The sequence below is a fragment of the Mchenga conophoros genome, linkage group LG4 (assembly GCF_057382185.1).
Source record: "Mchenga conophoros isolate Kocher_MC1m ecotype Shallow Benthic linkage group LG4, M_conophoros_male_GT1.1, whole genome shotgun sequence".
Lineage (NCBI taxonomy): Eukaryota > Metazoa > Chordata > Actinopteri > Cichliformes > Cichlidae > Mchenga > Mchenga conophoros.
Genome location: NC_140529.1, coordinates 27,474,105 through 27,732,449, shown reverse-complemented (window position 1 = coordinate 27,732,449; position 258,345 = coordinate 27,474,105). Strand labels below are relative to the sequence as shown.

Here is a 258,345-nt window from a genome sequence, read left to right as displayed (position 1 = left end):
TCTTATTTATTGGATTGGACACCGCATTGTGAGAACAACTTTTATAGTGTTACCTGGCACCGATTGTGGTTACTAGTAGCCAAGTTGCACTTTGTATTATAGAAAAAGAGTAATTTTCTTAACTGCAGTAATAACACAAGAACCAACACCTGGAAGTAAATTATGATTTCCAGTCAGCATGAAGGGAGTAACACTTTTACTCAAACCTAAATACTACTCTGTGAAGTCTAAGGAGTTTGGAAAGAAAAGCTTCTGGGCTTCTTTAAGTTTCCTTGAAGATGTTTCACCTCTTATCCGAGAAGCTGCTTCAGTTCTAAGAGCAATTGGTGGACAGTCCCAGATTTTAAGTCATATGGGAGTTTCCCCAAGAGGTTCATTGACCCCCTTTGATTCTCTACCCAATCACACAAGCCAAGGTGTGGAAATGGGTGTGGGTCACAATCAGCCAAGGTGAACCAACTCTGAAAACTAGCCCCATCCTATCATGTGATTTACTGAGGTCAAATGGCCCAGGATGTGAGTGGGTGTTAAGGCATCTGGGAGGGGATCTCAAAACTGGATTATAGATGGCTTCTGTTAAAAGATGGTCGTTCACAGTGGACATGACTTCTTTCACTCCTCTTTCAAACCATCTTTCTTCTCTGTCCAAAATGTGAACATTGGCATCCTCGAAAGAGTGACCTTTGTCCTTTAGATGCAGATTGACAGCCGAGTCTTGTCCCGTGGAAGTGGCTCTTCTACGTTGTGCCATGTGTTTATGAAGTGGCTGTTTGGTCTCGCCAAAGTAGAGGTCTGAGTAAAATCACTTCTGTGACGTGATTTTGACACCATCAAGCCAAGCACTTTGGCAATAGTGGGAAGCAAACAGGAAAAAGCCTCCAGCAGAAAATTAACTAATTATACAAATTAACTAATTAAAACACCCACTTATCAACTAATCAGCATTTGAATTATGCACAGCATCCTCCAAACTGAGGAAGGTGTACTTAAGATTTTGGAGGTACCACAATAGCATAAATTTCTTAAAATGACAACATTGTGTTCTGTTAAAATTTGAGCTTACTTCATATTAAATATTAAATGCCGTGGCTGGCCAAATAGGATTAAGTGGAAAGGGGATTTAATTCTGAAGATATTGCACATATTAATCTAATAAAAAAAAATGTTACAATATTATGGTAAAACCCTCAGTTATATGGTTGAGTGTAAAATAAATAGTAAGTATAAAATTATAGTAATTAAAAAAGTCTCGTTGTCACACTTTTCTAAATGACTAATGGAGTCATTGGGTCCAATTGAACAATTGAAACTGCAGTTGAAACAGTTTAAAGTCAGGTCAGCCGTATCATAATTAGGGATGGGTACCGGTATCAATGGTACCGGTTCTGACATAAATGGTAGTAACCAGACTGAAAAGTAGTGTCACGGTCCTGAGTCTGTGGACTCAGTGTTTTTCTGTTTGTATTAGTTATCTTTGATTTCATGATGTGTTTTGATTCTCTTGGGTTTGATTTCTGTCACTGTATCCCCTAGTTTAGTCCACGTCTGTTCAGTTTCCTGTTTTACTTTGAAAGTTTGTGTACTATGTCAATATGTTGAGTTTTGCCTCCCCTTGTCTTGTCATGTCTGATGAGTCCCAGCTGTGCTCTCCTCCTGTTTCACATTCCCTAATCACCTCAGTATGTATTTAAGCCCTGTGTTTTTCTCTGCCAGTTGTTGTGTCCTCCACGTTTGTTGTGTGTGTATCCATGGTTGTCTACCTTCAGCATCTCCTGTCTAGTTAGTTTAAGTTGTTGTTTATGTATCGCCCAAGGGTGACTCTCCAGCAAATAAAGCCGTCGTTTAAGTTAATGTTTTGTCTCCGAGTCCTACACGTGGGTCCAGCCACTGACAGCCATACAACTCATCGTGACAAGTAGCGCACATTTCGGTGCTTTTTTCCCCCTGAGATGTCATACACTTTGGATTCTAGCCAATCATTTTATCTTTCCAAGGATAGTAGGTGGGCCCAGGTATGTTCTTTTAGAGCAGAGCTACAGATTAAAAATGACCAAGGTGAAGCGGTCAAAGTCTGGCTGTACTTCACAGCAAAAGAAGTAAATTCAGCAGCCTGCAACAAGTGCTTTAAGGTGATACTGCGCAAAGGAGGTAACACCTGTGTAGCAGAAATGATGACGGATGATGACGGCAGCAGCAGCCGTTCTTCTCTGGCTGAGTAGCTTAATGTTGTTCATGTGTAAATTACGTTGAGTAGGCTAACCACGTTATTAAATTGATGCATGTAAGGTGAACTGGCAAACACCGTCGTAGTTACAGTACATGCGGCTGTCTTCTTGTTTGATGGCAGATACTCCCTTCACCCTGGCCAAAAAGGCTAAAATGGCTAAAAATTGGAAAACAGTTAAACATGAAAGATTTTTGGACAAAGTTTATGTTTTTTCCATTGTTTAAGCACTGCTTCCAGCCAAGAGTGATACCATATATACCCTATAGCTGCAGAAAAGGCATTGTTATCGTTTTACAAAAAAACAGCTAAACACGAGAGGTTTTTGGACAAAGTTTGTGTTCTCCATTCTTTAAGCAGCGGTTCGAGCACCGTTTAAGCACAGTTTCAAAAGTACCGGTTTGGCACCGGTATCGAATAAAACATAAACGATACCCATCCCTAGTTACAAATGTTTTTGAAGGATGTTGTGTTCGGATGACCACACTATGACACTGTTGGGTGAGTGTGGCCAACTTTAAATGACTGGTAACACACAACAGAGGCTTACAAAATGTAGGCAGAAGATCTAACATGAAGAGTCCAACTGCCGCTGTCTCTGCAGAGGACCTTTTTTGGTTGCTTCATCAGCAATTTGTGATAAATGTAATACAGTTAACACTGAAAGAACAAACAGAAGAGAAACAGAACAAAACAATACAAAATCTTTGGTAGCGTTAGCATATTTCTTTAAACGTTTAGGGTATGTTTATGTAAACAGCCAATTGTATATTAAGATGCATAATATATTTGCTAACCTAAAAGACAAAAACACTTAATCTTATTTAAACAACATTTTTTGTGTGTATCAGATAATGGGATGATGTGAAAAGAGCATCTTCTGGGCTCTGTGCACATGGAGCAAATATAGCGAGGGTGGGTCAGCAGTTGTCGTGTGTCTTTTGTCCCTGAGGCCTGGGAACTGGGCTTGTGTCCTGATGTGGACAAACAGATTATGTGTGATTGGACAATAAAACACACTCAGCTCACTGACAGACGTCTCGTGCAATCATTGCTTCCCAGGATCGTCATTGTGCCGCAGCTGCAGAGGCAACAGGTGCATTTGAAGGTGTGCATTTGTGAATGAATATTTCATATTTACATATCTTACCAAGCAACCATGTGTGAAAATAGGGCATGCAAATTAGCAAACAAACTGGGCTTTGGGTCTCAGGAAATAAATGGTTAAGGAATATTTTGAGCCTTATCAGATAAAAGTGCTGAATTGTTTATATCTCCATATTAGATAATATCAGTCAGTCTTCTTAATGGCTAAATGAATAATAACCTTGAGTCAAGTGAAAGTGCATGTCTAAAAGCAGGATGTATTCCTAGTTCAGACCAGCATGACCAGTAAGAATTCTAAAATGTAAAAGGTAACAATCTATAGTTAAATATGAAATGGTCTTTAGCAGAAGGACAACAGAATGTCCAATATCAGACTGTTAAAATGGAAATTAAGACTGCTCATATGAAATGAGTATGAATAGCATGTTATTAGGTACACATTGCTTTCAGAACTGCCTTAAATTTTCATGGCAAAAGTTGCTGGAAACAGCTGAACATCCATGAAATAAATCTCCATCACATCCCAAATGTTCTTTATTGGATTGAGGTTCAATGTGTTGTGGATTCAGAGATCCTCTTCTGAGTATCTCAGCAGAAACACTCAGAAGAGAGACTCATATTCATTCACTTAAATCACCTTTTTTCTCCATTTGTATGCTTTGAACTTTAGCAGGTCAAAGCTTGATCATGTCTACATGCCTAAATGCACCACGTTGTTGCCATGTGATCGGCTGATTAGATATTCATGTTCACCAGCAGCCGGACAGATGTACCTAATCGAGTGAGTGTATATCAATCTCTGACTTTCTTTTCTCTCTCTCTCTCAGCATGTTCTTGCATGTCTTTTATGCAAGAAGAAAGAAGTAAAGATTTGCAATGAACACCACACAATCTGTCTCTAACTTAATTAAGTTAAAACACAAACTACAGTTGAGATTTAACTAGGCTTTTCTGACTAAGTAGCTACTGATCACTGCAAACTCTATAGTAATTATTACAGCACATTTTATTGCTGTACTCTTAAAACACCAACGCACCCACACTGGCTGAGCAAGTACATGAAATTGCAGCATCACAATAGTATTGAAGATTAAAATAAGACATATTTTTTCTAAAAAAAAAAAAAAAAAAAAAACTTGCTCTGATTCATAGTCTGCGCCTTGTAGATTTGACTTCATTTTAAAGCATATATATAAAGTAAAACAACAATAAAAGTAACAGTTTCACCAACCAAAAAAGCATCAAACTCCTCATTAAGCCACACTGTAAAGTCATTGGCTTGAACACTAATATTTATTATCATAATACTGTTCGCAAACAAAAGTGTCATCATTTATTCACCCACTGATTTTAATCAAACTTTTACTCACCCACATCAAGAGCAGGAGTGAGTGATAATTTTCAGTAACTACATTCTGCAAATGTTTGTCACATCGTTTAGATCCCAGGATATGAATAAGTGGCACACATCTGATGCAGAATCCTAGTGGATCCATGAAAAAACATTTTCCTCATGTTTCAAGGCTGGCAAGCTGCTCAGCCAAATTGGCATCATTTACTCAGTTTCATAGGACGCAGGAGTGAGGAGAGAGACCGGATTCATTGGTTTGATTAATGCATGAGCATCATCACTCAGGTTGTTAGTGCTCATTAGCTGTGTTTGAGAGGTTGCGTTATCGTCTCTCTCAAGCAGAGCAGCATCCCATGGGTACACATGATTTGGGAAGCAACCCGTTCATGTAATATGAAGATGACTCTCTCAGCTTACGCACACACACACACTGGCACCTCACACACGGCCTCATCTTGGAGATATCCCTCACCAGCGCCTGATGATCTGTCAACACCCCTACAACCCCCTTAAATTAAATAAATGTGTAATCAGATTGTAGCCACCAAACACACACTAGGCTCAATAAATCCAATATCTGAGACAGTGTGGTGGTTTACAGCAGAAGCTCTGAAACAGAGTGACATGGCTTTGGGTAAATTTACTGGCCTGGATGGAAGTCTAATAACTACAAGCTTCTGTCAAATGGAAAAAAGAGTAATGCTGCTAGAAGCTATGATGCGGAAGATTAACCAAAAAAGCATACAGTGTGCCGTGTCTGTTTGCAGTTTTTATGCCATCCTCTGTCTATGTTAAGTAATATGCATATTTTCAACAGACTAAATGAGCCCCTCAAAGCTGGAATCAATCAGCTGCACAACAGTCCAGATAACAAAAAGTTCTTTCCTAATTTAAGATGTCAGGTCAGCTTAATAGTTGGAGACACTTTGTTCTTCAGCTCGTCTAGTTTTTCATAATTTCCAGAGGAGATTAGAATAGAAAAAGACTCCCGGAGTACTTATAGTAATTTGCTCAAATCAGGATGTAACAGCTAAATTAATAGCCTTAAATAAAGCCTGCATTGACAGGGAAACAGTTTTATGAGCTATAAATGGTTCCTTCAATTACTTTCATCCTGCCTTTTTAAAAGACACTAATTCACTTTAATATAGTTTGAAATCCACATCAAATTGACTTTTTTTTAACCTGCGAGTGATAAATAAGTTGATAACTTTGAATAACAGCTTGTTATTATCACACATGCAGATGTTACAGCAGAGTAGGGATGGGTATCGTTTAGGTTTTATCTGACACCGGTGCCAGATCGGTACTTTTGAAACGGTGCCGGTGCTCAAACGGTGCTCAAACCGGTGCTTAAAGAATGGAGAACACAAAATTGGTCCAAAAACCTCTCATGTTCAGCTGTTTTTTGTAAAAAGATAACAATGTTAGCCTTTTCTGCAGCTATGGGGCATATATGGTATCACTCTTGGCTGGAAGCAGTGCTTAAACAATGGAAAAAAACAATGGGGGATGTTGCATAACAGGCAACCCACCCGCAGTAGATGCGCTCGGTGTGATGTCTCGCAGCAAGCTATCAAATACGGCGCATTTCTGGGCTTTTAAAAAAAAAAAACGCTATGCATCGCCAGGTGTTTCATCGGATTTGAGGTGTTACCTCCTTTGACAGTATCACAGTATCAGCTTAAAGCACTTGTTGCAGGCTGCTGAGTTTGCATATTTTGCTGTGAAGTACAGCCAGACTTTTGACCGCTTCGCCTTGGACATTTTTAATCTGTAGCTCTGCTCTAAAAGAACGTACGTACCTGGGCCCGCCTACTATTCTCGGAAACGTAAAATGATTGGCTAGAAGTGTATCACAGCTCAGGAAAAAAAAAGCACCGAAATAAAGCACCGAAATGTGCGCTGCTTTTCGGTCTGGTTACTACCGTTTATGTCAGAACCGGTGCCATCATGGCACCGGACACCGGTACCCATCCCTACAGCAGAGGTTTCTGTTTTTTCAGACACGTGGATTGATTAAAACTGATGGACTGCATACTAAGGGGGAACAATACTGAGATGCAGAACCAGAGGGTTCATTTCTATTAGCCCAAGAAGCTTTGGATAAAACATCTCCTTTTGGCAGGGGCCGACCTGTATCGCTGAGTGGAAACAATGGTATTAGACAAACACCCTAAGCCTTTTTTCTGACCACTGTAAAGACAATGTGGAAGACGTGTGCAGACAGCTGGAAAATCTTGAATTGCCTAAGAATAGAATGTGCTGCTTTTACTTGCTGCTCAAAAGTTTGTCCACAATTCAAACTGACAACTGGAAGGGCAAGCAGGGAGCGCCAACCGCCGTCAGTGCCCTATCTTTCAACATTGGCGTGAAAAATAATAATAATAAACAAAAAGATTACTTGAAACTATTCATGATTTGGATCAGCACCAAAATTCAGTGCATTCATCATTTGCCCATCCTCCTTCTCCTCAGAAAGTTTTATTTTTTTTAAAAAGTAAGCCTGGTAATTTTTACATAATCCTGCTGACAAGGAAAACACAACCTACTCGCTGGAAGTAATGAAGCTTCCTGAAGCTGCAAGGGAATACTGACAGTGGTACACAGTCACTTTACATAGCTCTGCTCCAAATGAATTTGTTCTAGTTTCCTAGTCATTCCACTTCACGTCCCCTGTGTTTTATCTGAGTCAAAGCTGAAGCTCAGTCAGCAACGAGGAGACAGATTTGAGTCTGTAAGGTGAGGTCAGGAAGTAAGTTGGCACGAGGGTCATAAAAGGAGAATGTTTTGTGGTGATTTCACTCTACACCTAAATCAAATGATTTTTTCTCAAGCAATCAGCCTTGGGGCTTAATTATTAATATTACTATTATTATTATTTTTAGGTATTCTTGCTATTTTTGTGTGTTTCATTTGAGCATAGAGAAATCCATAAAACACTAGTAAAGAGGAACAAACATGGCCCAGTCTTTCATCACATTCCAATAACAGGGATTTCGGGCATTTAGTGTTGCATGCTTAAATTTGAATTACAAAACCTGCTGCAAGGACATTGGTAATTATGGTGTGTGGCAAACCGAAACCACACTAATGCTGTTGTATTTCATGCTTTTACTGGGAGATGACAGCAATCATTACAGCCTGGGCAACTGAACAGAGTTTCCTAGAGAGGCATGTAATGCCTCACCTCAGGGAAAGCCAGTGCAACTGCTGTACCTCACTAGCAGTTCAGTGTTTTTCATAAATGGTGTTCACCTCCCTTCAAGCTCTAATTAACACTTTACTTTTAAAAATATCACACTCTCTTAGGGCACATCTCCCCTGACACAAGAAGCTCTTAATAATAATGACACTTAGCTGAGTTCCTGTAATATGGCATGCAGTCATGTTTGTGTGACGGTGATGACTAAGCAGCATGTCCCTGGCTCAAATCGATTGTTCTGACTTCTGAAATCAATAAGCTTTGCAGCCAGAAGCAGACAGCTTGACATCGATGTGACCTTCTTAATGGGGGTCTCTGACTGGACTATATGCTTTTTATTCTGACCGTCACCTAAAGGACGAGGCGTAACGTCCTGCTCAAGGGTTCATGACCACTTTGATGGCCGTATTAAAAAGTTAGCAAGGGCATATCACTTTAGTCTGGCCTCGTTGTACTTTGTGAGACTGCTGAGTGAGGTTCTACATCAGCAGCACACTCCTCTGCTACCTGCTGCCACTCTACATTGAAGAAACAGGTCCAGTGAACTGAAGCTGCCAAGAGATGAAAGCTGTTTTTCCAACTCTCTGCACATTCTTGTGCTCAGCAGCCTGTTGAGTGAACACTGATGGTAAATGGTAAATGGCCTGTATTTATATAGCGCTTTACTAGTCCCTAAGGACCCCAAAGCACTTTACATATCCAGTCATCCACCCATTCACGCACACATTCACACACTGGTGATGGCAAGCTACATTGTAGCCACAGCCACCCTGGGGCGCACTGACAGAGGCGAGGCTGCCGGACACTGGCGCCACCGGGCCCTCTGACCACCACCAGTAGGCAACGGGTGAAGTGTCTTGCCCAAGGACACAACGACCGAGACTGTCCAAGCCGGGGCTCGAACCGGCAACCTTCCGATTACAAGGAGAACTCCCAACTCTTGAGCCACGATCGCCCCTGATGCACAATGTAACCACCCCCAACCCCCCCCAGCCCCTGCCGAGGCAGGAGATGTAAACAAACATGCAAACAAATTAATGATTATCCATTGGAGATGAGCTGTCTGCTTAGTTGGTAAAGCGCCTGCAGTGAATTCATGTCTGCTCATTAATCCTCACCGCGTGTGCCAGGACCCGCGAGCGCACTAAATCCCCACCACCAGTGACTCCACCAGAGTTCTGCAGAGTGATAACCTGACTGTTATGCTCTACAGAGAGGTCATTCGCTTTGTTTCATTAACCAAACAGGATTTATGCACAGCTCTGTCACAGTTGAATTGATGCACAAACAGTAAGGGAAGGACTAAACCAGAAACACTGGAGAATTAAAAAAAAGAAAACTGCAAACAATTTCATGGTTAAAAAGAAAAAGAAAAAATCAACACACCACGACACTCCAAAAGTCCAAACTGTCTAGACTCCTTTTAATTTGACTGAAATATATAAATATATTTGGCATCTCATGCTGTAGTTGCCTTTCAGAGAATGGATGTGTATTTAGCATTTACATGTCATAACGCTTTCTTTTTTTTAAAAAAGAAAAAAAACTATTCTTCTTGGGCCAGACGTGTTCAAATCCCACAAAAAGAGCCACGAGGTCTTCTTCTGTGAAAATGGAAAAACAATTTATCTCTAAGCCATTCATTATCTCCGTGAAGCCCATCAAATAAAAGACCCCCTGATTACAAAAAAAGCCATTTCCCCCTTGCCATGAAACCACATCCCCCAACCACAGACTCCTGTCTCGGTGCACAACCTCTCTCTGGTTGGCAGCTGCTGCCTGCAGGCCTGCCTCTTAATCGGAGCAAGAAAGATTAGGCTGCTCACCTGAAACATCCGCTGGTTTATCCAACATCCCACCTGCAGATGCAGCTGAATACATGGGCACTTCACTCTCCAGGCTATCAACCCTACCTGCCTGGTGTCATCCACCAGTATGAGCACTTGTGTGCCAAGGATTGCTCCGCTGCAATGATGTACAATATGCCATTACTGTGGTGATAATGTGCCTACCATCTGCCCTTAGTGAAAAAATAAACTACTGTATCTAGTCTATACAGCTTAGTACCTTAATATATGTGATGCTTTTTTTCCCTGGTGTTTCTAAGCCTGAAAAAAGTCATATAGCTCCCAAGCTCATTATATACCAGACACCAGAACTTGAATGTTTGAAAAGTTCAACGTGTCTGGCCATTTCCTTTTTTTTTTTGTTTTTTGGTATATGATTAAAAGCATAGAACACACAGAACGCACAACCTTGTGCCGTGTCATCTCAGAGGGTCTTGGGAGTCATTTTTTACCTCGTTTATGTGTCTTTGTTGTGCTGCACCTCAATGGCTGACCTTCAGTGCTGCTGAAGGTCAGCAAGCAACTTCATAGCAAATCATTATCTCTTTTCTATCTCTGTTACCTCCTGATAGTCAAAAACCTGGCTAGCTTTTCATCATTTTACCCAGAGTTATCTTTTACGTGCATGTGTGTGATTTAGGGATATTTCATTCAGGAAAATACATTATTCTCATCCAGCGAGGTATTTATAATCATGCTGCCCTCCTAAAGCCTTGTTTTCATGGTTGCCCAAATCGTCTCGGAGATGACAAGTCTTTGTAAGCCCTAAGACAGCTGCACTGATCACTCTATTGCAGTTGAGGGAATTGAAACCAGTTTTAACCTTCAGGTGTGCCTCAGTGTTTATTTGTATTTGGAAACTGAAGGCCAGACCCAGGATTAAGTCAGACTTAACAGGCGGATTTACTAAACCACACAACCTTGAGAAAGATGGATGGACTAGAACCAGGCCAGAAATGACTACATGAGTCACTGCTGTGGTTTTAGGTCTTCAAATTGGGGGAGGATTTACTGTTGTGGCCAATTCTAGAAAAACTAGGAGGATTAGATGTGTACATCCATTCACTGCTGTGTGAGTGTGGGTTTTTTCCCCTGTTAGATCTAATGAAATTTGCTATCTCAGCCACATTTGCAAACAGGAGTAAGAATCTACAACAGAGCTGACAGAAGTATTTAAGGCAAGTGGCAATTAGAGCTGAAGAACAATGGAGATGGTAACATTGAGTAAATTGTGGCTGATTAACACTAAACACAAAAATATCTAGCTGAAGATAATGAATGCCACTTTTTTCTAGGTGATACACTGTAGAGCAAAAATATGGGGCAAATGTTAATCTAATGGTGACATTTGGCTATTACATTTTATTAAAAGGTGTGTGTGTCTGGGTGTAGTATAATATCATAATGTAACATTTAGAAACGTCATGTAATTTGAACCTCATGATGGCACTATGGAGAGTGACAGGATCAGTAAAGTTATTGGGTTTTTTCCTGTCAGGTGACAAAACACACACCGGGATGCTTTTATATCTCTGTAAGAATTGTCTGTGAAGGTTCTCAGTCATCCAGGTCATCGTAGTCTAAGCTCCTTAGGCCTCTGTAAGAATTGAATTATGTAATGATTATAATGATTCAAGGGTATTTAGAGAAAGCTAAAAATTGCTTTGTATCACCATGGGAGCCTTTAATGGAAAGAACCTTTATTTAAGATCAATTAAAAGTAACCGCACTTACGAGGCTCAGTCAGGGAACCTTCATTAAGAAAGCAGAACTCCTACTGCTTATTCAAAGCACCAGTTCTCTTGATAATGGCCTGAATCAAGCATTCCTCCCCACATCATCTTCTTCATCTCTGCATGTGTCAAAGAGAAATAAACAATGCAAACAGGATCCCAGTGTGAAGAAAAATCAGCTCGCTTACAGCCAAGCAGCCAAAGCATGTCCATCCAGGGGAGAAAAAGTTGGATAGCGTCTGCTGAAGGGAAGCAGCGGTTTTCACCCTGTGAGTAAAAGGGACATCACGTCTCCACTTACATAAGGACCTGGTTTATTACAGCAGCCGCTCTTACCGCACATCCATTTTCTTCCCTTGGCATGGATCTCACAGAGCCTGTGGATTTACAGAGAAGATGTAATGATTTTAGAAGCAGTTCATCCTGCCGTCAACATGCAATGGGCAGGCACCTCGGCAATGAAAAAGCAAGACGCACTACATCTCTACTGACAGTTTCTCATTTGTTTTTCGCACCATACCATTTATACCACAACGCATCAGCAAACACAACATTTACTGAAACATGAAGCACAACAGCAAGCCTCAGGTTTTTCAAGAACTTTTCAGTACAGACATCATGTCTCCTCATTTCAGCAATGAATTACATTTTTCTTGCTGGACTCACGAATAAAACAAATGCTACTTATATGCGGAGCTCTTTTTGTTTTTTCTGCTGTGCTCAAACCAATCACACGCACTGTGGGCCCTCTGAAAGCCAACGGGACCCGATGGCCAACGTGTTCTCTAATGGGACACAGGACTGTCATCATTTGTAACAATTGTCCTTCTGTCCTCCAAACAAAAGCCTGTTCTGTGTTTAATTTCGAATAAATGTTCAATTGGCTCCGTTGGTTAGAGCACAACGCCACAAAGGTTGAGATCATGGGTTTGATAAGTGTTTGGGCTGATAACTGATAATTGTTTTTCCTACATCCTGCATGCAATACATCCCTGACATCAGCTAGGGCACTTTTCTGTCCTTAGTTCCTGTCTCACTTGTCCTTCTTCTGACAGCATCAGGCACACTGTTATGTTCAAGGGCTTCATGGCCCCAGATATTCAGGGAGAGCAGTGATGCTTGTTATTGTATACCAGATAATGTATTGTATAGGTTCATGTTTTGTTTTTATGTTAACAAAGAACACGAACAACATAATTTTCTGTGTGTGAAAATTTACATTGGATTTGTATAGCGGGAATGTAATTTACTGTACAACACAGGTTGTTTTTTGGCAGCAATCAGTCAGCAGACACCAGTTTAGATGCACTGTTCTGGGTCATTGAGCAGAAATCCCACTGATGGATGTTGGGACCTCATGCCACCGTCGTGGAGTAGGTTTATTTATCAGCTTGGTCAGAAACATATAAATATGTTTCCCTGCTGGAAATCACTTTGTAGGGAGTTGATGCTCTTTTATGGATCTTTCAAACCCTGATATGTTTTCCACACCCTTGAGACTGTGCTGGGCCACACAGGAAATCAATCACGCAATGGTATGACACTAACTAACTAACTACACTAATTATTTGCTTTATCTGTTTGAGAGAACTCTGAGATGGCTACACGTAAAAAGACTCAGAACTCGGCAAAGATTCGGAGAACTGCAAACCTGGCCGGTCCTTTTCAGGGTGTGTCACTAAGAGCAAACCTTTCATAAAATAAAGTCATGTCTTCATGTAAAAATATTAATTATAGAGGTCCTTTATATATTCATACCCCCCCCCCCCCCCCCCCCCACACACACACACACACACACTCTTACAACAGGTAAGAACATGTCATGCTACATTTTCACTATTTTCTCACTCAGTCACATTTCATTAGGGCATGTTCATCTATTGGGCTAAAAATATACCAGCTGCTCACACTGCTCACACTAATTCATTTTCCTCCATTATATCTAACAAATAAAGTGCAAGTCTAATCACATTTAAATTGCATACAGATAAATCTTAGAAGGCTGCATAATTGCCTACTAGAAGAGTAGAATTTGATTAAGTGCTCACCGACTAAAGAGATCACTACTGTGACTGGGCTGAGTTGTTTACAGGGCCATGGGAACCAGACTACTGTAATGGAATTGCTCATAGTCAGTGCAGTCAGACCATTTGATTGCAGACAAAAAACCCATTATTTATGCCCCTCTCTCTCTCTCTCTCTCGGCTATATCTGGGTACCTCCATCCTTGTGTGGATGGCATTAATGTTCTGGCCTGAGGTTTAGTCTTTCCAAGCTACAGTGTTTTGTGGTGATGGAGCCACCAAAGAGTTTCAGGGATAATCTTCGACTCTTCTCCTTCCTCTTTACACATGCACAGTTTTGCCCAAATGCAGCATATACGGCGCATCACTTTAAATATCAGCTGGCTAAGGAGAATTAAACCTAACTTCTTCCCAGAAGGAACTCAAATACATCTGAAAGCCACATTATAAATGCTCAATTCCTTGGTAATGTTATTTAAGGTACAACCTTACAAAAAATACAGCAAAAGAAAAAAAGAGTTATAGCCAACAGCAATTACTACACGTTTTGGACTTATTTATCCTAACAACATGAAGTGCTATATGAAGGATTTTATCAGGTTAAAGTACTGTAGTCGCTATTGAGTTTTGGATAATGTTGGCTGCTCTGTGCTGGGTTTGTGAAACTTCACACAGCACCCACAGGCATCTTTAGCTGAGATTCTGTGTTAGCTACATCTGCCAAACACACCATGTCATTGTCATCTATAAAGCCTCAACCTTTTTAATGATGAAATCTTATTATTTGAAAATGTGAACAAGTTTACTGTAGACAGCAAAATACTGTCATGTAACAAACTAATCCAAAACTGACCAAGGTCATGCACATGTGGTAATGTAGACAAACAAGTCCAGGTTGAGTCCGCTGACAAGAAAGTCTAACAAACAGAAACAAAGTAAGCAATGAACCCTAGGATAGCATGAGAAAATGGCACAAATATATATATATATATATATATATATATATATATATATATATATATATATATATATATATATATATATATATATATATATATATATATATATATATTTTTCATATATATATATATATATATATATTCATACCAGTCAAGAGTTTGGACAGACCTCCTCATTTAATTGTTGTAATTTACATGACTATTCACAGTGTAAATTCTCAATGAAGGTATCATAACAATGAATGAACACATATGGAATTATGTAAGGCAAGGCAAGTTTATTTGTATAGCACAATTCAACATCAAGGTGATTCAAAGTGCTTTACAGAGACATTAGAAACAAAAACAAATAAAAGCATGATTTAAAATTGATTAAAACAAGCAAACAAACAAACTAATTAACAAACAAACAAAAAAGTATATAAAATCAAAATAGATAAAATCAGAACAATAGATAAAATCAGTAGTTAAATGTAAGTTTTGAAATTTAAGCTTAAAGTGTGGATTTGGTGCTTTATTCAAATGCAGCTGAGAATAGGTGAGTCTTCAACCTGGATTTAAATAAACTGAGTGTTTCAGCTGATCTGAGGCTTTCTGGGAGTTTGTTCCAGATATAAGGAGCATAAAAGCTGAATGCAGCTTCTCCGTGTCTGGTTCTGACTCTGGGAACTGATAGAAGACCGGATCCAGATGACCTGAGGGATCTGGATGGTTCATACTGGGTCAGGAGGTCATTGATGTATTTTGGTCCTAAACCATTCAGAGCTTTATAGACCAGCATCAGAACTTTAAAGTCTATCCTCTGACGGACAGGCAGCCAGTGTAAAGACCTCAGAGCTGGACTGATGTGGTCCACTTTTTTGGTCTTAGTGAGGACTCGAGCAGCAGAGTTCTGAATGAGCTGTAGTTGTCTGACTGATTTTTTAGGTAGACCTGTAAAGATGCTGTTACAGTAATCAAGCCTACTAAAGATGAATGCATGGACTAGTTTTTCCAGGTCCTGTTGAGACATCAGATCTTTTATCCTTGAAATATTCTTGAGGTGATAGTAAGCTGACTTTGTTATTGTCTTAATGTGTTTTTCTAAGTTTAGGTCTGCATCCATCACTACACCCAAATTTCTCGCCTGGTTTGTGGTTTTTAGGTGTATAGATTGAAGTTCTCTGGTGACCTGTAATCGTTTTTCTTTCGTTTGTAGCAATCGTTTGTAGCAAAGAAAAAATGGACAAATAACCCTAAATATGTCTTATTTTTTAGATTCCTCAAAGTAGCCACTCTTTGCTGTGTTGTCAGCGCTGCAAACCCTTGTCCTTCTCTCAGTGAGCTCCATGATGTAATCACCTGAAATGGTTTTCATTTCATAGGTGTGCCTTGTCAGGGTTCACTTATGGCATTTCTTGCCTTCTTAATGGGGTTGGGACCATCAGTTGTGTTGTGCAGAAGTCAGGTTGGTTCACAGCTGACAGTCCTATTTGACAACTGTTAGAATTCATATTATGGCAAGAACCAGTCAGAGAAACGATAGTCAGTCATTACTTTAAGAACTGAAGGTCAGTCAGTCTAGAAAATTGCTAAAAGTTGGGATGTGTCCCCAAGTCCAGAAACCACCAAGTGCTATAACGAAACTGGCTCACATGAGGCCCGCCCCAGGAAAGGAAGATCAAGAGTCACCTCTGCTTAAACATTTTTATTTATCTATGTATGTATTTATCATTTTTGTGATGGTATGGAAGAGTGTATTGGGTCTGTGCAGTGTAACCCCTCTGTCCAAAGCAAATTTCTCCCAAGGGAGACTAACAAAGAGACTTTGACTGCTGAGGATAAATTCATCGAAGTCACCAGCCTCAGAAATCGCAAGTTAACAGCACTTCAGATTAGAGTCCAGATAAACTCCACACAGAGTTCCATTAGCAGACACATCTGTACATCAACTGTTCAGAGGAGACCAGGTGAATCAGGCCTTTACGGTCAAACAGCCGCTAAGAAACCACTACTAAAAGCAACAAGCAGAAGAGATTTGTTTGGGCCAAGAAACAAGGAATGGGCATTACATCTGTGCTGCGAAATCTGTGATTTGGTCTGATGATCGCAAATTTGAAATCTTTGGGTGTTCCCGTCGTGTCGTTGTGCAACGCAGAAAAGGTGAATGGATGGTCCCTACATGCATGGCTCCTACTGTGAAGCATGGAGGAGGAGGTGTGATGGTGTAGGGGTGCTTTGCTGTTGACACTGTTAGGAAGTTTTAATGCCTTCAGTGAGAATCTACAATGTAAGTAATCATGAAAATAAAGAAAAAACATGAGGAACTGTGTCCAGACTTTTGACTGGTAGTACGTCAAAGAAACTAAGGGAAGAATTAGCTGATTTAGAGAAAGTGTAATTACTGTAATTACTAGAAATTACAGGATTTAAAGAATTTAGAGCAGACATGTACTCTAAGCGTCCACATAAAAACTATAGCATTGAGAAACTATGAACAGTGAATGTGGGTGGAGGTGTGGAGCTGTATCACAGAGCGTATTACTGACGAAGCACATTCAGATAGTTAAAGTTCTGCTCTGTTAAAGTCTGACAGATTAATGCTAATTAGCAACTCTTCAAAATGTCCTTAGGGAATCTCGATGTTGAATATGCTCAATGATCCCAAATCGGCCATTAACGCAGTCTATTGCCATTAAGAGTCAGTGGGTGTCAGCGATGCTCAGTTATTAATGGTTAACCACTGCAGTTTTCATTTTCTGAATAATAGTTATTGCATTTTTAAATTGCAGGAAATACTTAAGCATTGAGAACCTTAATTGCAATAAAAGAAAGTGATTTGATTATAAGCAAATGAGCACTTAGAAACAATGAACGGCTGCATGCATGTGTTTGTTTGTGTCTGTGTTTGTGGGGAGCTGGAGACAGGGAGCATTGCAAGAGGATATTCTCAGGATCATCAGCATTATTTTCATCATTATCATCATCATCGTTTATCTTTTCCCTCGATAATAAACTGATCCTCTGTGAAATGGAACAAAGAAATTACATGCCTTATGTCTGAAAAATCTATTTCTTCAAATATGTTCCTTTTCCCTCCAGTTGGCATTGCGTAATCAGCATAACTTCCTGTTTTAATCAGTTTCAGAAAATTCCAACTACATCTATCCAGAGCATATTTTTTTATATGATAAAATATTAATTTTCAGGTTTAAATCTATTTAAAAGTATTTGAAGTAGAATATAATTCATTGTGTTATGCGGATGGATAGTTGAGTCTTGTCCTGTCGAGGTGGCTCTCCCATGTTGTGTCATGCATTTATTAGGGCGTATGTGCAGTTGACTTGCACAGTATGTGTATATTAAGGATTACAAGGAAAATCCTGATAGGTTTCATTTAACAATAATTCCCCAAACATTCTTTTTACTTCTCTGCTGTTGTGTCTCAACTTGAGTCCTCCCTGTTATTTTCTCAGTCACAGCAGGGCTCAGGATGCCTTCTTCCTTTTGTTCTGCTACACTGCTCATAGTACTTTTTTTTCTAACTCCCCAACTGCAATCTGTATCTTCCCTGATCAGAAGAATAACTCTAGCAAAGACTCAAAGATTGTGCAGATGAGCTGGTAAATAAAGCTTAATTTTTCAAAGTGACGGACAATCTTTAAGAAGAACAAGTTCGGTTTATTTTTATTTTTATGAGCAAGAAAGCACAAAAATATGGCACTATGTAAAAAGAAAAAGCTATGCATACAAAGCAATTTAAAAAATAACCAAACAGAACTTAAATGTCTTAGGAATCAAGTTCAAGAGATGTAGATAAGACCTGAAACTTCAACTAAAAGGAAAAGTATAAGTGGTAGAAAAGACCATCCATTTTTATTATTATCAGTTATGGAAGGTTGGTTACTTTTTATTTATTTAATTTTTTTACATATATTTTGCCAATTTTATAAGATCAAGGCTGTAGCTGTGTAATGGTTGCACTCTGTATACCATCTCTGTTTGAGCACCTGCAACTTTTCTTGCCCTTTCTGCTTGACAGTTTCAGTTCCCAGGAATCCTCTTCTTGACAAAACACCCATTTCCCTGAACTTCCTTGTGGTTTCTCTATTTCTATATTTCACCTAAATCTGACGTCAAAATAGTTCACAGCTGCGACAGTTTGACTCTTCGGCTTGGACACTGTGAGGCATGTGGGAGTATTGTTGTGATGAGAACTAGACACCAGGGGAGAAAGAAGGCAGGGAGTTATCTTTGGAAAGCAGGTAGCAATAATTCAGTCCTGGCGAAAGGAAATGGTGCAGTTCACACCTCACTGCAGACTGAGTGGTATCAGGTGAGCTGTCCAAGTAGTGTGGAGTGAAAACAGGAGCGCGGGATAATGTCCGGCAGCTGATCAAACATGTCCAACAAGAGGAGAAAAGGGTGGGGTGTAATCAGTTTCTGTCATGCTCAGGTGTGACTCTGCCAATCTTGCTCTTCAACATATGCTGTCGACTCACCATCTGGGCCCCTTGGACTGCAATAACATGTCTATAAGCTGGAACTATCTAGTAAACTTTATTTGTACAGTCAAGTCTTACTATATAATGTGGTTTCAAAGTGTGGCAGCTTTTACCTTTCAGTCTATTAGCATGTTTAGGCTTACTTTGAAATAGCTTTACTATAAAATACATTTTTTATTGAAACTTTATTTTAATTTATACTCCATCCAGAATTTAGAGTCCATCCAGAGATCAAGCATACCATACCCTAACACTGTCTGTATGTTTCTGCTGTCCTTCACTGATGGGTTGGTTTAGCAGATACTTTCAACTAACAAGTTTCTCAAGCAAACTGTGACTGAATCACAAAAATCATTCTCCTGAGTGTCACGGCTGGGGCAGCAGTTGTGTGGTGTAGAGAGAAAAGGATCCAAAATGTAGGTACTGGCTGGAGTGCGAGTGAATGTTTATTTACAGACGTGAAAAGTGGCAAAACAGGAAGAGCAGAGCGGGGAGTAAACAAACCTAAACTGGGGAAAACTAAAAACTACCCTGAAACATAAGGACACGGGATGAGGAGCAAAATGCACAGAAAGAGATGACAGAGAGACGCAGAATGACCACCGGGTTACACAGAGTAATGCAGATTGACACGGAGTAACACAGACGTGACGAGGAGCACAGGCAGACACACACTATAAATACACACACCAGGTAATCAGGAAATAGCACAGAGGAGGGGAAACAGCTGGAACCAATGTGCATAACGAGACACAAACCTACAAAGTAAAACAGGAAACTCACAGACTGTTTAACAACACAAACTCGGGGACACGAACAGAGCACAGAGGACAGACACAGGTAGGGCTGATAAAACACTAAAGCGCTAAACACAAGAACCAAACCCTAAGAACTAATACCAAAATCAGAATCAACACAAAACACAAGGTGATACCAAAAGGAAACACAAAACGCTGAGTGTTTTCAAATGCCAAGTATAATCTAAATAAGGCATAGTTAAGTGGAGATTGGGACTGTATTGTCTTGCAGACAGCACAGTAAACTGAAGAACATGAAGAAGTGCCTATACGTCACGCTGCCCGAAACTGCTTCATTCAGTTATTTAGAAGTGTTATTTAAACTGTGTTTCTCTCTAATTAAACCATTGTTAATATTTGTATGTATTGTTGGATTAGTTGCTAAATGACTTTGTAGCATGCGTGCTTGTTGTTTTTGTCTGCTTCCACTTGTCTTTGCACTAGGATGATGTCGGCGTAAATGTGCAGTCATATTCATTGTGTTCCCACTAGTGCTGTCAGCATTAATCTGAAATGATGTTAACGTCACAACACGGCAAATCTCTGTTAACGAGCTACTGCGGATCGCCCCGTGCGTGGTGCTGGACGGCGTCAACACGTTAACGAGCTAACTGCGCTAACGCAGTAGTTCCCACCCATGTAATTGAACATTGCGTGGCACATCCGACATACTGTTTTACTTTTGTCCATGACGCGCTTACCTTCAGGGTCATACGTCACATGAAGACCAAAATAGTTCCAAAGGCCAGATCTGAATGAGGGTGGGGGAGGTTCAATTTGCCATGTTGCAACGAGCTTAGCTTCTGTCTTGCTAGCTTGTGCTGCGCTCAGTGGATCTGCGCTCGACAGTGCAGCCTAGGCAGAGTAGTCGAACGCAGATCCACTGAGCTCTCAACACAGACAGCATCGTCAGAAGAAAAGTTGATAAAATAAATTAAAAACTTTGTATTGTTCGATACATATGCGTACCGAACCGAAAGCACTGTATCGAACGGTTCAATATCGATATGAGTATCGTTGCACCCCTAATAAATACCTTCATCATTATAACCCACAAATTATTTTTACTGACAGTTTGTTGAAGACATAACTTGTTTGTGAGTAGATCACGGATGGTAGTCATATTAAAATTTGGGCTTCCAAGTGTTTTCTGATCTGTACTATGATTGGGCGCATTGTTTTGCAAGGGATGGCTGCTGCTTTGGGGAGTGTCATTGCAATCCCTGCAATCTGCAGAAATGTGTATGGGGGTCTCACCCACCAAAGCAGCATCCAGGTTTCCTACTAAAACACCAAATTATTATGAGAAGATCATGAGAAGATCATGCGGCTCATCTTACTTATACATAAAATTTGATAGCTGAGTTACTAGAAATAGGTTTTCCAGTTACTTGCAGAAAATTAAACATCTATTTATTTTTTACTAATAGTTTTTTACTAATATATATCACAATCTCATGTAGCTAACATGAAGTTTCCGCATTGATTCTTGATATTAAAATCATTTGCTGTATGCACACATTAATTATGTGCATGTCATATACAGCACACTTACACTTATAAAAGCAGATGTTTGTAAATTACCATCTCCAACTTCTGAAATGCTACATTTGCCCACATCAAAAGAGCCCTGTTATGACCTTTTATGTTTTCCATGAATGTATTTAAAGCTACTCAGGATTGCTCATCTGCATATCATTCTAAAAAGGTCAAACTCTTGTGCTTTCTCCAATCCTCTGCTATAGACCTTCGAGAACCCGCTTCCTACTTTAAGAGTTCAAAGCATGCTCAAGCACTATTTTCTCTAGTCTGTTTTCCCTTATGTGAGCCTGTGCTAACAGTACTGGTCGTGCCATGGCACCAGCATTATCCCTGACAAGATGATTGCCCTGCTAGCTAATGGCTCTCCCCTATTGCAAGTTTTTACTCTGTTTTTATTCAGCTCCATGCATGCATATCTGGATTTGGGGGTATGTGAAGGTGAAAAGGGTTCTGCTACGATGTAATTGATCTTTTTGCCTTGCTGTGGTTGTGGGTGTAAGGGGCTGTGTGCGGTGCCCATTAAACTCAACAGAGACCTGGACAGTAACAAAAGCAGCAGCAGAAGAGTGAGAGCAGAATGATTAGTAGAGAGTTGCTGGGCTTCTTCCTGTTGCTCCAAATAGCAAATAGTATGACTGTAAAGTAGCTTTCACCCAAGCTTTTAATTATTTGCAATAACATATGAAAGTGCGCTTGATAGTCTATAATGGACAAAAGTACATTTTTGTGCAGACTGTATAATTACACACTTTGATATACAAAATAAAAGGGTAGCCTTAGATGCATCATTCAAATTCAACATCTTCACCATGTATATGAATTAAAAGCTTATAGTAATTCACTGAGAGAAGTGTCTTCTTACCGAGTAGACAAATAGATCAAAACCCCTGTAAAATGTAGCTATGGCAAAAATGAAGCAACTATGGCGTGTTAGCAGGATTTATGGTGCTCGCCTTAAAAGATGGAGGATTTTTTAAATTCATTAGTTTTTTTTAAGACCTGCTAAGTTGTGTTTAATAGGAGTTGTTGTATCGTTTGTATCATTACACGTGGTGGACAGCATCCATATGCTAGTTCAAGCAGTCTTGGTGATGGCTTTGTTTTAACTGATGAGTAGGGATGGGTATCGTTTAGGTTTTATCCGATACCGGTGCCAAATCGGTACTTTTGAAACGGTGCCGGTGCTCAAACGGTGCTCAAAGAATGGAGAACACAAAATTGGTCCAAAAACCTCTCATGTTCAGCTGGTTTTTTGTAAAAAGATAACAATGTTAGCCTTTTCTGCAGCTATGGGGCATATATGGTATCACTCTTGGCTGGAAGCAGTGCTTAATCAATGGAAAAAACACAAACTTTGTCCAAAACCTCTCATGTTTAACTGTTTTCCACTTTTTCTTTGGTCATTTTAGCCTTTTTGGCCAGGGTGAAGGGAGTATCTGCCATCAAACAAGAAGACAGCCGCATGTAGCTATGATGATGTTTGCTAGTTCACCTTACATGCATTAATGTAATAACGTGGTTAGCCTACTCAACGTAAATTACACACCAACAACATTAAGCTACTCACGCAGAGAAGAACGGCTGCTGCTGCCATCATCATCCGTCGTCATTTCTGCTACACTGACAGGGCTAGGGGCCAGGACTCTCCTCTTCGGGGTTTTTGGGGGATATTGCTAACTCCAGGTCCGATAACAGGCAACCCACGCACAGTAGATGTGCTCGGTGTGAGGTCTCGCAGCAAGCTATCATACAGCGCATTTCTGGGCTTTTAAAAAAAACGCTATGCGTCGCCAGGTGTTTCATCGGATTTGAGGTGTTACCTCCTTTGACAGTATCACAGTATCAGCTTAAAGCACTTGTTGCAGGCTGCTGAGTTTGCATATTTTGCTGTGAAGTACAGCCAGACTTTTGACCGCTTCGCCTTGGGCATTTTTAATCTGTAGCTCTGCTCTAAAAGAACGTACGTACCTGGACCCGCCTACTATCCTCGGAAACGTAAAATTATTGGCTAGAAGTGTGTCACAGCTCAGGAAAAAAAAGCACCGAAATAAAGCACCGAAATGTGCGCTGCTTTTCGGTCTGGTTACTACCATTTATGTCAGAACCGGTGCCATGATGGCACCGGACACCGGTACCCATCCCTACTGATGAGTCTGTTTTAGTGCATTTTGAGTTTAGTGAGTTTGAGTTGACTTGGATATCTAGTATATTGCTGTGGGCATAGTTAGTGACGGATAAAAGGCGACAGATTTGTCTACAAATACTCTCTTGCTACTCTGTGAGCTGAAGACAACTTTTACCTTGCAGGCAAATCTTCTCCACTTGTAGCCTTGCACTTTTTCTAGTTTTAATACCGTTCAGCTATTAGTTGGTATTCACTGACAAGCATGAAAAATTACAGGCAATCTGCTACCAACCAAAGCAATCAGTAGGAGGTTTTTGGTGCACTACCTTCACCCAGTAAAAGCCAACAACATCCAGGAACAACTGCCAGATCTGTACAGCTCAAACCACTCAGGGAGAGAAAGGTCAACTGTTTCTTGTCATCAAACTAGCCAACTATTGGTGGTAGCGTCCTACTTACTTCAGACATTAGAGTACTTTCACTTTTCTATAACTCTCATAAATAAATAAACTGTCCAGGGTGCACCCTGTCTTTCAAAAAGTCGACCCTGAACTGAATAAGCAGTTAGAAAATGAAGGGAGGGCTGCATAAATAAATATAATGGTATTTCTCAAAAGGTCCGGCTCTTTTTTTTAAGCTTGTGTCTGTTTTTCTCTTAAAACACAATTTGATTAAAGGTTTCAGGTCCATTTCATCATGTGAGAAATGGAAAACAAACAATGGCTCAGATTACAAATAAAACAGCACATTTATGGTCTATTTGCATGATCCATCTGCATGTAAGTGAATGTATGAGCAAACATATTTCCACTGCCCACACATGCAGTGTTCATTGCAGTGAAAGGTGAGCGCTCCTGCCTGTGCCGCTGCTGACTTTAACCACATAAATTGTGGAATTCTTGTGGTGCCTGCTGGGAATCATTACTCAGTGATGGAAGCTGGAAAGCGATTGCCAGGCACACTCTCAGGCTGCATCCACAATAACGCATTTGTAAAACAGTGTTTTTAAAGAGGAGATATGCTGACACCTTTAAAGGCGTGTCACTTTCACATATTCACAAACACTCAGCACGAATGTGTTATCAGCCTGATTGAATAACTGTTACGAGTTATTATCAGTCACATACATTTCCCTTTAACATCTAGCTGGCAGTCCATTGCAATGAGTGATAAACAGAGAAAAAGAAACATTATGCAGCAGAGATCTATCAAAGACGTGCATGCTAAATCTCCAGTGGTAAGAAATAAACTGAGCTTTGTAAAATTATGAAAATGTTTATTTAAACAAAAACAGTGACATTTTCTAACACTAATATATTCAGTGAGCAGATAACATTTGAAACAGGTGCCTAGCACCTGCTGGATTACAACAGTGTTTTATCCATCGCCATGGGAAGCAGGGCAATAGGAAAGGCAAAGCAAGTGTCCATCTGCTGTTGAGAAATTTATGGGCTCAAAATGTGGTCATAAATATTTTGTACTTGTAAAAAAGATTTGTATGTGTAAAAAAGATTTGTGTGTGCGTAAAAAAGATTTGTATGTGTAAAAAGAATTTGTGTGTGTAAAAAGAATTTGTGTGTGCGTAAAAAAGATTTGTATGTGTAAAAAAGATTTGTGTGTGCGTAAAAAAGATTTGTATGTGTAAAAAGAATTTGTGTGTGTAAAAAGAATTTGTGTGTGCGTAAAAAAGATTTGTATGTGTAAAAAAGATTTGTGTGTGCGTAAAAAAGATTTGTGTGTGGACTTAGAAAAAAAAACCCTGCAAGTTACAAGTACGGATTTTTGACCCTATTTTTCTTCCCTTCATCTGATTGGTCAATGTCACATCAATCAAAATTGTAACAATCCAATCAGAGAACAGATGGGTTTGGCTGTCGAGGGGCGCTTTTTTTGAACTGCAGGTCTTTGAAGGGAATAAATGCCCTTTTACATGCCAACCCAGCCTTTTCCTTCATCACCACGAAGGAAAACAGTCTGTGGTCGTCCGAGTTTGGTGATTTTTGTGTCACAGGTCTACGTGTTTAATACAGGGACTTCCACAGCCTTTTCAACAGCGCTGCGGACCGCGGGGTGGGGGCGGGCAGTGTTTTGGAAATGACCAGTGTTGGGACTAACGCGTTATTAAGTAACGCGTTACAGTAACTACGTTATTATTGTGGTAACGAGCACGGTAACTAGTTATTATGCCAAAATCAGGAACGCGTTACTCGTTACTGGGATTTAGATAGGGTCGTTACTCGTTACTTCGTGTGGTGGCATCGCGGAGTTTCCACAGATTCAGTAACATTAGCAAGTGGTGGAGGCAGCAGGTGGATGAAGGAAAAGGGACGCAGAAGGAAAAGAGACCCGAGGCGGCCGCCGGTCCAAGTGTGAACTGAACTTCAGGTAAGAAGTTATGACCTGCAGTCTCTCTGGGTCAGATATAAACCAAGCTTAGGTGGAGTTTATTTTCGTTATTCTGACTTTTTCCGTACTGCGTGCTAGCTAGCATGACGGAGTTTCTACACAGCTGGGTGGTGCTATGAAGTTAATGATGTTGAACCTTATTTTGTTCATAAGTTATTAGAGTTGCCAGCCGTCCCGTCTGGTATTCAGAGAAAATATTACTTATTTCTTATTGAGGTGAAAAGGAACAGTTTGTCCCGTAATTCAGCTACAATGAAAAAGGCACAAAGCTGGAGTTATTCTGTGTCTTTACGCTGCACAGCTGCCTCTTCTTCTCTCATTCCCTCCCCCTCCCTCTCCCGTTTCTACTTCAGTCATGAAAACTGATCAATGATCAGCTGATCGGCTCTCTTGTTTGTTTATCGCCCACTTTGCGCCGAAAGAGGAAACCAGCGGATGTCGCGCTAAACAACAGCAGCACGTTTAAGCTTGATCAGCTGTTGTTAGAATTTATTTAATATTAATTTCTAGTATCAGCTGATGTTTGCTGGAGCCACAGCTGCAAAAAAAAGCTGCTGGTCATGATATGTTTTGGTTATCTGGTGAGAGGGAAACATGAAGATGAAACCAGGAGATGTCCTTACTGAAGCATCAGAGCTGAGCAGGTGATGGAGAAACAGGTTTACCTTTTAGATGACATGAATGAGTTGAAGGGAAGTTATGAACTGTTTCTGAGAGACAAATAACCCCAGGATCCTTTTTTAGGTAGCTGACAGCTGGTAACTGTGCAGGTGCGGATCTAGCAAAGTGTGGCCAAGGGGGCATGTAGGGCATTAACAGGGAATGGGGGGCACAAAGAAATACTTTACTTTCTTATTCTCATTTAAAATGTCTAGCTTTTAAAAAATAATTATCTGAATCTTACAACAAACGATTGATAGATTGATGCATATATACCATCAAAACAGTGAACATCACTGTCACAACAGTGTTTGTTTTCATTCAAAGGCTTTATGATTTTTCCTATAATGGTGGGCCAGTTTCTAGTCAAAATGCCCGGGCCAATTTTCTGTCCCAGTCCAGCCCTGTATGCAGCTCATCTGCAGTCTGGTGTTACCTACATCTTCCTATTCAGAAGGCAGAATTTCTGAGTTCTGAGTACAATCGAAAGCACCACGACTGCAGTTTTTGTGTTGGATGTAAAAGGCGCACATGACTCTGTGACGTAGGCTAGAATCATGGCAGCAGTCAATGACGGTCCAGGCGTGGGATTTCTCTCGTGGAAATATGCACGTTATCATATCCTTTCTATTGGTAGGTGGCACAGTGCACTTGTGGCAAGTAAGCAAGCTAGAAGACTGGCAAAGTTATGGAAGAAACACATTAACAAGAGAATTCTGAGTAAAACCAAAGTTACTTTCCCTAGTAACTAGTTACTTTGAAAGTAACGAGTAACTTGAAGTAACTGAGTTACTTTTGAGAGAAGTAACTAGTAATGTAACTAAGTTACTATTTTAAAGTAACTTACCCAACACTGGAAATGACAGTCTTCATTACAAAGCTTTCTTCGTTATGAATTAGCATACATGTTTTTATTGAACATTTGAAGAACTAGCAAAAAAAAACTCTTGTAGAGGACATAAAGTCAGAGATAGAAAAGACAAGGAGCAGGTGCATCTAGTACAGGTAGAGCTGCTGCAAAAACCCACAGAGCCCAGCAGCCAGCGTAACAAATTCTGGATCCTTTGCTTTTAGTTAGCATTAGCAGCGTATCCTGCATCCGATGTGAAAGGACTTTTATGCTGCGCACTGTGACTCACAGCAATGGTCCTGGGTCAGCCCTGACTTTGTGTTAAATTAATCCTAAAGTAATAATGTTATTTCTAACCACTGATATACCACAACTTTATCCTTTCAACAGCTACTGAAAGTTAGGGGACCTAGCTGCTATCGGATATTTATATAGCGATCCTCCAGCTTCAAACGGTATCACCCTTCAAGGACCTGCAGTTCAAAACAGCGCCCCTCCGACAGCCAAACCCATCTGTTCTCTGATTGGATTGTTACATTTGTGATTGACATGACATTGACCAATCAGATGAAGGGAAGAAAAATAGGGTCAAAAATCCGTACTTGTAACTTGCAGGGGTTTTTTTTCTAAGTCCACAAACAAATCTTTTTTACGCACACACAAATCTTTTTTACACACACAAATCTTTTTTACACATACAAATCTTTTTTACGCACACACAAATCTTTTTTACACATACAAATCTTTTTTACGCACACACAAATTCTTTTTACACACACAAATCTTTTTTACACATACAAATCTTTTTTACGCACACACAAATCTTTTTTACACATACAAATCTTTTTTACAAGTACAAAATATTTATGACCACATTTTGAGCCCATAGAAATTGCTCTCCATTTCTGGATGTGTGCAGCCTGCAGCTGTGGAATGGTCATTGGTTGTGGCAACCTCTGATCAAATTCTTTTAGCCAGCATGTCCCAGGCACATATTGGGACCAAATGCTGGCCTATGTTCCAGAAACGCCTGTACTACTCAGTGTGAGCCTGGGCATTGTCCTGCTGGAAAAATTTAAAGGCAGGAAGAATGTAATGCTGCAAAACTGGGTTGAGTACAGGTTGAAGCATTTCTGTCCAGTCAGATATCCACCAAGAAAAGATCAGAGATGGTTTTCTCTCTGACATGCAAGTCTACAATAATAACTCAAACACAAACGCAAGCATCCAGCACACCTCGGTCACTGGTCGGTCAAAGCATTGTGGGTCTGATGACAAATTTGTGCACATATTGTCTTTAATTTTGTTTGTTTTGTGTGTCTCAATTTCTTGTCACTCAGATTGAAACAAGAGCTCAGTTTGTAACTGGATCAGCAGGATTTCAAAACCTCTCTTTCTTGGAAGATATTAGGAAGTGAACAATCTGATTCGCAATTATAAGCATCCAGCTGAGGGATTAGACCACACACACTTACTTACATGCGCATTGTGTTTATGTTTTCATCATTTCCACACAGCAGGTTTTAATGTCCTTTCTCATAGCGACTCTCAGCAGGGATAATTAAACAATTACAGGTCTAAGTGGCCTGTTGTCCTCCAGCGTCTGGGATTAATGGGATCGTTTATGTGATGGCGAGTCCAGGTTTTCATCAGAGGCTCTGGAGCAGCAGTAGATGCTAGATTCAGACAGAAATCACCTTGTTCGACTGCGAGTCTGTAGTAATCATGCTCTGCTGGCTGCAGCTGATAAGCACCAGCAATATTTCAATTCAGGCCCAGTCATATTTCACAAGTGTTATTTTGGGATCATTCACCGGTTCCATTCCTTCCCCTGGGAAATTTTCAACTGAGTACCATAAAATATAAGTAACCCGAGTGATAAGAGAGGCTGATGTTCAGCAGTAACACAATCATACATATCCTCCATTCCAGCCACTCCTGTATCTGAATGACTGTCATCAAGAGCCCACAGTGGGAAACGCACACACAGAGTACATCACATTCCTTCACCTTTTTTGGCTACATCTGTGTCCAACACAAAACAAAGGGCACCTCATTAGCTTAACTAGAGTGCTGAATTTTAAACTAAACAGAGCCATAAATCAATCTAATTACAACATTTAACTGCATAAAATAGATATATGTGCAGTTCTTGTAGATCATCGTTTTATAAAAGAGTAGAATGCCTGACACATCAAAAATAATCCATAACAGCATGAATATTTTTAATATAACCTCTGTGACTGCATATGCAGTCACAGAGGTTATATGTCATGTTCTTTTCTGTTCATTTTTACATAAATAGTTTTTTAGTTTATATATATATATATCTATATGTGTATACACACACACACACACACACATCATATAAATGTATATATATATATATATATATATGGTCACATATATATATGTATGTGACCATATTTATATATATAGTGACCATATATATATATATATATATATCAGGGGTGCAACGATACTTGTATCGATATTGGACCGTTCGATACAGTGCTTTCGGTTCGGTACGCATATGTATCGAACAATACAAAATTTTTAATTTATTTTATCAACTTTCCTTCTGACGATGCTGTCTGTGTTGAGCGCTCAGTGGATCTGCGCTCGATAGTGCAGCCTAGGCGGAGTAGTCGAACGCAGATTCACTGAGTGCAGGGTGTCACTACCCGATCCGTACCGGAAACCCGATCGGTACCCCGCATGCGCGAAAGGTTTCTACTTCCGGTCGTAGCGTTTTACGATAGTTATGGGTCAGAGTAAGAGTTAAGATGTTAAGAATAACAAGTATATCTTAAAATGTTTGCAATAATGAAGCATTTCAGTACAATGTAGACAAAAACGAAAAATAAAAAGAAAGTTACGGATCAGGACTCTCCGATCCTTACTGCGCATGTGTAAAGTCTGACCGTACAAATCGGGTCTACCCGATCCGTACCGCGCATGTGCAGATGTTTTCTTCTTCTTCTGTTCGTTTAATGGCAGTTTACTCCCCAGTGTACGAGGATACCGCCACCTGCTGACCGAGCGAATAAACCCTATTATAAACTGAATTGTCGTCATTACAAACGTGTGTTAAATCTGATTTAGCGATAGTCGAGTGTGTTTATGCTTGTCCGTGAGGAGAGGATTGTTGGAATAGTGATGATGATGTGCGCTATCACTGTCAATTGTCAGTAAACACTTAATCTGGCTGATGAATCTACACGTGAGATATTACAAAGTCTGCATTATTAACTCTGTAATTAGGCGCCATTCTTCTTATTTTACGGCGCTGTTGCTCAATCGGGGGACGCTTTCTGTTGAGGAGAAAAGCATGAATTTCTTTGCATACGGATTATCCATTGTTTAAATGTCCCGGGCAGTCGAAAAGGAGGCAGAGCTGTTGAGAAATGCTAGGAGCTAACTGGGTATCAATCAATATTGAATGTCGCAATGTTGGCAAAGAGAGGAAGTGACGTAAGATTTGCGCATGCGGGGTACCGATCGGGTTTCCGGTACGGATCGGGTAGTGACACAGGGCAAGCTAGCCAGACAGAAGTTAACCTCTCCTTGCAACATGGGAAATTGAACCTCCCCCACCCTCATTCAGATCTGGCCTTTGGAACTATTTTGGTTTTCATGTGACGTATGACCCTGAAGGTAAGCGAGTCATGGACTAAAGTAAAACAGTATGTTGGAAGTGCCACGCAATGCTCAATTACATGGGTGGGAGCTAGTGTGTTAGCGCAGTTAGCTCGTTAATGTGTTGGCCGTCCAGCCCCATGCACGGGCGATCCGCGGTAGCTCGTTAACGGAGATTTGTCGTGTTGTGGCGTTAACGTCATTTCAACGAGATTAACGCTGACAGCACTAGTGGGAACACAACGAATATGACTGCACATTTATGCCGACAAACAACAAGCACGCATGCTACAAACTTTACCCGAGTCATTTAGACAGCCGTTAGCACAGGATTCTCCTTATATGTTTAATATGCTGCTGAGAATATAGCCCAGAAGAAGTATAGCTTTTATTTTGGAAAGAGCCATTTCTCTGTAATAAACTCTCTTTTCCAAAGATGAGTGATTCCTCAATCAGATACAGGGCTCGCAAAATCGCTAGCCCGACGTCCCGGGACTAGCGATTTTTCCAGTCGGGCTACCAAAATCTATCTCTGCCCTGCCCGTCGGCCTATCATAGGAAGGAAAAATATATGTCAATGCTTTTGCATTCTTTCGGAAATGTAGCTGGGTAATTACATCATTGGCATCGGTCAGCAGGTGTGAATGTGATAGGCTAAGGACTTCTTTCCGCCTGTGTTGTGATAGACTGGTGATTCACCCAAGGTGTACTCTCCCTTTTGCGCATTGTACACACCCACCGGCCCAATGCATACCTGAATTGGATAAGGGGATAAGAAAATGAATAAATGACTGATAAAGTCCCCTTTGAATGAAACCCTAAAATGATGAGAATAAAACCAAGCTCGCATCAGACTTCAACTGACAGCCCATTTTTTTAAGTTGTTAAGCAGTTGTTTTAATTTAAAGATTGAGGACAATCCAGGAGGTGTAGAGAGACACACAGAGAGAGCAAGATAGGAAAAATATAATTTAAAACTCTATTTAGTGCAAGTTCTGGCTTATGACCTGCCCTAACTGACTAAAATTTCTCAAATAGACCATTGCAATATACAAAGCAACTGATTCTCACTGTGTTATTTCTGCCCTAAAAAGTTAAAGTGAGATTTAACTTGAATGCTGGCTACAGAGTTTGAGCTAATGGGTTACCACAGAAACAATGCTTTAGTCACTAATGGATGCAAAATAATGCCACACTTGAATTATCTGTCACCTGTGCATGGCTTGTTGGAGCTCACTTTGTCTGCAACCTTATGACCTGTCACTCTTTGGGCAGAAAAAATTCATTTTCCCATTGATGACAGCTGGATCTGCTAATGACTAACATCCGCCTCCCTCAGGATTGCTTCTTTATCAGAGGCCAAAGTGTGAGCAAAACAATATTCCACTAACTCTGGTCTTCCGCTGTTTAATAGAGGACCCATATTAGGTTTGTAATGTAGTTTGTACCCAAAAGAACATTTTGGCTATAATGCCAGGTGTTATTTCTATCATCTGGAATATGCACTTATAGGCGAATTTTAAATCAAGTTGATTTGACCACGGGGAAAAACATAGACGGAAAGGAAATGAAAGCAACTGTTTCATAACATGGTGACAAAACAATATCTGACTGTTCTTATGTGCTAAGAACTGTCCTCCGGCAAATTCATGCAAAACATAGAACTTTGTCAGAAACAGGAAAACACTGGGGAAAGAGACTTGTTTTAGAAATCAATTTGAATAAAAGTCAGACCAGTTTAGCGTGAACAGGGCTCAAGTGAAGGCAAAACTGCTGTGCTTATTTTCATTTAACCCGTACCATGTCTCACAGAGATACGTTAGTCTTTTTTAGAGAAATAGAAACAGGAACCCAAAAATAAATAAGCTGCTTATGTTTAACACATTGTGAATTATATATGTAGGGGATGTTACTGAATTATAGAGTTTTTGATGCTGTGCCATGCTCCAGTAAAAGTGGAATGATTGCTCAAAAGGAAAATTTGGGAATTGTCTCATCTACATTACTTAAAATATCAATTGTGTTTGGTTAGAAGTGCAAATTCCTTCTGCAGACAAGCAATAAAGCGGAGTGTTTTACATACTATGGGCAGGTGTGCTATAAAATTTAGATTATTTCAGTTTAACTATTAAAAAAAAGAAATGAATTATTTGGCTGACTTTTATCTGTAAAGCAATCTTTTGTGGGTTTTTGCATTTAGAGAGACTTGCAACTGGATGTAATAGTCTGAAGATCTTCAAATAAAATATGCTTACACACAAAGAGAATGCAGATTTTAAAGTAACCAAATTTAAAAATTAAGATTCTAACTCTCTTTCCAATTTATTGAATTTCACAATTTAAGCCATTTTTTTACACTGCATGTCAATGACAGATAAGGCCTACTGCAGTATGAAAAATATCAACGTAGGACAGAGTCAGGCTAAAATTAAACACATGTTAGGATTCAGTCACACAGGTCAACAACATCTGCTAACTAAGGAAAAATGTGTTTTGAGTGGTTGGGAGTGGTTGTAAGAGGTCGCTTGTTGTTGACAGGTGAAAATGACTACAAAGGGCTACATGGTGTTACACTGAAACCGTCCTTGCAACTGCTTTGCTCACTAGCAGGTTGCTGTGGTTGGTCCAATAATTTCTATGGAAAATGTCAACATGGCTACAGACACTCACTAACTGCTCACTAAGCAGTGATCCAGTGAAATTGTGAAAATAGTATAATACAAACTAAAAATGATGACTATCAACTAGAGATGGACCGATCCGATATTACGTATCGGTATCGGTCCGATACTGACCTAAATTACTGGATCGGATATCGGAGAAAAAAAAAAATGTTATCCGATCCATTAAATATCACGAAAGCACCTCACAAAACTTGCAACACGCGTAACTCACCTCAGAACGTTAGCACGTCGGAACAGTATGCATCACGTGATAGAGCGGCTGTGGCATTTGTGACCTGTCGGTGGTCTGGATAGCATGTGGAGCTTCGCTAGCAACCCGGCATTTCATCTCCGACAAAGTTATCCCCGAGAGAAGTAAAGCAAGTGTGTAAGTCCATCTCTGAATGTTTGTAAAGCATTCCTGCGTTAAGCTTAACAAGCGACTGCCTCTTCTTGCTGCTACTTCAATCATGAAACTGCTTAATGATCAGCTGATCGGCTTTTCTGTCGCGACTCCGTCTCTCTGGTTTGTTTTTGGCCCACTTTGCACCAGAAAGAGGAAACCAGCGGCTGAACAACAGCAGCACGTTTAAGCTTGATCAGCTGTTGTTAGAATTTATTTAATATTACTTTCTACTCGAGGATCTTTTGTAGCTGACGGCTGGTAACTGTGCAGGGGCGGATCTAGCAAAGTTTAGCCAGGGGGGCCGATAGGGCATTAACAGGGAAAAGGGGGCACAAAGACATACTTTTCTTTCTTATTCTCATTTAAAATGTCTAGCTTTTAATAAATAATTATCTGACACCCAAAGTTTTAATTTGATGTAAAATGAATAGAAGTCAATTACTGTATATAGTAACTATTAAGTCTAATATACCCTAGTAAGCTATAGTACTTTCTCCTTTGGGAAGGTACCATCTGTGCAGTCTGCAATTTTGTTGAAGAAAGATGTTGAATCTATTTAATATTTCTTGAAAAATAATTGATTTCTGTGCATTTTTTTTCACACTGCATCAAATTAAGGTTGATTACGTCGATTAAGCATCATGAGGTGGAGTGTGAGGGGTGGTTCCCTATTTTTTATTTATTTATTTTTGTTGTTCCTGGGAGTTGGAACCCTATTAGTTAGGTTGCTTAATATTTACGCTAAGTACTCTTTAAAATACCAGAATAGGGAGGATGGTGTAGGTTTAAGTTTATTAGATTGATCAGTATTGCTGAACTATGAAATTTTTTTTTTTTTGCATACAGGTATAACAGAATAGCTTTAGTGTAGTTGTTGTTTTAAACTTGAGTATGAACTTATACAAAATGCAGCAAGATATTTTAAAAAAAAACAGTTTTGTTGATTAAAAAACACTATATCGGATTCATATCGGTATCGGCAGATATCCAAATTTATGATATCGGAATCGGTATCGGACATAAAAAAGTGGTATCGTGCCATCTCTACTATCAACCAGCAGCCACTTGCCAACTGGTCAAGGAATATATGTTTCCCTAGCAACCAGAGGTTGGAAGGCTATGACCTTAAGTTGAGCTAACTGGATAATGGACAGGTGGTGAAAATAAGCTTGCTTAGGAGGGAAATGCTTTGTTCCTGCTGCCACCGCAGGAAAAGAGGGCTCTAAGAGCATACAGTAATCAGCTCGCTATGAAGTAAGTAGCCATTGATGCCACCTTTCAGAATCAACACATGAGATTTAAGATCATGCTTCGTTTACCATCAAAAAAAGCTTCCACGTGAACGCCAATTTGTTTCTTAACATTGCTTCAATAAGTAGTGATTATGTGATAAAATTAAACGTCACTGGTTTATATTTGCTCTTACATCAGCTGCACTGAACCGATCACAGATGGATACCAGTATATGACATCTGCAACTAGTTTAAAAACATGACTTCAACGTTGTCTGCATCATTATTCAGTTGACTTTGATTAAGTTTAAAAGCTTAATTGTGTTAAGGAGCAGGAGCTGCTTTCATTTCCTCCCAAAAGTAAAACAAGTGGGAACTTGATTGATTGTATTGATTGGGGTTTCGGGTAAATATCGGGCATATTTCAATTTCAATATATGTAGAAATGAAGATTCTTACGCTAAAGGAAAAACAAAAAAAAAAAGTGTGAGATAGACCTCCTGTGGAGAAACTGCAGATCTAAATGCTTGAACAGTGCTCGCTGTAGCTATCTATGTGAAAGCTAAAGGTAACAGGGTTCATTTTCACGTACTGCTCAGTTATATTGGGCTAATAAGCAATAAGATTACCGTGCTCCAGTAATAGTTTGTGCACGTCCACTGATGTCATTAAGCACTGTGATAAATGAAAAGCTGCAGTCAGTCATTTGGACTGAATAACTTCATACTGTACATATGAAAATGGATTTCTCAAAAAATCAAGCAAACACTATATTGGTCTGACTGAGAATATCACCATTTAATGCTGAAGAACATGTCTGTTATTCCACTTTGGATGTGGGGAGTCTATTTAAAAATGGGACCCCCTCAAGTAAAAAGGCTGACGCGCCTTATTAACATAAAAGTTTTCTGAAAACAAAAACAAGAAATTCTGCATAGCTGTTTATCTCTGCTGCCTCAGACTAATGGGCTGTTTTTTCTGCTCTGATTTGAGCTGTTTCAGTGAGAACACAACCTGCTGCTTTTCATCATTATCTTTATTACATGTCACTGCCTCTTTTTTGGCGTCTTTTTTTCTGCCATTAACTGTAAAAAAAAAAAAATCATCTTCACAAGTAGACATACACAAATTAAGCTGGGGTACATAGCTTACAAAAACTTTTGTTTTTACGTGGGATGAAATCTGGCTTTACATACAGTGGGGCAAAAAAATATTTAGTCAGCCACCGATTGTGCAAGTTCCCCCACCTAAAATGATGACAGAGGTCAGTAATTTGCACCAGAGGTACACTTCAACTGTGAGAGACAGAATGTGAAAAAAAAAATCCATGAATTCACATGGTAGGATTTGTAAAGAATTTATTCGTAAATCAGGGTGGAAAATAAGTATTTGGTCAATAACAAAAATACAACTCAATACTTTGTAACATAACCTTTGTTGGCAATAACAGAGGTCAAACGTTTACTATAGGTCTTTACCAGGTTTGCACACACAGTAGCTGGTATTTTGGCCCATTCCTCCATGCAGATCTTCTCGAGAGCAGTGATGTTTTGGGGCTGTCGCCGAGCAACACTGACTTTCAACTCCCGCCACAGATTTTCTATGGGGTTGAGGTCTGGAGACTGGCTAGGCCACTCCAGGACTTTCAAATGCTTCTTACGGAGCCACTCCTTTGTTGCCCGGGCGGTGTGTTTTGGATCATTGTCATGTTGGAAGACCCAGCCTCGTTTCATCTTCAAAGTTCTCACTGATGGAAGGAGGTTTTGGCTCAAAATCTCACGATACATGGCCACATTCATTCTGTCCTTAACACGGATCAGTCGTCCTGTCCCCTTGGCAGAAAAACAGCCACATAGCATGATGTTTCCACCCCCATGCTTCACAGTAGGTATGGTGTTCTTGGGATGCAACTCAGTATTCTTCTTCCTCCAAACACGACGAGTTGAGTTTATACCAAAAAGTTCTACTTTGGTTTCATCTGACCACATGACATTCTCCCAATCCTCTGCTGTATCATCCATGTGCTCTCTGGCAAACTTCAGACGGGCCTGGACATGCACTGGCTTCAGCAGCGGAACACGTCTGGCACTGCGGGATTTGATTCCCTGCCGTTGTAGTGTGTTACTGATGGTGACCTTTGTTACTTTGGTCCCAGCTCTCTGCAGGTCATTCACCAGGTCCCCCCGTGTGGTTCTGGGATCTTTGCTCACCGTTCTCATGATCATTTTGACCCCACGGGATGAGATCTTGCGTGGAGCCCCAGATCGAGGGAGATTATCAGTGGTCTTGTATGTCTTCCATTTTCTGATGATTGCTCCCACAGTTGATTTTTTCACACCAAGCTGCTTGCCTATTGTAGATTCACTCTTCCCAGTCTGGTGCAGGTCTACAATACTTTTCCTGGTGTCCTTCGAAAGCTCTTTGGTCTTGGCCATGGCGGAGTTTGGAGTCTGACTGTTTGAGGCTGTGGACAGGTGTCTTTTATACAGATGATGAGTTCAAACAGGTGCCATTCATACAGGTAACGAGTGGGGGACAGAAAAGCTTCTTACAGAAGACGTTACAGGTCTGTGAGAGCCAGAGATTTTCCTTGTTTGAGGTGACCAAATACTTATTTTCCACCCTCATTTACGAATAAATTCTTTACAAATCCTACCATGTGAATTCATGGATTTTTTTTTTTCACATTCTCTCTCACAGTTGAAGTGTACCTCTGGTGCAAATTACTGACCTCTGTCATCATTTTAAGTGGGGGAACTTGCACAATCGGTGGCTGACTAAATACTTTCTTGCCCCACTGTATATAATTGCCAAGTAAACAAGTCTGTGTAATGTTTTGCTTGCTTGCCACCTTCTTTTACAATTCACTGATTCTCTGGCCTGCCAGTCACTTTGCTCCTTATATAAGGTTTTTGGTGATTTTCTCCGCCCTGGCTTTCGCTCCTGTTTATGTGAATATCTCTCTTCTGGCTGCAAAGGGCTGCCGGCCGGAGCAGAGAGGGGAGGCATGCAGGCTTAGAGCCACAGTCAGACCTCAAGTGAAAAGCCTGGCTCCCACACTCCATCCCACAAACTTTTCCATAATGTGAAACCATCGCTCATTCTCTCAACTCTGTCGTCATTCCAAACCGAGGAGATCAGCGCTGTTACCACCCAGTATGATACTGGCAGCAAATGAGCTTTAAGAAAGGAAGAAAGGCAGATCACTATTGTCGAATGAAAACCAGGGAAGTGTAATTTTGGTTATTTTTCTATTTAAATATAATTTTGCAGATTTATGGCCCCTCTGTTGCCCACATTGAGTGTCATGAAGCCCAGTTGAGAGTGGTTTTGAAGCACCTTCAGCTTTCAGCACTACCTGCTGTGGCCAGCCAGGCATGGCACAGGTGGTGCCGTGACCCAGTCCAACGCAAGCTGGCAGAAATCCCTCAGACGTAGACAGTGTAGGAAAAATCATCTCCAGCCAACAACGCAGGGTTGATAAGAGAAGGATTCATTAAGGAAATGCACCAAACTTTGACTCTGGGAGGGGCAGTGAGAGGGGATCTAAGTTCTGGTATCATTTTTAAATTATAGTGATAATAGTAACAGATTAGCCACTTGAAAGTGACCTTAAAATTTTCCAAAAACTAAATCCATGATTTCAGACAGAGGTAGACAAAAGCAGTGTTACAATTTCTGGCTGGTGACGATCAGTTTTGCCAGGCGAAATGACAACTTTTCATCAGCTTTAAAACTTCTAATAAAGAATCAGTTGTAACTCTAAAAGTTGGAAATATGCTAACCATCATTTTTACTGCCGATTTTAAATTGTCATTGCTTAAACAAGCATTAAATAGGTCCATTTGATGGCTGTGTGTTGAAAAAAAAGATGAATTTAGATAATAATGTCTAAAGAATGGTAAGGACAAAAATTTTAGTCAATCTGACTCATTCCTCTTTACCTCTTAATTTTAATGGAACAAGCAAGATGTGTGCTTTTATTAACAAGCTTAGTAATTAACGTTCACTGAATGAACAGCTCCTTTTGTGCTGGACTGAAATCCTAATCTTGCTGATATTAGTCTGCACCGTGATTTAAAATCTCATCCTTTTTTCCAATCCAGTCCAGAAGCTGCTGCTGTATACTACAAAGAACCAGGGGTCCAGATGAAAATATTGGATTTAACCCTGTCATCTTGCATTTGTATTTTGGAGAAGAAAATTAACAGAGTGTAACATTTTTGTACGTATAGGTTTGCTTTTCTCTTATGTCTGCAGTCACACTGCTTAAAAAACATGCTGCGAAATCTAAAGTTTCACAGGCTTGGTGTTTTTCAGCTGCTAAGCTGTTTGGATGATCACTTTGGTAATTGGCAGGTCTTCCCACCTTCACCCTCACTGAAGTCTAACACTGTTGCTTGCACTGACTGAGCTGACCAGCCTGTGGAAAAACAGAGATCGCCCATGAGAGGAAGAATCTGACATTTGAAGCAGCTGGCAGCAGAGTGCAGAGAAGAAGAACAGAGGACTGTCAACTACCTTGTGAGAGTCCAGGAAAGCTGAGGAAAACTCTGATGGATCAGTAAGATGAAAGGAGGGAAGAAACTAGAAAAGAAGGGATTTCCACAGCTGGCAGTGAGATGAAATGTAAAAGCGCTTTTTTTGGTTTCTTAGATGTTAAAAGACTGTTGAACTGTGACAGTGCAGCTGGTCCAGGCTTAACAGCGGAGGTATAACAAACTGCAAAGCTCATACGCTTCGGACTAACCGGCCTACTTGGCCATACCCAGTGCATTTAATTTAAATTTCATGCTGTTTAAAGAGTGCAGCCAGACACTTTAATTCAATTCAGTTTTATTTATATAGCGCCAATTCACGACAACAGTTGCCTCAAGGCGCTTTGCACATTATTCCATGCAAATGTCCACTTCAAATTTAATCAAGGCCACATATGAATTACTTGGATGTTTGCTATCCCTCTGGATCTTATCACACACAAAAATGTAATGCAATTAAATTAATCTTTATTGCATTAAATTGTTAACAGCTGCATGCCAGCACTGTGGGGTATGGATATATTGAACCAGAGCTGACATGAGAGACATGAAATCATGCCCGGTTTTAACATGCTTGTTGATTTTATTTTTTTTCAACAAATGTTGTGATCCAGAAATGTTTTAAACACGAATAATCTCAACTTACTTTTAGTATGATAATAATAATAAACAATTACAGAGAATGAGGTCAGGTCAGTGTTTTCCTTTAAAGGCTGCAGAAGAGTTTTGCAATTTGTCAGCATCTTAAAGACATAACAGCCTGAAACTTTGACTCACACGTGACAACTTCTGAGACTGACATCTGGAAAAAAAAAAGTGAAATTAAACATGAAATATAACTATCAAGGTTGTATAGTTTGATTTGGGGTTTTTTGCGTGGATGCTAACTGAACATTAACTGAAACCTTCTTAATGCTGTTTTGGAAAAGACTTAAACCCTTGTCTGTGCCCTTACTTTACTTATATCTGCACAAGCCCAGTTTCTCAGTGTGAAGAAAAGATTATTATTTCAACAAACTGGCCAATGAGAAATAATAAAATATAAAAATGTATATTTTTAAAAAGCCTGTTTGTTCATATATACAGTGAGCATCCTGTTGGGTAAAAATCAAAGATGAAAATGGCTTCTCCTCGTGTTGAGATATGAACCCGCAACATCTGGTATAACAATTCACCTCACTGTAAAATCTCAAATTCTGTTTCTGTTGTCAGAACCGTTCCAAAACATTCAGTCTGTCAGTTCTCAGCTTCAAACCAGACTTTGACATCTCTTCCTCGTCCGCATCCAGAAACAAAGGTAAACGGAGAAAGATGAGAAAGCGATATGTGTTTCTGTCCGTGTGTGCGTGTGCATCATCATCGCCATCATTAGCTGCATCCCCGGTGGATGTCTTCGGGCGCAGCGGTCAGTCTCTACCAGCGATAGAGTGCCTGATAAAGAGAAAACATCAAGCACAAACCGCCGTCTGAGGCTTCAGAGTGATGAAGGGCAGAAAATGGCACAAAAAATAAATAATTTCTAAATGAATCAGTTTATAAAAATAATACAAGTGTAATAAATCAGAGCATTCAATTAAATTAAAAATGTGACAGAAATAGATCATTTTTTTATCAATATGCTTCCCTATTTATTTATATTTAATTTTCCACTTTTTTTGCCCCATAACAGCTGAGAGAAGAGGAAGAAGACAGGTGGATGAATGGATAATCGATTGATTGGCTTTATTAATCTCTTTGAATTTTATATTTAGCATTTTTCTTAATGCAAATCAATCCGGAGGCTCAACATCCAAGAGAAATGCTTGCTTCTAGAGACCTGAGGCAGCTGGCTAAGCTATCTATCTAAAACTTATACAACTGCTCAGTACTGTTTGCAAGCAAATAAATTAATACTGAAATACATTCATACATTAATATTATAAAAGAAAAAAGTGTTCTATTTTATAAATTAACACCTACACTTCTTTTTAATAATTTTTTATTTTAACTGACTCTTTCATACACAGCAAAGTAAATCTGGATATACACTAAAAAAGGAAGCAGATGTACTCTTCTTATGCAGTGCATTATCTATCATTACTGACCTATGTCATCAAGCTGCTCTTTCGTCAAGCACCATGACAACCGCACATAATAACCGGCTCACCATTAGATGACTTTTTGCACAGGTTTCACGGGGTCGTGTAACCTGTGCAGCAGTTAGGAATAAGCAAGTTGAAACTTAACCTTTAACCGCAAAAAATAAATAAATAAAAGTTTCATCAAAAAGAGCTGATTTCACTTACGCATTAATCTCTTGGTGATATCAGTGACTTAGCGGGCTGGACTTCTTAAGGAAAGTTTATCTGATTTTTGTTTGACTATACATCATGGAAAAGGCATCAAGCGTGGAGCTGTTGGATCCCGAAGACAAGAATCATCACTCAAATTCTGACACTGATACAGGCAGTGAGTAAACCATAGGACATGGAAAAGATATCAGTTCGTCTTGTAAAGCTGAGCATGATGGATTGTGCATCGCTGTACAATATAATGCTCAGGAAAATAATACCTGGAACGATATTAAATAACATGAACCCACAAACCCACATACAGCTGCTGAACCATGGCACACAACTTTTTTTTTCTCTCTGTCTTTTTTTTAAGCAAAAATTTTGTCTTTGTCTTCACACGAATCTGCCGGCCTCCTGTTTTAAAAAGCTGCTGAGTGTCTAATGAAAGCACGGTCATAATGAATTCAAGTGAATCTAATTGTCTAAGAGGTTAAGTGTTCCTTTTTAAAAGAGGCCTGACAGGATGTCTGATGTGTCCAGCAATAACTGCACTCATGCAGTGAGAGAAGTAAATAAAGAGACAAATTACTGACAAGGGAGTGTCTCACAAGCTTGTTTTCACAATTGAATCAGCCTTGTTTTCTTTTCCATAAAGCCCATCATTTATTTTCTCACTATATTCTCAATCCTGACTAATGAAAATGAGAAAAAGTAACGCTTCTGCCACAGATTTCCTTTCTAATCATTTTCTCCAACAAAACTATGGATCCAAGGGGCCTCTTCCATCAGCTGACATAGCACAAGAGGCAGGGTCCAGTCCATCACAGGCGCTCACAATGTAGAATCACCAATTAACCTAGCATGCCTGTTTTTGCACTGTGGCAGGAAATCAGTGGCAGAATAGGGAAAAACATGCAAACTCTGCACAGGCAGTGGAGAAAGTGCTAACCACTGCACTACTGTCCCGCCCTCACATTCCTTCCATAATATGAAAATAAACAGTCTTGTCTTGAACCAAATCCTTGGACAATCTGCATAATTACAAATACACTTTATATAAATATATTGGCAGGCTGTTTTTCAGTGTAACACTGTCCCCCAGAGGGCACTGGAGGTTTTGTAGCATGAAGATTCATTTGTCAGGTTCAGGATATTCATTCAAGAGACAGTTTTGAATTTAATGGAAATCCATTTATTACTTTATTAGCCTTATATAACCTTAGGTGATATTTATAGTTGCACAGTTCATGACAAGTGAAGTAGCACAGTGGTGAATGTAAATAATTTAAACCGTCTCCATTTTTAAGAAACACCACGTTTCGTCACCACGTTTTTGTCTGGAGCTTTGGGTGTTATTACACAAGTTGTTTTGATTATGTGTTATGGATGTAAAAACGTAGCATGAAGATTCTCTTTCCGTCTCGGACTTTTGAGGGTTCCACTCAACCCCAGCTCAGTTTGTCGAGATCAACCTGTGCAGCATGGAGGGCCACTAAAATCCTGAAGGAATAGCCGTGGTCGTAGGAAAACTATCTTATGGCACCCTCAGGTAATGACCATCTCACCAAAATGCTGCTTCAGCTGCTCGAGGAAAATGAAGGTTAAGACTGTGTGAGGGATGAGGCGGATAGCTGCAGGAACAAGACCCTGGACACAAATCAAAGCACTATTTCAGTGTCTTAATACTCTGTAGGTTACTACAGCACATAATTAGAAAGAGCTGTATAAAACATCATGTCTGCGTGAATGTGACATCCACCTTGTAGAACGCATTCGGCCCCAGCTTTGCTGTTTCTGTTAAGCAGTGAGACACACTCTGCAACAAGGAGACAAAACACACAAGAGACATGCCAAGCTGTGTCATTTTCCCCATAACCAATGAATAAAACATACATAACATCAGAGTGATGAGGGCGGGAGAACTCAGAGACCTAAATAAGCCAAACTCTCCTGCAAAACCAGATAACAGGAAAAGTCATTTTAAAGACACTCACCCCATACTGAACTTCTGAATTCATTAATCTTGTTTTAACAACATCCAGTGGTTGACAGAGGATTGTAGCAGAGCCACCCTGCGCAAGAACAGAGGGCTTATTTCAGAAAATCATGTGATGTTTGTCTTGCTATGCTATGACAGACGTGAGTCACTTACTGCAAACACACTCGCCAGGAAGTGAGTGAAGATGTTGTCAGTCAAGTAACCAGTAGCCAGAACCAACTCTTTGGACTGGTCGTAGCAGGCGAGCTGCAGGAGCAAAACACACATGTGCTGCGTAAGTTGGCTCGCATTTATGGCTTTCTGTTTTGTTTCTTTATTTTTTAAAGAAGTGTATAATTTCCAAGAAAATACTTAAAAAAAATATCAGTGAAATAGACCTAAAACCCAAAATGTAGTTTTGGTTTAAATGCTGCAGGCTAATCTGTGTCCTTCCTGCCACAGAACAAGAGCAAACTACACAGTGGATATACAGTTGTGGTCAGAAGTTCGTGGGTACTCAACATGGGCATAAATGTCATGGTGATTTAGGGCCTTTAATGATTTCTTTGAAGTTTTCTTTCTCCAGGGTGGAATGATTGTGCATAGATCTTTAAAGACATTAAAAAACAAGAATTGGATGCACAAGTTTTAATTTATTAGGATTTCCTCCAATCCATGCAGGGTCAAAAGTATACACACAGGCTCAAACATTTACATACGCTCACTTAAATCTTAATAAGTGACGCTGAAGGCCCTACAATGTTTTTACTAACTTAACAACACCAAGGCCTGTTAACATCTCGTTAGTGATCATGATTGTCTCCAACTGGTAGTTTCTCTTTGCCAGAGAAAAAGGAATTTCTTTGACAGCACTTACTGGTCTGAGCAGTATTCAGAATTTTGGCATTTTGCATGATAATTACATGCAGTATAACTTTTAGGATTATACTGACTGATTTTAAAATTTAAAAAATACCAACATTTAAATGTATAGATTTTTTTAATTGAACTTTATGCGTAGCCTCTAAAATATATTTCCCTACATAACAAGCTAAGAAAAACTGAATAAACACAGTTTAATCAGCTGACTATCTGCATATTTAGCCATTACAGATTTATTTATGGCAATAATTGTTGGGCATAAAAATTATAACATTAAGGCCATTATGGTTCTGTCTTACAGTTTGCTGTTACTGCTCAAAAATTCACAGTTTCACTATATTTGCAGTCACTGTTGTCTTGTAGGGCAGTTTATGACTTTACCTGTCCAACAGACACCAGTGCACCTCTCGAAGAAGCCATTGAAGCACCAGAAAACAGTTTCCTCAGCCCCTCTAAAAAGCACATTTCAGAAGGATGAACATTGTAAAGAAATCTTTAGTCAGTATTTGTTCTCTTGAGTTTAAGGATTGTGGATTTTAAACTTGTGACAGAACATACAAAGGAAATAAAAATAAAGCTTTAATGGTACGTTTAATGGTAGAAGCTTTTATGGACTTTACCTTCCTTACAGACACGTAAGAGCCCATCAAACACATGAGCATAACTGTAAAAAGGGAAAAAACTATCTTACAATATGGTTATTTGGAAAGAACTATAATTGTCTGTAATTATGATTCAGGATGTATTCCCATTTTTCGTGCACTTACTTTCTTCTGAACTCTGCTGCCATCTTGACGTCATTCTGCATTCTGTAAAGATGAGAGATTTCAAAGCCGGTTGTCTGTCAGCACGTGCAGCCTTAACACTGATTGTCTTGCTTCTGCACTCTGGGAAAATTGACCATCTAAAATTGGAAGGCTTTTATGCCACCACAACTTTTTTTCTTGTGTAGTTTGTACTTTCCCCAGCTATCTTCCTTTCACTTCACAACATTTCTACAGGTACCTACTTTGGATGTTATGTTAGAAACCCCTTAACCCCTTAACTTGTGTTTAGAAATATATATACACTCACAGACACTTTGTTAGATAGTACCACGTTTGACCCCTTTTGCATTCAGAACTGCCTTCATGGCATTGACAAGATAGCACCATGTCAGTTGCTGCAGATTTGTCAGTTGCACATCTATGATCTGCATCTCCTGTTCCACCACATCCCAAATGAGCCCTGGAGGCCTTTTTGATACAGTGCGTGCTGGACATGTTCAGCAACAATATTCAGGCTGCCTGTGGCATTTAAATGATGCTCAGCTGGTAATAGGGATCCCAACGTTTGCACCACAAGCAGCAGCATGATGATACCAGGATGAATCAATGTTTTCCTGTTGTTTATGACAAATTCTGACCCTACTATCCAAATGTCAAAGCGGAAAAAGTCATCAGACCAGACATTTTTCCAACCTTCTGTTGCCCATTTTTTTTCTTTTATTTATTTTCAATTTTCATAACAATCAAAACACAAAATAGCATACACTGGACATGGTTACATCTGTGCAATCAGTAAGGAGAAATACAAAGACAGAAAAGTATCCAAGTACTAAGAACAAAATAAATAAGGGGTTGTGTAAAACTTAGCAGACGCACAAAAGAGAAAGGGCAACTGTCTGTTAGATTCTGTCCTTTGTTTTCTCTGCAACCTCAATCCACTCTTGCTGAAACTTTCCTTGACAGTTATTATTCCTTACCATCAGTGATTCACAGGAAGCAGTGTCTTTAACCATTCTATGAACTCTGGTTTAGTGTGGCTCCTCCAAAGGCAAAGAATAACCTAAGAAGCACAGGGTAAAACAGCCCAAGCTCCCAGTCGGCACAACTGAGGCAACTCTGGTAAAGGCCTATGTAGCGACTATCCAATACAATGAATTACTTGAAGATCAACAGTCCCTGAAATACTCCGACTAGCCTATCTGGCAGCAACAACCATACCACCTTCAAAGTCGCTTCTGTCACCATTCTTCCTCATTTTGATGTTCTCTTTGAACTTCAGCAGGTCATCTTGATCACGTCTACATGTCTAAATGCACTGAGTTCCTCTCATGTAATTGGCTGATGAGATATTTGTGATGAGCAGTTGGACAGGTGTACCTAATGAAGTGATCCGTGTTCGTGTATCCTTTGTTACTTTTTGGTATTTTTCTTTTTCTATTATTGTTTGTTTTTTGGTCATCAAGCACTCGCACAAAAGTACGGTGGACAGAAACCGCAAAACCCCAAAAGTTATAAACAACATTTTTAAAATGCTCAAGATAATAAAACGGCCACTTAAATGGACCAGAACAAACTAAAAATAAATGTAGGCTTTTATTAGTAATATGTTTCATGATTCAGTTTCAATTTAATCTCCATTTAAATGTATATTAAATATTCATAGAATTATTATAACTATTAAAGCATTTTGACAACAAAATGAATCACTTTTATCTCACGGCTGGAATGACAGCAAATTTAGACCTTAAACAGCAATGTAGTGGATGCACTGAACTATAAAATATAAACTATGACTTTTATGTGGTGAACCACAAAAATACATTCGATTCTACATGTGAAGTGCAAACAGATACAAAGACATAAACACTGTATCTCACCTTACATTCACCAGGTCAGTTGGGGTCCCAATGAAACCACCTGTAAAACCTGATGAAGGAAAAACAACATCTTTAAATGCAATTTTAAGTATAAAATGAAACAACATCTTTAAATAAAATGTAAGCTATTTTCCACCATTTACCTCCAAAGGCACCCAGGAGGACTTTCTGGTGGAAAGGCATAGGACCTTTATTTTTTCTCTTCATCTTATCCCTGACGGTCTCGTAAATGGCAAATCGTGACAAAGAATATGTCATCTGGACAAATGAATAAATAAAAACAGCTATGTCAAAGAGAGGAAGAGTGTGCGGCTGGTAAAGGTTTTATGGAAATGAGTGTTGTTTTTGACCTGCCGGCAGAGGGAAGCAGTGAGCCCGCTGTAGAGAGCCAGAAAACCCTCTCTTCTCACTACGTTAAGAGTCATCCCAATCATCCTCATCCTCACTTCCTGCTGTGTTTGCAAGTGGACCTGGAAGCAACCATAAGGAAGCAGCACTAAGAGTCAGTGGCACTTTTAGTGAGAATTGGCCTTAGATATATGTAAGGTTCCTGTCTTTAAAACCGTTAATATCTAGTCTGAAAATATATCTCACGCTCTAATATTACCAGCACCATTCAGTCCGCATCCTAAATTAAAGAAAACCAATGCAATAAGTGGATAATAGCTGCAAGAAATAAAAAACTGTGCCACTAAACATACACTACAAATGTTACTATCATTTAAAGCACCTTAAGGAATCAAAGCAAGCCTAATGATTGCCAATATAAAGGCAATTTGGCTGCATAATAGCCAAGTGAAATTCTAAGAAACTGCTAAAATGAATATTGCTACAACACATTATTCCAAATTTTATCATCAGCAAGTAAATAGAAAACCAAAATAGCCAAAATAGACACATAGTGAGGCCTATCTGGATCTATTTTGTCTCTGCCGAATGGAAGGATTGTGCTCTGGTGTTAATTCAAATTCGATAAGCTCTATAATTTACCTTTATCAAATCCAGTGGATGGGTTACACAGGCTGCTGCACTGGACGAGACCCCACCAAAATACCAACGAGAGACACGGTTCTCCTGCATGCTGTCAGTGAGGCAAACTCTAGAGGGGGAAAAAACCAAAGGGTCGACTTCTCAGAGGCTCAAAGGACAACTTTGCCCGAGGGTGCTCCTTTCATCGTTTTTCCCCTCAGCACTTCTGGTGATGCGTGGCCACAATTCATCTTAAAAGTCGACGGGAGTCATCTCAATGTAAATCTGTATTTTTGTTTCTTTTGAAGCAGTGGACAGACAAATATAATGAGTGTCCCTCTGTACTTACTCCATGTTTGTGTGCCAAGAAGAAGAGGGGTGCAGCTGGTTCATGGGAGAAAGTGTACGTGACCAATATAAAAATAGTAAGCGGGCTTGACCGCTGCTGTAGTTTTGAAATTGTGGCCGACACACTGACATGGAGCAAAGGTCTCGAAGTTTAAACAAATATTTGTCAAGGATAGATTTGTCTAATTATAGCATTCAGACTTCAGGTCATAAGCACAAAAGGTTACAAGGTTACAACATTTTGAACAATGGGTCAGTGATGCACAGCAACATTATTTATTATTTTTATACTTTTCTGAAAGTTTCTACAGCTAATGCAACCGTCTGGGTTGTTGAACATGACATGATTTTAAATGAGTGCTATGAATGACCAGCCTGGCACAGCAGCACTTGGGCTGACTCAGAGGGGGGGCACTCATGACAGATGATACAAACAGCAACTGGATACCCACTCCAAGTTGGAGCAAAGGTAAGATGTGAGCAGACACAGGCAGGAATGGGTAATGACAGCTAGCAATAGTCAGAACTGAGATTTAGGTTTCTGTCTAATGCTTTAACATGAGTTGTTGTTGCTGGGCCTCTTTTAGGGAGCTGTTTGATCAGATTGGGGGTGGTTGCAATTTGGCCTACCGTCTGTGAAATAAATGAGATGGGCAAAACGATAACTGCAAGGTCCAGAATAAAAATGAAGTTGAATGAACAACAGGCTTAACCTTCATGGTTGATAGGATTTATTGCAGGCCTGCTCCATTATTTTCTGCTGGCTGTAGCTACACCGGTTGAGATTGCAATCAAGTCAGACTGCAGACATTAATCTACTGCACATGAATCCAAATCTTTAAGGGTACACTGAGATTAAATAACAAGAACCAACTAGGAGTTAGGTCTATATGGATGTTATATTGCATTGATGCTGGATGTCTGCAGTTGGTGGACCGTAGGCTGACCTCAGTCACTTGAAGTGTAGGAGAGTGATATGCTGCTGCCCTCTGCTTTATGCTAAATTGCTGCATTAAATTGCATACAGCTGGATTTTGTTTTTATCATAAAGTGAGTTAAAATGAAACCTGCGACTGATTTGATGTGGTGACTTCCTTCAGCAGTCCAGGCCAGGCTTGCAATGCTATGACCCAGCCAGAAGCCATCATCACTAACACAGCAAAGTATCATTTTCATTCTCCAGGACAATTTTCTACGACTCTCATCAGGACTAAAGGGTTTTCCCTCCTCACTGTAGGAAAACTGGATGACAAGCCATTTCTTTCACATGTTCTTCACAGAGTTTTTAATCACTTATGTTGCGTTGCTCTTTCTCATGTTTCATCTGTACACATCTGTCTTCATTCTTCCTGCTCTCCATCTGTGCTTTGCATTTGTTCTTGTGACAGATGTAAAAACAGACTGTATTCTCTCTAAGATTTAGATGTGTCACGATAGATTAAGTCCGAGTGTTGACATAAAAACTAAACATGTTAAATTATCAAAGCACTAAAATTTACATTTAGGTTTAACCTTAAAAAAAACTAAAAGCAAAACTCCATCATGATTTGGCACACATACCTTCATCGGGGAATGAAACAGAGTTAATGAAATCACTCGATCCTTCTACTTGTGGTGTTTCACCATTAGGGATTTCCCATTAATTATATTCCCCCAATGATAAGCTTCTTCCACCCAGGATCAAAGTGGAATATTCCACCAGTGAAACGATATAAGAGCAATCTTCAACACCTGGACCGATACAGGAGCCCAAAAGGATCAATAAGCCCAGAATATTCACCAATCCAACAGGAGTGAAATACTCCACTGTTTATCCTCAGCACTCTTTGTGCTAAAAACACATCAGTTCCCAGGTCCTGAATCCTTCCTGATGCTTCAGTTACAAAAAATTGCTGAGACTACTTGGTTAAAACAACTAGCCAACATATCTACTGGGAAAAAGCACTATAAAAAACTGTTATATTAACATTATACTGCCATGATAGCAGGTATGAAATTGAGCCCCTTCAATGTTCTCTACATACTTCTTGACATGTATGTCCTTGCAACCTCTAGTGTCCATAAGTACAAAGCACCTGACTCCTCACCTTCTCCTATAACTATAATTAATCAGAAATTGTTTATATTCTTCAGGTTTTTCTTTTTACAGTCAGCAGTCTGCAGGTGATTTTGTGCAGGGTTAGCAGTTTATGTTCCTTATGTGAACCCCATTGAAGAGACAGATTCTCCAAGAGGAAAAGCAGTCCAACACTAGTTTTAAAATAACTGTGTATAATTTTTCTTCTTTACATGCTGACTTTTGCAGACAAAATAAGATTGCCTACCTACAGCAACTAAATGCATGTAGACATTAAATGGGCAGAATGAAAAGCAGATTTAAAGGACTTTGAAAGTGACATAGCTCGTAATGACAGCTGGGCTGGACCGAGTACTTAACTGCTGATCTGCTGGGGTTTTCTCACACGACCATCTCTAAGGTCTCTTCTGACATCTCAGTGTGAGATGTCAGAAGAGAATGAGTGTCTCCTTTCATCTGATAGGACAGCAACAATAATTTAAACAACCACTTGTTACAACCAAGGTATGCAGAAGAGCATCTGTGAACAAATCAGACCTTGATGCACATGGGTTACAGCAGCACAAGACCACACTGGTTGCCACTTATGCCAGCTAAGAGCAGGGAACTAAAAGTAGAGTTTGCACAGATTCATGAAAACCGTTTTTTGTTCCGAAGGCAAAAGGGGTTCAGAGGAAGGTATACCTAATTAAGTGTCCAGTTAGTGTAAATGGCGTAAATTACTTTCTCTCCAAATCATACATCATCACAGATACTGAAGCTTTTTTCCCTCTTTTAGGAAAACCTACTCATTTCTGTTCATTTCAACACTAAGGTTTACTCAGAAACAAAATGACATGCAAGTGCTGTTATCCAGCGTTATTAAGACCTCTGGTGGACAACCGCAGTAAAGCATCATCTAGTGAAATTCACTGTTCCACAATAAATGTTCAGTCAACACAGCACACATGAAATCTTGATTACACTCATCAAGTTTTCCATAAATTCAGCCACACGACCAATAACACATAAGAGCAAAATAATTATTTCAACTTTAATCACATTATTAACATTTCAATGAGATTTATCTGGACTCAACCCTGCCATTCTCTGAACTACACACAGTATCTGGTGCTCCTCAACATCAGTCATCTGTATCAACCTGGAAACCACAAGATTTAACCTTGTGAGAAGATTAAACACAAAGAATTACAAAGTAATTTCAGCCTCTTTCAGACATGCGCTCCTTCCCATTGATCTGACAGCATCTTGGTGTGGTGATGGTTTCGTGTCCATCAGCACCCTGATCACGCCTCTGGACGCAATAAATTTCAACCGTAGCAACTATGCATGCATCTTTGGCGAGTTACTCAGCTCACAGGAGAATGCAATTAAAAGCAGAAACGTTTACATCGTTTCTAATTTGGAATATGATTCAAGCATTCTTCCTAATTCAGAAGAAAGCTTTTTAGAGCATGCATGTGGGGGGGTAGGGTACAGCTCTCTCTGCAACACCACGCAGCACATGCAGCTCTTTGTAACAATGACAGAGAGAGAAGTTCTCTCAGTCTGTCGCAGGAAGGTCAGATAGAAACCAGAGGAACATTAATGTGATCAATGACCGCCGATTGACACAATGCCATTACTGCAATGTTATTCATTACATGTCTGAAAAAGGCGTTACTCTGCATCCAACCAATCTCCTTAGCTTGTTTGTGACACGTGTATCAGACAAGCGAACCACCAAACAGTGCGGCGGCACATCTGCGAAGGCTGCGTGCTGGAGAGTTCAGTCTCAGCTGTGCCGTCCCGACCTGACGTTGTAAGGGGACGGCGTTAATGTCAGAAGGCATTTGTTTCCATTTCTCTTACGATCCACGTCTTTGTCGTACAAAAAAAAAAAAAGGGAGGAAAGAAAACAAATAAAAAGAAATAAACTCAAGGATGAAGTGCATGAGTAGTAAAATGATGGCGAACAGTGGGCATAAGGGCAGACGAGATCTACTCCAACTCCACGGTGCCACCTGCTGCCTCCAGGGCTGCTTTTAATTTCTCTGCCTCTTCTTTGGATACGTTGGCCCGGATTTCCTGTGGAAGAGACTCCACTAGTTTCTTAGCCTGTTTCAAATAAAGAGGGCGGAGAAAAAAAAAAACAATTAGTGAAATTAACAAATTTGTGCTTTGAGAAGCTTTAACACTGCAGACAAAGCAAATTACACTATACACAATGTTTGCTTGTAGTTACTGCTCACAATAAAAAGAAAGAAATTAGGAACACTTGATCACCACAATACAACAAATTCATATCAATCTGTCAAGTTAGAAACTGTTGGGAATGCATTTCACCCACTTTGGTGCAAATAAAGGGACAACAGGTTCACTGCAAAGCCAACACCACAGACAACCTCTGTGAGCAAAGGACCCACTAAAAGACGTCAACCCATGCTACCCACGTGCCCTCTGACAGTTTGTTTAGAGGAATGCACATGACGAGCTTGCTGGAGGTCATGTAGTAGGACTGACAATTCTTTGCTCAGAGGAGCAGACACTGATGCCCTTGATATCCTTCTACAGCCCTGTTCAGCCTTCCTTGTGTAACAGCCCACCTGCATCACCTCACCACTCTTGAGAACATGCTGGGAGACATAGCAAACCTACTCATAACAGCACGAATGGATGTGTCATCCTGGATGAGCTGGACTGCATGTACTGTTTTATGCTACCAGCAGTGAGATTTTCATTTGCACCAAAGCAGCTGAAACTGATTCACAAAATAAATTGGACTGATTTTGCAGACTATTATGTAATAATATATGCATATTATTACCTCCAAAGCGTCATCTCATAAACATTTTATATCTCACATTCTAACACCGGCCCACTGCTTTTTGCCAAAAGCTACAATAAGCCCGCTTAAATAGCTCCAACAGTGAGACTTACCTGCACCAGATTCAAGCCCTGGATGCAGTTTTTCACTTCCTTTATAAGCTTTACTTTTTCAGCAGCTTTCAATTCTGTCAATTTTACTGTAAAGTGAGTCTTCTCCTTCTTTGCTGGTGCCACCTCCTCCTCTGCAGCCTAGTTGCAAAAGGAACACAATCGAGGTCATTTAACTGTGCGCACGGAGCCTCGTTGGCCACATCAACTATGAGTGGCTTTAAATTCTTAAGCTAGACATCTGAAAAAGAACAATAATGATGTATGTTGCTACTTAAGCCATTAATGATTTATAAGGCAGTCTTCAGAACTTCCCTTTAAAAACAATTATCAATACCTGAGCTGCAGGAGCAGCTAATGTCGCCATCGCCCCCATCGGCATCATTCCGACACTCTCAATGTTCAGAGTTTTCTGTGGTAAAGACAAACAAGTTATCACTCAACATTTAACACAAACGGACAGCAAGAAGCTCAGACAAAGTGCACTGTGGTTTTAGGTTTCCCACAAACCTTGAGGAGTTCGTTGAGATCGGACACCTCTAACAAGGTGAGGCTGGCTATGTCACTGACAAGCTGCTGGATTTTGGGGGAATACTGTTTGGGGGCTCCATCTAGAGGAGGGGTGGCGATGGCATCTGAAGACGAGGCTGGACTGGTTTTCAGAAGTCTGAGAGCACATAAGGCTGGTGTCTGCCGTTGAAGCTGTTGCCTGGGAAAGTGAAAAGCGGTTAGCTAAACGGCAGACTGTATCCACATATTCAGTATGGTGTGGATCACACCTGGCATCATCCACTGCCATATTTTGACTTTGTCTACTGCTTTACAAAACAATCCTTCTTACATTTAGAGTGCAGACTGCCTAACTTATGCATAATTAATGGTCTCAATTTGCAAACCACCAAATAACCCCTCAAGCTTCTCACTGTGTAAAGACAGTAGCTATTACTATGAGATGGGTTTGCTTTCTTATTTCACCTGGAGGACACTTTTATGCTTATTGCTTTGCAGTTTAACAGCTCAAACAAATTATGGTAATTTGGCAAGCAAAAACCCTGAAATTCCAGTTTTGCATCAGCAAATAATGCTATACAAAAACACCACACCACAAAGGATTTGGCAGGATTCTGCAGGTACTGGCTAGCTTTGGTTGGAGAGTCACGCATCCCTGGTAAGAATAGTAAGAAGAGATTTGTTGTATGTTATATGCAAGATGGCACAAATGGTAAATGGCCTGCATTTGTATAGCGCTTTACTCAGTCCCTAAGGACCCCAAAGCGCTTTACACTACATTCAGTCATTCACACACAGGCAACGGCAAGCTACATTGTAGCCGCAGCTGCCCTGGGGCGCACTGACAGAGGCGAGGCTGCCGGACACTGGCGCCACCGGACCCTCTGACCACTACCAGTAGGCAAACATGGGGTTAGTATCTTGCCCAAGGATATTTGGCATGCAGCCAGGTGGCAGCCTGGGATCGAACCACCGACCTTCTGATTAGTGGCTGACCTGCTCTGCCACCTGAGCTACAGCCACCCACAAGCGGTTGCTCAGGGCGGGCAGGACTGGTTGACATTACGGCAAGTACCTGTGAGCTAAGAAATCAACCATTATATTCTGGCAGTAAGGACAGATTTCAGGAATATTGTAGGTTTATTACAAAAGTACACTCTGCAACACGAATATCCAACTTGAAAACCTTTGGAACACGATCAAGTTTCATGTAAGCAGAATGTACAATAATAATATCAACTGAATTATAACCCTCACAGATGCAATTTATTTACCCGTTCTGTGTTACACCTTCCCTGTTGAGGTTACAATTGCATTATATAACAAAGGTTATATATCAGCTCAATCTTCTTTGTTACCCATCATCGTTTAGCAACCTCGCTATTCTATGAATGCAGGACTGTAATCAAAGAAAGTATGCAGACCTAGAAATGCACTGTGGAAGGGGGGCAGGAAGCTCAGTCCTGTTAGTAAAACTGACAGCACGGTGGTTCTTCATGCCTTCTCAAACATCTCAGACTTGGAATTTCACAATAACAGACGTGGACAGCTCAGCTGAGCAGTTGCTCTTCATTGATTGCATGGAGACCAGTTGGATGAGGGATGTGCAGACGATGCACTTATAGTGTCTGATGGTTACAACAAATTGTCAGGCATGTGGACAACCCACCCCCAAAGCTTCCCATTCTACTTGTGATTACAAAATTTAAGTCCCTTTACCCCCAAACAAACCCCTGGGTACTTGCAGGCAAAAAAAAAAATTTAATAAATACAAAAATAAAAATAAAAAGTTGTGCAAAGGGCAGTCAGCCTCCATGTAACCAGGGCGACACTGGAGGAAACTACAGCTTTGGCTGAGAGGTCCTGATAAGGATGAAGAGAGAGAAGCGCTCCAGGACAAGCCATGGTGGCTTACATCATAAAATCTCCAGCTGACAGTCTGGACATGTCTGTTTTAAGACACAACTGCCTCTTTTACACACATGGCATTGAAAGTCTCAAGACTCCCGAAAAACCCCAGTTAAAACTCTAGTCAGTTTTAACAGGGTAATGTAGCCTATCAAGCTATAAAAAATGTTTTAAAAAAATCACCCAGAGTATTTTTACTACTGTCAAATACCAGAAAAGTCCCATTTGACCAGTGTAGGTAAGAAAAAAAAAAGGTCAAAGCCATGCTTCTCTTAGATTTTTTTAAGACGAAGCCATGAAGGTATACTGCGTTTTGTGTCATTAGTCGGACAGCAGGGCTCAATTGGTCACGTTGTTCAAGTTGAAGCCTGCGATGGAACCCTTAACGTCGGCTAACCTACTTAGCACACAGCCGCAAACCACTAAACTCATTTCTGTGCTCACACAACGCGCATCGTCTGTCTTTAGACGAATTAAAAAGACAACATCGTGTTCTCCATCCAAATTAAGCGGCAGCAGTGGCCGGCTCTCTGCCCTTGAAGCCGCAGACACTCGGATACAAGTGTACTCCGCCTGTTACGTACCGATGCGTGCTGGCTGCGGCTCGCAGCGCGGTGCGGAGGCAGCGGCTGGTGCAGAACATGCCGACGGTAAATGGAGCCGGTGGTCCTCTCTCTGAGAAACAGACAAATTTATCACACACACGTCTCCTTCCAGCGGATCCTCTGCCTCAAAAGCACATGGCGTCCCCTCTACTCCTGACCTACCCACAATGCATTGCGTGAACTGTTAAAAAACCTCAATTCAACTGCTACGGGAGCCCACAAGGGACAATGAATGTGCGTGAGAGAGCGACAGAAAGAAAGTAAGTTTGAAATAATAATAATAATAATAATAATAATAATAATAATAATAATAATAATAATATGTCCAGTCTCATCTTTCCATCTCTAGCATTATCACTTCAATGACATGCAATGACTCATAGTGCTCCATTATCTGTTTTTCCATCCAGGTGTCTTTACTGCATTGGCAGTGTGGTTGGGATCATTCTAATGCTCAAAAATTAAGCTGTTACAGTCACATGCTTTCCAGGTGGAATTGCATAGTGGATCAACATCTGAAGGGATTTTGCTGTGGTGTTGTGGATAATGTCAAAGCTGATGAACAGCTTTGACATTATCCACAACACCACTGGCTCAGATTCAGCCCGAAACCATGTCAGATCCAGATCCGAGGTCCTGTGTTTGGACTTTCTTAACAAGGCTTAACAAAAGAAAAGAAAAAAATAGTAAATGAGTGAAAAGTCAGAATTGGAGAATTATTGGTCAAGACCACTTTAAAAATGTAAAGTGGACTGGCTCCTTGCAAGCAAAGTAGAAAGAAATAAGAGGTGACTCAAGACTATAGCTGTCCTATTATTTGCTGTGCATGTGCATATGTCCTACCTGTAGTGTACCAATGCTGGGCACTTGGACACTGGGAAGGAGCATGAAGGAAATCCTCTTAACCAGGTAATCTCTCCACCCATCTGCTGCTACTGTCTTCCACCAACATGCCATTCCCTCCACTGGCCTTTATCGCCAGTGCAAATAAAAGGTAAGAAGCATCCGCTAAGAGAACAATGCAATGCATGGGAGTGCAATGCTAGATAAAAGAGGCACACATCTTTTCTTTTCTTTTTCCTTCAGGCCATGCTGCTGTCTCCTCAGGCTGAAAGGAACTGGGAGAGTGTTTGTTCAGTGCTCGAAGATGTGTTGGAGAGCCAGTCACACAGGCAGTTATTTGCTTTAGAGCTTGGTTCTGGAACTGGCCAGCATATCATACGGTTTGCTCAGAAGATGCCCTTTGTCATTTGGCAGCCATCAGACATCAAAGAGGATTCTCTAGAGAGGTTTGTGCCTTTCAGAAAGTGCTTGCCATGTTGACGTGTCAGTATAGTTATGTGTGACAGAAAGATTTACGAACATATTCCAGTTAAATCAATGATCTATTTAAACAAGTGATTTGTTGAAGTCTATGGATTTGACATTAAATCTAAAATGAAGCTCGTACACACCTTGTTGGCAGTATCAAGGCATATATTGCTGCAACCCAAGCAAAGACGGTGCTACCACCTGTTCACCTGGATGCCAGTGATCCGTGGGAGAAATGGGCAGGACTGAGTCACAACTCCTGTGACGTTATTATTTCCATTAATTTACTGCAATACAGCTCCTTCAAAACAGCCCAGGTAGGCCTGGTTGCTTATAAATCAACTGAAGAGCTTGAGATATATCCCCACAGTATTTTATTTACTTATCATTTTCTCAGGGAGTGTTCAGTGGAGCAGGACAGATCCTCAAACAAAACGGCCTTTTGATAACATATGGGGTATGTAATGATAGTTAATTACACTACAAATAAACCTGAACCTACTAACTGATGTCAAATTAAAACATTTCTCAGGTGTATGCTGTTAATGGCATCATCACACCAAGTTGTAATGAAAAGCTGGATGAGGAGCTACGAAAAATGTGAGTAGCAGCTATTTGGTAATATGTGTATGTGGTTGGCTGTTAGGATAAGATATGGACCATGTTTGGTTCTGCTGCATACAGGAATCCAGACTGGGGTCTTCCAGATATCGACGTGCTCAGACAGCTGGCCTATGGGAACGGGATGCGTATGGAGCGGATAGTAAGTCATGTATCTCGGCTTAGAGGCGATTCCACCTCCCAGCAGCATGTCTTTTACACTTGTAATGTTTCCTTCTTTTAGATTGAGATGGAAGAATACTACAAATGCCTCATCTTCAGAAAACTCTAAAGAAGCCAAAATACCAAAAGGACATTAAATTATTAGTTCACATCAGTTATGAGTGTAAGTCTATAGTCTTTATATTTGTAAGACAATTCTGCAATCTGATAATGGATATAGTTGAATAAAAGCTTTAAAAAAAAAAAAAAAAAACCCTCCTCTGTGTGTGGTTACAAAATACAAGTCGAGGCACGTGGACAGTAAGAACCAGATATTTATTAAATATAATTTTAAAATTACTTCAAAGTCAGATCAGTATGTTGGAATAAAGAAGTTCACAGATGCCAACTGAAGAGTTACAGAAACCACTGATTGGGTGTGTGATACATACATGCAGCACATCATGTTTGCTCTGCAAGCTTTTCTTCACTTCTGGATACTCAAGCAGACTTTTGAAAGAGTGCCCACATGTACTCCCGATGCAGGCATCTGTATATGTGAAAATTACAACTAATAGAATGTAGGCTGGGACTCCTGGAGGAAACTTGCACTTTATTACAGGTTAAATTCATATGCTTCAATTTTGTGATGGCACTTGATGTTCGGCAACACCAGTCGCTTTAACAGAAGGGATGCAAGATGCTATTAGAACTGCTGGACTGCTTTTAGTATGAATATTTTTTTGTTACTAATTGTGGATTTTTAATGATTTAGTTAATTAAGTATAATTGATGAAGACAAAACAACCACCCAGCTAATTTTCTAAACAGTTTCCCGTAACGTGCTAATCCCTGCATCGTCTCTGAAACTATATTAACACACAGTTGAAGCAGCACACAACAAATAAATGCCCCCCCCCCCCCCCCCATTAAAAAAAAGAAGACTCTAATTTGTAATTATGAGAAGGGATGATATGAAAACTACTGCCTATGCATTAGTGAGATTTTTTCCAGGTGTCTGACTGTGCTGTCACTCTTCAGACATACCAACAGCATCTTAAACAGTGAATACAGATGTTTCTCAGTCACTTCTTAAACTGTTAAAACACGTTGAAATAATTTGCTTCCATTCCAGAAAAGAACTGAAATTTCAACATGCAAATTTGGATTTAGAAAAATGTGAGACAAAGGATGGTTGCATCTTCTTCTCTCTCTCTCTCTTTTTTTTTTTTTTTTTTAATCTCCTAAATGGTCATATTTTCTGTAACTTTAATACCACTGACTATTTCTGCTCTTCAGTTATTCATTTAATAAGGAGATACTACATACATATCAGCTGGAAAGGAGGAGGAAGAGGGTGAAGGTTCTTGGTTATGGCGCTTCCCATTGCAGCTTCACCCCTCCTGATTTTTATACTTCAGCGGGGGAGAGGCAAGGAGAGCAACAGTTCTGCAACATCATCACAATATTTCACGTTGCCACAAAAATCACAGCGAGGTGGAAAGTGGGAATTATGTGTGTGTTTCCAGAGGGTATCCTCAGAGTCCAGAGAGGGAAGAAAGAGACCAAACAGGGAGAGGAGCTGTAGTGTGTTAGACCCAGCAGCGTGAGGCCCTTCAGTCGAAGGAGATGAGCTGTGCCTCTGCGCTGCCCGGCACGGCTTGAGGTGCCTGCTGCTGCGGCTGCTGCGGCTGTTGCTGCTGCTGCGGGGGGCCACCAGGGGGAGCAACCTAGCAGCATGAATGCACAAGTAAAAATAGGAAGATTAGCCAGGACTGACATTTAAATAACCTAAATAAAAATACCAAAGATAAAAATAAAGAAAGCTTTCATGCGTTAACTGTGAATGACAGTTGAACCAATTAACTTTTAGTCTGTCAGAAGCTTCAAATACATAAATATACAACTGACCTGCTGATACATGGGCTGCTGGCCTGGCATGTACTGCTGTTGGGGGGGCATATTGGGGTCCTGTCCCGGCAATGCTGAAATCATGTTCTGCATATTGTATGGCTGGTAACCCATATAACCCATACCGTTAGTGGGGGGTGCCTGGGACATGGGGGGCATACTCTGCGCCTGAGAGGCCACATTCTGCACAAAACACAGAGAACAGTGAGATGCATTCATCTTTAAACGTTTTTGTGGCATTTCATGTATTAATCAGAAAATTTAAGTGGAGCTTTGTCAGACCTGGTAACCCTGCGTAGGTGTGGGCTGATAGGTGGAGTAGGGTGGACTAGTTGTGGGTGGAGCCTGACCAGGCGGAGGAGCGGGCTGCCCATTAGTTCCTGGAGGTGGGTACATGTATGCATTAACCATATTGGGATCTAAAAGAAAGGGGGGGAGGAAACACAAAACATTGTAGTGAACGATTAAGATTTTAGATCATATCGCTAATTGTAACACCAGATGACCAAAGTTGGTAGATTTCTTGTCTTTTCAGCTGATCCTTTTTCTTGTGAACCTCCTCACCTGTGGTAGGACCAGGCATAGCCTGGTACTGTGCTGGTGCAGTCTGCCCTGGCTGATTCATATAGATGTTGTGCATAGGTGAACCCTCCACAGAACCAGCGGGGCTGAAAGTGCCTGGGTAGCTGGGCGGAGCACCGGGTTGGTATACCACCCCTCCCGCGACATTGGGGGGCAAAGACTGCATCTACATAACAGCAAATAAAGACAGCATTAAAATTTCACCAAAAGATTACAATGAACTTAAAAAAGTTCAAAAACATAAAAAGTCTCCTGCTGAAATCTAAAAAAATGTTTCATTAGCTGAAATTTATTCTTTAGGTTCATATATTTCTGCTATTATTGAGACATTTGGTTTCTGCAATATCAAGTGAATTTACTGACTAGATTATCCTTGGGTTGAGTTCAGTCTGAGGCCAGATGGAGTATAAAATGTGTACCTGGGCATAGGGAAGAGAGAAAGCAGGCATCTGGGCCCTCATCTGGATGGTGTGCTTCTGCTGCTCCAAACGCATCTGCCTCTCTTTCTCCTGCTCCTGGAGGCGCTGAATGGCCAACTGTCTTTGCATCTCCAGGTACTCCTGCGGTCCAAAGAAATACCTGTGAGCATGGTAATGGCCTATTATATCTGAACTCTCATTGAACAGATTCAGTTCAGTACCTGTTTCTTCTGCCTCATGATCTCCAGTTTTTGTGCCAGCTGGATCTGCCTCTGTCTTTCCGCTTCCTCTGCAGCGCGACGCAGTTTCTCTCTGTGTTCGTCCCGGAGTGCGTTGAGAGCGGCCCGAGCATCACGAACCTGAGCTAGCTTGTCCTGCAGCCCTTCATAATACACTGACAAGACACAGATCATCACAGTTCAGAGCCTGGACACGTGGAGAGAGAAATCTATAAACATGGACACAATTACACAAGGCCAACGCTTACATCGCTTCTCATCTAGCTGGTTGAGGATGTCCAAAAGCTGTGGGTGCATGTTGTTGATGGACTGGAAGAGTGAGAGCACGGCGCTGTCGTTAGTGATGCTTCGCCCACGCATGTGGTTGCTCTTCATGCGGTTCAGGAAGGTGGTGACAGCATTCTGCAGAGCCTTCAGAAACTGCTCATGGTTCTCCTCTGATTCGCCATTCTGGTACTGCTGCTGAAAGAGGGGATGAACAGGGCAAACCATGAGCAGGGGCTCATTTGTGTTTAGCTTGATTTTGGTTTTTTAGAGCTCACAACTTCAGCATACCTCCACTATGTTGACAGGCTGGACAGGGACGTGACTTTCCACGGGCTGACTGATTGCCGGAAGTGGCTCAGCCAATGTCACAGGGGCAGGGGCTGAGGGGGTGGGACTCTTGCGAGCCTCTTCCTGTTTTTTCTCCCAATATGTTCTGTTCAGGTAACGGGCCAGCTGGAATGATGTCATATTTCCTTATTAGCTTTAAAAGCACGGTGTAGCATTTCCATTAATCAGCAATACTGCTAACATTTGAGAAGAGCAATATACCACATGTACCTCAGGATCTACATCTTCAGCTGATGGAGCAGAGGAGTTCTGCAATGTGTTTCATAATAGTCAAAAAAGAATGCATTTTAAAATTTGCTTAACAATAATAAAAATCTTTCAAACATGCTTTTAAAATCATGAAAACATTTTTTGTAGAGTATAAGTGATTTTGCTGGAAACAGCCTTACCACAGGGGAAGTGTAGAGGGTACTGACTGGGGGAGCTGAGGAAGTCACTGGGGTGGGATCGGTTTTGGGATACATCGAGTACGAGTTCTTATGTCTCTGCAATTGAGCATTCAGCTGTGTGTCAGCTTTTATTCTATATACTAGCTGAAAACAAACACATCCATACCCAAAAATGAGCATTTCAGCTTAGCAACCCACCATTCGCTCCTTCTCCTCAGCCTCACTTTGAGAAAGAGCTATGGCCAGCTGCAGCTCCTCCTCCTCCTGCAGGGCAGCCTCATCTCTCTTGGGGGGCATCTGGTGAGAAAGAAGAGCAGGAGAAATATATAGCAGGAGAGTCCAACAGTGAAAGCTTGGCTGCAACTGGATCATCTAAATTACAACAAATCTACAATAGAATAGCTGAAAAAGAAAACACTAAAGGTTTCATAATGACCACAAATAAAGCCCAGACATTCAGCTTGATTGAAATGCTGTAGAATTACATTAAGAGAGCTCTGCCTGCAAATCTCAGTGAACCAAAGCAACACTGTAGGAAAGATTGGGACAAATTTCCTCCACAGCAATATGGGAATTAAAGTCAGCTAGAAAACACTGATTTCAAGTGATTGCTGGTAAAGGTGGTTCTTTAAGCTAATGAATGATGGGGTGTACATGACTATTTATTTCCAGTGTGACAATTTTAGCAACTTTTTCCAAAAAGGCTAGAAAGCTGTCTAAAATGTAAAAAAACAACAACAATATAATAACTCGAAAATCATTTAAGTCCTATATTTAACAGGTAACAAAACAAAAACAAAAAATCTAGAAAGACAGTGATTGATATAAAGAGTTTCAAATTATTACCTGTGACTGCTGGGACAGTGGGCTGGTCAGGTACTCAGGTGGCAGTTCAGCAGAGCCTGAGGAAGGGGCTTTTCCTTCAGCTTTCCTAAGTGGAGGAGAGAGGGAGGGGTGGCTGCTAAGGAAGAGGGATCAGGGAGGACAAATAACCTTGTAAATCAGAGTTTCAAGCATGCTGCTTGAAACAACAGTAGCACTCCAAAGAGAGAACAATACAACAAAACATCATGGGAAACACTTTCAAGTTACTCCCATTTGGATTTCGGATCTCCATCCAAACACACACACTGACAAACAATGCTTCCAAGTATGGTACACACCTTTGTTTTTAGTTTGTCGTTCTTATTCACTAAAGTTCTGTTATTTTTGTGTTTAAGTATTTTTCCCCAGTTAACATACAGAAAGCTGCTACATTAGAGAAACAGTAAACAACAACCCTTATCATCAATACATCTGGCTCATCAGCTCTTTGTTCTGTGTATAAATAACAGGAAACAGTGAAGACGCATATCACGATTTCTTGAAGTCGAAGCTGAAATGTCCTAATGTCTGATTTATTACTTCTAGTTGATTACGTCGATTAAGCATCACGAGGCGGAGGGTGGGTGGTTCCCTATTTTTTTTTTTTTTTTTTTTTTTACTGGGAGCTGACAACCCTATTAGTTAGGTTGTTTAATATTTCTGCTAAGTACTCTTTAAAATACCAGAATAGGGAGGATCGTGTAGGTTCAGGTTTATTAGATTGATCAGTATTGCTGAACTATGAAATATTTTGGGTGCAGTGTATTTTTTGCATACAGGTATAACAGAATAGCTTTAGTGTTTTGTTTTTTTAAAACGTGAGTATGAACTTATACAAAATGCAGCAAGATATAAAAAAAAACAACAACCTGTTTTATTGATTGAAAAATACACTATATCGGATTCATACCGGTATCGGCAGATATCCAAATTTATGATATCAGTATCGGACATAAAAAAAGTGGCATCGTGCCATCTCTAATTACTTCAACATTATTTATTGTTGTATGTGCGATGATGTTCATACAAATTTTGTCCAGATTGCCCCCCCCCCCAAATTGTGGAAGAGATAGTGAAAATACAGATATATATACACACACACATACATATACTATCATCATTATAATAATATTATCATCATCATCATCAGAATGTCTGTTTTCTGCTGCAGGAAAAACGGCCTCAAACCACAACTGTTGATATGCTCACTTTGCTTTGTTGCAGCCGCCACATGCTCTTTTAAAGGATCCCACACACATACTCACTCATTCACTAGCTCACGTGTGTGTACACACATACACATTAGCGCTACCTCAATCAAGAAATATAATACTGTCAGAACTTGTTTTATTGCTACTAATTTAAGAAAGTTTTATAATAAGGAAATAACATTTTAATTTATAAGGCATAAATTAAAATGTTATTTACAACATAAAACAAGGCGTTTTATGTTGTTTGCATAACTTATTTTATAATACAGTATTATTTATTATTTTCTTTTGCACTTAAACATTTTTCTTAAGGAATGCTGTCCAATTCCTGTGTGATGTGGGATTCTAGGTGTTCTTTGCTGCTTTCAATCAGTGAAAGGTATGGAGTGCAGGCATATTCTTCAACTACTGTCTTGCAAAGCCTTCCCTGAAAAAGACGTCATTTGGCTAGGAGCGTATGTTGTTCTAAAAAACGTTCAGTGCCGATAATGCCTTTCCAGATGTGCAGGCTGCCAGGTCCCCAGTACCATCAAGAATGCAACTGACCACTGATAGCAAACCACCTCCTCTTCAGTCCAGAGGATATAATATTCATGTTTTCCAAAAAGAATTTCAAATTTCAATTCATCTGACAAAAGAACACTTTTCCACTTTGCTTCAGTCCATTTTAAAAGCCAGCGCTTTTCTTACTTTCTTCTGATGCCAAAAGAAGGAAACTGAACTGCTTTCTGAGCTGTTCATTCTGATAGACATCAGTTAAAAACGTATTAAACAAGCTCTTGTTGACACTGTTTATTAATCATCTCCATTTTATTTTGAGCCTGGTTTTGTATTGCTATTAACTGTATTTTAATTTTCTATCATATTTCATTATAATTATTCTGTTTGCACAGCACTTTGTGACAACATGTCTTGTGAAAAGCCTTATAAACTTTACTTACTTACTAGACAGGCTCACAAACATAGTCTGCATGTTTTCACAATCCATGTATTTCTTTTCTTTTTAGAAAAAAAACTTAACTACTCATGTTGCAGCATACTAAGTACTTCCTGATTTTAGCTTGACACGTCCAGCTAAAATCTTTCTGCATTGTCCTGTGAATTACCAGCTGCGAGTGAGACAATTTAACGACTGCTTGGAGCAGTTGACTACACAGCATGTTTCACCCAGTGTTACCAGCAGTCTTTCAGTATCAGCTGCCAAACATGTGCAAACATGCCTCAGAACACGTTACACAGTCGCAGACATCATTTGCATACGTTTACATAGTTTATTTTTAAAACCGGCATTATCTTCATATATCTACATACCATTTTTTCATTAGAAGTCTTTCCGTGTTTTTCTTTAATGGTATTTGTTCCAACTTCTCAAAACACACTCTCACTCATTAGTACATTTTCATCACTACCCTTAATCAACTTAACGTGCTGCACATCCTTTCCAGCTTTATCTTTTTGTCTAGGTAGTCGATAAAAATTATTTTCTCGTTCCTTAGCGCCCAGCCTCACATACAGCTCACTCTAAGCCTTTTCCACCTCTGCTGTACCCCTAACATCCTAGTACTCTTGTCTACTTTACTCATCTCCCCTACTATCCCACTTTTCTTTTGCTTCCCTCCTCCTTTGAATATTTTCCTGCACTTCCTCATTCCACCACACATCTATTTGCCCTCTTTCCTCTCTCCATAACACATTCTCTGCATTTTACCTCAGCACCACAGCTGCACATATTTAACCTATCATTTTTTACAAGTCATATCACAGCTACATATCATTTTTACCTTGAATAAAATCAATCACGTGTTCATTGTGTTTAATCTGTTGCACCCTAGATAATTGTGAGACATAAACACTTGTACTATCCAGGGCCACCATGTTACACACAGCCTGTTTTTCACACTAATTCTAACATTTTAATCACCACATCTGTGGACTCACTTGTTAAGCAGCTCGAAGCAGGGCTCGCACACACGCACTTCCTTCTCGATCCCAAACTTTGGAATAGTGGAGTACTTAGACGAACACTTGCCGCAGAAAATCTGACCACAGGCTCGACAGTGGTGCTGGGAAAGCACAGGACACAAAATGAGGTTGATTTCCACACATGCGCCGTGAGAAGGTACCGCATACACGCAGACACACACTCACAGCATCAAATGAATGAAGGAAACCATAAAACCTCCAAGTGGCCTAGTTACAAGCAGGCCCGGCCTACCTTTCTTGTCATAACGCCAAACTGGACTCTGCACCGGTGGCACTCCTCAGCGTCAACCCAGTCAGGGGCCTAGATAAACAAAGCAGACATCACATTACTCAACTACTTCTCAATGTAAGGGGCACATGCCACAAAAACATAACTCTCTTCACACATCAGTAAAACAAGAAACACAAAATATCTTACTCTCTCAGCAGCAAACATGGCGTCACTCTCCTTGAACTCGGGGAAAACGTGACCTGCAGACAAACAAAAGCAGAAAATCTTTTTACAACAGCTACAAAAAAAAAAAAATCACAAAGAGGCAATAACTTCTAGCTGCTGATGTACCTTTTGACAATGAAATTTGAATCAATAAAATCAGTTTTTTATCATTACAAATCATCTGAACTGGTATCACCCAGTTTTAAGTGGCCTGTTAGAAAACATTTTCTGGGTCAGTAAGCTTTCAGAGATCCTTTGGTTTCATTTCAGATGTGAGCACTCGGCTCGTTCAAGCTTACCTTCCACTTTCATGATCTGATAGGTGTCTTGAACCACTTTATATTTGGGTTCATTGCGGAAGGCGTGAGCCCAGGCCTGGATCAGGTAAAGGATCTTGTTTCTGACATTTGGTTCCGTCTGTTTCTGGAAGTCAAGGAATTTACACACAATTAAAGCAAAAAGGTCTACTTTCCCTGTTTCTGAATTCTACTGTCAAATAACACACTGAATTCATCAACACTGTGAGGTGGGAAGTCCCTTGTTTTCATCTGAAAAAAAAAAAGAAAAAAAGACTCCTGTCACAAGGCAATGACATCACCAGGAAGTTGAAACCAGCATGAGGTATACAGCCTGTGTCACATGATACAGTTAGGATCCAATCAAATATTGCTAGCTCATGCTGTAATCCAGTCAGCTGAAAGAGTGAGCAGTCATAGGAGAGGGGGAAAGCTTATGAAGCCTCCAGCCAAAATATATAATTGAAGCACTGTAAAGACGCTAAACCTGTTTTTTAAAAAGTTCATTTAGTATCAACTACTTTAATATCAGACCACTGTGTGGCTGCTCACTTTAACATCACTCTAACATGTACACCTTTGGGAATCTGGAGCCTGTGTTTGAATAAAGGTTTGAATAAAGACTAAAACTCTTCATTGATTAAGCCAAAGCAACCACTCCGCCTGACCTCTGCCAACAAATTAAGCTTCACAGTAAGAAGACAACACAGGCCATCTCTGAATGGCATTGAAAAGAGTGTGGTGGGAACTGAGCAGACAGGGAGTAGATAAAATGAATGTCACCTTAAGTAGCTCCTTCAGTTCCTCCATGGTTTGCTTACTCGCCACCTCATCGTGCACCGTCTGGCCACAGTTCTTCACCACTGACTCCAAGACCTGAAGGGTGAGGCTGCATTATTCTCAACAACCCAACGCAAAAGATGCCAGGTCTACTATTGCCCACAGTTAGGTGACAAAGCAAGAGAACACACCAACCAAAGCAAAAATCAAACTATGTTTACAGGCAACAGAGATTTTGTATTTTTGATTGTATACTTTCCACACGTCTTACCTCAAGTGCATAAATCGCCACGTGTGGATTTTTGTCATTCAGCTTCTTTTTAATGGCCCCAATGGCATATTTAGCTCTGCAAGGACAAAAAACACAGATATCGCTTAATGCAGAATCATTGGCATAAATTCAATAAGCAAACTCTCAAGTATGTTTATTTCAAAAACATTGAAGACAATAGTCGAAGCTGTATTAAATCTTCAGCTGCTGGAGGATGTGACTGTAGAGGGGAAGAAGACAGAATCACTCACTGTGTGTCTCCCTGTCGAATGAGATCACAGATCTGCAGGATGGATTCCCAGTCAGTCTCCAGAAGCAGTTGACTGGTGGCTTTATCTGCATGAGTACAGAAAGCTTTAACATGCATGTCTGTCAAATGGCATCTACAACAGCAGCTCCACAAAACTGCACCGGCAGTTACACATGAACAAACGCTTCTTCCACATGCTTTAATCTTTATAGAAACATCTGTACTCCTGCTATTAACGTAGGACTCCAGATCGATCTTTGTATGATATCAAACTATTACCACACAAAAGGTTTGAGGTGTCAAACCTTAATGATATAATAGAGATCTACTTATTTATTATATCATCATCAGCAGGGATAACTAAAAATATTTTATTGCTTCAGATGCTTCCGTGAGTTCAGCTGTCAGAAAGAAAATAGCCTTGCATATGATTCAGGTGTGCCAAAGCGCTGCAGTCCTGGGTCTGACATTTGTTATGCCCTGCGGAACTGTGGGGAAAACAGGAAAGCACTGATAGCACGAAGTGATAATCCTGTTTGGCATATGATTGCGATGCATTTAGTAGATGAAACCTGGTCTTGATTTGCATTTCTAAATACAAGTGGAACCTAATCCAACTTTCAGCACAACAAACGACCTGTTTGCAAATCATAAAATAAAAAAAACTGCCCAATTTTTAGGAACCAAATATCATCTTATTACATGTCAAACTGAAGGATGTGTGCTGTGAATTCAGCAATCACCCACACATAATGGTGGTTTAATTGAGTTAAATATATTTAAAAAGATTAAATGTTTTAAATACACATGACATCTGCTATAAAACTGCGAATCTGATCATAGGTTTAGAGGTGTGCATTACTCAGTTCAGACTTTTTTTTATTTTTTTATCTGCTTCTATACTTTGAACGTCAGGTAAAATTTATGCTTCAACAACAACAATGATTCTGACTACAGGCAGGGGGTAAACAACTGCAGAGGTGGTGCAGGTGTAGTATCTCTGCATCAAGTTCAAGAAAAAAAAAAGGAGATGAGTGTGCTTTTTAGAAGGGACAAAGACTAGCTTCCGCCCCTGCAAATCAGTAGAACAACTGTGGAAGTGGTCACCAGCTTTAGTGTACATCTCACTGAAAACCCTATCTGGTGTCACAACATTTCTGTCCTGGTTAAGACACCAACACCAACGCTTCCACTTTTTCAGGAGGTTGCAGTACGAGGAACTTGTTAGCTCAGTCTTAAACCTATTCTGCAGATTTGTGGGGAAAGAGTGTCCTGAGGACGGCAGAGAAAACGCCTCTGCTGAGGGCCTCCCCATCACTACAGACATTTACGCCAGCAGATACAGGAAAAGGGCCTCCTCTATCTTGAAAGACCCCACTCACCAAGCACATGCAGTGTTTGTTCCCCTCCCCTCAGGCAGGAGGCCACAGAGTATCAAGAGCAGAACCACCATGCTTTTAGACTGCTTCTGTGTCTACTTCTCCTAGCCAATCGTAACAAAGACACCAATTGTGCATTTGCAATATCCTCCATACCCTTAAAAAATGATTATTCATTCTCTATGACACTGTAAATATGTTTTCTCTTCCTTGTTTCTGTATATTGTTCTCTTGTGTGTTCTCATTGTTGCTGGCGTTAAACAGGGACCTGAGTGCTAAATTTAGTTTCAACTCATGTGAATACACACGTTTGAAATGGAATAAAAACCCTTGAATCCTTGAGAAAAACAAGTTGGGACTGCAACGATAAGTTCGGCAGGAATTATATTTAATGGATTCAAATTCTGAAACCATTTCCATCACTGGTAAGAAGAATCAAACACACGATTTATAACCTATTTGATGGTTTTAATACAAACACTTTGATATTTAGGCCTCAAATATCAAATTATTACTGGTTACATTGGCAGAGTAGGCAAAACTCTCCAGCTGAACTAAAGAGACCTAAAATGTCTGAAAATTGTTTAATAGTAATCAATATGCACAGCTGCGTATTCATTTGACACTTCACAAAATAATTTGACATTTACTGGGTGTATACATTTTTCATCCAGGTTCGCTAGTTAACCTGCTCATCTTTGTAGCCCAAGAAACTTGTTGTTGCATAACTGGAAATTCACTTGGGACTCGTTTTAAACCAAGGTAACTGTTGAAACATGCTATGACAGAGACGCCTTGTTTTCTATGATTAGTCATGGAGTAAAAGCAACTATTAGCCATCTGACGTTAGCGTAGGTCTATACGTGGATCACAAAGTATCCCAGTCGCTAATTATAGACATGTGTCAGCGAACTAATCAACCTGTTGTGGTCTTTAAAAAAAAAAAACTCAGGACAACAGAGCGCCTCACGAATACCAGCGTTGTGTTTGTCTGCCTGGTTTCCTTGGATATGGGGTAGTTAATGTGTGAAGTAACAGCTAATCGTATATTACCGTGTATGAAACGCACAGGAACACAACAACAGCTTTGGTTAGCTTAACTAAAAGCAAGGCGATAACACTGGACCAGACTTTGAGTTAAAACTGTTCGCTTCAGCTAACTTCTTAGCATTTCTTGGCCTTTGAACAATAGCAGCGAATTTGTTAGCAGGCTAGGAAAAAAAAGCTAGCTGGCCTGGGAGCCACAGCCCGATCGACTGTCAAAACAATACGCTGGAAAACATCGCACTCTGCCTTATAGTTGCTTATTTTACTCTCAACTTACGCATGTGCTGTTAACTTACCGAGAAGCCTTTCAAATGTGCCTCCACCTTTTCCCATGTTAAAGTCAGAGTCTCAGAGTGGCTGTCGAGATGACTTATTTAATTAGCGGATCCCGATACTTTCACAACGGAGGTTAGCTGTTAGCCACGGAGCACAGCTGTACAGCCTCCTCTGACTTCCCACTTCCGTCGCAGAAACAGCGACACGCATGAAATGTCTCCCTCTCGCGGCGAGTATGCGCAATTACGGGTGCATTTTATTATTATTTTTAATTTATTGAATTTATTTATTGATTGATTGATTGATTTATTGTTAAGCGAAACCTTGACATGATGATTGCCGCTTTAGAAATCTAAATAAAAATATGCATTATCAGCAAGTCATTGATGAGATGTGTGGTAGGAGTGACAGATTGGTTTAAGGTGAGGGTGGAATTACAGTAGAGACTGGTTCTGAGGCAATACTGACAGGGCAGCTCATGTTGAGCAGTTTATAGACAAGGCTGACATGATTTAGACACGTGCAGAGGACCGATAGTGGCTATATAAGACAAAGGATACTGAATATGGAGATGCTAGGCAGAGGGAAAAGAGAAGATTCTTCGCTAAAGAAAGCAGCCAAAAGAACAAGAAGAACTAGAAAGTGCATTTTCTGAAGAAACTGCAGTGTGAATGCTTGAATCTGAATGTATGCACTGAAATGAATTAATTGCTGAATTTTGAGTTAAAAATGTTGAATGATAAAAAAAAAAAAAAACCCGAATTTAACGTGAAAACAAAAGTGCTGAACTGCTAAAAGCTGAAGGTTACACAGAAGAAGAAGTTGGAAAAAAGCTGAAAATGTTTTAATTGTAAATTAGAAAAATCTAAGAAATGAGAAAAGAAACTTTAGAGTCAGAAAACACCTGAATGAATATTAAAAGTTCATATTCTTTGAATCACTGAATGACTAAAATGTGAGCCCTCCACTTGGATCCACACAGTTTTAAAGGTTTACATCTCTGAGCTTTTGAAAGACACGGTGTTGGAAAGAGAAGAACGATGGATACGTTTTGAGGGTAAAATGATGGCTGTAGAGCAAACACTGTGGACACAGCAGCAGTTGAAAGAGAAGTGTTTAAGATGAATCTTGGCAGAGTGAGAGAGAGAGCTCGTTAAGCAGACACGTGTGAGCCTGGTTGCTATAGTGACTGCACCCAAATGCCTCCATACACACGGACACAGACATGCACCTCACTTTTGCTGCTTAAAATGAACAGAAAAGTCAGCCCCAAACAAATCGCTCCCAAATGAAAAGTACAAGTCGTATTGACGAAATTCTTTCACCGTGAGCGACAGCAATGTCTAGTCTACTGAATTCTCAGTTTTCATGCCTGTGGAGTATATTATATGGACGTGGTGACAGTGTAAAGACACCCTGTACTTCTGATTTTCAAACGAACCTTCTGAGCCATTTTAACATTAGAGTCTATGGAAGAGTTGGAGGGAGGAGGCTGTGCATTGGTGACATTTATAAAAGAACCATAACACCTAGTACAATAGTAAACACATTGGATGAAAGAGGACAGCGATGGCTACGTTTTGAGGGTAAAATCATACCTGTACAGTAAACGCTGTGGACACAGCAGCAGTTTTAAAAAAGATTTTAAGATTAATTTTTTTGCTCCTCTCACTCTAGCAGTTGAGCTGTCTCACTCTAGCCCCAACATTCCGTCCCATACACACCCATTATAAACTCTGAAACGGGTGAAAAGACATCATGAAACTTAAACTGGAACTGAAGAAAAAGTATAATAGATATTGAAAAGATAAATACAAGTTGGATAGTTGAACGTCTTGTCTTCGTTTTAAAGTTTGAATGGTGGCTCTACGTCAATGTATGTGGAAGTAGATACAGTTTAAAGAAGAGTAAGTTGAATGAGAATTTGAAGCGTCTCTCCATTGAAATACATGGGAAATTTTTGTTGAAAAAAGTTGAATAATTTTAAAAATATAAATGTTAAAAATGAGAAAAATAGAAGCAGTCATGTCCAAAAGAAGAGGAATCTAACGGTGTTTGAATGGTTTTTCTAAGTTGAACGGTTTTGAAGGAGATAGAGTACAAAAAACGTACGGAATAGATAATAAAATAGTTTAAAGATTAGAAGAACAATACTGTGAATGCTTTTCAAGCATTCTCACTAATTATGCTCTTTGATAAAGCAAATTGAACTTTCATAAGTGTAAAGTGATGTGTATTAGTTGGTGCTCAAGGCACAATAACATCCAAAAATGTAATTAAACACCCATGGCAGTTTTGATTTTCATGATCATCTTTCTGCACTCCAGGACATTTTGACATGCAGTAAATCACTTAAAAGCATGATCAAAATCCTCCAGTTTTATGTAACGGTCTAACACAGACAAACAGTGAGTTATTTCTTGATACCTTCTATCTGAGTAAGAGTTTGCATGTAGGAATCTGACTTTGGCAGCAGGGTGATGATGATGATGTGATGATCACAGCAGCAACATCTTGGGTTCAAATCCACAGGCCAACTGGGGCCTTCCTATGTGGAACTGGTGACCTGTCCAGAGTGCACCTAAGACAGATGGGCTCCAGCCAGCCAGAACTTGAATCGAATAAATGGAGGAACGATGAATAGAATCTGACTTTAAGAAAGTGGTTTTAAATTATGTTAAAACTTGAACATACATATGCGATTATGAAAATATCTTTAGGAAAAACTACATTTATTTTAAGGTTATGTTGACTTTGGAAACAACCAAATCCCAATATCGTTTTTGTTTGTTTGTCTTTATTTCACATTTTCTGCACATGTACCCTTGATTTTTACAGCCTAAGGAAAGAGAAAAGAACTATACCCCACTTCACACATACTACAGCACTCACACCAAAAGACTTCACAGACAATTATCAGTGTTTGTATTTACTCAGGGAACTCTAGAGCTCTAGAAAGCAGATCTGAGATGAACTGGACACACATCAGTGTTGCCCAAAGTCTCAAATGCATCAGTGACGTGTGCAGTTATCGCCTCCTTGTAAATGATACACTCATTAATTCACTTTCATGTAATCAACTTCTGTGTTAACTCTTTGTTACTGTCATTGTTAAGAACTGCATTGACACCATACCTCGAAGCCACTTTGAAGCACTCCATTCATTATTTACAATGTAACTAGTGCACTCGTCTCCCTCTGTTGTCTTCTTTGTAAGCATACAGTAAAATGCCACAGACTTACAGTATTCACATCATTACTCTACCAGCACTGGTAAAGGCCTACTTAGGTCATGTGTGAGTCACTACCTGGCACTTGGAACACTAGTGGCTATTGTTATTGTGGTGCTGTAATGCTCTATAGAGTGGCATTGTTTTGCTCTGTCTTCTGCTGTCACAGACAGAAAGCAAAGGAACTGATAGATTAATGCATGCCCGCACAACTACGATTATATTTACAGTCACCTACAGTGCAATCAATCAGGTTTAAGAACAAGGATAATATCTCATGAATAAAGATGGTGCTTGGAATTGTACTACATGAACACATGCAAAGACAGATAGTGATTCAGGCTCAATCTGGTTTTTGCTTGTTATCATACAGTTATCTGCTGGAGCAATGTGTGATTTTATTAGAAGAAATAGCAGGATCTTTATGAAGTGAAAAAAGGATCATGTATTTTTCTTTGTTCCCGCCGTATAGAGTAACTCAGATAAGGAAAATGAGATGGAAGACAGGACAACACACACACACACACTGAAAAATATGGCACCACATGCTAATGCACACACATCTCCATTGTTCTATTGTTCTTCTTCATTCAGCAGAACCCCTCGTAGTGTTTACATAAATGACTCAAAGGTTTTTCCTTGTAAAACAAGTATTTTGAGGAGCTTTAATATATGTAATGGTACAAATGTAAACACACACCATTTTTCCTCCACAGAGCATACAACGTTTATTGTATTTAACTGGCAGACAGAGAAAGAGTGTTATTGAAGGGTATCAGGTATGACATAATAAAACAAGTTCAGTTTTCAGCCTCCTGTGACGTTTCTCAAGACAACAAAAGAAAAGTGACACTTAATAAAAAATAATTACATGAATCAATGTCTAGAGGAGAAAAGACAGGTTTGACATCATTCGGGGTGGATTTGTGGAAGGCCTTCAGACATTTTAGACATAACCTTTGACTTGTGTGGCAGGTGCCCTGCGTGGACTGCTCTCTCCACTGCTGAAAGTGGGAGAGCCTGGGATTCCGGGAGGACTTGACCCCGCATAGAGCAGTGACCCCCCAATTAGAAGCAAGGCTGATGCCCCCCAGCCGATGTAAAGGGCAGGGCCGAGCTCACGCTTGTGTGGAGCTGCCACATGTGGATCATAGAAATCCCTGATGATGGAGTGGGCAGTCCAGCAGACGGGCACAAGGTAAAGAAACCCCGCGATGGCAAAAAGGGAGCCAGAAATGCGAGCAATGCGGGCTTTAAGGCTGTTTACGCCGATGCATTTAGTGCACTTGACTCCTAGGACCCCCAGAGCCAGAGCCAGGCCACAGAGCAGGATGGACAACACAGTGAGGCCGCGGGCGGCCTGCATGTCGCTGGGCAGAGCCAGCAAGCTATCGTACACCTTACACTGGATCTCACCTGTGCTCTGCACTATGCAATTCATCCAAAGGCCTTCCCAAATGATCTGAGCTGTCACTATGTTGTTACCGATGAAGGCGGTGACCCGCCACAGGGGGATGGCACAAACTATTAACCCACCCACCCAGCCCACGATGGAAAGGATCAGACCCAGCAACTGCATGCCCGTGGTAGCCATGGCAAAAGACAGATGGACTTGTCTCTGATATATTAGTCTCTGCACAGGCCAAACTTATAGTCCCACAAAGAAATGTGACAGTCTATATTGCTCGAAATGCCGTGGTCCACTCCGCCGTCTGTGGATGATGGCGTCGATGAGGTCAGTTTGATGTGGATTGATATCCTAAAATTAACAAAACATAAAATAGTCGCACCAGCCGGGTTATTCTCTTAGTAATCAAACAAGCAGTGCAAGAAAACGCTCAGAGACACACTGGATATTACATCACATGCTGTTGTTATTTACCACAACAACCACTAGCATAACATTAGTAAAGTATGAAAAGACTATTGGAGCATATAGTTATCATAAATATTTGGAATCAGGCTGGGAGGCCTGTTGGATTCCAGTAAGAACTGCAGAGAATAGCTTTCTTTGACATGACTGTGGGTGTCGAGCTACGCCTTGCCGGGTGGTGGATTATCTCAGAAAAACATGAGGAGACTCGGAACACAAGCAGCTTTCATGAAAGCCTGTAGAGTGGGCCAGGAGAACCTGTGTCTTCTGTTTGTTACAGCTACAATTTTACTAATACTGTTTATACGATCCATTCATAACAAGATCGATACATATGCAGCAGGACATTGAGGACCAATGGGATGCATTTTACTATTTAGTTCAGTTATTTAGTTTGAGTTTTGACTCCAGTAAAACTAATTCTTAAAGATTATTGTGATGTTTGGTGCAGATGACAGTGGATAAACCATATTAAAATAACAGAGGGCCCTGGAATATTCCCAGATCTCATTACTAAAATGTCCATTTCATTCCTAGGAAGTTTTGCAGATAACACAATGGAAGAAAAGCCACTTCCAGTACATACATGTGTTGGAAACTAACAAACTAACAAAGCACATCGCATAAATTTGCTCTTAAGCCATAGTGAAGACATTTCTGACATTTGGAAATGTCCAAACAATATTAATGAAATGGTTATTATGAGGAATATTTACCTGAAATAGAGGTCGCTGAACTTTCACTGCTCCTCCCGGAGATGATTCACAGTTTACGGTTTGCCTGAAGCTCCGTAGGTTTTGTAGTTGAGCTGTGAATGCCTGAAGTTGTGAATGACAGCCCTGAGAATTCAGTTCAGTCAACAGGAAGGCCAGAGAGCAGGGGAGGCTCTCTGTCTCTCAGCTCCAACACCCAGGACAGGACTGGAGATGGGGCTGCCCTGCGAGATGCCAGTGTGTCTGTGTGGCGGTGGGCTGAAGCACGCACTTCTGTGCACGACTGTGTCGGTGTGTGAATGCGTGAATGTGTTTGAGTGTGTCTCCCAGTGCCTGGTGTACGGGCACAATGCCCTGCTGTTTTACTGTGCCCTCCCCCCCGCTTTCCCTGCTTCTCGTCAACCTCTGTCCCAACCCTGCAGCCCCGCGCATCCATCCAACTCAGCAATCCTCTTTTTTCTACTTTCACTCACTTGTTCATTTATGACAGCCATCTATTATTTACTGCCACACTTTTTTCTTTTTTCAGTCTGTTTATGCGTTTCATTGAAGTTTTCAAGTGTACTGACGTAGTCCTTTTGCACCATCTTGTTCAGTAGCCTGCTCTGACAGGGAAAATGTGGCTCATTGTTCAATAGCTTTGTAAATAAATAAACACATTAATCACGCTAGATAAATATTAAGGAGATAACAAGAACCAACAAGTAACTCTTTTTAAACTGGAATGAGGTTTAGATGTTGCAAAAACTTGAGCAGATGACTAGAGGAGCTGCATTTCTGCCTCCATGCATGCGACCAGGACTGAAGAATGGATGGAGCCGATCTGTGAACTTATCCGTGAAGGTCTGAATGTGGACTCCAGAGTCTGCGCAGTAGAAGGACACACGACCTTCGTTGTAATCCAGAAACACTCCAAACTTCTTGGGTCGTTGGTCTAGAGCCAACTGGGTGACAGGAGAGGTGTTTGCAATGTACTGGCCTCCAGCTTTCAGGCTTAAGGTCCAGAAACCATTTGCAGGGCACACTGTGAACTTGCCTTTCCTGTTTACGGACTGTCTGGCAACACCTAGGGTCCATTCTATCTTCTCCCCAACCTCCACTTCCCAGTAGCACCTCCCGCCAGCGAAGCTTTCTTTGGCCAGAACATTTCCCACTCTGTCAAACCTCTTGGGGTTCTCCGGTACTTCCTGAAGCTTATCCGTGTGCCTCACCTGCTTTCTGTCATCTGAGACCCAAAGGAAAGGGTTTGCTGTTTTAGCACTTAGGTTAACATCCACTAAAAAGAAAAAAGAGCAAAGAAAGGAGAAAAAGAGCAAAAAGTCAAGAATTAGTCAAACAGTGCTCGTTCATTTTCAGCTATTCACAACAGCTGAAAATTCATGCAGTTAAATTTTGAACTCAAAATGAAGCTGAATTATGGTTATATTTTTGATATTATCCACAAAAATAATCTTCAATCCCTAATCATTTTTGTAAAGTTGATAAAATGTATTTCTGCACAGCGAGAACCTTACCTGAGTATTTCTCGATTCTCTTAAGTTCTAAAAATGAACAACAGGGGAAAAAAAAGAATGTCAATGAATTTATCTTTTAAGATTGATATGATGCACGCAAGATTAAAACAGCACCACCCACCAGCTTTGGAGAGTCTGTTGACTTCTAACTTTATTTGTTCCAACACGTCTGACAGTGCTCTTCTGGTGACTCCAATACAAGGATCAGTTTCTATGGTAACCTTGGACCAGTCCTTCATCTCACAGGGCTAAATAGCATTCGCAGTGTTGGAAAGATTTTACAATTATGCTTCAAATCACATCATCATCATCATGCATTTGGCAGTAGATGGAGATAACTTACCTTGGCAGGTCGCTTCAAGTCGTCACTCTGATCACCAGAGATCTGAGGGTCCGGTTCTTTGGTCTCCTTCCTCAGCTCCTCAATCTCCTGTTCGATCTCTTTGACCAGTGTTTCTACCTTGCTCTCCTCTTCTCTCTGCCTCTCCTCAATTGCAGCAACAACAGCTTTATGGCTCTTCTCCATAGCATTTACAAGTGCAGAGAAGATCTTCTGACTCTCTCGCACCTCTCTGAGGTAAGAGTTCTGATTGGACAGCAACATCATTTAATGATGTACAGATCAAAGGAAAATAAAGAAAAAATATAAATTATGTTATACATGTTTAAATTTTATAGATATTTCCACTCACCTTTTGTAGCCCGAGAGAGTATTTCAGTCTTTCTATCTTCTGCAACCTTTCCTGAATCATTTGGTTAACATCTATAACCTGTGAATGTGCAAACGATTTGCATCAGCACACAAAAATACACTAGATTTATTAGATTAGATTACCTGTTATTAGATAACAGACAAAAGAGTACCGTTTCCTCATCTGGTGGTTTCTGTGGTCGAGACTTCCTGTAGTTTTCAGATATGTCTGCCAGTATGTGGTTGACACTGAGATCAGGCTTGTCTGTGAACAGTCTCCTGCAGTGAGGGCAGTATTTCAACTGATGTCGTGTCCAGTATTTGGACAGGCAGGACAAGCAAAAGCTGTGTCCACATGGTATGGTTACGGGGCTGGTGAAGATGTCCCTACACAGAAAGCACAAGAAGTGCTTTTCAGGGAGCAAGCAGATGGTAGAGGCCATGATCTGAAAAAGAAATTATGTCAGAAAAAGTAAGAAACAGAGCTTTTTCCTGCTGTGCATATCGAAGTCTTTTAAGGGAGTGTTGTGTTTGAATAGTAAAGCAAAGACTAAACCAAAAGTGATACCTAAGAGTAAGTGAGAAGTGCCAACAGAAGTCGTTTGATAAACAAATGCAATGAAACCATCTTGTTAACAGTCCAAACTTAAAAGTACTATAAAGTACTATAAAGTAGATTTGTGTTTTTAACACATAATTGTGTAAATGCTCAATCCTGCTTCCAGGATTTTACTTGCGCACTATGACAGTACACAAGTATCAAAAGTACTAGTCACTGTTACTCATATTACAAGATGCTTATCGTATGTTTTATGAATTTTCAAGTGTATTAGTCATACATTGATTGGCCACTTTGTTAGGTGAGTCCGTTTAATTGCTCGTTAACATAAATATCTAATCTGCCAATCACATAGCAGCAACTCATACATTTAGGCATGTAGAAATAGTCAGAATGATGTGAAGTTGAAACTGAGCATAAGAATGGGGAAGAACGTAATTTAAATGACATTCGATGTAGCATAGTACTTGGCAGAGAATCACCCTGGGCTACTGGGGTTTTCCTGCACAACCATCTCTAGGCTTTACAGAGAATGGTCTGAAAAAGAGATTGTATCCAGTGAGAGGTCAGAGGAGAATGACCAGACTGCTTCAAGGAAGGCAACAATAACTCAAATAACTACTTTTTACAGCCAAAGTATGCAAAAGAGCATCTCCTTGAAGCAGATGGGCTTCAGTAGCAGAAGACCACACCAGGTGCCACTTCTGTAAACCATGAACAGGAAACGGAGGCTACAGTTTGCACAGGATCACCAACATTAGACAATAAAAGACTGGACAAATGACTCTCAGTTTCACTTTGCTGCCATGTTCAGATGTTAGAATCAGAATTTGGAGTAAACAAAAGCATGGATCCGCACTCCCTTGCATCAACAGTTCAGGTTGGTGGTGTTGGTGCAATGACCTGTGGGATATTTTCTAATCACACTTCAGACACCTTAGTACCACCACAACCCAAGATTTTAGACACAGATACTTAAGGTTTGACTTTAAAATCCATGCTTATTAAACAACAGTAAAAATTCAGGATTCAGCTCACACTTCGCGTGAGAGAAGGCGGATTTACTCATGGCAGAAATATTTTCACTGGAATTCAGGGCGTCATGTTTTAACATTGTGTTCTCATACAGAATGGATTACTCTCATTCTACACAGACTAAAGAGGCAGAAACAACTGGACATGATTATACTTTAATGCCCTGCTGTTGAACTTTACCCCGTTATCTCTTTCTATCTCTGCGTGTTTTGATTGCCACTGTCACAGCCAGTGTGAGCACCAGCAGATAGATAACAAACAGAGGCAGCAAAATATGCAGTCAAACTGGTATTTGCCAAATAGTTTTCTTGTGTCATGAGGAAGCTACTACTCAAAACAAAAATGAACTCACTAAATTCTCAAGATCGTTTTAATGTAATGTGCAATCCTCAGTTCAGACTCCCTTGTACTCCCTTGTAACATAGGAAACAGTTTACGATTATGCAACATGGCCATAAAAGATTGAGAGGACTAACATGAAATCAGCACACAGGTAACTTTGTGAAAACAGACACGTTTGTTAAAAAGTATTAAAGGAAATGTGATCTTACCTTTACTTAGTCGATCTTTTCTGGGTAGGAGCGGTGTCTGTATGGCTTGTACTTGTTAATTTAGTTAATAATACACAGAAACTTCACTGGTTCACACTGAACAGGTGTACTGAGGTATGTGGATTGTCTAGGAAAGTGGCAGCGCTTTAGACAATGGCGTGTTCAGCTAAGACTCCGCCCTACATGTTATTTGAGTTGCACTTCAACTAATCCACAGCAAGGCACCAGGAAGAGGTGGAGGTTGAATAAAATATAAAGTGTTCACACAAATCTGCTATAAATGTGCTAAAATCACAGCTTCATTTATTTATAATAGGCCTATTTATAGTTTAAACTGGTTGTCACAGTTTGAATTGATGCCACTGGAAACCTTTCAAGTTTTCTGTCGAAATAGTCTCGTACTACACGTATGTTCTTGAGATGAAAGAGGGCTTAAGACGGCTATCTAGTTTGTTATCAAGTAAGTCAGAAAGCTACCTAACCAGAAGTTGGATACAAAGAGTAAGTTTTTTATTTTCATCAGGTCATCAGTCAGTTCCCTTTGTCATGTACGAGGAGCTGCAAAGAAGCGGTTAATAAAGATTGAGTTGAAGTTCAGTCTGGCAGTCGGGGCCATTCTGTTGTCCATATGCTTTATTGCCACCTGTGCTGTTCCCCCTGCTGATCCACCCACTGCACCACCTATGATCCCATAGAGAACCATCCCTCCTGGGCCCTCTATAGACCCGGCCAGCGCACCCATCACAGCCCCCACAACAAAACCCGTCCCCAGGCCTCTGACTAGGGACGTCCTGAGCCAGCTGTTGTCGATCTCCGCTTGAGCTCTAATCTCTGCGCCAATATTAGCCGTATAGGCATCCTTCTGGAAGTACAGCTCCTCTTCCATGTATTGCTTTTCCATCTCAGCCCATGCCTTCTCTATCTCTGCTGCTCGCTGCTTCCTAAGCTTATTCTCCTCCTTCTTTACACAGTCCTCTGCCTTCTGGAAAGTTCTGCTGGAGAAGTAGCCTCCTCCTAACGAGGCAACCATCAGCTCTATCTTCTTCAACAGCTCTCTGTCCTGACTTCGATCTCTCCAGTTCTTGTTGAAAAGGTGAAAGCGTCCACCGTACTTCTCGATGAGTTCTCGCAGATGCCAATCTGTCTTCTTCACCCTATCTTCCAAGGCAGCTCTATTCTGATTTCCTTCATAGGCCAGGAGGACCATGGCGTGTCTCAGACAGTGTCTTCCAAAGCGTTCCCTCATCAGTCTGGAGGTTCTCACATCATTGGGGGAGATTTTCTCCATGTCAAAGGCAACAAGAAATGCATGGGGACCAGGTATACATAAGCACTTGGACCTCCTTAGCTCCATCTTCCTCTTAGGTTTAGATATATCCTTATCATAGATGTTTGGTCCATTGATCACTGCCACTCGTCTACCAGCCAGCTCACCGTTGTTCTTTATGCTGCCAGAAAGGCTGGTGACATCCTTAGAAAACACCTGTCTCCCAAGTATGGAATTGGTTAGTAGGAACTGAGAAGGTCCACTGCTACCAACCACCATGAGCCTTAATTCTATGGCACCACCTTTAAAAATTAAAAAAAAAACCAGAAATTCAATTGGGATCAGATTGATAAAGATATATTTTTTAAGTGTGTAATAAACTCAGAAAACAATAAAAAAAAATGTCAAAAGAAGCTACAATATCAGCAATTAACATCATTAACACCATATTGTTTGTGTTTGTCTTATTTTATACTTTTTCTGATATCAATGCAATGCAAAGCATGTTTGAAAAGGGCTGTGTGTGCATGTGTCTGGTTCATCCTACTTTCTGAACATAACTTATGGTACATGTGTGCAGTAAAATCTAACAGTAAGTAGGGTAGTTTGATTTTTATTGTTAAAGTTAAACCCAAGGTTCAACTCCTCCTTCTCCACCTTTAGGTATTTTCCCACAGTCCCTGCCTGACATGCAACTTGAGAATATTCCCCTTTGTGCCTTTGTGCCTAGAGCAAAGAGAAACCACATCAAATCCTTTCTTTGTCATGTTTTCATGGTTAATGGAAAGCCTACCTTTCTTCCTTGTATCCATTTGGCAGCTTCACATCACAGATTCAGTAGTTTGTTTGTTTGTTTTTTAATTTGGAAATTATTAAAACCTTTCCTTGAACCGACTTCACACATTTGAGTTCGGTGAAAATATATTCCTGTGTGTTTCTCGTCTCTCCCTCTGTCTGCCTCACTGTATCTGCTGATTAGATAACTGGTCACTAGATTTTACATTAAGTGGAAAATGACCTCAGGGCTGGAAGCTGCCAGTGAACATATTCACATTTATTGACATTAATATTAATCTATGTGTAATTAAAGCTTTAGATTTATTACTGATTGAATGTATGAACACTGTCTTATTTTGGAAATTATATTGCAGTAAATTTTATTATTATTAATCCTTTATTTATCCAGGTAAAAATCTCATTGAGATTAAAAATCTCATTTCCAAGAGAGACCTGGCATCATGGCAACAAAATGAGAGCAGGTATACATGCATGCGTTATTTCTTTTGATTTGAATTATCAAGTGAGGATCACACTCATCTGATGATGAGTAGCACCGACATGGATCCATGATTGCAGTCATATCAGAATGATGAAGACATTTATTGCCTATAATCCTGATTTATATTTTTAATCTTTAGTTAAAAAATAATCCATTTTTAAAGCAGCTGTTCTAGGCTGTGTTACTGTCTGTGTGCTAGGCTTCGGAAAAATCAATATCTCATTAGTTAGTTTCATCGTGTGTTAGTGGGACACACATTTATTTTCCAAATATAGACTTGTGTCTTTATTTAATGTATCAGCTATGCTCATAAGAATTCCCACATAATCTACCAGTGGATCAGCCCAACCATACCCTTGAAAGTCTCTAGGTTGTCTTGACTATGGTTACATGTGTCGGTCCACTGAGTTGGTGCCAGATATTTGTATTATTCAATTCAATTATATACATTGCCAAATCACAACAACTCTAGCTTTAAAGCGCTTTATATTGTAAGGTAAAGACCATACAATAATACAGAGAAAACAGAGGAAAACCCCAGCAATCATATGAACCCATGAGCTATGGCTTTGGTGACAGGAGAGGAAAAACTTCATTTTAGGAAGAATAAACCTCCAGCAGAACCAGGCTCAGGGAGGTACAGCTATCTGTCGCAACCAGTTGGGAGTGAGGGTAGGAAGACAGCATAAAGACACGCTGTGGAAGAGAACCAGATATTAATAATGACTCATGATTAAATGCTGAGTGATGTATAAACACTTAAAAAGGTAAATTAAGAAGAAACACTGAGCATTGTGGGAATCCCCAAGCAGCCTTCCCACAAAGGGAAGGTTTACATTAGGACTGAGGGTTATCTGATCCAGCCCTAACTATAAACTTTAAGCCTTAAAAAAAAGTTTTAAGCCTAATCTTAAAAGTAGAGAGTGTGCCTGTCTCCCAATGTCTCAGAGCAGAGTGCTCTGTAGAGGTGATAGAGTACTGTGAGGTTTTTAAGATAAAGTGGGGGCTGAGTATTCAAGACCTTTTATGATAGGATCAGAATTGTAAATTCGATTCTGGATTTAATAGAGAGCCAATGAAGACAAGCTGTCTCTTTCTGGACCCTGTCAGAACTCTTGCTGCAGCATTTTGGATCAGCTGAAACCTTTTCAGAGAGTTTTAGGACATCTTGATAATGCTGAATGTAGTTCAGCCTAGAAGTAATAACAAGCAGTTGAACAGGTGTGCCCAACAACGATTATTTATGATTCATAGGCTCCTAAATAAACTGCATCATTTTCAATATAAGGCCCATATAAATCATATTTTAATCAGAAATAGCCTAAAATCAGCCTCTAAATCATAGAATACGTACTAACAATACTATTCACCTTCCAGCATGTTGTCAAATTTGAACCATTTTAAACTTTGACAACAGCAAAAATACCCTACGTGTTATAAATATTTAATACTGTTTGATTCTTTTGCAAATTTTATATATAGTGAGTCTATTTGGGGTCAGATTTGACCTGTATCTATCCAAATGTATTTCAGATTCACTACCATTAGTAAAATCAAGGAAAACTATGAATTTTAGGGACTCTTGAAACTTCAAAACTGTGTGTGCCTTGTCTGTTATGGGGTGGTGGTGACAGAGTTCAAGGGCCACATTTGACCAGGTTAGTGCAAAGAAAGAATAGGAGTTATAATATATAACCCTACATGACAAGCAGAGGTCAAAGAGTGCCTTGATGCCAATGATTACCAATTTCACTTCACAGAGAGAGGGTTCCTGGTTAAATCCTGGCTAGGGCCATTCAGTATGAAGTTTAAAGGCACTTTGAGTGGTTAGAGTGGAAAATGCTATATAAATATGAGTGTATTACAGTTAGACCTGAAATGTCAAAAAAAAGAAAAGAAAAGAAAAACAAAGAAATAATTCATTTTGATAGTCTCATAGTTACATAACACATGTGCAAGTCCCACACAAGCAAGGAGTTCATTAATGTTGCGATAATAATGATAACTGCAGATGGTACTTACAGAGATTTGTTATGACATAACATTGATCGTAGTGTTTAATGGTTGTAAAGGTCATACATGGTTATATAATAAATCCCAAGAGTTCAAGGAGTTTCTTTCCATTTCTACTTTAGCGTTAGAATATATTTAAATCCTTACCGCTGCAACGTTTTCACGTTTTGGGTAAAACTGGAAAAGATGTTGTGTGAAAATACATATTTTTCACCAAAAGCAAATGTTGCAAACCTAAAAACCTGGCTGACCCTCTTGTGCTTCGGGTATTTCTTACTGTGGTAAAACAGCGCCCCGCTGTGGCCAAACCGGGAACATGAAGAGGAAATCGCTCCATGTATTTCCGGTTGGAGCGACTTGACTGCACCTTCAAATAGCGTAGCGTAGCTATTTTGTAGCTACTTTGTTGTCACAGAAACGCATACCGTTTGAGTGATGAAGCCGGGTATTGAAGTAACCTCTGGTTCGGGTCGGAGAATGTAATCTCCCGTGGCGAAACAAACGCTGTCTCCAAAATGATGAGACGCACATTAAATGCGGTCAGTCGTGTCCTCCCTCCCCGACTGCAGCACTTCTCGGTCGGAGAAGTAACCGAAGATGTGTCTGAATGTGCGGCTTCTCCACAAATCACAGAGCGCGCGTCTCTTTATGTGCACGTGAGCTATAGCTTCTTTTTCTGAGAACATCACGCGCACATGTATCCGTAACTGCATGTTGACTCACCTGATTTAAGCATAAGTGGGCTGTGTCATGACTATAAGGTTCTTCCTCCCCCAGTGGCCTTACTGTCTCAGGAGGTGCTCCTACTGCAATTTCAATAAGTACATATCCAAAGAGAACAATGACCATATCATGACTAAGTGCCTTCAGATGGAGACTGAGACACTGCTGCGACTCAGTCAAGTATCCTGGTATGTGCATTTATTAAACCTGACAATCAGTAACTGTAAACTGCAGCTGAGATCACACTCTGGTTTTCATTTGTAGCATCACCTCAGTGTTCTTTGGAGGTGGGACTCCAAGCCTGGCCCACCCCTCCATCTTTGCTGCGATCCTCGAGACTGTTTCCAGGCAGGTGAATCTCTCGGATGAGGCCGAGGTCACCCTCGAAGTCAACCCCACTCCTGCGGGAAAGTCCAGGTTAGAGGACTATTGCCGTGCCGGGGTGAACCGATTTTCCATCGGGGTCCAGGTGAGCGTAATCCTCGGGTGCTCATGAAAGCCCATGGAAAAGCAGGGCCTTCCAGCTGTTTTACTCAAAGCATTTAGTGGTTGGTTGCAACGTTACACTCAAGGCCTATCATTGTGTTCATGTTTTTTTAAAATTCCCTCTTCTGTGTGATGACATTTATTTAAAACGCACTTTTTGAAGTTTAGTCCTGTCAGGTCCAAATCACACATCTAGGGTACCAGTGCTTGTTTCTTTTGCTCTGCATCATAGACATGAAATTGCATGCAATGAAAATTGCAATTTGGATTTTATATTGTAGATTTCAGTTGGAACAGAGCTTAAATGTGTTTTCAGAGCTTAATCTTTCCATCTGTCTATCTCCTGACTCGATAATATTGGAAAAATAACACAATTCAAAAATGTTGACCCACTTATATGTATTATGAGGTGATGTAACTCTGAAAATTGCATTAATAATTTGATTCTGAAAGGGTAAGGTGAGAACTTTTTTCATTTTATGGAACAACTCTGATCAAACTTTCTATCTTCAGTCTTTGCAGGATGAGGACTTGAAAAGTCTGGGAAGAGACCACGACTCCCACAAGGCTTTGCAGACTATCGAAGAGGCCAGGAGGCTGTGCCCTGGTCGGGTGTCGGTGGATGTCATGTTCGGACGTCCCAAACAAACCGTTGAATCCTGGGAAATAGAGTTGTCTGAGCTGCTGAGGATGTGTGATGATCACGTGTCTCTGTACCAGCTGACCCTGGAGCGAGGCACTCAGCTTTTTAAACAGGTTGAGTGCGGTGCAGTGACGATGCCCTCCGAGGATGTGACAGCAGAAATGTACCAGCGCGCCAGGAAGACTCTGCACCAGCACGGCTTTCAACAGTACGAGGTGTCGAATTTTGCAAGACATGTAAGTCTTTGCTGTAACAAAACCGTACTTTAACGCTTCACCTTATCATGCATCCGTTTTATACACAAAAATGATATGTTAAATCGAAGGAAGGTTCGGAGAATGAAAAGAGAAAATAAATAAAAGAAAAACACTTCCTTGGTACACTTGTTTAAATGCTTATTAACACAAATACCTAGCCAGCCAATCAAGTGGCAGCAACTCATTGCATTTAGGCATGTAGACACGGTCAAGACGACCTGCTGAAATTCAAACTGAGCATCAGAATTAATAGAAGAGCGCTGATTTCAGTGACTCACAATGTGGCATTGTTATTTGTGCCAGACAGGCTGGTCTGAGTATTTCAGAAACTGCAGATCTGCTGCGAGTTTCCCACACAACCATCTCTAGGGTTTACTGAGAATGGCCTGAAAAAGTGAAAGTACCACTCAGCAACACTTCCTTGGTAGAAAATGCCTTGTTAATGTTAAGAGGTCAGAAGAGAATGACCAGGTTGACTTGAAGGCAACAGTAACTCAGATAACCACTCGTTACAGCCAAGGTTTGCAGAAGAGCATCTCTGACTGCACACCACACCAAATCTTCAAGAAGCATGCCAGATACCATCCTGTCAGCTAACAACTGGAAACTGAAGCTACAATTCCCACGGTCTCACCACAATTGGATAATAGAAGATTGAAAAATGTTGCCAGATCTGATGATTCTCAATTTCTGCTGCAGCTTTCGGATGGTAGGGTCAGAAATTGACATAAACATGAAAGCATGGATCCATCCTGCCTTGTAGCAACAGTTCAGGTTGTTGGTGGTTTATAATGGTGAACGCCACAGTCTATGTGAGTGTTGTCACTCATTGTGTCCATCGCTTTACGACCAGTGTCGTCATCTTCTGATGACTGCTTTCAGAATAACGTGCCATATCACAAAGCTCAAGTCATCTCAATCTGACTGATAGTGGCTTCACTGTTTACAGTTCATGCAAAAAAAAAAGTCTTCCTTCACTCTTAATTGTAAAAAAACAAAATCCGTACAACAAACTACATGTTCAGTCCTCTGTTTTATAGGCATCCATATTTTTCTTGTATAATTTAGAGTCATCGGATGTTTTCGAGGTTATTGAGCGAGATTTAAATGTCCAGTTCTATCGAAAACCAAAGATTTATATTGTTTTTCCCCAGCAGAGTCTACTAAGTTGTATTTTTAAGCTTCTTTTTAACTTTGTGTTTGGTTTTCTGTCTTCATTAAATCTCCGTAATATGACAGTTTTACTATTCTCCCTCATAAACACTCAGTAAATGTTTTTCTCTGTGTAATGTAGAACTCAGTGAGTCATCACAATATCAGCTACTGGAAAGGCAACCAATACATCGGTGTCGGCCCAGGTAATACTTAGATGTAAAGCACTAAATCACTCCGGTTATGCTCCTGTTGGAAACTGTGCTTTTTATATTGTTGTCTCTGACACAGGAGCACATGGGCGGTTTGTTCCTCTGGGGGAGGGAGGTGTTGTTCGAGAGGCCCGGACCCAGACTCTGGAGCCTGACGTGTGGATCCGTGAAGTGCGGCATTGGGGACACGGGACGCGGAGGCGGCTTCAGCTTGGCCATCTTGAATTGTACGCCGTTGCACTTCCAGGCAGAGACAGATGCCCAGAAATGCTCTGAGCATGTGAAATGTAGCAGTGAAGTCTGAGACAGTCCACAGTGTAATTTATCACACTGAGCGTTGAGACCGTGGCACATGTGCTTGTTCTCTCAAACATTCTGTCCTTGTGAGATGCTATTATGAGACTTGTATTCAGGCCTTTTACTCTTTCTGTTCTGTCCTTGCTGTTCTGTATTCAGTTTAAGTTATGAAAGATGTTTGCTTGGCAGATTGGAGGAGGTGTTGGTGATGGGAATGAGAATGACTGAGGGCATTAATCATAAGGTAAAGCACACAAAATAAATCTTTCATTGTATTTTCTGTCACGGCAGATAATGTTCAGTTCGCAGAGACTTTTTTTTTTTTAAATTATGTTAACAGCACTGGGAGATGTTCAGCCCACAAACTGGCCTTGATGAAGTTTTTGGTGAATCCATTGTCGTCCAAGAGTTGCTCCAGAGCGGACAGCTGATTCTCGATGACAGGTGACTTATGATGTTTAATTTTCTCTTTAAGTTTCCTTACCTGTGCGGAAGCCAACCTAACAATTGTTTTTATTATTTGATAATATTTCCCTTATTATATAACTGTTTGGTGCATGAGGTGACAGAAAATAAGGGGAATAGTCTGTTCTGATTTCCCCAGCACACGGTATTTAAAACGTCTCTACAGCTTGAAGGTTAAATCATTTGTGTCTTTTTTTTCTTTTTTCCTTGTCAGGGGTCTGAGGTGCTCCTGGGAAGGACTGGCCTTACTGGACAGCATCCTTCCAGCTCTCCTGGTGGAGCTGGAAAGACAAATTTCCCCCAAAGCCTCACAGGGACCACTCTGAGTCTGCTGGCAGACAAACCAAGAACACCTCCAACCTTCAATGACACAAATGTTTATAAAGCAGATACGCTCGTGGCTGTCAAAACATATAAAAACCAACAGTTTTGTTTGGTACACCTTTTAAACGTGTTAGTGAAGGCTCTTCATCATTTTCCATACCATTGCAAACGTGACTTTATCTTTAATGACTGCAGCCCAGCAGCGATCGAGCATATTGTGTTATGTCCGTGTTGCCTCTCCCACCGGTTAGAACGAGTCTTGGATTTAAGTCTCCAGATGCTTTCATGCAGTCATTACTACAACGGATACACTTTGCACTAAAGCTTTAATTGCTGCTGTTGCTGTCGTTTAATCATAATTATACCTCTGACAATAAACAGGAAATTATTTTGGATTGATGTCATAGTCTTTTGAGCAAATGTACACGGTGAGTGGGAAGTTTTAGAGGGTGAACAAATTATATTATACCAAGTAAAGCCTCCGAGTAAGCAATCATTTTGTTCTCGGACTTGATTGATATCACTGCAGGTGCTGCATGTCTTCTCAAATCCCTGGAAATCATACCAGATGGATGAACATTAATTTCCTGGTGAGTAAAGGGATATCTATATATAAAAAAAAAAAAAAAACACCCAGCACGCCCCTGCGGGCGGTTTATCCTTCAAGCTCGGGTCCTCTACCAGAGGCCTGGGAGCTTGAGGGTCCTGCGCAGTATCTTAGCTGTTCCCAGGACTGCGCTCTTCTGGACAGAGATCTCCGATGTTATTCCCGGGATCTGCTGGAGCCACTCGCCTAGCTTGGGAGTCACCGCACCTAGTGCTCCGATTACCACGGGGACCACCGTTACCTTCACCCTCCACATCCTCTCGAGCTCTTCTCTGAGCCCTTGGTATTTCTCCAGCTTCTCGTGTTCCTTCTTCCTGATATTGCTGTCATTCGGAACCGCTACATCGATCACTACGGCCGTCTTCTTCTGTTTGTCTACCACCACTATGTCCGGTTGGTTAGCCACCACCATTTTGTCCGTCTGTATCTGGAAGTCCCACAGGATCTTAGCTCGGTCATTCTCCACCACCCTTGGGGGCATCTCCCATTTTGACCTCGGGACTTCCAGGTTATACTCGGCACAGATGTTCCTGTACACTATGCCAGCCACTTGGTTATGGCGTTCCATGTATGCCTTGCCTGCTAGCATCTTGCACCCTGCTGTTATGTGCTGGATTGTCTCTGGGGCATCTTTACACAGCCTGCACCTGGGGTCTTGCCTGGTGTGATAGACCCCAGCCTCTATGGATCTTGTGCTCAGAGCTTGTTCTTGTGCTGCCATGATTAGTGCCTCTGTGCTGTCTTTCAGTCCAGCTTTGTCCAGCCACTGGTAGGATTTCTGGATATCAGCCACCTCCTCTATCTGCCGGTGGTACATACCGTGCAAGGGCCTGTCCTTCCATGATGGTTCCTCGTCTCCCTCCTCTTTCTTGGGTTTTTGCTGCCTGAGGTATTCACTGAGCACTCGGTCAGTTGGGGCCATCTTCCCAATGTATTCTTGGATGTTCGTTGTCTCATCCTGGACTGTGGTGCTGACACTCACCAGTCCCCGGCCCCCTTCCTTCCGCTTAGCGTACAGCCTCAGGGTGCTGGACTTGGGGTGAAACCCTCCATGCATGGTAAGGAGCTTTCTTGTCTTTATGTCAGTGGCTTCTATCTCCTCCTTTGGCCAGCCTATTACCCCAGCAGGGTACCTGATCACGGGCAGGGCGTACGTGTTGATGGCCCAGATCTTGTTCTTACCATTCAGCTGACTCCTCAGGACTTGCCTGACCCTCTGCAGGTACTTGGTGGTTGCAGCTTTTCTAGCGGCCTCTTCATGGTTCCCATTCGCCTGCGGGATTCCCAAGTACTTGTAACTGTCCTCTATGTCTGCAATGTTGCCTTCTGGTAGTTCAATCCCCTCAGTTCTGACTACCTTCCCTCTCTTTGTTACCATCCGACTACACTTCTCCAGTCCGAACGACATTCCAATGTCATTGCTGTATAGCCTGGTAGTGTGGATCAGTGAATCGATGTCTCGTTCACTCTTGGCATACAGCTTGATGTCATCCATGTACAGGAGGTGGCTGACAACTGCTCCGTTCCGTAGTCGGTATCCGTAGCCAGTCTTGTTAATGATCTCACTGAGGGGGTTCAGGCCTATGCAGAACAGCAGTGGGGACAGAGCATCTCCTTGGTAGATCCCGCACTTGATGGTGACTTGTGCTATGGGCTTGGAGTTGGCCTCTAGTGTTGTACGCCACATCCCCATTGAGTTCCTGATGAAGGCTCTTAGGGTCCCATTGATCTTGTACAATTCTAGGCATTCCAGTATCCAGCTGTGGGGCATTGAGTCATAGGCCTTCTTGTAATCAATCCAGGCAGTGCACAGGTTGGTCAGTCTGGTCTTGCAGTCTCGGCTGACTGTTCTGTCTACCAGTAGCTGGTGTTTTGCGCCTCTGGTATTCTTGCCAATTCCTTTCTGTGTCCCGCTCATGTATTGACCCATGTGCCTGTTCATCTTAGCCGATATGATGCCTGACAGGAGCTTCCATGTAGTACTGAGGCAGGTTATTGGTCGGTAGTTGGAGGGGACCCGTCCCTTCTTGGGGTCCTTGGGGATCAGGACCGTCCGGCCTTCAGTTAGCCATTCCGGGTGTCTCTCGTTAACTAGCAGCTGGTTCATTTGTGCTGCCAGACGCTCGTGGAGTGCAGTCAGCTTCTTCAGCCAGTAGGCGTGAACCATGTCGGGCCCTGGTGCTGTCCAACTCTTCATACTGGAGACCCTTTCTTGGATATCTGCCACTGTGATGGTTACTGGACCCTGTTCAGGGAGGTCGCTGTGGTCTGCCCTCAGATCCTCTAGCCACTGAGCATTGCCGTTATGGGTTGCATCCTTCTCCCATATGCTCTTCCAGTATTGCTCCGTCTCCAGCCTTGGTGGTGCTGTTCTCTTATTGTTCCCTTGCCACTGAGAGTACACCTTTGCTGGTTCTGTGGAGAACAGCTGGTTTATTCTCCTGCCTTCTATCTCTCTTATGTACCTCCTCAAGCGGCTGGCCAAGGCTGTGAGTCTTTGCTTGGCAGTTTCCAAGGCCTCAGGTATGGACAGCTTGCTGTATTTCTTAGGCACCTTATTTGTCGCACCTTTCTGCAACTCCGTTAGTTGGCTAACCTCCCTCCGTGCTACTTTGATCTTGCCCTCTAGCCTCCTTCTCCATGGATATATATATATATATATATATATATATATATATATATATATATAGCTTTAAACTGATCCCAGCTCACTTGTAAGTCTCTACATTTCGTAATCACTGTCGAGTTTGCCTAAAAAGAGCTTTGAAATGTGGTACTCCTGGAGAGAAGTGAGACATTTGTGTTGTGCATACAATAAAACTCCCCCTCATGAGAGAATAAATAATAAATATTTAGTCCATTTGAAAGGATTGAGTCTTATCTCAAGGAACTTTACTGTCATGAGACATATTCAGACATTATTATTTTTCCATGAACTAGGTCTGGAAATACAGATCTTTATGATTCAACTGTGTATTGAAAACCCAGCTAGTGCCCTGTCACTTAAAAAGTACATGCGGGTACATCGGCACCTTTTAAACCTTGTTTGTAGATTGAAATCTGGTGACTGGAGGCATGTTGAGCACCAGTTTGAGATGATTTAAGCCTTAGCAGCCATTAGAAGATGGGTTCACTGTGATCAGAGGTACTTAAATCCCCTTTCGTTCCCATTCTGATGCTCATTTGTGAATGTACCAGACAAATTTGTCAATAAACTTTTAGTTTATCTTTCCAAAGTGGGTTTTATTGATCCACTTCAGTTTTACTGTTTGGAGAGGTTTATTTTAAGCAAATATACTGAACTTCTTGTCAGTGTCAGTAATATTAAATGCCGAGTTGAATAATCGTTGTGCTCTCTCCATGGTGCTGATCTCACTCCGTCTCTCTCCTTTCGCCCACCTTCCCCTCTTTAATAAATCATGCGCTATCACTCATTGTTTCCTCCAACTGCCATGGTGACACACAAGCGCGTACACCACCTCGGCTGATTAATAGGCATTGTAGCACCTCTGTACTTTAAGCCATTCACTAAGCCGTGGGCGTTCTAAACAAACCGTGCAAAAACTCTCGAGACTGACAACAGATACTGGAAGATGTTGAAGGTCTGCGTTTGAATCATCCACCCATGGCTCTGAACTCCCTCCCACACTCGAGGTTTTTACATCATCACTCGAAGAGAATTGACTGCTTACGTCAGTGTGCGTAATCTGGCCGTGCCCGTCTCTTTGTGAAGAGATTCTTAAATTTTTTGTAACAAACGGAAGGATGGAAAGCAAGGACACAAAACACGCAAGATAGTTGGAAATATTCAGCTTTTATTACAGGGTTATAGAACAGGGATATACAAAAAAACACGATAAGAATGCACTGGTCCAGCCAGGTGCTACAGAGTATAACTCTTTACGTATACCATATTGCAGCGTACTACTACAATTTGTTTGTCGAGAAGTCTCACAATTCATTGAATCTGACACTTCTCGGGTTTGTTGTGTTTGGTGCTTGATCCAAGCACGAGTTGCAGGTCGCTGTTGAAGCTCGGGCGGCGCGCCAGAGGGTCCACTGCGGCACAGGGCGCAGAGAGTACCCGCGTACGGCTACCCCTCCTGCCTCGCTGGCCGACGTACAGCGACCGGTAGGTGAGGATGGGTATGACCTGATGTCGCGATGGACTAGTCTCGTGAGGTAGTCCACCCAGAGAGGCAAGGGCTCTGAACATCGCGTCCAGCCCGGTGCCGGTTTTAGCAGAGGTTTCGAAGAATGGGATATCCTCGCCGAGGATTTTCCCCACGTCTGGCCGTCTCACGACTCTCTCTGAGTCTAAGTCCCCTTTATTACCGCATACAATGACTGGCACTCTCACTGGCTGTTTTAATTTCAGCAACTTTGCCTTAGCAGCTTTGATTTCGCTGAGCAGCTCACAGGCTTCACTCAGAGATTCTCTGTCATCCAAACTGAAGACGAGCAGAAAAATGTCACCTGGAGAGACAAAGAACATCAGATGTAAATTAAGGTAGTTAGCATTCATTTTCAAAATATAAAAAAACAACATCCCTTAAAAACAGATTTAATACAGCACTGATTCCTAACCTGTCAGGATGGATAGTCTGCGTTTGGCAGGGAAGTCCCTCTCACTTGCCGCATCCAGAAGATCGACCTGGTATGCCTCTCCTCCTATGTGGAACAGCTTTCTGTGGAAGTCTTCGATTGTGGGCTCATAGCTCTCCTCAAAGTCTTTCCCCATGAACCGCCGGAGAATGTTTGTTTTACCCACTCTGGGCGCACCAAGCACAACTATTCTATGACAATTTCTGGGCTTGGTCAAACGCAACTCCAGCAGGTCCACGGACCTCTTCGGGAGTCGATCAGCCGACACTTGCCGATTGCCAGAACTTGAGGATCTACTCACAACTATCCTCGTATCCTGCTGTCTCCAGCACCCCTTAACCTTTTTGACGAGCCCCATGCCTGTCGCTACGTTTGAGACTTTGGGGTGCTGGAGCACTGGACCGAGTGAGGTGCTCTGAAGATCTGGGTGCGTAATGCTTGATTGTAGATGCCCGGTGAGAGAGTTCAACATTTCGAGAATGCCATCAACGGGAAGATAAAACTTCTCAGTTGTGTTCATCTCTTGTGCTCTTTCAAGAGTCTCCAGTCACCGAGAGGCAATCACAACCTCACCAACCCAGTTGCTTTCCCATGTGTCCAGCGAAACAGAGCCGAGTGTCATCTCTTATACACCCACAGTTTCTGCGTCAGCAGGCTCATTCAAAATGCATTCCTTTTATAGAAGCACGGAGCCCCCCACGGCCCCCGCTTGTGAAAAATATTCCTTTGGAGGAAGACAAAAGTGCTAGATTGGTCTAGAAATATACAGTAGACTTTTTTCAGTTGGTGCATTGCAGCTTTCTGAAAGTTATCCGGATTGTTTTAAATTACGATCTTACTTTGTTGGGGGGGCACGAAACACTCTGATCTGTTCTGGCACGTTTCTATTTTTAGCATTTGACCTGCAGGTGCTTCCTGTCTAATTCTGGGTAAATGTTTGGTAGACAGAGTACAGATAATTGCCAATATCATGGACAATTGAGGTGTGACGTGCGAGCGCAAATTAATTTTGTTTATCCTCTTTTCCTGAAACGCTGTCACGGAGACATTAGCCATTTGCCGTATATATATTTATATCTGTTATTTAACAGTTCCACAGTGTTTTCATAACAAATCCCACTTAACAACACATCCCTGCACCGCCCGACATAAATCTGTGCATGACGGATTTTATTATTCCTGAACTGTGATCGCATACTCTGGAAGTCCCTTTATTTTCTGAATTCCTCACGACTTTTTCGAGTGTTGAAGCTTGAAACAGAGCAACTCTTTGCTTTATGAATCATAGATGACCTGGCGATGAGTCCTCTGCAGAACCTCCGGAGTCAGAAAGCTGATGTTATTTTTCCACGGTGCACTAACATATAAATCAAATTTGTATTTCTGGAGGAGAGATATGCTGATGTTTTAGGGAGAAGGTGAATCACTGGAGCATACCAAATCATTTGTGAGCTCAGTGCAGAAGTTAGAACATGATACAAAGCCTTTTTTTTCCCTCCATCAAACTATTCTCAAAATCCAAGGACACTTTGAATGAACAGCCCACATAATGGTTTCTTTCTTGAACCTGAAAAACATGCAGTTATATATACAAGACTAGCTGATCGCCATGGAGATTGCAGTCTCACTCTAATAAGTGCACTTTAGTGCTACAGCTGAAAACCATGTTGTGATGAATAATGTAATATAAGCAGCCATAGTAGCTGATAATGTACTAGTAGATGGTTGGTTTCTAAATAGGTGCTATCAGCAGTACATAATGGAACATTGATATACTTTTAGAAATACTAATGGGGTGCAAAAGTCTGAGAGAGCTCGTGAATATATTAGCTAGTTTGCGTTTTTCGAAATTATATTGTAAAATGTTCCATTAACAATAACAGTGAGCTTAATAAAGTGAGCAGAAACACTAATCCACGTATTTTAGTGCATCTTTGGTTTTGATCAGAGCATATACTTGAGATTCGCATTGTGCAAAATTTGCAGATTTTCTTTTTTGTTTTCAGGACATAAGAAGGAGACAAAAACACTGCCCCTAGAGGGCACCAGAGACAAACAGATGAAGTTAGTTGATTAACCAGTGGAAAGGAATTGATTATGGTTATGCACATCATGCTGCTTTTGTTGCAGCAGCAATTAACTAAAAGTAAATTATTATTCCAATTCATACACATTACAGGACATTACACCCATTTTCAACCCTGCTCCTTTGTCTTGCATGGCCTCTTATTTTAGCTGTTGTTTTTAGCATTCTTTGCTTGATGTAGCAGTTTACCTAAACAACAGCCTGAGCCCTCCTTTGTCAGAGTTCTTAGTCAGAGTGTCTTATCCTCCCTGGTGTGTTCCTTTTGTGATTGGTCTGGTCTGGATGCCACTTTAGATTGCTGACTCTTTTACTACATGCTAAATGTAGTTTGGTGCTGTCATGCTCAAATAAGCAAGGCTTTCCCTGAAAAAACAATGTTCCTTGAGAGACAGCATATGTTGCTCCAAAACCTATTCAAATTGTTTATTATTATTGTTTAATGGACCTTTCACAAATGAGCAAGTTATCCATGCTGTTTGCAGCACCGCACATGATCACAGATGTAACCTTAGAACTGTGCACTGAAAACAAGGCTCTCTTCTTTAGCTCTGATGTCACAGCACCCAGCTTTTAAAAAAAATATGTTGCTGGTACTGAATTAAATTAAGCATATATTTTTTTCAAATACTTTTAAATATGCTGTCAATAAAAACAGAATACAATGATTTGCAAATCTCATAAACCCACATTTTATTCACAATATAATAGAAAACATATAAATGTTTAAACTATAAAGACATTTGACATTTTTGTGAAAATTTGAGCTCATTTAGAGTTTAATAGCAGCAACATCTCTCAAAAAGTTGTGATCAGTGCAACAAAAAGGCTGGAAAAGTAAGTGACATTAAAAAGAAACAGTTTGAGGAACATTTTTCAACTAATGAGATTAACTGGCAGCAGGTCAGTAACATGATTGGATATAAAAAGAATATCTTAGAGAGGCAGTTTCTCAGAGCTGAAGATGGGCGGAGGTTCACCAATCTGCAACAAGCTCTGACATGCAAAGAAGAAGCCATATGTGAACATCACTGGGACACACTGCCGTCTTTGTAACATAAAATACGGAAACAAGACCAAGGGCTGTCGGACAAGAATGGAACAACATTCCTCTCCCAAAAGACTGCCATGAAATTTAAAGTGGAGCTAATATTGTTCTTATAATTGTACATTTGATATGTGTTCTATGTTCCACTGTGAATAAAATATGTGTTTATTCTGTATTTATTTACATTTTACAGAGTCTGGTAACTTTTGGGAATTAGGCTTGTGTGCCAAATTCTTAGTTTTAATCATGTCTGTAACAGTTTTAATAAACTTTATGGTTAAATTATATTTAAATTCTTTGCATTATTACACTATACAGTTGAAAAAATCCAGCTTTTTGTTTGATGAAATAGGATATCATGTTAATATCCCTGAGACTTACTATAGCTATAACCACCATAATCTAAGTCTTCCTTTCAGTGTAGTAATTTACATTATACACACTCACTGTAATGGAGGTGTCCCCAGGAGGTATAAGACTGTGTTAATAGATTAATGTCTCCAGAAGTAACACATGTGCACACACACTTGAAGTCTGATTGCCTTTCTTGCATGACGTCATCACTGGCCGTCCTCTCTCCTCCCCCTCTGTTTTCCCAGCCCTCGCCTGCATGTCCCCCCTGTCCTGACCTCATCACGCCTTTGTTGGGGAACAAAGAATGTTCAGGCATCTGTTTTGAGGAGAAATAAAGACAGAGAGGAGGAGGGCTGAAAGAGGTATATGAAATGAGCTTGACTGACTGGATCAGTGAAAGTGAACAGGGCGGCTGCAGCAAGCAATAGTACATTCCTACACACAGGGCTGGGCAGTACACACTTATTTCAGAGATATATATTATTTTTAAACCCCAAATCATACGTCATATCGCTTGATGACATTTTAATTCCTGTGCACTTTGCCCTTCAGTTGTCTTCAGGAGTGTTTTTGTTGTTACAAGGTTGAGCTGGTATTTCCTGTATATCCTGCTCAGTCAACCACAAGACCCGCTGCTCTCTCGCCAGCAGCTTCTCCCTTTAGTTAGATAATCATTTTGCACTCACTGTATGTTCATACAGACACCCTCAGATTACACTGTGCATTTGTCTGAGTCCAAGCCAGAGTGAATACAGAGCAGATTGAGGTCTTAATGCACAAGGATGGGAGTTCAGACAAGAACCCATTAGTGGTAATAAATAAGTAAAGAGCAGGAATGCATGGAAGAAGCTGGTGGGAAGGAAGTGTAGTTCTTTGTACACTCCCCCATGGGAGAGCATGTTCACTCAAAAAGTGTTGCAGCGCTGACTTTCTGTGAAAAGATCCGTGCCTGGCTTAGATTATTTGTTCTTATCTCACAGTACAAAATTGTACATCGGTCTAGCTGTGTGTTTGCACCACTCGCAAATTACACACAGTTCTAGTTGTTTTAAGCTTGTGAATGTTTGTGGCAGAGAAAAAGAGAGATTCCTCAGCATGTGCTGTGATCACCTGCTTCAGTTACGACAGATGATTTTCCATCAGGCAGTGAAAGAGTTAAGTCTGACTCTGCATGCACCGAGCAGGCCTCCCTCCCTCCCCTTCTCTCCATCCATCCATTTTTACTGTGTGTGTTTATAGGGGGCTGTGCCATCTGCAGGCTCAGTGCCTGGATTTGTGATAAGCACACACAACTTAGTTTGATAACAAACTAAACAGCAGCTTCCGCCTCCGCGCCGTAGTTTGGGATTCTTACACAGTCCGTGCGCTTCTCGCTGACTGCTTTGGGCTTTAAATATCTTTCTCCACTAGTTCTTCTCTGTGCGACAGCTACGGGATATGCCGAGAGGCGGAGGCGTTTCTTATTCTACCCAAAGCTTCCCCAAGTTGGGACCCCACTGACGCGCTATGACATGAAGGTAAGAGGGAAAGTGGACACGGTGGAGACGATCTTTATGTTTTTCGTGGTTTCTTTTCGTTTTATCGGGGTTTTAACTTTTAAACTCGGAAACAAGGCTGAGTCACGGTCACATACTTCACCTACCCGATCATCGCATTTGACGCAATAATGGCCCCGGTCTTCCTAGTTTGGGACAGAAAGAGCATGCCAGGAAAAGAGCCGCGCTTTCCCCCAGCGGGTCAGTGATTTTTCTCACGGCTGTAGCCCGCAGTGAAGAATACCTGGGCGGGTATGTAGGCCCGATCTGGGAGCAGTTTTATTTGGGGCGGGGGGTTGCGTCCTATAAGTGCAGATAGATCGCGTTCTTTTAATTTAAGCAGGACTTTTTTTCTTTCTTTTTTTTTTTTTAATTGTTTAAATCCTCCAAATTTGAAAATGGTCAAGTCAAGGTCAGAAATGGAAAATCAGTTGTGTTTTTGTGCGTGTTAATGTTTTGGGCCTGCTTCTCTTCCTGGCTGTACTTTGAACTTTGTGATAATTAACGAAATCGAGGTGCCAAAATTTGACTTAAAAAGAATTTATCGTCTTCATTTTGCCACATTAACAGAGGCAGAAATCTGTCCAGAGAGACTTTAACTGACTTCTGTTAAACATTTCTCCTCTGCTAGCCCTCATAAAACCACCTTTTCCTTTAAACTGACTTCCACTGACAGAAAGTTATAGGAAGAACGCATTTTCTCTTATTTTCTGGGCACAGCTATGTAGTTTCAAGAAGGGCCTAAGCAGTGAACCGGGCCTGCATTGATCACTGAACCTGCTGTTCTTTGAACCAGAAATAGACTCACTCACTCCCTCTTATCCTGGTACAGTCAAAGGTACAGCTAAATCTTTTGAGAGACAAAAGTAGCAGTGTGCTCATATTTCGTGTAACACAATAGATTTTCAAGCGTAATTTTTGCTGTTTTACTTTTTTTTTTTTTTTTATTGTAAGTCCTACTGATGTGATTGGGCTGTCACTCATCTTTGTACTCCTTTATGTGGGGGAGAGGAAGCTTATCAGTTAGCTTATGATTCCCCTGACTATGTAAGACAAAGCAATCCAAAGTTCAGGACAAAGTGACATGTACTGTAAGGCATAATTTTCTGTAACTGCTGCAGAAAAACATTTTGGTGATTCAGGCAGATAGACATATGCTTACATGTACAGGACACTGGGTGTTTCGTTAGTTATGGGAGGCCCACCACCGCTGTCATGATGATGTAACCAGGTCAGACCAGCAGGGGAGGTGGAGCCCCTCCCTTTTCTCATAATGCCCAACACCTGCAGATTAAACAGTAGTCCCAGATACAGTGAGTTTGGTATGACACAAAACTGTGCTTTTATTAGCAGCAAAAGTGACGAATGAAATAAGATATAGCAAATATTTGTCAAGCTGGTGGCTGCCCGCTTAGGAACAGTGCACTGCATGCCTTAAGCCATCGCCCATGTCTTCAAGTAAATTCGGGGAAAACCGAGATCAGGTGTTTTTTTTTTTTTTCACTTTGCTCAGAGGCGTGGAGTTATTTCTCTCCTTCCAAACACTAATAATGGGTGGGAAAACATGAGAGCTAGGCGAGCTCACTAATGCTGCTGATAATTGCAGACAGAAGATGATGTATAAGGAGTTATAAAGCTGACAAGTTATGTGAAATTCTTATTTTACATATGCATATGCTTAAATCATGTTTTTATTCTTCCAGAAGGAGCACACTTGTGGACACAGCTGAAGTCACCTTTGGGCCTTCCCTTTAACCGCATTTTTCCATTAAGCTGAACAAGCCGTTTTCCTTTGAAGCAACACAGTGGGCTGGCCTGCTGCTGCTAGATTTTCTTCCTCTACCTGTTAAACACCGCTGCCATCATGCAGACATCATCGATCCGCCGCCAAATGAAAAACATGGTCAACAACTACACCGAGGCCGAGATAAAGGTTAGAGAGGCCACCTCCAACGACCCCTGGGGACCCTCCAGCTCGCTCATGGCTGAAATTGCAGATCTGACCTTCAATGTTGTGGCTTTCACCGAGGTTATGGGTATGGTCTGGAAGAGGCTCAATGATCACGGCAAAAACTGGAGGCATGTTTACAAGGCGCTCACGCTACTGGACTATTTAATCAAAACAGGGTCTGAGCGCGTAGCCAGGGATTGCCGGGACAACATATACAGCATTCAGACACTGAGAGACTTCCAGTACTTAGATCGAGATGGACGTGACCAGGGCCTCAATGTGAGGGAAAAGGCTAAACAGTTGGTGGCTCTGTTGAGGGATGAAGAAAAGCTAAAGAAGGAGCGAACCCAGGCACTGAAGACCAAAACACGCATGACAGGGGTCACAAGTAGCTTAGGTTCGAGTCCCTTACCTCCTCCTTACCCAGGATACCCGAGTGATGAGGGCGTCAGGTGCAGAAGCTCTCCTTCCTCCTTCCACTGTGAGTAGCAGGGGCTGTTGTGTAACTACAGACTATATATTACATTACTCAAAGCACACAGTGTTGAGTACTTGAATATTTCCTTTTGCACGGGAGCTGTCATTTTTCTGAATCACTCACATGGCAAGTCACAAGTTAAAATGGTCATGAGTTCATCTGATAAGTTCCCTGAACTCTTATGTGATGAAGTAAATCAAAACCTGTTTTCAAGGTAGTTTCGAAAACACTATTAGTTTTAATACTCACGCTCCACCTTTCCGAGCCTTGACATGCATAAACTGACTGCGATTTCGTTTCAGTTTTGCTCTCTTCACACTGTTGGGCATCTGCATTCCTTTGATTGTCTGGCAGCTAAACTGGATTTATGATAGAGAAGAGGCCCAATGTGTGCTTGTTTCACTCCAACACAGGTTTACAGCATGTTTGCTTGAGGTGATACTCTGTCATCTGCCACTTAAGTGTTTAGGTCATTAGATGGGTTGATGATATAAGACTGAAATTTTCAGTGTGCGACTGAGGAGAGATGGTATCACTGACTTCATCAGCTACAAGTGACAACTCTAACTGGAAAGCTAAATGCATCATTTATAAATGTGGTGCTACTGGTCTGTACTATACTTTGGCAAATGTGTGGTCTTTGTGGGGAATGTTGTTTAAAAAGGCCGTTAGTAACTTTTGCCCTTGTGGTGTCTCAAGGGCAGATGTTTATCTTTTTATGTCTGTGGCTTGCTTCATGAGGGAAAAGTAAATACTGTATACCCGCAAGACGGTATATGACTGTATTTTCTTTCTTTCTTTTATTTGTTCAACAGATTTTCCACCTAATACAAATTACTAGCATACTTTTCTGAGCAAGAATGAGTGCCAGCGGAAGCACATGGCCAGTGTCCAATTCCTAGCTCTGGTTCTGTGGTTCAGAGATACTATAAAAATAGCATGGTTTATTTGAAGGAGGCTTTCCTATCCATTCCAGAAATCATAGCAAGGAATTGGATAAAGAAACCCCAGATGATTTAGAAAGCCCCACCAGTCCTCTGTTGTTGTTTCTCTCTAGCTGATTTTAACTATAAAAAGGGGGGATATTTTGGTGATTTCCAGAAGATTCCATGATAATGATAATGATTAGTACCGTGGGAGGGGGTCACCAGGTTGTCAGCAGCTAATTGCTAGAAAGTATTCCAGCTCAGACGGGGGATATTGAGGGGCAGTGCGGTGGAAAAGATTGGTTTCCGAGACCTGACTTTTCCAGCGTGTGGCCTGCTTCCCTCTTTTAGCCCTGTGACCCACAGCCTGGCACCCAGACTGGTAAGCTGCCAGCTCCCCCCGACCCCCTTCCCTATTCCCTCTCTCAAATCTGGACCTGAATCCTCCAACTGGCCCAGAGGATTCGGGGTAATAAGGTGGGCCCCACTCCAATCCATCCATTCCTCTCCCCCACCACCAGCCGAACTCTCCACACAGCCACACCATTGTTCTCAGTGCAGGCAGACTGTGGCAAGCAATGTGATCAAAGGCCCTTAACAACAGGCAATGGAAAATTAACATGCAAAAACAGTGCCAGCTCGTTTCTGACCTTAAAAATCACCCTAAAGTGTTTCTTTCTTGGCTTTGCATCCCCTTCCTCCCTCCATCTGTTGATGTTTCTCTCATCCTATGGCTCCCCATTCCTCCCTAAAACCCACTCCCCTCTGCTCTTTCTCTCCTCAACTAGCTCCAGACCTGGAACAAGCACGGCCAGCAACCAGTGGCGAAGAGGAGCTACAGCTGCAGCTGGCCCTGGCTATGAGCCGAGAAGAAAGTGAAAAGGTACAAAAACACACAACACACTCGCTCTTTCAGTGAGCACAAACCTTTCACGCTTACAGGCACATGCGCCAGACAGAAAGAGGCTTCTTCGCTTTGTTGTTGACATTTTATGCTGTAGTAAAACATTAAACAGCTGCCCCAGTGGTGAAGCGTTGCTCCTGACTGTGTATTTTCCAGAACTGTTGTCAGAAAATGATATCATCAGCTCAACCTCTGATGTAGCCAACAATGACCGAGCAGAGTGAGGAAGCTGGGAGCGAAAGAGTGAGAAGCCAGACAGAATGTGTGCATTGATCCACTCTCAAGCTTCCACAGCCCGCCCCGGTCTCCATGCCAAGGGCAGCTTTGCCCTCGGAGACTTCCTGCTTCAGCTCCTGTAGGAATATATTAGAGTGCATATCAGTTTCCACTTCAGCAATCAGACAAATCGGCTGTGATTTTTGATAAGAAATCCAAGGCATTTGATCTGTTTCTCTTCTTTCCAGCATAGCCTATCATTACAGCAAAATCAAGCATGCTTTTTTACCATTTTTTTGATTTGCCTTCCTCCAATTCCCTCATGTGTAACTCTAGCCACCTCCTCGAGTGGATATCGATGAGCAGACCCAGCTCCAGATCGCTATGAGCCTCAGCAAAGAGGAGGCCCACCAGGTACATGTATACTGGGAGGGATGCAGCTACCTTTGCATTTTTTCTTTGTCCCTTGGTTTAAACATTTAACCCAGTATCACATTCCAGTGTTTTTCCTTCACAGAAGCAACTGCATGCCTACTCACTTTCTCTCCTTCCTACAACTGAACTATCCCCCCTTCACTCACTCACTTTTGAACAGCAAAGAAATATGCAACTTTCTCTAAAAATTAACCAATTGTGGTTTCATCCTTTGTTTTTTCTTATACTAACCATAAGTTGTTTCCTCTGAGTACACTTGTATGAGACACACATCTCAGGCTCTGACCTGGTGCTGCTGACCTTCTGGTGTGGTGCCAGGGAAGGGCAAAGGACTGGCTCCTTCACATTGATTGGGAAACCTGTTAAATTTGCTTGTGAAGTACTGTGAGGATGCCCAACTTTATTTCTGGTAAAATGGAAGCTGACTGTAAATCCCTCCTTGGTTTACACTTTCACAGCCAGTCCAACGCGCTCCTGCTGCTGCCCTGGATATGGACGAGGAAACTCAGCTCCAGTTGGCCCTGAGCTTGAGCAAGGAGGAGCACCAGCAGGTAGCGTGTCCTGGGGAGTGGGTGAGAGGACTTGAACCATTTCCTAAGCACTTTTGAAATAGACAGTAAGAACTGTCGTGACATTTTTCACAAGTTATTTATAAAAAATGAAGGTGCAGGTGACCACACTTGTCACTTCAGTTTGAATTACAGTGCTGTGCAAAAGACTTGAGCCACCCCCTCATTTCTGGCTTCTACGGAACCAGACTTCTTGTAACTGTTTTATTTTTTGAAGTTGTCTTAAGCCATAATTCTCCAGACTTTTTGGAGGTCTTTCAAAGCTTTTCCTTGGACATTGACTGTTTTTTCCACTCATTATTAAAGGATTTTTATTTTCTTGGTAGTGTTACGTGGCTTAAAAAAAACAATCATTTAAGCAAAAAAAAAAAAAGAAAAGGCAGCCTGCTCAAGTGATGAATCACTGCTGTGTAAACACAGACAACTTAGCAAAGAAGCAACTGTAACAGGTATATTTTGGCACTTCCAGTCTGTCACAAAAATCAAAATTTTTCCATTTTCTTTAGTTGAATCTATGAAAAGTACTAAAGATGACACGGTTTGACAAACCAAAAAGAATCATTTTGCACCAACAAGGTGATTCCCACAAAGCTATTAGCTAAAACTCGCCATATCTCAGCATGGTGTGCGGTGTGTTCATTATAAATTTAAGGAAATCAGACAAGTGGAGGACAAAAGAAGTGGAAGGACTAAAAAAGGAAATGGAAAGCATCTGAAAGTCATCCATCCATCTTCTTTTGCTTATCCAATTCAGAGTCATGGGTGGGCTGGAGCGTATCCCAACTGCCATAGGGCGAATGGTAGGGTGCACCCTGGGCAGGTCGCCAATGTGTCTCAGGGTTTATCATGTTCTTAAGAAACAGGAAAAATCCAGCAAAGAAAAACACACAGTGGAACACTATTGGTCATGAATTAACCTCCACAGAGCCCACACCTCACCATTATTGTAACAGTGTGAGATCATCTTGACAGAGAACAGAAGTAAAGACAGCCAACATCCAAAGAAGAAAGAAAGCTGCTATATATGCTGTATTTCAAGCCATCTTATTCCACATCTTAAATAAATAAATCATAAATGAATACATTACTATTTTGCCTATTTCTTTATATCCCAGTGATATATATATAAGGAAATTAAATGTGGGTCAAAACTTTTGCACAATACTTTATTTATAATGTAAATTCAGACTTGCTTCCTGAATAGCTCAGGAGAATATTACCTGTTTAATTTCAGTCCTCTGTTACAACATAAGCCATTATATGATCAGTGCCACTTGTCCTAAATCATCCTTTCTCTCTGTATTTTTTTTTTAAATTATATTTTCCCCCATACAACCTTTACAGTACCTTATTGCCACACTTTCTGCTTCCTTTTCTTTGCCTTGTTTGAAAAAGTTGTATAACGTTCACTTTGTTGTATTATCTCGGCAACCTTTGGACCCCCGCTTCCTGTCTCACTCTCTTTGTCTCTTTCCTCCCCCTTTTTTACCCTCTCTGTCTACACTCCTATATAGTAACACAATAGAACTGCTCTGTTAGAGATCACAGGGATGCTCTGCTTTCTGTCCTCTCTTTGGCCAGGGAATTTTCTGGTTTCTGCCAACTGTGTACATATGTTGCATAGGAAAAATGCAAGCCATCTATTTTTCCTGTGCACCGTCACTGAATGAGAAATATAGTGTGATGTGACAATATGTGACCCGTAAAGGCTTACGTGTGTCTTTTATCTGTTGAAAGGAGCAGCTCAGCCGCCAAGGAGATGAGTCCCTGCTCCAGAAAGCTCTGGACGAGAGCAAACGTGAAATGGAGAAAAAAGGCGGGGTATGAAAGCTTGAAACATAAGCAGTAGTATATGACTATGAAAACATTCAATAATACTGTCAAAATATATGTTGAAATATAAACTTTTTCTGGTTTTGTTTTTTTCTTTGATGAATTTGGTCAGACGGCCTTTATGGACCTGGTAGATGTTTTCGCAGTACCCACAGATCTGCCTCCCAGTGACCATCGGTGGAATAATGCCTCACACCAGGCAGCTGCTGGGGCTGGAGGTACAGACCATTGGGACTCTTTCGGTGAGCCTTGAGTTGGCTTGGTCATGGTATATTATTTTAGATGGAATCGTATGAAGATGAAGAATCTTTTTTTTTTTTTTTTTTTTTTTTGTTACATGAAACTCTCTGCTTTTTGTACCTACAAAATAATTTGAACTGCTCACCGGCTAACACTCTTTTATTTGTGTGTTAATTAAGAAGGCAGCCGCGTTCCAAGAGCTGATTCTCCATGGATGGTACCTCCACCTTCAAATAGCCCTCCCCCACCGTGGGAACCTCCAGCCAACCCCTGGGATCCACCACAGGACAACGTCTCCAGCCTCAGTCCTGTATGGTCTTTGCCTGCAAATACAGGTGAGTGTTTTCACTTACAAGTAGGGTAACTAAAATAAAGACGTCACCTGGATATCTTAAAAACTACCTATGTTCCACAGAAAGTTAAATAGCATTTCTGTCATGTTTTTATCCTCGTCAGGAGCTGATCTGTTCACAGCGCCTTTAGGAAGATCAGCACCTACAGAACCTGCTCCCCGAACTCTAAGTCCCTCAGGTAAACAATACACCATCTGCTATTCTTGTTCTACTTTTTGTACGTTGGTTCCACTTGCAGTCTTACTTGTCTTTCTACTTTTCTGCTGACAGATGCTGATCTGTTTGATGACGCTATGGATGGTGGTCAGGTGAACGGGGCTAGTGGGCGAGAGGACAGCCCTGAGCTTTTTGACCTTTCTCGTCTTCGAGAAAGCCTGAATGACCCCAGCTCTCGAACATGCCGGACACCCGAGTCCTTCCTGGACCCTTCGGCAGCTTCCTTGGTGAACTTGGACAGCTTGATCCCAGGAAACCCATCAGCCAAGAACAAGAACCCGTTTTTATCAGGTATGTTTTGTATTATTGACTGCAGGTGCAGTCATTGCACTTTGTTATTGGACATACAGAGTAGTTAAAACATTGTATTCAAATCAGCCAGGTGCTGGTTGTGCATAAGATGAGCACAACCACCACCTGGCAGTGTTAATCATTTACCAGTGTGTGCCATGTACTGGTAAATGCAGGCGAGTGATAATCCGCTGCCATGTAACGACTGCAGTAAAACCCCCACGTGCAGAGTGCTAGATATTTCCATTTTTCCATTTATCCTTGCTGGTATCTGTTTTTTGTGATCTCCAGTTGGTTTGTGAATGAGAATTAAAGTTTTTTTTTGTTCCTGCCTTTTAAATCTCAGATGAGTTTTGGGAACAGTGTGTGCTTGAAACTGTAGCGTCATGAGAGACATAAAGAGGTCATTGACTCATCAGGTTCAAGGCTCAGTTTTAGAAAAAATAAACTTTGAATAGGTGTTAAAAGTAGACTTTTTCTCTTTATTTCTTTTCACATAGGCCTGAATGCTCCTTCACCCAGCAATCCATTCCAAGCAGATCAGCCGAAACTAAGTCTAAATCAAATGGGCACCGGCTCCGCCTTGACGGCTCCCCACGCCACTTCTCTTCCATACAGTGCCTCCTTGCCGCTGCCTACAAGTCATCCGGGTGCCAGCATCCCGTCGTCACATACTCACCCCACCCATCCTGGACTGGACTTGCCAGTGAGGCTCCCTGAGCCCTTGTTGCCTTTCTCTTCAGCAAGTGCTCAGGGATCACAGGCTGCACAGAGCAGTCAAAACCCCTTCTTATGAGGACAAACTAAACCGGAAAAAATATTTTAGAAAAATGGAAATTCACTAAATTGTCCTCTTGAAATATTGCTCTAACTGCACACCAAACTACAGCCCAATGGACTTGTATGAAAAACCTATTCTTAGTTGTTTTTATATTCTTGTAATGCACAATAACCTTTAGGTAGACGCAAGCTGAATCTGCTCTTCACTGCAGCAACATATCCTGCTCCTCTTTTAATGAACAGACTACAACAGAGATAACACTTTTTTTTTTTTTTTTTTTTTTTTTTTAAATCTAACTACTAAGTGTCAAGTACAATTTCAAGGTCATACCCTACAACGTAGAAACAAAAGGTCTGATAATATTTTGCTGTCAACAAACTAAGCTGTAAGTAGAGGGAAGATGCATTACAGGTTTAGGTGGTCACTGCTGATTACACATTCTCGGTATGTGCACATCTACCTGTTCGCTGCTTGAAGTACTGCATCATACTGGTATATGGCTGGAACAGAGCTGGTGGGGGAAAATCAGTGTATACCAGTCTGCTATTATGAAATTCAAGTGGCGAATGAAGTAATAGTTTGGGAGGACTGTGAGCAAATAATTCATATGAAGTAACCTTAAAAAATGTATGAATATGAGTTTATTCATTGCTTGCAAACCACTGACTTCACCAAATATAGGAGTGTATTTACAACACTGCTCAGTTCTTCACATGGGTTTATTCACTTGCATTTACTCATTTCCCTTGGTATCAATACATGCCACATGAAATCATGACGACTCAGGAACACACTCAGTATCACTGTCTCATAAGCAGTTTGCGCCCCCTGCTGGTGGTGAAGTCAGCAATATTACCTCTTACATTGCATCACTACCAGAATAAACAGAAAAAAGTGACAATAAGCCAAAAAAGAAACACAAAAAACTGCTCCTCTCAATTAAAACATAACATCCACATACACTGAAAACAAAGTTCATACACAAAATCCAAATTTCATTAAGAAAAAAAACATATACAAAGATAAATACTGAATGCCTTACATGAGAAAATATTCTGTAAAATCTTCATAAAGTTCTATAAGAGTTGTTACTCATTTTTTTTTTTTTTTATATTAAATCTGAAGTGAAAGAGCTTTTTTTAATTTCAGACAGAGTTCACGTGATTTACAGCCATGGAAAACAGCCATAACAGAAAACAGGAACTCTTATAAGTGACAGTATCAATCAGGAATACCTCAGATTCCCACTCTGCGTCGAATAACAAATGCATGAAAGTAAGACCTTTGCAAATGAGACAATCATTTGATCCTGTTATACTATCACTTCGTCCTCTTCACTCTGCCTAATGTACAGTTATGTCTTTGTGCTACCAAAGATAAACACTCTTACACGAGAAACACACCATGAAAACCTCAACAGAGTAGCATATAAGCTGATAAAGACCAAAAGGCAGAACATTTTTTGTATAAACAGTATCACTATTATAAGATACAAATACAGAAACTGGCACGCACGCACACACACACAGTCACTGGCCACTTTATTAAGTATACCTCACTAGTTCAGGGTTGGACCCATTTTTCCTTCAGAGCTGTTTTAATTCTATTTAACAAGGTGCTAGAAACATTCCTTGGATTTTGGTCCATACTGACTTGACAGTCTTATGTATTTGCTGCAGATCTGTCATATGCACAACCATGGTGTGAGTTTGCACCAGACTTTGAAGGTGCTCCACTGGATTGAGATCTGGTGACTCTTGTGGCCATTTGAGTACAGTGAACTGATTGTCAAGTTCATGACTGGAGCTTTGTGACATACTGCGTTATCCTGCTGGGTGCAGGGTACCAAGAAAATATCCGGCACACCATTACACCACTACCAGCCTGATCCTCTGATATAAGGCAGCGTGGATCTATACTTTCATTTTATTTATGCCAAATTGTAACAATACCATCCAAATTGCTGGGAGAAACTTACACTCACTGGACCAGGCAACATTTTTCAATTCTTTGATGTCTAACTTTGGTTAGCCTGTGCAAACTATAGCCTGTTTCCTGTTCTTAGCCCCTCTGGTCTCCTTTTCCTCTGATCATCTACAACAACAAGGCCAGAGAACCCAGAGAACTCGGTTCAGCAGATCATCTTTACCATGTTTCAATGCTTAAACTAATTCAGTTACTGCCATGTTATTAGCTGATTAGATATTTGCATGAAAGAGTAATTGTGTACCTAATGAAGTAATCAGTAAGCGTATGTCACTTGACTGTGACGGACTCCAGCCAGCTCATCACCTCTTTAAGTCCCTCTCCAGATCTGGCACTGACTTCCAGTGTTGTGATTGGCTGAGTCGCAGATGCAACAATGTCATCCATCCTGAACAGTGACTTTATCTCTATAAGGCTCATAGTGCAAGGCATGTCCCTGGGGGAAAATATAAAATTGGAAAAGAAAATCAAAAATTTCCTAGTGGTATTATTAGCTTTCCTTATTACATACAAATTGCATTAAACCTGCTAGAGATCCTGTACAATATGGTAAAACACTAATAGAGACTGATGTGTATTCTACGAGTGTCACCTCTTGTTGAAGAGAATAAGCACAGAGGCCTTGCTCAGAGGCTCAGCTGACAGTACTGACAGCAACTGGATACAGGAGGAGGATATCTGAGCAATGTTGGCCGAATCCACCATGAACTATGGAGAAACAAAAGAAATCTACTCAAGTACTTCAATTTAGTAAACCCATATTGAATATTACAAATATAAACAGCATGTATACAAAGATCATACAATGACAGAGGAGCAGTCTTTGAAGTAACTGGGCCATATAGGGCCCATGCAGCCTCCCAGCTCTCTCACAGTCACCTTCTTCTTCTTCACGGTTAGATCTGTCAGATTGGTTCCTACCTACAAAGAATGAAGACTGGAGATGGAGAACTTACACGGATAAAGTGTCAGAGACTTTGAACTGTCCATTAGTACTTACTGTGGGAAGAGTTGAAGGTGGTGTCCCCAATTCATCTAAACCATGTACGATAAACTGTAAATGAAATCTGATAGGAAAATCGACTGGAGACAGCATTGCTATCAGCTTTAAAGAAAAACATTTTGAAATGTTTACGCAATATTTTATGAGCTATGAAAGTAGAACTTGAATATTTGTTATGAGTAAGGTTGGTGATGTCACAGCTGAGAGACTACTGTTGACTTGTCACCTCACAAATGAAATCACGTCATCTGTTCAGATGACAGTTTATTAATAATCCACCAATTTGGGCTAAGTTTATATGCGATGGGCCCCATGCATGTAATCTAGGCAACTGGAGGATAGTGTTTAACTTGTGCTGTTGCAGATCACTTCCCTTTCAATCTCTGAAATAGCTATGTGAACGAGAACTGCCTCCAGATAAATACTGGAAAAACCAAAGGGCTGGTGGTGAACGTCCACAGGCACAAATATCCTTCTCCACTTACGAAATGGAGAATGTGGACTATATAAAAAAAAAAATGCTATTTACCAAAAAGGACAGAGCAGGCTGTATCTGGTAAGTATGCCAAGGACTTTTGAAGTGCAGGAGAAGCTCCTGAAGACTCTGTGGTTCCAACAGCTATCTGTAATGGTGCTGGTCTGTTGGGGCAGCAGTATCTCTACTGGGGTCAAAAAGAATTGAAACAGGTAGACCAAGAGTGCCAACGTGATGCCCTCTTGACCCAGTGGGGGTAGTAAGTGACAGGTAGCATGGTAGCTAAACACATCCCACCCCATGCAGGACACTCTTACAGCACTGAGCAGCTTCTTCAGCGTCAGGCTGCTGGACCCACGGTGTGTAAAGGAGCAATATTGGAGGTCTTTTCATCCAGCAGAGCCGCAGCAGTAAAACACATGTATACTTACACATGCACACATTGGGGACTGATAAATCACAGTGTGCAACTGTTTTCAACACTCCATCTTCTATTAGCATCATCTGGGGCTCTGTTTTTTTGCTTCTAGGCATCTAAAGATGTTATTTTATTTTATCACTGCGACATATATGTACACACATTTAAATTATACTTCGTCTATCTTGTACATGTTTCCTATTGTTTTATATAATTATAATTATTACTGTTATTATCCACTTTCTGACCATTGACAATTTCACATTACAGTACAGCACTAATTTCTGCTGTAATGTGAATTTCCAAACTATTGGACTAATAAGGGCTACCAAAGCTTAAATATTGTAATAATAATCTCTCTTACAGATCTTATTATGAAAATGAATTTGTACACATACCGATGCAAAATAAAATAACACTGGGTATCGACATTTGGCAATTGGGAAAGGCGATATACAAACCCTGGTCGTCCATTACTTAGCAACTTAAGTACTACACAAGCTCATAGGCTAAATTAGTTAGCTAATTAAGCTATTTGGTAGTATTTCCTTTTACGTCAAAGAAATTCACATGGCCACAAAGGATATTTTGTAGACGTTTGAGCAACAACGTCTTTCCAACACCGGTCGCTCCGAGGAGTAAACACATTTCTTTGCTGGTCATGCCGGTTTTTCCGCAGAACCATAGTTAAACTCGTAGCGTATAGCTGTAGCCTCACTTGGCACCATGGCGACGTTCACGTGACCGGACAAACGTCGCAACTATTGGGCAAAGTAGAAATCAATCAACCCAGACTTGTTTATGATTGGCTACTACTCAATCATTATTTACATAACGGAAGAAAAACAAGATCCTGCTTCGGGACAAAGTCCTGGTTGGCTGCCGCAACGGAAACTGTCAGAAAGACTTTCATACCCGCATTTGCGATGCGTAGGTGGTTTTAGTCCTGCTGTAACTGTCCTGGAACTGATGATAAATAATCATGGAAGCTAAGTTAAAGAGGGAGTTGGGGACAACCATGCTGAAATCAGCTGGTCATGCTGGAGGTGGATGCATCAGCGAGGGACAGAGTTATCATACTGACACTGGGAAAGTGTTTGTAAAGATAAATCACAAGAGTGAGGTATTTGTTATTGTTAGTTTTTCATTTTCTTTAACTGTTGTGTCATTCAGTTCATGATCGGCTTTCGGCGTGTGCTCAACTCGGGACTTAAATGAATGGGACATGATCCAGCAGCTGCACCACACTACTGTCCGTGGACTTTGTGTAGATGTTGTGGAGTGGAGAACAATGCAAAAATTCACATTTACTGAAGCTTGTGTTTACCAGACCGTGTTGTCCTGTCTTTAAATTATCCAGGCCAAACTGATGTTTGATGGAGAAATGGCCAGTCTGGAGGCTATTGTAAAGACAGAAACCGTGAAAGTCCCCAAGCCCATAAAGGTGATTGAGCTTGACACAGGAGGCTCTGTATTTGTGATGGAACATCTGGACATGAACAGTCTTAGCAAGTAAGAGAGCTCTTGACTACATTTTTTTTCTTTAGTGCAGATTAAAGCAGAATTTGGGCAGATGAATTTAGTTTTAGAAACACTGAGCAAAATATTTTTTCAATGACATACTTGATTTTTAAACACAATGAGCAGGTACTCAAAACAGCTAGGAGAGAAGATGGCAGATCTGCATCTTCACAACAAGAAACAACTGGAAAAATTAAATAAAGAGCAACAGACAGTGGGTAATTCAGTTTAACTTCATCTTAGGATGCCACAATGTGGATAATACACACACACACACACACACACACACACACACACACACACACACACACACACACACCAATGAATAATAATGAACTGTGTCAAATTTAAGGTAAAAAGTTTGTGATTACTGTTTATTAATATTACGGCTATATATGCAGGAAAAGGAGCGGGGCAGTCAGATGTGGCTGCTGTTGAAAAATTTGGCTTCCATGTAACTACATGCTGTGGATATCTGCCACAGGTAAAGCCAATGTATATGTGTCTATATACTGTGTCTGCATTCTAGTGGAGGGTGTACAGTATTGATGTCTCTAAGTTGTGTTACAAATGTTTGGTCTCCAAATCTTCAAGATGTTAAAGTGAATTTCAGCAGCATCACAGTTTTTTCTCATTCTTACCTCTCCAGGACAATCAATGGCAGAGTGATTGGGTTCCATTCTACACCCAGCAGAGGCTACAGCACCAGCTTAACATGGTGGAGAAATCGTATGGAGACAGGGAGACCAGAGAACTATGGGCTGAGTTACAGGTGCAACCTCCCTTTGATCCTGTTTGAAATTAAACATATTTTGCACAAGACATTATGATTGTATCAGCATTGTAATGTGCATGTTGTGTCTCTTATTTCCAGCTGAAGATCCCTCAGTTCTTCAAAGATGTGGAGATAGTCCCTGCTCTCCTACATGGAGATTTATGGGGAGGAAACGTGGCAGAATGTGCAGATGGCCCAGTCATCTTCGATCCTGCTTCCTTCTACGGCCACTCTGAGTTTGAGTTGGGTATTGCCGGGATGTTTGGTGGCTTCAACAGTGCTTTTTACTCTGCATACCACAGCAAGATTCCCCAAGCACCAGGATTTGCAAAGAGGAACCAGCTTTACCAACTCTTCCACTACCTGAATCACTGGAACCACTTTGGTGGTGGTTACAAAGGTTCTTCCATAAGAGTTATGAAGACCCTGCTGAAATAAACACACTCACAGGCACTCTTAGAAAGCATTGCAGTCTTACATTGAAGTATTATGCGATTTTGCTTATTTGACCAAAAACAGTGTGTGAAGACACTAAACAACACATCTAACACTTTAATGTCTTCTGTACTGTGCAGAAAATACTGACCTAACATAGAAAAAACAGTTGCATCCTGCCAGCTCATCTGACACTTTCCTGCTTCCTAATATTTAAAACAGAATCTGCAAATAAATTCTGTATTTTGCACAAGGTGTTACAGTGAATTAAGTGTAGTTTGTTTATAGACATAAATTAAACAAAACTTGCAAATCAGAAGTCTGTACTGCACACCAATGACTGAACTTAAAAATTATTGTTTTTTATTTATTTATGTTAATATTGAGGAATCCTTTATAAGCAGGTAGAACAAACCAGAATCTGACTTTCACTATGGATGCAATGTTTTATATTTTATCTACATTATAGTAGAATGGCTACGAATGGAATAAAGGTTGGCATACTAACTACACCTACAAAATATCCCTGTATAACAGTGAGTCATTGCAAGCCCTTGTTGTGCATGGTATAACCATTATTAAATCCTAAGCGAATCCATTGTGTTTTTCCAGACCTGCTGAATTTGTTATTTATCTAGTGTGAAAACCTTTACACACTAGATTTACACACCTTAATTCCCTGTGAATGGAGGCATGGAAAAGAAAAACAATCCCATTTGGATAGAAATGTTTCATCATTAGGTCAACTTCACAGCAGCCCAAATAACTGTTTAGTAAAAGGTTAGTAAACATATCCTGCATTAATACGGTCTAGAGAACACGTGACCTGGGACTTTTCTTTCCGCCCCTGTTAACCACGTGAGCCATCTCGCTTGCCGTACCGGGGCGGGGTACGACTACAACAGCCAGCTGCATCGTTATAGACATCAACAATAGTTGTGTCCAGTGAAGTTTATGTAATTTTGAGAGCTGCCATATTTCGCGCGTATACTCTCTGAACCTCCTACGCATCTTATCAGTATATGTTTTAATTCAATTCACCAGTTTCCTGGAATAATTTCCACCTTTCCGCTTTTATTTGTTCGCACAAATGCTAATATTAGCTAGCTAAACCTGTCATAACTTGCAACAGATACTCGTGCTAAAGGTCTGCGATAATGCCTCTATCGGAGACGGAGAATGGGTTTTCCGGTGGTGAAGGAGGAGGAGAGGCGGACGCTATTGTGCAGACTTGTGTGCTGGGCAGCTTCAGTGAGAGAGGCGAGACCACAGCCCTCATCTCCAGCCTGCCGGAGGTCCACGGAGACCTGGGGCCAAGGGAGTCTACTACAGAGAGGTTCCTAGGTGAGACGGTCACAAATAAATCAGCTTCCCCAAGATAAGCAATTTTAAGTGATTAGTTTGGAGACGTGATGGTCTGCTAATTTCTCCCTGCAGTAATAATGAACAGATATCAAGAGCAGCCTCATCTGCTGGACCCTCATCTAGGTACACTACAACAGCTAATTTACAAATAAAATCACTCAGTTTATAAAAAGTCAAAGGAGCTTGCAGTTTATAAAAACACTTCCTTCCTTATTTTGTTCCTTTTTTATTTTAGAATGGATGTTAAATATGATACTGGACTTTATAAGGAGTGAAAAGTCTCCACCTTCGTTGGTTCATTTGTGTTTCAAGTTCCTCTACGTAATCTGCAAGGTCAGTTTTCTCATTAAAAACCTCCTGACTGCACTGAATAAAAGCCGCAATGTGATTGCACTCACGCATGTCTTATGCAGCAGATTCACTAATCCTGCACGTTGTTTGTTTATTTCTGGTTAGGTCAGAGGCTATAAAATTTTCATGCAGCTTTTTCCTCATGAGGTGGCCGATGTCCAGCCAGTTCTGGACCTGATGTCCAGACAGGATCCCAGTGACTCTGAGGTGAGGCTTTAGTTTAAAGGGAAAAATAATAGCTTCACACTGATGCATCCGTTACATATACCTATAGGCAATAGTGTATATTGTTTTGATCTTTATTTATTTACTTGTTCCAGACTTGGGAAACTCGGTACATGTTGTTGTTATGGCTGTCTATGACCTGCCTCATACCCTTCGATCTTTCTCGTCTCGATGGCCACCTCGAGTCAGATGGTGGTAAGGCTAGAGAGCCTATCATGGATCGCATTCTAGCTATTGCCAAGGTTAGTTATACCAAAGTGATATGATGTTTTTATGTTTTGGCATAGCCATTGCCAAAGTCAAGAGTGCTGTGGCCTACTTAAAAAAGAAAATCGCATGGGGCCCACTTAGTCTTAAATTTTTAACTCAAATCAAAATAAGAAAGAAAGTGATGTGTTTCCTTGAAAAACTTATTTAAAAAACATAACAAAGGCTGTTGGTTATAGATAGCTAATGCTACTCAGTCATATGTAAAGTGCTAAGGCCAATGTGTGACCCACCTTCCACTGAGACACAAACTTCAGTACAAGAGTAGTGAAATTAGGTCAGAATAAGGAGTAAACCATCTCATATTACCAGTTTTTTATATACATAAACTAATTTTATAGAAATATTTAACTGTACATATCTGAGAGTAATTTTAAGGTGAATTTCTATTACTACAGTGCCTTTGCATCCCGCCAGGGGTCCCGGCCCACACTTTGGGAGTCGCTATGTAGTGTTGCGGCTTGATTTTTGATGATATATATGCCTTCCTGTACAAACTGATCCACCAGAGATTCCTTAACAAGAAAATCCAGCAGTGTGATATTGGCACTAGATTTAATCTTGTCATTTAAGATTTTTGTCAATTTTTTCAAATTTGCATAATACAGTATGTGTTTGTGTATTTTTAAACAGTATGAATAATCGCACTATTTTTTTTCTTCCACAGTCTTATCTAGTTGTGAGCGACAGTGCAAGAAATGCTGCATCTGTATTGGTATCAAAGTAAGTGGACAAATACCACACAGACACTTAAAGTTAAACAGTGTTTTTAGTAACATACCTGAGAGGTAAACATGCTCCAGTCCATGTTTTTAAATCTGTCGTGGAGTACACAACCTACTCCCATTGGCCACACTTTGATTGTCTTCGCTAATGGTTTCACACGATTGATGAGTGGTGAATATTCGGGGGAGAAACAAAGAAAGGTGATCAGACTGTCCCAGGTGGGGGAGGGGCGTTACCGTGTAGGCTCCAGCAATAGGATATCCATCCATCCATCCATTCGCTTCCGCTTATCCTTTTCAGGGTCGCGGGGGGCGCTGGAGCCTATCCCAGCTGTCATAGGGCGAAAGGCGGGGTACACCCTGGACAGGTCGCCAGTCTGTCGCAGGGCCAACACATAGGGACAGACAACCATTCACTCGCACATTCACACCTAGTGGCAATTTGGATTATCCAATTAACCTATCCCCACAAGCTGCATGTCTTTGGACGGTGGGAGGAAGCCGGAGTACCCGGGGAGAACATGCAAACTCCACACAGAAAGACCCCGGCCTGATGGGGGAATTGAACTCAGGACCTTCTTGCTGTGCGGCAACAGTGCTAACCACCGTGCCACCGTGCTGTCCTGGATAAGGATAATCTTTATTAGTCCCACACATGGGAAATTTGTTGTACCACAGCAGAAAGTGAACAGTCTAAAGTTACAGTAGCAAAAATTAAGAAAAACACTGGAGTAGGATAAGATAATAAGAATAAGATACTATATACTATAGAATAGAATAAAATACTATATATAACAGAATAAAATATGTTATCAGAAAAGGAATTGCAATTGTATACACATTGTCCTGTGTTGTCCCCTCTTGTGTGGCAGGAGACATGTTGATAAAATTTAGCTAATACTGTCTTTAGGTTGGAGTGGTTGAAGTCACCTGCTACAATAAATGCAGCCTCAGTGTGTACAGGTTGTTGTTTGCTAGTGGCCGCATGGATTTCGCTCATAGCAAGCTTATCATTAGCATTAGGTGGGATATATGCACCTGCATTTGGTTGAATCTGAGCAGAGTGTAGTAATATTGTCGAGGCAATATTTCTGTCAAAGCCCTTGAGTTAAACCTGAAAGTCTGCAGTTCAACCACATGTTGATTCTTTGACTTAAAATCTTTTTAGTGATTTACATTGTTCAAATTCTTATGGACTTTATTTTAAACTTAGTTTTTTATGATCTAATAATGTTTCCCCCTGCTGTTTAATAAATTATTTCTGGTATTTGTTCCATTAGACATCTGTGTGTTGGAGTGGAGAGTGTAGCATGCAGTATTAGATTTAAGATATGGTGTGTGTTTCAGGTGCTGCTGACATCATAGTCACTTTCAGTCTAGTGGAAACCAGGGTATTTTTCAAATGACCATAATCTTAATTATTTTACAGTGTGTTGCTTCAAAGCTAAGCTAAAAAACACAGTTACGATGTTTTTAATTGTGCACCTTTATGTTTGTGAAAATATGTTTTTTACTGAAAACCATACAAGATCATTACTAAAGCATTTTGCCCCTGGTTACAAATATATCTCAGATTCGAAGTAAATTCCAACAAACAATTTAAAACTATTGATCTGTAATCAGGTCTTTATCCAGTAGAGGGCAAGATTGCTCTTGTTATATTTAGTGTCAGCGATTTGGTCTTTCATGGTGTTGTCTTATTTTACATGACTCTGCAGGTTCGTGACTCGCCCTGATGTGAAACAGAAGCGCCTCGGAGACTTTTTGGACTGGAATCTAGCCACTATATCCCAGACCAATGATCAATCATTAAGAAACATTGTGGTGTTGGATGGTGCTCTGCAGTCTCTGGTAAACATATGCGCTCACACTCAAGCCTGTATGTTGTGTGCATACTTGTCTGTGTGTGTATGTGTGTTTGAAGACAGTGTAGTCTGTGTGTATAAAAACCTGTCGAGGGGGACTTACAAGAGCTGACATGACTGGTATGCTTCACACAATAGCCTGTGTGGTTTTAGCAGGTGTGTTATGCACCTGCTGCATGTGTGGGATCTCTTGCTTCAAGTGACTTAATTCAATTTCATCTAATGATTTAAGAAAAACGTTTCTTGTTTTTTTTTTTTTTTTTTTTTTAAGACAACAGAAGTTTTTTCCCATGTTACACCTTCATTGATAAGCTACGTTTAGATCACTTTGTCTAATCTAAGGTGATCTAATGGATCCCACAAGCATGCACATGAATGTTGTATAATTGGCACGTAAACTTGTATAGCATGTTTTTAAAAAGCGTCGCTTTGCACTTAATGTTTGCTAAATGAACCTGGAGCCAAGGTGTTGCTTAGGGCATTCAAAACTGGCTCTGTGCATTTAGTCTCAAGACTTCAGAACTCAAGCTTACATGTTTTTGTGGTTAATGGGAGATGCTTAAAAGTGCAGCTATGTACCAGCTGCATTAAAAAAAACAAACTATGTTACAGGCAAAGCTCTTCAAGCATGGAAAACGAGATGACCTCTTGCAGTATGGTAGGTTCCTTTTCTTTGTTCATGCACAAAGTAAGAAGCAAGACTTTGCTCTACAGCAGGGGTAGGCAACTCCAGGCCTCAAGGGCCGGTGTCCTGCAGGTTTTAGACATCACCCTGTGTCAACACACCTGAATCAAATCATTAGTTCATTCCCAGGCCTCTGGAGAACTTCAAGACATGTTGAGGAGGTAATTTAGCCATTTGAATCAGCTGTGTTGGATCAAGGACACATCTAAAACCTGCAGGACATCGGCACTCGAGGCCTGGAGTTGCCTACCCCTGCTCTACAGTCTCATTTTGGGGACAAAAATAAATAAATAAAAAGAATCACTGACATGCTGTCTCTTGTATAACTGGCATGTGATTGTTGTTTAACTAATTGTTTAATAGCTTCACTACCTGGAAAATATTTCAATCTAAGTATTAATTTCCACAAACTTTTTATATTCCTGTGTGTTCGCTCATGTAATAAATTTAATAAATAAATTTCCTCAGCTCCTGCAGTTCTACAGTGTCTGGAAAAGAAGCATCTGTCAGAGAGCAGCGAGGCCATGCTGAGGAAGCTTGGTGTCAAATTAACCCAGAGGCTCGGCCTTACCTTTTTAAAGCCCCGTTTGGCCGCTTGGAGGTCAGATTTAGTACCAGCTAGTTTTTAAAATAAGCAGAAACACAGAAATGCATTTTGTGTGTGTGCTTTTTTGTAATATGCAAAATTTTCAGGTATCAGAGAGGCAACCGATCCTTAGCAGCAAACCTTTCCATGTCCCAATCGGCTGCAGACAGTACTGGTGCGACCTCTGAAGTGGAGACAAAAGAACAGGAGGAGGACTACGACATTCCCGAGGAAGTGGAGACTGTCATTGGTAAGTTTCTGCTTCCAATTAATTTAAAATGTTTGTCCTTACAAAACATTTAAAAATAATAATAAAATAAAAAAATCTGATTTGCATGTTATTCTACAGAACATCTGCTATTGGGACTGAAAGATAAGGAAACAATCGTGCGCTGGTCTGCAGCAAAGGGGTAACAAACCTTTTATATGACACTTGAAAAACCTGAACTGTTTATAAAAACGCATCCATGTTGCTGCTTGTCTTTGGTATTTTGACATGTCAAAAGCAGATCATGAGAAAGAGTTGTTGTGTTACAGTAATCTATGTTGTTTAACCCCTCAGCATTGGGAGGGTGACTGGAAGGCTTCCCAAGGAGCTGGCAGATGAGGTGGTTGGATCAGTGCTGGACTGCTTCAGGTACATTCATGCTTGGGGCATTTCGGCTCTCTCTGTTACTTACCCCTCATAGAGGGGCAATGTTCTGCGTTTTGATATGCTTTGCATGTGTTTTGATCCTGAAGCTTCCAGGAAACAGACAACGCTTGGCATGGAGGCTGCCTGGCACTTGCTGAACTGGGTAGAAGAGGACTGCTGCTGCCTTCCAGATTGACAGATGGTAGGTGATTTAATATCTCAATACTTAATGTATGATACACAGACTACTGTAAACAACTTTTATTATTTTATTAAGCATCTTTATACATATGACATGACATTTACAGTTGTCTGCTTTACAAAATTGTTCAACTTTTAGAAAACTTGCAAAATTTGCTCATCACCTTTTCAAGTCATTTCTGAGATTAAAAAAAAAAAGAACAGTGTAACATTTTACATTTTTAACCTTGTAGCAGTGCTATTGGCTAAAACAGTTAAATCTTTCAGTGCTAAATCAATACAATAAGAAGTCCATTATCAATGAGGCTTTTAGACTTTAGATCAGAGATGGTCCTTATTATAGTCAGAGTTTAGTTGTTAGCAGCAACGAGATCTCCTCCTCAGAACCCGTCCGGGCGCTTTTACTCTCTTGGGTTTATGGCATTTGTTTTCAGCCTTTCCACTGTGTGGTCTTTTGATTGCTGTTGCCTTGGCCCTGGTCGTTTGTTTGCTCTTCTCTTGATAAACAGGACTTTTAGCTTCTGTGGAATCTGTCAAGGGCTCGTCTATAGTACTGAAGTCACGTGAAGACGCTGCAGAGCTTGCAATGGCTAGCTGACAGAGTGCTAGAGCTGCAGTCTGCCTCTGGTCACAAGGCTCTTCATCCAGCTTTTCAATGGAGCTCTGCTGAAGATCTTCTAAAGTGCTTGTTGGAGAGCTGCATACAGGGCTGGTCTGAGAAGTTTTGAGGCTGAGGTTCAGGGGCGACTCATGCTCTGTTGATTTCACTGTGTCTGAGCAGCTCAGTCTGTCGACAGACTGAATGTTTTCCTTGTCTTGGTTTCTTGTTGAGAGGTTGAGGGGAGCCATATCATCTGTGCTGTCGACTTCATGACGCTCTGATGAAGTTTCAGGATGTGGATCAGAATCAGACATGAAGGAAAATCTGCTGTTCGCAGCTAATCTGAAACGGAAAGGCCAAAACCATAATGTACACAACATAACAATACAATAATAGAAACAAAAACGTTTTTAAAATTAATACATCCAAAATTTTGAATTTTGCTTACCCTCTGTCTACGTGCTGAGCTGACATTTCTGCACACTCCTCTGGTCTTAAGTCATTTTTGATGTGTTGCACCGCTGTAGACGTGTTTCCTAGTTGTGGGCCGATCTGTGACTCACTGATGTTGGTGTACTGCAGCGCCTCGATGTCTCGCTGGATGATGTGAGCTTGGCTGGGTCTGTCAGGGGATCCCAGAGCTGAGCTGCCCTCTTTGGGACTCAGCCTTGTTGCCTTGTCTCCACTTTGCCCGTGGTGGCTCTCTGCTTGTGTAGAAGTGTGTGGGTGGTTCAGACTGGCACGTGAATGTATGTACAAGTCATAGTCTTTATGGCCAAAAGTTGGGCCATACATATCCAAAGGAATATATCTGTGTCCTGCAATTGGCATAGAAAGCTCGTGGGGTCTGTACAGAGTGTAAGGCAGAGGGTGCCCTGGGTGAAGAGGATGGCAGTACCTGTATGGGAAAGAGGGAAATGGGGAAGTGTTAGCTGGAGTCACTGGTTGTTGTACCATAGGCCTCTGGGGATCCAGAAAATCTGCCTGAAAGGAAGGAGAGTTTGGCTCATTCACATGGTGATTTCCTGGAAGATAGTAAGGTGGATATAGGGGCCGATCAGGCTGGAGATAAGGAGAATATTCGGGAACCAAGAGAGGCGCGAATGATTTTAAGGGAATGGATGATGAAACCGTGCTCCATGGGAAGCGTGGGTGGTTGAAAGTGGGAACAGGAGCTTGCAAGTCCTCGGTCTGCTTCACAGGTGTCTTGAAAGCTTCTGCTCCGTCACGGTTGGGTGTGACAGGTGAGAAGGCAGATGGGCGCGTCTGATCCTTTTCCTCGTTGCTTTCCGTGCTCTGTGTCTCTGAAACCATATTTGGATTTGCTGCACTCTGACTGTCCTTGATGACTGGACTGTCACACCCTACATCGACCTTTTCTGTGTCATCTGTGCTCTCAGCTTTCTTCTCTTCAGCTCCCTGCTTCTCTGGAGTGTTGTTCTGAACTGCTGGTTGGGCATTTGTTAAATCCTTAGTTTTAGGAGGGATTGCTTTTGCCATTGCCTTCATCTGTCTAGCTGTTTGCCCACCTTTCTGTGATACGAGGGAGATGGAGTTTTCACACAAGTTGTATTTCATATGGTTGAAAAGATGGGACTTTTCGTTGCAGGTGAATGGGCACTGGAAGCACTGGTACTTGAAAGGCTTGCCTGGTGGTCGGGGAATATAGTGGGGTCTTTTTGGCTTGCGTTCTTGAACAGTCTCCATCTTGATTCTGAAAGAAGAGTATAGCGTGTCATAGTTGGAGATTTAGTAATGGTTTAGATTTTACTGAAGTACCTCTATTCTAAAGTAAACATGCCAATAAATCGGCAAAAAAAACAAAACACACCCGTCTTACAAAAAAAGTCACAAATGTCAATGGACTAGGCCAGTTGCCGATGGCCAGTAAATCCATCCAAATGCCCAACCCTACTCTGTACCAGATTCCCAAGCTTGCTGTCAAGTAATGAGCCTGCTCAAGTTGTTTGACTGGTTACCGTAAAAAGTGGTTGATTTTTCGGTGAGTGTTTCTTCAGCTGCTCAGCCAGAAAATCTCTAGCTGCACAAAACACCGAGCCCTCGGGCTAATGTATTTCTGCAACTTCACAGTGCTTTGGACACCAAACAGAAATATACCCAAATATGTAAAGTAGCCTACCATATGCAAAAATGTTGCCACACGTTTGCATAGATGCAGTTCTGTCCTAGTTTCGTTTTGGTTGATTGACGGCAGCCTGCAAACACCTCCACATGTTTCGCACTTGCTTTGCTCATCACGCCTCTAATGTTAGAGAGTCGCTAATCCACTAGACAGTTAGACTACACACTTTCTAGCACAAACCTCGAGGGCATGTAGAGACAAGCTTGCTCCCTCTCTCGCTCTCAATCTACTAAACTCTGCGCTGTCGGCGTGGGAACCACCAGCCACCTGCTTCCCATGACTACACCTGCGGGATGAATTTATCACTTGATGAGCTCACCAGCTCAGGAGACGCATGAGTATTGGAAGTAATTGTTTAATAGTTTTTCTTGTGATACAGCGTTCACGCTAGCTGAACAATATCAGCAATTAGTAAGTCTGCAAACGAGGATGGCATCTGTAGCACTTCAGGCTTCTGAAACGAATCATCACCTAAAGCTGTAAGTTCAGTGTTGGTGGGCGGACTCAGAGGAACCTGCTTGTCATGCGCTGTTGCAAGAAGTTGCCACTCGAGTTTCTGTCCCAACTGTGGTAGCATGCAAAACCACTCCCTTCTTAAGAAGTAAAAGTCTTTCGAAAGTCTTCTTATAACAAGTCTTTATTTTCATTATAATACAGCTTTAAAAAAACAAAAACAAAAAACAAAATAAAGGATCTAAACTTACTTGTTTTTTTTAAATAAATCTGGATGGAGTGAGATCAGGTAAGTTTAGTTTTTTAAAGATGATATTCTTTAAAGAAGGCTGTCTGTCTGCTGTCTAAATAAGTATTTTAGACCTGGTTAAAAGGTTGTCTGCAGAGCTCAGATATTTACCTGTGGCTCAGTTACTGCAGCCTGAGCAGGGACTAATTAGGATCAAGAGGTAGCAGGTGCACAGTTATCCCTACCCTTTATGCAGCCAATAAAAATGGTTAGAAACACCATTACAAATCACAGTCAGTCTTATCCATTGGCAAAGAAATGCTTTGATAGAGTGCTGAAAATAAGTTTAGTGTTAATAAAAGAAAGACAAAAAAAGAAAAAAACAAAACAAACCCTACCTTCTCTAGCCAAAGGGTCAGTATCTTATCCTCTTTATCCAGTGGGCTGCTCCACGCTTCACGCCGCACGGCACTTTCTGGTCAGGACACCTCCGTCGGTACGTGCTCGGAGTTCAGAGTGGGTGAACGTGTGTGTGATCATGAATGTGTTTGATATTTGTTGTGTGGTGAGTTTCTATCTCTGAGGAGTTGTCTCACCTGTGGGTGGAGCTTTCATCTAAACAGCAAGGCCCTCGGGCAACACTGATGTACCTGGTATTAGTCAAGCCTCAAGCAATGATTTACATGTGGGGGGGGGTTGCAATCCTTCTTCCCCTTTCTGGTTCCAACTGAACAAATAATGTATATGAAGTTTTAAATAAAGTTTAATAGCAGGCAGGCCATTTATTCTCCTATTAGTCCTTTTTATTTTCTGTTAAAACAAATGTTCTGTTATTATGAAACAGATTTATTTTGATAATCATCCTAAATAACATGCACTTACTATATTGTTCATAATCTGACCTTGAAAAGTCTTATGAACTGGTGCTAGCTTATTTTCATGTTGTATTACTCTCCTTTAATCTGGAATTGCAAAAGTCAAGCTTTGTGAAGATAAAGTAGTGATCTTTGCTTACCAAAAACATTTCATGCAGTTTGTGTAATATATATTTTGGACATTTCTGACAACTTTTCATCTCACTGCGGTGTCTGCTTGCAGTTGTGCCACTCATTATCAAGTCCCTAATCTACGAGGAAAAGAGAGGAGCGTGCAGTGTTGGTTCCAATGTGCGTGATGCTGCCTGCTACGTCTGCTGGTCTTTTGCGAGGGCTTATGAACCCAAGGAGCTCAAACCTTTTGTCACTCAGATTGCCAGGTAACCTTCCCTTATACACATGAAACACTGCTACACATAGGCAATGATGGGAATAACGGCGTTACAAGTAACGGTGTTACTTTTTTCAGTAACGAGTAATCTAACTAATTACAATTCCTATCGTTACAACGCCGTTACCGTTACTAACAAGAAAATGCGGCGCGGTCGCGTTACTATTTTTCAACAAACAGACGGTTGAAGCTGTGTTTAGCTTCCAGCACCTATAATCAGTTGCACGGAAGTAGCTGTAAGTAATCTGGGCGCTACAGCTTTAAGCAGCGGCACGCTCCCACGGGCGGCAATCACTTTCTGGCCGACGATCACTTTTTTGCACAACACCTGGAGCTAAGGGGGCAAAACAATCGCATGAGTGCTGCTGTTTGACTGAGGAAGAATAAAGTAGTTGTGGTAACCCAATCACATGACCACTTAAAGATGACAAAGCAACAAGGTGATATATACCAGTTTTTAAATTGTGTTGATAGGCCACGTAAAACCAGAGTCATGATAAACAATATATACGCATTTTTCCTCAATAGTTTCATCACGTTTACGGTCTAAGGACAGCGCTAGCAAGCACTCTCTGCTTATGACCAAAAAACAAACAAACAAAAAACACCTCTTTCGAGTTGGTGGAAAAATGTCGACCAATCAAAAAATGATATGGCAACCTGACATTTGGTTGTTTACGAATAGGGGGAAGTTTTAGGAGTGATGGCAAGAGAGAGAGAGCCAGTTTTGAGATGTGAGAGATTTGTGACGTTTAGCGTGTTTGGAGTGTGTAGTTAATGTGTTGTCTTGTGTAGTTAGTGTGTAGTGTTGTGGATAGTTTTGTGTTGTGTGTCCGAGCAATGAGGTGACTGCTATCTGCAGGTATCAAGCTGTGATGTTCTCCTTTATAGTGGACAGAAATTATTTTTTTGGAGTGGCACAAATAATTTGTGTGGCATCTTATTGAATGCAGAACAGCTGATTGTTCTGTAAATAGTTTGAAATGTTTTTTTTTAAAAAGGGTAAAAGGTAAATGGCTGCAAATAACTTGTTGTTTGCAAAACTTGTGCATATGATTTTAAAATTGGCAATTTATATTTGCATTTAAAGTTATGAAATATGATTAAATAAACATGTTTGTGGTTGTTACAGTAAAAGACCTTTTCTACTTGGAATTTATGTTTTTTTTTGTCTGATTTTAGATCAATTGCGTTAATACAGTATATCAAAATGAAAACATAACTGTAAATTCAAACACGTGAGGTTGTGCTGAAAAACAATGATACCAATCAAGGCAAAGTAAATAGTTTTTAACGGTGAAATGTAGAGGAAACATCAAAAGTAGTGAAAAATGGCCAATTATACCCTGGACCCCAGAGGGTTACATTTTTTTTTTAAAGTAAGGCAATAGTTACTTTTCAAGTAATTAATTACTTTTAGAATATTGTAACTCAGTTACTTTTTTTGAAGAAGTAACTAGTAACTATAATTAATTACTTTTTCAAAGTAATTTCACTTGTTATAGAAAATGTATAACAAACCTCATTTCCCCAGAGGAAAACTATTATCGTTATTCCACTAGTAAAATGCAAAATAATTACTTAGAGAATTATCTCCAGTTTCATTAGATTCCTTCAGTACCTTGCTGCGGTTTAATATTCAAGCAAAGTCAGCATTTATCCTCCTGAGCAGTTTAAAGTTAATGCATTTAAGAATTAGAAACACCTTTCTAATTAATATAATACAGTTGAAAATGGAGGATAGAAATTTTGCAAAGAACTAGCTGAAATCAAGAGATCGGTGCACGTGACATGTCAAGTAATCAGTCAAGTCATTTGATTGCAGCTGTTAGGAGTGACATTATCATTACAATTTGCATAGAAACTGCAAGGTGTTTTTACTGCCTCAAACCAGTTTTTCTGTGTCATATCAGTCTTGCATGTCCCCACACAGGCAACATACATCGCCATTTGATAATGTTTTCATGTGTTCAATTTAGAATAGGCTACAAGTTTGGATTTTTATGTTGTAAAAATCAAATAGATTCAGTAAAGCTCCAATTGTCTGAGGCAGTGGGTGGGAAAAGTACTTTTTTGTTGTTGTTGTTTTTAAAGCAAATGCACAACATGGGCTTTATATGCTAAATAAAGGCTATAGTCCTTTTTTTTTTTTTTTACATAGAACTTTTTATATTACGTTTCGGTTTTGAAATGAGATCCAGTATCTAAAGATCTGCATTCCTGGTTTGCAGGACGTTGACATTTGGAGTATTATCTAGCATATCTGCTAAAGAGCACATTTTGCTCTGTTTTGGTGTTTGACTGAAAAACAGAAGGTTTATAGGTTTGGTGCAGAAAGGTTTATCTCAGTATTTTTTAACCCTGGTGCAGCATGAAGGGAAATTTATTTTAGAAAAACAAGGAACCAAAATCTGGTCTTTTCCTACAATCCTCATCAAATTTATAAAAATGATTTTTATGTTCTGTTACCTTAGACTGCATTATCTCTATTAGAAGTGCATTTCTTTCTGCATGTTTTCCCCTCATGTTGCTGCAGCAGCCGCTATGTTAAACTGCAGGCATTTAGTTAAGACTTCATTTGCATGCACCATGCTTATACGGGCATGGCAAGAAGTACTGAAATCGTTGTTTGTTTGTTTTTACATGAACATTAACAGACGGTACTTGCTGAGTAAAATGTTTTATATGCCTCACTTTAAAATCAGAACTAGCTCTAAAAATAAAAACCAAGATCGGGAGATTTTCCCATCTAATGAGCAACCATGCAGAGAAGTACGACATCACCCATTGACATGTGTTCAGTCTTTGTTAATAGTAACGGTTTATCTCATCCTTGAGCTCTTTTTCTTGGTGTGCATGTATGGACCTGTGGCCTGTGACTGTGCAGACCAGCTCTGCAGTGTCAGTTTGAACCCCTGCAAATTATCATCAGCAGTCGCGACAACACCCTCCCTTTCTCTAGCCTACAGGACTGCCAGGTTTCGCCTGCTGTTGTAGGTTTCGGTCGCCGTTTGGCAGCAATGCTAAGACAAGCTGGTTCCTGCTCTATTCATCAAAGCTTGATGACATTCACAGAAAACTCACTTTTGTCAGTGGCTTGGGGGCACACTCATGCACTTGTATTCTTACTAACTTAAATAAATAAACTATATACTAATTGTAGCAGTGGTAAAAGTAATTTAGAGTAAGCTTTATGTCTAGAGTTCAGCCAGGAAGTTTGTTTTCTAAACCCTCAGGGTGAGGGCAGTTAGCATAGCCAAATTGGGCAGCTGGTAAATCTCCATGCTGGGATCTTGCTGAAGCTGGGTACATGAAGGGAAAAAGGACAACAGCAGTCAGTCTCAGCCTGTCACAGGTTGGCCCCCACTTAAACGTGGTGTGGGGATATTTACGTCAGAAGGCAGTCGTGCTTAATCATATTATGGTTTACCGTCTGTGCTGAGAATCTGTGGTTCACAATCACAGTTTGCAATAATGATGTAATTGAAACCTAGCATCTGACTCATCTGTGCGCTCATAAGAATCTGTACACTGTTGGTGAAGATTGAGGTTAATTTCACAGGAATGGGGCAGTCTAACATTTATATTAGTATATTTTTAATTCCATATGCATAAAAACTGTATTTAAGCGTTAACTACAGAATTTTCTAAAATTGAAGTATCCGTCAAGCAGAAAAATTATAAAAACAAAGTACAAGAAGGCTGATTCATCTTTACTTAACGCCCTGTGACAAGAAAAAGTTATTACCTTCTCCAACACGTTTGGTGGCGGTTGAATGTATTTAACATATACTTTGTGTCTTTCTGCAGTGCTTTGCTGATCACTGCTGTGTTTGATCGAAATGTTAACTGCCGCAGAGCTGCATCTGTAAGTTCTCTTTTCGACATCCCATGCTTTCCTAACTAAGACATACAGTTACAGGACAGCAGTTCATTTTGTCTCTTTTTGTCCCAGGCTGCCTTCCAGGAGAATGTCGGCAGACAGGTTTGTGACCTCAGTATTGACTACATGAACATTGTGACTAACAGAATCGCTGTGATTTGAAGCTTATTTGTTGCCAAATATCTAGCTCATGCTCAAACTTGCCTTGTTAGTGAGAACCTTTTAAGTAAAGAAATAGCCTCCCAGTATGGCTGCAGGGCACCAGCAAAAGCTTGATTTGCAAGTAGACCTCGAGCAATAACTCTGTGAGATCGTTTCTTGAATTTGGAACCTAACTGTGTGTTTTCTATCTCATAATCATGAGCTCAGTGTTTAATAATATGAGCAACCTTTAATTAATGAAATGCAGTAGAAACATCTCAGCACTTTCTTGGTTTCTTGTGTCTCAATAGGGGACATTTCCTCATGGTATTGACATCTTAACAACAGCAGACTACTATGCAGTTGGTAATCTCAACAACTGCTACCTGAACATCAGGTAAGAAACACTGCACAAATCACAGTAGCCTAAAAAATAAATGTTGTAAACAGGTAATACATTTTCTTTTCACACTGGCACAGCACAGAATTAAATCTCAGTTTTTCCTAACATTACTGTTTATGTGTGTTGTCCCTAATTAAAAATATCTTATCTCACTATAAGTGACAAGCAAGAAAAAAATCATTCGGGCCAAAAGTGGGTTGTGTACTCTCTCTCTGGAACAGCGGTCCCCAACCTTTTTTGCGCCACGGACCGGTTTATGCCCGACAATATTGTCACGGACCGGCCTTTAAGGTGTCGCGGATAATTACAACAAAATAAAACTAGTACCGGTACCGAAAAAAAGAAGATTTATTCATAACACACGTGAAAAGACCCAGGAAAACAGAGTTAATGATAAAAACGATAACAAAATACCGCTGAAAACCGATAAAAACCCTGAAAACCATACATTTCACACCCGAGCCTCAACTCTTGCGGCCCGGTACCAAACGACTCACGGACCGGTACCGGTCCGAGGCCCGGGGGTTGGGGACCGCTGCTCTAGAAGATAGACCCTGCCTCCCACTCTAAAAAGAGAAACCTGTCCAGAAATGTCATAATCTTGGATTCTTCTTTGACTGATGACAAAATAAGGTCACACTTTATTATGTCTATAAGAAAATTACACTTTTTTCCATTTTATATTATAGTAAACACTTTCCTTATTTCTTGATTAATCAGTTTCAAGACCTTTTCAGTACAGCAAACTGGTCTTTGTGTGCACTGCAGTCTTATTCAGAGTGAAATAGACAGTAAACCATGGCATGCTTCAGGGAGTGGCTACCTTGTGATTGACAAGTTGCCACAACACGAGCACACCTCATCTTTGCTATGTCAATGGGCTCCACTCTTCACTCGCTTCAAATTAACCTTTTACATAAAGTGTACAGTCCATCATCACATCATCACATGACCTTGGGTTAAGGTAACTCAGTTGTAACGGCACCAAAAATCTTAATATTATAACCCAGTATATACACATACACATTTGATAAAGTGTATATTGAAGCCAGTGCAGAAAAACTTTAGCCTTTACAAGAATCTGCACCTTTGGCAGGAATGTGTCACCAACTTAGTAAACATTTAAGCGGTGAAAACGAATAAAGATGCTAGCCTCAGGGCATGAATGAATACAGAACGAGGAAGGAACATAGCACAGTGATAGCAGATGTGATTTACGTGTGGCTAAACTGATGTTTGCATTCTATTGGTTACCAAAACATGCATAAAACTGTTATGTGTGTTGTTATTTTTTTATTACTTGTCTCAAAGTGTCTATATAGCAGGTTTCCCAGAGTACACCAAATCCATGATCGACCATTTAGTAGCTATGAAGATCAACCACTGGGATGGGTAAGTACTTGCATTAATAATGCTGCCAAATGTGAAAAGGACACTGTTTTGTTTTCACTTATTTATTTATCTATTTATCTTTGTGTATATATTTTGCAGTATGATTCGAGAGCTTGCCACTAAAGCTCTCCACAACTTGACGCCTCAAGTGCCTGATTATATGGCAGCAACAGGTAAACAATGTCACCCTACCTGTTCCTCAGTCAATGTTTGTCTTTTAGTTCAACTGCTAAATGCTTTATGAAACTGAATGAAACCTTCAATTAAAAATAAAGAGTGGAAATTTTATACTCCCCCTCCCTGCTCGGTTTCAGTTTTACCGCAGCTGTTGAAAATGGCCGTGGGTATTGATCTCCATGGCCGGCATGGAGCCATCCAGGCTTGCGGGCAGATCACACATGCTCTGTACAAAGTGGGCCTTCAAACCAACAGGTAGGCTTTATATACACAATAAAAGTAGCATTAGCTAGGGTTGGTCTAGAACTGAAACTTCTTTTTAAACCTTAATATACACGGGTTAAAAACACTTTTTAATCAGAGTAAAGCATTAAGTCAGTTAAACTTCTGGCATATTAAAGTGGTCGTTTAAGTAGCAGAGGGGGTTGTTGGTTTGATTCTCATGCTTTGGTGTTAATTAAATTAACAACAGGTGCACTAGAGGGGAAACAATGACACAACCCCCAACACAGGAATGGTTTTACAGACCACTTCTACATTTTGCTAGTTTAAGTGTCACTACTGCTAGCATGAGGCCATACCTCACTGGACCTTGCAGAGGTTTCACTGGTAGTCCTCCAGGATGGCGCATCAATATGTGCCACTGGCAAAGGATTTACTATATCACCCAGCACAGTCTCAGGAGCATGGAGGAGTTTCCAGGAGGCAGACAGTTACTGTAAGAGAGCTGGACAGGGTCGTAGAAGGTCGTTAACCCCTTAACAGGACTGATATCTGCTCCGCCTATCTGCTTGTGTAAGAAGGAAGAAAATGAGCACTACCAGAGCCCTATAAAATGACCTCCAGCAGGCCACTAGTGTGAATATCTCTGACAAAACAATGAGAAAAAGCCTTCATGAGGCTGGCCTAAGGGCCTTACAGCCTGTAGCACCCCGTGCTCGTAGCCCAATTAGCATTTGCTATAAAATACCACATTTGGCAGGACCGTGTGCTTTTCACAGATTAGAGCAGGTTCACCCTGAGCACACATGACAGACGTGAATGGATCTGGAGAAGCCAAGGAAAATATTGATTCCTGTGACATCATTGAGTATATGGTGGTGTGTCATTGATGGTTTGGGGAGACACATCTATGGAGGGATGCACAGACCTCTACAGGCTAGCCAACAGCACACTGACTGCCATTAAGTATCAGGATGAAATTCTTGGACTCATTGCCAGACCCTATACTGGCGCTTTGGGTCCTGGCATTCTCCTGGTGGACAAGAATGTCCGACCTCATGTGTCCAGGCAGTTCCTGGAGGACGATGATACCCTTGACTGGCCCCCACAATCACCTGACCTAAATCCAGTAGAGCACCTTTGGTACATTATATTTTGGTCAATCTGATGCCACCAGGTAGTACAAGATCTCAGTGATGCCCTGATTGAAATCAGGGACGAGATTCCCCCAGGACTCTATCTTTCATCTCATTAGAAGCATGCCCTGATGTTGTCAGGCATGCATGGAAGCACATCGGGCCATACAAATTTCAGTAAAATGGACTCCCTGAATATGGCATCTTTTTGTTACTAACACATTACTGATTCCTTATCAATATAGATAACCCATAACGATTTGATGTGTTTTCAAAGTGTCCATGTAATTGTTTTAGCAGCGTGCTTTGACAGTGCCCTGTAAGCCTTTGGCACATTAAATGATGGCACTATTAAAATCGGGCTTGTATTTGTCCCATAGGACTGTGGTGGACATGATTTCTCCAGAATGTGTGGATGCTTTAAAGAACATTCACCAAATGGTAAGTGCATGAACTTAAAAATAGTTTCAAGATTAACTTCAAATTAAACAAACTTTGCTCTTCTTGCTCATTTAAATTTGTTGGCCCACTTTCAGCTACACGACCGAAAACAGTACAGGTATGCTGAAATAATCTGTTTAGCTTTGCAGTATGGCAGATCAGTAATATATTACTCGTATTACAATTATGTTTATTTTGTTACATAGGGGCTTTGGTGGAGAGCTGATGAGACCAGCAAGTAAGTTTACATTCAAAGTTGGAATTTAAAAAATAGTTGCATGACATGCTGACGATTCCTGATTGTTTGTTTTTTATTTTTTCACAGTTTGTAGTCTTATAGAAAAGCTGTCCCTGTCCAAAATGCCTTTCAAGAACGACCCCATCATTAGTAAGGCAGTTCTTTACAGCACTGAGGTTTTGCTTTTCTTTTTTTTTCCAACATCACAGCTAACAGTATGTATTATGTTACAGCTGGCTGGCAGTGGATTATAGACGACACCATAAAGACTCTTCATCTTGTTTCTAGTGGAGCAAAGGATGGCATTATGGTAAGCTTAATGCCTTTTCATTCTTCTCTAATGTTGAGGTCATTCCAGGAACCAGTGAGAATGATGATGCTCATTTTTATACGTCAGTTATATCTGTTTATTGTAACCAATCAATAGAGCAAAACACAGGTATCTGTAGTATAAGGTAAAGTGGTTGCTCCACCAGAGTGTGTACTAGTTTGGTCATTTTCAAAGCTGTGGAATCAAATACTGTCACCATTTGTTTATTTGTGGACTATTTTCTGTTTTCTACTCTCTGGCCTTCCCTTTCCTGTGTCTGCAGGCTGCACTTGTATCAGCCTTGTCTGCCTTGTGTGAGGAGTACTACCAGGCCAGTCCAGGCCAGGCTGACCCACAAATGCAAGGTAGCTTAGCTATGGTTTTCTCATTATTCTATAACCAAATATGGATTTCATCTGTATGATTTGGTTAATGTCTGTAACATGTCCGTGTCCTTACATGTTTAGATGCTCTGGTGTCTCAGTACACTGAAGGGCTTAACAACCCACAGATGCTCACTCGTTGCGGATCTGCCCTGGCCCTCGGCTGTCTGCCAAAATTTATGATCCATGGCAAATTGAAGCAGGTGTGTTTGAAGTGTGTCCACACTTTCATTTTCAAGCTGTTTTCCATCTAGCTGTCTCTGCATTTTAGGTATAAATTGGTTTGTGTGTTTGCGATAGATCATTGAAGGCCTTCGGCAGCTGTGCGCTGAAACCCAGAAGGAAGGGACTTTTACTGAGGCGAGGAGAGATGCAATCACATCAGTAGCTCAGTGAGTATTCATATGCACACGCTTATTGCCTTCTCATCTTCTATCTACATTTTTTTCTACCCTGTTGTTTCTTTGGTGTGTATTTGTGCACTGTTATGTTTGTTTGTCTGTCCTCGGCTCTTTGCCTGCTAGTTTAAACACGTGGATATGTAGACAGTGGTGCTAAAATAAACAATTGGCCGACTATACCTGCAGGACCTGAAGGGCATGTCTGGCCATTTCTCCGATAGCATCTTTCCTCAAAATTCAAATTTAATTTCTTTGCTGTGGTTTGTGTATATTTCTCGTTGTCCTTTTAAATTATGTTTTGATTTGCAAACTGTTTTTCATTTTCTCCACCAGAGTGAGTGTGAAAGCAGGCGCATGTGCTGAAGGCTCTCCAGACTCTACCCTGTGCTCTGCAAATGTAGATGAGGTGTATGGCACTCTCCTCTCCAGTATGGTCGATTACACCACCGACAGCAGAGGGGATGTCGGGGCCTGGTGAGTGAAATTGCTCCTCAAAGGCACATATGTTCTTTTAACCGCCTCGGGGAGGAAGAATTCTTCCCCATTGAGACGTCTGGTCTTCTGTCCCTCCACAAAGGGACGTGCCCATGTCACAGGTAGCTCCAGGCCACGGTTACCGACACGCCTGGAATGTCACCAGGCTTGTCACTTGTCTCCAACATGGGATGGGCTGCTTGCTTTACACTGTCTAGTAATCTTGTTATTTTCTTCTTTCTCTTGAATCGCTTTTCTTCCTTGTTTACCTGCAATCTTTTTTTTTTCTTTCGTAATAACACTGAATGAAGACAGTCCTTCCCTTATTTTCATCATATATAATCAAGAATTCACAAGTTGCTTGTGTTTAAGTTTTGAATAAACACCCTGATCAGCATTTCACATAAACAAATTGTGCCCTTTAGCCATGAAACTAATTTGACTGTAAAACTGCAGAATCCTGTAAAACTGCAACGGTCTTCTGTTGTTTATGCGGCTGTAGCTCAGCAGGTAGAGCAGTTCAAATACTGACTGGAAGGTTGGTGGTTTGATCCCCTGGTTTGATCCCTTGATGAATCCATCAGAGGGTGAATGTGTGTAACATTAGATAGAAAGCACTTAAGCATAGAAAAAAAAGTGATTGAATGAGTAAGAGTGAATGGGTGAATCAGGCATGTAGTATAAAGCGCTTTGAGTGCCCAGATGGAGTAGAAAACGACTATATAAGTTCCAGTCCATTTAGATTACCTTAAAAAAAAGTAATAGATTGATAGATTTAATAGAAAGTGGTGGGGTTTATTCAAGCCCATGCCATTTAAATATACTGTGTGTGTCACTTGCTCAGGGTCAGAGAGGCGGCAATGACTAGTCTGAAAGATGTGACTATGCTGGTGGCTAGCAGTGCTCCAGAAATCCTTTCAGCAGACATGTGAGTACGAATCTTTAATTATTTAAATATGTTCTGTTTTTTCTGTATGTTCTAGGCTCTCCAACTTTACTTTTACTGTTTATTGTTGTCATATAAATTATATCCAATGTTGCCTTTGAGCTTCTTGTAGTTCAAGATCTTTTTTCTTAAGTCTTGATGGCAGCAAAACTTGTATAAACACAACTGTGAGAGAATAGTGATAGTGCTCATTGTCTTTATTTCACACTAATGTATGTAGGGTGAAATGTATGATGTGCTGCCTGGCCCAGCAATCTGCCGAGAAGATTGATCGCTACAGAGCCCACGCTGGCACCATCTTCCTTCACCTCCTTCACAGCACAGATCCTGTAGTACCTCACATTCCCCACCGAGAGGAGCTGTTGGGCATTTTCCCCATGTGAGTCACTACCACAGTTAACCAGTAGCTTTAGGAGCTTTAATAATTGCTATAATTTTAACCAGCCTTTTGTGTTTGGTCGGTTTTGGCACATGCACATGCAGTTTAACAGTGTTTCGTAGATGACAGCTTTATTTGCTGATCTGTGACCCATTTGCTCTGTGTTTCAGTGAGACCACAACCACTCTGAACTGGAATGCTCCATCTCACGCTTTCAAGTATATCGCCCAGCTGCTGGGATTGTTTGAGTATCAGTACCACACTCTGCTGGGGCTCACCGTGTCTGTGGGAGGAATCACAGAGTCCACAGTAGGTGGAGAAGTTGAATATTGTCAAATCTTTACATTGTTATGTGCAGATGGGTGATAGTTTTAATCTGTAAACGTCTAAAAGGTTGGCAGTGAGGGATTTAGAGATTTTCACCTATTGAGCTGTAAAGTTTGATCACCGGTAGGAATGATTTCCTGCTTCTGTGGCTGTCCACTACCCTGAGTCTGCTCCCACAGCAAAGGGGATCGCACTGGCTAACACAGACTCGAAAGACATCATCCGGTAGATGTTAAAGAACTCAGTCGTCTCAGAAAAGAGGGACAAATTTAGCACCTCTTATTGTGGGCTTTTGTGTTTTTAATGAAGTCCAGTAGATGTTTAATGATATTTGTGCGTAGAATAAAGCAGTGGCTTATTATAGAAATGTACTTTTCAGCATTAAACATCCCACAATAAGATCAACACACAATAAGATTTGTGTTGATACTCAGGTTGAGTTTAGACCAGCAGGGGGAGCTTTCAGTCTGATGCACTCTGATCTCGTGTCTGACGTATAACACCTGCCTTTACGGCAGTCCATCGAGTCATTGATACCAGCTATGTTACTCATCTCCACCTGATTACGTCTTGTCTTTTTTATGGCCAAGCGTGAGTCAGACTTACCTACAGATTCAAAATGGGAACATCCCATAGGTTGTATCTGGAGTTTAGCTAATTTCCTGTCCTAATATTTTACTCAACGTCAGTCGGGAGACTCAGCTGGGGTTGATCAAGTTTCCCCCCTTCGTCTGTTATGACCTAACCTGTTAAAACCAATCACTCGGAGGAGAACTTGCACACACAAATTGGAGCCAGTTAGGTTATTTCTTAGCTTTTAGTGTTTATAGATGTACTAAAGAAAATAAGTTTAATGCTTGTAATAGCAGCAGTGGGGCCAGTAAAGTCAAACTTGTCTTCCAGTGGTGGCCTAAATATATTCCCCAAGAGGCAATCAAGCTCTCGTCCTGGTCTTCCAATGGTTTTTACTGCAGATACATCCTCAGAGATGAGAAGTAGTGATATGTTTGCACAGGGTTGCATTTAGGAAACTGAGCCAAGACTGCATCAATCCATGGGCCAAGAATACTGTTCTCACACCACAGGCACATATTCACACAGGCCAGAGAGACATGAAGCATCTACCAACTTTCCAGGAATTGTGTGGACGTAGATGGCCCACATGACCCTGAAAAAGAGCAGCGACACAACAGAAAAAAGTTGGAGGCGTAAAACAGAAAATTAACCACTGAAACATTAAAAACTGTTATTATTATGTGTATATATGTGCATTAATGTGGATGAGATTTTCAGCCAAGAGTTTCTTAGTAACTCTGTTTATAGGGCATTGTGCAACTATATTATGTTGCTATCTTGCAAATGTCAAGATTTGACACTTTCTTCGCTGTGGTCTGATAATATCTGATGCTTTTCTTTCCCAGGCTCCTCAAGTTTGCACTCGCTCAGCAATAACTTCACAGTAATTTTAATATTATAGTCCAGGTTTCTGTTTTTTCTCAGTTTTTTTCTATTTACATTTCCTACCTTTGCCTTTGAATGACAGGAAAAGAGTCGTAACACGGCAGTGTTTTTGTACTGCATGTACACGTACTCTTGGGTTGTCAATCTGTCCTGTCTTATTGAATTTATTGTCTCTTAAACACCGTGAGACACTTTTTTCCATTTGGAACAAGCATTAAACTATAGACACGGACCTTACAGTGGCCAAAACTTGGGTGTTATTATGTATGATCAGTTAAAATTATGTAGTTTTATATACAAAAAGCTCAGACTTCATCTTCACTGTGACATCATACTGTTTTACAATAACACTTTATTTATTTTTTTATATATATTTACTAGTTTTTTCTGTTTCTGTTTAGGTGCATTTCTCTTCCCAGTCTCTGTTTGACCATCTGAAATTGATTCAGAGCGATAGTGCTGCTTTGGGACAATTTGGAGAAACGTTGCTGAGGATCTTCAGAGACAATCTTCACAATGACAGGTACGTGATGATGTGAGGCTTTTTTTTATCTGTCCTGTTTTCAGTACATTACACTTGTAAAAGCTGCATATATTCTCTTTTCTTTTCCTTTTAGAGTGTCCGTTTCCTTTCTTAAGATGCTCAATCAGATTCTTGCTAACAGCTGCTTCGAAATATTCACCATGCAAGAGAAGTGAGTGCTGTGATTTGTTTTTCTTTCTTTGTATTAAACTAAATGTGGATGTTTGTCAGAGCTAAACTTTTTCTGCCTGTGTTTTCTTAGTCATCCGTTCTGTGTGGACCTTTTGGCCCTTTGCAAAGAATTCAAGAAGTCCAAAGACATTTCCAAGCTGCGAGCATGTATATCAGTGTAAGTCTCTGTCTCACTGATAAATGCACACATGATGCAAATCGCTAAAGCTAAATGTATGTTGACTATGCCGGTTTGTGTTTCCCAGTTTATGTGGGCTGATCCAGTTCCAAGGTGAGGTGAGAAAGAAGGTTTTGTCCCAGCTGCTGCTGCTGCTCTGCCATTCATTTCCTGTGGTAGGTTTACTTGGAGCGTGCACCGCTATCCTTGAAGCAGGATTGTTGGGTTTTTTTGATCAACAGTTTCATCCAGGTGGAAAGATCTCAACACCTAATTACTGTACATTCAGCTTTGTTTATGTTTTTTGTATATTTATAGCCAGCTCTAAGGAAAACTAGAGCCCCATCACGTTGTATTTTTGAGTGGACTAAAGGGGACCTATTGTGCTTTTCCTTATTTTGTCACGCTGTTACAGAGTGCAAAATTGGCTTTCAGACTTCTCTAAACACAGTTTCTAGTTTCTTCTGCTCTGAAAAGCCCTGGCAGTGAGCACATAAGCCCCACCCACCTGCTGATCAAAGCTTTTGTTTGTGAGAGGCAACCTATCAGAAGGAAGGGGCCTCAAAGCAAGAGGAGCTAAAACAGCTTTTTTTCCTCCAGACAGTGTATCAACAGAACTGTATTAGTATTAGATATATGAATCCTTTTGAACTGTGAATCATGCAAAGCTACTCAAGTAGAGTCCAAGAATAAAAATAAATGTGAGCATAACGTGCTCGCTTTTAATGAATGGATGAATTGATATGCATGTGGCTTTGGACACATGCAGGGTGATGATTATTGTCATCAGGTCTAGTTCTCAGTTTATATGTTTGGATCAAGCATAGCTGATTGCTGGAATAGCTCTTGACTCTTGTTCTAATTTGTATTTCTCACAACTGTAGATAAGAAAGACCACAGCCAGCCAGATGTATGAGATGCTTCTGACCTACGATGATGTTGTTGATCCAGAGGTGTTGGATGATGCCATGACTTTGCTAAGTGACACTAACTGGTAAGTAGTCATACTGGAGGCAGCTGTTAAATAAACTGACTATAAGCAGTATGTAAAACGTTGCCATGCTCCTTTCCAGGGAAAGCGACCTCGCCACAGTTCGGCCACATAGGAATCAGCTTTGCGACTGGTTAGGAGTCCCCAGGCCACAACCAGTTACAAAGGTAACCATTTAGCGTAATTATTGAGAGTTTAGAGCACAAGGCAAACAAATTGAATTGAGTTGATCCTAACTGCTGTCTTTAATCAGCAGGGCCCTGTCCAGGTTTCCTGATCACTCACAGGAAATGAAGAACACCCCATGTCAGGTAGCTCTTCTAACTGCCAATAAAACACATGGAAACAGTCGAAATACAATAAATGTATAAAAGAAATTACTTGATTTGTTGTGTTGTTATTACTAAGACACACCTGCATAAAGGTTATATCTCTATCACTTTGCGTGCGTTCTGGTTACAGCCTAATGTCACTTTGGTTTCAGTAGAGCTGTTTACTTGTAATCTGCACCTGGAATGACACAGATAGATGAAACTTAAACTGTAGTCTGCGTACACTCCAGGGGGATGTTTTCATTTAGCCATGTTGGCACACACCGTGGAATCTCACTGAGGCCTACGCAGACCTACTTTTTCTGCATCGGTGGAAGTGCCAAGGGCTAGAGGAGTATCGGGGCCTGATAGCAGAGCCTCCCTGGTGCTCTGTGGTACAGAGCCTTTGTCATCAGAGGCTGATAGTAGCCACATTGTGTCCGACACCTTCCTTCACAAAGATAGAATTGTTGCATTATTTTCAAATTACGTGCTTCTGATTGCGAGTCACACAGTGTAGAAACTCCCTAAGCTGGTAATCACTATATTGCATTACATTTTTTTGTGCTGTGTATAATATGATTAATGTAACTAGATTTATCCTTTCTCGTGGAAACTGATCTGTATTTTGACCTGTTTAAAATGGATAGAGAAAAAAGTTTTTTTATGATTTGCTTGGCTCCGTGTATTTCAGCAAGGCTACGTGTGCTGCCAGATCATTAGTGACATATTTTTTCCAGTTATTCTTTCACGGATGAACTCTATGATATTCTAAACAGCAGTTCCACGGCACAAAACCATGACTGGAAAAAAAAATCCCCTCGTGGTGGTTTATGTAATCGAAAATCAACATGACAAAATCAGGAAATATAACATGAAGTTTGAGGTTATTTTATATGAAAGCCATGCTTCAGCTGTTTCCATTAGCTTTATATGTTTCTTGAATCAGCAATAATGGTGCCAAAGCCGTTCAGTCACTTCGGCTCATTTATAAATAGGTCTATTAAATATGACATGATTTGTCTCATAACGAGTGAGTAATAACTTCTGAATTAGTGTCTCTGACAAGTGGCCGTGCCTCGTATCCTGCTCATTAACAAGGCCACATTCATTCTTACCCTCCACGGGCGTTGTTGAGTTTGTCTGAGTAGGCCAATATTGCCGCGGCCCATAATTCGACTTTAATTAATTCCCAGCCAGATGGAAATTCCTGTAGTTGCTAATGAAAGAAATGTTGTTTCTCTCAAGGCGGATTGACCGTAAAGAGAGCGGCTTTGCTACAGTGCTCAGGGTAGAGAGGAATGCTAATAATTCTAAAAGGCTTACAGTGCGCCGGCAGTATCCATGGTAATTCTTCACATACAATGGTGGCCTTTTTTTAGAGGAGTGGAGAGGGGAGGGAGGCGTCTTCCTCGTCGATTCAGTTTGGTGCGACATTAAGAAAGAGCTCCTGTGCACTTTCAGCTGTTCAGGTTATTATTAGACATTTTATCCAATGCAGTTTGCTTAGATTAATGATTATGAAGCGATTTGTAGGTGTGTCTGTATGTAACGTGGTTTGGTAGTCTGCCTGAAAGAGTTACTCATAAATGGTTAAACATAAACATCACCAGATCATCGCAGAATTTCCCTAACGTAGATAAGATTTCGATCGCTCCTCAGCCCCCTTTTTTCTTTTCTTTTCCTGTGTGTCGTGTCGCTGTTCCCTGCAGGAGGACGGTGTGAGGGCGTTGTGCGCTTTTTTTTTTTTCTCTCATCAGTAATGTCAGGCTCTGTTTGAACACTTGTTATGGCTTAAAGAAAACAGTGTGTTTCTAATTTACCTCATGATCCAGTGATTGCTATCAACATCACAGAAGCATGTATAATCAAAATTCACTTCCCCTCTCACAATCAATGACTCAACTGTGGTGAACACAGAGGCGAGTGTTACGCTAATTGCCCTCTGGATAACCTTTTGTTTATTCATTTGGTTTCTTGACCTGCTCAGTACTTTTCTGGGGTAAAAGGAACTGGACGGCATATAAATGTCTTTCAGTACAAGCATGCACTTCTCTTAGCCAGCGCGGCGTGGATTGAACCTGACGTCATAGTACGGGTAATTGATTTTATATTACTACTGCAGTACAATACATAGAATATTAAATGTCATATTTAATGGTTTAAAAAAATCTTGTAAATCCAGTAGTCCCATAAAGCAGTTCTGCTTGTTGATTTATACTATTGCCATCAGTGGCCTAATAACCACATAACCACCACGCGGCAGAAGCCATTTAATCTGGAGATTCATGGCTCTAATTTTGGCATTTATGCAGTTTAACTATCTATTATATGTTCTATGGATAAAGCTTTTACTGTGCTTTCAGTGTGTCCCAGCCCTGAGATGGTGCTAAAGTTTATTATTCCCAGGTGTTTTTCCTGCTGGGTCCTTGTGTATATGGCCACCTGGTGAGGGAGCAAAACCCTCCTCCTGCTTGCTAGTCAGCTTCATTAGTGAAGCCCAGGCTGTAAAGGGCCTAAATTCATCAAGCCACTGTCACAGGTAGTGTTCCTTTAAGTTCAAGCCTCCAGAACAACCTTTAATATATTATAAATGCATACATTGAGATGGAATTTGCTTAACTAGAAGTGATAGTTCTTTTATTTTCTAAGCTGCTTCTTCTTGTTTCGCTTGCTTCCTTAAAGGGTTGCCACATTGGATTATCTTATCCCTAACATCCTTTTCTATCAACCCAACCCACTGCATGTCTTCTTTCACCTCATCCATGAACCTCCTCTGTGGACTTCTTATTTTCCTCCTGCCTGGCAACTCCATAGTCAACATCCTTTGTCCGGTATATCCACAATCCTCCATGTGCTCAAGTCTAAATTGACTTGACAAACAAAAAGGCTTTTCTTCCTTTATTTTTGCTTTCTGTTCAGCAATATCCTCCAAACTGTGTGCTCAGCCACGTCGTCCTCCACAATCAGAAAAATTCTGTGTTGCTTGCGGAAAAAAAGGAGAAACGCTGTCCCAAATGTCATAAAAGTCATGGATCGTGAACTTTAAGAAAACTTTAGGAAACTGCAGAAGTAAAGTTTAGGTAGAAATGACAGAAGACCTAATTATATGACTGATAGAAATAGCAGATATACGATAATCATAAGATTGATAGAAATAGCAGAAATGCTATAATTATGAATATGACAGCTGATGCGGTCTCCCTCCAGGAAACCACCGTCTTTATACGTTTTCAAAAAGCCATAATCAGCAGCACACCAGGCATGCGCTCTCTGCCGAGGAAATTACCACGTTGTTTGGAATTATAGTCATTTGGATATGGAGGCAGTTGGATACGTTTGGGAATGTGGCTTAATTGCTAAGCCTGTGTCCTTTTTGTAGACCACAGGTTAATGGGTGGTGTGTTTTTATATCGACAATGCTTACATGTGCTTGTAGATAATTTGGCTAATGGAACGGAAAGGTGGTATTTTTAATTCCCTCATTTGTTAGTTAGAAAACATTATCTTATAGATTTTTTTCCATAAAATGTTCATTTATTTGCTTGTATAATAGACTCTTGGTTTTTTTTAAAGTGTGACCAGCTTATTCAGTAGCATGTGAAAGAGTTCCCCGGGCTCGTGTCTTCTGAATACTGACCGCCCTTGTTAGAGCATGCACCATCCAATTAGCCTTCCTTCCTTATCACTGCTGACCTGGAGGAGGCTGACAGCTGTTATTGGCTCCAGCACCTCCCAGATTCCCCATTCACTATTCATAGTGCGTGTGCAGCATTTCTGTGCACTTGCATCCTCACAAAGAACTGTGTTTGTTTATTGTTCAACTGTACTTATCTGACCTGTGAGCAGTGAAGGACAGTTACGATTCTTCTCTTATTGGCTAAAAGTGCAGGTCAGGAGCTTGTGAGTCACATATGTTGTTTGGGTTAAAATGATATCAAATGACTGCTGAGAGTTTCTTGTTGCCTTCTGAGCGATGTCCTCCATCCACTGTTTGTTTGATTAAAGAAGTTCAGGCTTGCTTACTTAACGTCACTTAGAATTGTCAAGGTTTTTCTGTCCGATAAGATTTGTTGTGTATTCATAGTTGCTTGGTTATGAGTATGATGATAAGACTAAATTTAGCCTTGAAAGAAAAGCTTTTTTGCTCTCTCACTCTATATTGAAGCTGTAGACCCATTAACACATTTAGTGCATACAACAGTTTTATTGGCTGGCCAAAAAGTTTCGGCTTATGGCCTTCTTCATAATCATAAAACATATTACAGGCAGCATTTTAAGTAGGATAATTACAGGGCTTGAAAAAATACAAAACAGACAATCACAAAGACCAACATGCACATTGGTCATTGACGCACTAACAACGATGGGCTTTGATCTTGCGGTTTAGAGTCGGTCATTGTTCCTGGCCGCAAGCTGAAGTGCACTGGTAGGGCACTGAAGTTGTTATATATACTGCATGTGCTGCTAGAGATTTAATTTGTTGCGATCTTATCGTCTTCCTGCAACATGGAAGTTGGTGAAGCTGTGCCACAAATCTTAACCCTGTCTCTGCTCTTTATTCTGATCACATCTGTTGAAGCTGTGGTTTTTTTGTTGTCTTGGGGGTTCCCTTTGCCAGTACTTTCCATGTGGTTCTTGGTCTTGAAGCAAGCAGTTTCAGCCCCGCTCCAGTTCAGATGTAACTCCTCTTCCTGTTATCGTTCTGGCCTTGAATGAACCTCAGTTATTCTCTGTGTTTGTGAGCATGTCTTCAGAGGTTGTCCTGCTGATGCTCTGTGCTCTTGAAGAGTGACTTCATGGAGACAGCTCAAACTTCAGGGGTCTGGCTCGCCTCTTGTTTGGACGCCGGCCAAAATGAGCTCATCCATGACAGTGCTTCCAGCTGCTTGGTCGTAGGAGTGCTGTTCTTCCTTGACCTCCTCACCCGGCAACGACGCCGTGAGGTGGTGCGTCTGTGACACGGTTCCCAGAGGCTCCGCCAGGGACTGACCACTGGCAGCCTGCCGCCCCCTCGGCGCCTGCTAAGCAGCGCGGCCTCAGGCCTCCACTGTTCCCTACGGAGAGGCCCAGTTTGTTCTGGACACACGCCAGCGCTGAGCGGTTGGGGGCAAGGCCAGGTCAGCTCTCAGGGGTGGTCTTGTAGTCCATGCGTGCGAATGTATGTGCGATGTGTTTGGAGCCACGATGATTAGCTTGTGTTTTGTTTTTGTGTGATTCTGTTATTTTTTTGCTTTGGTTTTAAGCTCTCGGGCCGTAAGATCTCTCTCTGTCTTTGTCAAACCCCCCAGCGTGTCCTGGGAATAGCGAGGAGGAACAGCACACAAGAGATTATGCTTCTAATTCATTCAGCTATTTCTATGAAGATAAATGCTGAAGGGGTGCGGATCCTGAAGGAAGCTTTTGTCAGTTAGGGGACACAGAGAATTGCTAGTTCCAGCGCTGCTACTCATGCTACACTTTCTTTTGATGCCGCTGCATAATATCAGCATGAGTTAGAAATCTCTGGAGCGTATAAGGTATCAGCAGGCCTGAAAGATATCCCCTGGGAGGAAGATAGCTGCATTGGACTGTGTGCTGGGCTCTGTCACTCAGTCATCTCCTGGCCTAACACAGTCAATCTGGTCTCAATCTGTAGCAGAGCACACGAGCAGGAGGGGGGCCAGCCAAAGGTCAGAACCTGAGAAGGAGTCACCCGTCCCCCCCCCCCCCCTTCCTTCTGATCCACTTCTCCATTCGTGGCCACCTCCTCCAATGCTTCACCCACTTCTGCCTTAGCTCACCATTTGGAATCCATTATCCAACCCGGCTGGAGTTTTCTGATAATTAAAAGGAGACGTTCTCGATGTTCCCTCTCAGATTAACGGCTGTTCTCTGGGATCAGCCGTTGGCAGGGCGAAGACTGCAGGCAGACTGGTGCTCATCCAGAGCTGGGAGCAAATCCTAGTGTACATACATACATAGTGTGCTCACATAGTGTGAGCGAAATCCATTCGTTTTTTTAAAGTTAGCACTTTTGGAACTGGGATTTGCAATATGTTGGAGAAGAGAGTGGGGGAGAGGTGTTCATCTGGGGTACGTTAAGGCTGCGGTTTGCAAAAGAAAGCTATCAAAAACATCTGTCACACAGCGGCGAGCTTATTCTGAACTTTGGGGAGGGAGGGGGGGGCAACTCTGAACTCAGTTTAATTGTAATTCAAGTTTGGCAGCGGTGCTGCTCAGCACAGAGGTCAGACACACTTGGTGTTACATTCTCATCAGACAATCCCTCCAAAAGTGCACCTGGTCAAACTGAGTTCATCACCCATTTCTGAAACTGTGTTTGACAGCTCTAACTTTTATTACAGAGACTTGGCTCAAATCTGGATTTGCATTCTGTTTCTCTTTTTTACAGTTGATGAAAACTTTACCCGTTATTCAAATATGCACGTGGCATGAGGATAAAGAAATCCCTGATGGCAGCCAGCATTTACACAACCCTTCTGTCCAGATACATTCATTTGGTTAAGCAAATTCATTTGAAAAAAAAAGTCTAATAAAGTTAAAAGTTTTGGCTAAAGAGGACTTCAACTGATGCAATACAAGATGCGCTCCCATGCACTAATGAACTTGTGAGGCTTTTTCATTAGTTAAAAAACATATGAGTCATTTTCCTCCTTATCTATGAGCACATCTGTTGGACTCAGTTTTTTTTTTTTTATGTGTGTGCATGCAGCAAGAGATAGTTCGTACTATTATTTTCCTGGCAAATTTAAGAGTTACCAATTTGGAGTGTGACCTCAGTCAAAGGCAGTCACTTGTTTGCTGTTAAAGCATGTGATTAAATCCTAATGACAGTGCAGCCGATTTGGTCTCTCTCGGGGTAGTTTAAGAAGCATAGCTGGTCTTGAACTTGTGACATGCAGCTAGTCTTGACAATTCACAGCTGCGAGGCCCCAAAGATCATCACAGGACTCTTAAATCAGATGACATGGTAGCCGGTGTGCTTTTTTTCTTTTTTGCAGTCTGTTAACAAGCCTTTCTGCAGTTTATTTATCCCCCTGTCACGTGATTTTGTAAATATTCAGGATGCGCCTTATTTCAGCAGCAGCTGTATCCTCTGATCGGAAGTTATAGAATGTAAGCTGTCGTCACTTTATAGTTGCAACACAGGTCGAGTCTTTTGAAATCGGTGACACAGTCTTGGTAAGAGCAGGGTTGCAAGAATTATTGCTCATCTTCGTGGATCTCAAGGGCAGATCCAGGCCACTTCAGAAACAAACGGCTTTTGTGGTTATGTGGACCTGCTGAAACGTAGAATTAGAGGCAGCATCAAAAACTCAGAGCTCTGTGATGATCTAGTTTTATCTGCTGGTGTGATTTATTTATTTATTTATTTTTAAAGGTATTAGATATAGGTTTTTTTTGGTTTTCTGCACCTTTACTCAGTTCTCAATTCCGTCTTATTTGCGCGGAAGTGAAAAAATACGAGTTTCAACATTTGCAGTGTGGTTGTGGCCAATTTTGTCTTGTCTGGTTAACCTCAGGGGGACAGATTAGTTTCTCGTGTTGAAAAGCTCTCTGCATCTCTGTTTGTTAGCAGCTTCCACAGTCAAAAATGGCAGAGAAGCATTTGTTTTTATTATAGCCTTTTCTGTCATTTGCTTTAACCTCGTCTTCCTGCAGAAGTCCTAATTACAGGGCTGGTAGTCATAGTGTGTTGGTGTATATGTTCTGTGCGTAACCCCTGCTTCTCTTAAAGTGTTTCACCTGTTCATGCATCATTTCCTGCCAGCCTTCAGGGATAACATCCGGGGCTGCTGCAGTGTTCCAGACATGTGTGGCTTATTAGCATGATAAATAATCACACTAGTTGCAGCATTGTTGTATATTTTATATAAACTCGAAGCGTAAACTTCAGAGACGCTGAGCCGATCAAAACATAGAGCTTGAATCTAGCTTGAATTTAGAGTTTGCAGGCACATTTTCACATGTTTATGTTTAAATTTCAGAGCAAGGAGTGCTTTTGAAATCATTCATGTGCTGAGAAATCACAGGCTGGCAGCACAAGTAGCAAAGAGGGTTTTAAACCGAGGGGCCTCTTGAGTCAACGATGCCATGCTTCTCTCCCCCACAAGGAAGGCCTGCTGCTGGAGTCACGAGCCAACATCAGCAGCCTAATAAGAAATTGCTTCTCTGCTCCAATCAGAGGAATTCAAACATGTGTGCAGGCCAGCCGCCCTCCCCTCTATTCCACTATTTTAAGAGCCAGACCAAGGGGGGTGGAATTACACTCCAATATACTTAATCATTTCCATCAGTGATGTGGGATACAAAAGCCCTGCTCCTCCAGGGCTGTTTCCAAGAGACATATTCACTGTACACATAAATGTCCTGGATGAATTAAGTGGAGAGATCGCTGTGCAGCTACTACTTGCACAGAAGCTTTTGAAATTGTCAATGATGTGCGTCACGCCTGCTTTAACCGAGCAGTGTGCGCAGAAGAACTGCAGTGCTGTGGAAGAGCGATAGCAAGAGATTTGGCGATGCAAAAGAAAGGGCAGTGGACGCGGTCGCAGCGGTCTACCAGCAGCTGTCATCCTAAACGAGTGACTCAACTCTAGGAAGTGACTTTTGACATACAGTATAGAGTAAAGGAAGTGTGCACAAGTGTGCCGTAGTCGGATCAACAGTTTACCAGCTTTTTCGCTTTTTTTTCGCACATTTAGCTGCGTGTGCCCAGCGTCAAAGAAGCAGTGTTGTCACTTATGGCTTCTTGGTCCCCCCCCTCCGCCCCTCTTGTTTTTTTTTACTCTTTTCTTTTTGTTTGTAGTGGTCTTATCATATTTTTCTGAGGTCCCTCAGAGAGACAAGAAGATAAAATTGCAGGATGTGGGATTCCCCTCCTGCTCCATATGAAATAATCATCCCTCTTCCCGCTTCTCCTGTCATCTATGTGGTTAAGGGTGGTGGTGGTGGAGGGGGGGGTTTCAGAGGAAGGAAAAAGCGCGTGCAGAAGCACAGACGAGCTTGCACGCTGCGGCGAAGATCACAAAGACTTTGGCAGGAGGTTGGCTGTGATGTGGCGGCCCTCTGATACACATGGGCACCATTCTGGCCGTGAATGGGAACAGTGGAGTACTGCTCACCGGAAAGCCCCAGCCTTTCTGATCCGTCACACACACACACACACACACACGAGCACAAAAAAAGCTCTGGCTCAAAATTTTCTCCGCCTCAGAGCTGCTGGTTCAAAGCAGCCTCAGCAACTTTGTGTTTAGAGGATTGAGTCCGATTTACGTTAATTGGACTAAATCTTCGTGTCGTTAACGCGGATGTTGGAAAAACCAGAAGATTCACCACGGAGTCATCACTGACGTTAAAGGTGCAGTCAAGCCGTCACATGATGTTTTGATTTTCTTGTTTTATTATTGTCTGACAACTTACTGGTAACCTATCCTACCAGTGCGCCCTCTGACACACTCTGCATTAGTTGCGGTGGAAAGACAAGTCTCTGCACGCGGATGAAACAGTAGCCATGTTAGCAGTGTTTATCATGATAGCAAGAGGGTAAACAAACACTCGAACTCCTTTGAGGTCCTCTTTTATTTTTAAACCTCTGCATGCTCTGCTTGTCACCTACAGCAGCCTGAAAAAAAAGCTTTTGACATGCAAGAACACCAACTGACATCCTGAAAGTTTGAAGTTAAGGTACAAGTTCACCTGAGGTGCAGTTGGCTCATGAATGTGGGTGCACCGAAAGCATCACAAAGCCATAACTGCTACTGATGCAGTAATGGATGGGAAACCGCCAACTGATTCTTAACTGTGAATAAGTGTGAAAGTCACCAAAGTGCAGGTGACATAAAAGGTTACAAGAAAGGAAGGAGGGAGTTTTTACTGCTATTTTTTTTTCTTGTAAAGTTATAGCTTTTATCTTTGTGGTTAGATGTGGCTTTAAGCAGCGTTTTTTTGTTGCACAACAGTCAGCAGCACACATTTCAAAAAAATGAAGACAAGAACAATGCTTGTATGGATCAACACAGAACACAACAGAGAAGATAAAACAACAAAAATGTCTAACAAATAAAAATGAGTAGACATTGTATATGTGTGGCTAATCTGTAGTGAGAGTTGGTAAAAAAAAAAATAGGAAAGTTAATAATCAAAAAAAGACATGCAACTCTGAAAAAAACTTTAAAAAATGGTACACGGAGTTGTTCAGTGGTTCTAGTTTCGGCCATCGTGCAACTGTGCTGCATAATGACCTGGAGAAACCTGCAGTCAGCTGAGACTGAAGGAGGAACCTGGGTTACCGATGAACGGACTCAACCTGGGATTTCTGTACCTGGATGATTGAGCAGGCATCACGACATGTTAACCTGAGCTTTTCTGCTCTGAGAACTGACATAACATCCTTAAGCCACAAAGAAATAACTGGATGATCAGGTGACTACCAGAGAAGCAGGATGCAATGTTTTTTTAAAAACATGAAAATAAGTAAATGTATCATAAGAATTAGTTATCTTATAGCAGATTAAGCCCAGCTGTGTTGTCCAGCTGTGGAGATCTAGATATTTGTGTGACATACAGGGACTGAACCACAGAGAGGTCAGGGGTGGCCACCGCCCCACCCACATGCAAGTAATTGTGAAGCCCGTTAGAAGCTGCACACACACTAAAGTCAAAGACATTCAGCTACTTCCACTGAGTGCAGGCAAAAATAACTGCTGGCAACTTGGGCGAGCCCAGAGTTAACTGAAACTACTGCCAATGAGAGCACAGGATACCTTTGACTGAGATATGATAGGGGGTTACCTAGGCAACCGGAGCCTGGAAAGACTGCTACCAGCCGTCAGCTTCAGCTCAAAGTGATGCATGATAAGCAATTTGCTTCCTACGTGGACGCCTCTATTATATTATTTTTAACAGCACGGCCACCCATTTAAATTCCAGTTATTCACAAACCTTATCAAAAGTTTCCATCACTGAAACGGAAAAGCTTATTTATGTGGAAAAAACATAACAAGAAAGCAAGAACAAGGCATCAACTTCTATCCCGCTCCAGTATAATTAATTAGCCCAGCCTTTCCACCTCCAGTAGTTTCGCAACCAAACAGGATTATAGATTGATGTTATTCTGTAGTAAGTCTGCAAATAACATTTAACAGTAATATTATCTGTATTTATAACATTCAATAGGCTGCCAGTACAGTACTCTTCTTGCTGAGAGCCAACAGTGCTGACCTCTTGTTAAAAATTGCTGGAAATCAGAGTAATTTAAGTACGGGTGCTGAAGGCAATTTTAGCAACACCTGAAACTGTATCAAGTGCTGAATAACTAAACTAGTAGAAAGTAAGAGGAGACAGATGTAGCTCTTCTAAAGATGACAGCTAAAATGCCCAGCTCCTGTAGAAACTACTTTTGAGTCACTCCACTGTGAAGTTTACTTTTTTAAACTGCTTCTTATTAGACCTTGAGCAACACTTAATAAAGGGAAGCATGTGTAGTCAGTCATTCCACAGAAGTGTTTAGATAGGGTTAGTCATTAACAAGGAGTTATGAGTAGAGTCAGCTTTTGTTTCCCCAGAAAAGCAGTAGCAGCATTATGGCTTTTCAGCTCTGCTGTTTACAGTCTGTGATGCCCTTTGACTCTCCCCTCCTTCGCTGACCCCCTCCAAATCCTGTATTTATTAAACAACCCCACCACCTGTCTGTGCAAGAGGAATGTGAGTGCCGTCAGGGCCCAACAACCGCCACCACCACCATCAGCACCGCCACCGCTGCTGCTGCCAGTTTCTGCTTCCATTTTGGTGGAGACAGGAGAGGGAGGGAGAGATTAACCGCTGGACTGCTGTGGTTTTAGGCCTGCCTGACGGACCATGCAGACTGCTGGTTCTCTCATTAGCCTCCCTCTTTTTCCTTCCAAAATCTCTCTTTCCCCTTCATTGCTCCGCGATGTGCCAGTGGGTTTTTGGAATACTGAAATAGCCTGTGTCTTGTTTTATTTGTCAGGCATTCAGTGAGAATTCCCCCTCCAACCCACAGCTGGCTCAGGAATGTTCTCTCAAGTCTCCACTCACTTCATCACCTCCTTGTCCCCCACTCGCTCTTTATTATTTCCCTCCTCTCCTCCTCTCCTGCACTGGCTCTCCGTTGTCCTCCTCTCCCCACATTTCTCCACATTTTTATCTCTTTCCTTCGCCGTGTCCCTCTGTCCGCTTGCCTTTTCAGGGATGGTCGTTAGCAAGGGGCTGACATGGGGAGAAGAGTCGACCGGTGCCAAAGCTCACAAACTGCTCGCTGCAAACACAAAGGGTTGCTGTGGAGATGGGCTCACATATGGCTAAATTGGATTTGCTCACTTTGTCTACCCGCTCACTTTTATTATTTCTCTTTCTGCCACTGCCTCTTGCTCCCCTTAATGTTACTTTTCCCTCCTGTGCCATCCTGTGAAGCTCATTTATTTTCCTCATTCTGGATGTTAATCTCCCAACTGTCTACTTTAAAACTTTTCTTGCCATATTTTAACACAGATACACTAAATAACAGGATGATAAAAAAAGAAAGTATTTATATGTGAAGAGCTGTTCTGTGTCCTTCACATCTTATTAGATATAAAACTCCCTGAAACAACTGTTAAATGTTTACTGAGAGTACTGAGGATGACTGTTTTAAAATAAAACAATAGTGTAAGTGTAACTTTATTTAGATTAATATGCACCAATAGACTGAGGTGAGTTTACATATATTTCTGTCTCGGGTTTGAATGTATCACTGCAGATCTTTGCAAGTACAAATGCAAATAATTTATCGGCATCACTGCATTTCCAATAATTTTCTCTGTAGGTCTGTTTTTGGTCTTCACGTATTTCACCTGATCTTTTCAGCTTTTTGGTGCATGGCACTGTGTGTGCAATGCACTTGTAAAGCTTTTTTTTTTTTTTGCCAGAGTAACTGCCTGAGTGGGGCCAAAAACAACACTCGCTGAGCAGTGGGACTCAAAGAAAACTGTAAAGTTGTGGGCTAGAAAATGAAAAACTGAGCTGAAAAGATGCTATCGCGCTTTGCATAACTGCAGTTGGGTAATAATTCTCTGTTGGGAATCTTCGTCACATACAAGTGGGCCTATTATTGATGTTAATTTAATTTCTTTAAAGAGATTTAAGCCTCGAAACCTCAGTTACCCCCCCTCTAGCGATTTTATGCCTTCTCCAACCAGTCGAGCTGCAGTTTATATCCATATCTGCCCAGACTCGTATAAGGTAATCGGTGAAGACACGAAGAGATTTATTTAGAAGGCAGTGCTTCAGATATGGACGTTGCTGCAAAAGAAGCTTCAAATTCTAAATCGTGGAGCAGCAACAAAGGCCAATCCACAGGTCCAAGGTGTGTACCCAAGAGCTTAATTTAGAAAAGTTACAAAGGGCTTCACAGAAAGAAATTTAAGGAATCCACAACATGGTTAAAAAATCTTTTTAAAAAAGACAAGAAGCACTCCGAGAGCACAAACCTCACCACGACAGCTCACTGTCACTCTCTTGAAGCGTATAGTTGTTATTTCCTGCAGAAGATTAAAGATTTAAAAAGTAGTAGTGAGGTCAGAGGTCAAATGTCACATTTGACCTATTTGGATATATTGGATACAAACAAAGGCACTAGACTTTTAAGCATAGTTTTAAAGCTAAAAGAGATATTTTATGAAAGTTTGATCTTATCTGACCTCGAAGAAGAGGACAGATCCAAAGTAATAGTGAAGGTGCTTAGAATTGTTCCCTCTATGACTGTATGTTGTTAATATAAATACGTTTTTAATTGCTCTATATAGCACTATTATCACATTAAGATCAATCTATTAAATATGAAGCAGAGGTCGGAGGTCGAATGTGACATGATATTTCAATCATTCTCTGGTACTTTCCATATGTTGACAATATACACCCCACTTGTAATAATCATGCTTTTAAAGTACAAGACTTTTTGTCATTTTTGAACTAATAAAGAATTAAGTTGACTTTAAAGACCTTGGTGGATCTACAACAAATTTTTAAGGGATATTATCACCTCACTCTAGTTTGATCAGAATAGTTAATAACTCGGGGGAAGCATGGCCAGTAAATGCTTTAGATCTTCCAGTACTGAAGCAATAGGGTCATATTTTTTCGTGCCAGTTAAAATTGGTATCCTGCTGCAAAAAATAGCACTTTTTTCATTTTTAGATCATCAAGCTAAACGACCGATGAGCTCGTGCCATGGCAGGGCGACCTTTTTCCTTCCGTCCACAATTTGCCAGAATTGCTTCTCCTCCTGCACGAGTCTAAATTTAATCAAGGTCACGGTAACACTGGTTGTTCTCAACACATTTTCATTTTCATTAGTTGGTGCAAATGCAACCAAGCATTTACAAGGAAATGTATCGCTTTCTTTTTGTGCATCGCACATAACAATCACCTGTAAGCAGTAGCAGCATGAGGCGGATGAGCTACTCCGTCACTGACGTTGTGGTTTCCTGTTAGATATTTGTGCGAATTCTTTAATTTATATATTTAGTCATAGCAGGCATGTAATTTTGTCATTTGAATCCAATTCAGGCCTAATTTAGAGAAACTTCTATAAAGAATTCCTGGGACAATGGGAGAGAAGCGATGGTAGAATTGTGCAGATGTTTTAAAAATGTTAACATATTCCAGAAATACCTTCCTCGAGCAGATTTTCTCCTAAATTAGTCAGAAGTTGTGTGGCAGCATAGTTTTGAATCCTCCACAGAGAGCTATTTTGCTAGCTTAAATACCTTTGACATGCCAAGCTACCTGCGCTCAGCTCTATGGAAATCACCAGCCAGCTTAAAAGAGATCGCTCAAGGGGTGTTACTAAGTAAGCATAGCTGTTATAAACTACAGCCAAAACCTGTGACCCCTGTCTGTTTCTAATGATTTACAGCAAGAGACTGCAGTCGCCTTCATTTTCCAGTCTTCACATGGGTAACAAAGGGAGCGTTGTTCACGACACAGAGAGCATAGTTTTATAGATGGGCTTAGGTCAATGTTAAGGTGGTTTAGTGAGTGTGGTTTTTTTTCTCATGAACATATAAAGCATCTGGGCAATGTTTGTCTATACCAAGTTCCAGACCCACATTTGATGTTGAAAGATAATAATCCACAACACATCGTGGCCTCTGAAGGAGGTTTGATTCCGCTCCGCCACATATAAAGTTTTATCCTGCTACAGCATCTTCAAGAGAGTGATTAACACAAATTCCTCCACGGAAAATCGCTCAGAACAACTATGAATGGATTCCTGTGGGGAATAAAAGGTGGCTGTGGGCTTTTGTGGACCATATATATTCTAATGCTCCACCGCCATGCCATGAATCCATTGTTAAGCTCTCTGTCTCCCAAACACAACAGCAAAGCAGAGCATCATGAATAATACGGCATCTAATACCTCATGAAATATACATTAGTTGAAGTGCTTTCAGAGCTTTGTAGCACATCATCCTTCATGATTCATACGTGCTTTCTCTCCCTCTCTCTCTCTCTGCGTATGAGGGAGAGAAAGCATGCAGCGGCACTGTGCCGGTCGAAGCACTTGTTGATGCTGAAGCTAAAGTGAACCAGATGTACTGGAGGGGGATATGCTGCGTTGCTCCTCGCTGAGGTAATTCTTGGGTTCTGTTTGGAGTTGGTATATCATTTGCATGCTCGCACGGGTGTAAACTTTAAAGACAAACAGGGAAGCGTTTTGTGCAGGTGTTAAAGAAGTTGTTATTCTGCTCGGTGTTTGGCACGATCCCGTGCAGGAGGGAAAAATAGTAAAGTGAGAGAGAGAGAGAGAGGAAAAAAAAACACTGGAAGCTGTACTTCCCCTATAGAGTTGCTGGAAAATTTGTCCCAAGGAATAATTCATACTAAGGGTGGTTACAGTCCAGCCACAACCTCCCCTCCTCTGAACCTGTGAATCACAAGCAGTACACAGAACCACAGCTCTGTTAAATGTGAAGGGAATAAGAAAAGCTTCTTTATGGAAATGGAAATGGACTGGCATTTATACAGCACTTTCCCAGTCTTACTGACCACTCAAAGCACTTTTTAAACCATGCATTCATACAACGCTTTATTCCTACACCAACCTATTTAGAATCACCAGTTGACCTAGCATGCATTCATAAATTACAGAGATGTCAAAGAATTATATGGCACACGTGGGAAAAAGATGGTAAATATGTGGTGATGTCTTTGAGAAACTTTGTGTCAACAATTTCCCTTTCACACGTGAGACTGGGCTAAAGCTTTTCTTGGAGCATATGTTGCCAGAAACCTTGAAGGTCAGATCATTAGTTGGATAATGTATGTCCTTGTGCCCAAATGGTCCCAGACACAAGACAAAGGCGTTACTCCCGCGTACTTTCCAGGAGGGAAAACTGATACTCTAGACCTTGAGTCCAGATCAAGGCGTTCGGGAGACTTTGAGTCGTTCTAACTTGCCTCGTTCATGCATACCTTAGTGTATGTAAACACACATAAGACACAAAACACAGACTGGAATGTCAAGATAACAAATAGTACGTCTTACTTGCCACACGAGGTTCCTCCTTTGTGTCTGAATACTGTTTGAGGTGAACTTTGGTTATTTCATGTGTCCAAAGTGTGTTCAGAGATTTGAAGGTCAGAAGTTGGTTAAACCTTCTAACCAAAAACAGAAAAAAGTAAAGTTTTCAACTTTAAGACCGCCATAATAAGCACTAACAATCAAAACTGCTGGTCTCCTGTATATATAGTCTGTGCATGCAGATTGTCTTCATCTGCAAGAGTGATGTACATGAGTTTAACTTACATGACTTCAAAGAGGATATGAAGAACTGAAACTACCAAAATCTAAATATATATATACTTGTGATAACAAACTAATAAAGAAAGTAGTAATTTAATTCAGTAATATGCAATTTAATGCGATTATAAATAAAACTATAAATAACTGTAAGGATGTATCATTTTATCTTAGCATTTACTTCCATAAATATACTTTCTTCACCTAATGTAGTTCCTACTAATGTAAATCTGCTTTACTGTGCAAATGACTGGGCTGTCACCCACAACAGAAAGAGCTGCAGCCTGTCAGGTTATTGATGGGGAACTTTAGTAATCGAGCTGAAATTTATATCCTCAGAGGTACAGTTAAAATTGAAAGGAAATAAATGAATTCATACAAAAGCACATTATTAGATAGATTTGGGAAATTTAAGATAAGATAAGATAAGATAACCTTTATTAGTCCCACACGTGGGAAATTTGTTTTGTCACAGCAGGAAGTGGACAGTGCAAAAGTTATGAGGCAAAAATTAGAATACAATAAGAATAAATACAGTACACAACTGTACAGAATAGAATAAAATAAAATACTATATACAGTAGAATAAAATAAAATAAATATACAATAAGATAAAAATAGAATACAAATACAAATACTATATACAACTGAGTAAAAATACAACGATGACAGAAAGGATTATTGCACTTAGTATTATTGCATATGTATGGATGTGTGTGCTTGATCAGTTAAAGTCTTTATTATGGAGTCTGACAGCCGTGGGGAGGAAAGACCTGCGAAATCTCTCCGTCCCACACTGTGGGTGCCGCAGTCTCCCATTTGGTCCCAAATCTATCAATTAGCCATTAGCTGCTCATTAAAACAAATGTCTAAACAGCCAATCAGATGGCAGCCCCTCAGTGCATTTAGGCATTTACGTTCAAACAAAACATCAGAAAGGGGAAGAAAGGTGATTTAAATGACTTTTAAAGAAGCATGATTGTTGGCTTGTTTCAAAAACTTTTCCAACACTACCAGAGAATGTGAAAAGGACAAAATGAGTGGAAGTTCTCTGGAGTTCTCAGGTGAGAACAGCCACACTGAAAAAGACCCAGTCTTTAGAACCAAGGTAAGCAGAAGAGCACACAACACCTTGAAGCAGATGGGCTACAGTAGCAGAAGACCGTACAGGGTCACACACACACACACACACACACATCCGTGAACAAAGAGAAACTTTATAGCAGCTGCATAATTCTGTCAAGTCAATGTGAGCCCAAAATTCCGAGGAATGTTTCCAGCACATTACTGAATCTTTGTCATAACAGTCCTGAAGGCAAAAGTAGGTCTAATCAAACACTAGCAAGGTGTATTAGTGAGTGTGCACTACCATGTTTCCCCTCTCTATCCCCAAGAAATTGCAAAAAATAGGCTAAATCTTCACGCTGTCACACATTCTGTTCTGCACCATCTCTCCTCAGATTATTCAGATGTCAAGTTCAGCACAGACAGCATGCAGGTTCATTCTTAGGTAAACACAGAGGTTGCAAAGCGGAGCCCTGCTGTCCTGGTTCATTGTAGGCTGGTGACTGCAGGCATGCTTGGACACATCAGCCCTGGATCACATTGCTTTTGTTGGGACTGTCCGAGGTCTGCTCTGCTCCTCGTGACATCAAAGGACCATGTCAGTGTGAGTTAGCAAAGATGAGAGGCCGTACAAGCGCAACTCAGTGGAGTGTGATCAGCAGGGCTCACAGTGCACACTCTGGACAACACCGTGTTGTGTTAGCAGGCAGGGTAATCACGTAGCACTACAAAAACACTCAAACACAGGAGCTGCAAGAAAGAACAAACAGGTGATGATCGGGGTGGAGAAAGGGATAGGTGGAACATTTGGATGGTGGCAGAGAACACTCTATGAGGATAGACTCCGTTCACGTGGTCTAATGACTCACTAAACACACATCAGAACAAAAACAGGCTGCTGTGTTATCTCCTGTATGTGCTACTGGACTGGATGTATGTACAACATTCAGCTATTTGATAAGAGCTACAATAGGACAGAGGTGAAGCAGGTTAGGAGAGAGGAAGGTGGAGGTCAGGAGTCACCACACAGGAGGCAAAACATCCTCTGCAATACTCCCAAAAATCACATCCCCTAGCATTGCTGCAGCCAGACCTGAACATCCTTTTAGCAGTCCAAACACGGCCTTGCTCTTCCCTGCACACCTAGTCTGTAGCAAATAACACGGAACGAAAAAGTCATCTGTGAAAATGTTTGGATTGTTATGTCTGAGAGGCACGCCTGTTATCTCCCGGCTGTATAATATTCTTATGCGCTGCTGGTGTGGTTCTGTAATAAAAAAAACCCCAACATTTAACCACTTGATGATTTTCATGTGTTAGTTTCAAAAGAAAGAATTAAATATTCTGCCATTAACTGGGGAGAATGCTGTGAAACCGGTGCTTTGAAGGCAAATGAAATGCATGGTGCTCTTGAAATGACATGTTGGATGAAGTTTCTCCTTATTTAAAATAAAGAGAAAGAGCTTAATGCTTTGCATTGTCTACTTACAGTATTATCTTTAAGAGTAATTTAACATTTCTGTGTGCAGACAGCAGTTGTTGCCCTTAAGGTTTGAACTGCTGTGAGCATGTGCTGGTTTTTTTCTTCTTCTTCACAGTGCCAGTTCTTTGGCGCACAGAAAGAGGTGTTTTACCGACAGGTGTGACTCCTGACCCTATCCTCTGTCTGCATCTGTCAACACATCTAACCCCGATGTCTCAGCTCAGGCGTGGAGAGACACGCTGCACCACCACCGGCTTTGTCTGCTCACCTGCTCGCATGGATAAAATATCCAGTCTGTTGAGCAGCAACAGCTCGCGCTAGTAATTGCTCTTGATTTTGCACCTCGGATTCTTCTGCAATCTTGTCTCAGACGAGTTAAAAAAAACATAAAAATGGGAGGGTTGAACAACAAGTGTGTTTTTCTGACTGCATGTATTCTATTCTGAACCGCCCTTCGGTGAGTAATGAGGAGGGGACTGATCGTAAACTACTTGCTGATGTTGAGCAAGAATTTGTACACTGGAGATGATGTCAAAGCGCAAATATCTTTTTGGCAATTCACCAGTTTCCTTAATTTATTTTCTGGACAGCAAGGTTAATCTTTACACAAAGATAACATTTCTGGCAAGAGTCCTGAATGACACAAACACACACAGGCATACGCGTGTATACTTTCATTCAACCAGCAGATGACTCCAGATGTTTCCTAAACAGATGAAAGGCAGGGAAGCTCCTCGCCAGCCTGCGTTAGACTCAACGAACGCTCGGAAGCCGGCCAGCTGGAAACACCCAAGCTTCCATACTGTTTCCTTCTCAGTGGTCCCTCCCTGCTGAGGGCCCATGGTTGCGATTTATATCCCCAGGAAGCATCCAGGCTTGTGAGGAGGACGAGGGGTCTGACTCCACTGTCGTTCAATAAAGCTTCGCGATAAGAGGATATAAGTGAAGAGAGGAAAAGAATAAAATGAAAAAAGAGAAACACAGTCTCTAAGAACACACTGCAAATGTGCTTGTTTCAGTATGTTTATTAATGTAGTTAGACTGGCCTGCTTTTTGGCAATCTCGTCTAAGTATTTCTCATTCTGGGTTTTAGATTGGCAGCAAGAAATTATTAAACTTTTCCAACAGACTTGTCTTTCACCACAGATCCACTTCATGGAAATGTCAGGATGTTATTAAATCTGCCGCTGCAGCTCTGCAGACCCTGTGGTCAAGACGTAGGCTTTACACATGAAAAAAACAAAACAAATGGCAGCTTAGCGAGGCTCCAGCCGCAGCTCGAGGTGTGTGAGCCACCCACGTTTTACCTCATTGTATCTGAATAATGCAACATCAGTGGAAGCCACAAACCTCTCAAAATGTCACTAGGAGTCAAAAGTGGGTGTGTCTTTCACCTGAATGGGAACAATTATGGTGTTACCTCAGCTCATACAATGGGCCCATTGTGAGGAGTATAGCTCCACGGGCTGCTGGTGGATCTGAGGCTTGGCAAGATGAGAGTGGGATGGGGTTGAGGTGCGGAGCGAGCCCACCGCTGAATCGCTTGCTTTGTTTGCAGACATATCCCGGGATTTTTTTTGATCATATGGTTGGAATGGATGGGGGACTCAAAGCTGCTTAACTCTGCTTACAGTCTGCTTACAGTCTGGGCTGCGCACTGCGTCACACAGGTGTGAGAGCAAGTTTAATCCCGTTGTCACTTTAGAAAACCGTCCAGATTTGGCTTTGGGCACACAAAATGCTAGTAAAGAAAAAACAGTATTATTTCACAAGTTTTTCAATATTTTACAGACGTTGTGTATAAACATCTGCTGTTTGATTTACTGCAGATGGTGAAGAAGACGCAGCCTTTTGTGTCGTGGACTCATTGATTTAGTGATCTGTTCCACACGCTGTGCTCATGCCTCCTTTGTGAAGGTGTGTGTCACCTGCTGCAGCTCTTTCAGCTGGTTGTGATTCACCTGCGTAGATGCGTGTCTCATCATGACGGAGTCTCCCGTGTTTCAACAGGTGTCTGGTAGGGCAACAAAGTGAACTCCTTCACATGGGGGCATATTCAGCAAACGGCTAGAGCGATGGACGTGTTAAAGAGCAGCTGCAGTTGATGTTCAGCTGATGGGGTACTTGTTAACGTGAACATTTTTTGAAATCAACTATTATGGATTTAATAGCAGTGAGTGCCTCAGATATTTTATCTGCCTCCATCAAAACTGTGTTTACACTTTGTTTTCCTCTGCTTTCAGCATCTCTGATATGCATCCATACGTGTGACCTGCTGAAGCGTGTCTGTGTGCTGGGTCATGTGACCGTGGAAGTGTGCATGGAGCGTGCCAGCTTTGAATATGCGTGAGGCAGGCTAAGTGCTACAGGTGTGTGCGTCAAATGCACAAACCGGCCGGACAACTTGCTGATTCAGCCCTGCGGTGCTAAAGATGTCTGTTTGTGTGTGTGCGTGCAAGACACTGAGCCTACTTAGCACGGCTAAGCCGGGCGGGCAGAGAGCGGAGTAGAGGACAGACAGCAAAGCACAATAATAAGGTCACAAAGCGCAGCCTCCATGCTCGGCTCCCATGATCCCTCAGCTGATCCTGCAGCTGATCTGACAGAAACAGCCTCCTTGTTCCACTCAGTCAGCACATCAGCCCCTTTCAACTTCATCCAGGTTACTAAATACATAGATTAATACTCTCGCTACATTCTGCACCACCTGCTTAAACCCTAAAATATCTTAATGTGGACCTTTCAGCAAAACCTCAGACTAATTCAGGGCGAGTTTAATCGTTCTGGTGCCCTTGAAGGCAACTTAAAACGTATCTGAGCATTCATGCGGAGGCCTTCAGCATAATCATTTGTGCATGCCATATACCTGTTTGAAAGGAGAATAATAAATTGTTTCTAGATGCCTTTTTCTGGGGATGCCAGAAGTTAGTTTTTTACCAGCAGATCCTTTCTATTTGTGCTCTATGAGTACCCTCTTTTCTCAAAATGTCTCATGGTTTCATCACAGACTCTGTTGGCAGGAGTCCTGACATGACCTCAGGTGTACTGGAACAAGATACAGACCTAACAGGTTATTTGAGTGTTGGTCTGCGCTCTTCATTAATGCCACGCTTCAGGCCCTGGCGTGCCTGTGTTGTTTTTGTTTCACATGACACGATGAAACAACAGAAAGGTCGAAGTATTTAGCAACAGCTTGGAGTATTGCAAAAAGATAGAAAGACTATCCATCAAAACAGCGAACCAAAAACAAGACTGTGATGAAATGTGGTCATTTTATACGCTGGGACAACAAGCACACTCGATACTAGAAATGTAAAAGAAAAAAGAAAAGAAAAAAAAATAGTGCGAACCACTTTTTCACACTTTTAAATTTAATAAGTGGCATTTCCTTTAAAACAGATGTCAGTTTCACTTTTGCAGGGCTGCTGGAGTGATAACAGTTTTGCAACACAAGTCAGGAAGAACAAAATAAATGAGGCAATGCTCTCCCTACTGACCCTCCTCTAAGCTAATAAACTGCAGTTTCAGGAAACAATTCAACTCAGTTTTATTTATGCAGCCCCAATTTCCAACAACATTCAACACAAGGCGCTTTATACTGCAAAGAAAAGATCTTACAATATTGAAAAATACAATATTACAAACAAAGTCTGAAATATTTTAATGCTTTGTCTAAGTATAATCTCATCAAGCATTAGAAATAGAGCATATATTGCACAAATGTACCAAAATAAACTGCCCAGCTACTGGATAAGTACATTATATTTACTGAACTACTTTGAGCTGAATGTATAAATATGGGTATATATGCCTGTAGCCTCATAATTATCTTTTTTTTTTTTTTTTTTTTTTTTTTTTTTGGATCTTTAGCCATCAGAATTGTTGTCTTAAGGCCAAGAAAGATGCCAAGCGGATTTATTTCACCAAGTGGATCATCATGGCCTTGCCATATTGGTCCATTTGATTGACCTTTATTATAATTATGTATTTATTTTATTTTCAGTTGCTACAAACGGGACAGACATGACTGGGGGATAGGACAGGGAGAAAGAATGAAAGAAAGAGAGGGAGAGAAAGAAAACCAAAGGGGAGAAGAGACGGTGAGAAGGGGGGGAAGAAAGAAAAAAAACAAAACAAACAAAACACCTGGGTCATCTGTATGGAGAAAAAAACAGGAGAGAAAGCAAACAACAAAGAGCAACATAATAAAAACAGCACCATCACAATAAACTAGCTAGCAGTAGATATCAGTAGAAACTAAATACTAAACGATATTGTGCCGCACGCAAGATAGACAGCGTACAATGTGCTTTGAGGCAGCAGCCAAGAAAGCTGTAGTCCGCGTCTGTGAATACCCATGTGTACACCTGTGTGCATACCTGTGTGGATCAGCATGCTTGTATTCCAAAGGTTTCTCCATGTTACGATCTGCTAGGGAGTGTGGGGGGGCCACAGCCCCGTCCTCCAGGGTATGAAGCAGGTATGGAGGAGATCAAAACTCCAGACATCCAGAGGCCCCCAGAACACAAGAGACCAAGGAAGACCAACAGAGGGGCAGCCGCGCCACTGTTCCAGTAAGAGCTGAGGAGAGTCCCAGATGAGGGCTCACTCAGCAGCCACCGAGCAGAAGCCAGGGGGAGTTGCAGTGACGCGCCCGTGAGCTCCGCCAGCAGCCAGCTGTGCCTGAGTGACCGAGCCCCAGGCCGAGAGGCCGAGGGCACCCCACCTCTGAAGTGGCCCGAGCGAGCCCCAGGCTCCAGGCCCCAATAAGCAGCCGCCAAGGAGTGAGCCGGTGTGTACCCGGACGCCCATCCCCAGACACAAAGAACCACCAACGCACCGATACCTGAGGGAGTCCGCCACTGGCAGGGGAAGTGGTGGTAGGGGAAGATAGGCCTCCAAACCTTGGAGGGCCTGAGATGTCCCCAGAGAGGTGGCGTTTGATACCCAACCTGACATATAGACACAGACATACAGGCACACACAGATACAAACATCCATTCCCACCCTCATGCTCTCATATGCACTTACTCCACACTCAACCAACGTGGAGACAGACATAAAGAGACGCTGTACACACGATCACACTCCCCAAGCGTACTCTACGAACCGGGTCTAGGTACCCTTGCCCCTGGAGGGGGGAACTGCACCCAGACCCAGGTGGTGTTACCCTTTTCCCTGCCTCATAATTATCTTTAAAAATGAACTCATGAGCGCACTAAAAAAAGCTTTGCAAGCTATAGCTGGTGGAATAGCCTCGAATTGCTGCCCATATAAATACATCATAGGGGTATAGCCTTGAGGAAAAAGGATACTGTCTTTATTTTCCACTTCAGCCTTCAGGTTCTTAGACTCTGTATTTCCTGACCCTTAGCAGCAAATGAACGAGTAGCACCTTCATAGTTGACCACGCCGCTGTCTGAACTCCTCTCTTTCTGAAATTCCAGCTTTTGTTCCGATGGCAACGAAGAAAAAGAACAAGTCGACAAGAGTTTCCATTAGGAGCCGTCATACTTAGTTTATCCCAACACTTGACTGATTGTTTTGTTCTACAGCTTGATGGCTCTTTCTCCAGGCAAACCATGTGCTAATACTGTATATAACTGTGCATGTGGATAAACACAATAGACTAACTGTTCTCCTCTTCTACATTTCCCCTTCTCAGTCTCCTTCCCTTTGTAAATTCACAAGCTTGTTATGTGATCATAATTGTGCTGAAAGAGCTAGGCCTATTGGACGGCAGCGTGGGCTGTGTAGCGGTGGAAGAAATTCAGATCCTTCGCTTAAAGCCGGGGGTAGGAAGGCAGTTTTTGTGGTTTTGGGGCAAAAAAAAATTTCCATTATAACCTTTCAGCATAATGTAACTAAAGTGGTCTGAGAGGAAACGCACTTCCTACTTATTTTGTTTTAAGACTTTAGAAAATCTACCCCGTGATGGGAGATGTTAGTTGGTCACAGTTCTTTCTGCAGAGAAGGAGCTTTTCAGTTGTCTGTTCTACGAATGCAGATTTGTGTGCATGTCAGGAACACATACAGGAAAATTTGCCACTTCAGCATCAACAACTGGCTCCCCCCCACCCCCCCCCCCCCCCCCACCCCCCCACCCCCTACACACACACACACATACACACACTTATTAGAGTCTAAAAGAGATGCTGACTGTAAAAAAAATATGCAATGTGTAAGTACTGGTGAAGTGCAACTTTCATTAGATACACTATACTGTCAAAAGTATTCGCTCATCTGCTTTCACACACATATGAGTGACACTTAATTCTTAATCCCTAGGCTTTGGTATCTGTCCACCTTTTGCAGCTATAACTGCTTCAACTCTTCTGCGAAGGCTTTCAACAACGAGTGTGTTTATGGGACTTTTTGAACATTCTTCCAGAAGCACATTTGTGAGGTCAGACGCTGATATTAGACAAGAAGGCCCGGCACACAGTCTCTGCTCTAATTCATCTCAAAGGTGTTTTAACAGGTGGAGGTCAGGACATTGTGCAAGCTAGTCAAGTTCACACCAAACACGCTCATCTGTGTCCTTATGGGCCTTTTTTGTGCACTGGTGCGCTGTCATGTTGAAACAGAAAGAGGCCATCCCCAAACTGTTCCCACAAAGTTGGGAGCATGAAATTGTCCAAAATGTCTTGGCATGCTAAGACATTTAGAATTCCTTTCACTGGAACTAAGGGACCGTGCCCAACTCCTGAAAAACAACCCCACACCATAATCCCCCCCTTCACCAAACTTTACGCTTGGCACAGTCAGACAAGTACCGCTCTCCTGGCAACCACCAAACCCACACTCATCCATCGGATTGCCAGACAGAGAAGCATAAGTCGTTACTCCAGAGAACACATCTCCACTGCTCTAGAGTCCAGTGGCGGCATGTTTTACACCACTGCACTTGGTGATGCAAGGCTTGGATGCAGCTGCTCAGCCATGGGAACCCATTTCATGAAGCTCTCTATGGACTATTGTTGAGATAATCTAAAGGCCACATGAAGTTTGGAACGGACTGACTGAGCAGAAAGCTGGCGACCTCTGCGGACTTTGCACTATGCACAGAGGTCTACCATTTCATGGATGACTTGCTGACGTTCCCAAACACTTCCATTTTTACTTCCGCTTTTTTATAGTTCCACAAACAGTTGACTGTGGAATATTTAGTAGCGAGGAAATTTCACAACTGGACTTGTTGCTTAGGTGGCATCCCATCACGGCATCATTCTTGAATTCACTGAGGTCCTGAAAGTGAGCTCTGCGTGCGTATGTATTTGATTTTACACACCTGGGCCATGGAAGCGATTGAAAGACACAAATGCAACAAAAAGTTCTCATAGACTGTTACAAAAGATGGACATGTTGTCGGATCTAAAAAGTGAAGCTAAAGATTAAATGACCCAGTTCTTCACTTGATTTGTGACCTTTGGTAATACTTCCATGATGAGTTCATAGTCTCAGGTGCTACCATCAAATCTTACTGAATAAAACATGATATATTGCGTAAATTCTGAGATTGTGTGACCCTGTATGAGCATAAAGTATACCTCGGTTTTAATCAGACCTGTCCCTCACTCATCACATCCAGTTTCAGAACACCAAGATACTCATAAACTGTTGAACCTGAGGCTTAAAGATGGGACTTAACTAACCACCAACATACACAGTCTACCGTTTTAATACGCTGTTAGTGAAATTAAGATTGATTACAGGTTATGAAGTGGACTACTCATGTGAACTTGCTGTAACACCCAACAAGGGAATCCAGCTTATGCTTTTGTATTTTACCCATGACAGGACGTCTTGATTGGCTGTTAGTCAATATGTATTCTACACTCATCCGCTGATGATGACACATCTTCTGGTTATGCTAACCGGTCTTAGCATAACCGACCAGCAGCTACAGCTCTGGATAACGGGCGATCGTGGCTCAAGAGTTGGCAGTTCGTCTTTTAATCGGAAGGTTACCTGTTCGAGCCCCGTCTCGGACAGTCTCGGTCGTTACGTCCTTGGGCAAGACACTTCACCTACCGCCTACTGGTGATGGCCAGAGGGGCCGACGGTGCGATATGGCAGCCTCGCTTCTGTCAGTCTGCCCCAGGGCAGCTGTGGCTACAACTGTAGCTTGCCTCTACCAGTGTGTGAGAGTGAATGAATAGTGGAATTGTAAAGTACTTTGAGGGTCTCGAAAAGCGCTATATAAATGCAATCCATTATTATTATTAGAACTTTCATGTTTATGTAGCCATCAAAGCCATTTTGACACAGTCACTCTTTATAGTAATTGAAGAAAGTACCTATAGCATTTAGTTTAGGCAAGGTTGCTGCTTGGATTGAACCTACAGGAGGCAGGATGCCCCCTTGCTTGCAGTGACTTTACCTAACATGTATCTGTACTGTTCTCACATAGGGGCAGTTGGACATTACACACACTCTGGACCAGGAGGCTGGCAGGTTAGAGCCCATTCAGTGTAGGGGTTTGTGTTCTCACGTGCACCTCTGTAGGGTGACATCTGGAGAAATTCAGGGCTGTGGCGCCTGTGTGTAAATGCTAAAGTAAATAAAGCTGTCAAATGCACGTGTAACAGTAAGAACTACATTATATGTCTCTAGTGTTAGGTCATTTGCAGTACTTTAGTAACTGTACCTAATCATTTTCATCACTGTAGCTGGCTTTCTTTTGTTTATACACGGCTTCAAAAAGTAAATCAGCAAGTGTGTGCATGGTTAAGTTGTCTTTGTTCACTTTTCACCCTAAACCACATGGCAAAAGCCAGGATGCATCTCCTCAAAGATCGCATTCTCTAAGTATAAAAAAGAAAGCCTAAACCAAAAACATAACTTCAACAACCATCAATCGACAATACCCAGGGAGTTTCACTAAACCGCATCTGCACTGTCAGATCGCTGCATCTCTGACTGCACAAAGCAGACGTGATGTTAAAATTCCAATAAAAAAAAATCTGTTTTGCTGTACTGGCCTTTATGAAATCAATATTACTCCAATCTTAGAATGTGCTGCAGAGACTCCAAGAGACTTAAGGATTAGGCGCTGCCCAGGAACGATGCCAGAGTATGCGGGTATAGACAGAAAGAGCCGATCTCCTTGTGTGAGCCAGAGAACTTAGGAATTACAAAAGAAGGCGATCTTGCTTCTTCCCTCCCACCCCCACAGTTCCTGAGTCTATCATGGCTGTCACCTAGCATCAGCGAGCCTAAAGGCTGAAGCTTTTTGTGCCCAGCATCCTGGACTGATCATGCAAATCGAAGAATGAGCGCACCCATCAAGGAAGCTCTCATGCCACAGGGCCATGAAGAAGAAGGAGGGATGTGGGCCAGAGGAAGCCATGAGAATCCGATCACTGAGGCTAATCTGGTGAGCGGAAGTCGTCTTGCCTGTGATGGAGAAAAGGTGGTTTAAACATACACTTATACAGTGGATTCTGGGGTTTCGTTGCCAAACTTGGCTGTAAAATGGCTGACTGCACACTTAGGACTCATCCATATTTGATTTCTGTGAAATCTGAAGAGAGAAGAGTTAAATTCCCCTTTGTCTGTGCTGCTACTTTTACAAGAATGTCCCCCGCAATCTTCTTATGCACCCTCAGTGCTGTGGTTGCTCAGGTCTCTCTGTGCTGCAGAGATTATAAAGGTGCTGACAGCTGAAAGTGATGAGAACAGCTTGGAGGCATCACTGGCTGATTTGCATGGACTTGACAATGTCACTGTGTTGAGCCTTTTCCCTGCTTTTCTCTTCCCTCTATTTCCCCCTCAAGCACATACACATGACCTATACATCATCATTGGGAGTGAATCAAAAGCATGGCTTTGTCTGCGCTGCCTTGCAAAACTTTTTTTGAATTTTGAGTGAGATGCTCCAGTTGCTGCATACTTCAAATATGTCACTACCCTCCCACACGCTCTCACACCGACTGGATTTTACCATCGACAGTTCAACCACTGACTAGTGCTGATGACATGTGGGAACTGCACTGTGGGGAAGAACAACATCATTGAAGGAAGTTATTAGGACTGACAAAATGATGTAAGGTGTTGGTAGAGAGACAAACACCATGTCAGTCCTCAGATATGACCGGTACTTCAAAATGACAGGGTTCCTGTTTACTGAGAGGAATGCGACAATCTGGAAGACAGCCAGAGAAGGATGATGACAGGCAGACGGCCTGTTGATGCTATCAGCGCCTTCCAATCTGCTTGCGCATACCACAAGATATCGGACATGGCTATGTGACTGCGGTTTACCGTGTGTCTGGCTAAGATAGTAGCCTCAATAAAACAGGTTGAGACTAGCTTGGAAAAAGAGCAACAGTGTGTTCATCAAACTGGTTTAACACTCAGGGGAAGTCTGTTGAAAATGAACTCCAGACAAACTTCAGATAAATAAACCCAGAGAGGAAAATGCCACAGACAACAATAGGTCTGTTTAGGAGGTTTTAGTTTTTGCAGCACAGTGAACAATAAGTTTATTCATCATCCTCCGTACTTACTAAAAAAATGGTTCTCTTAACAACTGTTAGAGAGTTAGTTTATTGCAGACAAGTCTGATTTCTTGCTTTACCAAAGTGAAACCATTAAAGACAAACTAAGAGTTGAATAGGACACACACACACACACACATATATATAAATCACATCCTGTCAGCAGCCTAATCTACTTTATGACTGCTTTTTCACCTGGAGGCTACCTAAAGGAATAAGCCATGTTCAGCAAGAGTTTGGGACAACAGGCTTGACAAAAAAACCAAACCCTTCCCCCGCAAAACTCCCCCGACTAACTCCCGAAACTCCACTGATTCTCTAGCTCACTATCCCAGGCTATATAACACATATTTACCAAACTCACTTAATCCTTTAATTTACGATCCACTTCAGTGCCTCTCTGTTGAACATCAGGGCTTCTCTGCCAAGTTTCAGTCTAAAAAACAACGGTAAGAGCACACCGTATGATTAGCTTTTTTGTTTTTCAGACTCATGATTTGCCTCCCCCCAACACCACCAGCACTACTGAGACTTCTGACAGGTGGAGAGTGAGAGCTAAGCCTGCTTCCTTGATTCTGTGGCCGAAGAGAAAATAACAAACACTGGCAGCAAAAGAGCAAGCAACTGCAATAACAAGCTGAAGGCAATAATAGGATAAATCCCTTCTTTAACACTTAGTCAGTCTAACCTGACTGCCAGGTAGGTATGGCTGCAGTTTCATATAATTTTATTGTTTCAAACATGTGTAAATGCTCATACAAACGATGATGTAGTTTTGAAAGTGGCCTGTTATTGGTAAACTGGAACCAGCATGCACAATTACTCATTGACCACACTTGTTCAAAAATTTGTGGCGTGGAAATATGAGCCAATCACATGACAGGAACTCAGTGCATTTAAGCATGGTTATGATGAGGGACTGACGTTCAAACATCAGAATGGGGAAGGTAATTTAATTTGTTGGTGCCAGATGGACTGGCATTTCACAAACTGCTGATATTTTGTGACACAAGCATCTATAGGGTTTACGGAGCATACTCCAGAAAAGAGACACTATACAGTGAAGGGCAATTCTCTGGGTTAAAAATGCCCTGTTGATGACAGAGAGGAGAGCAATAACTCAAATAACCACTCGTAACAACCAAGGTGTCCAGAAGAGCATTTCTGAATGCAGAACACATTGATCCTCGAAGCAGACGGGCTACACCACACTGGGTGCTACTGCTGTCAGCTAAAAAACAGAACACTGAAGCCACAATTCACACAAGCTCGCCAAAGTTGGCTCAGGGAAGACTGGAACAACAGCGCCTGGTCTGATGAGTGTCGATTTCTGCTGCAACATTCAGAATTTGGCACAAACTACAAGAAAGGATAAATCAATCCTGCATTTATCAACGGTTAAGGGCCTGAGCATTGTTTAAACACCACAGACTACATGAGTATTGCTGCTGCTGATGTCCATCCCTATATGACCACAGTGTATACATCATCAGATGGCAGCTTCCAGCAGGATAACAAGCCATGTCACCAAGCTCGAATCATTTCAAACTTGTTTCTTTAGGATGACAATGACTCAAATGTCCTCCACAGTCAACATATGCCAATCTATAAGAGAGCACCTTTGGGATGTGGTAGAATCAAATCTGGGGCAACTGTGTGACGCTGTTATATCAAAATGGACCATCTGAGGAAAGTTTCCAGCAATTTGTTAAATCTGTGCTATCAAACCGGTACTAATGAATTGTGCCTAATAATGTGCGGCAATGTCATAATGTCTCACTTAAATAAAAAAGACAGATATGAGAGACAGGAGTCCAGTGATTAAAATCCCCATTTTTGGATCTCTGTCCTCCACAAACCTTACAACTACAGGACCACTGGGGGTCTGTTGCGAGCTAAACCTTAGCACTGATCTCTGCTGCACAAACAGTGGAAACCACATCACACATTCTCAAGAACCAGAGTTTAAACACAACACAAACGTAATGACTGTAATAACCACAACACTGCTCAACAGATAGATGTTACACTCACCACAGCAGAGCTCTTCCTTTCTCATTAAATGAAACATGTAGCACGTGATAACTCAGTGTGAGGGCATATACTTAAAAGACTAGTACAAATTAGGTTTAACGCACTAATTAAATTTAAGCAAGGTCATTATTTGTAATTACACTGTGTGTCTGTGATGTATCAGTGCAGGTGCTATTATGATTGATCCTCAGATGTCTTGCCTGGGCACGTCTTGTGTTTCTGTTACCTCATTGAGAAGTGCAGTGGCAAAGATAACACAAAAAGCAGATCATACACACGCGCGCGCGCACACACACACACCAGCCAGGCTTCTCATCCTTACTACACAAGCAAAACAAAAAAAGTTGCACAATGCCTGGAACAAGGCTGTGGATTTGTGTTTTCCTTATTGTTACAGCAACTTTACACTCTCGTCCTATTAACCGCTCATCAGCACATCCTTCTGAGGTTTGCAGGGGATTCTGAGTTGCCCAAGCTAGGACATGCACCCTGCATGTCAGGTCAGAAACGCAGAGGTGTCAATCATCACCGCAACCACAACCAATTTAAAATCCCAAGAAAGCAGAAAGGAAAAAAATAGCAGTTACAAACTGCGCTGGTTTTCCTTGTCAGACAGGTTTCTTTCCCATGCCAAATGGCTTCCAGATACAAAACAACTTTTTCATAAGAAGTCGTTGCGTAGGATCCATTACTAGAGCAATGAAAAGTTTATGTTTACTGATGCTGTAACCAACCCCGAAGATCGTAAAGTTCCTCTTGTTGTACTCGCAAACAGAGCTATGTGTAAACTATGATGTTACAAGTCACAAATCAACAGACAAAATAGATCTGAAGTCCCTGAGAGCTGTCTGGGGCCAGAGACTTTATATTAATGATGGCTGTAGCTACTGTCAGTACAAAGCACAAACTTCACACATTAGTGGGATTAAACACGCAGCAAGTCACATGATTTGTCAGATAATTTAAATAAAGATGTTTCAAAAGACAGCCCTGCAGCAGCAACTTCAGCTAATCCCCCTTAATTGAATAAATGGAAAAAGATTGATGAATGGATGTTTAAAAAGGCACCAAGAACACAAACATGGTGGTGAGGTCTTTGCCATGGTCTCCCCACTCTCCCCTTCCAGAATCCCTCTCATCTGAAAGAGGGGGAAAAGAAAACTATTACAGGATAAATTTAAATCGCAGAGCCCCTGTGACATTATTAACAGACATAATGGATAATACCATCATTACTTCCCATAAAGAAACATGCAAATTTGTTTTTACTTGACCAGTACTTGACTTTGATTAATTAACTCCTTCATGTGGCCAGTACTTGCAGATGTCTGCAGAGCTCCAGTCAAACCATGAGACCACAGCTGATAGTCAGCCCTTTTTTAGCCCTCAGATCTCAGTATAATGTACAATTGATGGTTGCTATAAAAGTATATGGCAAAGCTAAAGGCAAGAATGCAACTGGCTAAACTTAATTTGACTTACAAAGAGGGACTATGGGGATTTTTTTTAAACCATTATAATACTAGAGTTTCACCAGCATGCCAGTATTGCCAACATACCACTTTTAGGTAATTGAGTCTATGCACCTTTCCTTTGAAAGGACACTGCCAGGAATACCTGCCACTTTACTTCCTTACCTCTTTACCCTCATTGCACTAAGATCTCATTATTTGACAGGGATCTTTGCGGCTCCAGCATCGGGAAACAATAGTATTTCTGTTCATAGAGACAGACACCCACAGAACTATAAAACACTTTATATGAGGGATATAAAAGACCTCTTATAGACTGATTTCTTACAAAAATAAATAAAGTTTATTCTGTTGAAATATTCAACGAATGTCAAAGTGTTGCAACTGCGGAGCTGCTGTGGTTTCTACACAAGTTTTATGCAACTTTCAAGTGCTGTCGGAACTTTTACATGAGTCGAGCAACTAACCAGAAAACAGTCACAGAAAATAACAGGGATATTGGGGATTGTTTGACATGATTATATTAACCAGTTTTAAGCAAGTTACCTTAACTCCAATCAGCAATCATATCAAGAATTCGATATTAGCCATATACTTATTCTTTAAAACATTCTGGTGTTTTCAGTCACAGAATAGGATTGTCTCCCCTCGGAGAAAATGATCTGTGTTTAGACAACTGACTACAACCCAACCTGTTAAAAAAAATCTCCTGGTGATGTAATTAACTTCTATTAATCTAAATGTGGCATAGCTATTTTTTTCAGCTGCTTCCTTGAGGGGTCACCACAACAAATCGTCTGCCCCCATCTCGCCCTTTCTTAGCATTCTCCTCTCTCATAACAATCCTCTGCATATCCTCCTTCACTACATCCACGAACCTCCTATGACCATGTCCAAACTATCCCAGATCCACATCCAACTTGGCCTCCTGACTTCTTGTAAGTGCCACCGTCTCCAAACCACACATGACAGCAGGTCTCCTCTCCACTCTTGCTGCTATGCTTCTGTCACAAATAACCCCTCTTCAGCTATGCCAGCTGAAGATCAATCATTTGATATACCATATATCATTAATTATGGCGCATTTACAACAGATAACGTTCTAAAATTCAACCAACTTTAATATTTGGAAGGACACAAACCCGCAAAATTTCGAACTTCTAAAATCGGAGTCTGAGATGAGGCCCCTGAACGCAGCATACACAGAGCGCTCGGGTGTGACGTAGAGCTGCTGAGGCAGACTCGGAGCTGAACTCACTCCACATTTAACGGAGGGCTGTCAGCGCTGCGCGGAGCTACTGAGTGAGTGTGTGTGTTTGATGGGGAAAGCGCTTTTAATCCCCTGAACTTTTCGAGAATAAAAGAAGAAACCCCGGGGAGCGCACGGAGCGGACCGTGGCACATGGAAACGCTATGCAGCTGGAGAGACGGCGGTGGACTTTATCGTAGTTTCACTCAAGAGGAGGCTAAGTGAGGCGAGATAAACATGCTCACCCCGATGCTGGCCTCCTTGCTGCCGCTTTTCCTTCTCTTTAGGATTTCTTTCTGCCAATACTCAAGCGACCAGTGCAGCTGGAAGGGCAGGTGAGGTCTACAGACTTTTTTTCCCCCCCTTTTAACTGAATGTATTTTGAACGTCAAACTAAACTGCTAAATAAGAAAAAGCGAGGATGTGAGCAAACATGAAAGCTGCTGGTGGCGACCTGAAATGACTGTGACTGAAACTCAAGTCGCCGCGGTGATGTGGGAAGCAGGCGGCAGGGTTAGACGATAAATTAAAACAAAGCTAGCCCCTATGGTGGCTGTAGGAAACAAAAGATTTGTGTAGTTTGTGATATAAGTTAAGAAACTACCGTAATTTTTTGTGTGTGAAAAATGTAGTAATGTCAGAGACACGTGTGTTTGGGGTTGTTTTGGACGTATGAATGACACGATGGTTCAACCAAAGATTTTAATAACATGATGGGAGGACGTTGGAATACGAAAATAACATGTTTATGACATCCCACACACAAATCGCTTTTTTATTTTATTTATTTATCTTTTTTACTTATGTTTTATTCCCCCCCTCCCTTCCCCTAAAGAAAGTGTGTGTGTGTGTGTGTGTGTGGGACATATGCACACACTCATAGGCTCAAAGTATTAAAGGTAGCCACACAGAGATGTATGATTGATAAACGTCAGGAAATGAAGCATTCACTGGAAAGTTTCACCTCCCATCAAACATCTGCTGAAATCTGTTTTGCAGTTCAGAACTGCGCCTTAAATAAGTGTTTTTTGTTTTTTTTTTTCATCATCCTGCAGTCAGGAGGGGCTGCCCATACTTTTGAGCTTTCCACCAATAATCTGTTGTTCATTAGGCAGACTCTTGACTAATCTCCTTTAATTGCCTGCAGAAGTGATGAAGTTAGAAAGGACTTAATTAGAGGCATGCTGAGGAGAGCCTGGTTATGGGGCTGCAGAGGCATATGCTCAGCATGTGCTGCGGGTTCCTTTTGAGATCTATGGCAAATTTTGAATTTCAGCATCTCATTTTCAGGAAACTGGGCGTTTCTCCTCCGGAGTCAAACCGCTAGCTTGGCATGTGTATGCTGGTAGACTGCTGATGGCTTCCTGCCTCAGGCTTTGCCACAGAATGACTGACAGAGCCGGAGTTTTCAAATCCCGACCAGGCATTAAGTTCTGGAGGGAGTCATTTGGTCATGCTGGCGCCAGAGGCCGAAGTGCTGCCCGGACAAGTCTCTTCCAGTCTCTTTGGTTGCTTGAAAGCAAGGGGAGGTTCGGTGCGTGACCTGCATTTGCACTTGCATGCTGCAGTCCCAGCTACTGTTGCTGCTGTTGTCTGCCCAGAAGCCCCTGTGTCCCTCCATTCATCCATTTCTGCCTCCAAACCCTTCCCAAAGGCAGCTTGCCAGTGATGCGTTTTGCCAAAGCGCTGGGCGGAACAATGCGGTACGGGGAGTGTGTGTTGGGAGCTGAGGTCATTTTGGCTGCTCCGGCTCGTGACTGGTCATGCAGCCAGTCTTGCGCACGGCCTTAATAATGCTTCAGGAGGAATGTGGTTTAATGTCCTTTGGGTCTGCCAGAGGTCTTCAACTTGGTCAGTTAATTCAGGCTATAAATGCCCCCAAAATCATTTTTAGATTAGTGAATAAGTCTCTTTATTCTTTATTTGGGTAAAGGGGGGTTGAAAAAAATTAAAGCTTTCCAGAGAAATGCCACTTTTATTGCAGCTTGTTTCATATGTTGTGCCTTTTTCTTTTCTTTATCCAGCGGTCTGACCCATGAAGGCCACACCAGGGATGTGGAGCAGGTGTACCTACGTTGCTCCCAAGGCTCTCTGGAATGGCTTTATCCCACAGGGGCCATCATCGTCAACCTCCGACCCAACATGGTCTCTCCCGCCGCCGCTCGGCTCTCTGTCTGCATTAAACCCTCCGCCGAGTCCAGCGGCACCAACATCTACCTGGACCGCAACGGCAAGCTGAGGTTACTGCTGCCTGAGCAGGACCAGGCTCAGGGCAAGGTGCACTGCTTCGGCATTCAGGAAGGGGCCCTCTTTATTGAGGCTGTCCCCCACATGGACATCAGTCGGCGGATTACGGCGTTCCAGTACGAGCTGGTCAGCGACAGGCACAAGGCGGGGCCGCACTTGCTCGTTGGTAAGATGCATCTTTGACATCTTTAGTGATACCCCTGAAAACTGCTGCTTCTTTGATCTGTGTAGCTCCTATAAAGGCCTTACTTTAGATTCCCTCTAGAACTGAGTGCCTTTGTGCTCTGCCCCTGTGGTGCACACCGAGCACTAAATGCAGCCATCTACTGGTGGAAACTTTTATTAGGTTGGACTCTAATAGTAGGAAACTTAACATTTGCTCCAGCACACTGCAAATACTACATCCAAAGACTTTTTTTTTCTAGTAGCATTGTGTTTACATTAAGGATTTTTTTGGGGGGTGGGGGTTCTTTTCAAACTCATATTTTCACCGTGAGGATTAAAAGGTCAAAATCGGCTTTTAAACTTTAGTTTTTCGGGATAAAACGTTCACCTCTCAGCTCATTTTACAAACATTCTGACTGGATTTGACTTGAACGTTGCACTGTAAGCTTCTATTGTTTTCTTTTTTCTTCTTTTTTGCCTGGCTTGTGTGTGGAGGGGCACAGTCAAACAGAGGGCCTCCAATGGAAAAACAGCCGTGTATTTTCACGCTGCGTACCTGCCAAACCTGCACATTTTCAAGCTGTGCAGCTATGTTTTTTTTCCCTTCTCTTCCACCTAAAGCAAAATATGAGCAGTATCAGGCCCACATCTGTTTTTACGGCTCTCTTGGTTCACATATTCACATCCTGCGTCATTATCTGGCACAGCAGACAGAAACAGACAGAGAGAGGGTTAAACGTAGAGTAGGAGTTGTTTTGACCGCATTAGCTCGCTCGGCTCAGCTCTGTAGTATAATCTGCTGCTGTAATGTGGCCTGAGATAGCACTGGGATGATTCACAAAGACATTGGTCTCGTGTCATCTGAAGCCTGGAGTCACAGATTGATTGCTGCTGCTCCTCCTTCTTTTTCATGTTTCTTCCTTTCCTCTTCTCTCTGACCTACTGTGCTGGGATTGAGTTGCTCACCATCAAATTGGAATGTATCTCCAACCAGATGTTGGGAGGAACTTCTAGGACCATATAGGCTTGTATTTCCCTTGCTGTCACTCCCTTAACCTCCCTTTCAGCTCGCTTGACTTATTCTCCCTTTTCCTGTCTTCAGTCTCACTATTTCCTACTTCTTAATTTTCTTTCTTGCCTATTTATCATTCTCGTATTTTTCCTTTTCGTTCCCCCCCCCCCCCCCCCCCCCCCCCTTCCTAGTTGTTTGAAGTGGGTTTCGTCTCTGCTGAGCGGTATTAGCAAGTTGTGCTCCATTACAGTGGAATGCATCTGGTCCCAGATGTTTCAGGGACACTCTAATGTGCCCCTCCACTCCCTCCTTTGCCACTCCTCCCATCCCTCATCCCTCTGTGCTCCTGTGAAGTGGTTCTGATCAGAGTGGCGCTGCATGTGCAGAGGGCCAGAAAGAGATGCTGACTCGGTTCTCAGCCCATTCCTGCGGTTCTATTTCATGTTTGACTTCCTTGGAGAAAAACATAAAAAAAAAACCAACCTCTGCTCTGGGTGAGGTTGGCCTCTCTGAAGTCTTGGCTCTCCAGCTGCTACTAAGCCATCCAAGCTTGTGGCTGTTTGACCCTTGAGCCCTCTTTAGTGATGTCGCAGTGCCTTGTGTTGCTACACTAGCTGACCTCAAAGATCCCTCACCTCTGTACACCCATCATCAGACAATCCAGCTAAAAGCTAAAAATAAGGTTAAGCTGCGCTCCTAAATATGACCAAGGGTGAACATCACCACTTTGGCAAGAAGTCTTATTAGATGTATTGCACACACCAAATTAATATTTATGCTCAGTTTTATGACTGGTTGTGCAAATTAGGGTGCTTTCCAGTGCACCGGGCCCACCTGAGTTAACATTTTTTAAACATTCTTCCACTTATTTTGTGGTCAGACGACTGCTCCTTCCTCACCCTCAACCCACTGCTGACTAGACAGTCCTCTTTTTGCTCCCACTCCTCCTCCTACCCCCACCTGCTTCAGAGTACTACTAAGGAAAACCAAAGCAGGTCTAGGGGTTAATAAAGGCATTCTGGTTAGGACAGCCACAGGACCACCTGAGTCAACTAATCACGGAGTTGACTGCTCTCATTAAGGGCCCTTTCTACTGCTATAAAACAGTCTGGACGAGGGGGCAGGCTGAGTTGCTGCTATGCAGACCCCAATCAAAGGTGAAATGGTGCCTGGAGCAGACTTTTAAATAATTGATGTGGGCTATTGTATTTAATTCACATTTTCTTTTTGGAAACTAAATTACCTGCACTTTAATTGCCCTGTGCCTGTGTAATGCAAGATGTGCACGAAACCGGCAAAATCTATCCTCTGTTTGCTTCTTCTGAATGTGGGCCCCCCTTGATGTTATAGTTGCAGTCTAAGTAGGCCTGCTGGAGTGCTGTGAGAGCTCAGGTCAGATGTAACCTCTACTAGTTTTGCTGTTCTTATACCCGTCATCTGGTCCTTGTTTGTCATGGGGTGTCAAGGGGTTCCTGTTTTGGCAAGGGAAGCTGACTGAACAGCTCCCAGGAGCATTAGACATGCACACACACACACACACACACACACACACACACACACACACACACACACACACACACACACTCTTAGCTTTTTGAGTTGTGCTTACTATCAGCAGCGTGCCTCTGTCTGGTGTATAACTCTGAGCTCAGCTGAATCCTGGTCTCTCATTTCTAAATAAATATTCATTTGTCAGGATGGAAATGACTGTGACCCTAATTGTCTGTATGTGAGGAACACTTACTCAAACACAGCCACAGATGTGTGTTTACTGGAAGTCTGTGGGCCTGTTAACACGATTTTTATCACGCCACATGCATTTTTTAATTTTATTTGCACACCATTTTTCTCTGAACTCATCCACCCTCTTTCTTTATTTCCACATAGCGTCCTGTCAGCCCTGCAGTGACACTGAAGTGCTTCTAGCTGTCTGCACAAGTGACTTTGGTAAGTGCTGTTTTGAAGAATTATAGGCTTCCTGCTTCCTGCTGCTGCATGGTTGGCGTCGATGTCCAATACAAACACACAGTTTGAAATATTGCTGTTACCAGTCTCTAAATCCCATCTTCCTGCTTGGTTTTTCCAGTGGCACGAGGCAGCATTAGGAAGGTGGATCAGGAGGAGGAGCACTCATCTGTCACTGTGGAGATCAGTCGCCTTTACAGACAGAAAACCCAGGTCTTTGTATCTGGGGGTGTCAGGGTACGGAGCTGGACTGGCCGTATCAAAATGCCCCTTCAGTGTGGGGTGAGGTCCGGTGAGGGGGAGTTTTTGTTCACTGGGGCCGTGAGGTTTGGGGAAGCCTGGATGGGCTGCGCACCACGCTACAAAGACTTCCTGCGGTTGTATCATGAGGCACAGCAGCAGGGCACCAACCCCTGTCACGTGGACACTAACTGAGCAGGTCATCTGCCCACATTTGGAGATGGAACAAGCCCTCAGTAACTGAGGAGACTGGCCCAGTGGCCCAGAGCCCCTCTCCTCTCCTGCTGCGCCGTGACTCTTTGGAGACAATGGCTGGAGCTGCTGGATGTTGCCAAGCAGCGTGCTAGCCGAACGCCGGTGATGCAACGTGGAATGTGTTCAGACCGCCTTTCTCACACACGAGGAATCGCAAACTTTTAAATGTAGCAGACCCCATTTGGTTTTTATGTGTATAAAATGTGAATGAATATTGTACATTTTGAAGCTCTGTGTGCTTTGTTCAAAATCAAAACAAAAACAAAAAAAACGTGATGTACAGTTCTGAATTTATTTCCTATGACAGATGTATAAAATGAAAGACTCTTATTTTGTTTAAAAACGTATTGCAGTTTAAAACCCGAGTTATTTTTTTTCAGGTTGTACAATTGTTTAAAAAAAAAAAAGAAACCAAAAAGTTTTTTTTGTTTTCGTTTTTTTTTTGTTTTTTTGTCACTGAGAAGAATAAAAACTTTTATTCCCATGTGCATGCTTACATGTGTGATGTTTGCATACTCTTCATGTATACAGATGTGCAAAGCTGTGTGTGTGTGTGTGTGTGTGTGTGGTGGCAGATTTTAGACAAAAGTATTAGTAATCGGAAGATAATTATTTAACTGCTTTGACTTTGACTTGAGCTTTTATTTCTAATTTTATATTTTAGATAAAACTATGGTGGCCTGTAGGTACAAATACAAAACACAAAGGAATGAAAAGCAAAGCAACATTTGAGAAAACAAAAAAGTAAAGACCTCTTTTATTTAAGAAGTGTATCAATATCTAATCTTTAAAAAAATGTTATAAACCAAATTATTAGAAATTAATACTCATTGATAATATTCAATCATTTTGGCCATAATGAACCTAATTTAGGGACACAATAGTGCTCTAAGCCTAAATGCTGCAATTTTAAAGAAACCTGGTGGGTCAAAGTAGCTCAAACAATATTCACAAAGCTGTTAAAGAGTTTCATTTTCACCTGATTCTCCATTGGAATGAAAACGGAGTCATACGATGTGCATTAGCTTCTTCACCTCAGCTTTGAGCTGAGACTCTCTGCCAAGGGTACAGAGAGATTGATATCAGAGAGTTGGGGTGGATTCCTCTGCACTGGTTCCTGTGGTGATGGGGTGGCTGTGTTTCAAGGTCGATGTGAAAGGCCCCTTTGTTCCAGCGCAGCAGTCTAGTATGGGAGAGACGACTGAAGACAAACCTGAATACAACCCTGTGACGGGGCACGCAGCATAAAGTCGCGCTCTCCAACCACGCTAATTTTGAATGACGTGCACAACTCTGCTCAGGCACCACATTTAAATGAAAGCCTTTCATTTTCATCACCTCTAAATAAAACACAAAGAATCGGAATATTGGAACTTGTAGCTGTGCAGCACCAGCTGATGCAGCCTGTGAGCCAAGCCTGTTGAGATGACATCCAGTTCATGGCCAAGGCTCCTTTTGTCTGACTTTTCACTTTAAACGGAAATGCACCTAGAATGTCTTTCAGTAAGGTGCCCCACACGGACAATAGCTTTTCCAGACAGCACTGCCCATTGAAATGAATGTCTGGATTCCAGCTAAAAAGCCAGAGGTCCTGGAATTGCTCACTGGGAAATGCAAACAGAGTTTCTATGGTAATGATTCCTTACTGTGAACATTTTTTTGCTCTGGCTTTAAGACCAGGAGCCATGGAGTTAGAGGAGCAGGAGGAAGAGGAGGGTAAGTGGGTATTATTTGACTGCTGGGTCCTTCACTGGTTCTCAAAAGAACCCTCTCTCCTTTTTCCCGGGCCAAACGGCATTTTCATTTCAGGTAACAAACACAGAGTGTTCAGGTGTTTCCTACGCACACTTATATCTCTACATGACTGCTGTGCTGTGTACCCTTTCATATAAATTTCATATAAGTATCTATATCAGGCAAGCTGTACACATCCTGTGTGTTATGAGGATATTTTCAGAGTTTGTATAATTTGGAATATATTCTTTCTTTCTTTCTTTCTTTCTTTCTTTCTTTCTTTCTTTCTTTCTTTCTTTCTTTCTTTCTTTCTTTCTTTCTTTCTTTCTTTCTTCCTTTCTTTCTTTCTAGTACACATTGTTTCTTATCCTTTAAAAGTTAAACAATTAATTAAAGGGGAAAAAAATCACAGATTAACCAATATCAGGCCAGGGTGCAAAGTTCCACGGGATGGCTTAAATCAAAAAGTGTTTGATTATACATTAGTGAAGCAGCTTTGCAAAAAAAGAAAAAAGAAAAAGAAAAGAAGCTATCAACAATATAAATACAATTATGATGACCATCGTGTATATTTTCCAGTCAGTGTAGCCAGCTGGTGAGCAGTTCTTCAGAGGCTCTCGTGTCATGAGGGCGTGCATTCAATTAATGCATTGCACACATGCAATCGGTTAAACCTTCTTGGGCGAGGTCAGATTTTGTTGTATTACCAGTTGAGAAGGATCAGTCTCAACCAGACATAAATATGTGGAGCCATTGTGCTGTCTGCGTGATTCAGCCAGAAGTCACTGCATGGTCATCTTGTGGGTGGAATTTTTTTAAAAAGAAGGGAAAAAACTGCTGTTGAAACTACAGCCAGGGTGCAAAGTCAGAAGGAAGGGCAGTCAAGTTAAAGAGCAGGAGAACCCCTGCAGTAGGATGAGGCCGAGTTTCTGAGTTTCGTGTAGTGGTTAATATTTCGGTGCCTCTTTGGGAAGTGCTGGAATGTGGGGAATGTGTTGACTTCACACACACATGCATGCGCGGCAACCCCCAACACACCGCCGCCTTGATTAGCCGGAATCAATAGAGTCTCTGTGGTTTTTCTGTTTGCATGCATGTGTGCGTGTGTGTATGCTAGTGCGTTAGTGTGTATGCCTCCACTGTGCACGTGGCTCTAACCCCAGCACACATAAACACACCGCCCCAGTGGCCAGATAGCTGCCACCCACACTGAGCCACAACTTACTCTGCAGCTGCAGTCCCAACGCCTCCAAGCTGACACAAATCTGCCGTGACACTTCTGTAATGCAGTCACATGTACACGGTGAACATAGTTTATCCGATTTTAAATCCATTTAAAATTTGCCCTTTTTCCTGTCTATTTGTCATGTGGAATATTATTATGCCTTTTATATTGTTTAGTGTTCATTTTATTTGATGAAACTGACTTCAGTTTATGGATTGTAGATGTATGTTTATTATACAAAATTACAGTTCAGCTGTGTACAATTTTCTAAAATTGTACATTTGTTTCGACCGCCTTGTTTTTTGACAGCTGGCCTTTGCTGGATGGGTTTTCCTTCTCTACTAACTACTTTAAAATGCTGCTCCATAGTAAATATACTGCATTTCTATAGTGGTTTTCTATTTCATTCTTCTTACAAGGTTCATTCACCCTTTCACACACACATTTTTACAAAAACTTTTTTTTCTGTGCCTAACCATTTTGCCTAACATTCACACACACACTCACACTTAGATGGAAATGTCAGGGGCAGCTCGGTGTTTAGTATGTTGCCCAAGGATGCTTCAGCATGCAAACTAGAGACGCCAGGGATAAAACCACCTTCTGGTTATTATATGACCAGCCCTACCTCCTGCCCCAGCTGCCCCAATTGTCAGTCACTTTTTATCTTCTTTGAAAATTTCTTCTTCTGTGATTATTTAAGTGGGATATTTATCATGTTGGAAAATTTACCTTGTGCTGTTCATCAATCTCCTTTTCATCGTATCTTACAATATTTAATCTGTGCCCAGAGCTCTGGTTTCCTTGTGGACGCTGCACAAGCTGACCTCTGTTGTGCCTGAGAATTCATCTCTTCAGTGCAAGGTTACATAAATCAAGAAATGCGTGTGTGGCTGTTTTCAAGGATAGCTGATAGTTTGTGTTTTACATAGTTGTGTCTTACTGCTTCATTTGTGATGTCTCGCATCTTTCTGAAATCTCACAGTTCAGTTTCTGACTTGTTTAGACCGTTCCTTTATATGTGCCGTAGAGGTAAAGCAGATCATCAACTAACCAGAGGTTGGTGGTTTGATCCCTGGCACTCCAGTCTGCATACCAAAGTATCCTTGGGCAATATACTAAAGTCTGAGTTGCCCCTTTTTCACTGACTCATTCACATAAGTGTGAATGTTAGATAGAAAGCACATAAATGTAGAAAAAAGTGATAGTATGAGTGGGTGAATGTTGTGTAAAGCACATTTATGTAAGTGCTTTCATGTATTTAGTCTAAACTGCATTTGTACTCACTGTTCTTGCAGTGGTCACAGTGGCACAAAGGTTCTACTTTAGGGGTCCTTTTTGATAAACATACGGCCTGCGGTCCAGAACCTGCCCACCAAATGAACTAATCTGGCCCACTAATTTGAAAAATGTAGAATGTTTATTTGTTACACAGTAAAAAAAAATCTGTGAATTTACTGATAATTTATTTTGCTTTTTTAGTAAATAAAGCCCATTTTTCCCACAGTGTAAGCCCAGAGAGCCACACTGCAGTCTGCTACTGCAGCATTTCTTCATAATGTGGAAAAACTGAGACATATTGCTAAACACCTGCTTCATCTTTTTAAAGATATCCCAGGGACTGTATGTGTAGTTAAACACATTTTACATGTTAGTGCTTAAACTAAGGGAAGCAGGTTTTTTAATAGCTTGTTGGGCAATAGCCTTACTGTTCCCGCGCACTTCAGATGAAACCGGGCTGTATGTGGCAAATTATAAACGAGTTCTCACTCCTGGTCTAACCTGTTTGCTTATATTGATGAATAGAATAAATTGCTCAGTTTTGCTGCACTCTGCATTGTTGTGCATGATTGCAATCCCACTTCAAGACATACAGAGATGAAACCTTAGAAAAAGTGGTTCAACAAGCTGTTAAGGCCCCTCCCTGCATGATTATTAATCCCCAGTGGGTCATGAGTTTCCCAGTCATAAAATTCCTTGCAGTCACCTCCCCCAACAAGGCTGCATGGCAGGATTAAAGACTAGGGTGTTGGGTGTCTATAGCAAAATGCAACTGCAGGGTCAGAGCATGGCCCTGCATGTCTCAGTATCAGGTATCAAAGAAGATTGGGAAATAACGTGTTCCAACGTACTAAATGTGTAGTATGCATTAAGCAAACCAGACGCTGTCTTCATCAGATGGTTTGGAGATCACCGTAGGTTCGTTTTGGCTGATGGTAGCCTGTCAAGACAAGGTTTCGCTCCATCTTCTAGTTGGCAGACAAGTTTTGGGATCACATCCAGACAAAAATACAGAGTAGCATTGGCCAAAGTCTGCTGATGAAAATAGAGTTCATGCACGTGATAGAAAAACGCCAGACTGCTATGTTTTATCATGTAGATGACTCCCTCTTGGCTGATGTCTGTATTATGACTAATTATTTCTGTTTGTGTGAATGGTGATTTAGTGCTGCAGTCTGCTCCTACAAGACAGCCTTTTGTCCTAAACCGTCCTCTTTCTCAATGAGTGACTGTGCGGCTGCTGTCAGCTCACATGGATCCCAGAGGCAGCGTCGAGGTGCCCCGTTCCCTCGGCAAACATGCCAGTGTCCTCCAGAGTGGGGGGTCCCGCTGCAAGGAGGAACTCTGAGTTCCCCCCACAATGCTCGGCGGCCCAATAAGGGAACAGAATTTGGCTCGGAGGACGTCAAGCAAACATGCAGCAAATGGCACTTTTATTTGCTTGCCGTCACATCCCCTCCCCCAGCGACCTTCATTTACTGGGATCCACAGTGCCATTTCCAGCAGCCCCATGGCAACAGCAGGACTTGTCAACAGGGGTACAACTTTCTCATGATGTCACCGTGCCGTGAATGATTTGCAGCCCCTAGAAAGTTGATGAAACTCCTTGAACTGATATTTTCTTGCAAACACAAAACAACACAAGCTTTGGATTTATAGATATGAAGCTTCACTTTGAACTGGATAGAAGGAGCATATTTTGCATCAAGTTAATAAGAACACGGTCCTGCTTTCTTTCATTCAATGATGCGATACATTGTAACTGGAACATTATAGAAATATTCACAGACCTGAATGACAAAAGACCATCCTGTCGCTACACCTACCCTGACTCAATCTTGCCTTTGAATGAGCGTGTTGTTGTGTGCTCTATACAACCTGTCATTCATCAGCACTTGCTTCTTTTCTAATTGTGATAATGTGACCTGCTCAGGCCCCATTGCTCTCAGCCTGTCAGATGCATCGGTCAGAGAGGAAGATCTCCTGTTTGCACAGCCCAGTGAGCACCAGTTGCTTTGCCCTGTTGGTTGACTCCTCCTTGGTAACTGGGCCAACCCACTTTGACCTCTGACCAGGGCTGTGGCCTTTGGATAGGTGGAGAAAAAAATGGCTCCTGCCTAAATTCAGCCATTAAATTCTGGAGTAGACGGGGCCATGCCCTCTAGCCTCCAAAGGAAACACACATTTTAGGGCATTGTGGCATGATCATCAGCCCATGGTGGTGCAAGTGCAGAGCGTGATAGATTGCGTAATTTAACATGTGACATTTGATGGATGTCCAAATGAGGGCTATAATAGGTTGTGTGAAGGATAGGTAGGAAGTGAACACTTAGATTTCCACACAGGAGCGGATGTGAGCTGTTTGCTCTGAGGACAGAATGATGGATCGATTCTGAATGGGGGACAACGGCACTAAAGAGGATCTAGGTGCATCCTCCCTGTGTTTAATATACAAACATTACTGTTTGTCCAGACAGCGAGACAGTTTCTAAGGCTAACACAATTCAAAGTAATATGTCAACAACACTGAACAAACCAAGAAATGAATGTGGCAAAAGTCACATTTAGCGAGGTAACAAATAAACATGTTTCCACCCTCATTGACTAATGCTCCACTGCTCCATTCGTGTCAAACAATCCCAATAACCATGCCAGAGTCCTTGGATCCAAGATTTCTCACAAAATTGCGTAGCCACCCCTTCTTTTCTTTTTTGTTTTCAAGGAGCCACACTTTATTGTAATATTTTAAAGTGTGCTTGAGTTATAACAGTTCTTCAGGCTTGTAGTTTTTCATTGGTGATTAAATCCTTTTTCACTCATTTTCAAGCCAGTCCTTGTACCTGACTATTTGAAGCCACTTAACGTTGCTCCATGAAGTGTTTAAGAATAAAAAGGCACCACACTCAAAAGTCCAACCAGTGTTGTGTCTACATACAAAAGGCAACTTAGGAAAATTGCATTTTAAATGACTTTGTTGCTAACAGCCTGTTGCAAAACAATAAATTCTTCCCTAATTTTCAAACTTAATCTACAACTAATGATCATTTTTGTTTGTTTGTTTTTTATTTTTGCCCCCCCAAAAAGTGACTCCACCCAAAAATTGAAGAAACTGTAAAAGTGTCAGGCCTAAGAACTATCTGCAGTCGATGAACTATATCTGAAAATGATTTTCTTAAGAAATAGGAAAAAAAACTGAAGCATCAGATTCACAATGACTTCATTTTTCAAACTGAGAAATTACAAGAAAGCGAATAACAATACATGGCTGCTCGTATTTTCACATTTACAACATAAAGAATGGAGGGGTGACTTAAGACTTGTGAATAGCACTTTGGATGTTTAAGATATTTTCTTTCACACCAAGATTATGCCCTCCAAGTCATCTTGGCTCAGTTTTTTAATACACATTGGTGTTGAAACATCTTATACTCTGTATTCCAGGTTACATGCCACAGGAGAGCAGAGGGATTTCATTAAAATCATTACTGGCTGTAAAACAGTGCGCCGAGTCCTGAGCCGTGGCAACAGTTAATAAGCAGACAAGTGTTGGCAACAGCTGAATGGTCAGCTGGGAAAAGAATGGCTGAGGCAAGGGAAAGTATAACTACAAGGGGTCATGCACTCACACTTGCATATGTGTGTAGCTGTTTCGCATAGTAGCTTAGCACAGGTGACTCCCACTGACCATTAATCACAGTCGGGGAACCTGTTGTGTTGCACAGCAGAACAGAAAAATAAGAACACAGTTACAGACCAAGAGGGGATGAAACACATATGTTTGTGGTCTCATTTATCAAGAGAAAGAAAGAAAAAAAGCATGTTTTTATTTTCCCCCTGCTTTGTTTTTGCCAACAATTTATCCCCACTGACTTTTTTTCAGACTGTTTCCTTCTCTTTTTCAGTCTCACTCTTTGGTATCTATTCCAGAAAACTGTGTTGAGGCTGTATGCAAAGGTGGCAACACCGTCACGTCGAGTTTGCCCAGTCGCAGACTAAAGAGACAAGCGCTCTGTAGTGTGACATGCTGTGTAGATTTTGTGAGGATTATCACCGCTCCACTGTGGAATGTCTTACTGGGAGAAATCAGAGTGGATGGATGAGGCCACGGGAGCCCACTCTGCTAAAAATGTGAAGCGGGCTGAAGATTTCCATTTCTAGTTTTTGTCTGTAACTACAGCAAGGCCGAAATGTTAATCTTACTCTTCATTTTATCTTTAAATTGAATCGTTTTAACATATTTATTCAATATTCAGGAGAAGACAGACTGAGGTTTCCATATATTAGAAGTTAGGTTTGATTCCCAGCTCCTCAAGTCAACATGTCAAAGTGGGTGATTGTGGCTCTGAGAGCTTTGAGTGGTCGAGCTAGACTAGAAGCATAAATGCAGTCTGCTTACCATTTTGTGTTGCTTTGTGTTTAAAATTAAAATCCTCATGAATCTCCTTTTATTGTGCAATCTATCTGCATGCAATTTTGTGAGTCTTATATTACTGCATTACTCTTTAAGTTAATTACAAGAACTGCTGATGCTCACTGTACTGTAAAGGATCACACTCTTTAGGGACCCATACTACTTACCTCTTATACAAGTAGTTGCAAATTTTAAAATCACTTGTATGCAGATAGCATCCAGCTGTTCTGCTCTTTCCCACCTAACCAGATTTCTAAACTTGCAGATCTAAAGACATATTAGACTGCCATCAAGTGTTGGTTAAAAGCTCATTTTCAACAATTACATTTCTGACTAAACAGTAGCTCAGATATTTAATCCCAAAGATCAAACAATACCTCAGATCTGCGAGATCTTCTGTAGATTAAAATTTTGTGTAACACTGGGGGTTATCTTGGACAGTTACCTGCCTTTAAGGCTTTTATGTCAGGAAGCTGACTTGATCTTTTCATCTCAGGGACACTGCTGAGGTAAGATGAAATGTTTCCAAGGTGGAATTGGAGAAATTGTTCATGCTCTTATCTTTTCCCGCTGAAATATTTGCAACTGTCTACTTAAATGTCTTGAAAAATCATCTTTAAATCAGGTTCAGTCTGTCTAAAATACAGCTAGGGATTTCATATCTCTCATATTTTGGAGTATCTTCACTCTGCCTCCTCTTAGCTTTGGAGTTCTTGTTTTAACTCTCAAAGCTTTGAATGGTTAAGACACCACAGACCCTCTCCGAACTTTTACTGACCTACTCTTCCAAGATGTTTGTTACGTCTTTGAAGCGTAGGTTACTGCTGGTGCCTTGTACTCATTTTACACTTAAGGCATTCTTTTTTGGCATTTGGGAAGTTTCATGTGTGTTCTTTAATATATGTTTTCCTTTTGTGTATTCTTTTAGGTGTCAAGCACCTTGTTACTTTGTCTGTAAAAGGTGCTTTATAAATGTACTAGAATTGCTTGTAGAGGTTTGCCAAAAGTTGGTCATGATTGAGAAAATGTTCTCATTTCATAGTAAATTAGGCTTAAACAGGCAAAAACGCTGGTAGAGCAATGTTTTTACTCTATGTTTCATTGCTGAACACAGAAGGCTCGACTCGCTTCATTATGCTTCTTCAGCCCAATGTCGCCCCCTGCAGGTTCCTCTTAATGCAGCAGCTTTCGTCGGTGTCGTCGAGGTTGGGGTACATTCCCGTACTTATCACCATTAAGCCTGCAGTGATGGGCCGAGTTACATACAGCATTAAGCCACAAACCAAAGCCATAATAATAGTGCAGTGAGAGCACAGAAAGCGGGCTTTATGTTTAAAGTCTCTCTCCAGTCCCAGAGAGACTGCTCATATTTCCATCTGTGGTGAAATGCGGATTTATACTGTAGTCATAACAAAGCCTGAACAAGACTGACACTGCGTAATAAAAGGGTTGGATGATCATTTGTTCTGCAGACATAGCTGTCCACAAACTGATGGATTGCTTGACTGTCTAACGTAACAGTGTATAGCATGTATTCATACATCGAGGGATTACCTAACGACACACAGAAGTAAATATACAATAAGGAAGAGCTGCGTCTGCCTTTCTGATGAGGAAAACTGACAAAGACGAGGCATTGCGGGTTCCCCAAAGGCAGCACCGACCCCACGAAAGAGGGAAACTGTACTCTCCTTTCTGCTGAGTGTGACTTGGCCGAGTGTGTGCTTAAAAACTGTGTATCCACAAGGGTCGAGTTTTCAGTGAGAGCCGGGCGATATTTCATACCAAATTTAGAAAGAAAACAGTTAAAGGTATCAAGTTGAGTTCATGACGCCTGGGAAGAAATCCTGTAATAAAATAACAGTTGTTTGCCTGCGAGGGATCTGAGAGGTTGTTTATAATGGGTCTGTGAACACTGATGAACTTTGACGCTATTTGATGACCACAAAAAAACAAGACAGAGGAGCCACGATTTCAGGATTTAATTACGCCAAATTACAAAGAAATAAAACACACGATGCTTTCATTTCTTGAGAAGATGATGTACAGACTTATAGACAGATCTTTCCTCAGCATATGGAATATAAATAGTGTGGTGAATTTACAGATCAGCAATGGGCTTGTGTGGCCAATAAGGATGCTTTTCTTTGTCCAGCTTTGTTTCTGGGAATGTGTCATTCAGGTCTTCAATCGTCATCTGGTCAAATGGGATCATGTTCTTGAATTTTTCCAGCTGGGAAAGGAAGAAAAGATGATCAGAAAAAAGAAAAAAAACAAAACATGGCTTTAATAAACCCTACTAGGCCTTAAGTGGAAATGTCTCAGCCGACTTTTTTCTCCTTCAGAATAAAATGTGCTGCCAGTTTTCCATGAACACCCAATATTCAGAAGCACTGGGTGCTACTGAATATCCACCTGAATCTGATAAATACAGAGTAAAGTGGTTGCCCCATGATCGGAAGGTTGGGGGTTCGAATCCACTGAACGGCTATTCTGAGGTACCCCTGAGCAAGGTACTGTCCCTACACACTGCTCTCCGGGCGCCTGCTCAGTGGCTGCCCACTGCTTCACTGAGTGAATGGGCCAAATGCAGAGAAAAAAAACAAGTAATTTCCCCACGGGGATCAATAAAGTATACATCATTATTATTATCATTATTATCACTGACTGTGACTGTGTTCTGGACTGCCAATTTATTTAATATTCCTCTGTCTCTGAATGTGTGCCAGCCTGAAATTAAACTGTGGCTGTCAGAGTTGGTGGAGACACGTATACATAATAATGTATACGTGTATATATACACACGTATACATTATTATGTATACGTGTGTATATATACATATACTTGTACTTCTGGGAGTATAAGTGTTGAGGGGGGAGCGGAGGCTGCCATTGCAACTTGGATAAATGCTATAATGATTACAGAGTATCTGAAGACTGCCCTTCGCCTCAAACAGGTGGAGCTCCAAACTGCCTTTTCTGCTAATTAATTCTGTGATGTTAACGCTGTGCGCCCCAGTGCACTTTTTCCAGCAGTCACCTGTTGTCTCGGGTGTGGCTATGATACTTTAACCTGATCTAACAGGTGCAAACGTTTTCTGGACCCCTGAGGCAAATGAAAATCCCGTCATCGCTTCCTGTGTTTCTGCTCCAGCTCCTGACAAACTGCTGCCAGGTACTAACACCTAATGCAAAACCGAGTCAAGTCAAGTAGATGCTAGCGGAAAATAGCCTGATGTTTGAGCTTAAGGAAAGATGGCGTTGAAAAAGTTAAATGTCACTTACGTTGTCCAAAAATAACAAATGAAAAGTATAAGGCTCACCTGTTTTTCATACTGAGCGATACGAGCCTTGGATGCTTCAATGTAGGCAGTGGCTGTTTTGTTCTGGAAGACAAGTAAACATTACAAAAGACTCATTCATGTGCATGTTCATTATCCGTGTTTATGTTGTGCTTGACTTTTTTTATTTTTTCAAAATTAAACTTTGGATTTTGTCCTTCTCAGCTTTATGTTCAGGATGGGACACACATTCTTACATCCACCATCTCCAAACAGAGGCACTCACCGCTTCCTCCTCCTGAGCATTTATAATTGCTGTCTGAGTGTCTACAGGCTCCGGGACCTTCAGGGCACTGAACTGTGGGACACATTAAATATAAGGTTTATACATTCAAGTAACTGGAAAAAAGGCCACAAGTACGCAAAATACACAAAGCACAGCTGCTAATTTTTTCCCAGTATTTTTAAGCACTGGTTCAAATGTTTCTAACCCCTGTGAAAAACTGTAACTAAAGTGAATCTGGCTGCTGTTTTGGTTTAAACTTTAAAAAATGCTGGAAAAAATGAGTGCAAATTAAAAAGCATGATTATTTTGCCAAAAGCCTGTAACTGGAAAATATCAGTAATATTAATATGACGTTAACATTTTACATTTCTTCATTAAAGCTATCGTAGATGCACTACGACACTGATTCTAAAAATGTTGGGACACTGTGTAAAATGTAAAGAACAGAATTCAAATCATATTTCATTTGCAATTCGTTGCTAATAAAACATCTCATTTTGTAACTAATTAGGTTAATTGGCAACAGGGCAGTTGCATGCTTGGTTATATAAAAAGCAGCTTAGATAGGCAGAATCTCAAAAGGAAAGGTGGGCAGAGGTTCACCCATCAACAGACTTTTATTAAAAGTGGTAGATTTTTCATATTTGATATGTTTCAAACACGTTTCTAGGTTTTACTATGAATAAAAAAAAGGAGCTTATGAGATTTACAAATCATTGCATTCTATGTTTATTTGTATGTTGCGTGGGTGCCAACTTCTTTTGAATCGGTACATTTAGTGCAGGCTTACCTTCTTTTCAAACTCATCCACCATGCCTGCTTTAGCCACAACAGATCTGTAGTAGCTCCAGTCAATAGCAGGAGGTTTCTCGGGTAGAGAGGTGAGTCTGTGAACACACAACAGCTAACTTACTGTCATCACAAGACATGTAAACAGACAAGACATGACAGAAGAGCTCCTATTGACAAAATCTGCACACTTTCACAGATGTATTCTGGGCATACTCATGATGCAATGCCAATAACAGATGCAGAGGTCGTCTAAATAAAGTTAATTACAGTTAACTAAATACTAAGAAATAATACCAAACATGTATGACACGGGTGGCAAAGAAGAGCATGCTGGTGACTTCACATCAGGCTATTTTATGGGCGCAATGCGCCTTTGTAAAATGCTGGAACAGGGTTTGAAGACTGAATACACACTTGGCAGCAATGGCATCACTTCGTGTCTTCAGGTTGTTGAACATGGTCCTCTGGTTGGGCGGCACCCTCTCAGCGAAAGCCGTCCAGTCAATGGCCTTCAGTGCAGCTCGTCTCCCAGCCATGTTTGGGAATGTGTGAGCTGAAGAGGACAACAAGACCGGAGACCGGTGTTTCAGATTAACTGGTGTTGGTCAAACAGAACGCAGGGACTGAAGCTGTCACAATTTCAGCTTTACATTTGGATTCCTGTGCTGGTTGTTTTTAATGCAACACTTCAGTCATCAGAAAGACACTAAACAAAATCTGAAAACAAATAAAAGTATTCCATAAAAAGGTTGTACTGGTTTTCATAAGAAACATATTTACATTTGCTTGACTCATTTAAAGATTCTTCTCCTGAAAGTGAAACTCCTACAAATACCTCTGTTCCCAACTTTCAGGTGACAAACTTATACTGAGGCCATTTAGTAAATCCAGCAGCTTTTTAACATCAAAAGAAGGCTCTGCGCTGCTGCAGACATTAGTAAATCTGACCCTAAACTAGAGCTGGGCGATATGAGATTTTTTCATATCACGATATGTTTTTTTCATTTCAGGCGATAACGATATCTATCATGATATAAGCCAAATAACTATATTTGTAAGATTTAAATGTGCCGTTGCTCACAAGTAAAATGTGAAATAATCAGCAGCTTGTTTTTATTTAAAATTCAAATTCAATTTTTTTTTTTTATTTGTCACGTACACAGTCATACACAGTACGATATGTAGTGAAATGTTAAATATTTATTTCCCATAATAAGTTCAACAGGGTAGATGTACTTAAGGAACATGAGACTTTTTCAGATAAATAAAGGCAAATATTGCAAACTACACAAAAGGCAGCCGCTAAAGCGTTTAAGTTTCAAAATAGGACAAACGAAACAGACTAAATTGTCAATTCCACTTAGAAACAAAATATTAATTCTAAAAATAAATCTTAGTTTGTTTTACAGAAGAACAGACAAAACTGACTAACTTTTGTCAATATCAAATAAACTGAGAACTAAAAGGAAATTCTCAATCTCTCCTTGTTGTATAGCTGAGCTTTTCAAACAGTTTTAACAGTTACTTTAGTCTGACAAAAGCCGAATGACGAATTAGCGCTTCCAGTCAGAGACCGAGGCTACGTACACACGTACACGGGTATTTTTGAAAACGGAGATTTTCCATTTTCGTTTTAAAAAATAATCCCGTCCACACATAAAGGCAGAAATGAAGGAAAACGCTGCTATGAACATGCCAAAGCAGCAGGTGGCGCTAGATTCCTAACCGTGCAGAAATGTTGGCCAATCAGAAGTCTAGAAGCCTCGGTGGGAAAAAGTAAACAAAGCTGGGGCATAGAAGCAGAACCGAGTCGTATGTGTGGAGGGACAGTAACTGTGTGTATATGTAAGCATTTAAACACTGCAGAGAGTAGAATTAACAGTAACAGTATTGTAGAAATTCATTTCACCGAAACAATAACGTGGCGCACAGTGTGACGCATGCACCAGTTTATTGTATTTCCAGACTTGCTTTCGGCACAATTTACAGTGCACGCTACTCTATTTTTGTCAGACTTGAAATAGCCGAAATACCTTCCCACTACGGAACTTCTATGGCTCTTCCGTTTGACAATCTCTCCGGCATTGGAACCATCATCTGTTTTCTCTTCGGTCACGCTCGGTTGATTTTTCTAGTCGGCACACTCATTTCCTCCATTACGCGCTGGCTCCATTACCTGCTGGCTGCTTCCCAAACACACACGTGCGGCTTGGCACTTGTGCTGTACGTAACAAGTCACGCGACGTGACGCTGCGGCTGTGATTGGTTCGGCTCTGCGCTACTTAATTTGGATTGGCTGACCTTTTTTTTTTTTTTTTTTTTGAGGACAAGAGCGGCGAGGTCTATCGCGATAGCTTAATTTCTCTATCGAGTAAAAGTTATATCGCGATACATATCGTTATCGTTCTATCGCCCAGCTCTACCCTAAACGTTCTTCCATCTTTAAAATGCCAGCCTTTGTAATAAGGGATATTTTTTCACAGGCTTTTCTCATTTAAATCACCCCATAAAACAACAGGGTTGGAACGCAGTGTGCCGCTTTGTAGTCCATCTTCAACACGGCGGACATCCTGAGTCACATCGTTAAGGAGAGACAAGTGTAAGGCTGTTCTCTTTTCCTAAGTCCTGAGAAATTCTCCTATCCACTTTTCCTTGTAAGAGTTTAGGAAAAGAGATTAGGACTAGGATACAGGAGGTACTTTTGGAAAGCATTCCAGGTGTAGTTGTGTCACAGGTTAACCGGGTTTACTGTCACAATGACAGCGTAACATGGGCTGACATCCAATCTGAGTGCAGATACGTGTATGTGTAATTGTATGGTGTAGTTGCAGTGATGATCGATCTCACATCAAAGAAAGCTTTCAGGAATATTTAAAATATCCTGGTATGTTTAAAACACATTGAGCTGGTCATTGTCTAAAAATGGAGAATGAGCACTGAGCATATAGCTGCCCACGTTAGACTGACTGGGTGAACAGCACCATGCAGGGAAACCCGAAAGTCGGTGGAGCTGATCGGTGATGTCATAGGGAAAATATCGGCTTGTGATTTATGTTACAGAAACACAAAGGTGCGCGACCGGACAGAAGGCTTTTTAATATTTATTTATTTGTTTTTAATTAAAATAATGTAATCGTTGTCTGAAGATAATTTTCATACTGATTATCACCTTACAATCAATAACGATGCTGCTTTAACTTTGTGGGTAAAATATTGCTCAGTGAGAGCCATTAAAGGGTTGTTTTTCTTAACAGATTGTTTTTTTTAATTTATTATTGTTGTTCTTATTAAAATGTCCCATCCGCACACTTATGTTATACAGCTAACGCAATGTGCCTTCAGTCTAATGAACTTAAAACGTAGCTAAACATTAGCAGCATAAGCATCCCGAGGTTAGCACGCAGTAAACACAGTTTATACGTTGCTGTCGTTTTATTTTTTCTAACATTTTGTGAACAACTTTGAAAAAGATGTCCAAGATTAGACTGTGGCGATTAGTTTTAAGGTTTGTTTTGATAAATCTGAACTTCATGTACATACCAACTCCGCAGGGACAGACCGCCGACAGGAAGCGGAAGACTGTCTTCTTCTTCTACATATATATTGGCGGTTGGCAAACAACTGAAAGGTGCATTACCGCCACCAACTGGTATGGAGTGTGGTCTGGAACATCACTCAAAAAACCCTAAAAAAACCCAAACAAACAAAGCCCATCATTAATCCTTTTCCCTATTTCCACCATAAACTCTGGGACCACAACTGCTACACCAGTTTCTCTCCACATCATATTGTAAGCCTTTTCTATGTCAAAAAACACTGCAACTACATTCTCTTTATTTATTTCTGCTGAGTTCATGTTCCAAACACAATACCGGATCCATTGCATTTCTCCCTCTTCGGAACCCACTTTGATGTTTAGATATATAGCCTTTACTTTCTGTATAGTATATTAATCTTTCATTTATCATTCGTTCCATTACTTTGCAGACATTTGATGTTAAAGCGATAGGCCTGTAAATTTCCTGGGTGGACACCACCACAGCCTCCTTCCAGCTTTGTGGCAGTTTTCCACCCTCCCAAACTCTGTTATACAACTCTAACAAAAGATCTTTAGCTGACTCACTGAGTTGGTTTAACATGATATAGCATGCCTGATCTATTCCTGGTGCTGATAATTTAGATTTCTAGAGTACTCGATGTAGTTCTGTCTTTGTAAAAGGAATATTTAATGAATCATCTGTATCCTCTACCAGTTCCAATAAGTCTCCATTCTCTGTAATTGTCATTTCTCTTCCTCATCGCCCTTCCTTACTAACATTGCCTGAACTGTGGATGTTAACAAAAGTTTTTGCCAACACATTTGCCTTTTTCTCATCTCATGTTACTACTCCATCCCTCAAGATTGGATAACGATACTCCCTTTTCATACCATTCATCCTTCTAATCATTGACCAAACATTCTGTATTTTTGTCTCCCTCCCCACTGAATTACAAAAACCCCTCCAGAATTCCCTCTTTGCATTTTTAATGGTTGTTTTTACCTTAGCTTGTTATCTTTTATATTCAGTGAAATTCTGAAAATTGTGATTCTTCTTTAATATCTTAAAAGCCTAATCACTTTATCACACTTCTTCGTCCACCAAGGTACAATTGTCTTCTTCCTTCTACCTTCTTTCCTTTTTATCACCCTGCTTGCCGCCTCTAAAACTGCCTCACAAATAGAATAATTTAACTCATCCACCCCCACATTCATATCAATCTTTTGCATTTCTTGATCACTAACTATTCTAAATGTATCCCAATCAGGATCATTAAAACACCACTTCTTCACCCCCTTATATCCTGTTTCTCTATAATCAACTCAATCTCTGTCATTATAGGATAATGGTCACTTTCAGTACCTTCCAGGAACAATTACCTCCCAATGAGTTTGACTCCAAAGTAAGGCCAATTGCTGATTCGGACCCTGTTATAACATTCACTCTTGTATCACTTCCATCATTTACGGAAGACGGTCAAACAGTTTAACTGCCTACATGGCTTAAAATTGCCATCTGCTGTTTGGTGTGTGTGACGATCGTGAATAGGGACGAAGGACAAATAGTACAATGAAACAAAGAAAAAAAAGAAAAAAATAGAAATCAACTAAACATAACATTCAATGCTGAAATGAATTATTCTGATAATAAATGCAAGTAAATAGCTGTAATTTGGCATGAATGTGCTTTACTAATTTTTCCAGCTTTACTCTAAAGAGCTGAATGAAATGAACCACAAACCTGGTAATTTTTACAATAAAGTAAAATTTGTAAAATTTTTAGCTGATTTCAAGCCAAAATAAACCAATAATTAATAATCTTTCAGAGACCTGAAAACAAAACACTACAAGAAGAAATACTGGTAAAATGAGAAACTTTATTTTACAACTGTTACATTTTTTTTTTTTATTAAGAATAAACAAATTATGGCCAAACTTTGTGTCGGACAAATGGCTTCACATTTGGCTCTAGAACACTCTGGTATACAGAGAGGTTCGTACTTGAATCAGTGACTACAAGACTCTAGTTTCCAATAGCTGGGAATCGAATAAGCCGTGCTACCATGTTTCTTCAGAGAGAAGGTGCTTCTTCCTGTTAACCCTTCCAAACAACCCATGGTAATTAGTCTTTTTCTAACTGTTCTAATTGTCATGGACTTTAACATTTGAACTGAGCCCCGTAGTGTCTGAGATGTAGCTCCTGTTTTGTTAGTTTGTTTTTTTGTTTTTATTACAGTGCCACTGAGCATTGCATTGCCTGACCTTGGGGTGTATTTGCTGGGGAAGAGTGTGAGATTGTGTTAGCATACACCTGAATGCTCCACACCAGAAAACTGCCAAAACCTCTACTTTTATAGAGGTGCTCATGCTGGTTTTTAAAAAAACAACAACAAAAAAACCAAAAAACAAAATCTTAGTAGCATTTCACATAAGATGAACATGTGGATAACTGTGAATAATAAATAATCTGCTCTGGACTGCAGTGAATGATTGCACAGACAAGACAGACTGACATTGTTAATGATAGGAGGACAGCTGAGTTACAAAGAAAAATGTTGAACTTTGAATTTAATACTGACTACATACACTCCTAAAACTGTCCAGATTTGCTGTTGTATAGTGTAGGCTGCTCTGTTGTATCAGACAACTGCATTTCTTCTGACAGACTGAGCGATAAGTGATCAGTGATGACTATCAGAAGATCACTGTAGTCCTGGAATACTCCAAGGGGAACACAAGCAGACAATCAAAATTTGGGTGAATATGCTTTTACTTTGTCTTTGGTTTCATGAGCCTGTGGTGCATCATGCACACAGTTAACACTTAATATCAATGAAATCAAAGATTGCAATCCTGAATGCACTGAAATTAACCACTGACATTCACTTGGAAATGATTAACCCTGAATATACACGCACGTCAGCCAGTGAGGGTGAGTGGAAGTTAAAGATTACACATGAAGTAATAAAATCCAGAGCAAACCAGCAGTCAGCAATATTTATTTACAAGACCCAGCATTTTGCAACCTAGATGTATTTTCACTCTACTTAGATCCAGCTGTCAGTCCAATGCCGACACAGATTTTATCCTTGCTGCTCGGATCCTGTGCCCACAGTCTCAGATGTGTGAATGGACTCAAATACAGCAACACGTGGAAATCATGCTCCGCAGCTTTACTGCAGTGGTGCCGGTAAGTTTATGTGACTAATTTTTAGCACATGTGCAATTCTGAGCAGCATAAAGATTCATCATTTTTTAGGTTTTTTCATTGCATTGGCTCTTCAAAACGATCATTTTAATTGCATTAGTCATTTTATGCCCTGATTGTTCTTAGCTTTTAACAGTGAGACTGAGCTTGATTACTGTGCACTGGTGCATGTTTGAATGCATTTTTTATTTATTTGACTTAAAGGTAAATATTTAAACAATCTCTGTTTTGGAGGAAGGAAGGTTCAGGGTTTAAGTAGTCATCATCATGGGCTCATCTGATTAGAATGAGAATAAGCAGTCAATCATTTACAGGTTTTGTCATTTTATTGAATAATGGGTAAAGGAAGGAAAGACACATGGACTGCTATCTCTAAAAAGGACAAAGTATGATTTAAGTGACTCAAAATGATACATGAACTCAGGCGACTCAAAGAGAAACTCACCTCAGCGGCTGCCCCTTGTGGGAGTGAAGAAAGAGTGAGCGGTAGGTGAGTGCAGTCCTTATATAACGAGTGACAGGTGAGTGCAATTAAGGCCAAGCACCACACCCAATCAAAGGTGAGGAAAAGAAACAAGGTGCATCTGGTGAAGTGAATGTGCTAAAAGATGAGCCTTTACAACAGCTGCCCCCATATTTCTACTGAGTAATATGTTCAAAGGATTAGAGATGCTCTTTTTCACGAAGCGGGGGCAGAGGAATCAGACATGCTACAGGTCTAATATAGTAGTGATGGTGAGATGAAGCCTCATGATGAACTGAAGCTTTCCATCCAATTGGTCGACTCATGGTTCGAAGCATTGTGATGATTCATTTGCTCTACTGCGCCATCAAGTGGACAATTCAAGTGAAGCGGGCTCTTTGGTTATAATGATGTGTAAACCTTATGTACATCTGGATAATGACACAAACTAGTGTTTGGTGCTTCACTTTTTAATAAACTAAAAGACAGAAATCAGATTATAGGATGTGTAGTGTTGTTTATTTATATTTTGGTGTTTATCATTTGTGATATTTATTACTGTGTGCATACTTTATTAGGAGAGACAAAATTTAAAAAAAAAAAAATCTCTTCCTTGCTGGTTCCATCGAAGAAGAAATGCACAAGTAACTATGTAGCACGTACGTAATCCAATTCCACAACACGGTGTGATGGGGAATCAGCTGTTTTCCTGCCCATGTTATTTCGAATCTGGCGCGAACCGGTGAACCAGTCCCTGAATCAGTCACGTGGTACGGACTGCCCGCGAGGCCTCGAACGTCACTGCCTACGTAATCAAAGCAAGCCTCGATACGCGCTTCAGAAAAACGCCCCCGCGATTACTCGACGCACGATTCGAAGCTTCGACACACAGGACACATCACTATAATATAGGTTCAGGGGGTCGACCTAGAGGTACACAACGCAGGCCAGACAGTTCAGGGGGCCGACCATGTAGCCAGCGGTGGCGGCAAAGCAGATCCAAATGCCAACCACGTGGGATGCAGTGGCAGGCCCAGACCTGCAGACCGTCGGGCAGTTTTGCAGGCGCTGGGGGCAATGTACGGGGCTTGGCAGAGGCAGGACCAGGTGATGCAGGAGCAGGCAGCGCCCTGACCACTGGCGGAATGGCAGCCACAGGCAGTGGAACTGGTGATAGTGGCACTGCTGATGGTAGAGTATGAGGTGGCTGAATGAATTCAGAGCCATCAGCGGACACAAGGATGTGCTGGAGCGGTTCTCCTGAACTGGAAGATGTGAACAAACATTGGGCATGCGTGGAACTGCTCTGGGGTTGGAAGTCTGTGATTGGACCTTGGAGTGTCCATCCTAAGCGGGTTTTGACTGCTGCAGGAGATCCAAATGGTCCATGTCTAACTGGTGCAATAGGCTAATAAGGTGGGTATGATCAGAGCCTATGAGCAGTAGTGGAGCTGCTTTGTTAATAAAGGTTAATGGGATACCTTGAAGACGCTTGTATCTCCGTTGAAGAGAGGATACGGGGTAGGTGTGGTCTGAAAGTGCTAAGTGACTTGTAGCGAAGGCATTATTAATTGTGTAAGTTTTCTCTGGATGTGCGATGGGAGAAATCTGGAAACTTACAGAAGAACCTTGAATAGTTTCAACTTCTTGATGGACAGTTCTGAGTGATGAGCTTCTCAGCTTTCCCAGTTAGGTGGAGATGCTGAGCTGCAGATGTCAGAAGCATGGTACGTTGGGAGCCATCATCAAGTATTGCATATGTTTCCAGGGTTCTTTTGCCATTATGCAGGAGCACTTTCACAACCTTTAATAGTACACTAGTACAATCGCTAGGTCTATCAAAGTACAGTGTCCTCACTACAGGATTAGTTCCAGTTCTAGGTCTCTGATTCACCTCACATAGGATCTGTAGATTTCTTTCCATGCAGGTGGCACATGCTTTCCTCAGATCACACTTCGCAGTGTGATAAGTTCTAGCACAATGCCAGCACCATTTGTTTCTCTTTATCCAGTGTATTTTCTCATCTTTTGTCTTGTTAATGAACTTGGGGCACTTGCTAATGTGGTGTTCAGGTGAGCAGCAATATGCACATCTTGCCTTAATCATTATGATGGGTTGTGCTGCCTGTACAGGATCGGATGCATTTGTCCCATGTAATATTGTTGTGAGTGGAGAGGTGTACTTATGGGCAGGTCGTGGCTGGTTAAAGGATGAAACGGCACTGTCCTTTCTTGGTTGACACTTTCATTCCATTTGCAACCAGGATGAGAACAAAGGTAAGTCATACATCATCTCCTTGTTCCTTGTAAATGTGCCGTTTGAAGCAACTGGAATGCTCTGCGGGCAACTTTTCAAGTAGGCGATCAACATGGGAGCCACAATTTAGTTCTGTCCGTCCTTGATCACCCATAGTGCTAAGCAAACCAACTAAAGCTTGCACACGAAGAGCAAAGTTATCCAGAGTCCGACCATCACCTGCTCTGATAGGAGGAAGCTCCAGTATATTCCGTAGCTCTTTCAATCCTAGCTGTCTTGGTTGCCCATAATGCTCATCAAGAGCTTTGATGGGTGTATTTGAGTGTATGGGTCAGGAGCATAGGAAAAGGAAATAGCTAACCGTTTAGCTTTGTCTACTTTCAGATGATCGAGAAGGACATGATATTTGAAATGCTTTGTCTCATGAGGGTCAAGCAGGTTAGTAAGGGCCATTCGTAACAGCCTATACTGGATTTCATCTTCCCAGTAAGGTCTGGGAAAGAAGGACCCTCAAGCTTATACACATGTTCTAGTGCTAACAGGGTGACTAGAACTAGCAGTAATGTGTACCGAAGGGTTTTGTGCATGCAAACAATCAGATGTAGCTGGTTGCTGCTTTACAGGAGGGTGCTGCCTTGGTTCTGGAATGCAAACGAGAGGTTGAGCGGGGTCTTCGTCTAGAGGAACAGCAGGTTGAACACATGAAATCTGGTGGGGACCTTGCAGTGGTGTGGCCAGGAAATTAAAAGGAGTCTCATCAGGTGTAGGAAAAACTGGTCTAGGCAAACCACTTGAAGGAACTGCAGCATCTAATATTGTTGAATTAGGGAAAGGAGGGCTAGCAGCCAGAACTGCACCAGAGTGACAGCTAACCTGGGGGGGCTGAGAGGGTGATTGACATGTTGCTGGATCAATCACTGGGAACTGCTCATGATGCGTTTGGGGAATGGCTTGTAAACGGCATACAGAGGATTTGCTTTCATCAGATGAAACAGTGTGAATTGAAGATCTGGAGGAATGGGGAGGAGATAATTGAATCATAAATTGCCTAATCTCCCTCATTGTCATCAGGAGTTCCCTCATCACCTCATCTTGATTTGTGGGTAAAGGAGCAGGGGATGTCTCTGGTTGACTTTCTGACTGCCCGTCAGGATCCTGCAGCCCATGTGTGTCTGTGTCACTATGCTGGCATTCTGTTTGACTCTCTGTATCACATCTAGCACTTCTACTTCCGGGATACTGAACGTCATACTGCTGCAGGTGGGCAGGAGGTCGCCTTTCACGACCGGAACGTCTCAAATCTTCAGTCAATGGCTGCTGTGTATCCATGACGTTAACACTACTCCGGCTCGGAGGACCGTGTTTCGGAGGAAGGAAGGTTCAGGGTTTAAGTAGTCATCATGGGCTCATCTGATTAGAATGAGAATAAGCAGTCAATCATTTACAGGTTTTGTCGTTTTATTGAATAATGGGTAAAGGAAGGAAAGACACACATGGACTGCTATCTCTAAAAAGGACAAAGTATGATTTAAGTAACTCAAAATGATACATGAACTCAGGACTCAACGAGAAACTCACCTCAGCTGCCGGCCCTTGTGGGAGTGAAGACAGAGTGAGGGGCAGGTGAGTGCAGTCCTTATATAACGAGTGACAGGTGAGTGCAATTAAGGCCAAGCACCACACCCAATCAAAGGTGAGGAAAAGAAACATGGTGCATCTGGTGAAGTGAATGTGCTAAAAGGTGAGCCTTTGCAACAATCTCCTCATTAATGACAATTACGACCTGTGGATTCCAGTTGGGTATTATCGGCAATAATATCACTAAAAATGCACTAAACTCACAGGTCGTACCATCTGATCTCCGAACCCTGTGTTCTATATCAGGGCTCTTCACGTGGACAGTCCTCCTCAAAACCCATCACTGACCACCAGCTATGTCCACGGCACCTCCTCTTTCTCACTACTCCCCCTGACTGTGAGCCAGAGTCTGGATGCAACTGCCCAACGCTGGCCTGAACGGGAAGCTGTGATCTTTGTGCAGGATGGCATCCGAAAAACGTTTGCACAGTTTCAACAAGACGTACGTGATTTCATCCATTTAGCTTTTGCTTTTTCATGCATTTGACAACCCTTACATGTTATTTATATGTATTTAGTTGTTGTTTTAGTGGTTGAATCTGACGTTTTAATCATATTAATATGGGCTTTTCCCATTAAGATCCAAGATGTAGGACCTTTACTGTCAGTGATGACTTTGCATAAGAATCTGGTTGATTGTTAAACCCGATTACATCATTTTAAGAAAAGCATGGACATAAAATGTGGTTCCTGGAAAGTATTAACCTGGTTTGATAGTGACTCTCTGTGCACCATCTGTAGTTTGTCTTTTGAAGAAATTAAAAAATAAGATTAGCTGTGTTAAAAAGCCCATCTTACTGACATCAGAAAGAGACTTAAAAACAAAAAGAAAAGACAGAAGAAGCTTATTTAAGTTTGCTGCTTTTTACCACAGAACCCTGTTAATCATTTTTAACTTTTGAAAGTGTTGTGTGTATTTTTTTTTTTGTCATTTTATTTTTGTGCAGGTTGACAAGGCTGCTGCAGGCCTTCTTGCTCTGGGGCTGAAGCGAGGCGATCGACTGGGAGTCTGGGGGCCAAACACATATCAGTGGATCCTTTTCCAGTTTGCTTCAGCCAAGGCTGGAATCATACTGGTTAGTACAGGAGCTGTGTACATGCCCTTGAAACAGCTTTTACAGCACCGTAGCTTGTGTTATCAAACACAGTCAAATGTAAGTGACAAGGACATTGAACCTGGCAGTTGCATAGAGGAGCTGTTATGTAATCTCACAATTTTATGCTCACCAGCTCAAAAGTAATCTGTCATCATCACCTATAGTATAATGTGCATAATAAGACACCTTTCTCACTCACTATGTGTTAACAGACCTCTCTGCATTAAATCATACTTGTTATTAATCTCTGGCTCTCTTCCACAGCATGTCTTTTATCCTGTCTTCCTTCTCTCGTGTGAGGGAGTTTTTCCTTCCTACTGTCGCCAACCTGCTCGCTCATAGGGGGTCATATGATTGTTGGGTTTTTCTCTGTATGCATTATTGTAGGGTCTACCTACAATATAAAGCATCTTGAGGCAACTGTTATTGTGATTTGGTGCTCTTTAAATAAAATTGATTTGAATGATATGGTATGATTTCTGTAGTCTTTTGAAAAAAGACAGTGAAGCTTTGCATGGATAAAACTTTTGTCTTTGAACTGTTATCTTTGCAGGTGCCCTTGAACCCAGCCTATCAGGTAAAGGAAGTGGAGTTCACTATACTAAAGGTACAGTCAGTTGGCCCTATTGGGACAATAGCCTGAAATTGAATAGAAATGTTTAGCCTGCTTACAATTTCTATGCTGTACTTCCATTGGTTACTGATAATTTACTGGATTATTCAAGCGTAAAGGAATTTGAATGTATTTAAACAGATTTGTTGCATCTAGGTCCAGTGTAAGGCAGTGGTATGTCCAACCAGCTTTAAAACCCAGAGATTTTGTGAGATGCTGAGGGAGATTTGCCCAGAGATTGGCACAACACCAGGAGGCAAATTTAAAAGCTCCAGGTTAGTCAGATTCAAATATCCCTCCTCTGCTGATATTAAGGGACTATGAAATCTTTTTATAACTTATCACTTTTAAAAAAATGATAGTGTTGAAGTTGAAGCTGTTTAGGATTTGAGACAAAGATATGGTCATGTTTTTTTTTAGGTTGCCATACTTGGAAATGGTGATTGTGACCGACAGCAGGCAGCCAGGGATGCTCCACGTAGATGATGTGATGCAAGCAGGGGAGAGTCGGCACCACAGAGAGCTGATGGATCTGCAGAGCAAGCTTTCCTTTGATGACCCCATCAACATTCAGTTTACATCAGTAACATTCAGTGTTTCAACTTTTTCCAGGGCACACATGTATCATATTGACCTGTAACAACAATTAGAGCATTGAAAACGATCTAATAATCATTCTGCTCATTGTTGTACAAATTGCTCATTTGTATAAGGGTACGACTGGGAACCCAAAAGGAGCTGTGCTTTCCCACCACAACATTGTAAATAATGCCTACTTCCTGGGCCTCCGTGTCGGTTACGGATGGAGAGTAAGTTCATGTACGTGTTACTAACAAGAAGAAAGCACAAATAATAGTGAATTACTTCCTTATCTCTATTCACCATCAGCCTCGGGTGCGAGTGTGTGTGCCTGTTCCATTCTACCACTGCTTCGGCTCCGTGCTTGGAGGAATGAGCATGGCAGTTCACGGCATCACGCTAGTTTTTCCTTCCGCAGCCTACAACAGCTGTGCCAATTTAGAGGCCATTCAAAGTGAAAAGTACAGCACCACTCATCTTCACTATCATAAGTGTCCAGCTGTACGAGAATAAGCACTTTCACAGATTACCATCCATGTCTTTTCTTTTACTCCAGGTGCAATTTTGTGTACGGTACCCCCACCATGTTCACTGATCTGCTAAGCCAAGATTTACAAAAATATGATTTGTCTTCAGTTGAAGCTGGTGAGAGACCAAAAGACATGACACCACATTTAATGGGTTAAAATTGGTGTCATGTCTACCCTTCATATTTGCTACTGCATTTTTAGGGATCATGGGAGGTTCTCCGTGCCCTCCAGAGATTGTGAGAAGACTGACAACAGACATGAATATGAAGGAGATAACAGTGAGATGATACCTCTTCAGATAACACTAAAACTTACCGGAGAAGCACGTACCAGCACATAGCAACATATGCAAATCATTTTTCCCCCAGTTATGCTATGGAACAACTGAAAATAGTCCTGTTACATTTCTTGGGTTTCCAGAGGACAACGAGAAGCTGAAGATTAACACCGTAGGATGCATCCTGGGTCACACTGAGGTATAATTTCTTTCCCACACAAACCTTCATCTACACATCCCTCTAACACAGTGACACGTGGTATTTTTGCATGCCTTAACCTTAGGCTAAATTGGTGGACCCCACTACTGGGGAGATTGTCCCTCTTGGGGCCTCAGGTGAGCTGCTGATCAGAGGCAGCTGTGTGATGCATGGGTACTGGGATGAGCCAGAGAAAACCAGAGAGGTGATCTCCCAAGACCGCTGGTACAGGACTGGGTAAGGTGGAGTTTCACATATGTCCCTAGATACACAATTGTTGAGTAGAGGGCAGTGTGGGAAGTGTAGTTGTTGTCTGTACAGTGACACAGCCAGTCTGAACAGTCTGGGATACTGCTCCATTGAAGGACGCATAAAGGATATGATCATTCGAGGAGGAGAGAACATCTATCCAGCTGAGATAGAGCAATTTCTCTACAAGCATCCCAAAGTAAAGGAAGTGCAGGTAAGATTAAACCACTTGGGGGCAGCATATGAGTACTAAGTAGTGTCTCTGTGTGGGTATAGAGCTTAAAAATACTATTTTGGTTGTTGTAAGCAATAAGCAGCCTCTGAGAATACGCATTAATCAGCTGTAGTGTTCGGTATAAACTGTAACTCTTCCTTCCCGTGCTTTCAGGTGGTTGGAGTGAAAGATGAGCGGCTGGGTGAGCAAGTTTGTGCTTGCATCAAGCTGAAGGAGGGTCAGAGTTCCAGTGCGGAAGAGATAAGAGCTTTCTGCAAAGGCCAGGTAGGAAGAGATAAAACATAAGACTGCTAGCACCTGTAACCACTTTAAATTGAAGCATGACTGTAGCTTGCCCCCTCTTGCTTTTAGATTTCTCACTTCAAGATCCCACACTATGTGTTATTTGTGGACAGCTACCCTCTCACGGTCTCTGGAAAGGTAGGAAACGTTCACACCAACATGCCATCTGTTTCCGCCATGTATTTATATACTCATAACACATAATTAATATGAAATGAAATATTTTTCTAGATCAAGAAGAACATATTAAAGGAAACAATGGAGAAGAAGTTGGGCCTTTAATTTTGTGTCCACGGTTGGAGAGCACCTGAAATGCAGAACAGTGGAAACTGGAACATTTCCATGTTCTTTTTAAATTGTAGTTGTGGGGTGCTATATAAATAAAAATTATTACATTGTTGTTGTTGTTGTTTTTAAACCAACCATAAAACTTTCTTAACCAAACTATGAAACTTAAATTGCCGAACTGTTCTGTTTTTTTTTAAGATCTATGACAACACCAATATTTCACTGAATTAAAAGACAAATTGTACCATTGTGCAGTGTGACAAAAAGAACAAAACAAAAAAACCTTTGGGAAAACGATGCTTTGGAAAAGTAAAAGTAAGCGCTCTTTGTGCTGTGTAATCATGAAGCTCCTTTAAACCACTACCACCCTTCTAACCTGGGACACTGTTGAATGGTTAGTAATGGTGCTTTTCTATTCAGTTTGTGCACTCAAAGTTTTTTCTTATTACTAGTCTCATTTACACAGATGTTCAAATTATTGCTCATTTTCTATGTCGAACAAGTTGTAACCTTGTAACATTCTCACTCCTGATGGATGCGCTGGGTTTAATATCTTGTTTAAGGATACTTCAACACAAAGGCTGGAAGAGCCAGAGATCAAACCATCAACCTTCTGATTAGTAAACAAAACCACTATATCTTGATTCACTACTACTGTGTACATTTAAAAAAAAAAAACAACAACAACAACACATCCATCATATCAATCTTTATTTAAACAATTTGATATCATAATACAATGGGCTTAACCACCGTACAATAGTAAAACCCATTATCCGAACACATGCCATACAGAATCTGAAATAAATAGGACCTTATTGCCAAATGTCAATATCCACAAAGTGGTAGGCAAAATTGTCATCTATACAAGCTATACACCAACTATAGAACCAATTTAAGTAACAGGCTCCTATTGTGCCCCAAGTGGCATCAAATGATCAACTAACAATGAATACAAGTCTTTGTGTGAGCCTTTAGGGTGCAAATTGGTGACGCTGAGGAATTAAAGATATGTAAGTGAGGGGATGCAGAGCCAAATATGTAAAAATGTAAGTATTGCCAAAATAACATTATAGTTGTTGTTATTAATGCACCATAACTCCAGATAAAACTGAGGGAAAAAAAAAATCCTTGAGTCAGTTTTAAGCAGTTTGATTTGTATGAGCCAAAAATGACACCCATCAATAATTAATAGCTGCTAACTCCTAACATGTCACAATGAGGTAATAAGCCTGGAACGACACAAAAAAAAAAATCAATACATTAAATATTATAAAAAGGCAATACTGTTCTCTTGAAAAAACGTCAGTGGACGTCTGCAGAGGAATACACTCGACAGCAGCAGAAACCTGTAAATTCAGGTTTAACCCAGAGGGGAGAACAAGCTGATATTTCCACAAGCACTCCAGACATCAGCCAGTAACAAGAGGAACAACTGCAGCACGGCTACATGGCTTTAAACAGTCAACATTCATTTCGGTCATTCTTCAATTTAAACACATGCAAGAAAAAAATAAAATAAAATCATACAGGAAAATTTCACTTTAAAGTATACTGTGAGATAAATTAGTTAATGTGAACATATCCCTTTTTAAATATAGAAAAATCTAAACAGAAATTAGTTTAACTGTGCAATGCAATGAAACAGAAAAGGAAGGAAAGTTCAAAGGAAGCTGTGGTCTCTCATAGACCAGTTGTCAAGGATGAGTCTTCATATGAACTGTGGAATCACCTAGGTAACCGTGCCAGTTCAAAGTTGACATCTTAAGGTCAAAACATTGCAGTGACATTCATTCAAGCACAGTGCAGTACAGCTTTAGGCACAAGCAAGAAGAGAATGTGGTAGGAACACACACCAGTCAGCCACAACATTAAAACCACTAAAAGCTGATGTGAAAAATGATGATCACCTGGTTACGAAGCACTGTTCTGCTGCAAAGCCCCAGGTACTAAGCTTAACCTCATGGTATATCACTCCCTGATGGTAGTGCCCTTCCTGCTGGAGGAGAACACACCCAGCCACACTCCAAAACAGCTCCTAAACTGCCTGAGAAAGAGTATAAGGCATTGATCTCCAGAGTCCCCAGCTCCCAAACTTACTGAACATCTGTGTGGGAGGCACCAGAAACATCTGCTTCCCGTGCTCCCCAGACACCACAGCTGCTCCAGAAGCCCACCAGGTCCATGCCCCGATGGGTATATACACAATATAGGAAAGTGCTTTCAATGCTTTTTTGGCTGACTGGTGCAAATGACTGCACCTACTCACAGATGCACTTAGAGCTGCAAAACAGACACAAGCCTCTCTTGCACACACCGAGCTAAAAAATTCACACATCACTCCAGCTCTGTTTTCATTCACTCACACACATACACACACACATACACACCCTCTGTGTTCCCAGACTGTGTTGAGGAGATAAGAGTTTCTTTAGAGCTTTCTCTGGCTTGAGGAGCTCCTCAATCACACACTCAAAGGCAGCATGCCCGGTGGAGACAGGGCTCTGGATGGTGTCATGGAAGTCAAGGTGCTGGGGTCCAATCCATTAACAGTGCTGCAGATGTCAAAAGACATACTCAACATTAGCAAAGATATACACACAGCCGGGGCATCCGATTTTAACATCAAACTAAATAACAGAAGGACAAACAGACAGGGAAAGGAGAAAAGCACATGCTAAAAGACTTACGTTTTGTCGAAGTAGGTAGCATGTAGTGAGTGAGAGAAATTGGTGGCATTGCTGTTGAGAAGCATGCTTTTGTCTGTGGAGTAGTTTTTTCTTGCTGCCTGGTCTTTGGCAAAGTTCCTACAGGCAGCAAGTTTAGACTCCAAAGCCTAATGACAAAACAGGAAATCTCAAATTAGCATCATCATAATTATCTTTCCTTTTAGCGTCGCTGAAAAGACTTGCTCCTCAGTGCAACATGTGCAGAGCTGTTAAAATGTAAAGCCAAAACAGTAAAGTGAGTAACACCTACCCCGACTTTTCTCAGAAGGTCGCCAACAATGTTAAGAGCTGAGATTCTTGCAGAGGGAGTCAGAGACGAGTTGCCGCAGCCGTTGGTCAGTGCTAGGACATATAAGCCAGAGTTAACTCATATTACAACTTTTACTCAAACAAGAGGAAAATGGAGTAGGAATAATTCTAACCTTTGGGGCTGATAAAAGAGTGCTCTATATTCTTTCCTACAGGTGTTGCTGGGAGGGATAAAGAGGCTTGTACAGCTGAATCAATCTTGTCTATGTCTAAAGTGGGTGAGCTGGGTGCTGACATCCTGTCTGTGGTCCTTTCGCGCACTGCCAGCTCCTGCCTCAGGTCTAAAGAAGGAAAACAAAAAAGAGAGAAAGTTAAGAAACACCGGCTCTTGCACAAATGATGCACGGCCCAGAAAGGGGAAGAATTCATTTATGTGGGCTTTATCTTTACCTCGTGCTTCATCTTTCAACCGCTGCACAGATACAAGGAGAGACTCTTTCTCATCCAGTTCACTCTCCAGAAAGGCATTCCTTTCAATTGCCTGGTTCAAACGGGTCTCAAAGTCTTCAAGAGACACTATTGTAGCCCTACACAAACAGTGATAAGTATTTTATGAGTGCTGACATGTTTGAGGTAAATGCTAGAATACAAACAGAATTTGCACATTGCACGTCATTCTCACCTTTTTGCTCTCTCGAGGTCATCGTTGGCCTGTTCAAGCTCTCGGACATATTTATGGAGTTGATCCTTGATGCTGCGAGTCTGTCCCAGGTCGTCCTCTAGCAAAGAGATCTGTTTATAACTCTGGGCATATTGCTGCTCCAGCTTTTCCTGGAAGACATGGAAAATGTGCAGATAAGAGAATAGTGAGTCTATAAAGAGAAACAAGGACAACAAAGACGCTACTTGATGAGGAATCTAGTTTAAAAATAACGTTTTATCCACTACAAAGATCAGCATCAGTCAGAACGAATCTCAGGACGGTCACAAGGTTTCAAAGAACATCGTTGTCCGACAGTTGTTAAAGGAAGGCATAATTTATGAGCTCTCTGGTGTAGTTGTACAGTACAGTCACCAATGTGCATAACCAAACAAGCACACTGAAACCAGTGTTCATGTCTACTGTGATAAGAACTAGGCTTGCCTTGCAGTTTTCTATTTTCTTCTTCTTTATCCTGACATCCTATTAAGAAGTGCTGGAGGATTACCTAAGAAAACCCAGATTAACACCTACCATACAAATGAGGCATTAGACCTTGTGTGCAGGATCCAACAAAGATCAGATAACCTCTTAGGTAATCACAAATGACTTTATTAGTGTTCTAGCCAAAGGTAAACGCTTAATGAAGATCAAAAAGGCCCGTTACCTTGAGGTTGGAAACCTCATTCTTTAGCCTCTCGTTTTCACTCTGTAGGTCTCGAAGACGTTGTTCAGCTTGACCAAGTTGTGCCTCCAACTCAGCTTCCAGTTCTCTGCTCCCCTCCTGGAACTCCTGCAACTCCTCTTGGGCTTCATGGCAACTAAATGGCAAAAATACAGAGAGAGTGGGTAAAACCATAAACGGTCATTGTGATAAAAGCTTTCCTGTTCATCGTCCCCCATTCAGTTCTGCACAGCTAACCGGCTGAATGACTGTGCCTATGAGCTCTAGAAAACTGACAGACCTTTGTCCTGCAAGCTGAGCCAAGCCAAGCATGTTCTAGCAGCTTTCTACCCCACTAATGGCCAGAAATAAACCTGTATGAAAGCCAGTTACAGGTTCGTATTTGTAGTCTGGCCTCTGTCAAAGAGGAAATAAGGGTTCAGCTCAGCATTGTCGAGTTAAGCATTCTAAATATACAGCTCTGAAGAGACAGCTGAACTGTGACAGTAGCTGGTTCAAAAATAGGTGAGAAGAACAGGCATGCTGCCATGCATCTCCAGAGTGGAACAGGTTAAAGGTCACAAGCAGGGAAAAAAAACAGGAGGATAAAAGTTATGAAACAGGATGTTTTTACACACTAAATATTGCATAAAATAGTAATTATTTGTAAATGCATTTATGTAAAGGTAGAAAAGAGAGGAAAAGGCTTCTTAATATAATTTATTTTTCTCCTGCCGAGCTGACACTTGGTAACACTGGTCAGCTGACTCTGTGCTGGGATAATGCCTTCACAGTGGCTCCACAGAGCACTGAAATGCATGAATCAGTTGTTGTGTGTTCGACACATACCAGCATCACACATGGTGCTTGATCAGCAAACACAGGGCCCTGTAACATAACTATGTAACCCTAATAGATTAAATTGGCCAATAGTATTCCATACATCAGAATGAAAAAAAAGTTCTATTAATGATAATGATAAACAATGTTGCGGTTGCCTTGTAAATAAACTCAAAATAAAAAGTTTAAAAATATCACTTCAGTGGAAGGATATTCTGAGAAAATGCATGCCCTAAAAACTGCAACACACTATGGCAAATCTACTTGAAGCCACTTTTCTTTCCATGCACTGATGTTTTTTTCCACCATGTGCCCACAGGAATGTCTCAAAGTAAGCAGGACTTTAACCCCTGCTGTGCACTTTTACACTTCTTCTCATAGACTGTACGTCCACAAATAGGAAAGGAAGACTAAACAAATGTCAAATGACATTCTTAAGTGACACTAATGCCCATCCTGTGGCCTGTGTCATTTCCTATTGAGTAAACCATGAAGTTTGTCAGTGCTGATTTCATTACTCTTTTCTGGCCATTTGCCTTATACGGCTAAACACAGCCTGTGTGGAAACTTTTGGCACAAAGTTATTATGTAATCACATCTTTCAAAACTACTGCGCAAACCACATAGTCAGCAAAACAAAGCAGCTGCTTATTATGCAAGGATGAGCATCTACTGTCCCCAAAAGCTGTCTTTCATCTTATGCTATATTTGAAGAATCGCTGTCATTCGATTTCCAACTCCGCTTTCTTTCAAGACAGTATGTTATGTAATTTTGGCTTAATATCAAACTGAAATGAAAAACTCACACAGGCCTGTTCTTTGAAGAAATGAAGCCATACACACCAACTCATACCATAAATAAATTCAGGCATGCATTGCTGTCAGATGCGACACAAATGCCACCTACCTTTTCTTATATTTGAGGGCTTGGGACTTCCAGTAATCAACCTCCTCATCCTTTGACGAAAATTTGGGAATCATCTCTGTGTCCATGTCAGGGCAACCTGAGGATTGAAGGCACATTTGTATTACATTTACAGATTTTTTCAGTTAGATTAGAATCAGTAAACGGACAGCTCAGCAGTTTTGCCATTTGCATCCTCTGACATGTTAAATCAAGCGGAGCACATTCCGTTCTTATCTCAGAGCAGAGCCACCATCAAACATTCTCCTCATTCATCACTGGAGAAGAAAGGCCCTATCTCAGCGACAGACCATCCTGACCGCGTAACCCTGTGGGATGAGGTCGTCCATCCTCAGTTACTCATAAATCAACAATGCTAAGAACCCCCCCCAACTTAAGTACAGTTTGAAGCAATTACTTCCAAATACCACAAATAATTGATAATAACGTGTGCTCAGTGTGCCAATGCCTTTATATACCTGGGAAATCTTCAGTGTTATGTGCATTAAATTATTAAGTTTTAACCTCTTAGCTCGCTCAACTCATGCAACCTCAACATGACGAGTTCATTTGCTAAAAAGATCAACATGTGAGTCCAGTTCTTACATTTTTCGCAAGTGGGTACGTTTTTCATCTTCCTTCCTGTTTGCAGAGTTACCACTTTAACAGACAGTCGTTCCTCTTTTCTGGTGAGCAATTCAACTCTGATGTATATGGACCTACGCAGCTGTTGTCAGGGAATCATTAAACACATCTGGAAAGAGCTGCTGTTGGCTTCATGTGTGGGTCTGGTGAAACAGCTGCCAAAACCAGCACTACCACTGCTGTAGCCCCGGGAATATTTATAATCTGGCCCTGGATTTTAAGGATTTCCTGCAGATAGGACCAGCAGCAAGTGGACATGACACAGGAAAACCCTGAGCTGAAATCAAATGTGCTCTGATTTTTGTGTAAACTGCCTCGACAAAAGTCTCCTATAAAATAAATAAATAAAGAGAATCTAGTGGCTTGCTTGGCTTGGGCCTGGGTGTTGCTTCTAAGTCTAGACTCAGAGAGATGATGACTTTGACTGCAGTTTCCTTTACAGCATTCCTCAGAGATGCCGTCATGAACAGCTTCCCGTCTATAAGACCCTCACGTGTCAGCGCGCTGCAGACCATAATAACGAGGGGGTAACAGAAAGTAAGGGAAATTTTTCAAAGCTTCCTCTGACAAAACATGCTGGATGTCAGGAGACCAGACAACACTCTAGGGAAGTACCTAAAAAGTTTCTTTTGATTTACTAGACAAAGATCAAACACTACACATCTCTCTCAATGCTAGGATACAGAGGCTTGAAAGGGATCTGGTGCTTTCTGCTAAATCTTGTAGCCCATCAAAGCCCTACACAGGACAATAACCCAAAGTCATATCCTGTACCAGGTAAAAGCAGAGACAGTCAGAACAGGATAGCTCCTGTTATTTTTCATTTCCTTTGGATAGCTCTCTGGTTCATCCCTGGATCTGTTTGTCTACTGCAACAACACCGCTACAGACATGGCCCGAATCCAGCAAAGATCTGGAAATTACAGACAAGGGAAGGCAAGTAAAGAGAGTGCTTCCTTTTCCACATTTGTGTCTCTGTTGATGCTGACAAAGTCACTTTTCCCCCCTCCTGTACAGAAAAATCCTACATTTTTCTTCAGATTCCTTCTTGAAGTTTTGCTGGTTTGTATAGCTTTATAGGGTGTGGTGGCACAACCCCTGCCCTGGGTCCATATTTTGGTCTCCATGTTATGGATTAGCCCACCATACAGACAAACATGTTTAATGAGACAAAAAAAAGCGTAAGATTCAATAAAAAGCATGAGACCAAGAACCTCTTATCGATTATGTGACGGCTGGTATTGATCTCAAATGTATCAAAAGGTCTAATTCAGCCCAGCAGCTACAGGCTGTGATTTAACGACGCTGATGATTTTTAGACGTTTGAACGTGTCGGTATCTGATAGTGGGAGGTATGACCGCACAGAGGCTCGGGCTCACGCCAAAAACTGTCGGCTCGCTCTCGCGTTACAAGTAAAAATGCAGCACACAGAACGAGCGGGATTTAAAGGTGTATGAAGCAAACATTTAAGGTGACACTTCTCGATATTTATCCCGAAATAACCATATAATCTTCGTAACGTTTAGGAGTCTAAAAAACACACACACACAAATGCCTCGACAGCTGGTTACACGGACAGGTCAAACACTAAAAACGCGTTAGAGGTCAAATTTAAGAGATTTAAACGGCTACCTGCTCATGTCAAGTCGGTCTACTGTTGTCTTCCGTAGCAGCGAGTCGATTTCCAGCCGGTAAAACACCCAACGATAAGCAGAGCTCCTCTTTGCCGGGCCTCGGGTGATACTGACGTTTCCCAATGAGGTAACTGAGCTCTGTTTAGGAAATTGCCAACGCGTCTCCCGGAACCAACGTAAATCCTGACAGGGGCGTACGTGATGACGTGATTTCACGTTACATCACACGTAGGCCTGCTCCTGAAATAGATCTTCGCGATTTAACCACACCACACCCTTTTTTCGGACTGAACCTCCACTAAACAATAACTTTTTTTTTCTATTCCATGAAATGTCGTCAAATAAATAGGCATGATTATCAAACCCCTGCCTATCAAATAATTCAAGAAGAAAAAAACAACAAAAAGGGCAAATATCAAACATAAAAAAAAAATAAATTAAAAAACTTAAGTAAATAGCATGTAAAGAAAAAATTGTTCTTTTTCACACAAACTACATAAATGACTGTTAAGCTTAAAGCAATCTCAAACTTACAGTACATGGACAAATATCATTGATTATCATGAAACGAACTAACAAATATATAAGATAACAAATATATGTGATAAAGATATCTTTGATGCTTTGTCAGCTTTATTTGTAAAACTGCTTTGTACTGTGATACCTTAGATTGGCCTCTTGTACACCAAGTGATGTGGCCTTTTTTTAAATCTCAAATTATTATTATTTATAACATTTATGTGAACTGTGGTGATACAAGAGAACGGAATACCAAATTGGGACAAGACAGTTCAAGAAACCTTTTTAATTTGAAATCATATATCTATGTTCGTCTTGATAGGATGTACCTTTGAAATAGGTCTAGGTGACAGGCCTAGGTGGTGTGACCCACTACAATGGTCCTGATTTCTCAAGTGGCACCTTGGGAAAATGAATTGTGTTCCTGATGGATAAATATTGAAAATCTTTGAAGAATACTCATAAAAAGCCCCATATGACAACTGAAACTGGAACAAAACACGCAAACCAAAACTTCACAACCAGGGGAACCAGTCAGTCACGTCACTGTTCCCACTGGCAACAGGACCTGTTTTACATAGCAGCTCGTCTCTCCACCTCAGGGAGGATTCTGATTTGCCTCCACTCCAGGTGTAGGTGAGGGAGAGTCAGGGAACAGGAATCGGAAATGACTATTCAAAACAAAAGCAACCTTGAAAATTGTCTTAAAAAGCACTGTACGTGATTTTAAGGGCTTTTGTAGTGCCCTGTCATAACACACGTGGTCTTACGTAATATGCTGTAAACAGATGTTACATATATACAAAGGAATTTTTAACTAACACTGGTAAATTAAGTTAATTGAGGGTTATACCATCATGGTTAAATGTTTTACATAATCTTATAGTCCGAGTTGACTTTGAAACATTTACATTAGTATTTCATTCTTTGCTTGTTAAACACAGAATACTAACAGGACTTGTTAAGGGCCCCTGGATCCAACCTGGGGTGGATTTCTTACTTGCCTCTATGTTGTGACCTACCTGCCTTACTCATCTCGATCATGGAGGTGGCACATTTGTGCCAAAGGAATGGAAAAGTTCCAGCAGGGATAAATGCAGTTCTGGAAATTGTCTAAGAATAGACTATGCCTGATTTTCAGACTCTATAGATGTGCCTATAATTTTTAGAGTATATAATTTATTTAATATTTATGTACTAGTGTGTCCAATTGTTAAAGATTGCCACACTAAGTAATCCCTGCTGCTACAGATTCCTGACCTCTTTTACCATGCAGCTTTCCCCTCTACCCCAGTGGGGAATTCCCTCATGACAGGTTACCCAATTCCAATGACAACATAAATAATTCATTTCTACACTCAAATACAGCACATATGAACACTTTAGAAAATAGTGCCCAAAATGTAAGACTGTAAGAAAACAATGTGTAAAACTGTTCTTTAAAACATAACATCTTTGTTCATTCACAGATTTTGTTTTAAATTGTAGAACACTTGTTAAAAACATAGATAAAAAACAAGAGCTTTTCTGCCATTGTCATCTATTACTTAATTGCTTTAATATGGTATGAATAATCAATCAGTAGGAAAAGGTGTAAAACCTATGAAAGCACAACTGAAAGTCCAAAAGTTTATGCCACTTATCTGTGAGCTTTTTAAAATGTTTTTGTTAAACCCCCAAAAACAAATCTAAGAAAATATCGGTTTTCTACGGTCGTTGGTTTTCTCCGGGAGATAACAGACCATTCATGACCCTAGTCGGGCATGATGAACACTAGAGGTCGCTAAAATTTAACTCCAAACAAAAGTTGATCAGTTGCTTTTCAGTTTTTTTTAAAAGCGTGTAAAAACAAGTATCAAATTGTATAGATATCTAATTAAAATAATTACATTCATAAACTGTCAGTTTTTCTGATGACAGCTCGTTGGGGACGCTTTTTATCTACAATAAGTCAAATATTAATGTGTAATATTTGTTGAAGACATTTCTTTGTTATGGAAAAAATATTAAAATCATCATGAACAATACGAGTGGTTATTTCTAGAACTTTGTGTATATAATTTGGCATTTATCAAGACAAGATTGTTGATTCTTGCTGTCCTGTGAACATCATCGGCGTGGTGACGTTTATTTGTTTGCCGTTTTCGCGGTCGCCTCGTGATTGAGAATATCGCCAGGTAAACTCGTGACAGTTTTTAATGTTTTATTGTTCAAGTGCAATAAGCCTGTGTTTAAGGTGACCTCACAAATGTTGCAGATTATATATTCAGTGTTTATTTGCTGGTTTGTCGGTAGCGGCTCATGAAAAGCAAGTTTGCCACACATCTTTTTCACCGTCACCAGTTAATCTGAAACACCGGTGTTCCAGATTAACTGGATTTGCTTTTCAAGAGCTGCTACCGACAAATCAGCAAAAAAAAAAAAAAACAAACAAACAAACAAAAAAAAACAAACAAACAAAAAAAAAACAAAACAAAAACGCCAAAGATATCATCTGTGACCCTTGTGAGGTTAACTCAAACACACCCCGTCAGTCTTGATGCTGTTGAACAACAAAATGTTTAAAAATATTGCGAGTTTACCTGGTGATATTCTCATGCACAACGCGATCGCGAAAACAGCAAACAATTAACACCACGCCGATGTTGTTCACAGGACAGCAAGAGTAGACGATCGGGAGAATCGAGTCGTCGTTATCGTCCCCCTCGTACGTTTTATTATTCTGATTTCAGCGTTTTAACTTCTCAACTAAAGCGTGCAGTTTACTTTGTGTGAACTAACATGGACTCGAATCAACCAGCGCCACCTCTGGCCAAGTGCCATAGCCTACAGCCAAATCAACTTGTGACACATCTGCAGCTGGCTCTATCACCACTTTGAATTCTTTTCATGCACAATACACTTGTAACAAAAGAAAACCCGTTGAACTACATGAAATGCAGTTTTGCTTATTTTGAGCTTATCATACGCTTGGAGATTCCAAAATCAGCACTGCTTTTGTTTATATCATTTCACAGCAAAAACATTTGTATTCAACAAATATATTACAGATTGTTTGACTACTGTTGTCACAACACATTCTGTCAGCATTCATATGTCTATCCCTATTGTGGAATATATTTTCAATGACCTTTCCCAGGTATGTCGTGCCAGTGGTGAGAGAAGCTCAGGTGCAGAAACTGATCAGTGTGTAAGATAACCAAATTGATACCATTAGACGGAAACACCTTGAATGGGTTACTTAAACATCACTGGGTGAAATGTCACATTGATGCACCAACAGAAAACGTATAGTTCAGGTAACCTGCATGCCTTTGCACTTTAAAGAGACTGGAGCCCCTAAAGGACACATGAAAATATAGACTGATTCACAGATAAGGCTTTTGCACAGAAAACTACATTACCTGCACATTTGAACATGTTTAATTGCGTCACTCAACAGCCTGACGTCAGATGAATAACTCTGACAATCTATTTTTTCCTGCAGATTGAATGTACCTTCTGTGTAAATTGGTACCATGCAGTGTTTGTGGACTTCCCCTGTAAAGAAGGCGACTACAAATGTGTGCATGCCAAATAAACATTGGGGGGGGGGGGAGAAAAAAAAAAAAGAAAAAAAAAAAAAAAAAAGATCCCTGTGGTCTTTGCTTAATGACTGTTTTTAGTGTTGACAATCTACATTGCTGGCATTACATCTTTCAACATGTCTGTGGGTGAATTTGAATGCACTAGGTGTAAGTGCAGCCACTCAGTCTCTACTCAATGTGACCATATGCAGGTGCAGATGTGTCACAAGTTAATCTAGTAGTAGGCTATGGCACTTAGCCACAGGTGGCAGCAGTGGACTGATGCTCCATTGGAGACTGGTCCAGCTGCTATGTGATAGTGGATCTGCTACAAATTGAAGATCATATGCAAGCCCTTAACCCTTGCATTATGTTTAAAAAAAAAAAATTGATTTTGTCGCGGGTCATTTTGACCCGTAGTGAGTAAATCCACTCAGAATTGTCAAAAAACTGCAATAAAACAATAGCAACTTTATTTTCCATTACATAAACATGTAGGACAGACATACAACAGTTTGACTTTACATAACTATTTTTAGGAACAATTTGGTAAAGGTTTTTCCTTCCTACAAACACATTTCTTTTGAACTTGCCCGATGTTCTCGGTTTTTCAATGTTCAACATTTTCAATTTTGTCCACATGATGGACAGAATGTAACTGTGTGCTTTCTGCAGATGTACTTCTTGCATTTCTCACAAAAAGTGGTTGTTTTAAAACATGAATCTTCCTAACTTAGATTTAAAACAAAAAATTTCTGTCTAGTCCAGACTCAAAAACAGATGACAAACCAATCGACACGCCTGAGCCACTCACTTTCTTAAATCCACTCACTCTCACTGGCTCTGTTTATTACTAATCACTGTGTAACTGCCATCTCCTTACAAATGTTTACTGGATTAACCACACTTATACAGACTGTCTATAACTACCAACATAGTCTTATTTTTCCAAGGCGTATTTCATTGTTATGGAAAAAGAGAATATTAAAATCACGATGACCAATTGGAGTGGTGATTCCTATTACTTTGTGTATGTAATTTAACATTTTTTGTTTTAACAGATGTAGGCCAAAAATAAATACATGATATCATTTCATTAATGTCAAAGGTTTGCATGACGCACAAACAGACAATTGAAAGGTACAAAACAGACAATTGAAAGGTACAGAGGTGGCGCTGGTTGATTCGAGTCCATGTTAGTGCACACAAAGTAAACTGCACGCTTTAGTCGTGAAGCAAAAACGCTGAAAGCGGAATAATAAAACATAGGAGGGGGACGTTTCCCCAGCAAGAGGAAAATACTACTAAAATTTATACATACACCTGTAGTCAACCATTTTTTTTTTTTTACATTTGCCAACCTAATTCAGTAAATGCACAAAGAGAATTTAGAAATGTAATTATTGTCAAGAGTGAACAAGCACTGATAGTGTAATCTACAGCTGTGGCCAAACGTTTAGAGAATGAGAAGTGTTGTTTATTTACAAAGTTTGCTGTTTCAGTGATAGTTGTATATCACTTCAAACAGAGGTGATCCAGTAATGCTGCACTAATGAATTAGACTAACTATTCACTTTAGCTAAAGTTATTAAGTTAGCTAAAGAGTTGGGATGCTGTGTAAGACATAAATAAAGCTAAAATACAAAGGTTTGGGCCCCGTTTTGCATATTTCCCTACTGTAGGGGTCTCTGCAAGCATACAGAGGGGGTACTCTGAGAGGGTACAAGATGACAACTTTGGAATTCTACTAGAAACAGTCAATCATATTTGTTTGTCAAAGCTGAATTCAGGGCAAACTACGCTAAATTAGCGTTTTTAGCTAACAGCTACAATAAGCATAAAAGTTACTGTACGGCTATTATTTGTTAACATGACGCTTGTTCTTATACATGTAATACATTTATTACCAACCTGAGAGTTTATCCACTGGTCATTCGACATGACGAATGACTTCTGAAGTCTTAATTCAGCTCAAGACGCTGTAGATTCCCGTCAGTAACACTTTCGGTCCGCTAGTAAAACTTAGTTCTATTAATCTGTGCTTTAACCGGATGTAAGTTCCAAAAAACTGAATTTTGGAACTGAAATTGAATTGTAGAACTGAAACTGAATGGTGAGAAGTGAAACTGAAATTATTCGAGAGCTGAATTTTTAAAGGATAAAATGCAGTTTCAATTTAGTGATGATCATTTTCAAACCATAAATTCAATTTCAAATTAGACTAATTCAAATTCAGTTTTCAAAAGCATTCATTCAAGTTACAATTCAGATTCAATCTGAGCAATTCAAATTCAAATTGAACTTATTCAAATTCAGTTTCTGATGGCACAGATTTCTGCCCATACTCAGGTTTTTATAATCAGCGACCAACTGAAACCCACTACACGCAACGATACTGCTGTCACTAGGGCTTCCTAAATGAGACTGCATTTGCCTGGTAGTGGTGATTTATTCACACTGGCACTTCAGACAAATTAAGGTAACGTGAAAAACAAGATTACTAAACATCCAGTGTGCTGTAATCTCTCTACCAGACATCAGGCGAAATGATGTGTGGTTGCTCTCCATTACAACTCAGTCATCAACATGCTGGTGACCATCAAATGCTGAGCCCTGTCTTCTGATGTGTTACAGCCATAAAGACACCAGAAGCCCTCAAGTTTCTTACAGCAGACAACCCACACGAAGAACTGACACAGGAGCATCATATAGCGGCACTGGTGCAGTTCACAAGTCCAGTATTAAAAAAAAACAACCCCCCCCAAAAAGGCTGATTTCCTGCCAAAACCTTTGACTTCTCCACAGAACGGTTTTGTCTTCAAATAGGCTCCAAGTCTGGTTAACAGAGTTTTGAATGTTTAAAGCAATGTGGTTTTCAAGAAGCAGACAGAACAAATTAAGGTTTAAAAGCCCACTGAGCCCAAGCTCCATAAGTAGCAAACCCATTCCCTAACTAGTCTCAACCCTAGTCTTCAGACAGATACTTGTGGTGGGTACTTATGCACTGATTCCACCAGAGCCAAAAGGCAACCAGAAACTGGCAACCTTCTGGTAACCAGGGAAGTGCTCCCAAGACACTTTCTTTAGCCACGTTCTCCATTGCAATAAAGTGAAAACAAGCTGGTTGATCTCCTATTGAGATCAGCCCCTTCAACCTACAAGAGGAGCTTGGCTCATGTCTAATATAGTATACAAATACAGGCCATTTACTCAGTAATAGATACAAAAGGCTTTTGACAAAAATCTTTGAAAACCCAACAAAATAAGGACTACAGCCAGAGTCCTCAAAAGCAGAAATATTGACAAACGCTAAAATGACAAGTCAAATTGGTCATTATCAGTAAATAACACTCAAACCTTAACGAATGAATTGAAGACACAAGCGGAGACACCAGGTATACCGATCCACACAAGAGCTTGACTGAAACAAACCAGCACCAATTCTAAACTAAACCACCAGCCCCACCAAAGAAAGTTGATGTCACACCAACTGAGAATAGACAGCAGTGAACACATGATCCAGCTTTTAAAGACTGAAGGCTCAGGTGAACTGGATTAACTGATGACCATCTAATTTCAGCTAATTACCCTCCAGAGTTTGAAGAGTGGGAGGGGCTCCACACTGAGGTTCATTTATACATAAAACTAACAGAATTAAGTTCTCCTCCCAGTGTATTAAAAACTATATTTTTATTGAGCTCATTTGTCATTTCTTTAATCAAGTACTTTTCATAGTTTTGATTCTTATTCATCTTATAATGGCAGTATTTCAATCTTTTAAACCTGTTTAAGTCTAAAAATATATATTTAAATCAAAAGACTAAATGTGTTTTGCTTCTTTATAAAAAGTTAACATTTATCACATTTTCACAGGTTAACTCTGACCAGTCATAACAGTCCATTTCACACACATCTTTATATCATCCACTGCTGAGAAACTTCTGAAACATGAAGAAACTTTCCTCAACGTCAAACTGCTCTGGTTGAAAATTGTGAAGAAACAGACCACCTGTATATAATAGTTGTGTTTTTCTAGCTTTTCTTTTTGTTGTATAAAGATTTTCCTCATTGCTGCACAAAATGTAACTATTGAGGATGCCGTCACTTCATGTTGCAAATAGAGCTGGGCGATAGAACGATATGTATGTATATGTATTGCTGTGTGGTTGTTGTTGAAATGGTTTTGTGAGCTTTAATCTGAGAATCTGGCGTTTCTGGCAAAACACAGTTATATTTAAAAGTCGATTCAGGATTTAATGAATTGATATCGCTTTATTCAAGCTACTCACCTCACACTTCCACCTACACTTTCAACTGGACCACGGCCGATCAGAGAGGTCCCGCCCCTTACTATCTCTGATTAGTTTAGTCTGATTTGTTGTTGACCACAGGGAAGGTTGCAGATTTTTTTTTTTTTTTTTTTTTTGCTACCCGAACAGTTGGTCGCACAGGTGCAACCAAATATGCCACCGTGAGATAAAAAAAAATCAGCACTACTAGGCAAAAGAGGCCTCCACAGATGAGCTGATACGCCGTACACCCCGGAGCACGGTCCTCGGTTATATTGACAGTAGTACAGTTGTCTGTGGTCTGTCTTCCTTGCCTGTTTCCAGTGGAAATATGCGATTCACTTGCAGTAACTGTCTGTTCAGCGCCTTGCTGAGAAATTTCTCTCAGGTGTGGTGACACCCAGTTACCTCCGTGGCACACAGCACCTGTGGAGGTGTGCGGCACTAACTGAAAACAACCCACAGGGAGAAGAAGAGGGGCCTCCTGTGTGTGGCCTTCATCTGCTGCCAGGTTTTCGCCGTCTTCCTTCTGTTCATCATGATTAGTGGGGTGACAGCAGAGAGGACAAACGATGGATCCTTCAGTCTGAGCGACCACCAGTATTTTACTCAGGCAGTCCTGGCAGAGGACATGCCTGCAGACCAATGTGCTTTTTGCAGCCAAAATAGTTTCAAAGCATATGGAGCCCTCCTGTGAGGCCTCGTGTCTGTTTTCCTGTGTCAGTGCCATTTTCCTGTTCTAGAATTTGTAGGTCACTTGTACACTGCAGTGCTCTTCAAGTTCTTCTGTTCTCAGCACAAGACTTTCTGTCCTTTTTTAATTGTATAGGGAGCAGGGGCCTGTACAAAGTGATGGGAAGGGGTGGCACCGACCCCACCCTCAACCACTTTCCCAAATCTGATGTCTTGACTTGGTGACCCACTAAAATTCACTAAAATTTTGAAATCATAAATAACATAATGTTTTGTAATTACATTTTTATCAAATATTTTAAAAAACATTACATATTTAAATGCAGTTTTCCCCTGAAATGCTTGAAAATGGTTCAGTCCAATCCCCAACTCTAAACACAGCTGTATGAGTGTTGTTGAGCCAGTATCTCTGGTAGTGAACCCTCAAAGGTTATCAATGTTGTTTGTACCTGAATGTGTTCGTATTTTAACCCTTTAAGACCTACCATAGAACCAAGTCCGCTAGAGCTTATAGTATATTTTTACATGCTGTGGAGCCATTTTTTGGAGCATTTCAAGTTGCTGTACATCAATACAACTATTATAGCCCAAATTTTAATAATATGTCTGCATTAAGTGCATAGTAATTACATAAATTGCAAAAAAGTGCAATAAACTACAAAAAAATTGAAAATCGTTTTTGATTTTTTAACATATATTTCTAGTTAAAGAAATTTAAGAGGCTTATCCCTCAAAACTGTAAATACAAAAAAGTTGCACAAACTAGTTTCCCACCAAAGGAAATTTATTTTAAGTGTCTTCATAGTTTTATTTTTGAGATACACCAATTTTCATTTACTGCAGGAAAAACGAAAAAATATATTATAGTGCAAATTTGCAAAATAACAGCATATGCATCAAAATAAAATATTTCCAGCAGTGCAATATGAGTCCTCAGCATCCCAGAAACAACACAGAAAGTCATAAAGTCAAACATAACTTTTAAAAACACAAGTATAGGCTCATAAGGCCACGATGGTAAAAAACGACATTTCCGCAAAATGACGTCACTTCCGGTTTCGGGCAGGTCATGCGGTCATGTGATAGTTCACGCTGATGGACGTAGGAAGTGTTACAAACAGCTGATCGGATCGGCAAAGCGTGTTTCTGGAATATTATGTTTTTGTTGCTGCAAGTGCTTTTTATGCAGTTTTTGCAAAGCTATATGTGGAAAGAAACCGTGACCTAGGACAAGCTGATGGCATAAGATGTAAGTACAACTCCTCCGGTTTCATATGCAAAAAAAATTATTGCGCTAGCTTACGTGGTTGCAGTGCTACCGGGATTTAAAAATAGTTACGCAAAATGGAGCGTGTCCGCTCCAACCGGCTTTCAATCAATCAATCCTTTATTTGTCACATGCAAATATAGCAGTCCCTCTGAATATGGATTTGAACAAATGACAGACTGGCTGCCTAGGACTTTAAACAGTAGTCTTTAAAATAAATTCAGCAACTACTAGTGCTATTAATAACAATAATAGTTATAATTATCATTGCCTTTCGGTCATTATTTATGGTTTTCCAAAGCACCATAAGTCACAAAATGCTTAGAATTACATCAAACTGGGTTTTAAATTACTTATATTATTGCTTGATGTCATCACAGTATCATTTGTTTGTGTCATCTCATAGATGCAGGGTATCAGGGTATTTGTTTCTTTTCATTGAGTTTCATTAAGTTTCTCATGTTGGGCTGGGACATTAGGCTCCATGGTTTTTGTCCTCCACATGGAGTTGTTTTTCTTTTTTTCTTGTAGTCTGTTAGCCGTCTTCATTTAACCTTTGATTCCAAACTCTTTTTGTTTGTCTTGATTTTTTAACTTGAAACACTGCAAGTGTCTCAGGGGAAAAGCCTAGCTGGACCGGCTGGACAGACAGAATCACATCACATAGAATCACATTAATCCTTCCCAACTGCTTGTCTATGGACTGTGGGAGGAAGCCAGAGTATCCAGAATGAACCTGGTACATGCAAACTCCACACAATGCAGCCACACAGCAAAATCGCCAGTGTTAAATTGACACTGTGAGTGTTAAATTTAACACTAGAAAAGTGTCTATATGTGTCCACTCTTTTGAGTGTTAAATTAACACTTTTCAAAGTGTTATATTTTTAACAACGAGCTAGTGTTATTTTAACACTGCACAGAGTTAAAAATTAACACTGAGTAACACTGACCAGTGTCAAAAATATTCTACACTGGTGTTAAGTGTTAAAAATTAACACCGAATAGTGTTGGTGGTACTTTACACTAGCCCTGGTGTTAAAAAATTCAACTCTGAATAGTGTTAATTTTCTAACACTAACACTAGTGTCAGTCAAATCATTAATACCACCAGATTACAATAAACTCCCATTAATCTCTGATATCTCTACTGCTACAATTAACCCCCAACATCCACCCATTACAAAGAAATACAAGACATTAACGTTCCAAAATACTTTGTATTCAGATACACCACAAGTAAACAAGTCATACAAAATTACAGTATGGGACAATGTACATTTTGTCATCAGTGCCATTTGAAAATTGCCTATCATAAGGTCTATAGTACACCAGATCATCTACAGAGATCAGTGCAAAGACATCTAATCCATCCTCAATAACAAATGCATTTAAGTGATCATTGAAATATACTGTTGAGACCTTACAAGTTAGAAGATAAGTATTGAAATCGCTAACAATTATACTGACAATCTTACTGAACAAAGGCATCTCATTTTCAACACCAGAACAAACATACATCCCAACTTGATATTCTGTACCATAACTTTTGACCCAGGAAGTTGTAGAAACAATAGAAGAAACATCAAACATTTTATTCAGTGCTTCACTGCCTTTTAAGCTGCTGGCCAAGACTTCATTAATGGGGCCGAACTGTAATCTTTTAAAATAAAAATTTTCAAAATGAAAGGCTAATTGATTCTGATGTTTTTTTTACTAGTGTTTGTGTGATATTTTTAAAGTTCTTTACAGATCTTTTGAAGAACTTGTGCTTTGCTTCAAATCTCATGCACCACATATGTATGAGTGGCCCAATTTTTCTAATGCAGCGTGGGTAATGGATCATTAGGTGGTGCTTTGGAATCAAATTCCGTTCTGGAAAGAGAGATTTGAAAGCCTTGTGATGATCGGCAATCAGATGTTTCAAATAGCAAGTCATGCCATGAGTTATAATGGGTGAAAAAACAATGTTCACAATTTGAACTAACAAAAGTAGCAAGTTCCAATGTCCATCATTTCTGCAAACGATATCTCCAAAAATCAATGGGCTATTCCGCAAAAGACACCATGACTGCACAGCATTAAGCCCAAGATCTTTGCTGTTGTCATCCAGTTTTAGCCCACCTGGCCTGTTCCTTCTCTGTGCATATCCGTAGTTAAAGCTTATAATTCTCTGTGACAATGAATTCAAGGATATCAAAGAGGTCTTAATCAAGTACTGAAACACAAGCTTTAACTCATACTGCACCACTCCCTCTAGTAGATCATGCATTATGTCTACAGCATAGTTGTCTGAAATATGGAACAGCCGAAGTGAATTGAGTAAACAATTTCTTTTTACACCAAATGTTGAGGCCAAAGCAGGATTTTGTTGAATGGCACCACAGTGTTTGTAATGAAGTTCTTTGGAACGCAGTGTTAAGCCTACATGATCTTCACTAAAAACTGACTGCAACTCTGTCTTATCAGTTAAACAAAATCTACAACAATAGTTTGCACTAAATGATTCAACAAAACCAAAAATGCTATGTAAAGCCAAGTTGTCACCTGTAATCTGAAAAAGCGAACCTCTCACAGGTGTGGCTGAAAAGGGCACTTGCATTCCTTCAGTCTCTAAAATCTTTAGATCATCAACAAGTGGCTTTAGGATAGGATCAAACCCATATTTTTTTAAGTCTTCTGAATGAAAAAGGGCTACAAGATGAATGTTCATCACCACAGAATTTAACTCTGGTGGCAAATTTCTCAAAACAAAATAAATACAACCAAGTTTGTGCACCCCCTTTTTTGAGCCTAAAGGATTAGCAGTTTCAAAATCGTCATAGTAGAGCTGGATCTGGAGAGCATGTTCTTGTTGTGAGAATAAACTGTGATTTTTGAAGTAGGAGCCGTCATTTAAATCTCTGTACAATCCCTCCATGTTTAGTTTTTTTTTCTGGAAACTGCTACAAAGTTCACTGTTTCGAAACATAGATGAAAGGGATCCCATGATAGGAACGTACATGAATTTATCATTGACAGGAACTTGCCTGTATGTCCCTGTTGTTCTATCTTTGCGTACATCAAAACGCACACCAAGAACATGCTCTATGGGTTCAACTATTTTCCATTTTTGCTCAAAATATCTTATCCTTTTAGATTCTGTGTTAAGACATGAAAATGGATTTTCAAGCTGATCAAAGCAATCCTCAACTTTTTCTAAGGTTTCTCTTGATGTATCAGTTGACAAACAGTCGACAACAGATTGTTTTGCATGTGCATGGATGTCATTAACCAGTTCCTCCAATGAACCAACTAAACACTGTACAGTACTTTCAGGAACTCCTGAGGATTGTACTTGAGCAATAACAGAGCTGCACATGTTCAGTATTTGCCTTTTTTCAACTGGAACCGGTGTAGTTATTGTCATGGGATGAGCCACATTTACAGGCTGTGAAACAGAGGTTCCATCGTTAGGTACAGGCTCAAAATTGTTGATGACCTCAGAGTGAACGCAGTCTCCATGTGCTCGGAATAAGTGCCGCTTGTAACCAGAGTACGTGTGAAAGATAAATGAACATCCAGGCTCTCCACAGGTCAAACGTAAAAACTTTCCTGGGTACAAACCATGCTGGAACTTCAAATGTCTAAATAACACTGAGCAACTTGTGTGGTGTATCTTGCAAATGTAACAGATGAACATTTCCAGTCAAAGTGCTGAATAGTGGATATCTTTAAACCGTACAGTGAAGACTTCCTCTTGTTTCATTGACCCGAGGACTGTCCTTCACGCTGCCAACATCAATGCCATACACTTGATGGTCTGGATGAATGTGTAGAAGTTGTCCAATGCCTTATCAAAGGACACGGCAAATTAAAAAATGTGCCTTGAAAAGTTTTGCCTTGTCAAAACCTGCATCTCCCATCTGTGTCACACAGGGAATGACCTTTTGATCTAGGACAATGTAGAAACTTTGGGTAGAAACTTTGGATGATGTTCTTTCTTTCTCCAACCCACAGGACGAATGGCTGAGTGGGGCCAGCCTTAAGAAAAGCCTCTGTGCTACCTCCCACCTGAGGGAGAGAAAGAAACCAAGTGATTCACATTAAACAAAATTGATAATCTGATGTTGAGGCATTGCTGTTTGAAATTATGACAATATTAAAATGTTTCACTCCGCGCGCACAATTATTTTTGTTTCAATGTGTACATTTAGTTTTAATAGAAACAATGACATGTCAGTCCTGCAACACCAAGCTTGTCTGGGATAGATACATCTGCTGCAGGTTGGATCACCTTGCCATCTTAAAATATCAGCCGTTGATAATTTGCATCTGTTCTCATCAAAAGAGAAATATACAATTCTAAAAAGCATACCTTGATGAATTTCATTAGGTGGTGAGCAGCATCTGATGTGCTAATCTTTGAAGACGTCCTTCCCTTAGATGATGGAGTGAAGTGAAGCAGCAAAAGAGGGCAGCCGCCTCGCAGTCCCAAACTACAGAATAGAAATTAAGATCATCACAATTACTGTCATTTAAAGGACCACAGCAGTCATTTTTCCACGTTATGTAATACCATGATGACATTTTAGACACCTGATAATTTTTCTAATAAGGCAGTTTTCCAGCGCCTTGGTATAAAAATTCATTTCTAGAGACTTAAAATCTTCTGGCCACCAAGTGAAGTAGATATCGAGTCATAACAATAGTAAGATTATGTAACTTTTTTTGTGTTCAAACTACATTAAATGTCATTTCAGGTTTAACATGTTTGTAAGCTTGTTTTCATACCATACAGAAATGAGTGATATATTGTGTTGTGGGAATTAAGCAAATGCTGTAAAGGCATGCAAAAGCTACCATTTCCAACTTACACTTACCAGCCTCGTTAGAGTAACGCTGTGCAGAAATGAGCAGCTCATCCAATTCTGTACTCTGGGACAGATTTTTGCAATCTTTGATGATCCTTGGCTTGAAGAATGTTGGCCACTTTGCAAGGAACTTACCAGACACTTCCTCCCCAAAAAACAGCATTGTGAAGTCTTGGTCAATCTTAAACACAAAGTGTAATAACAGAAACAACACATTAACAAGAAAACAAACAAAGGAACCACAAAGCAGTCATTAAATTATTTTATGCCTTACCAAGCCAGGTGTATCCAGAAATCTTGGGAAAAGGTCCAGGACAGTAGAAGCTATGGCAGGTTCTTGAACCACTTTTTGCCTATGTTGAAATGTCACCTTCATGTTGTCTTTGACATGTTTCATGTCAGTTGAGTGCCTCTTCCTTGCATTTATCACCTGACAACGGCGTCACATTTGAACACAAGTTGCGAAGAGTCTTGGGGCTGTCTTGAAAAGCTGACTTTGATTAGTTCATCTCTTCTCGGGAACCAGCATATCACCACCTGCCAAGAGTAAAATAAGGTCCAGCATATAACACCATTTCTTTGCAAAATATCTAGCATGTCTAGTCCCTTTAGACTGAGTTAAAATAAATTTTGTTAAGAAAAACATCCTTGGTCCATTTTTTAAGTAGTACAAGCTGTGTAACATGACTGCAATACAGTATTCTCTCAACTATCACAGGGGTTAGTAGGAACCATATTTCTATTTTATTATTTTTTATATATTTTAAGCGATAAAAACCCTCCCCACAAATATTCCTGACAATGTAGCGTTTGGTTTGTTCGTTTTTAAATTTCAAATATTGTATAACAAGACAAAACTGCAAATATGAACGCATCCCCCCCTCTCCCTCTTAACTAACCGATGCCTTTAATTGAACTACCAAATTAACACAATGGTCCTCTCTTTCTGGTCAGACACTTTGCAGCACTTCTGCTGTAATTTTATTCATATTTAACAAAATAAAAATGCAGAAATAAGTGTACACATTAGTTTTTGACTCTCACTGAACTAACAAAGCCAATCCCTCCACATGTTTGTACTCTCTTGTTACCTCGGCCAGGTCCGCGGCTCTGAACCGTGGTAATGACACCTCTGGCCAATACGCTGGGTTGTCGGGCTTGTAGCTTTACTGTCAGCGAACACAGTGTACAGTCGAATCTTAACAGCTTTCTTACAACCAGGCACTCATTTTGGCGGCAGTGGTTATTATTATATTTACATGCGCTCTTCTTCCATTTCTCATCGGTAACAGCTCTTACTTTCTCCCTCTCTCGCGCTCAAACACACAACGGGAGGGGCAGTTCCACACGTTCTCCCCGCAGCACGGACTACACTACCCATGAGGGCCGGTAACACTCTGCCCTCATTGCCTTTATATTAAATCATTTTTGGCTAATGACAAAAAAAAGTCACTTTAAGGGCCAAATTGCATTATACTTCTTCACCTCACCTGACGTGGGCCGCAAGTGGCCTTTGGGCCACGAGTTTGAGACCACTGACCCTAAGGCTTTGGCAGTTTAATTCGAAAATAAATAAAAGGCATTTAATAAAAACTGTGAAATATATTAACATGTAATATTCATTACAGTCTGCCAATAGCCAGATTATGCTAAATGAATATTAGGAAAGAAACTGGTACTTTGCAGAGTTCTAGCTAGCAGTAGCCCAGCTTAACAAAAACAGTTAAAATTCAAATATGACACTTAAAGATGATGTATTTTGATATAAATACTATTTCTTTTACTAGTTATCATGTTACTTGTTCTAACATCAATCTAAAACTTAATATTTAACCGAATAAAACTTACCGCATCAGCAAGAAAAAATGGCGACCGAAGATTCTGGATTGCGAAGCTCCACAGGAAATGAAGGTGTGGTCTAATTTAACACCCACAGTGTTAAAATGCAGTAACGACTAAAATCTACACTTACACTTTTCAGGAATCAACTCCCGATGTGTTATTTTAACTCGATTAAGTGTTGAACTAACTCGGAACTCTGTTGAAATCTACTAACACTGAAAAATCAACACTGGCATTTTTGCTGTGCAGATGGTGGATTCCAGCCAAGGACTTTCTTGCTGTGCGACAGCAAGACCATTTCCCCCCAAGAAATGTCCCCTTCTACTGCTGTAATCTTATGTTAACTTTCTCAAATAATGCAGGTCAGCACACACATTAGTGCTGGAACTGGACTTACTTGCTTAAGTTTCAGGTTTTACGTGAATAGTGAGGCACAGATCCAAGAGATGGTCATCTGTGAGTCTTAGACCCACCCAGCATTGACATGGATTGTTTTGCTAACCTACAGCAGGTCTATCTGGATACTCAAACATCTTGGTGGAGGTGTGAGAAATGCACTAACTAGAAATGATTGTCCCACTTTTCGTATAGATTTTTTGCTGTTGTTTTCTTTATTTCAATTGAGACATTTTGTCCTAAAATACCTGAGTTTTTATTGTCTTTTCGAGGCAATGTTTATTTTTTTGTTGTTTTTACCTAAATGTACTTTGTGATTCACAAATGTTTTTCATTATGAAGCTAATGGCGGCATTGTCCGTCAGTTAGGTGCAGTTTGGTTTGTGAGTACAGGAGAATTATGCAAAGATTTTACACTCAGTTTCATACACAGTCTGGAAAAACTCTTACTAGCTATTACTGTTTTTCAGTTCTGTGATTCCCTCTACTCTAAATCTGAGTAAGTCCTATTTTTATGGTCGGGTTAGACTTCAGAGTGATAATCCACAGGAACCCATGAATATTAAAGATACTTTGACACTGTTCAGCTGTCGTCATACACATTTTCTAATATAAGTTTTAACATTGCATTCACTTCTAGTGAACTTTTCGCATTTTGTCATTACACCCCACCCCAAGCCCCAGGGTGGAGGCCAGAACCCCTCCTTAAACAGGTGCTGTTTGTTTAAGTCAATCATCTACTCCTTGTGTCCCCTAGAACTTAAACTATTACACATTTACACTCTTGTAAAATAAGAACACTCAGCCACTTAAGGAAAATTTAAGCAAATTGTCTCTGATTTCTTCTTTAGACAAGAAATACTCACACCACCTTTTTTTGGACGACCTCATGCTGGTATGCAGTTGTCTGAATGAAACGAACAACAGAAACAGGGAGGAAAGAGGAAAAGAACATAATAAAAGGACCTGTTTTACAAGTCAGCTTTCCCCCTCCACACCTGAGGGATTACCTCATCACCTGCAGGCTGTGGGCCTGGGTATCAGGGCTGGTGAAAGAATATGATGTAGGTTTCCAGTATGCTTTAAATCAATGCTGGGTGGGTCAAAGACTCCCGACACCCTGACACTGTGATCATTAAAGTGCCTCACCAGTCAGGTAAAACCTGAAACTCCAGTTCCAGCACTAAGGTATACATTGACCAGCACGACTGAGTAATCCAAAAATAACAATTCAACAGTTGTAATAAGAGGCCATGTTTGGGCTCAGAAGCTGACGCTGTACAAGAATAACGGAATGAATGACGATTTTCTATTCAGTGATAAAGATAAACAATATTATCTGACACATTACTTGTTTAACCCTCTGGGGTCCAGGTTTTAATTGGCTGTTTTTCACTACTTTTGATTTTACCTTTGTATTTCTCCTTTAAAAACTATTTACCTTGACTAATTTGACTTTAAAAACCACAAACATGTTTAACGAATCATTTTCATAACTTGAAATATAAATTTACATTTTTTTTTTAAATTTATATTTCTTTTTTTTTAAAAAGTTTTTTTGTACAACAATTTCAAACCACTAAACTTAAAATAAAATTACAGAACAATTAGGTGTCACAATAAGTTGCCACACAAATTATTTGTGCTATTTCAAAAAAGAGTTTGTCGTAAAAACAGAGTTCTTGTGAACGCTGTCCTTAGAAAGTGCAGTTTTTACAGTTATTTCACTAAATGTGACGATAGTATTCAGAAAAATGCATCGCCTATGCTTTTAAATTACATTGGATTAATTAGATTTTATTTAGATTAGATTGGTTTTATGTGGCCTATCAACACAATTATAAACTGTTATATAGTTTGGTGTCTGCACTTTAAATACAAGTTTAACTGAATCTTAAATTGGTCGTGTGATTTGCACATGCTGGCGTTAAATAATCTAGCTAGGCTAGCCCCTTTAGAGGACAATATCAGATACTGGTCATTGAGACTCATACCATTGTGTTTAGAGGTGGGGGTTGGACTGAACCATTTTCAGGAATATCAGGGGGCTAGCTTCTTTTAAAAATTATATTTTTTAAATATATTTTTTATCAGCATAAATGTTGTAAATGCAAAACATTATGCTATTAAATATTTTATGATTTTATTCCATTTTATTTGGACATCTGTGCGAGGCATCCGATTTTTTGGGGGGGTTATGTGTGGGTAGTGCCACCCCGTGCCACAACTTTGTACAGGCCCCTGCTCCACCATACACTTTAAAAGGGCAGAAAGTTCCGTGTTGTGAACAGAAGTTGGAGAACACTACTGTACCAGTAATCAGCTGATTTTACGACGGAATAATGGCACTGGCAGCAGAAAATAGACACGAGGCCCCACAGGAGTGTCCTGTATGCTTTGAAAATGTTCTGCTTGCAAAACGCACTCTGAGCTGCAGGCACGTCTTTTGCCAGGACTGCCTGAGCAAAATAATGGTAGTCGCCCGGAGTCGAGGATCTATCATTTGTCCTCTCTGCCGTCAAGCCACTTATCTTAACAAAGAGAACCCAGCTGACGATACCCTGGCTGCAGATGTGGACACCACACAGGGGGTGGCTCTTCCTCTCCCGATGGGGTATCTTGTGATTGCGGCGAGGGCCTCCATAGACGGTGTGTTGCGTGGAGGAAACTGGATGATGCGTCATTTGAGGACACTTTCTCGCCGAAGCAGCAACCAAACGGTCATCTACAGGAATGGGTCTGAGGTTTTCATAATCAGCGACCACGTGAGACCAACAACATGCAGCGATACTGCTGTCGGAATTCCTGCTGAACCTCCTGATTGTCAGGTCACCAAATCCGTCTGCATTTGCCTGGTAGTGGTGATTTGTTTGATCGCACTGATGTGGCTTCTGGTGTGGCTTCTGGTGAGTCACCTATGAGGATGTGCAGACTCCAACATCCATTCTCAGGACTGACACATTGCCTCACTTTGTGATAACGGTAAGACTTTATTATTTACTATGTTCTGTAGTTTTTTTTCTTCTTTTCCCTGTTGCGTTTGACTTGTTGGGTGTACACAGTTGAAAGGAGAGAGTTAATGAGCTGAGTCAGCTCGTGCTGACTTTAACTTGTAGCTTGTTCTCGTCCCTCAGACATTTTGTTATAACATTGTTTCTGTCTGCAGATGCATCAATCCAGTCTCCTTCCAGAGGACCTGTGAATGGGAAGCCCCACAATGAGCTGCTATCAGGAAAACCGACGATTATTTATTATTATGTTTAATATTTAATATTTTATAGTTTGACTTTTTCCAGTAATGACTGGAAAAATGAAAAAAAAATGTTTAGAATGCTTTTTTCATTGTTTTATGAATCGCTGTGGCCAACAAATTATGTTTGAAAACGTCAGAGTCACTTTATAAATACCTATTGCTGCACTTTGTATTTTTATATATTGCTTGTTTATAGTTGATTCAAGAGGCCCACACCTTTTCCACAGTTGGTCAAGATTAAAGATTTTAGAACTCTGGTTTTGTGTGTTGTAATAAATACAAACAATAACTCTTTGCATAAATGGCTTATGCAAAGAAGAAATTACACACACACACTCTAATCAAAGCTGTGTGTGTATCTATACACAACACACACACACACACACACACACACACACACACACACACACACACACACACACACACCTATAGTCAATCATTTTCAGTTTGGTACCCTCCAGTCTTAATCTGATTAACTAGTTGGATTAATTGTAGTGTCTAATAATCACAGATTTAAGAGTTTTATAAGAATTTTTATTTATTTTTAACATCTCCACTATTCTTCATGGCAGTGGTTAAAACTTCAGTCATCACAGCAAACATCACACCTCAAAACCATCTAAGCCACAGCCACCTGTGATGTCTAACTCCTGTTGGGATAGATTATGGATGGCTTTGAGACAACATGATTTGCTGCTATAAGAATAATACTGAATTGGATGCACATAGTTCTGCACCTAGAAAAATGAAGTGTGATCAAATATTTCCAGTAGTAAACAACAAAACTCATGTGCCTACAGAAACAACTCACTCGTATAAGTCTATGGGTAAACTTCCACAGACATCACACATCATGCCCATGATGTATTTGTTAAATCTTCCCATTGTGTTGTTTTGTTGTTTTGGGTTTTTTTGGCTGTTTTTTCTTTGAGCCATTTTAAAGCCACATGGCTGTACTTGTTGAAATGTCCTACAAGCATGTATTTGATCATTTAGGTTTTAAATATAAACATTTTCATCTCAAGCCAGCCTTTTTATGTTTTTTTGCGTTTGTTTGGGGGTTTTTTTTCAGAAAAATGTAACAATTATTTTTTAGACTATATAAAAAGCCACATGCCTTATATGCAAAAGTATATTTACATGAGAAAATTTACACTAAATGAAATCAAATTTGCAAATTTGATGACCTGACAATGGCACATGGCAGGATGAACTATCACACATGAATAACTAAAGATAAAATGACCTAACAACAGGTCATGTTTTACAAGGGGCTCCTGCCTCCACCCTTGGGCTTGGGGGTGGGGTGGAATGTAGGAATGTGAAAGTTTCACTAGCAGTGAATGCAATGCTGGAAATTATCTTGGAAAACTTGCATGAATTTAAGTAACTTGAATGGCTGAGAATCTCCAAAGACATCCACTAAAAACAGTATAATATATATTTATAACAGTATTAGGAAGAGAACATCTTTGGATTGTAAAGCTCTAAGGTTATAAGCAAAGATTTATTTTTTTAATCATAAAAATAACAATTGTTTTTTTTTATAACTTTTTATTTATCATTTTACAGTATGGGAATACAAAACTTAAGGTCAGCATGGGAGACATTCACAGTTCCAGTAATAGCATCTACTTACATCATGGTAATATTCATTTATTCAGTGCAAAGGGGAGTACACAACCCATTTTTCCCAGAGCTTCTTAAATTTCTCGAGCTCGAGTCTAAGGACAAAGGTAAGCCTTTCCATTCCAAAAATTTCTTCCACTATCCCACGCCATTGGGCCCGAGTTGGAGGGTCTGCCTTTAGCCACCTACGGGTTATGGCCTTTCTGCAGCCAGCCAAAAGTATTTTCAATAAATAAATATCTTTATGTGGGAGTGCCGTAGGCAGTTTGCCAAGATACAACGTATCAAATGAATAGTCTATTGTAATCCCAATTATTTTGTTTATCTCAAGGGCTACCTCCCCCCAATATGGCTGAATCCTTGGGCAGGCCCAGAAGACATGAAAATGGTATGCCATAGGGGTTCCACAACCTCTCCAACATAGGCCCTGGCTCTGTGAGCCTGTTTGCCGAGCTGTGAGTTTAGGAGTGTTAAAGAATCTCACTACATTCTTCCAACCAAACTCTCTTAAGGACCTTGAATTTGCAGTGGTAGCCTGAGACTCACATATTCCCCACCAGCTGTCCTCCGAAATTCGTGAGCCTGATTCCCTCTCCCATTTATGCTTAATGTACAGCGTAGAGTGATTTTTAGAGGCTTGTATACTACCGAATTTAAGTAACTTGAATGGCTGAGAATCTCCAAAGACATTCACTAAAAACAGTATAATATATATTTATAACAGTATTAGGAAGAGAACATCTTTGGATTGTAAAGCTCTAAGGTTATAAGCAAAGATTTATTTTTTTAATCATAAAAATAACAATTGTAATAAACTAAAAGCACTTGAAAGTCAGAGTGAGTTATGGCTTTAATTGGGATTTTAATTAACATTTTAAAAAGTCAACCAGGTTGGTTACAATTTTAAATGTGCTTTATTTTAATAGAACTAAGATAACCTAAGATAAAAGGTCAGCCCTCTAACCAAATACTACCAGAGATACCTACTCAACAACACTCACACCATTGTGTAAGGTTTGGGGGTTGGTAGGCAGCGGACTAAACTAATTTGAAGTCTGTGAGGAGGGATAACGTCTTACATATATCAAGTGTTTTATATGTTTGATTAGCACAAGTGTTTTAAAAGGAAAACACTGTGTTGTTTAGTATTACATAGTTGTTTTGATTTTTTGAGGGACACCGGGTTAAGACAGTTAGGGGTATACTGAATAACTCCCACCCACAGTGGTACCCCGTACTGAAACTTGATAGAGACCCTTGGTCCTGCACACACAGACTAAAAGGGCAGAGAGATCTTGCTAAGGAAAGAATTCGGGGAGCACTTCACTGTAGCAGCAGCAACCCAAAACTAGTTCTTGGCCATACATCTTCAGCAGAAGCACAACAAACGAGAACAATGGCTGATGAGGCTGCTGATATAGATCAGCTTGAACCACAGCCCAGCCAAATCCACAGTGACTCTCAGTTTACTGGGCTAGACTTTCTCTTGATGCTACTGGAGATTTTGACTATTTTGCTATCAACCATTTGTCTTTCGTTTGATGGATATTTTGGCTGTTTCCGACTTCCAGATATCGAGGCCCCAGAGAGGTTAGCGCAGATTTTGATAATGGTAAGGCTCTTTTATTCATTCATTTTTGTATTTATTTAATCACTACATTTATTGTGCTCTGTATTTTTAAGAACAAAAAAAATTGATGTAACTTAAATAGTGTGGCTGTTTGTCTCAAACATGAAGCAGGGGGGTTTGTTTAGAAATTTCATTCTGGAAGTTAATAAAATAACAGAGCCTTTTATGATGTTTATTAAATGTGAAATTGTAAGTTTTCTTAAGTTGTTTCTGGTTCTTTGTAGATGCATTAATGAAATATCCTGCCAGAGGTCGTGCAGACAAAACAGAAACGTCCACAACAAGCTGCAGCTGCTGATTCTTCAGTATTTGTGCTCCTGACAAGTTTCCAACACACCAGGATATTTTGTGTCTATACGTTTGTATTATAGCCTACAGGCTTCCTCAGTAAGATCTACAATTGCTGACAGTAATTTGTTTCTTAATGTATTAACAAATGGCCTTGTAGTGTAGTGGTTTACACATTGCCAATTTGATTCTGTGAGAACCTTTGGGCTTACATCTGGAAGGGGATGTAGTATAAAAATCTGCCAAATAAAACATCTGGAATGGGCTGTTGTGGTAATCCTTTGTGTACAAGATAGCAGCTGAAACTCATTTACAAGATTGGAAAGTATTACAGTACAGAACCTAATGGAGGCCAGTAATTGTAACTACCCAAGATCCAAGCAGTTGGAGGAGCCCTTGGAAACCTGGAATGAAGAGTTTGTATCTGTTTGCCATTTTTATTTCTAAATAATTGAGATCCAAATAAGTTGCCCGAATAAATCAATTGTGTGACTGTACTTTGATTAAAATAAATAATTAAATACTGGAGCCTTTCTTTTATCACTCATTCAAAGTTAGGCAAAATGGTTTAGTTCACCTCACACTCCACTAATTTAATCCTAATAATTTCCTTAGGGATTAATAAAGTATGCTGATTCTGATTCTTAAGTATTTTTATTCATCTTAAGGCATGAGAAAAAGATTTTTGAACTTCATTTTTTTAAACATACTTTTCAAAGAGTTTTTTTTTTTTTTTTTTTTACATGTGGACAACCGGCTGACCACTGTGTGTGAAAGGGTTAAAAGTTGTGCTGTGAGATAAGCAGAGCAATTTGAGGAAGCCAACATGTTTATTTATCTTTAGTGAGTTCTAATTAAACACTGTTGGGTAGCATACCGACATAACATATTCATATCTTTGTAATTCCAGTATCAGAAAGAGCATTAGACCACACGAGTATGTCATCCCTAACTCTTGTGTTTGAAACCATCAAAGGTTTCAGCACTGATAGAAAAGCCACTCCTGTCCTTTATGTGGAATATCTGCTCCAAGTGACTCAGGTGCTTCTTGTCTCTTGATGGCTATAATATACCAGCAGTGAGGGCTTACTTTGCTGCAGTATGATGGCTACCAGGATGTTGTAATGAGAGCATTACATTAATGTGTGCCCGGAACACATTCTGAGCACACCGTCCTGGCTGTTTTTACCTCTATTACAGTGCAGCATCACTGCATTCAACCTTGTGCTTTGGGTACAGAAACTGGTTCTCTCTTGGTTTGCGGTTTGTTAACATATAATGGTAATGAGCAAAGGTAGATTTTGACTTTCTTATGGTCTCTCTTGAAGCACCAGTGAGTATGACTGAGCCTTACCATTGTCAGTGTGAGCAAACTTGTCTCCATGTTTTGTCTCTGACCCTTGCTGGGCCTATTTTGACACTGTGGGTTTTGACCAGGCAGCAGAGCTTGTCTGCAGATAACAATGTCTTTCGTGCAAAAACAGATTGAAAAACCGATTCTGAGCATACAGGATATTGTGTTCCATAATTTTAAACAGCAATGTTGTCATGTTTATTGTACATGTTCAGTAGCTGGGGAAGAAACATTTACAGCATATTGAACATTCTTGAGTCCCTTTGGCTATCTTCAGTATCAATTGCCTACAGTATTGATACTATTGTCTTCAGCCTTGTACTTGTTTGGGTACAACAACTGGATTTATGTTTTTCTTAAAATTGATCTCAATAATTTAAAAAAATAGAGATCAATAATCAGTCATGGTTGTATCTCTGAAAGCACCAATCATAATTTGGTCTTACTGTTGCTGGTGTGGGCAAATATCTTGTATCTCAAGATCTGTCTTGTGAATGGACACTGGAAGTCTGCAGCCAGGACATCCTCTAAACTGGTTTACCAAAAGCCATGCTAGCACAAAAACTCCTACCACAGAGCGGTTTTACTGCTGAGAGGAACAGAGAATGAGTCAGACATTGTTTTAGCAAAATTACATACAAACTGAATATTGATTCAGCTGGGTGCCATAATCCCAGCAATACAACAAGAATGCGTCTTGGCACCAAAGGAATTTTGATTTGTAGACATGCTTTTGGCTACGATTGTCTTGTCAAAATGCTGGTGGCCATTCATAGTCATGAAGGCATCACAATTATTTGTGCTGTCTGCTAACATCTCATTTTCGAGTGTCAATCATCTTACACACTTGCAATAAATTAAGGTCTACCCAGCACGTGTCGACCTTGACGCATGTTGACTGATGCATTCTGAGCACAGCCAATGCTTGAAACTTTGGCTTGTGTAGTTATTACTGCACAGGGGTGGTAAGTGGCCTCTTTTTACACTCCCTGCTTCCACTGAGTTCAGATGATTTTAGAGGACACATAATGGGTCATCTGGTTGAGAATTTACTTCTGAGTCATGTTTGACATCTAAACAGGAACAACAAATCCAGGCAAATGGAAAAGTAGACTTTCATTACTAAGAAAAATATAACTGTCTTTACTTGATGATTGCTTCAAATGCTTGTGAAATCACAAGTTAACATCATACTACACTGCCCTCTTCTGTTTCAGGAGGATCCTGTCATCTTTAGGACAATGATATCTGAAAAATATCTGAAGGTAGAGTACTTGATGTTTTAAGATGGAGAGTAAGATGGGAGAATCATATCACCAATATAAGTGCACACAAGTATTTGCTATATTTTATGACTACATTAATGTCAAGTTTGTAGTAAAGAGGTTTTGAAAAGATTTGCATCATAAATCATAAACTATAATAAAATAACTTTCTGAGGAATAAATCTGACTCAGTATGCAAAGTTATTTTGTGAAAACATCGTTTAACATGATTGAAGTTAAATTTTATATAACTTCAATCAACCACCTGAAACCTTGCAATTTTTTTTCTATCAAAATTCCTCTTCTGTTCCTGTTGCTCTGTTTTATCTACTCTGTTTACCATACTCATCTTTATATATCTCCATTAGATATCATCCGTTAAATTTTGTACATCAGTGCCAATTTAGGCAGGTTCATTAATGAGTTAAGCTATGCCCTCTACAGGATGTCCCTGGTAGTGACATATTTCTGACACATTTCTTTATGCCAGCGGCCAAGTTAAAAGTATCCCAGTAAATACATTTAACTCTTACTAGTGTTCATATTCTGTGCCTTCACAACATGGTTTGAGTTCATTTTGACCTAGGCTAAAAACTCCCCCTGTCAAATCCCCTCAAATTTTGAGCTACAGATCTGTTTAGGATGTTTATAAAGCCATGTCTGTGTATATAATAAATGGATGATTAAGCTTTAATGGTTTCAAGAGCAGCGGAAATTTTTTTTTAAAGGTTTTACAATCACTTTTAGACAAAGCAACTATTGTCACACAATAATTACTATAATTTTAATCTAACTTATTTAAGAATAAATGGAGGAAAGACCCTGCTGTTATTTAACTAAAAAATCACCTTACCGTGATGTGATGGTGCTAACTACTCTACTACCATACCACCCTTTTTCAGGTCACATCTCTGGGTCAAGACACCCTCCAACCTCTGTATGACCTCTGTTGCATATAAGCAACACTGTTTGTAGATTCACCCATGACCCTTGTAAGACCAGCAGATGTCTCTGCAGGAACCCATTGGAAAAAAAAGTTTCAAGATTCATCTAAAGTCTTAATTTTCTTCATTTAACACTGACTGGATCTGAAAAGCTTTCAAATAGATGCTGGTTAAATTTTTACCAGAATAGTCTCATTTCGGGCTGAAAGAATAACAGAGTTTCTGCTGCTGTCAAATATCAAAACAGGTTAAACCTGACCCAAACACAATGTGTTAACTGTCTTCACTGAGGACAAACTTGCTTGACCAGTATGTGCATGTATGTCATTGACTGACACATATGTGCACTGACATTAATGAATAAATCCACAAACTCAGTAGATGCAACAAATATCTGTGCATAAATTACAGTATATTCTATTGAGTTTTGGGTAAATTCAACTTAATTCAAATCGGTTTTATTTATATAGCCTTGAAAGTTGCCTTGAAACACAGGACTTAGCAGTCCTTTGTCATGGGTCACTCATTTGAGACTAATAAACACCACATTTCAGCTGGGTATGAAGTTTGGAAAGACATTTTGGAAAGAATTAATGACCATTTGATGGTACTGATTGGGAGTGATTGTTAAAATATATACAATCAGTGTAAGTTGAAAATTGTAAATATCAGTGTATCATCATACATTATGTTTTTTGCACAGTTTTGTCATCTAATGCCATCTAACTTTTAAGGTACAGCAGCCTCAAGACCTAATACAGTTAAACATGTAATTAGTTGTCATGAAATTATATATAAGCTATAGATAATAAAATTACTTTTCAAACCAGTCCTAAAAGTGTTTATTCTAAAGTTAGGAGTCTAAAAAATTGGAAGCCAGCCCTCAGAGGTCTTAAAAAAAGCAGTTTTTGATACTTAATTTCGACCTTAGTGTTATTAGCATCAGAAGTGACTGCCTGTTTAATTCATATCCTCTGCCATAAATACACAGCAGTCAGTTCTATTTCATATTTACTTTCAAAGGATTATATTTAAAAATCCAACTTTTCATCAAAAATAACTTAATAGTTTTACGAGACTTGTTTGTGATTTTCAAAAAACATTATTCAGCATTTCGATTTAAAAAAATACTTTTGAATTAAATGTAAGCATCTCTTACTGAATAATTATAGCTAAAAACTTACAAAGCACCATTAGCATGGCAGATATATTTTCCTTATATTGAAACATTGCTACACTTTGTTCATTAAATGCTGCTTTCCTTTTCTACTTAAAAAATACAAATCCTGCATTCAATATATCTGACATAAGATAAATACCTTAAGCACTTGAGATAATATATTTTATGATGGACAGCATATTCAGTATATATTGCAGCTGGATCTAGTTTATATACTGATCTGTGGCTTAGCTACATTCACACAGCAAAATGTACATATCTCAAAATAAGGTATCAAAGCTTTTCAATACTTGAGTACAGTGTACATTGTTTCTCTCTAATATACCCACTTCATACCAGCAAAGCATGTAGAATCCTATTTCAATTAAAATGTTTGTACCTCCATCTGTTACTGAGGAGGAAAGAAAGCCCCATAATGTTTTTCCTGACGAGCTAATATGTTCAATTTACATCTGAAAGGTCTGAGAATGGCAGTGCTTTATATTGTGCATTTTGTTAGTCGCACTGAGAAGTAACTGTGTTGTATCCGTTTGATGATTGACTGGACTGACTTAAGATTTAATGATTTTCTTTCTTAAGTTTGTATCAAGTGCTTCAGGTTCAATGACCTTCGACCCCTTGCAGTAAAAGCAGAGAGAAAAATACATAAAAAAAATTTCCTAGCCATACGTAATGTAAATAAATATAGTTATCAGCCTGTGTTGTTAGACTGATTGCATGTTTACTTGTGTCATTAGCCAATATTGTAGCTCAGAACATTCAAAGATGTTTCTACAATAATCATATAACAGATGCTGCAGTTTCACTTTGATAATCTTTGATAATTAAAGAGAAAAAGACATATATAGACAGTTCTCCTCTCAAATGGTTTAATTTATGTAAATATTCTATGTCTAAAAACACACACAGTATGAACATGTTCACTTTTTGCTGTCAATAATTCGAGGCTATTTCTCTTGTGCTCTTGTATCATCACAAATGTATTCTCAATGTGGGGCCATCTATCAATATGGAATCCAGTAACAGGGTATATTATCTAAAAGATAAACTAATACTTTTTAATATTACCATTATGGAGACAAATATATCTGAAAGGAAGAACCCTCTGCAGGTTGCAACTTGTAGGACTGGCTCAGCAAGACAGCCAACCCAGAGACTGACAGAAACTAGGAGTGTACGGGTTTCCCAGTATGGTGGTGATAACTGCACAGCACACTGTCAAAATGAGTCTTTGCATTTGTCATGAGGCTCCACCTGCACTGCCATATACAAGTGTTTTAACAGTTTGCTCAAACGTTTAATGTTAAACTTAGTGTATATTTTTAATATATCATTTGCAAGTATGTGTGTTTTTTAAGTTCTATCATCTCATTTTGTCTGCAAAAATAAATAAACCAAGGTCAAGTTCATATTAAATGTACCATTTTGACTTTCTTTTTTGGGCAAATGCAGACAAACTAAACAATCCTGAGATCGGGGTTGAATGTGCAGTTTGGCTTTGCGCACAAAGGTATTTGCTCCTGCTTGGAAACAGGGTGTTGAACAACAAACAGGGTAACACAACTAAAGTTAGCAGCTCTAACAGCAAAGTGATTGTTTTCTTCACCTTTTTAACAGTTCAATTACGTTACTGTGTCCACTTTTATTGGATTTACTATCTATGGGCTGTGATATGTGGTTCTCCAGCAGGTTGAACACGTCAGACAAGATTGCAGAACAAAAGGTTTTACTGTTTGAGGCTTCCTAAGATAAACACTTGCTTGGCGATTCTCAGTAAAGGCCAAGTCACGTGTATAAACTTTTCCAAAGAATCAAGGAAGGAAACTGATAACATCTTAAAAATCCTCACTCCAACTAAAGCACATCACTCCATTTTCAGTAATTCTGGACACTGAATACAGCCAATCGCGTGTCTTTCTTTAAATGTCAGTAAATTACTCAATTCTTTGACCGAGGGATGCGGATCGCTGGGCTACATCAGTACAATCCAGGGAAAAACCGAAGCTGTCACTGCGAGTAAAACAAACAAAGACAGCAGGCAGAACAACCATCCCGTTGTCGTGCAAATCCTACGCCTGCGCTGGGGGCGAGCCACAGATATTACAACACCGGGCGCATCTCCTTCAGTCATGGGTCGCCCTTGGGCGCTTATGATGAATATCTGGGATCCCTTTTGGCAGGGGCTGATCCGCTTCTGTCGGCGAGCTCGCTGAGAAAAGCCTCTAAAGCAGCGAGTGATACAGTAAACTTCACTCCGTAAACTGTCTCCTGAGGCGCGCCGTGCGCTCTGCTGCTGTCCCACCGGCAAAGGGAGAGGCACCTTCAGGGTCTGCCGCTCTTTCGGATCATTATCGGCTTCGAGTGAGTTCAGCGCTTCATTTTGTTTTTCGATGAATGTAAGATGTCGGCAGATCGAGCAAACGATCGTGTTTCTGATATTTCCATCGCTGTTGATGGTCACCAGCGTTTTGACGAGACAATCGTGGCAGAAAACATGTCCGCAGCTCAAAGTTCGTTCGGTCCCAGAAAGATACTCGTAACATACCGGGCATTCTGGTCCGTCGTCCTGGCTTTCGTCCTTATAGAGTGCCATACTTCCAGTGTGAACTTAATACAGAGAGCATGAAAAGATAGACTTTGTTTACCCGTTGAGGGAAAGCTCCAAGTTCTTTCTCTTCGATACAACTCTCTTACTTTTAACTGTGGGTGGAGCAGAGGCGTGCATAAACGTGTGGCACAGGGTGGCAGTAATCCTTGAATGGTCTTACCTCCTGGGTAGGTCTTACTTTCAAACTTGTCCTGCCTTTCTCCAAAACTTAATTAGCTCTGACTGGATCTATTCTCTCAAGAATATTTTTTTTCATTTTCATTGTTCAATGATAAAAGCATCAAGATATTTCATCATAGTTTTTGCGCAATCGTTTTTATTTGATTATCATGTTGTTTTTGTCAGGTTGTTTGCAAAAACTATGCAAGGAAAGTTACTGGTTAACAAAATTAGTACACAGCAAATTCAAAAGTGTTAAATGTATTGGTGTTAGTAGTCTTCTTGCAAAAGTAGAGTTAATTTTACTCTAAGTAGAGTCACATTCTTTTAATGTAACTCTGAGGTGTAAAATGATAGTAGTTAAAACCGAGTGTTAAAAATTAGTGTTTCTATGTCAAATCTGGAGGTGTTAAAATGGAAACATTAACTCTTGACCTCTTAACTCCGAACTCCTAGAGGGGCTATGACCAGAGGTGGGTCGAGTATCCAAAAATTGTACTCAAGTAAGAGTAGCATTACTTTAAAATATTATTACCCAAGTAAAAGTGAAAAGTAGTCGTCAAAAAAGTTACTCGAGTAAGAGTAAAAAAGTACTTGGTGAAAAGACTACTCAAGTAGCGAGTAACTGTTTGAAATGTCCGATTTATTTTATAAATAAATGCTATCAGACAAACAAAATAAATATACAAATTTTAGTATTTTCAAAAGGAATATATGTAAAAAGATCCACAAAATAAGGCACAACAATTCTAATTTCAAGATTTCAGATTTTCACAACATTTTTCAAACAGGCTTTTTTCACCAATACCTACAGTAAGTAATATATAAACAGTGCAAACAATTTCCAGTGACAAGATATGCTGTAAACTTTAGATTCATTTTTGCTCCAAATGGCACAGCAGCTTCAGAGAAAACAGAACGAGGCATCTTCAACATATGTACATACAAGGCAGCTCAGTTTACCATAAATTGTATAAGTGTGCATTTTTTTCTGCATATTTAGCAAAAATGTGCCCTTTCTTCACTCGGTGAGGTGATGGTTAAGCTTCAGCAGCAGTTTGCTCTCAAGGTGCATACACATAAGGTAAATGTACACCAATATTCCAATGACAGGTGTGTGATTCATATCGAAGTTATGTGCGGATTAGTGTACAATGATAGAAATTTAGTATGTTTTTAGAGGCCCGTGTGCAGTGTTGGTGCCCAGTCTGGAATTGTTACATCCATTTCACATGCTGGTTTGCCTGCAATAATGTATATAAAAATGTATATAAAAATTGGTGTATTTCAAAAAAAAAACTATGAAGATATTCAAAATAAATTTCCTGTGGTGGGAAACTATTTTGTGCAACTTTTTTGTATTTACAGTTTTGAGGCATAAGCCTCTTAAATTTCTCTAACTAGAAATATATGTTAAAAAATCAAAAGCGATTTTCTTTTTTTTCTTTTTTTTTTTTTTAGCTTATTGCACTTTTTTGCAATTTATGTAATTACTATGCACTTAATGCATACATATTATTAAAATTTGGGCTATAATGGTTGTATTGATAGCAACTTGGAATGCTCCCACAAATGGCACTACAACATGTAAAAATATAATATAAGCTCTAAGGTTCACAGGAACAGTTTAATTAGACACACGTTTAGCATTTTTCTTTATATTCTTGTTTCCATCACTGACTAGGGATGGGTATCGTTTAGGTTTTATCCGATACCGGTGCCAAACCGGTACTTTTGAAACGGTGCCGGTGCTTAAACGGTGCTTAAACCGGTGCTTAAAGAATGGAGAACACAAAATTGGTCCAAAAACCTCTCATGTTCAGCTGTTTTTTTGTAAAAAGATAACAATGTTAGCCTTTTCTGCAGCTATAGGGGATTTATGGCATCACTCTTGGCTGGAAGCAGTGCTTAAACAATGGAAAAAACACAAACTTTGTCCAAAAACCTCTCATGTTTAACTGTTTCCCACTTTTTCTTGGCCTTTTTGGCCAGGGTGAAGGGAGTATCTGCCATCAAACAAGAAGACAGCCACATGTAGCTATGATGATGTTTGCTAGTTCACCTTACATGCATTAATGTAATAACGTGGTTAGCCTACTCAACGTAAATTACACACGAACAACATTAAGCTACTCATGCAGAGAAGAATGGCTGCTGCTGCCATCATCATCCGTCATCATTTCTGCTACACTGGCAGGGCTAGGGGCCAGGCCTCTCCTCTTCGTGTTTTTGGGGGATGTTGCTAACTCCGGGTCCGATAACAGGCAACCCACCCGCAGTAGATGCGCTCGGTGTGAGGTCTCACAGCAAGCTATCAAATACGGCGCATTTCTCGGCTTTTAAAAAAAACGCTATGCATCGCCAGGTGTTTCATCAGATTTGAGGTGTTACCTCCTTTGACAGTATCACAGTATCAGCTTAAATCACTTGTTGCAGGCTGCTGAGTTTGCATATTTTGCTGTGAAGTACAGCCAGACTTTTGACCGCTTTGCCTTGGTCATTTTTAATCTGTAGCTCTGCTCTAAAAGAACGTACGTACCTGGCCCCGCCTGCTATCCTCGGAAACGTAAAATGATTGGCTAGAATCTAAAGTGTATCACAGCTCAGGAAAAAAAAGCACCGAAATGTGCGCTGCTTTTCGGTCTGGTTACTACCGTTTATGTCAGAAGTGGTACTGGTACCCATTCCTATCACTGACATGTTCAATATGATTACTATCAAAGGAGAAAATAAACCCTGTGTAGTTTAAAAAAAACTTTAATTTAATCAAACTGAAATGTTGCCGAACTCTGATGGACATGTCTTTTAATCTTGTCAACAAAATCCGTAATCATCTAAAGCTGCCATTTATCATCTTGTAAAATGTTCCCTCTGCTGCTGTTGCACATCTCCCCCGACACTCTCTTCTTCACCTGTCATGTGCAGCTGGTCCAACCCCTGCATGCCTCCTTAAACTGGTGTGTTTAAATCTCTTTACCTCTGTTGTGAACTTTACACAAAGTTTGTGGTAACAAAATCAAACTGATGAAGATCTCCTTTGAAAAACACACACTCACGAGACAAAATAAAACCAGACTTCTCAAAGTAAAAGCAGAGACCTCAAAGCTGGTAGTACAAAACACAGTGACAACGTGCGTATTAGATACCCTCACTCCAAAAGCATAAATATAAAAAAAATGAATCTCCAAGAATATCACCCTAAAAAATGGCACTGAGGGGGGTGTTACAGTGGAAAAAAAGCAGCCATATTTTCATCAGAAAATGCTGAATTTTAGTAAAAACAATGCTCTGCAGTTTGATACTGTCATTACAGACAAAGCGGATGTTTAAAGCATTTGGACGCACATTTGAAATGCCATAAGTCTCCTTATCAGCTGGAAATATTAAAGCCATAAAATGACTTTTGAGAGTGGATAAAAACTATTGAACAACAGCAATGTTGAGCCTGTTCCAAAATTTGAATGTACATGTGTTGAAGGTGCGACTCTTGTTGAATTATTAAACATATTTTTCTTCAATCTTTCGAGCCATAAAAAAAACAAAACAACTTTTAATTTTCTTCTGCTTGAGTCTCAGCCTCGGGTGGCTCTACTTATCATTGATGAGTCAGTTGTCTGTTTGTGTTACTTTTTTCAAGGAACAGTCACCCTTACCAACATTATTGGTAAGGGTGACTTTATGTGTTTGGTTACTTACTTAAGTGGATGTACTGTGGAAAGTTTAACCTTACATACTGTTACACCCCGGCCTAGGCAACCGGCGTGCAACACAGGAAAAATAAAAATAAGGAAAAAAAAAACAAAACAAAAAAAACTACTACGGGTCTCCACAAAAAAATCCCAAAACGAAAGTATCGACAACTACTTACATCAAAGCAAAATAAGACATTTATTTACATCAAAACCCCAAACTATTTACAACCGGGGGGGAAGATCGCAACCCTCACAAACTGAAACACAAGGCTTAAATACATAGAGGGAGCAATCAGGGAATGGACCACAGGAGGGAAACACAGCTGGGGCAAATCAGACCTGACGAGACAAAAAAAGGTGAACTGAACACACTGAGATACAACAGACCTTCAAAGTAAAACAGGAAACATAACAGTCATGCCTAAAACAAAACACTGACAACACCGAATCGTAACAATACATAGATCTGACAGTACAGGTTCTGAGGTAACTATTTACAAAATGTATCCTATCCAAAAGTTCTTTGCAATGTTACATTGAGAAACATTATCCTTAACATATTTGACCCGCATAAAGTACTATGGCCATCACGCTGTCATTTAGAACTGTTTAAATAACTCGTGTCTTAAGTCATCCCATCATACAGAAAATAAAATAGCCGCATGGTTCACTTTTACATCACAAAATGTTAGAAATATAAGCCATTCATAACAACCTGAAAGGTTGGGAGTTTAAAATGCAAACCAATGGAAGCAGAAGTAGAAGACCATAATGTCACAGAGCACACGATGTCTCTTATTGTGTAGACATTTATAAATAAGAGCTTAATAAAGACGCTTCATTTCTTAAGAAATATGCAGGTGGAGTGGTCTTTATCAAAAGTAGAAGTCACGTCTGTGGCTATGCCATTGTACACCACAACTTTAAAAATCTTTAGTGTGTGAGGCTGTGCAAATAAAGGGTGACTTGCCCTTCTTGAACCTGCTGTTGTGTTGCTTTTTGAGTGTTTGAACCCAGCGTGTGACAAACCATCTGTTGGGGATTGTGGATTTGACACCTTAGCATTGTGAAAGTGGGGAAATACGCTTCAGGCTGAGCATAATAAAAACGCAGTCATTCATCTTCCAACTGTATCTTTCTGTTCTGACTTCAGAGTCCTTGTTTGTTTACTGAGTCGTACTTTGGGAGTCATACTGTTGTGATGCTGGGGAGAAAAGGGTAAGGTGTGAGAGGCTAAACCATTACACACAAAACTTCAAAAATCTAAAGAGTGTGTGAGACTGCTAGCTGTGTTGTCCAGCAATAAACTTATCTACAATGTGTTAGTGACTTGTACTTCTGTCCCATTAAGCAACGGTTTAACAAATTTCACTGCAAACTATAAAAGGAATCTGGATCTGTCAAATCTGTCAACTTTGAGTAGAGTTCTGTTATTTTGACCTCTTTTATGGGCCCAAGATTTTGATTCTTTTTGCATGATTTAACCAATTATGTTTTTTGGGTTAAATAAAAAAACATTTTTTTGGACTTTAACCTGTGCCTAAGTTTCCTTCACTGCTCGGTCCATCACACATAATGTGCATGAACTTAAAATCTTTAGAGTTTCATACTTATAAAGTATAGAAAAGAATACATTTATTCCAATGTATGAAATACACTTCTTGTAAAACAAAAAAAGTTGATTCAAAATGCATTTAAAAAAAAAGAAGCTCCTGCCATCACCTTTCTCCTGTACACACACACACACACACACACACACACACACACACACACACACACACACACACACACACACACAAAAAAGTGCCACATTAAAAACAAATCAGCAGATCCACAAATTATGGATACAGACTCTTTTCAGCTA

General features: G+C 40.7%; 19 protein-coding genes and 1 long non-coding RNA gene across 38 annotated transcripts; 7 read left to right on the top strand and 13 right to left on the bottom strand.

Moving 5' to 3' along the window:
* Positions 1-43,240: 43,240 nt before the first annotated feature.
* On the bottom strand, positions 43,241-49,037 carry slc25a10a (solute carrier family 25 member 10a). The gene is made up of 11 exons (XM_085272657.1): positions 48,560-49,037; positions 47,920-48,039; positions 47,713-47,827; positions 47,570-47,618; positions 45,693-45,734; positions 45,546-45,589; positions 45,307-45,377; positions 44,218-44,310; positions 44,060-44,137; positions 43,825-43,881; positions 43,241-43,712 (listed from the first exon to the last, which is right to left on the bottom strand). Exons 1-11 carry the CDS (start codon positions 48,647-48,649, stop codon positions 43,611-43,613), a joined length of 861 nt encoding a protein of 286 aa, XP_085128783.1. The 5' UTR covers positions 48,650-49,037; the 3' UTR covers positions 43,241-43,610.
* Positions 49,038-51,982: 2,945 nt separating this feature from the next.
* On the bottom strand, positions 51,983-57,136 carry mrpl12 (mitochondrial ribosomal protein L12). Its single transcript, XM_085271451.1, has 5 exons — positions 56,882-57,136; positions 54,390-54,588; positions 54,217-54,291; positions 53,883-54,020; positions 51,983-53,060 (listed from the first exon to the last, which is right to left on the bottom strand). The coding sequence occupies exons 1-5, from the start codon at positions 56,938-56,940 to the stop codon at positions 52,944-52,946; spliced, it is 588 nt and encodes a 195-aa protein (XP_085127577.1). The 5' UTR covers positions 56,941-57,136; the 3' UTR covers positions 51,983-52,943.
* Positions 57,137-57,757: 621 nt separating this feature from the next.
* On the top strand, positions 57,758-59,896 carry LOC146576289 (methyltransferase-like 26 B). The gene is made up of 7 exons (XM_085271450.1): positions 57,758-57,896; positions 57,989-58,191; positions 58,368-58,530; positions 58,611-58,670; positions 58,746-58,813; positions 58,898-58,976; positions 59,058-59,896. Exons 2-7 carry the CDS (start codon positions 57,992-57,994, stop codon positions 59,103-59,105), a joined length of 618 nt encoding a protein of 205 aa, XP_085127576.1. The 5' UTR covers positions 57,758-57,896; positions 57,989-57,991; the 3' UTR covers positions 59,106-59,896.
* On the bottom strand, positions 59,293-72,098 carry hgs (hepatocyte growth factor-regulated tyrosine kinase substrate). 7 transcript variants are annotated; one of them, XM_085271442.1, is made up of 20 exons: positions 71,944-72,098; positions 69,223-69,307; positions 68,972-69,047; positions 68,704-68,796; positions 67,924-68,047; positions 67,607-67,659; positions 67,421-67,489; positions 67,144-67,268; positions 63,977-64,091; positions 63,329-63,427; positions 63,131-63,226; positions 62,952-62,990; positions 62,682-62,846; positions 62,375-62,588; positions 62,109-62,281; positions 61,888-62,028; positions 61,451-61,634; positions 61,169-61,305; positions 60,887-61,069; positions 59,293-60,705 (listed from the first exon to the last, which is right to left on the bottom strand). In XM_085271442.1, exons 1-20 carry the CDS (start codon positions 71,978-71,980, stop codon positions 60,592-60,594), a joined length of 2,322 nt encoding a protein of 773 aa, XP_085127568.1. In that variant the 5' UTR covers positions 71,981-72,098; the 3' UTR covers positions 59,293-60,591. The 7 variants fall into 7 exon arrangements, with proteins under 7 accessions (XP_085127568.1, XP_085127571.1, XP_085127569.1 ...); XM_085271445.1 differs by having other exon boundaries at positions 62,375-62,585; XM_085271443.1 differs by having other exon boundaries at positions 63,977-64,088.
* A 3,757-nt stretch (positions 72,099-75,855) lies between these two features.
* On the bottom strand, positions 75,856-76,747 carry cldnk (claudin k). Its single transcript, XM_085271441.1, has one exon. It carries the CDS (start codon positions 76,745-76,747, stop codon positions 76,100-76,102), a length of 648 nt encoding a protein of 215 aa, XP_085127567.1. The 3' UTR covers positions 75,856-76,099.
* A 1,723-nt stretch (positions 76,748-78,470) lies between these two features.
* Positions 78,471-82,225, bottom strand: btr02 (bloodthirsty-related gene family, member 2). Its single transcript, XM_085271437.1, has 7 exons — positions 82,090-82,225; positions 80,118-80,390; positions 79,946-80,023; positions 79,597-79,839; positions 79,375-79,501; positions 79,254-79,280; positions 78,471-79,015 (listed from the first exon to the last, which is right to left on the bottom strand). Exons 2-7 carry the CDS (start codon positions 80,385-80,387, stop codon positions 78,471-78,473), a joined length of 1,290 nt encoding a protein of 429 aa, XP_085127563.1. The 5' UTR covers positions 80,388-80,390; positions 82,090-82,225.
* A 393-nt stretch (positions 82,226-82,618) lies between these two features.
* LOC146576285 (GTPase IMAP family member 9) lies at positions 82,619-87,472 on the bottom strand. 2 transcript variants are annotated; one of them, XM_085271440.1, is made up of 2 exons: positions 87,372-87,472; positions 82,619-83,658 (listed from the first exon to the last, which is right to left on the bottom strand). In XM_085271440.1, exons 1-2 carry the CDS (start codon positions 87,382-87,384, stop codon positions 82,634-82,636), a joined length of 1,038 nt encoding a protein of 345 aa, XP_085127566.1. In that variant the 5' UTR covers positions 87,385-87,472; the 3' UTR covers positions 82,619-82,633. The 2 variants fall into 2 exon arrangements, with proteins under 2 accessions (XP_085127566.1, XP_085127564.1); XM_085271438.1 differs by lacking the exon at positions 87,372-87,472 and adding an exon at positions 84,150-85,008.
* Positions 86,973-91,602, top strand: rsad1 (radical S-adenosyl methionine domain containing 1). Its single transcript, XM_085271436.1, has 9 exons — positions 86,973-87,304; positions 87,426-87,559; positions 87,636-87,840; positions 88,371-88,736; positions 90,052-90,115; positions 90,201-90,348; positions 90,608-90,662; positions 90,759-90,862; positions 91,098-91,602. The coding sequence occupies exons 1-9, from the start codon at positions 87,164-87,166 to the stop codon at positions 91,207-91,209; spliced, it is 1,329 nt and encodes a 442-aa protein (XP_085127562.1). The 5' UTR covers positions 86,973-87,163; the 3' UTR covers positions 91,210-91,602.
* A 4,007-nt stretch (positions 91,603-95,609) lies between these two features.
* On the bottom strand, positions 95,610-97,012 carry rasd2a (RASD family member 2a). The gene is made up of 2 exons (XM_085272656.1): positions 96,402-97,012; positions 95,610-96,290 (listed from the first exon to the last, which is right to left on the bottom strand). The coding sequence occupies exons 1-2, from the start codon at positions 96,937-96,939 to the stop codon at positions 95,773-95,775; spliced, it is 1,056 nt and encodes a 351-aa protein (XP_085128782.1). The 5' UTR covers positions 96,940-97,012; the 3' UTR covers positions 95,610-95,772.
* Positions 97,013-101,123: 4,111 nt separating this feature from the next.
* On the top strand, positions 101,124-111,061 carry epn3a (epsin 3a). 4 transcript variants are annotated; one of them, XM_085271430.1, is made up of 11 exons: positions 101,124-101,421; positions 103,143-103,871; positions 105,583-105,677; positions 106,251-106,328; positions 106,808-106,900; positions 108,656-108,739; positions 108,864-108,993; positions 109,174-109,326; positions 109,448-109,522; positions 109,615-109,851; positions 110,352-111,061. In XM_085271430.1, exons 2-11 carry the CDS (start codon positions 103,304-103,306, stop codon positions 110,645-110,647), a joined length of 1,809 nt encoding a protein of 602 aa, XP_085127556.1. In that variant the 5' UTR covers positions 101,124-101,421; positions 103,143-103,303; the 3' UTR covers positions 110,648-111,061. The 4 variants fall into 4 exon arrangements, with proteins under 4 accessions (XP_085127556.1, XP_085127555.1, XP_085127558.1 ...); XM_085271429.1 differs by having other exon boundaries at positions 109,171-109,326; XM_085271431.1 differs by having other exon boundaries at positions 101,125-101,421; positions 108,864-108,969; positions 109,171-109,326.
* A 194-nt stretch (positions 111,062-111,255) lies between these two features.
* Positions 111,256-115,269, bottom strand: arl16 (ADP-ribosylation factor-like 16). 2 transcript variants are annotated; one of them, XM_085271435.1, is made up of 6 exons: positions 115,102-115,269; positions 113,619-113,674; positions 113,423-113,539; positions 113,211-113,326; positions 112,925-113,054; positions 111,256-112,726 (listed from the first exon to the last, which is right to left on the bottom strand). In XM_085271435.1, the coding sequence occupies exons 1-6, from the start codon at positions 115,175-115,177 to the stop codon at positions 112,694-112,696; spliced, it is 528 nt and encodes a 175-aa protein (XP_085127561.1). In that variant the 5' UTR covers positions 115,178-115,269; the 3' UTR covers positions 111,256-112,693. The 2 variants fall into 2 exon arrangements, with proteins under 2 accessions (XP_085127561.1, XP_085127560.1); XM_085271434.1 differs by having other exon boundaries at positions 112,863-113,054; positions 115,102-115,268.
* On the top strand, positions 115,194-117,502 carry fn3krp (fructosamine 3 kinase related protein). Its single transcript, XM_085271433.1, has 6 exons — positions 115,194-115,637; positions 115,875-116,026; positions 116,162-116,253; positions 116,437-116,519; positions 116,685-116,807; positions 116,910-117,502. The coding sequence occupies exons 1-6, from the start codon at positions 115,497-115,499 to the stop codon at positions 117,246-117,248; spliced, it is 930 nt and encodes a 309-aa protein (XP_085127559.1). The 5' UTR covers positions 115,194-115,496; the 3' UTR covers positions 117,249-117,502.
* Positions 117,503-117,997: 495 nt separating this feature from the next.
* Positions 117,998-143,798, top strand: tbcd (tubulin folding cofactor D). Of its 2 annotated transcripts, none has more exons than XM_085271423.1 (39): positions 117,998-118,589; positions 118,683-118,733; positions 118,846-118,943; positions 119,067-119,168; positions 119,282-119,428; positions 120,121-120,176; positions 121,897-122,029; positions 122,656-122,701; positions 123,197-123,329; positions 123,422-123,564; positions 123,664-123,724; positions 123,877-123,951; positions 124,056-124,150; positions 128,674-128,830; positions 132,652-132,709; positions 132,797-132,826; positions 133,177-133,262; positions 134,580-134,660; positions 134,760-134,833; positions 134,975-135,092; positions 136,576-136,636; positions 136,732-136,754; positions 136,843-136,874; positions 136,962-137,024; positions 137,108-137,184; positions 137,468-137,549; positions 137,652-137,770; positions 137,868-137,959; positions 138,302-138,442; positions 139,287-139,370; positions 139,609-139,767; positions 139,938-140,076; positions 141,957-142,078; positions 142,173-142,250; positions 142,341-142,427; positions 142,516-142,603; positions 143,312-143,421; positions 143,501-143,585; positions 143,675-143,798. In XM_085271423.1, the coding sequence occupies exons 1-39, from the start codon at positions 118,403-118,405 to the stop codon at positions 143,693-143,695; spliced, it is 3,594 nt and encodes a 1,197-aa protein (XP_085127549.1). In that variant the 5' UTR covers positions 117,998-118,402; the 3' UTR covers positions 143,696-143,798. The 2 variants fall into 2 exon arrangements, with proteins under 2 accessions (XP_085127549.1, XP_085127548.1); XM_085271422.1 differs by having other exon boundaries at positions 143,672-143,798.
* Positions 124,195-128,133, bottom strand: znf750 (zinc finger protein 750). 4 transcript variants are annotated; one of them, XM_085271428.1, is made up of 4 exons: positions 127,974-128,117; positions 127,747-127,821; positions 125,199-126,464; positions 124,195-125,092 (listed from the first exon to the last, which is right to left on the bottom strand). In XM_085271428.1, exons 3-4 carry the CDS (start codon positions 126,455-126,457, stop codon positions 124,507-124,509), a joined length of 1,845 nt encoding a protein of 614 aa, XP_085127554.1. In that variant the 5' UTR covers positions 126,458-126,464; positions 127,747-127,821; positions 127,974-128,117; the 3' UTR covers positions 124,195-124,506. The 4 variants fall into 4 exon arrangements, with proteins under 4 accessions (XP_085127554.1, XP_085127551.1, XP_085127553.1 ...); XM_085271425.1 differs by lacking the exon at positions 127,747-127,821 and having other exon boundaries at positions 127,974-128,133; XM_085271427.1 differs by having other exon boundaries at positions 126,891-128,119.
* Positions 143,799-178,326: 34,528 nt separating the features above from the next.
* metrnla (meteorin like, glial cell differentiation regulator a) lies at positions 178,327-184,711 on the top strand. Its single transcript, XM_085271421.1, has 4 exons — positions 178,327-178,676; positions 180,366-180,754; positions 183,653-183,712; positions 183,852-184,711. Exons 1-4 carry the CDS (start codon positions 178,579-178,581, stop codon positions 184,163-184,165), a joined length of 861 nt encoding a protein of 286 aa, XP_085127547.1. The 5' UTR covers positions 178,327-178,578; the 3' UTR covers positions 184,166-184,711.
* Positions 184,712-194,843: 10,132 nt separating this feature from the next.
* On the bottom strand, positions 194,844-200,920 carry atp5pd (ATP synthase peripheral stalk subunit d). Its single transcript, XM_085271420.1, has 6 exons — positions 200,776-200,920; positions 197,650-197,788; positions 197,234-197,330; positions 196,444-196,515; positions 196,200-196,262; positions 194,844-195,109 (listed from the first exon to the last, which is right to left on the bottom strand). Exons 2-6 carry the CDS (start codon positions 197,769-197,771, stop codon positions 194,978-194,980), a joined length of 486 nt encoding a protein of 161 aa, XP_085127546.1. The 5' UTR covers positions 197,772-197,788; positions 200,776-200,920; the 3' UTR covers positions 194,844-194,977.
* A 2,844-nt stretch (positions 200,921-203,764) lies between these two features.
* On the top strand, positions 203,765-212,800 carry LOC146576275 (medium-chain acyl-CoA ligase ACSF2, mitochondrial-like). Of its 3 annotated transcripts, none has more exons than XM_085271415.1 (16): positions 203,767-203,963; positions 208,586-208,781; positions 209,287-209,415; positions 209,990-210,043; positions 210,206-210,324; positions 210,470-210,632; positions 210,763-210,858; positions 210,938-211,089; positions 211,185-211,273; positions 211,360-211,436; positions 211,527-211,634; positions 211,720-211,871; positions 211,956-212,097; positions 212,272-212,382; positions 212,470-212,538; positions 212,632-212,800. In XM_085271415.1, exons 1-16 carry the CDS (start codon positions 203,842-203,844, stop codon positions 212,680-212,682), a joined length of 1,830 nt encoding a protein of 609 aa, XP_085127541.1. In that variant the 5' UTR covers positions 203,767-203,841; the 3' UTR covers positions 212,683-212,800. The 3 variants fall into 3 exon arrangements, with proteins under 3 accessions (XP_085127543.1, XP_085127541.1, XP_085127542.1); XM_085271416.1 differs by lacking the exon at positions 203,767-203,963 and adding an exon at positions 205,048-205,860; XM_085271417.1 differs by lacking the exons at positions 212,470-212,538; positions 212,632-212,800 and having other exon boundaries at positions 203,765-203,963; positions 212,000-212,097.
* A 582-nt stretch (positions 212,801-213,382) lies between these two features.
* On the bottom strand, positions 213,383-228,525 carry ndel1b (nudE neurodevelopment protein 1-like 1b). Of its 2 annotated transcripts, none has more exons than XM_085271419.1 (9): positions 228,497-228,525; positions 218,778-218,874; positions 217,034-217,187; positions 216,349-216,497; positions 216,117-216,253; positions 215,840-216,007; positions 215,668-215,759; positions 215,379-215,524; positions 213,383-215,243 (listed from the first exon to the last, which is right to left on the bottom strand). In XM_085271419.1, exons 2-9 carry the CDS (start codon positions 218,861-218,863, stop codon positions 215,153-215,155), a joined length of 1,023 nt encoding a protein of 340 aa, XP_085127545.1. In that variant the 5' UTR covers positions 218,864-218,874; positions 228,497-228,525; the 3' UTR covers positions 213,383-215,152. The 2 variants fall into 2 exon arrangements, with proteins under 2 accessions (XP_085127545.1, XP_085127544.1); XM_085271418.1 differs by lacking the exon at positions 228,497-228,525 and adding an exon at positions 221,053-221,249.
* A 6,462-nt stretch (positions 228,526-234,987) lies between these two features.
* LOC146576273 (uncharacterized) lies at positions 234,988-236,612 on the bottom strand. Its single transcript, XR_014892344.1, has 4 exons — positions 236,516-236,612; positions 236,251-236,422; positions 235,746-235,866; positions 234,988-235,441 (listed from the first exon to the last, which is right to left on the bottom strand). It is a non-coding gene; the product is annotated as an uncharacterized LOC146576273 (long non-coding RNA).
* Positions 236,613-250,737: 14,125 nt separating this feature from the next.
* Positions 250,738-252,728, bottom strand: LOC146576272 (RING finger protein 222). The gene has a single exon (XM_085272655.1). It carries the CDS (start codon positions 252,613-252,615, stop codon positions 251,995-251,997), a length of 621 nt encoding a protein of 206 aa, XP_085128781.1. The 5' UTR covers positions 252,616-252,728; the 3' UTR covers positions 250,738-251,994.
* Between the last annotated feature and the right edge of the window lie 5,617 nt (positions 252,729-258,345).

Bases quoted from the DNA above. Each gene is read 5' to 3' on its own strand.
- LOC146576289 (XM_085271450.1), top strand. From the start codon at position 57,992: ATGCTGCTGTCTCCTCAGGCTGAAAGGAACTGGGAGAGTGTTTGTTCA. The intron at 58,192-58,367 runs GTTTGTGCCTTT...CCTTGTTGGCAG, and splicing joins AAAGAGGATTCTCTAGAGAG to TATCAAGGCATATATTGCTG. The intron at 58,671-58,745 runs GTATGTAATGAT...AACATTTCTCAG, and splicing joins GCCTTTTGATAACATATGGG to GTGTATGCTGTTAATGGCAT.
- hgs (XM_085271442.1), bottom strand. From the start codon at position 71,980: ATGGGAAAAGGTGGAGGCACATTTGAAAGGCTTCTCG. The intron at 61,070-61,168 runs GTCTGACAAAGC...TGTTTTGTGCAG, and splicing joins CACCTACGCAGGGTTACCAG to AATGTGGCCTCTCAGGCGCA. The intron at 60,706-60,886 runs GTCAGTTGTATA...TCATGCTGCTAG, and splicing joins AGCAGCCCATGTATCAGCAG to GTTGCTCCCCCTGGTGGCCC.
- ndel1b (XM_085271419.1), bottom strand. From the start codon at position 218,863: ATGGACACAGAGATGATTCCCAAATTTTCGTCAAAGGATGAGGAGGTT. The intron at 216,498-217,033 runs GTAACGGGCCTT...CATGTCTTCCAG, and splicing joins ATGAGGTTTCCAACCTCAAG to GAAAAGCTGGAGCAGCAATA. The intron at 216,254-216,348 runs GTGAGAATGACG...CTGTTTGTGTAG, and splicing joins GACCTCGAGAGAGCAAAAAG to GGCTACAATAGTGTCTCTTG.
- fn3krp (XM_085271433.1), top strand. From the start codon at position 115,497: ATGGAAGCTAAGTTAAAGAGGGAGTTGGGGACAACCATGCTGAAATCA. The intron at 116,027-116,161 runs GTAAGAGAGCTC...CACAATGAGCAG, and splicing joins GACATGAACAGTCTTAGCAA to GTACTCAAAACAGCTAGGAG. The intron at 116,808-116,909 runs GTGCAACCTCCC...TCTTATTTCCAG, and splicing joins AACTATGGGCTGAGTTACAG to CTGAAGATCCCTCAGTTCTT.
- LOC146576275 (XM_085271415.1), top strand. From the start codon at position 203,842: ATGCCGACACAGATTTTATCCTTGCTGCTCGGATCCTGTGCCCACAGT. The intron at 210,044-210,205 runs GTACAGTCAGTT...TGTTGCATCTAG, and splicing joins TGGAGTTCACTATACTAAAG to GTCCAGTGTAAGGCAGTGGT. The intron at 211,437-211,526 runs GTGAGATGATAC...TTTTTCCCCCAG, and splicing joins TGAATATGAAGGAGATAACA to TTATGCTATGGAACAACTGA.
- metrnla (XM_085271421.1), top strand. From the start codon at position 178,579: ATGCTCACCCCGATGCTGGCCTCCTTGCTGCCGCTTTTCCTTCTCTTT. The intron at 180,755-183,652 runs GTAAGATGCATC...ATTTCCACATAG, and splicing joins GGGGCCGCACTTGCTCGTTG to CGTCCTGTCAGCCCTGCAGT. The intron at 183,713-183,851 runs GTAAGTGCTGTT...TGGTTTTTCCAG, and splicing joins TGTCTGCACAAGTGACTTTG to TGGCACGAGGCAGCATTAGG.
- tbcd (XM_085271422.1), top strand. From the start codon at position 118,403: ATGCCTCTATCGGAGACGGAGAATGGGTTTTCCGGTGGTGAAGGAGGA. The intron at 136,637-136,731 runs GTAAGTGCATGA...GCCCACTTTCAG, and splicing joins TAAAGAACATTCACCAAATG to CTACACGACCGAAAACAGTA. The intron at 137,771-137,867 runs GTGTGTTTGAAG...TGTTTGCGATAG, and splicing joins TCCATGGCAAATTGAAGCAG to ATCATTGAAGGCCTTCGGCA.
- epn3a (XM_085271429.1), top strand. From the start codon at position 103,304: ATGCAGACATCATCGATCCGCCGCCAAATGAAAAACATGGTCAACAAC. The intron at 108,740-108,863 runs GTATGAAAGCTT...GAATTTGGTCAG, and splicing joins AAATGGAGAAAAAAGGCGGG to ACGGCCTTTATGGACCTGGT. The intron at 109,852-110,351 runs GTATGTTTTGTA...CTTTTCACATAG, and splicing joins CAAGAACCCGTTTTTATCAG to GCCTGAATGCTCCTTCACCC.
- LOC146576272 (XM_085272655.1), bottom strand. From the start codon at position 252,615: ATGGCACTCTATAAGGACGAAAGCCAGGACGACGGACCAGAATGCCCG.
- mrpl12 (XM_085271451.1), bottom strand. From the start codon at position 56,940: ATGTTCTGCACCAGCCGCTGCCTCCGCACCGCGCTGCGAGCCGCAGCC. The intron at 54,292-54,389 runs GTTTGTGGGAAA...TCTTTACCACAG, and splicing joins ATCTCAACGAACTCCTCAAG to AAAACTCTGAACATTGAGAG. The intron at 54,021-54,216 runs GTATTGATAATT...TTTTGCAACTAG, and splicing joins TAGCTGCTCCTGCAGCTCAG to GCTGCAGAGGAGGAGGTGGC.
- slc25a10a (XM_085272657.1), bottom strand. From the start codon at position 48,649: ATGCAGGAGAACCGTGTCTCTCGTTGGTATTTTGGTGGGGTCTCGTCC. The intron at 45,378-45,545 runs GTAAAGTCCATA...TGTGCTTTTTAG, and splicing joins CTTACGTGTCTGTAAGGAAG to AGGGGCTGAGGAAACTGTTT. The intron at 43,713-43,824 runs GTGGATGTCACA...ATTTGTGTCCAG, and splicing joins GGCCGAATGCGTTCTACAAG to GGTCTTGTTCCTGCAGCTAT.
- cldnk (XM_085271441.1), bottom strand. From the start codon at position 76,747: ATGGCTACCACGGGCATGCAGTTGCTGGGTCTGATCCTTTCCATCGTG.
- atp5pd (XM_085271420.1), bottom strand. From the start codon at position 197,771: ATGGCTGGGAGACGAGCTGCACTGAAGGCCATTGACTGGACGGCTTTC. The intron at 196,516-197,233 runs GTAAGCCTGCAC...TGTGTCCCACAG, and splicing joins TGGATGAGTTTGAAAAGAAG to TTCAGTGCCCTGAAGGTCCC. The intron at 195,110-196,199 runs GTGAGCCTTATA...TTCCTTTCCCAG, and splicing joins TCGCTCAGTATGAAAAACAG to CTGGAAAAATTCAAGAACAT.
- rasd2a (XM_085272656.1), bottom strand. From the start codon at position 96,939: ATGAACACAACTGAGAAGTTTTATCTTCCCGTTGATGGCATTCTCGAA. The intron at 96,291-96,401 runs GTTAGGAATCAG...TTGTCTCTCCAG, and splicing joins CAGACTATCCATCCTGACAG to GTGACATTTTTCTGCTCGTC.
- znf750 (XM_085271425.1), bottom strand. From the start codon at position 126,457: ATGGAGACTGTTCAAGAACGCAAGCCAAAAAGACCCCACTATATTCCC. The intron at 125,093-125,198 runs GTAAGCAAAATT...TTTCCGTTTCAG, and splicing joins GCTCAGCACGTAGACAGAGG to ATTAGCTGCGAACAGCAGAT.
- btr02 (XM_085271437.1), bottom strand. From the start codon at position 80,387: ATGGCCTCTACCATCTGCTTGCTCCCTGAAAAGCACTTCTTGTGCTTT. The intron at 79,502-79,596 runs GTAAGTTATCTC...AATGCTATTTAG, and splicing joins ACTTGAAGCGACCTGCCAAG to CCCTGTGAGATGAAGGACTG. The intron at 79,016-79,253 runs GTAAGGTTCTCG...TTTTCTTTTTAG, and splicing joins GAGAATCGAGAAATACTCAG to TGGATGTTAACCTAAGTGCT.
- rsad1 (XM_085271436.1), top strand. From the start codon at position 87,164: ATGATGAGACGCACATTAAATGCGGTCAGTCGTGTCCTCCCTCCCCGA. The intron at 90,349-90,607 runs GTACGCCGTTGC...TTTGCTTGGCAG, and splicing joins CAGCTTGGCCATCTTGAATT to ATTGGAGGAGGTGTTGGTGA. The intron at 90,863-91,097 runs GTGACTTATGAT...TTTCCTTGTCAG, and splicing joins CAGCTGATTCTCGATGACAG to GGGTCTGAGGTGCTCCTGGG.
- arl16 (XM_085271434.1), bottom strand. From the start codon at position 115,177: ATGACCAGCAAAGAAATGTGTTTACTCCTCGGAGCGACCGGTGTTGGA. The intron at 113,675-115,101 runs ATATCCTTTGTG...GATTTCATTTAC, and splicing joins GTTGCTCAAACGTCTACAAA to AGTTTATCGTACATGGTTTA. The intron at 113,540-113,618 runs GTAAGTACTAAT...CATTCTTTGTAG, and splicing joins CACCTTCAACTCTTCCCACA to GTAGGAACCAATCTGACAGA.